Source organism: Phodopus roborovskii, unplaced genomic scaffold, assembly GCF_943737965.1.
Source record: "Phodopus roborovskii unplaced genomic scaffold, PHOROB, whole genome shotgun sequence".
In the NCBI taxonomy this organism is placed as follows: domain Eukaryota; kingdom Metazoa; phylum Chordata; class Mammalia; order Rodentia; family Cricetidae; genus Phodopus; species Phodopus roborovskii.
The window spans coordinates 1,268,523-1,546,951 of record NW_026126560.1 but is presented as its reverse complement, the minus strand read 5'-3'; the positions used below and the strand labels follow the sequence as shown (position 1 = coordinate 1,546,951).

General features: G+C 48.0%; 7 protein-coding genes across 11 annotated transcripts in view; 6 read left to right on the top strand and 1 right to left on the bottom strand.

The window, feature by feature from the left end:
- The first annotated feature begins 13,994 nt into the window (after nt 1–13,994).
- On the top strand, nt 13,995–49,018 carry Slc12a3 (solute carrier family 12 member 3). 3 transcript variants are annotated; one of them, XM_051201920.1, is made up of 25 exons: nt 13,995–14,309; nt 15,170–15,313; nt 16,577–16,652; nt 18,321–18,416; nt 18,655–18,794; nt 19,125–19,235; nt 20,125–20,236; nt 20,384–20,514; nt 23,699–23,783; nt 24,588–24,742; nt 24,980–25,087; nt 25,372–25,495; nt 27,629–27,730; nt 28,413–28,568; nt 29,199–29,298; nt 30,187–30,298; nt 30,654–30,794; nt 32,402–32,508; nt 33,614–33,696; nt 35,423–35,524; nt 36,967–37,078; nt 40,306–40,392; nt 41,048–41,183; nt 42,112–42,179; nt 48,589–49,018. In XM_051201920.1, the coding sequence occupies exons 1-25, from the start codon at nt 14,034–14,036 to the stop codon at nt 48,728–48,730; spliced, it is 3,006 nt and encodes a 1,001-aa protein (XP_051057877.1). In that variant the 5' UTR covers nt 13,995–14,033; the 3' UTR covers nt 48,731–49,018. The 3 variants fall into 3 exon arrangements, with proteins under 3 accessions (XP_051057877.1, XP_051057876.1, XP_051057878.1); XM_051201919.1 differs by having other exon boundaries at nt 15,167–15,313; nt 48,589–49,017; XM_051201921.1 differs by having other exon boundaries at nt 15,167–15,313; nt 35,426–35,524; nt 48,589–49,015.
- A 17,668-nt stretch (nt 49,019–66,686) lies between these two features.
- Nucleotides 66,687–76,625, top strand: Herpud1 (homocysteine inducible ER protein with ubiquitin like domain 1). Of its 2 annotated transcripts, none has more exons than XM_051201883.1 (8): nt 66,687–67,244; nt 69,889–69,966; nt 70,060–70,131; nt 71,347–71,498; nt 72,539–72,661; nt 73,230–73,580; nt 75,067–75,172; nt 75,876–76,625. In XM_051201883.1, exons 1-8 carry the CDS (start codon nt 66,792–66,794, stop codon nt 76,038–76,040), a joined length of 1,500 nt encoding a protein of 499 aa, XP_051057840.1. In that variant the 5' UTR covers nt 66,687–66,791; the 3' UTR covers nt 76,041–76,625. The 2 variants fall into 2 exon arrangements, with proteins under 2 accessions (XP_051057840.1, XP_051057839.1); XM_051201882.1 differs by having other exon boundaries at nt 66,688–67,244; nt 70,057–70,131.
- An 11,933-nt stretch (nt 76,626–88,558) lies between these two features.
- Cetp (cholesteryl ester transfer protein) lies at nt 88,559–109,463 on the top strand. Its single transcript, XM_051201904.1, has 16 exons — nt 88,559–88,676; nt 89,406–89,520; nt 92,285–92,419; nt 92,522–92,592; nt 92,804–92,891; nt 93,469–93,538; nt 93,727–93,787; nt 95,323–95,414; nt 96,567–96,746; nt 97,446–97,516; nt 100,462–100,606; nt 105,974–106,041; nt 106,842–106,875; nt 107,274–107,343; nt 108,694–108,779; nt 109,217–109,463. The coding sequence occupies exons 1-16, from the start codon at nt 88,559–88,561 to the stop codon at nt 109,289–109,291; spliced, it is 1,479 nt and encodes a 492-aa protein (XP_051057861.1). The 3' UTR covers nt 109,292–109,463.
- A 16,780-nt stretch (nt 109,464–126,243) lies between these two features.
- On the top strand, nt 126,244–187,866 carry Nlrc5 (NLR family CARD domain containing 5). The gene is made up of 49 exons (XM_051201894.1): nt 126,244–126,413; nt 133,499–133,651; nt 136,946–137,058; nt 138,052–138,355; nt 138,987–139,046; nt 139,627–139,695; nt 140,703–142,365; nt 144,134–144,217; nt 144,350–144,433; nt 145,917–146,000; nt 146,110–146,199; nt 146,890–146,949; nt 147,998–148,063; nt 148,484–148,567; nt 150,867–150,950; nt 151,859–151,948; nt 152,513–152,581; nt 153,397–153,465; nt 154,210–154,302; nt 154,603–154,686; nt 155,853–155,942; nt 156,769–156,813; nt 157,533–157,622; nt 158,769–158,852; nt 161,742–161,825; nt 165,027–165,116; nt 165,266–165,328; nt 166,474–166,557; nt 168,356–168,439; nt 168,834–168,923; nt 169,179–169,244; nt 170,243–170,326; nt 170,412–170,495; nt 174,104–174,190; nt 174,751–174,831; nt 175,571–175,654; nt 175,839–175,931; nt 177,604–177,687; nt 178,246–178,329; nt 181,212–181,295; nt 182,715–182,798; nt 183,052–183,135; nt 183,236–183,313; nt 183,957–184,040; nt 184,124–184,195; nt 184,443–184,526; nt 185,682–185,765; nt 186,076–186,159; nt 186,602–187,866. Exons 4-49 carry the CDS (start codon nt 138,064–138,066, stop codon nt 186,702–186,704), a joined length of 5,517 nt encoding a protein of 1,838 aa, XP_051057851.1. The 5' UTR covers nt 126,244–126,413; nt 133,499–133,651; nt 136,946–137,058; nt 138,052–138,063; the 3' UTR covers nt 186,705–187,866.
- Nucleotides 187,867–193,039: 5,173 nt separating this feature from the next.
- Nucleotides 193,040–231,373, top strand: Cpne2 (copine 2). Its single transcript, XM_051201962.1, has 16 exons — nt 193,040–193,301; nt 208,586–208,800; nt 211,058–211,237; nt 211,612–211,686; nt 213,168–213,239; nt 214,323–214,406; nt 214,619–214,708; nt 215,206–215,304; nt 215,668–215,754; nt 216,896–216,955; nt 217,832–217,965; nt 219,411–219,465; nt 222,811–222,862; nt 223,957–224,090; nt 229,564–229,800; nt 230,964–231,373. Exons 2-16 carry the CDS (start codon nt 208,621–208,623, stop codon nt 231,069–231,071), a joined length of 1,647 nt encoding a protein of 548 aa, XP_051057919.1. The 5' UTR covers nt 193,040–193,301; nt 208,586–208,620; the 3' UTR covers nt 231,072–231,373.
- Nucleotides 231,374–235,627: 4,254 nt separating this feature from the next.
- On the bottom strand, nt 235,628–265,194 carry Psme3ip1 (proteasome activator subunit 3 interacting protein 1). The gene is made up of 8 exons (XM_051201975.1): nt 264,916–265,194; nt 253,890–253,983; nt 252,886–253,022; nt 252,124–252,222; nt 251,432–251,553; nt 245,479–245,609; nt 241,959–242,023; nt 235,628–236,531 (listed from the first exon to the last, which is right to left on the bottom strand). Exons 3-8 carry the CDS (start codon nt 253,010–253,012, stop codon nt 236,314–236,316), a joined length of 762 nt encoding a protein of 253 aa, XP_051057932.1. The 5' UTR covers nt 253,013–253,022; nt 253,890–253,983; nt 264,916–265,194; the 3' UTR covers nt 235,628–236,313.
- A 164-nt stretch (nt 265,195–265,358) lies between these two features.
- Nucleotides 265,359–278,429, top strand: part of Rspry1 (ring finger and SPRY domain containing 1) — a 49,561-nt gene continuing 36,490 nt past the window's right edge. Inside the window, exons 1-2 of one of the 2 annotated variants that reach the window (XM_051201961.1) lie at nt 265,359–265,509; nt 278,087–278,429. The exon at nt 278,087–278,429 is cut by the window's right edge and continues 159 nt beyond it. In XM_051201961.1, coding sequence (XP_051057918.1) covers nt 278,239–278,429 — 191 coding nt within the window. In that variant the 5' untranslated portion in view covers nt 265,359–265,509; nt 278,087–278,238. Of the gene's footprint in view, nt 265,845–278,086 lie in introns of both variants that reach the window. The other variant, XM_051201960.1, reaches the window with a different exon arrangement.

Sequence of the window (278,429 nt, the reverse complement as noted above, 5' to 3'; positions counted from 1 at the left end):
CCAGATCCCAGCTGGTGGATCTGCTGTTCCACAATTCCAGTAGGGTTCAAAATATGGGTTTGGGGCTGCTGGAATAGAAAAGGTGTAAGTGCCCAGCTTAAAGTAGAGGTGGAGCAAGCCCGCCCCCTCCTGTGCTCTCAGAGAGCCCATGGACAGTCACCCTTGCTCTCAAAGAACTTGGAAGCTTCTTTCCTCTCGACGTCAGTTCTACCTGGACCCCTTCAACACTCTTCTAAGGCAAACTCATGGCTCCCTCTGCATGTCTAATATACAGGGACCTTTGGCATCTGCATTCTGGTGTAGTTGTCATCTGTGACTGACCCTACTTCTCCTGGCTACATATGTAGCCCTGAACTAAACTAGAAAGATGGAAATGAGCATTTGCTCCTAGTGAGTCAGTTGGGCAGGGTCTACTGTTCAGGTTGTTGGAACACCCTTGAGGAAAAACCTCTCTTAGCACAGGCTAATCACTCCTACATCTTTTCCTTTGGGAAAGGGCTGATGAATCAGTGATGGACACATAAAGTATGTACTCTCCAGGTTGTATTCTGTCTTCCTCCCCTGGTCTCATCTTGTGGGTGGGACCCAAAACTGGCCTTTCCTGTGGAGTCTGAGAAGGCAAACCCATAGGAAGTTTAGCTGACCAAAGTGTGTCCTGCTCATGTGCACTGAGAGCTGACACGATTTGTTTCAGTGCTGTGATGAGAGCACTCCGGGCTTTGATATGCTTTGATAGTGCATAGCTGCCTCTGTTTCTTAAATTGGCTCCTTTCCCACCATTGGAGAAGACTGGTTGTGGCCTCTGTTGCTTGTCTCTTTTTCACCCCATCAGAGTTAACGAGTGTGTCTGCATATAGGCACATGCCCTGCCAGAAACCAGATGAGACCTAAAGCCAACAGGAAAGAAAGACAGCAGCTCAGGTGGAGGTGTAGGCAGTGGCCAGCAGGTTAGGGGTGGGTGTGGGGAGGCCTTTGTGAAAGAATGAGGTGACTGTACCACAGCAGTCATGCTTCCCGCAAGCAAATTCCCGTACTTGTCCTATAACTGACTCTGTGACTGCATGTGGCATGCTGGGCCTGTGTGCAACTAAGCACAACCTGAGTTTGCAAGGCATGGCATCATCAGGTTCCCCTGTGCCCAGCTTGTGCCCAGAAGTCATGCGTGTCTAATGACTTCATGATCATGTGGCAGATTATAAGCTTAAGTCATCCCTCCACTCATTTGTTCAGAGAACTAAACCCTTTCCCAATACTTCACTGTTTGCCTGGAGAAATTAGGAGAGAATGGCTCCTGGAGTCTCTTGTCTTTCAGGGCTGAGACCCTTGTACAAAAGCAAGGGGCTAGAGGCTATCTCAGTGTCTCTTAACTCCTGGGGAGCCCCACAGGGAGTGCTGATTGCTCTGCCCTGGCCCTTTTCGGGGCCTGGAAATTTTATTTCACTTGTTCTTTTCCTTTGTTTCTTTCCTCCTCCCTCTCTCCCTCTTCCTCCTGAGTAAAGTTAGGTAACTTCAAGGCAATAATGAAGTGGAATTGGAGATCCGTCTCAGAGCATAGCTTCTGGTTTGGGGCTTCTGAGCGGGGGTGGGGGAGTGGGAGAATGGTGGGGTCATCGAGAGGCCGTCACTATATGCTGGAGGCAGAAGGCAGATCCCACTCCTGCTTCATGTAAACCCAGACAAGAGCCTAGAGGAGTTCGTGGTTTCAGCTATGATACTTTAGGCCTGTCATTTTAAGTCCTAGGATTTAGGATATTTTAAGAATTATGGGGGGGGGGAGAATTAATGGGTTCTCCAGACAGTGCCCAACAGTGGCCGATTTGAATAACAAATCTGGGTCTGTTCTTGCTTTGGGTTCCAGCATTGTCTGTTGTAGTTGAGTAAATGTTTCCAGCCCAAACTCTCAAGGCTGACTTAGCAGGATGTGCCAGCTTCTGCTGCCCTAGGCTAGCTCTCCACACCCGTGTTTCTCCTTAGGCATCAGAGCCTTTGTATCTAGTTCAGTGGGTATTTCATGTCACTTGCCAGATTCCCATGAGTCCATTCATTCTATCCATGCCATTCATGCCTGGAGTTTGCTGAATACTGAGCTAGAAATAGCCTCCAGACTGGCATGTTGCCCGAGCCTGCTGAAGTGTTGCTAACAGACTGGCTAAGGGGTGGACTGAGTACCGTTGCACACGTAGGGGTAGTGTGGACAGAGACCTAGCTCTGGCAAGCTTCGTTCCTGACTGCCTGTGCCCATGAGCATGTGTTTCTTGGGGGTGAGGGAGGTAAAAAACATTTGCTTCTGACATTCATTGGCCTGTTGCAGTCAGAAGGGGGTTGTCACAGCTCTAGAAGGGGCTTCTGGCCTCAATGTGAATATTGTAGCCCTCTGCTGGCCCCAGAAGACCTGGCGTAGCCAGGCTTTTAGTGGCAAAAGTTTGCATGACCCCCTTCATTAAGAACAGACTGAGCAAATGAACACTGAGTCACTTCTGAGTTGGAGATAAACAGCAGGTCGCAGCATCAGCTTTGGTGTCTGCTATGCCTGGCTTTGCATCCGCTGGCACTCACTGCTGGAGATTGAGCACTTGCTGCTGGCTGACAGGAGCTCTGTAGCCACTTGGATGACTCACACCTGCTGTCACCTGCATTTCTGAGCTAGCAAAAAATGGCAGCAAGGTGAGAAGGCAATAACTGGGATAGTCCGTCCATCCCTGTCCCCCCACCCCCTCCCCATGAACGTTGTCACAGCCCAGATGTATTTCCATTGGGGCTTCAAATGCTGTGTGTGCTAGAAGGAGGAAAGAGGCAAAATACAATTAACTCTCACATGATGAGTTTCTTGTGTTAGGAATGTGTTGGGTGGCTGTTTTCCTTTCTTCTTAGCTTTTCTGATGTCACTCTTGTGTTTGGGGAGAGGGAATGGTGGGAGAGTCAGCGTGTCCCATGCAGTAACCTCTGTGTTTGCTCTGCTCAGGGTGCTTCCTCCACCTCCACCCCTGTGTCTGCCCAGTAAATGTCCTCCCAGTGTGCCCTGTGCTCCCTTCGTTCAGTTCTTCAGTGGAATGGGAACTCCTTAGCTGAGGCTCCTCGGAACGTAACGTAACGGAAGCACCTCCTCACCTCCATAAGGGCGCCCCTTCTGTACTCCTAGTATGGAAGGCTCCCAAGACCTACCTGGTCCTAATCTCTGGGTCTCTTCAAGTCACAGCAACCTGCTTCTGTAAGTATAGGACTTCTGTCCAGCTCTGAAGTCCTTAATGGCCACAGACCGAGGCCCTCAGCATCTGGGGAAGATGATGTGCAGTAGACAATGTAGACAGTAAACAGCATTTTGGTACAAAGCCAGCATGTAGCATTCTGGGTCTGGGGCCCTTTATTTGGGACCCTCAGTGGGATTCATTGGGGAGACAATAGTGAGGGCTGGCTTTGCCTCAGTTGATGGCAGGAAAGGCTGGGCCTGACCAGGAGATAGGTGTTTTGACAGTTTCTAACCCTAACCCTGCTGTTTCTAAGAAAGAAGGATGCTGTTGAGGTCTGGGCTCTGATGCTCCCCCTGGGGATATGCAAAGGGCCAGCAGTGCTGGACGGTCTTTCCTTGGAGCTCTAATGACAAGCCCTGAGCTCAGCCTGAGGGTTTCCCAAAAGTTTTAACCCATTCTTGGCTAGAGCCTTTGGAGGCAGTCTGTTGACCTGAGTCAACAGTGCCCTCATATCCCTTGTAAGGTTCCCTGATGTCATCTAGACTCAGAGCTTATCCAGGAACCAGGCTGGCAAGGCCTTTGAAGGGACACTGGTGAGTCAGAGGAACTACTGGAACTGTTTCTTGAAATGTCCTCTCTTTTCATAAAACACCTCTGGGTCTATTATGTGGTTCCAGCTACTTGGAAAGCAGACACGGAATTACTTGAGCTCAGTTCAAAGCCAATTAATTAAGACCTTGTCTTTATTTTTAAAGGGGGGGATGGTAATCATTGGTGACCCACCATGAATGTCACCTCAGCTGTTTCCTGGAAATGGCCAGGTTTCAGCAGTAGAAGCCCTTGGAAGCAGCAGCACGGTTGATAACTGTCCCCACGGCTCTAGAGATTATCTGGAAGGTCCTTCTCAGTGGCCCCACGGGTCTCTTTCTCCAGCCATGCCAGCCTGGAGGCATGATCCTCACCACCTCTGTCCCTCCCATACTTGGAATGGGATCCTTCCATGAGCCCTCATACAATGGGACTCATTGGGGGTTTTTAGAAAACTTTCAAGCAAAAGATTTCTAGGAATGGGTGTGTGGCATGTGGCCCTTTGGTGGCAACTGTAGCCAGTCACACTTGAAAGCGTAAACTTACTGTGAGGGATTTGAAAGGCTTCTTGCTGGAGTTGGGTGAGGCGCTCTGGAGAGCAGATCCCTGGACACAGAGCATGTGCTGGGAGGGAGCACCCTGCAGTGCCAGAGCTGCAGTGGAGGAGAACACAGAGCTCTCAGAAAGGCTGGGAGCTGGGTCAAGTTCCTCTCTACCTGGGAGTCCCTCACTGGGATAGCTGGCTTGCTCCAGGAAGAGCAGAGGTACCAGCTCCCTCACCATCAGATGCTGGGAAGCATCACTTAACCCAAGTGACTCATCTACCTGGAACTGTCACTAGGAGGCCCTCAACAGGTAAAGGTCAGCTTGGGTCCCTCTTCTTTCTGCTTCATGTAGGTGGCTCACAAAGATGACAGGGGTTTCCCCCTGTCGTTTGCCTTATGCCCTTCGCAACAGGGTTTCTTTCACATGGGTACAGGTAGAGTAAGTAGCCCACATCAGGGTTGCCTTCTGTTTTTGTTTTGTTGTTGTTGTTGTTTGTTTGTTTTTTTATTTCAAGACATAAAATTAGGTCGAAGCTGCTAGGTCAACGTTTTGCCCTTGGATGACAGTTAGCTGACAAGTCAAGCTCAGTTGGTAGTTCCTGCTTTTGTTTTTGTTTGTTTGTTTCTTTGTTTATTTTTTCAGTGACTGCTAATTGGAGAATGTAATTCAGCAAATGTTTGAGGGCTGCCTGAGACCAGACAGTTGACTCTGCTTACACTGTGTCCCCAGTTTCCTAGGGGGTAAGCAACAGTGAGAGGTCACTCCTTCAAGCGAGTCTCTCCTGATTGATTCAAGCCATCACTCAGGACACTCATCAGGTGTCCTGAGGCTCCATATCCTGGGTCAGTTTGTGAGAACAGCCCCAGTTTCTGGGGAATTGAATGTATACACACAAACACTAATAAAATAGGTCAAGAAATACCACTAGAGAAGATGCCACAATCTCAGCTACTCAGGCAGAAGGATTGCAGGCTGAGGCTGAAGGCCATCCTGGGCAACCCTGTCTCACAGTGCTAAGTGCCTGCCTGCCACCTACAAGGCCATGAGTTCATTGCCTTCCAAAATGGGAAGATGGGATGCAGCCCCAGAGGCTGGGGATGGAGGAGCTCTCTCTATGCGACATGGATGCTTAGGCACTAAGCACAGGTTTCTTCTGGCCTACTCAAATTTCTCATGCTCTCGTGGTGCAGTGCATGTGTGTTAATGTTTCCTGTGGCTTCAAGCAGCAGAAACGGGGGCTGAGGTGAGTTGAGAGCCTACCAGAGTCTTGTTCAAGAGGTATTTGGGGACTGGGAGGGCATCAGGGAGGCTGGCCAGTGAGGCAGAGAGAGAAATGAGCTGTGTGACTTGAGGCCACACAACTGCACAAAGACCTGGTGGCCAGCATGGGTCTTCATTGTCTAACCAGGTGAGAAGAGATCTTCAAAAGCCACCTACAGCATAAATCAGCATTCCTTTAGCGGGAAGAGCCAGTTTCTGGGCTGCACTGCCACACCCCTCCTGTCAGCCCCTGCCCAGCATCCCCCAGCCTGGTGACACCTGAGTTTCTGCAGAGCTGAACTTGAGAGTTTATAGACTGCCTGCCTTCCTCAGTCTAACTCTAGTGGCCTGGGGAGGGGCTAGACACTGGCGGCTGGTGATTTTCCTCCCCTAGCAGGGTCAGGAAGCACCATTCTGACCCACAGCAGGGCGTGGGTGAAGTAGGCCTCTCCAGCACTAATGCACACAGCCCCTCCAGCTACTCCTCAGTGCAGCCGTTTGTTCGAAGAACCTCTGAGCTGTTAAAAAGAGGTGAAAATTCAGCCTGGCTAGGAAAAAGGTCACCAAGCCTTGGTCCATGGTGTCCCCACCATGGTCTCCCCACGTAGCTTTTAAAATGATGTCAGATTTGTGTGGGGAGTCAAGGTCATGTGTTCGGGATATCACAGGTGAAGGACATCTACCAACTTGGGCTGAATCCCTCAGCCCAAACCCAAGGTGTCCCTTCCTGATGTCCACCTGCTGCTGCCCTCTTGTGCCTTGACTGGGGCCCTTCAATGCCCTTTCCAGTGCCTGCCATATGAAGTCCAAGTTCTCTGGGGCAAGAGCCCAAGCTTGTACCAGGCAGTCTGAAGCAGCTTCCTACTGGCATTTGCCCCAGCCACCAGGGACCCAGTATGGATCCAGAGCCCGGCTCTGCAGCCTGAGCTCAGATGTCCTCAGCAGTGCCCCCCAGGTCTTGGAGGCCACGGTAGGAGATGGCTCTAGGAGATGGGCAGGTCACTCCAGTGTCATTCGAGCACCATGTGTGGCACTCTTAGAATTCTCCAGTGTTTTCTGTTTTTGCACCAGGCGTCCCAGCTGCAGGCAAACACAGCTGACTCTGGTTTCTACTGGAGTCTAAACCACCCTTTCCCCTGTCCTTGCCCACAGCCTACCACAGAAGCAGCTGCTCACCAGAAAGCATGCCTTTAACTAATCAGATTAGTCAAGGAGTTGGTTTTCTCACACCTGTTTTTCTTGGCGACTAACAGACGAGTTGAATCCAGAAAAACACAAAACCTTTCTGTTTGCAGAGCACCGAGTGCCCTCCAAAGTGGCTGCCCTTGATGGTCAGCCCTGTCAGATGGTGAAACAGATACCAGGTGTCAATGTGTATGTGGCACAGGACCAGACTCCCTTCTCTCGTCCTTCCTATTCCCCGTGCGGCTCCAGGGTCAGGCTTGGCTTGGCTTACAGTTAAAGGGGTGCTGGGCTTTTAGAGAAGCTCTGAGGTTGTTTCCATGGTCCCTGTTGCAGGTGTGGGTCATAGGTGTCTGAATTCCAAACTCCAGACCAGTAAGCCTATAATCCCAGTACTTGAGAGGCTGAGGCAGGAGAATTGCTGCAAGTTTGAGGCTAGCTTGGGCTACATAGAAATCGCCAGACTAGCAACAGTTATATTGCAAGACTCTCCCAAAAACTAGGGAACAAATTAAATTGAACTTGGTGGTGCACACCTATAACTCCACCACTTGGAAGGTGGAGGCAGGAAGATGATGAGTCAATACCGCCCTATCTTAAAAACGAAACAGAAAGACATCATGAGCTACACAGTAAAACTCTGTGGGGTTTTGGTGCTTTTGTTGTAAGGGGATATGGTGTAGCTGGCCTGAGCTCACTGAGTAGCTGAGGATAGCCTTGAGTTCCTGATCCTCTGGCTTCTACCTCCTGGGATTACAGGCACAGGCCACTGCATGCAGTCTGAGACTGTGTTAACGAAACAACAAAAACTGTTGGAATTCAAATTGAAACAGAATGACCATGTCTCCCCTCCTGGTTTGGGGGTGGTGTGGGGTTCCCAGAAAGTTAGAAGGCTAAAGAGGGTTGTATAATGAAAGTCTAGATGCCAGAGAAGCCAGAGCGCTGATTCATCGGTTCTTGGCAGAGTCACTGGGCTGGAGGAATTTACCTGTTACTGAAAACCTGAGTTTTTATTAGGATCCCTCCTGCAATTTGTGTAGCTGCAGCAGGACTGAGCTCAGACTAGCCCTGCTTTGAAAAGTGCAGCTAAGCCTGCATGGGAGGGCTAAAGGGTTGATGGAGACTTACTGTTTATTTGTTTGTTTGTTTGTTTGTTTGTTTTGATACTGTTTTATGAGGCAAAATAGAAAAATGAAATCTCAGTCTCAGCAATAGTGATCACTAGTCAGGAGTCTACTTTTTGCCTGGGCTGCCAAGAAGCTCCAAGCTTGAATGATTGATTCTCTGTTTTCTTTATTTGAGATATTACAAACACCTTATAACATTCGTGCCCCAACCACAGGAAGCCCCCATTTTCTGAACTCATGTAGTATTTTATCCAAGGAGTTGTGCTTTTATGCCTAAGTTGTAGCTTCTGTCCTGAACACAAACATCAGAGGTCATTAGACATATTTGTCCTGCTTATTTCTCCAAAATAGTCATATTAAGTCTAATGCATTGCTCTTATCAGTTGGAGACGTGTGGGGTAAATGGTGGCTAAAGAATTTGGTTTCTTTTTTAATCTGTCCATGAAGGAACAACAGCCAAGAGTCCTTTCTACCCTTGACCTTAGCCAAGAAACTATCAGCATGTATTAAGCATGTAGATGTATCAGTGTCTACACATTTCCCTTTTTGCATCAGCTGGCCATAGCTTCAAGAAATGTTCATGTCCAGCTATCCTAATACTGTCTGGATAGAAGGACCAGGATTACAGCAGGTACATCCATGTGCTCTGCAAGACTTCCTGGGAATCCCAATGGTTCAGCCCTGTTTCTGGCTTTCTAGGGCCGCCATGGACCTGATACCACTGAGTCTTCTCTGCTCCTAGGCTAAGTAGGATTTGTATCTGTCTCCCTTCAGTGGAGTTATCAAGTCTGTGAGCTCCTAGTGGGCAGGGATCCAGCTATGTGTGTAGCAGCCCTGGACTTGGGCTGGGTTCTGGCCCAGGGCAGCTCCTAGCCAAGGAAGATGCTTGCTTAGGTTTTCTGCAGTCTCTGACAGGAGGAGCCACGCCCCCAGAGGAAGCCACGCCCCTGAGGAAGCTACGCCTCCAGAGGAAGCCTCACTGCTCTGGTATGGTTGCTGCAGCTGGTGTTGTGAATCAGGCCGACGAGCAGCGCATCCTCTTACCCGGCTATTTCACGACACCAGGGTTGCATCCTACCCATCCTCTCCAGGCAAGCCTCGTGGGACCACAGGATGCAGGAACTTGGGGACAGGGTGGGTTGGGATAACTGACTGTGAAAGATGTGAAAGGCCATCTCTGTCATTCAGCTTCTCATACTCACCTGGGCAGCTTTAGACAGATGTTGGTGTCTGCCCTCCCCCTATTCTGCCAAGCCCATGAAAGCTTTGAGGTGTGACCTCAGAGTCAGCATCCCTGAGAGGCTCAAACCCACGTGCAGCAGGAGGAAGCCAAGTGGGCCTAAGGCTCAGAATTGAGCTGCTCCCCCACCCCGTTCTTGTCTGATTACACCATAGCACCTGCTGGCCCTCCCCAGCCCTCCTTTAGATGTGATGTGTACTATACAAATGTTGCTGGCACCAAGACACCCAGAACAAAATTGGCTCCTTATCCTAGCGCCCAAAGCCCTTCCTGTCAAGGATCCCTACCCAGGAGCATACTCTCCTGTGGAGCTCTCCCATCGTTGCCCTCCCCCACCCTGCTCCCAAAACCTGACCTCATATAACTCCACAAAAAATGCTAATGCTGCCACCTCTGTCTTCAGGACACCTATCATCTTGCCACCCTAAAGTTCCTTCCAGACCTGGCTGCCATCACTGCGTTGAAACAACCCCTGTCTGGTCTCAATCCATTCTTTACACAACAGCCAATGTGATCTATAGCAAGTCCAGACCTGAGCATCGCATAATAGGTTGCAACTTGAAGGCTGGTCAATGAGGCCCAGAGTTCCTGCTTCCAGAAATGCAGGTTCTGCTTGGTTCTAACACCCAGGCCTCCCTGCTCTGTTGGAAACCAAAGCTGCATTTTGTTCTCTTCCTGCCTGGCTCCCCTCATATGCTTGGCCAAGTTCCAGGTTTTCATCCTCGGAGAGACCCAATGGCCTGACCTAAGGAAAAGCTTTAGTGTCTCCATAGCATATTCTTTATTAGGTATAAGGTATATTCTGACACTTGCTTGTGTGTTTATTGTCTGTCTCTTCCTCTAGAATGTAAGCTCCCAGAGGGCAGGGCTTTGTCTTGTTTGGGGGAAGGGGGCTTACTCAGTACAGAATAGTATGTGGTAGTTGCCTAATAAATGTGGTGGAATGGAGAAACAGCCACCGCAGGCTGGATTCCCACCATTTCTCCCCTGTTCTTCCAACCTATCCACGCTTTCCTTGTCCCTACCCACCTTTCCTCCCAGCTCCCGTCTCCCCTGAGGTCCCCTCCTTTGCTGGTGGCTGCATGCTCTGCACTTCCAGGTCCAGGGCCTGGTGCACAGGAGAACTTAATACAGATTCAGGGGAGGTTCTCTGTGGCCCTGAAGATAACAGGCTCAGAGTTGTGAGCCTGTAGCCTGCCCTACTGTCCTTGTGACTTAGGCCCTGTGTAGAGGCTTTTTGTTTTTTGTTTTTTTTTTTCCCTGATCTCTTGAGTCTCTCTGGTCCTTGGCAGCCCTATTCCTCCTGAGAGCCAGGCTGAGGCTAGGCAGGAGGGATCTGGATGGCCCTGGTACACGGGCCTTGCTGCTATAGTCGCTAAAGCTAATTCAGTGGAGAGAGTTGCTTCAAGGCCCTCAAAACAAACAGAATGGAAACTCCTTAAGGCCCAATTCCAGGCCTGTGCTCAGAGTAGGGGTCCTGTGTCCTCTCAGAAGCTGTATCCAGTAAGGTGAGGCCCATGTGCCTACGTCCCTGTCAGGAAGAGCCCTTCTGAGGGTTCATCGGTGGACTGCTTCCCATCAGTCACAAGCCTTCACAAGGTGTCAAACAGTCACTAGCTGTCCTAATGAAAAGCCCCTGGAGGGATCCTGCCTAAACCTCATCCTACTCCAGAGAGTGCAGTGAGGTAGAAGTTTCTAGAAATAGCCTCACACCCCTGCCAGCTGACTTGGAAGAAGTGATATGCCAAGGTCACTCAGCAATTTCACAGCCTCTTACTCCTGGCTGAAAACCAGCCCTGGCCCTTTCTATCCCAAGATCTTTATCAGGAATTTTCCACAGCTGCCAGGGCAGGTGTTTTGGAATGATGTGGGGGTGTTGGGTGGCTGTGATTTTTGTGGGTAGGTGGCAGTTTAAAACCCAGAGGATAAGATCTGCCCCAAGGGTGGTGGGAGAGAGTGGGGGGGGGGAAGCTTCACAAATCTCACATCCCTGCCAAGAAGGTGGAAAACTGACCCCATGGGTCCTTGCCTGGATCCTCACTCAAGACTTTAACTCTGCTGGAGCTGGCAGGGAAAGGGGCACATGTGTCCACCTTTGTACACGTCTCTGCCTACTGCTAATGTCCAATAGAGGCACCATCTGTGGTGTGGGTCTTTGCATGCCCCTTTCAAAGTAATCCTGCCAGCCAAGGTCTGCCTTCCTGGATTAATCCCCCTTGGTTCTAGTCTCCTTCCTCCATTCCCTATGCAATCAACAAGCATTTATGGAGCACTTAAGTGTCTGCCACTTTGGTTGCTCAAGATGGTCCCCAAACAATAGGGCAAGGTCCCTTTGTGACATTGGGGGGAACACATGCCCTCTCCTCAGAGAAGAGCACTGAGGTCTGAAAACTTCTCTATGGCCTTCGAAATCTCTCCCTGGCCCTCCAGTTAGATACACCTGTCCCCGTCCCTCTGGCCCAGGTAAGCAGGGGCCAGCTGGGCCTCTTGAGAGCACTCCCAACTAGTGCTCACTTCCCTTTGGAGGTCCCAGGGTCTGCATGCTTCTGGGGTCCTCTAGGGGACATGGGTAGGCAGGACCGAGTGGGAGGGAATGGGAGTGTTTTCCTCCAGTTTCCTCTGGAGGATACTGGAGCGGAGCCCAGTAGACAATAACCTTCTGGCCTTCGGCCCATCCCAGGCCTCCAGTAGGAACAAGGCAGTTAAAAGATCTCCTCCAAGAAGCCCTCCCAGCTTTCCATGCCTTGATCCTTCTCCGGGAGCTCAAGCCTGTAGCTGTCTGTCTACCCCATAGCTGGTCTGGTCTGTTTCTAGGTGTCGCTCTCTGCAAACCTTGCCCTGCTATGAGCAGAGGCCTGGCTTCTCCAAATCCCTGGTTACCACTATGGAATAGCAGAGGGCAGGGGCGGAGCTGGCAAAGGTCTGTTGGACGGTGACAAAAAGTCTGTAATCTTTTAAAATTTTTTTATTTTATAAACTTTACTATATATATAAAAAAAAAATCTTGCAGCCAGGCGGTGGTGGTACATGCCTTTAATTACAGCACTTAGGAAGCAAAGGCAGACAAATTTCTGTGAGTTCAAGACCAACCTGGTCTACAGAGTTCCAGGACAGCCTACACAGTGAAACCCTGTCTCAAAACACCAAAATAAATAAATAAATAATCTTGCAAAACAAAAACAACAACAACAAAAAATATGGCACAACAAAATTAAGCATACCAGTTGATACAACTTAATGAACTTCTATACAGTTAGGATTGGCATAGAAATGGTAGCTGTGAAACTTGACATTAAATTTTATGCCTTTAGTATTGAATATATTTTTTGCACTTATCTATTGCCCAAACCAAAAAGAAATAACCTGTGACAGAGTTAGAACTAGAAAACAATAGCTTTCTACCCTCTCTCATGTTTTCTGTCGTTACCTGAATCCAGTCCTTACTCAGCTTTTCTTCTACTTGTGCCTATATTTTTGGCTAGATTCCTCACAAAGGAGGATATGTTGTTTATTTCTGAGATTGTGGATCTCACCTAATATTCATACTAAGAGCATCCACTTTCCCAAAAAATTTTTAACTTCATTTTTTTCTTTAGACCAGAGTAGCATATATGTGCACAGTTAGACATGCACATGCAAACGCTCACATACACGCATGTACATGCACACACATACAATTTATGCACATAAATGCATATTTATAATTTTTGTTACCCATTCATTTGTTGGTGGACAGGGTTGATTTCAATTATTTGTTACAGTGAATAAAGCAGTGGTAAACACGCACAGTCTTCCTGAATTCTTGTAAGGGGCTGGGTCACTTCACCACAGAAGCCAAAGTGAATATTCAGAGCATATATCTGCCAGGGCAGAGGGAAACAGGCTTTGGTCTAGGCCCAAAGCCTCGGATGGTCCAAGGAAACCCTGAGGCAGGGCAGGACGCCAAGTTTTTTTTTTTTTTGCCTCACATCCATCAGTCACTAAACACCCAGCCACTTGGGGAAAAGACAGCTATGGGTAGAGTCTCGTAGGTGCTGACTTGAAGAGTCTTCATAGATATGTCCACTGTTTCTTTAGGACATATCAAGCACCCACTAATTCATGTCTCAAACCCCAGAGTCCCTTCCAGACCCCAGGGTACTGTCCCTGCAATGGCTTTGGAGCCTCCAGTGACCAGACTCTACATGGCTCCAGAGACAGAAGGCACAGTTGCCTTGGGGTCTGTGAACTGCAGCCCTGTAGGCCAAACTAGGTGTGACACTATGCCTGCCCTGGAGCCTAGTGACCAGCACTGAACTCTCAAGGTTTGTCAGCCAAGAAGTGGCTGCCAGTCTGGTTTGAGGCCACTCATAGACTCATATGAGCTATAATCAGAATGGCTTATATATATTGAGATGTACCAGGAAAGACATTGAGTCAATGAAGGACAGAGATCGGAAGACAGACTTCCTTCTTTATATGCATGTCCTAAAATGACATCCACTCAAACTAGTAAATAAAAGGAAAGAAATGCACTGTGGTCCAATGAGAGGCTGTTAACCTGCAATGTAGGCACTTGGAGCAGGCCTTCTCTAGGTCCTCTCTCATGACTGATGCTTCCTGGGGTCTAGCTGCAGAACCTCTGCTACCCTAGACTCGGAAGAGCTGCTGCAGGACTCAGCAGTATGGCTCTGGCTAGCCCAGCCTTCCTGCTCCAAAGTGGCCCCTATGTCCGTGATCAAATACATGAGGGCAGGACAACAGTTGGTGTGCTCCGCCTCCCACCCCAGGCAGAGACCCTGCTCACTAGCCATGGGCGGTCTGGGACAAGCTCCCGCCTTCTCCCAGCTGCTGCCCAGCCTATAAAGCCACCCTCGGTGTCCTTGCCCACTCTGTCCCCCTCCCTTGATACCCAAAGTCATAATGGCAGAGCTACCTGTGACAGAGATGCCTGGAGATGCCCTGTGCAGCGGGCGCTTCACCATCAGTACACTGCTGGGGGGTGATGAGCCCCCACCAGCTGCCTGTGACAGCAGCCACCCCAGCCACTTGACACACGGCAGCACCTTGTACATGCGCACCTTTGGTTACAACACCATCGATGTGGTGCCTGCCTATGAACACTATGCTAACAGTGCTCTGCCAGGCGAGCCCCGGAAGATGCGGCCCACCCTGGCTGACCTGCATTCATTCCTCAAGGTAAGTACCAGTTCCAAGACCGCTCACTTCCCAGCTCTGTGACTTTGCCCTGATTACCCAACATGTTCTGTCATCTATCTGTCTTGTGAAGATGGCTAAGCATCTTCCTCAAGGAACAAGACATCCAATTGGAATAGTGGACTGAGATGCCAGGAAGCTCAGGGCACACATAATGCTCATTGCCCAGATACTGGCAACCCAAAGATAGCATGGCTGCCCACTCAAATTCAGGTTGCATACCCCTGAGAGAGACTGTGAGGGGAGCATGGTAGGCCCTCTCAGATGTCAGCTTGCTGGTTTTGCCATCTAGGAAGCTGGTCAACCTAGTCCCTGTGACTTCACTTTCTCATTCACAGTTGGATAGAATTATTCTTGGTTGGGGAGCTGGGACTCACCTAACTCCCAGCATTCTTCTCTGCTTTAAAACAGCCCTCTGGAGGGGCCAAACAAGATCCATTGTTGGAACAGAGATGCTAAGATAAGGTGCTGGGAAGAGAGGGCAGAAGGCCCCAGACTGGGCTGCAGCCACTAGGGATATGAACTCGAAGAGCTGTCATAGTAGGTAGAGGCCTGGGTTCAAGTCCATTTGTACCAGAGACCAAGTGTGTGGCCCCAGTCAAACCTCGTCACCTCTCAAGGGTCAGATAACCCTCTCAGGCAGTGCTAGTCGGTCCCCAGTCCTCTGCCCTAGACAGGGAGAAGCGCCCCAAATGCTCAGCTTGCTCTCCTTGGTGTCTTTCTGAACTTCAAGCAGCACTGTGCCTGTGAAGCTGTCCAAGGGCTGCCTGTGTGGAGCCGGCAGGGCTGAATACCCAGCCCCCAACTCCCATTTCCCGACTCCTGCTGGTCTTCCCTAGCAGGAAGGCAGCCACCTGCATGCCCTGGCCTTTGATGGACGGCCAGGCCACGAGCTGACTGATGGACTTGTGGAGGATGAAGCAGGCACCAACAGCGACAAGAGCCCCGGGGAGCCTGTGCGCTTTGGCTGGGTCAAGGGGGTGATGGTGAGTGTGTGTGGACTGAAGCTTCATGTCTAGAAGGGGAGGGGGGGAACCAGCCTTATTCAGCCCCGGATTTGACGCTCAGACCCTAGTGATCAGGATAGACCTTGGGCTTAGTTTGGGCCTACATTTCCCCATCATCACAGTGACCTCCAATTGCATTTGGTGTAGGCTTCCCAAACTTCTTGTGTGCTCTTGGCCAAAACCCAACCCTGGGGAGATCTCTGGTTAGCTATTCACTAATCTTGTAGCCTTAGGCAAGTTTCTTAGCCACCCCTTGCCTCTGTTTCCTCACCTGTAAAATGGAGCAGTAAATTATAGCTGTGAAAATTCTTGGATCAATGCATGCTAGGGAGTTAGTAGAAGAAATTCCACATAGAGCCACCAGAGGGCAGCACTAATGCACACATCTACAATTCCTCCCCTTCCACTCCAATACCAGAATGCCTCCTAATGGAAAAGGAATGCTTGTTATCACATGGAGCATAAATAAGTCTTCAGATGTTAAAGAATCAAGTGACCTTGACTTTGAAAGACACTATAGGGATCTACAAAGGTAGTGGGATGGGGTGTAGGAGAAAGCTTTAGTCCTGCCCTGGGAGGCAGGAGGCTAGCTTCCGGTCCTAAATCTGCAAAACTGCTATGATTCTTTCTCCTTCAGAAGCACAGCTTCCATCCACCCCTGCCATTCACAGTCAGGGTTGGAGCATGCCCTGATGTGTGCTTTCCAGAACCAGGCACATCCTGGTTTTCATCTCAGCAGACGAGAGTCCCAGAAATCTCAGGAGTGTGAAGGACACATGACCCTACCTGGCCCTAGCACTTGGCAGAGCCAAAGTCCATAACAGAACCTCCTACTTGGAATTTCATCCCCAGTGATGACCTCTGGCTTTGCCTTTAATATGGAAACAACCCGGGCTTTGGTTTCCTCTCTAAGCGGGACATTGCTGACGCTTCTAAATACCATGTCCTGGGCCAATAGCTGCTCAAGGCAATAGCTGGGACCTGGCAGACCCAGGGTCTTGGGGCTTGGAACATGGTGAATGATGGGAAGGCTAAAGGCCATTCCAGGCTTCCATGGCAGGGTGGAAGGAGGTGGGATGAAAAGCTATCCTCCCCTCCTGCCCCCAAGCCAGACTGCCTGGTCCCATGGGAGGCAGAGCATGCAAAGCAGCAGGCGTCCCCCAGGCCTGGGAACATGCGCTTGAGGGTTTGGCCCTGGGTATCTGACCCTCAGGAAACCTGTGACCCCCACCCTCCTCCCAGATCCGATGCATGCTCAACATCTGGGGTGTAATCCTCTACCTGCGGCTCCCCTGGATTACTGCCCAGGCGGGTATCGGTGAGTGCCACCTCTGGGAGAAGGGAAAATGTGGGTCCCTTGGGCTGTAGAGACACCAGGCGAGGCCTGCTCCTCTGCAGCAACCCTCAGATGGCAGCAGCCACAGGTGAGGGTAGGGGTGGAGAGACTGTTGGATGTAGAGTCGGAAGTTTCAGGGTTTCTCCCTGAGTTGCCCCTCCCATTGAACCAACTCCTACTCCAGAGTATCTGCGCTCAGAACCTGGACTTGGGTGCACCAAACTGGGTATCCTAGTTCCTAACCTTCTCTGAGCCTTAGTTTCCTCCCAAGGAAAATGGGTCTGAAAACAGGACCTGCCCCACAGAGCCACTGTGAAGTTTGCAAGGCTCAGGAGAACAGCGTAGGCTTTGGTACCTGAAGGTGCTGAGGCAAATATTTTGCTTTGATTTTATTGTCAAAGGTGGGTACATTCCCTCCCATGCCTGAAAACTATTCACACATGTGAACTTCCTACTAAGCTCAAGGAAGGAGGTAGATAGACCCAGTTAAACTGTGTGTGTGTGTGTGTGTGTGTGTGTGTGTGTGTGTGTGTGTGCACTCATGCACATGTTTTTATTTTATTTGAGTGTGCAGAGGTCAGAGGATAACCTCAGATACCTACCTCAGGAATATCACCTCCTTTGAAATGGGTCTTCTGTTGGTCCAGATCTCACTAATTAGGCAGACTGGTTGGTCAGTAAGTCCCAGGATCCTCCTGTCTCTACTTCCCCAAAGTTGGACTCCCGTGCATGCCACCCTGCCTAGGACTTCTGTGTGGATTGTGGAGATCAAACTCAGCTATTTGTGCTTGCAAGCCAAAAACTTTACAGAGCACTTAGCTATCTCCTGGTGTCCTGACTTTTCATTGTCATTTTGATACAGTCTTGTATGTCCCACATTCCATACTCACTGTGTAACCAAAGATGACCTTAGGTTTCTAGCTGCCACATCCCAATAATAGGATTAAAAGTGTGTGCCATCAGGCCTGGATTGTGTGGTTCTAGGGCTCAAACCCAGGCCTTGTGCTAGGCAGGCACTCTCCCAACTGAACTACACCCCAGTTCTTATTACTGTTTTTTGTTTGTTTGGTTGGTTTGTTTTGTTTTTTGAGACAGGGTTTCTTTGTGTACACATGGTTGTCCTAGAACTTTCTCTGTAGACCAAGCTGGCCTCAGTCTCAGAGATCTGCCTGCCTCTGCGTCCTGATTGCTAGGATTAAAGGTGGGCACCACCATACCCGGCTCTTATTTTTGATTTTTATTTTGAGGTTTTTGTAGGGCGTTGCCATTTGAAGCAGGGTCTCTCTATGTAAACTTGGCTTGTTCTAGAATTCTCTCTGTAGACCAAGCTGGCCTTGGTCTCTTAGAAATCAGCCTGCCTTTGCCCTCCTCCTGGGATTAAAGATGTTTCTGTTTTGACACAGGGCCTCTCTCTATATTGCCCAGGTTGGCCTTGAACTCTCCACCTCCCAAATGCTGGGATGACAGGTCTGCACCTAGGCCTCTGGTTGAGACCCATTGGTCTTTCAGGTGACAAGACTAAGGCTCAGAGAAGGCAAGGGACTCAGGTCACATGGGGACCTGGGGGGGATGACTCAGGTTTCTCCATGGATTCTCACCTAAGAAATGAGTTGATTGAATTTTGGGGTGTTCACATTCACCCCCACACAGTGCTGACTTGGCTCATCATCCTGCTGTCGGTCATGGTAACATCCATCACAGGCCTTTCCATCTCGGCCATCTCCACCAATGGCAAGGTTAAGTCAGGTGCGTTACCCCGGGAGTCACCTTCACCTGGGATCTCTGATTTTGCTCTGGATCTCTGGATCTCTGAGCTGCCACCCCACCCCTGGCATATCCCATAGTGCCCATGTGGCTCCAGATGGGGACTTGTGGGAGCTCGCTACCTCTCAACATGGGCTCGATTACCTGTCCCGTGGCCCTTGGTCCTGTCCCTGCTGCAGTACACGGTTCTTTCTCCGGCCCCCTGCTCTGGCCCTGCTAGGTGGCACCTACTTCCTTATCTCCCGGAGTCTGGGCCCAGAGCTGGGGGGCTCCATTGGCCTCATCTTCGCCTTTGCCAATGCTGTGGGTGTGGCCATGCACACCGTGGGCTTTGCGGAGACAGTGCGGGACCTGCTTCAGGTGAGGGGCCAGGCCAGGGCCAGAGGGAGCTGGGCAACCTCCCTATACTGTTCCTCACAGTGGACCAAGCCTTCCTTCTCCTGCCTAACCCTAACTACCCTTGGCCAAAGCTATGTCTGGTCACTTTGGGTGACAATAATATCTTCATAAGTACAGACCATCCCCACAAGGCCCCCTTTTGGAGTGCATTTGCCTTTGGGCCATGTTGTCCAGGCCCATGCAGTAGTCTTTGGGAGAGGGCGAGGCGTCATCTGGTATGCCCTGAGAGAAGTGGGGGGATCTGGAGGAGTACAGGGGAAGAGACAGCACACGGCTGCCTGCTCCCCCCAGGAGTATGGCACACCCATTGTGGACCCCATCAACGACATCCGGATCATCGGCGTGGTCACTGTCACCGTGCTGCTGGCCATCTCGCTGGCTGGAATGGAGTGGGAATCCAAGGTGAGGAGGATGCAGTGGGAATGAGAGACTGGACCTGGGTCTGCTTTTGCCCTGTTCTTAGTATATCGACTAGGATTGATACACTAGTGCTGCTGCTAGGACAAACAGACCCCAAGACAGACTTTGTTCTTCTGTCCCCTGTGACCAACCATCCAAAGACTGCTTTCCATGGGGGGTGGGAGAGGCATGCAGATTCCTTCCATCGTGTGACCTTTGCATCCTGGAGTGTGGCCCTTATTCACCTGGACCACAGTGACTGCCCTCATCATGCCTGTGACCCAGGAGGAGGGAAAGGGGAAGGGTGAAAGGAAAGGAGGGAATTCCCTACCCCATAATTTTAGGCTGAAGCCGGAAGTTGAACATAGCACTCCCTGCCAGAATCTGGTCTCATAGCCATACATAGCTGCCAGTGGGGGAGGGGAGCAGGAAAACGTGCTCTTCAATCCTCCTAACTCCCGTGTCCTTGTATCCAGCCAAATGTCCGGGGTTTCATACCATGAAACAAGAGCAGAGTTGCTAGGCTACAGCCAGCAGGCTGGCCCAGAAGGGAGCCTTTGATGTGGGAGGGGCAAGGCCCTGTTGCCTCTTCTCTGCGTTGCTCTCCGGCCTCCCTGCTCAGGTGGATCTGTGGTTCACTCACTCCTCTTTTAAGTGTCTGCTTCTGGGAAATACTGCTCCAGGCCACCTTGCTAACGTAGCCCCCAACCCTGATCCCATCACGGCCCCTGTTTCTGACCTCAGGCCACCCTGTTCACTTTCTGTCGTGTCCCTGACTCCTCGTTGTCGGGCCGAGGTGAGGAAACAGTTGGTTGTGTGGTTAGAGTGAGGGGCCGGGGCAGGCCCCTGAAGGCTGGAGCTGCCACCTGACCTCCAGTGTTCTTTGCTACAGGCCCAGGTGTTATTCTTTCTTGTGATCATGGTCTCCTTTGCCAACTATCTGGTGGGGACACTGATCCCAGCATCTGAAGACAAGGCCTCCAAAGGCTTCTACAGCTACCATGGTATGTGACTCATTAAATGGACACAAGAGGCTGGAATCTTCTTCCCCCCATGGACAGAGGCTTCAGGGAACTGACTGCTGGCTTGACAGGGCCCAGTTAGTCGGCCAAACCCTCAGGGGGGCTCTGACTTAGGCATTGTTTTTCCAGGGGACATTTTTGTTCAGAACTTAGTGCCTGACTGGAGAGGCATCGATGGCAGCTTCTTTGGAATGTTCTCCATCTTCTTCCCCTCGGCCACCGGCATTCTGGCAGGAGCCAATATCTCCGGGGACCTTAAGGTGAGCAGAGCCTGTCCTTACTATCTGGCACCACAGAGGACACACATCCCTGAACCCTGACATCTTTCCCAGGACCCCAGCTCTGCCCTGACAGGCCTTTGACTAAGAGACCTAATGTGTTCTCCTCTTGTTCTGGGCCTCTTTCAAATCCCTGCTGCAGCATCTCTCCTGGCCTTCCACTTGCCACGGTGTGTTCCCAGTGTAAGGTGCCGGCGCAATGTTTGTCTCTGTGTCCTGCTTAGAGTCAGGCACGAGCTAGCTGTCCAGTGTGTTTGTGGACACAAGCAGCAGTGCAGGGTGCTATGCACCGAGACAGTGGGGCGCTTTTGGCAGCAGAAACGAGAGAGTGGCCAGGGAGCCAGTGAAGTACCTGGCATTGCCTTGAACTTAGAGCTGACTTTGGCCTTGGGCTTCCTCCCCTTGGAGGTGTTCCTCAAGTCATACTTCTCACAGAACTAATAATTGGACAAGCTGGGCATGGTGGCTCAGGCCTGGAACCCTAGCACTCATAAAGCTGAGGCGGGGGAGCAGAAAAATTGAATATCATTCTTGCCTACATAATGAGTTCAGGGCCAGCCTGGGAAAAACCAAGCCAAAACCAAGAGCAAGCCTGGAGACAACACAGAAATCAGCCTGATCAGCTGGCCCAGGCCTGGACCTCCCAGTGAGGCCCAGGGCCCAGAACACTTGCTTACCCACTGTTCTCAAGAGAGCAGCTAGCAGACGCCTGGGGTGGCTACCCTCTGGCGTGATCATCTTTAGGCCTGGTCTGTGTCGAGACAGCCTGAATCCTCTTCAAGCCCTATTAGCTGTCACTGTCGCCAAGCTTCCACCCCCAGTGTTCAGCATCAGGGCCAGCATGTATCTGAGATCCAGGAGGGGCGGTGCTTTTGCTGTGTCCTCTGTCCTTAGACCTTAAGTTGGCTTTTGGACTTGGCTCTGCCTTTCCTGTGGGGTTGTGCTCAACAGCAGAGCCCCCAGTGTGAGCCTCAGTTTCCCCAACTGTAGAGTAAGACTAATCGAGCAGGTGTAGACTTGGAGAACGGATTCGTGTAAAGTGCTTAGAGCAGAGAATGTGCAAACATGCCAGCGGCAAGCTGGCTGTCGTCTCTGCCCTGATAGCATCATGCAGACTAGTAAGCCAAGCATAGAGAGGGTCGGGGGGCTGGCCATAGCCCCACAACAGTGAGGGGTGCCACAATGGAAGCTTGTAGAAGCTTCTCACTTAAACCGCCAGTTATGGCTTGAAAAATTATGACTGTATGTGCTTGTTGTGGGAGGTGTGCACGTGCCACAGTACATACGCTAACGCCATAAGGTAACTTTCAGGTCATGGGTTTGCTCAGCCGCTTTTACCCACTGACCCGTTTTGTGGATCTCCACATATTTTGTGTGTATAGGTGCTCATATGTGTAAGCTTAAGCATGCACATACAAGGTGCCTGAATGTTTTCAGAGCATGACCTTGAGTGTCGGTCTTTCCTTCCACCTTGCTGGAGACAGGGTTTACTCATTGTCCACCCTGCACACACTGGGCTAGCTGGCTCACAAGCTGGATATTCTCCAGCCCCTACTTCCCATCCTTGGGAGCCCTGGGATTATGGATGAACGCTGCTGCACCAAGATCTATGGGGGTTCTGGAGATCTGAGCTTGGGCGCTCATGCCGATACATGCTGTGCTGGCCAGGCATGTGGTATGCAGGACATGCTCCCCATCTGTACTTTCCATCTATGATCACTTGCTACACCAGATGGGGAAACCGAGTGCCCAAGATGTTGAAGTGTCTCTCCCAGAGGTCCTTGCAGGTGTAAGGAGTAGAGATGAGGTCATTCTTGTGGGGTGTGGAGGAGCTCTGAGTGAGTGAAATCTTGAGAGAATGTGTCAAGGACTCCAATACCTGAGCCCCACGGGAGTGGCAAAGCCTTACATGGGTGAGGTCCAAGAGCAATGCCAAAGTTTATCTTGGGAGCCCTCCAAGGAACTCTTTCCAGATAAGGGCACATTCTGAGGTTCTGGGTGGATACAGACTGAGGGGACAGAATGCTCGTCACCATTGTTACTGGCTTAAGACTATAGCTGAGGCCTGGGAATCCTTATGGGTGAGAAATCCATTGGGGCCAGGGCTTCACTGTGCACAACCCAGGTTATTGGGCGTTACTAGTAAGGCCAGGGTTATAGGATCCCCTAACAGAGACCCCAACCGATTCAAGTCTCTCAGACTGCAGCCCCCTCCCACTCTGTGCCTCTGCTTTCGTTTCGCCAGCCTGCCTGCCACCCCCTTCCCACATTGTGATACGTTCCCTGGGCCCCAGAGAGCACAGGAGGTTTGCAGACAGTTATTTCACGGCAGACTTGCCCTTCCCCCTGTTGGGGTCTGTGCCTCCTGGGTGGAGCAGGTATTGCTTTCCCATGGGCTACTGTGGAAAGCGCAGCCTGTGCAGCTAGCTGGAGTCTGAGGCTGTGAGTGTGGCTCAGGACTGTAGGCACCAGAGGCTCTGCAACCCTGCCTTCCTCACATCCCACCACCCTCGGTCCCTCACTGGCTGGGTGGGATTGCATAGACCACCTCAGGAAGTTCTGTTTGAAAAAGTGCCTAGGAGGAGGCAATGACCTGTGTGTGTGTGTGTGTGTGTGTGTGTGTGTGCGCGCGCGCGCATGCGCGTGTGTTGGGAGTGGGGGTAAGGAGTGTCATTGTTGGGGAAAATCTCTTGCTTGCAGAAGAAGACTGTTTGGTGCATGTCTTCTGTCTCTTTATTGCTGGAGAGCCAGACAAATCAGTTCATGGTGACTTACTGTGACAAAGTGAGGTGAACAGTGTCTGGGTCCTGGCAATTGATTGATCAATTTCCAGCTGTAGCTGGTGGCTGCCACTGCTCACAGATGAGTCTGAGGTGGAGAGCCAGGCACATGTTTTCCTCTACCTGCAGACCCACAGTGAGCCTTGCCAAAGGTCCCCTGTGGGTGGAATATGGAGCTGATGAGGTTTCTCACCTTCATTAGTTTCAACCCTGGGACCACAGGTGATGGCCATCTTGTAGGTCCTCAGTTGTGGGCACTCTTCTTCCAGGACAGGTCAGGATCTGGGGGTCCAAGCTCAGGGTCTACTGCCCACCCCAGCCTCTGTTAAGGCACTGAGGCCCAAAGAATCCCACAGGCTGCCTGATAATACTATGCTTTCCCACAGGACCCTGCTGTAGCCATTCCTAAAGGGACACTCATGGCCATTTTCTGGACCACCATCTCCTACCTTGCCATCTCGGCTACCATTGGTGAGTAGCCAGCACAGCAAAGATGGTGGGAAAGAGAATAGTCGTTCTGTTCTGGAGGAGGCTGCTATATGGGGCTGGCTTCTAACAGGGAGAGCTAGGCAGAGAGGCCCTTGAGCCCTGGTTCTGGGACATCTGTCACCTCTACAGTGATATAGCATCTTCATGGTGAGGGAGGCCAGATCAGGGAAACCTCTCTTGAATCTCTGAGTGCTCTTGCTTCCGGCATTCACTTTTGAGGCAAGCTGTTCACAGGTGGCCAGGGGACTTGAACATTTTTAGGAGCACTCAGGTCAAGAGTCAGTCAGATTTCTGCATTTGGGGGATGGGGGCAGTTCAAGACAGGTTCTCTCTGTGGCTTTTGGAGGGTGTCCTGGAACTAGCTCTTGTAGACCAGGCTGGTCTCGAACTCACAGAGATCTGCCTGCCTCTGCCTCCCGAGTGCTGGGATTTAAGGTGTGTGCCACCACCGCCTGGCCAGATCTCTTGAGCATTGAGCAGGTCCCTTCATCTCTCCCTGCCTTGATTAAAAGGAGGCAACAACAAAAGCAAGAGCACTGCCTTTCTCAGATTGTCGGGTACACCAAAAACACTCCTATACTTGCTACTATCATTAATATTGTCACAGGGTAAAGGAGGGGCTGTCCTGCCCACAGTGTCTCACCCTCTGCAGAGGTGGCCAGCCTTTGGGGAGGGAAGAGGAAGGTAGAGCAAAGGACACAAAGGAAGAAAGTGCACACACACACACACACACACACACACACACACACACACACACACCCTCAACGTGCATCTTCCTCCTTTCAGGCTCCTGTGTGGTGAGAGATGCCTCTGGGGACCTGAATGACACAGTGACTCCTGGCCCAGGTACCTGCGAAGGGCTGGCCTGTGGCTATGGCTGGAATTTTACAGAATGCTCCCAGCAGCACAGTTGCCGCTATGGCCTTATCAACTACTACCAGGTATAAACGGTGGGCCTGGCTGCAGGGCACTCAGGGCTGGAGAGGTAGAGGAAACTGTGGGTAGTTATTGCCCAAGCCTGGGGCGGGGCTTCCTGCCCAGGTAGGGCTCTCATCCCCACTCCCTGCCTATGAGTAGGCCTTGGGTGGCTACCAAGTGCTCAGATCACAGGACCATGGGCTGCTGTCGGGAAGGGGTGAGGAGCAGGGTTTCTAGCTCAGCCCCCACCATTCCCACAGACCATGAGCATGGTGTCCGCCTTCGCACCCCTGATCACAGCCGGTATCTTCGGGGCCACCCTGTCCTCTGCCTTGGCCTGTCTTGTCTCTGCTGCCAAGGTCTTCCAGGTAAGGTTGCAGAAAGGGGCCACTGGGAGTGGTGGGTTATGACCGGGAGAGAAAGAGTCCTCAGACTGCTGTGAAGCCCCGGGATATGGGTCTGGGTGGACGGAAAGGGAACAGGCTAACAAACCCTTACAGGAAACAGCCCTGTCTCCAGGTGAGGGGAGGGTTGGGCTTTACTCTGTTCCCAGATATAGAAACAGGGTCAAGAGCACGGTGGCCCCGGGAAGGGGAAAGGGACAAGGGGCAGGTCCCAGCCAGGGCTTGAGTGTGGTATACACTGTCCACAGTGCCTTTGCGAAGACCAGCTGTACCCACTGATTGGCTTCTTTGGCAAAGGCTATGGCAAGAACAAGGAACCTGTGCGTGGCTACCTGCTGGCCTATGCCATCGCGGTGGCCTTCATCATCATTGGTAAGAGCCTCCTTCCCTGTCTGTGTTCTGTGTTCTGTGAAGTCCTAGGACCAGCCTGATGTTACCGGGCACTCTGTGAATAACACTTGGATGGTGTTGGGGATGGAAGTAACCAGACCAGGCCCATGCTAAACACTGGCTTTACCTCCAGGGCACACCCCAGCCCCAGTAAGTAGCCCTTGAGTAGGTGAAGGCCTGCCTGGAGGGCTTTTGGAAAGGCTTCATGATCTTTTCCCACCTCCAGGCAGGGTGGCCAGGAAGCCACTCCAGCTACCCATCTCCAGAATGGGTGGGCCATTCTGCTGACAGGGGGGACTTCTCTGCTACTTCTGCTTCTGCACTCCAGTGTCCTGACAGCTGGAACACCATCCCACCCCCAGGACACCGGTGGAGATGGGTCAAGCTGATACAAATGGCTAGCTCAATCAGTACCTCTGCAGATACATAAACTAGACAAAGCCAGTCTCTCACCCAGCCTCAGGACCCGCCCGAGGAGAAAGTGCCCAGATAAGTTAGGTTGACTGGCTTCTGCTCGCTTTGCTCTGTTCCTTCTGTGTGACAGTGGATAAGTCATTTCTCTGAGCCACAGTTTGCTCATCTGCAGAGTAAGGGATAATAGTGCACAGCTCGTGAGCAACAGATGGGCAGGAAGAGTCTGCGTGTGGAACACAACCTCACAGATACACATACCCAACACACCCTGGTTAACTCATCCAAGGAAACAACTCACTGAAGGAGAAATGACTACACCATGACATGCCACTCCCTGCCCTGCTCCCTCTGCAGAAGTAGGGGCATATAGGCTGTGGAGACCCCACTCAGAGGCACCCTCCTGTCACAACCAGACCCCTGCTGCTCAGCCTGGCCCCATCAGTCACCACCCATAAAACTTGCCCTAACAGTCTGGTTGCCATCGCCCAAGGGAAGATTCTAGACACTAGATCCAGCATTGTATCACCTAGGGAACAGAGAAATCCAGTCAGATGGCTTCAGAGCCCACCCGGTCTCCTGCTGCCCAGGTCCAGACATGATCCTTACAGCTGTAGACCTGTGGGGAGTACCCTTGGGTTGGTGGCTCTGACTTGGCCAAACTGAGGACTATGACCCTAGATGCTCCAAGGGACCCAATGGGATTATGTGCAGAAGTACCTGATCCAAAAGAACTGAGTCCCCCAGGAGACCCAAGAACACAGATTGACACACACACGTGTACCTGGGTGTAGTGGGGCAAGGCAGACAGGGAAGAGAAAGCCACTGTGGACAGGACTGCAAAATGGTCTCAGCAGTTCTCATAGGTTCTCAACCTACGGCTCATGATTCATTGGGCCAAAAGACCCTTTTACAGGAGCCAGATATCAGATATTAATGTTGACCGGATGGTGGTGGCACACACCTTTAATCCCAACACTCGAGAGGCAGAGGCAGGTGGATCTCTGTGAGTTTGAGGCCAGCCTGGTCTACAGAGTTCCAGGACAGGCTCCAAAGTTACAGAGAAACCCTGTCTTGAAAATACAAACAAAACAAAACAAGCAAAAATATATTAACGTTGATTCATAGCAGTAGCAAAACTACAGTTACAAAGTAGCAATGAAAGAATTTTATAGTTGGGGGTCACTACACCATAAGGAACTGTATTAAAAGTTGAGGACCACTCTCAGACTCTCAGAGGTCCTGGATCACATTGCCAAATGTATTTCTTATGTTAATTTGTGGTCTAAAAGTGTCATGGCCACTACCCTTGGTCATCAGTAGCCATATCCACTTTCTTCTAAGTTTTTTTTTTTTTTTTAATTGTATCTGTTACCTTGTGGTGGTGGTGGCAGGTGTATGTGAGGGTCTGAGGACAACTTACAGGAGTTCCTTCCTTCTACCATGTGGGTTCCAAAGCTCTAACTCAGGCCAGGAGGCTTGGTGGCAAGTGTCTTCACCAGATAAATGACCTTGCTGGCTCCCTTGGTTTTCTAAGACACCGACCCTTTGAACTTCATGGGGAAGGACTCATTTCCCACATGAGAAGGTTGAGCTGACTGAGACCAAGGCCTGGCTGTGCCAGGGGCTACCCTCTGGGCTTGGGAGCCAGCAGCTTCTGGGTGGAGCCCAACATGCTGCCCTTCTCTCCCTGGGTTTTTGAAGCTGAGCTCAACACCATTGCCCCCATCATTTCCAACTTCTTCCTCTGCTCCTACGCCCTCATCAACTTCAGCTGCTTCCATGCCTCCATCACCAACTCACCAGGTAAGCAGATTGACCCCCAACCACAGGAAGAGGGGCAGAGGGGATAGCGTGAGGGAGGGGCAGTCCAAAGCAACCTTAATTTAAAGCCCAGGCCTAGAAGGTTCAGTAGCTCTTTTCCCACAACTCACCTCTAAAGGGCACTGTTCAGACTGCAGCAATTTCTGGGCTGCTGCTGCATGCCTTCTAGCAGATGGTAGGAAAGAGCGTAGAGGAAGAGTTTTGCTAACAAATCCCAGATCTTCAATGGGCCTGTTATCCCATCACTTCCCATGGAGACCCCACAGTTCCCTGCACTCAGAGATGTGCATGGTACAGTGGTCACTAGAAGTGGCCCTAACCTGGCACAAAGCCAGGCAGACTCAAATCTCCCTCCATGCTTTTAATTCCCTGGGCTCCACAGAACCAGTGGGAGCTGGTACTGTTGCTGATGTTGGGGCTATGCTTGGCCAGGGTTGGGTGTTCCCTTCCTGGTACAGCTTGTCACCATGGTGAAATAAATGCCCGGCTATGGTACATACACCTTGTAGCCTCCCTAACCCACCCCTGGGGTTAAGGCTGGTCGATCCTTAGGGATTCCTGGCTAGAGGGTACAGGGCCAGGACCATAGCACTGGGGTTGGAGGCAGGGGTGTTGCTGCAGTTCTGGGAAAAAGAAGGCTCCTGATCATCCTGGCCCCGCCCAGGGTGGAGACCCTCCTTCCAATACTACAGCAAGTGGGCAGCGCTGTTTGGAGCAGTGATCTCGGTGGTCATCATGTTCCTGCTTACCTGGTGGGCGGCTCTCATTGCCATCGGAGTTGTCCTCTTCCTCCTGCTCTATGTGATCTACAAGAAGCCAGGTGTGTAGCCATGGTCTCCCCCGGGATTCATCTCCCTGCGTGGGCAGCCATGCAGCCAGGGCAGCCCCTCATCCCAGCTGGAGCCTTTCCCTTCAGTGGGACTTAGGCTGGCCTCCACCTCAGCCATCCTGAGCCTGGGACTCAAAGGAACATGCCCACTTGGGGCCAGACTCCTATTACATTCCCAGAGGGGCCGGCTGCTAGTGTGTACATACAGGCCAGAGTGGTCAACAGTGGTTGTATGAAGGTGGGCACTGAGCAAGCCGATCTATCTGCAAGTAGCAGAGTGCTGGCCCGATTTTGTTCTGAGGGCGTTAACCCTAGAACTCTACATCTGAGCCTGGCCTTCTAGGCGCTCTTGAAGGTCTGCTTTTTGCTACATAACCTTGAATGAGCTGGCCATATGTATGGTACTCGGCTCTATCCTGGATATATTAGACAGGAACAGAGCTGCCAGCTGTCCATCTGTCCATGGCCTTGCTCCCAAGGTGTTCTGGGCCTAAGTAAGGTAGACATTCTCCCTCTCCCCCCCCCCACATGACTGGCCTAAGTAGACAGTCTCCCTCTCTCCCCCTCCCCCCCCATTACTTCCAACAATTCTGAGTCTTGCTCTTTCCTTTCTGCCCTCAGAGGTGAACTGGGGTTCCTCGGTGCAGGCTCACTCCTACAACCTTGCCCTGAGCTACTCCATGGGCCTCAACGAAGTGGAAGACCACATCAAAAACTACCGGTGAGCGAGGCTTCTGGGCCATGTGGGAGCCTGGAGTTAGCTGTGGTCTCCTGCCCTGGTAGATCCAGGCTGGCAGCACTAGGGTGCAAGGTCAGCTGACCATTGGAGGGCTAGGCTTGGCACTGCCCAATACGGACAAAGCAAGGAAGAGGTGCTTGTGTCTCAGTTTCCATGGTGGAAGCCATCCTGCTGTCTGGGTTTCTTGGTGCAATTCTCAGCACACAATCCTGGGATGCGGCAGTGACAAGCCTGCCCTTGGTGTCTTCAGTGCTGGTTCCCAACGGTGAGGAAGGGTCATTCACCTTCCATCTTCCTCCCACCTCACTGTGTAATAATCAGTAAGATTTAGTCATGCCCTACCTACTGTGACCCAGACACTCATGACAAACTTCTGAGACCTACAACGGTACTAACCTGAGACACCGGTGAAGGCAAATAACTTTGGAGATGTTAACTACCCCTGTTTGCCCAGCTGGTAAATGAACCATTGAGTGGGGCTCTGATTGGCAGGGGTGTTTAATGACAGTCCTGTGCTGCCTGCCACTCAACATAAAGGTTCAGGCACCTGGCCAAGGTACAGCAAGTGTGTAAACAATGGCATCCTTATGACTGATCTTTACTCTGTTTTGCCATGCTGGGCTTGGCAGGGCAAAGGAACTATGCAGACTGGTGAGTCTGATGACCCGAGCAAGAAGGACAGGGAGACTTAGTATCATGACCTAAAAAAAGTAAACTGAAAGACCCCTTGAGTCACAGCTGAAGAATGTCCCAGTGCACACAGTCTCACCAAGAGCCGTCAGGAATCAGGAGTGCAGGGGCACCTACTTTTAGCATGAAAGCCCTAAGGGCTCTCTCCTGACACCCAGTCTGTGTCCCTTCTTTTCCTAGCCCCCAGTGCCTGGTGCTAACGGGCCCCCCCAACTTCCGCCCAGCGCTGGTGGACTTTGTGAGCACGTTTACCCAGAATCTAAGCCTGATGATCTGCGGCCATGTGCTCATTGTGAGTGTTGGGGGGCAGGATATGGGGGGTGGAGGATACGGAGGCAGGGGACTGGACCTGTATGTAAGGTCTGCCAGGGGATAGGAGGGGCAGGGCAAGTGGAGCCAGGCTTTCAGGACATAGTCTCGTGAAGCCCAGGCTGGCTCAAGTTCACCGTGTAGCTGAGGCTGTCCCTACCTCTACCACCCAAGTGACACAATGTCTAGCATCCTTCCTCTCTTTCTTTCCCTCCTCTTACTCTAATGAAGAACGCCTCTAGGTGCTTCTGAGTCTCAGGGGAGTGTCTAGGACAGGAGGAGGACTGAGTCAGGCTGGTTGGTGGGCAGCTCTGACACCACCTGTGCCTCACCCGCAGGGACCCCGAAAGCAGAGAGTGCCCGAGCTCCAGCACATCGCCAGTGGGCATACCAAGTGGCTGAACAAGAGGAAGATCAAGGCCTTCTACTCAGATGTCATTGCTGAGGACCTCCGAAGTGGGGTCCAGATCCTCATGCAGGTGCCCGGGCCACGCAGCTTGTAAGGCAGAGTCCGGGTCCAGTTTAAGCTTCAGTGGCTGCATTGGTGGTCCCCAACTTGCTTGTCTCAGCTGGTTCAAGAATACCCAGAACCCCTGGGGACCTGTGGGGACTCCGTGGCTTTTCCCAGATCCTCTTTCTGTTTTATTTTATTTTAGTTAAATTTAGTTGAGTTTTAGTTTTTTGCAGTACCGGCCTCAATACATGTTGGGTAGTAGTGCTACCATCGAGCTACATCCACAGACCCCTTGTTACTTAAAAAAAAAAAAAATGGTGTTTGAGGCTGAGTCTCACTAAATTGTCCAGGCTGACATTCATCTCACTCTGCAGCTCAGGCTGGTCAGGACTTGCAATCCTCCTGCCTCACGCTCCTAGGGAGATAGAAGTGCAGGCCTATGTGACTTGCACCCTTCCTCCCTTTTATTTTTTCAGATATATTTACATTTAGTAAAGTGAAAACCACAAATGTTTGCATATGTGGACACCACACTTGGTGCATAACCGTTCCTCGGGTTAACATCAAGAATGTTCCACTGGACAACGAATTTATTGCTCCATATTTTCACGTGAAACCCCGAGAATCCTTCTCGATGGTTTTAACTGTTTCTCAACTTGGAAAAAATAAATAAAGTGTGAGGTCTCTTGGGGAGGGATTCAGAAAACGTTTTTAGATTTTAGAAGTAGATAGAGATGATGACATAGTGAAGTGTACACTCGGTTTTCTTTCATTTTTGTTTTCCTTTGCTTGAGACTGGTGAGTACCATGTAGAGAGTGCAAGCTTCTGACCCGGTTTGTCGTCTGGTTTGCCCCACATGCCTTGGGCTCACGCAAAGATCCTCCTGCCTTAGCTTTTGGGGGTCAGGAGTGGGAGGATGAGGTAGTGGTATGGGGGATCAGGTACAGGGCCTCCTGAGTTCTAGGGAAGTATTCTATCATTGAGCAAAACCCCTTGTCTGTTTGGTAGCTGTAACTAGAACATGCCCAGCTTGACATATATACATACATACATACATGTGTGTGTGTGTGAAATGTGTACTTTTAAATGATTAATTTCTTTTGGAGACAGGGTCTCACGGTGTAGCCCTGTCTAACTGGAACTGTCTATGTAGACCTCCAGGCTAGTCTCAAACTCACAGAGCTTGCCTGTCTGCCTTTTGAGTGTTGGGGTTAAAGGCATGAGCCACCATACCTTATTCTAAAATGGTCAATTTGTTATATTGATTTTCAAGAATCTTGATGGAGCAGAGAGAAAGCCTGTTAGGATGTTAACATCTGTAATTCCCGAATATTGGAGGCAGAGACAGGAGCGCCAGTGAAAGAGAGAGGAAGGAAAGGAGAAAGGGAGGGAGGGAGGGAGGGAGGGAGGGAGGGAGGGAGGGAGGGAGGGAGGGAGGGAGGACATATAGACTAGGTGACACTTTCTCCATGGACAGAACCCTGAGCCCGGGAAGCACAGGTGGTAAGGGCGGATGGGATGAGCAAGAAGAGACCCACCCTGGTCATTTGTCACAGAACAGAGTCCCTGCTGATCCCAGGGCCTGAATACCAGGCCATCTTCTGACTGCACTCTCTTCTCTTACCTGGCAGGCCTCAGGGCTGGGAAGAATGAAGCCCAACATTCTGGTCCTGGGATTCAAGAAAAATTGGCAGTCCGCTCACCCAGCCACCGTGGAGGACTACATTGGCATCCTGCAGTGAGTGAGCGAGAAGATGCAGCTGTGAGCTGTTGGTTTGGGTCACCGGTGCCCCCTGGGCCTGGGGAAAGGGCAGCAGCAGTGTAGACTCAGGAGTCACTCACATGGTGAAGGCGGAGGTGAAACTCACAGAACTGACAGAGGGTGTCTCACCTTGGCCTTCACAGACACTGGCATCAGCAGGGAACACAAAGAGTGTGGTCCCTGTGTTGCTCTGGGGAGCAGCGGGGATTGTGGCCAGCTAGAGAAAGCGCTGGACAGTTGTCCCCTCAGAATGCAGCACCAGGGTTGCTGGAACTTTCAGCCTTCCAGAATAGCTGAGAATGGTGGATGTTGAGCGAAAATCCTTGAGGGCTCTCAGTTGCCTGGCTCACAAGTTCTCAGGCAGGATGTGAGCCCAGGTGGGAAAGGAGGCCTAAGCATAGTCCCGGAGGGCTTCAGCATTGACACTAAGCCTTGGCACCTCCAGACAATCCCTTTGCAGGTGTAGGGAATGGACTGCTTTTCCAGTGTTGTGCCACACAGAGGGAAAGTACTATCAAAACGGGCTGAGCCTTGAGGCCCTGGAGCCTACGTCTGGGTCTGCTGATAACCCTCTACGTGACTCAGCTGTCACCCCAGTTGCTCAAACATGGGGTCAAAAATCTGGCCTCCAGGCTCCCCACTGCGCCAGTGTCCAAGGCAGTCCAAAGATGTATAACTGAAGGATCCAGTGAGTGAGTTTAGCCTAGTGTGTCAGACCCTCTGTGAGGGAGGCCATTCCTATGTGCACACCTGTCCATCAGCTTATAGTTCTAGCCATATACTGAGCCACTCAGTTCCTTGCCATCTGACCACGAGGCAGCTGCTCTCACCCTTACACAGGTTTGCCTGTGTAAGGTGAAGGTCAGAGTCCCCCACCCCCACAACTGTGGCAGAGGTTGACAGCTGATAAGGAGGAACAGGTATGACATGAAACAGGGCCCAGCTTCCCCAGGAGTGCCACGGTTCTGCTTATCTACAATACACATAGGGAAACTGAGGCCCACAGCCTAACACTAGACATCGGGTCTCCTGGGAGCCAGGTCGCAGGGTCGGTGGCTTGACCCCCACATCTCCTTTCCAGTGATGCCTTTGACTTCAACTATGGCGTTTGTGTCATGAGGATGCGCGAGGGGCTCAATGTATCTGAGGTGATGCAGATGCATAGTAAGTATACGCTGTACCTCATCAGCCCCTGGCAAACACCGACGGCTTTTTAAAGCAGTGCAAAGAGGAGAGGGAAAACTCAGTGAAGTCACCAACTTGTAGATAGCCAGTCCTTAACAGTTCCTTGGAGCCCATCAGTTTCCAAATGGAAATGGGGCCCAGAATGGGGAAGTGGCCAGGTCAAGGTCATGCCTCCAGCTAGGGGCAGACTGGGGACTAGAACTCTCCACATCACTGTGGTGCTCCGATGACCATGTGGGTAAAGAGGATCTGAGAGAAAAGGCAAAAAGGAGGAGCCTGCTCATATAGAAATGCCACAAGGAAAATATGTAAATCCATGGTCACTGGACCATCTCCAGATCCCAAGTCTGTCCTTGGGGCTCACAATAGGAACCATATTTTCAGCATTTGGAAGTTGCACCGGACTGTGGAGAGTCTGAATTCGTGATGGTTAGATGTGGAGAAGACAAAGAGAGGTCAGGACTGGCAGACATGCAGGAAGGACTCTGTTCTTTATAGGCAGGGCCATTGTCGCCAGGGGCAAGCATATGCCTGCTCATAGCATCCAGACAGTATATATTTATACAGCCACTGTGACAGTCAGCAACCAAAATATTGTGAGTGCTCTAGGCAGGGAATGAACAAAGCCACTCCCTCAGGGTGCTGCCTCTGGGGATGCTTATCATGGTGGACACACAGGTCATGTCAGACATGAAAGTATCCTGAGGAAATGGGTATAGGGTCCTTAGAGGCCTCTCTGAGGACAAGGCCTGCCTGTTGCTGAGGAGGGAGGGGCCGGGGAAAGAGTGGCTCAAGTGAGGCACTCTCCACCCTGTGGCGGCTTGTCTTCCGGAGGAGCAAGGGAAGTTAAAATAGCTGGCTTGGCCGGGAGGGCGGGGCAGGAGTCGGGGCAAAGGGAAGCGAGCCACAGCCAGTTATCCTGGGGAATGGGGGCTGGGACTTTCCTTTCGTGTTAGGGGAGAGCCAGAAGGTGAAGATCCCAGCGTGTCCCCAGGCAGGAGTGCCTACAGCCCAGCTGTCCCCTCTTTTTGCAGTTCAAAAACCCAAAAGTGTTTGACTCAGCAGGGGAAGATGATGGAGCCAGTGGCCGGGCTAGGCCATCTGTGTCTGTCACGGGTCAGCTACCCCCACTCAGGAGATCAGGGTACTCTTGTCCTGTGGGGTTGCTAGTGTCAGATCATCTGGGAACTTGGCCAAGAGTGAATGGCTTTCTCTTGTGACCGTGGTGTCCTAATAACTGAGGTTGGGTTATTGTAGGTTTGGGGTTCCTGTTGAAGATGTTCAAATGCAATGCACAGAAGAACAGCAAGCTGTCCCCTCCTTTCGGGGATACCTGGGGTGGGGGGAAGCTAGCAGCAGGTGCAGGGGTGTCCTGCTGCGTTTGTGAGGGTGGGAAGAGGTGCATGAGGAAGGCCAGGCTCCATCTGAACAGGGGCGCTGTGGAGAAGAGTGTGTTCCCAATCAATAGTCCCCCAGAGTCCTTGGGATCCAGGAGGCATGGCTGGGAGCCAGGAAGGGGCTCACAAAGCACTCTCAGGAGCATGGGGAAGGACATTAGCTGTGTCTGTCCAGGCCTGCAGAATGCCTGTGGCCACTGCAAGCCCACCTTGGTGACAATGGCCACCTCTTTGGGAAAGCTGGCTATGTTCAGGCAGGTCCTGGCAGTGAGCCTGCTGGCTCTGCTCAGACCTGCCCCTTCTTTAAGCAGCCCCGGAGGCGTTGGTACAGGAGGAGCAGGCCAGCACCATCTTCCAGTCGGAGCAAGGCAAAAAGACCATTGACATCTACTGGCTGTTTGATGATGGAGGTCAGGTTCCCTCAGACCCAGCCCTGTCCCCTGGGACTTTCTGTCTTCCGGGCCTCTGCATCTTCTAATCTGCCCTTTTAGGCTGTGCTTGTTGAGGCCTCTGGTGGGGCCCAGACTTGTCCTGGTTTTAAAACAGGACCCTCAGCTTTAATGATTCTATCTTTGATAAAGTGAGAAAGAGACCACAGCCTTGCCCCAACTGAAAATATCAATCATCTGTGTCTATGGGTTCCATGTCAGTCCGTTCCTACTGTAGATCAAAATACTGTGAGGAAAAAAAAAAGTCGTGTCTGTATCAAACATAAACAAACTATTTTTCCTGTCACCATTTCTCCATAATAAAACCCAGGAGCAATTTTCATGATACATGCTCGGTGACAGGTGTGATTGGAAATGACCTAAGGGATATGCAAGGTCATGTGTAAGTTCCACACAGACTCTACTCCACACTGTAGAAGGCATGTGGCACCTGCAGGTATAGGCATCTGAGGGGCAGGTCCTGAGCCCATTGCCCTGTGGATATCCAAGAGTAACTGTGTAGACCGTTGATGAATGACTCCTATGCAGGCTGGGATATAGGAATCTGGCAGCCAGTGCTCTTGTGAGCTAGCCCAGTACAGTCTTTTTCTCTGAAAAGGGAGAACCAAGGCACAGAGGAGCCTATGTTGGTTGCAAGGTGTCTGGGCCTTGGCTGTGTCTGGAGAGATGACAGGGAAGGACAGCTCCTACTCATTGATCAGATGCTCAGTTTTCAGAAAATAAGTGAAAACCACCGTGATGTTAGATGCAAACTCCCCACCCACCTCAAGCGCCAAATACTCAGTGCCAGCTTGCTTATTTAAAACCACCTCATGGGCTGGGAGCATGGTGTCACATACCTATAATCCCAGCACTTGGGAGGCAGAGGAAGGAGGATCAAGACCAGCCTCAACTGCATAATAAAAATCTTGTCTCAAAAGGCCAAATAACTGGGAGGCAGAGGCAGGCGATCTCTCTGAGTTGGAAGCTAGCTTGGTCTGTAGTGAGTCCCAGGACAGCCAGGGCTACACAGAAAAACATTGTTTGGAAAAACAAAAACCAACCAAACAAAAACAAAACAAAAAAATCCAAATAACAATAATAAAAATAAAGAACCAAACACCTTTAATCTTAGCACTTGAGAGGCAGAGTAGGTAAATCTCTATGAGTCGAGGCCAGTATGGTCTACATATCAAGTTCCAGGACAGTCAGGACTACACAGAAAAAAACAAAACAAAGCAAAACACCATACTGCCACATTAGTCCACCGAGACCCATGGCCAGTGGGTTTAATCTGGTGAGTTCCTCCACGGTGAGGTGCTAAGGTCCAGAGGGGAAGGTTTCGCTGAGGCGGTGTGGGGTGGAGCACACAGAGGGCTCTGTCCTGAGTCTATTCTCTTGGCTCCTGGGATTGTCCCTGCCAGGCCTCACCCTCCTCATCCCCTATCTCCTGCACCGAAAGAAGAGATGGGGCAAATGCAAGATCCGCGTGTTTGTTGGGGGCCAGATCAACAGGATGGACGAAGAGAGAAAGGCGTAAGTGGGGACCACGGGACCTGGACTGACCTGCCATCTTGCCTTCCCTAGGATGCCCGGATTCCCCGTCCCTGTGCCCCTGGGTGGCCCTGAGATTGTCCCAAAGCCCAGGTCAGCTCTCTCCAGTCCACAGCAATGGTGCCTGGGGCTCAGGCAGGAGCTCTCTCCATTTCCAAAGTGTGGGTTTCCTGTCCCACCCTGAGATGACCCAGGCACCCTGCTGTTTGCTAGATAGGAACAAATGGTAAGTGCTTAACCACAAGGCTCTTCAAGGTCAGACTCCTGTGGCAGGCAGGACAGAGGTAAGTGAAGCAAGATGAGAACAGTTTTTGACACTGTCCCTCAAGTAGGGATCAGGCTCACAGGGAGACATGAGGTGGCCTAAGTGGCCAGGAGATGCAGTAGCAAAGAATCGGAAAATGGCACCAAATCTCTTGGTGAGAAATGACTTAATTCCCTCTCAGGTCTCTGGCTGGTTTGTCAGGAGAGCTTGGTGTAAGGCCTGCCAATACTTGAACTCATTTGCCCTGTCTAAGCAAACAGAGCTGGCCTGGCTTCTTGGCTTGGCAGGCAGTGCCATCAGACCAGAATTTGGTGACACTGGTGCGTTTATTGTTTGTTGCATTTATTCATGGTTACCTCTTTCTGGCAACAAGTGCTTTTTTTCTGATTTATTAATTAGAAGATAAGATTTGCTTCTGAAATGTGTCTTATTTAGCCCCTTTAAAATGACTATAACAAGATACCTGAGGCAGTCTGTCTCATAAAGAAAAGAGATTTCCTTTTGCTCATGGTTCTGGAGGTTCAGTGTAAGGGCCACATCTGGTGATGGCCTTCTTGCTTGCAGATACCTGAGGTTATGGTGGCATAGGACATAACATGGCAAGATACAGGCTGTGTGTGTGTGTGTGTGTGTGTGTGTGTGTGTGTGTGTTTCCCCTTTTCTCATGAAGCCACCAAAGTTCAGTTCAATCATGAGATGTAACCCCAGTGCAATCCTAAACATGTGTCCCATAGGTTCTGCCCATAGACACCAGAACAGGATTCTGTTTCCATGGTCTCACCCACACACACTGAGGATTACATTTTAACCTGGGTTCATGGGGTAAACAGTATGCAAATCATAGCACTAAGGCAGAATGCGGCTTGTCTTAAATAGACACAGAAGTACACGGAGAGGTGTGGTCTTGGAGGCGTCAAGTTGGCACGAATTGGAGGGGAGGAGCTGGGCAATGGTGGCTTTCCAGCAAGGAAAATTAAGATTAAAGGTCATAGATGAGACATGTTCAGACAAATCGGGGCAGTTTGTCTGAAGAGAAGAGCCTGGCTCTAGCACAGGCCCATGATGCCCTGAGGACAGGATGGGAGGTGACCCTTGACCCACATCACTCTTCCTACACCAGGATTCCACCATTGTTCTTTCTTCTTCTAGTCACCCTCTGAGTTCTGGAGGCCCAGCAGTATTATCCTGCCACCTCCATCCACCCCCTATAGGTAGTGAGAACTTTATCAACAAAAGGTCCTTCTTTGGGCAAGGCCAAGGGCAAGCAACACCTGGCTTTCAGGACATTCAGAGAGTAAACAGACCAGAAGGTTCTTTGGCAGTCTTTGCTTCCTGTCCCAGCTCTGGGTGGCAGCTGAGTTCCGTGAGATTGGCTTAGCTCTAGGTGGCTCCATTAGGTAATAGCAGTTATTTAAAAACCCATCTGTCCCAACTGCCACTTAGTGGGCTATGCGATCTGCTGTCTCTATGACCCCAGGCCTGATGGGCTCCTGATGTGTTCCAGCTCTGCATTAAAAACCCTACTTCTGGGAATATAGCACAGCTGGTTATGTTCTCGGAGTGTAGCCCTGAGTGTAACACTCAGCACTGCATATATAGAGGGTGATGGAAAGTGCTGGGAGGCAGAGCCAGAAGACTCAGAAGTTCAAGATCATCCTCAGCTATTTAGTGAGCTGAAACCTGCCTGAGCAACAGGAAGCTCGGTCTCAAAAACCAAACCAAGTTGATCCATAATGGTGTACACCTTTAATCCTAGCACTTGGGAGGCAGAGGAAGGTGGATCTCTGGGTTCGAGACCAGCCTGGTCTAGAGAGACAGTTCAGGACAGCCAGGGCTAACAAAGAAATCCTGTTTTAAAACAAACAAACAAACAAAAACAACAAAAAACCTCAAACCAAACAAAAACAAAGGCCTAGGGGCTGAGGGGCCTAGAGAGATAGTTCAGCAGTTTATAGTACTTGCAGCCTTTGTGTAGTACCCAAGCAGAAGTCCCGGCACCCACATAGACAACTCCCACAGCCTATAACTGGTATCTCCTGGCCTTTTTAGACACCCTTATACACATGGCATATACACAAAGAAAGACACACACATATATGTATATAAAAAATAAATCTTAGGGAAAAATTTTAAAATCTCACTCCTAAATTCAAGAGCCAGTGGGGGGTCTTGGTGCAGAGCCCAGCACGGCCCTTTCAGCTTCCCCCTTCCTAGGGTGCTCTACACTACCACAGCCATTTCATCCCTTACCTTTGCTCACTGGCTTCCTCCTCCAGTGAGTCCAGTAGGCCTCAGCTCAGTGGGCACATCACATCCTGGGGGCATCACCCAGTCCAAGTTTTGCCTAGGGGTTCCGACTCAGCACCGGGCTGGAGTCCCGCAGGTATGTTCTGCAAGGTTCTTGGGTGATTCCAATGTGGGCATTGCCTTGTCCTAGCTTCTCCACCATGCACCAGCCAGCCAGATGAGAAGTCCCCCCTGACTGCATAGACCGCCATGGCTTCCTCCCTTAGATGCCAACTCAGTGCCATCTGTCTGCCTTGCAGCTTCTGTTTTCTCTTTAGCACTTGGGTGTTGTCTTTGTTGCTACCACCTCTCTTCAGTTTCCCTCCTCATCTTCTCCTTCCTTTGACCTTCACTTCTCAAAGTGTGGTCCTGGACCTAGCAGCATCCCAGACTCTTCCTGACCAGCACACACGCACACACACGCGCGCGCGCGCGCACACACACACACACACACACACACGAGGAATTCTGGTCAATGTTTTTCCCACATCACTAGCCACTCTCTGATTGACTCCACTCACATTTCTCACTGTCTGGCCACCTTGCCTCCTGTGCTAGCCACATCTGTCCTGCTCATTGCTACACATTCATCAGGCGTAAGATAAACATCACAATGAGTAGATACTTCTTACGATTCTGCATCTTTCTTCTCTTCCAGGATCATTTCTCTTTTGAGCAAGTTCAGACTGGGATTTCATGAAGTTCATGTCCTTCCAGACATCAACCAGAAGCCTCAGGCTGAGCAGTGAGTTTCATGTTGGGAGTTCCAGACAGAAAGGCCACCCCGGCCCTGTGGATCCCTCTGCTTCGGCCCTGTGGATCCCTCTGCTTGCCTCTCTCCCTTCTTCCAGCCCCACTGGTCCTGTGCTGTTTCTCACATGGGCCAGGCACACTGTGCCTCAGGACCTTTGCCCATTCAATGTTTCTCCACCCAGCACCTTCTGCTTGTGTACACAGCGGCTTCAGAAGGACACATTTCCTTCAGTTAGCAGAGCAGCTTCCTCGCCTGTTACTCCCTGTTGCAGGACTCAGGGCATATCTTCCTAAGATACCCACTTAGTTTGTATTTATTTGCTTACTACGTCCAGCTGATGAAGAGTTTATTTCATGAGGAAGGGGTTCAGTCTTTCTTGCTGACAGTGGGATAGCAGTACTTGGTGCTACTCGCTGAGTAGGTTTGGGAGGGGAGGGTCCTGGTTAGTGGACAGCATGTGAAAATTCGCTGAATGTCAGACTTAAGTGTCAAGGGCTGAGGCCGCATGTAAACCATTCAGTATACATGACAAGGTCTGAGGAGTATGTATGGTGGGTGGTGTCCCTACCGTGACTTTCCCCCAAGTTCCTGTCTCCCCAGGAAACGAGGCCGTGTCACCCAGCTTCACCTGTACTTTCCTTCCCAGCACCAAGCGGTTTGAGGACATGATCGCACCCTTCCGCCTGAATGATGGTTTCAAGGATGAGGCCACTGTCGCTGAGATGAGAAGGGACTGTCCGTGGAAGATCTCGGATGAGGAGATTAATAAGAACAGAGTTAAGGTGCAAGAGAGGGACAGGCTGGACAGGGCCTGGGTCCCTAGCCTGAGCTTTGGGAATCCCCACTTGGCCCCGCCCTGCTTTCCCTTCCCAAGGTCTGAGATGTCCTTGGGTCCCATGAGAGGGCTGAGCTATAACATTGCAGAGCCCCAAGCTGTCCTCAGTGGGGAGACTGGCCCCCCGCTGTGTAAATGGTGCTGGCCACTGGTGGGTTGGAATCCTCCAGAGCCGTGTGTATGGCAGGGGGAGGCTCTTCTGGCACTGGCTACAGTGGCATTTTTAGGTAGAATGAATACATGGGTGAGCCAGGGGCAGGTCCCATTCCTCCACATCAGTGCCCTGAACTGGGGACTGTTTGCCACCCCCCTGCAGGTAGGAACGTTTGTCAACTGTCTAGAGATATTTTAGGAGGTCACAACTCAAGGGATGCATACTACAGCTATTATGTATGACATAGAAACCAGGGGCACTGATAGATGTCCTACAAGGCACAGGGCAGCCTCACAACGAAGAATTGGGCATCCATCTCACGTCCACGGTGAGACGGTGAGAGTTCTGGCCTGGGCTAACTCTCTTGCCCCGGGTTCCTTTCCATACACCCAGTACTCAACCACTTCTGGGTCCCAGGAGTTGACCTCATTTCAGAAGGACTCGAGCTGGGCTTAGGATTAAGGTGTGTCCCCTAGCCAGCACCACACACCCGGGGACTTTGGAGATTTTCCCAGCCTGGCACCAACTGGCTTTTTGAAAGTACTGAATAAGCAAGGTGTCTAAAGAAAGTCCTCTCAGAGTCTGTCATTGTGAGCCTGGCCCCTGCTCTAAAAAGTCCCCTGGTCAGGAATTGTTTAGGGGAGTAATTCTGCATCCAGTTGAGCTGGGGGTAGGGTGCTGTTGAAGAGGTAGGAAGTGACCTTGGCTTTCCCTGCCCCAGTCCCTTCGGCAGGTGAGGCTGAATGAGATTCTGCTGGACTACTCTCGGGACGCTGCTCTGATCATCCTGTAAGTTGCATCTGGCTGGCAGGAGGAGTGGCCTAGTGGGATGAAGGTAGCTGCTCAAGGGGGCCCAGAATGCAGCAGACTCACCCTGGTGGGTTCTCAAGAAACATGGCCAGTCCGATGTCTGCCTCATGATGCTGGCCTACATGCCAGCTGGCAGGTCACAGGCCTCATGTGTCCCAGGCATTTTTGATCTCCTTGCTATATTCCTTGTTTATTCTTTTTCCTGCCAAACAGGCTTGGCAAATGGAGGCAGCTCATCCCAGAAGCCAGTGTCTCCTAGTTTGAAAATAGCCCAACCTTCATTGGCTATTTGCCATCTCTAAATGATTTGAGTGCTCAATCTAGACAATAGGAATGAAGGTTGCTCCAGCCGCACTGTTACCCCTGGACCTACGCCCAGTCCATGCTGCCCTCTGACGTTAGCCAGGGCAGACCATGTAGACAGGAGCGGTGGCAAGGAGGGATCTCCATGTGGCTCTAATCTGTCTGAGGCCAGTAGTAAGAACATGGGCAGCCAAGACCTCTGCATTTGTAGCTTAGGGCAATACAGATTTTCTTAAGGCTTTCCCGTGCTTGCTGGGACCAAGCAGTCTGTCTGCTCAGGACATTTCATTTCCAGGGCTTCTGCCACACAAGAACATAAAGCCCCTAGCCTAACATGTGGAGTTTGCTTTGAAATCTCAGATGGGACTCAGGGATCCTTCTACCTCTGCCTCCCTGGAAGTCAGCAACAACAAGCATGTCAAGAGGTGGCCTTCTTTTCAAGAGGTGTGTTCTGATAGAGACCACATGGCATCTTTTTTTTTTTTTTTTTTTTTTTTTTCATCTTAAAATCCTGAGGCAGTCAAGGAGGAAGGCCAGAGTCAGTCTTACTTGATAATGAGATGGTCACTGTCACGGACAAATGATGGCTGTATGTGTTGGCAGCAGTGTCCTCTTTAGTGTGCCTGAGTCTAAACATCCTGGAAGACCTGCCAAGAGTTATCTGCTCTGGAGAGCAAGCCCGTATCTGCGGACAGGAACAGTACAGTAGGGTTTCTATTACTGTAACAAACACCATGACCAAAAGCAAGCTGAGGAGGAAAGGGTTTATTGTAAGTTTGTCACCCAGGGAAGTCAGGGCAGGAACTCAAGCAGGAACCTGGAGGCAGGAGCTGATGCTGAGGCCACGGAGGAGTGCTGCTTGCCGACTTGTCCTTCATGGCCTACTCACTCTGCTTTCTTATAGCCCATGCCTACCAGCCCAGGATAGCACTGCCCACATGTCCTAGGCCCTCCCACATCAATTATTAAGAACATGCCCACAGGCCAATCTCCTGAGGACATTTTCTCAGTTGTGCCAATCTCAAAAACTAACTCTTCCTTGTGTCAAGTTGACCAAAAACTAACCAGGATGAGCAGTAAGGGTGTGGCAAAGGGTGTTTATGTCTTACAAAGAGGCCTCAAACTTAGCACCATATTGGGTTTAGAATGAACAAGACTCAAGAATGGTCCATTATTAACCCAGTTGCCTCTAGACTCCATACGCCATATCTGACATTGGATTCACAAGAAGAGACTGCCACCAAGGAGCCCCTTGAGGGTGACAGGAGGAAATGGGGTCTCTCCTCAGAAATGCCCCCTTTCAGGGGGCACCAGGGTTGTTCCCTTCAGGCGGTTTAAGTGTTCCTTTGGGAAGATCAACATGGCAAACCCGTAAAGACCAAAAATGCCCAAGGCCTTCTAGCAGATAAACAGAAAGTGACAGATGAAGGCTAAGGACAAGCACCACAGGATGGGAATAAGCACGCCATCAGAACCCCATTCCAGAGGGTCTGGTCCTTCAGTGTTGTCTACAGGCCCAGCGGAGTCAAATGGCACCAGCCAGTTACTCAGTGTGGACAGCAATGGTGCTTATTTCTACCACAGAGTTTGGTCAGCAGCTGAAGGGTAGAGTGATGAAAAAGCTGCTGGAGTGTGTCCCAGGCCAGACTGTGGGGACAGGGGATGTGTCTTCGTGGATAGTACTCAAACTGTAGTTCCGGGCATTCACTCAAACAAGGTTTACATCTTCCATTCACTCAGACCTGTAACAAAATACCACACACCGGATCTCTTATAAACAACAGGTGCTCATTTCTCACAGTTCTAGAAGATGGGAAGTCTAATCTCAAAGTGTGAGCAAATTTGGTATCTGGTAATGCCAGCCGTCTGGTCACAGACTCGTGTGTCATCATGAGACCCCTTGTCATTGTGCCCTCACTTGGTGGGAACTCTCTAGAGCCATTTGTAAAGAGGGTGCTAGCCTCTTAGCCTAATAGTCATCTCCTTAAGCCCCCAGTTCCTAAACCTCTTGCCTGTCACTCTTTAAGTGCAGAAGGAAGTGAAGTTTCTACACCCCGGTAAGCCTCTCTGCTGATGCAGCAATCCAGATCAGACCAAATCACACTGAGTTAGAAAAGGCCCAGGTTTAATGGATACAATGCTCCCAGTGGCCTTCCAGCATCCCCTCCCACCCCAGAGAGGAGATGGTTTCTGGGGGGCAGTTAAAATACTCTGTGGGAGTGGTCTTGAGCATCTTTGTGAGAGGGGCCTTCATTTGGCAGGCTTTTTGAGATGCAGCAGGATTTGGAGAGAGATAGGGGAGGCAGGCTTGGGTGGAACTTCCACCATAACATCCCAGACTCTTTGGGTCTATGGATGCCAGGGGCTGAGGTGAAGCTTCCACCATTCCAGGAAACATTCCAAGGGATTGGATGTTAGCTGGCCATGCCAATTCAGATCACAGCAAATGTCTTATTGACTTTGCTCCTGTCAGTCACTTCATGTGTCCAAGGACCGAAATACATGCATAGTGATTCGTGCTGTCCTGTGTAGAGTGGTGGTCAAGATCTCAGTTGCATTAGCACCGAAGCACAGAGATCTGAGCTCCAGCCATTTCTAGTCCTTCCCTGAGGCACCCCAGAGGGTGCCAGAGCCTGCATGTGGTTTTCCTCAAGGACTGGCTCCCTGTATTCAGCTCTCAGCCAGCCAATGAGTGGGGTCTCACACAGGAAGCTACCAAGTTGAATTCTGCCTTGAAATGCCCTCCTGTGTGGCTTCATTTAAAAGGGGTCAAGACTGCAACACCAAGGCATTGAGCCAGGTGTGGGCCCTCTGACTGTAGGTAGGGCCCTGAGTGACTACACTTCTGTGGCCCAGTGACACCCATTGTGTCCGAGCACCTCTGAGGGCCTGCAGGAGATTGTGTTTTCCTACTGGGGAATGATGAGGAAAGCAATTTGCCTTATCACCAACACCTCTAGGAGAATGTTCCTAAGGCAATGTTGGGCCAGGGTGTGGCTTGAGTCAGAGGGCAGGGTAGTGGAGGTGGCTTTATCCCTGATGCTCCAGGACATCTAAGAGGTGGGGAGCCTGGGGTGTGACCTCTCCAGGGTGCAAGGGTGGGACACACTGCAGCTTCTCTAGTGCAGTCTCTCTTCAAAGAAACAGGTTTGCAATTATGACCTGTTATCTCACTGTGTTACCTTGGTAAGGAGGCCCATGTCTCTCTAGCCTTGGTTTCCCTAATGACCACTGTAGCAGGGTTCAAGTTTCTCTTTCACTGTGCTGTGACCCCATGCTTATTTGCTACTAAAATGGATCTATCTCTCAGGGGCCCCGGGATGAGAAATTTTACCTGAGGGGCATTTCTCCCTCCCTTTCTACCCCAGAACTTCAGAAGTCAAAGGCCCGCAAGCTAGTCTTGACAGGATTAGCTGAGCAACAATGTCCAGTCTCCCTGGAGATGACACCTGCACAAACCCCACCCTAGCAGCTGTCGCCCAACAGGACCCCAGCTCTTGGACCAATCCCATGGGGAGGACAGAGCAGCTGTGTGTATCACAACCCTCCCAGCTGGAGACCAGCCCAGATTTCTCAAGGTGTAGTTAAGGTCACCCTCATTAGACCTGGGAACCCTGGAAATGCAAATGGCACAGTATCTCCCAGAAGAGGGCTGGGAAGTGGCTCAGGACCCCTGTCACCAGGTATTCCAAGGACAACAAAAAAGCAACAGTCCTCTCTGGGGCCAGGTGCAAGGGGCGTCTAGTCTAGTGCCAGTTGGAGGTGGAATCTGGTTGTCTATCTACTAAACAGTGGCTTATTTGAGGAAACACTCCCATACCTCCACCCGTGTGTGAGCGCAGCTACTCCTGCACAGGTGTTGAGCCAGCAGAGTAACCAGCCCCACTGGATTAAGAGCCTGTTCCTATGGAGACCAGATGCCCCTTCCCTTGTAAGGATTCCCTTCTCAGTGTCAAAGAGTAATTACTTGAGGGGTACTCACCACCAGTGCGTGTGCTGAGGAGACTGTAAGCAAGGGCCTTGCTACTATAACGAATCATAACTAACTGTCCTTGAGATGGGGACACTGCCATATGAGCTGAGCCCTCTGCTCAGGACCTTCCAGGTGGGGAATGGACTGGCGCCCAGCCTGTCACCATTGGTTCCATTCAGGGACTTAACTTCTGATGCTAGCATTGACCCAACATTGCCTTGCAATTTTGAACAGAAGTTGTATTGTTCCCAGTTTTTGTTCTAAAGATAAGTGGTTTAAGGAGAGCATATCCTGTTGGCAAAAGTCAGTGTGTCATGCTGGTGCTGGAGAGAGTTAAAGGTGCTGTCCCTGGGTCAGGGCCACAGGCTCTACTGAGGGAGAGAACTTCACACTGAAGCATACGGTAGGAACTGTGTTTCCTTGGCTCTGAACTGACAGCTGTCTGTGCCCTGTGGCCTTTAAAGTTGGCGAATTAGGTTCCCAAAAATAATGTAGCACTTCCCAGATGGCAGTGTCCTTAGCCTCAGGAGTGCCTGAGAAGTGTAAACTAGGCCTTTCTCCTCTCTGCCTTTTCCGTGGACTGTCACCAAACACTTTCAAATGAAGATGACAGCTGCTTTGGGATATAGACATCGTTGTTCCTGTGCATTTCCCTGCTCCTTGGGACCTCACTTTTTAAAAATAGGACAATGGTTGTCCCACTGGTGTCCTGACCCTGTCTTTTAGTTAGTGGCCACAGGCTCTTAGCGGCATGGGAGGTTGTAGCAAGCAGATGCAGCTGGCAGAGAGACCTAGGGACCTGGCTGGAGACCTTTCTCTACCATCTGTACCCTATGTGTGCCCACAGCCTGCCTACAAGGCTAGTACCTCTGTCACTTTAGAGAATCTGAGGCTCAGGGCCAGTCAGGCACTTTGCCAAAGCTATGTGGCTGAGGACAAAGGTAATGCCAGCACTCAGGCAGCCTCTATGGGGTCAGCTTCTGAACTCTGAACGGTAGCTCAAATCTGCCTGGCTGGTTGCTCCAGTTGGCCTGGAGCGCTGCTGGGGCACTGTCCACTGCCGGCTCTGCTAGAGCTCAGAAGAAATAATGTCTGTGAGGGACTGTCACATTGCCAAGTCCCATGTAAGCACTGGTACCCCAGCTTCATGCACCACAGCTGGGTCTGTGGGATGCTGTGTTTCCCAGAAGCTGACCCTTAGGCACTGGTACATGGTCCCAGTGCATCTTTAAAATCATTAAGTTGCTAGAAAAGTCACTCTCTGATATAAACAGCCAAACATGACTGAACAGCATTCTAGGACATCTTGTTATTTGCACAGTGTTACGCAACTGGGACAATGGGGCCCCGAGAGGCCATGCTGGAGTCTGCCCTGACACTATCCATGGCCAAGGGCAGGATGAGGACATGCAGCCACATCACATGAGCACATCACACTGTAGCTCTGGGAAAGTGTGTGGCTGGAAAGGCAAGCCTGGCAAGGTGCTAGTGATCTGGTGGTGTGGCCTCTCCCACTCAGCAAACATTTTCTGAACCAGGCTGTCTCGGTGTATTCTAGGCACAGAGGGAAGAGGCCAGGATAAACTCAACCTGCAGGTAGATGAACACATATTCCAATGGGAGAGACAGACAACAAAGACAACTAAAGATGCCTTTAAGATTGTGAAGGACTATGAAAACAGTTGAATGGGGGTTGGATGGGAAGGTGTGGTCAATCAGAGAAGCTGCCCTCAAGCAAAAACATGGATGATTCAAAGGGTGTGGTAGTTTACCAAGTATTAAGAGCATCAAGGGCAAAGATCCTGAGGCAGGGCATGCTTGGCATTTACCACTGTGGCTGTTCAGGAGTGAGTTGGGCTAAGTGAGGTTGGAAGGCTTGAAGAGGACTGGATCATAGGGAATGTGCAGGCCATGGGTCTGCTTAGGAATACTTTGTGGCTCAAGGTATTCTGAGGAACTAACTGTGTGAAGGACAGCAGGGAGGTCTTAGAGTGAGTGGGAAGAGAGGATGAACGAGACATAAGCTGATGTACTGTTCAGAAAACAAGCCCTGGGCTGGGCAGTGTGGGGAAGCCCTGGGTAATTCCTTTGCTGCCACTCTTGCTCCTACAGCACCTTGCCCATCGGAAGGAAGGGGAAGTGCCCCAGTTCACTGTACATGGCTTGGCTGGAGACTCTGTCCCAGGACCTCAGACCTCCTGTCATCCTTATACGAGGCAACCAGGAGAATGTGCTCACCTTTTACTGCCAGTGATGTCCAGTGTCCGAAGCTGAGGATGTGGATGCAGCCGGAACCCACCCTCCCCAGCTGGAGACACAGCTCCATGTTCTGCTTCATAGTGAGTCATCATCCCATCTGCTGGTCCCCTGCAGAAGACAGTGTCATCACATCTGCTTTCCAAACTGACTGACCTGCCAGACACACCTTCTGGGCCTTGAATCTGAATGGAAGCCTCTGGAAGATTCTATCTCTTTTTAAGGAACTTTTTCTTGATGACTAAGTAGTAAACTTCAGTCTTTGATTTGTATGCAAATTGAGGTCGTCGTCCCTCCCCCCCCACACACACACACACAGGGTATGCATCTTGGTAGTCTCTCCAGACCACCCTGGTAACCATCACCAAATTGGTCTCATTTCCTCAGACAGGAGAGCAGGAGCCCTCCCTGAAGAACTGTGCAGCTCTCCAGGACACAGTGTCCCCTGAGCCTGCACAGGAATGCACATTTCTTTAGCCCCCAGTCCTGTTGCTTTTCAGTGTTGGCGCCCAGATGTTCTCACTGGTCATTTAGCCCAGGGTTGTTAAGGTTCTATGATTACAAATTTTACGGTTTTCCTAGAGACTAAAAGAACACAGCCAGAACACACTCAGAACACATGCAGAACACACCCAGAACACATAAAGAACACACTCAGAACATACCCAGAACATATGCAAAACACACTTAGAAAACACTCAGAACACACTCAGCACACACTCTCTCTCCCCCTCTCCCTCCCTCTCTCCTTCCCTCCTTTTTTCCTTCTTGTGTAGTTCCAGGCTGGCCTTGAACTTGCTCTGTAACCAAGAACAGCTTCAAACTTCTGATTCTCCTGCCTCCACTCCAGAGTGCTGGAATTCCAGGCACATTCCTGGAGTTTTATGTGGTGCTAGGGATCAAACCTATGGCTTTATGGATACCAGGCAAATATTCTACCAACTATACTGCTCCACCCAGTCTCTATTCTGCTTCTTTTTAAGGTTGGTTGCAATATACAAGATGATTTGCAGACCCACTAATGGGCAGGTCGATGATTAGAAAAATGAGTTTAATTTCTGCAGGTGTGTGTAGGGCCTGTGCTAGATAGTTTCTTTGCTGTTTGGGGGTTTTGTTTTGTTTGCCAACTTGACACAAGCTAGGGCCATCTAAGAAGAAACTGCAGTGGACAAAATGCCTCCCTCTGATTGGCTTGTAGCAATTGATGCGGGAGGGCCTAACATCCATGCTGCATTGCCACTCCTGAGCAGGTGGGCCTGGGTTGTATAAGGAAGCAAACTAAGCAAGCCATGGCGAGCAAGCCAGTAAGAAGCGTTCTTCCATGGCTTCTTTAGCTCCTGCCTTGCGTTCCTGCCCTAACTTCACTTCCCATTGAACTGTAAGCTAAAATAAACCCTTTCCTCCCCAAGTTGCTTTTGATCATGGTGTTTATCATAGCAACAGAGAGACCCTGACTAAGCCTGAATGGTGCTCATGTCCCTGCCCTGGGTGGCAGGAGTGTTGAGAAAAGCAGACAAGAAGACCTAGAGTCAAGGGACCTAGTGAAAGAGTGTTAGCCTGTGGGAGTGTAACAGGTGGAGCACAGGTTTTAGAAGGGGAAGCAGAGGGGGTATGGAATTGGCAAGACAGGCCAAGGAAGAAGGGGAAGGGCGGCTGGAGGCATCTACCCACCTGGATGAGAGAGAGCAGGATGGCAGATGGCCAAGGGGGTCGAGGTGAGGTAGGGCAGTGGTGGGAGCTGAGCAGGTGGCCAAGAGACTGACACATAGCTCCAGGGCGTGTGCAGGAGCCGCTGCAGGTTGGGCCCCTAAGAATGGTGGCAGCTGAGGTGTAAGAGTGGAGCATTGAGAGTAGGGCACAGGGCCGTGTGTTGAGACACCCAATACAAAATGCAGTGTGCTTTGCTCTCAACAGGCAGAGGCAGAAAGTCCAGTTATTTGGTGATGTGGCTAGGCCTGCTCTTCTGGTGCCGAGGAAGGCACCAGAGTAGGGCATCCTGGGTTTTGCCATTTTCCTCAGGTCACTCAAGGCCATTTGATCATGAAAGCTGTCCCCTTCTTGATATCTTCTCATTCAAAAGCAAGGGCTTTGACCCGAGGCTCTCACAAAGCACCCACTGTTGTCAGGGTTTGCTGAGCAAGATGTGAGGCTGGCAGAGCTTAGCAGCTGTCACTGCTCTGGTATCTAGGGACCCTGTACCCAATTCCTAGCTCTATAGGAAGCCCTGCCTCCACTCCGCAATGTTGGCATTTCTGAAATTACATAATAATAATTTCCTGGCAAATGGTATATTCCTTCAGACACCAGTGAGTCCTTGGCATCAGATTACATAATGTTTTGGCTTTGGATATTAAAAAAAACTTTAAAATGTTAAATATATTTGTGTGGGTTAGTTTTTTGTCGTCTGAAAGGAGAGAAATTCAATTGAGAAGATGCCTCCATAAGATCCAGCTGTGGGCATTTTCTTAATTAGTGATTGATGGGGAGATCTCAGCCCATTGTGGGTGGTGCCATCCCTGGGCTGGTAGTCCTCAGTTCTCTAAGAAAGCAGGCTGAGCAAGCCAGTAAGCAGCACCCCACTATGACCTCTGCATCAGCTCCTGCCTTCAGGATCCTGCCTTGTCTGAGTTCCTGTCTTGACTTCCTTCCATGATGATGAATTACAATATGGAAGTGTAAGCCAAATGAACCCTTTCCTCCCCAACTTGCTTTTTGTCACAGTGTTTCATCTCAGCAATAGAAACCCTGATGGAGACAATGTTTATCAATAATACAAGTTATATTTTTAATGAGAAGTATATTGATTGATTGGTTGGTTGGTTGGTTGGTTGATTGATAAGGTTTTACTATGTAGGTCAGATTGTGTTTAAGACTTCCCTTCTGTTTCAGCTTCCAGAATGCTGGAATTACAGGTGTGTGCCACCCTCCCTCATCCCCAAAAGCTTTGCATTGACACCAAGGCCCAAAACAATGACAAAAGTTTATTTGTTTGGGAACTCACCCTTCTTCAACTATGAGAAGTGATTTGAAAAGAATTAACCATTGTTTTGTTTTCTTGTCACCCCGGATGGAACTTGTATCTTGGTCCTGGAAGTCAGATCGTCAGTTTGCATGGGAATATTTACAGCTGTTTCTTTTCCCGTTGCTCCTCCAGCATCCATTTGCAGTCAGTTCATGGCCAGCACAGAAACCTCAGCCTCCCGACACTACCCAGCCTTTGGGATCTTGCCTCAGCTGAAAGAGAGGTTGAGTACAAAGACCCGTGATAATATGGCCACCTGAGAAGTAGGATCTGAGTTTCTGATGCTCTCCATTGTGGGACTTCGGATGTTTGCCCTTAATCTCTCCCAGCCTCTATTTACAAAATGGAAGAATTGGGCCACAGTAGGTGTCCCCAGACAGTTTACCTAAGTGAATGAAGTTTGACCCAGCATGGCTGAACAAATGGTTTCTACAGCAGGGATGGGCAGGTGGGGATAGGGTAGACGTTCTTTAGCGTACCTCCTCTCCATGCTCACTTCTTGCTGTTTCCCTGCTGTGGAGCTTTGGCTCAGGTCTCCAGAGTGTCCAGTCCCCTGTTAGGTGGCAGCAGCAGCAGGACAGAGTCCAGCACCTTTGGGTAATGAAATGCTTCACATCGTTACATTAAAAAAAGATTTTAATTTTAACTATGTGTACGTATGTGTATCTCTGGGTGGGTGCGGACATAGGCGTGCAGGTGTGGCCAGAGGCTAGAGGTGAAGGATCCCCTGGAACTGGAGTTCCAGAACAGTTGTAAACTAGCTTTCTGACATGACTGTTGGGAACCAAACTTGGGTCCTCTGGAAGAACAATACATGCATGCTCTTAACTATGGAGCCATCCCACCAACCCCAGCTGCTACTTTAGACCTGGGAGGTATTGTCCTTGGTTAATGCTTTTGCCGATGCTTTCTTTTTGATGCTCCCCCTGGGAGATGATGCATAGGGTCACATGATGGGAGATGTCATTCTGTAAATATGTTTCTCATATCGGTTAATGAATAAAGCACTGTTGGCCAATAGGAAAGCAAGATAGGTGGGACTAGGAGGAGAGACGAAGTGGTAGGGAGGAGTCAACATGTAGAGACTTGAGAGACCAGAGGTCCTGGCCCTCTCTCCGGTAAGATGAGACCACGTGGAAATACTTAGATTAATAAAAATGGGTTAATATTTAAGACAGAGCTAGCCAATAAGAAACAAGTAACTGACCAATAGCATTTATATCTAATACAGCTTCTCTGTGTGTTATTTGGGGCTGGCACAGCTGTGGGACCAGACCCGCAGGAAAACATACTCTTAACAGTCACTCCAGCTCTAGCCACTGATGCAGAAGGCAGAAGGCGGTAGCTTTCACCTGAATCACCCCCTCCCCCAGGTCACTGCTCCATTAAGTAGCTCTCAATTTCCCCCTCAGCATTTAGCCTCCAGAGTTAGTAGTACCTTCCTTCAGCTCCCAGATAGATTTCTTGTGGCTTTGAAGTGAGTAGAGTCCACTTTCTACCCTGTAACCCTGACACTTCCCTGGTACAAGGCTTTAGGGGGGGTCTCATCAGCCCATGGGGAGTCCCACTGAATTCCCTTTCAGGCACCTTCCTGACTGCTCCAGTGTGGTCAGGCTGAGGTGGGTTTCACAGAAATGAGACCTGATGGAATGTTCTAGAAGAACCACCTGGCTGGGAAAGCCCCTAAATTAGCAGATGCAAAGTAGCCAGATTACCCTCACACAGCTCAGGCAGTCAGCAAACAATGCATCAGGAATGTTCACAAAATAAGGAAGCCCAGATAATGGCAGGATTGATGATAACCCAACATATGGAAAGTTTAATCTTGTGGCTGAAGGCTTGTGTGTCACAGAAGGATCTGCTTCCTGAAACACCCAGTAGCAATTCACTTTCTGAAACACTTGAGGAGAGCCACTGTCCAGGAGGGAGGCTTACAAAGGGAAGTCCTCTGGGTAAAAGACAGTGTCCAGGGGTTAAACAAAAAGCAAGTGCTTTTGAGAGTTGCAGAGAAAATATTTCAGTAGCAAAAGATACTGGAGCATTTTGGTAACAAAGCCTAGCAAATCCCTTGGCAAATGTAACACTGCAAACAAACAGGCTTGGAGAGCTGAATGCTTCGGCCCATGCTGTAATCCCAGCTCTTGGGAGGCTGAGGCAGGAGAATTGCCAAGAGTTTAAGGCCAACCAGGACTGTAGAACGAGACCTCGTCTCAACACCCTCACCCTAGAAGAGACTTGAAAGATGGGTAGGATTCCACAGAAGGAGAACTGAGAGCTAGGGTTGGGAGGGGCATGTTAGCAGGAGAAAAAGCTTGAGCAAGGGCCAGCAAAAGAATGATTCTAGATACACTGGGAGAACCAGAGTTAGCCAGTTTTCCTAGAGTATGAGAAATGTGCATTTGGAGAGTAAGAATGGGAAGGGCCAGTACGTACAAGCCACGGGTATAACGCTCACACTGGGCACGGCAGTACCTACCTGTAATACCAGCAGAGGTTGAGACAGGATTGTGAGTTCCAGACCTGCCTGTAACATGGAGAAGACCCTGTCTTCAACTTCATAAGGTGGGGGAAGGTGAGCTTCCAGATAACCCAGAGGAGCTCACTACTAAAGGTGAGGGGGCAGAGCCAATCTTCAGATGGTGAGGGTGGGAAGAAAATCCAGGAGGACCCCAGCAAAGCTGAGTTGAATCCTGAGGTGAGTTAGCTTCTAAGCAAGGCAAGAGAGAAGAAGGACACAAACTACAGTAGGAAGGAATAGAAGTGGGAATTGTCTGGATGCAGGCATGAATAGAGATGGCTTCCCAGACTCTAAGCTGGGGCAGTGCTAAGAACAAAGCTTTGGGAACATGGGGGGTGGGGAACAGACTTTACACTGTGAAGATTTGGCTATGCTGTTTTATTGATTGGTTGCTTCTCTCATCAATATGACAAAATATCTGATAAAAGCAGCTAAGGAAGGAAGCATTTATTTTGGCTCTCTATCTGAGTGTGGCCAGGGAGGTGTGTGTGTTAGCAAGAGCCTGAGGCAGCTAGTCAGGAAGCAGAGAGAGCATAAATGGCGGACCTTGCTTTATTCTTTGTCAGTCTGGGAGCCCAGTCCACCCATGGAAGGGAGCTGCCCACATTCCAAGTAGGTCTTCCGCTTTAGTTAAACATCTCTGGAAAACCCTCAGACCTGCCCAGGGCTTTGTCTCTTAGCTAATTCTTAACTGCATCAAATTGACGGTCAAGATAAGCCATCCCAGGAATTTTATGTGTGAGTACAGACAGATTGGCCACAACTGTGACCCAGGAGCTGTGGTTGAGCTTAGAGCATTTCACCACTGGCTGGAAGCTCTAGGAAACAGTGAGCAGAAACACATACTTGAGAGGCACACTCATGATCAGGGTTAGGAAATCATAGCCAGGCATGCAAGCCACATCTTAGATGAGATTAGGAGAGAACCTGGGGAACAGATAGCAGAGGCCAGATTTTGGGAAGGGCTCTCTGTTCGGCAGGCAGGAAGAAGGATCCTAGCTGAGCTTCTCGCCCTCACACAACTGCCTGTAATTCCAGTTTCAGGAGATTTGACACAGGAATGCATGTGATACACATACACGGACACAGGCACTTACAAGTTTGGAAATGGTTAATAAATTTAAAAAATTAAAAAGCCAAAGATCACAGGTGGAGAAAGGAAGCCAGGTGCTTTGGAGGCCCACCCCACAGCTGCTGGCTGAAGCCGCAGACAGTGCTGCTTGTCTGGGTTTCCTTGATGTCCTACAGACAAGGGTTTGGAGAGGTGGCAGGCCCGGGTCCGGTGGGGTGGGATGGGGTGGGTGGGGGGTGGGACTGAGGAATGGAAATGCCTGTTTTTGTCTTCCATCCCTGCCTTGTCAATTCTGTGGCTGCAGAGCATATCACTGTGGTCTTCACTTTTATCTCCTTATGTAGTAGCATTCAGCAGCCCTACCAGGGTAGGTTCTTCAAGACTCATCTGGCCAATTTATGACTTTAAACTACACACGTCACCTCTGTCTTTCCCAAAGTCACTTTATTTATTTATTTGCTCACCATTCCCCTTCTCTTCCTGGATTCAGCCTCTTATCTCCTGCCACACCCTTGCATCTTGAGTCTCTCCCTTCTGACTTCAACACCATCCTGCCTCTTACTCCGCTCCACTCTGGAACAGAGACCCGTGGTTTAATGACTTTTATGCAGTCCCCCAGACTGTCCCAGCCCCACTGCAGTCGGGTGGCACCACGTGGCCTACTCAGTTAATGGACTTCGAGAAAAAGCCCACCACTGCTGGGCTGCAGTATCAAAAGCCAAAAGCACAGCTCTCGAGCTCTCACCTTTTCCAGGGAGCAGAAAGCTGCTGGTTAAGTTGGACTTACAAGATGAGAGCAGCTTTGATCCTGGAGCCTGAAGGGCCCTGACCGAGCTGCCTGACCAACATAAAAATACTTGGAAAAGAGAAATAAATGTTGTGCAGACCACAGACACTTGGTGGGCAGAGCCTACCATCATTCTAACTAATACACTCCCTCAGTAGCCCAGACACTTCCCCAGGCAGGAAGAAACTCCTTCGAGTTTCTACCTCAATTTCCTCAATGTCCCCATTGCTGGCTTACTTGACTATTAAGTTGTACCCATGTCTTCTGTTTTTCTTTTCCACACTTTCATTTCCCCACGCAGGTAGACTTTCAATAAACTTTTGTGCAGTGAGTGAATCGATGAATGAATGAATAAACAATGGGTGGGTGGATCACTTGTAGGGGTGGGGACAGATGTCAACCAAATGAAGGTCAACAGAGCAGTGCATTGTGGGAGCAAGTGAGGGCCTAGAAAAGAATCCTGGAGGTTAATAGAGCATGCCAGTAGGTGGGTAAAGCTTCCAGGAAAGACACACAGCACCAGGTGAGAGGCGGCAACAGGAAGTATGTAGAGGTGTGTGGAGCCTCCTTTAGTGGGGAATGTTCAAAGGTCTTTTCTTGAAGGAAAGCATGATTGCTTAAGGTGGAGAGGTTTGGGGTGATATCTCAAGTGCACTAGTCAGCTTTTCATCACTGTGGCAAAACACCTGAGACAATGAACTTACAAAGGAGAAAGGTATGCTTTGACTCATGGTTTTAGAGGTCCCAGTCCATGGTCACTCGGTGTCATTGCTTCTGGGCCTTTGGAGAAATAGAAATGTCTGGAGAATGTGGTACAGCAGATCTGGGACACCGAGAAGACTAATTAGGGGGTCACACCTCCAGTGACCCCCCCTTCCTCTCTCTAGGCCCCACCTCCTAAAGGATACAGAGCAAGAGCTCATGAGCAAGTTTTTTGTATATGGCCTTTGAGGAACAGTTATGACCCAAACCATACTAGCAGGTACAGAGGGAGGGGAGTTGAGCCTGTTCACAATGAACCAGACCCAGGGTTAATTCCTAAGGACTGAGTAGCTAGCATGGGCCTGAGAAGAAAAACAAAAGCTGCCCTGACCAGACCACCAGAGAAAAACAAGCAGGCAGCGGTGTTTGCTGGGATGATGGGAGGGAGAGTCCAGGCTTGAGAGGAAGAGTTGAGCAAGCAGAAGTAGAACCAGGGAGGACTCTGAAAGGCCCTACCATTTTAACAAGAATGGTATTTGAGCTATTTCTGTGCTCTCTGGTCCTTGCTGAAGGGCTGGGTCTAGTGTGATCCTGATTTCAGGAAGTCATCCTTGTGTGTGTGTGTGTGTGTGTGTGTGTGTGTGCATCACACATGCTAAGCCTATGTTCCAGTGGGCTCTGGCTCCAGCTAGGGTAGAGGTGGGCCAGGGGGAAGGAAAACAACATGCAGATTTCTATTCGGGGTACAGAAAAGACTGTACTGGAAAAGACATGTGGCATTTCAAACAGCTTTTGTTTCTGTCTCTTTAAATTAAAATACTGAATGGCAACAGAATCTTTAGACAAGGGATGGATGGGAGGTTGTGTTAAGATGAAAGGTAAACTTCTGTGGTTACCTGGGGTTGGGGTTCAGCAGTGACCCTTCCCTGGCTGGAAGGCGGTGTCCACATGATTCTTAGTGTCCTGGAGCCAAACTTAGGCAGCCAGGGAGAACCAGAACCCTGGACCTGAACATTCCTGCAGCCCGAGCTGAGCCAGCGGCTACTCTGAGGGACAGACAGTCTGATCAGGCAGACTGCCTGCTAAACCCCAAACCTCCACACTTGCAGGGGAATCCTCCCTCCACTGGAAAGGGCAGAAACTCACATCCAACAGAACAGTCTGAGGAGTTTTGTCTTATTTTTCCACTGTGGTAAAAAGGAAAAAGAAAAATTCCCCATTTCCATTACATCCCAGCGGACTCAGGGGTTTCATCACCCTTAAAACAAAGTTCTGGACGGGTGGGGCACTCACTCCCAAGCCACTCCATGGCAACCACTAATCTGCTGTCTGTCTCTATGGATTTCCTATTCTGAATATTTCCTATAAATAGGTGCAGCACATGCCTTTTGGGGTCTTGCTGCTTCTTCTCACCCCGCTGTTTCCCAGGGTCACCCACTTCACGCCATGTATCCATGTATTCATTTCATTCCTGTTGATGGCTGGTTAGCATTGCCTTGAGTGGACCGATCACACTTTAACCATTCATCAGCTGAGAGATACACAAGTTGTTTCCACTTTGGGAGCTATTGGAAATCATGCTGCAGTGAATATTCATAATCAGGCTTATTTTTTTTTTCTTTAACTGTTTTCGGTTTTTTGGATGTAAACCCAAGAGTGAAATTGTTAGGTCAGATGGTAATATTATGTTTGACTTAAAGGGGACCTTTTTAAACAATGTAAGGGTGAAGGGTTCTTTTGTTAGGGTGTTTAGTATGTGTGTAGTCATTTATGTGTACGTACGTGTGTGTGTGTGTGTGTGTGTGTGTGTGTGTGTGTGTGTGTGTGTGTGTGTGTAGGCCAGAAGTCAACTTTAGAATCATTTCTTAGGAGCTGCACACTTTGTTTTTTGAGGCAGGCTATGCTGCTGACTAGTGAGTCCCAGGGAGCTGCCTATGCCTCCTTCCCTATTGGTAGAATTATACGTGTGCCCTCCCCCCATGACTAGTCGTATGGATGCTGGGGGTGGAATGCAGGTCTTCATGCTTGTTTAGCCAGCCCTTTGCTGTCTGAGCTAACTCCCAGTGCAAAGGTAGGGTTTAATACTTATTTTAACCTTTTCTTTTTTCAGTACTGGGGTTCCAACCCCAGGGCTTTGCACATGCTAGGGCAATTACGATCTCCTAGGGTGGAATTTAGAGATGCACCTTTCTATTAACAGTCAGCCCTGTGCTAGGCTAGCATAGCTTGCCCCAGGTGTCAATCTTAACTGGCTACACCCCTTAGCTGGGGGATTCTCCCATATGCTTAACGGTTTCCAAAAACCAATTCAATGAAAGTTTTACTTTTATAAAAAGTATAAAACAAGCATTTTTAAAAGATGAGCAAAACTGCCATGAAATGACAGGGAGATGAATGTCACAAGTCCTCTAAGGTTGAGATTCTCCCCCTTTAAAAACATGACTTTATTATTTGTGTGTGTGTGTATGTGTGTGTGTGTAAGTACCCATGGAGTGCAGAAGAGTCAAATCTCTTGTAGATTTGATCTAGAGTAACAGGCATTTGTGAGCTGTCTCACATGGATCCTGGGATCTGAACTCTAGTCCTCATGATGGAGTAGCAAGTGCCCTACCACTGAGCCATATTTCCTCTCTCTCATGTGGAACAGTTGCTTAGCACTGGCCACAGATAAGAGAGGGATTTGACTTCAGGGCAGGGCAGCTTCTGGTAAGACATGAAAGCCGCTCCGGTTGAGTGTGGGCAGGAGGACTGTGGACAGATGGATTCCAAGAGTAGAGAACATGACACCCTCTTCCTGGGCTACCAAGATGGCTTTTGCATATGGCTCTGCTGGCCTCAGAAATGACCATAAAAGGCAAAGTTCTTGGTGTTTGGATTATTTAGGGGATTTTTAGAAGCCAAATAAAAACAAGAGTTTCAAAAATGAAATGCAGAAGTTCAACCAAACCTGTGACACCAGATGGTTTGAAATAAAACACGCGCATGCTCAGTCATTTTCTTCCAGCTCTGGTTTTGTGAAGATCTCTTCTCGGTCTCCAGCCTGACTGTGAGTGAGACCGCCCTAGGTTCCTTAGTGCTTTCCATGTGTGTTCAGAATATGAACCAGACTTAGAGCTCAGTACATAGAGTCCCACTGTCTGTCTCAGTTCAGAGAGAGCCCGTGGTCTTAGCATAGAGAGAGCATCGTAGCAGAGACAGAGGTCAGATTCTAGCAGGTCACAACCCTTTCATTCACACAGATACCATAAAATAAAAAAATGGGGGTTCTCCTCAGCTGATTCACTTTCTTCCTTGATCCGTTTGAACTGCCATCTCTGAGGGGACAAGGGAATATAGGCTGTATGATTTCATTTGTACATGATAACTGGAGTAGCCAGAAAACAACCAGTAGTGACTGAGAGGAATGGCAGGAGCTGGGAGGTTGACTGGGAAGAGCCACTGGGAGTTTGGATGTGATTGGAATGTTCTGTGTTATGAGAGTGGTATGGGTTACATAGGCAAATATAGTCGTCACAATGTATGTCGATCACAACTCAAACCTAGTTAAACACTATGTTTAAAAGAGCTGCTAGCATTCTCAGTGCTTCAGTCTGCCTAGCTGAAGGGTGGGGATGGTAATACCATTCTCTTAGGCAGTCGTGGGAGACTGAATGGTGAGGTCATGTGTGGTCCCTGACCACATATGATGTCAGCCCTTGTGCATGGCAGCTGTTAGCGTTACAGTTTCTCTGCATAAGGCAGGCTTCAAATGTCAAACCTTTGTTGCTCCTGCCTCGGTTTTGCAATGTCTCCCCTCCCCACATGGCGTTAACCCACTTTATTGTAGATCTGTATCTCTTCTTCCATTGGTAAGTAGGGCGATCCAACCTCAAGTCTGTCCCCCTCTGTAATGGCTTTGATCCCTAATACCCAAAACTTCCCCCTGCTCACACTTCCTAGAAACACACTTCCCAAAACATCTTTCCACTCTTATTCTCACTGACATTAACATGGCTTTTGTTAGTAGTATCTAAAAATAAACTCTGCACTTGTCACACTTGAAGGGGGCAGGGGGCGGGTAGCGGGGGGGGGGGGCTCTGAATGTCTATACAGTTGAGCATATCAGGCCCTACCTGTTAGGTCCAAGATGCTTCACAAGCACTTGCTCTTTGGGGGGGGGGCGGTGCCCAGTGTCTCATTAAGTAGCCCAGGCTGACCTAGACTTAAGATCATCCTGTGTAGGCCCCTGAATTCGGTGTGCTGTATACCTACCTCATCTGTCCTTTGTTGAGTTTGTACACTTCAAAACAGAAGTTGATATAAATGCAGTAAAATACACAAATCCATATATATATATATATATATATATATATATATATATATCTTTTAGAACATGTATTTCTTCCTCTACAGCAGAAATAAGGAAGTAGAATAAGTCTGTGCAAAGCAGATGTCTGGGGAATGGATCTCATATCACATCCTTTCTAATGCAGGATTGTTGTTACAACCTTACTCCCAGGATTTCCAAACCCAGCACAAATACTTCTGTTTTGGCCTTCATAGCTGCCTCTTCTCTCAAGCAGACTTTTCTTTCTAGGCTCAAGCTTGTTAAAGACTCTTGTGTTTTCACAGCCTTCTTGTCCTCAGTAACCACATAGGTGCATCCTCCCATTGTCCGGGCAATCATTAAATAGCTGGCCTTCGTCCAGATCTTGTTTTTTTGCAGCATCAAGCATCTCAAAAGAGATTATCTCCAGGATTTCTTCCTCCTTTTTGAAGTGCCTTGACCATGACAGTATTTTCCTGAAGTCCATACAAAATTCCCACCCACTCTTAGACTCTGTGTCTAAAAGTGGGTAGGAATTTTGGGACTTTCCTATGGCTTGGTGATCCATTGATCCTCTTCAGGGCAGTGTTTCTGTAAACCCTAGAGGTGTGAGAGCATTTCTTACAAATAACCTAGAATGACATCCAGCTGCCACATGCAGACCATGGAGGCTCCCATGACCTCCAGTTTTGAGGCACAGCATCCCTTGGTGGCCATGGTGCTGCCTCTCAATTAAACTACACAAACCTTAAACACACAATTTGATTGACTTTTTTTGTTTGTCTGTGGTGCTAGGGATGGTGTCAGGCAAATGCTTTACCACTGAGCTACACCCCCAGCTCCAATTCGATTAGTTTTGACAAACTTAGATGCCAGTGTAAGCTGCATTCTGATCAAGAACATATGTCCTCCCCAAGACATGTCCCTGGTGCCTTGTAGTGTGCTGGCAGAATCATAGCACAGGCTCCTTGAAGAAACACCATGATGATCTCCAGGGTTTGCTGACTTCCCCTGTGCTTATGTTCTGCCATGGCAAATCTCCAGGTACCAATGTGGAATCACTGAGTCAGAATTGGGCAGAGATACCCAGAGTGAGTCCTTGTGAACCAGGACAATTGAGATCCTATTGGGCTCCACCCAAGTCCATCTCTGCTGTCCCATTCCCTCCCCAGGCAGCTACCATTTCCTGTCACCCAGCTTTTCTTCTGAATGGCATGAGGTAGCATCATACATGGGGTCCTATGTTATTCATTGATACACATGGGGAATTTGTTTCAGGGTCCTCTGTTTTGAGATTTGTGGACATTCAAATCCTTTATACAAAGTGACAGCCACCTGCACAGAACCAGCACACATCCTCCTGATGGCAGCCATCTCTAGATTAGCTAACAATGCGAGGTCACAGAATTTGTTTAGAAAATGACAACAAAAAAATCTGTACAGTTCAGTACAGACAAAAGATATTTTGGTTTTGTTTTTATTTTGGAAACAAGGTATTATTTTGCAGGCAAACTGGCTTTGGATGTGTGATCTTCTTCCTTCAACTTCTCAAATGCTGGGATTACAGGCATGGACTACTATGTTTGGCTCCAGACACAACTTTAAAAAGATGTTTTTGCAGGTCATTCCTGGCCCTGCTGTCCAGTAACCTGCTGTTTCACACTAAGACACACCAGTCCTATCTGGCTGTTGCTTGGGCCATCTCTGGTTGCCCCAGTGTTGCAACATCTCTGCTATGAAAAGCATGGTTTAGTAGCTCTGGCTGGAGGCTTCCTAGGTAGCTGCAGACTTGAAACAGCCCTGTCTTCAGAATGATCAGCCTGACACTCTGCTGACTGGGGTGTCTTCAAGCCCAAGTTGCCCAGATCCCAGCAAGGCTGCTCATTTTGTAGTCACATCTTTCAGAGGTTTCTTAAGTCACTTTTCATGAATCAGTGAATATTCAAGAGAACTAAATTTGAAGCCAGTACAAAAGTTTTCCCTATAACATATGTGTCGTGAAACATAATCTTCTGTCAGTCCTCAGCCTCTCAGAATTTTCATGGATTTTTGGTTCACAAGATTTAACCATTTTATATTCACTGGCTGTAGCATACCAAAAAGCACTGTAGCATAAAAAAAGGCATAAAAATGTTTTTGCTGAAGTTGGTTGGATCCATTGAGTGCAAAATCCATAAAATCCAACAGCTGACTAGATTCACGTGTCTGATTCTTTCATTCAACATGGTTTTAAGGTTTGTTCATGTTGCTGATTGTGTCTATCATCCATTCCTTTTTGTTACTGAGAATATTACATTTATAAAAATATCATAATTTATCTGGCTTTCTGGGAACAGTCCCAGTACTGTAAAACCAACTGTCAAAACAATCTTGGGCAAGTCTCAGTATACACATTAAGTTTTTCTTTCCCCTGGATCAGTTCCTGCTACTGAAGTGGTTGGGTTCTGAGAGGAGTGAGTGAGGTGTGTGTGTGTGTGTGTGACTTTATAAAAAAATTGCTAGGTCAAATCCCACAGGGCTGCACTATTTTGAACTTTTCCTAGCTGCAGATGAGTATTCTGTTTGCTCCATACCCTTTGTCATTGCAGGATTTTCATGTCTCGGTTCATTTCATGCTGCCACTATAACAAATGCATCACAGTCAGACAAATTTATAATGAATGGAAGTTTATTGGCTCACAATTCTAGGAGCTAGCAAGTCCAATATCAAGGCGACAGTATCTGGCAAGAGTCCTCTCTCAGCATCATCATACCCTGGAAGAACGTCTTACATAGCAGAAGAGGAGAGGATAACCACACACACACACACCATGATAATGATGGTGGCACATATTTGTAACCCTAAGAAGCTAAGGTTCAAGGATCACAAGTTCAACAAGACCAGCCTGCACTACATGGCAAGTCCTTGCATTCAAAACAAAAAAATATGAGGTGTTTGCATTCCCTTTTGTGTTTCTGTTATCACTGCCCCTTAGATTTGTAGGGCTGGGAAGAGCAGGGTCACACTGTTTTTGTCTTTCTATCCTTGGCAATTTATTGAGCTAAACTCAGTGTTTTTCTAAACATTCTATAAGCATATTCACCAAAGTCCTTCAGTGGGGGCTATTTCATACAGAGATAATTCAAGACAGAAACAAATCAGAAGTGTTTTTTCTCCTTGGAGGGAAGCATACAAAGTCAACAACACAGATATTCCCTATCCCCAAACACACACACACACACACACACACACACACACACACACACACACACTCTACTGAAGATCAAACCAAGAATTTTATGCATGCTAGGCAAGCATGTTAATATCCAGTGGCATCCCAAGTCCACCCTTTCCTTGTGTAGTATTGAGTGGAAACAGACAAGCTGTCTTAGGAACCTCAAGGTTTGCCCCTGAAGGCAAGGGGAAAGTACTCTGCAGGCATACTTCATTTGCCAATGTGACCCTTATCTCTTGCCTGGCTGTCTCCCCAAGGTGTCTGCTTGTCTTATCTGCTCTTACCCCACTGGTAGTTTCTAGTTAGCAAGCCTACTACCTCATAATCAGTTATGTTTCATTCAAAAGAGGTAGGAAGAGCTCCATAATCTGTGGGGCCCCAGAATAAAAATATAAGGCTTATGAAGAACTCTAAGAGGGGGAGGCTGGAGAGATGGCTCAGGGATTAAGATTATGTCTTCAAATTCACAAGGACTAACGTTCAGATCCCAGCACACACAAGCTGAGCATCCCTTACAAAGGCCTATAGCTCCAGCTCTGAGTGGTGGAAAGACAGGAGGGTTGCTGGTGCTTGCTGGATTCCAGCCTCACTGAGAAAACACAAGTCCCAGATTCAGGGAGAGACCCTGTCTCAAAGAAAAAGGTGGGGAGTGACAGAGGGAATCCACAACACTCTTCTGGTCTGTGTATCATCATACTTACACACAGGCACAGATACATATATGTGTACACAAAACAAATCTTTAAAGAATAGTTCTAAGAGAGAAACTAGAAGGTGTTAAGTCTTTTAAGTGTGAGGGGCACAGTGGCAGAGATCACATGCCCTTGGCACCAGTCTTTATGCAAAGGGACCAACCCTCCCAGCTGTCCAATTTCTGAAGGATTAATGTTGCACTACCACTGGCCTCAATGATCCTTCCTTGCTTCCTCCCTCCCTCTCTCACTCCCTCCCTCTCTCTCTCTCTTCCTTTCTTTGGGTTTTTCGAGACAGGGTTTCACTGTGTTGTGCAGCCCTGTAGACTTCACTCTGTAGACCAAGTGGCCTTCAACTAGTAGAGGTCTGTTTGCCTCTGCCTTCTGACTGCTGGGATTAATCTTGTGTCACTACACCTGGCCTCAAAACAGAGAAGGAAAGCATCTAGTGTTCTGTGGCATGTTCCTGGTGGATCCCAGGCAGGTGCCCAGCTGTGGTGAGATACAGGGCATCCTCCAGAGAGATGCTGTGGATTCAGCCCCAGGAATGTGATGGCATGTAGGAATACAGTCTTTAAGGTAGATAATTGGTAAGATGAGGTCATTAGCCACCACAATATGACTTGTATTCTTATAAAAAGGGGGAAAATTGAGCCGGGTGTTTGGTGGCCCACACCTTTAATCTGAGCACTCTGCAGGCAGAGGCAGGCTCACTCTGTGAGTTCGAGGCCAGCCTGGTCTACAGAGCTAATTCCAGGACAGGCTCCAAAACAGTAGATCGAAAAACCCTGTCTCGAAAAACAAAAACAAAAACAAACAAACAAAAAAAAAACCCCAAACAAACAAAAAAAGGAGGGGGGGATTTGGACAGAGATAAGTATAAAGATGATACAGACACACTTACACATGTGTATCTGCATGCACACGCATGCACACACAGAGAATGTCATGTGAACGGAAAGGTCGAAATTGGAACAATACACCCAGAAGCCAAGAAGTGCCAAGGACAGCTGGCAAACCTGCAGAAGTTACGAGTGGCATAAACAGATTCTACCCCCAAAGGAAGCAATACTGCCCTACACCCTGGTCTCAGACTCTGGGCCTTTACAGCTGTGAAACAAATTCAGGTTGCTTGAGCTCCCAGTTTATGGCACTTCCTTCTGGTTCACTCCTCTGATCTCCTGACATGACTGAAAACCCAGGTGTCCCAACAGAATTGGGACAAGGATGGCTGCAGGGAATGCTGATTTTGTTTTTCAGTGAAGCACTGACAACCCTAGAGGCTTCTGGTCAAGTTTCAGGGCTCTACTGCTGTTCTTGTATCAACCCCAATTTAAAAGCAGCTGATAGATACCTGTAAATGATGCCCCATTCAAGTGTCTCCTAAAGAGCTTATTAATCATTAGGCAGAAGCCCCATACTTGGTGCATTCATAATAAGGGGCAGGTCCCACACCGGGTGCAATGTTAAAGTCCGGGAGGAAAGGCGTCCCTGGATGCCAGGCTGCAGAGCCACTAGGGGAAATGAAAAGGGACGTGTGCCTGTCGCCTGGGGTCAGAAAGGGAGGAGGGCCGCTTTGTGAGGGAACAATTTGCAGAGCCGGCTAAAGTGGGAGTCAGGCGGGCCGCCCAGGCTCAGGCACCGCTTGCATCCCGCGCTGGGGCCCCCGGAACAGGACCAGCGCCAGGAGGGCTCCCCGACATGGCCGCCGAAACCGGGCTCCCGCGCCGCAGCCGGGGCTCGGGATGACGCAACCGCGGCGGGTTGCATCAGCCCGCACCCTTGCGCTCAGCCCGCCCCATCGTCGCCCTGCCCCGGGCGCTGATTGGGCCACGTTGAGCACTGACCTCTGTCTCAGCCAATGGGTGACAGCCACAGAGAGCGCAGTCTGTGGAGCCCTGGCGCGGGGCGCCCATAAAAGGTACCCGAGACGGGGGCGCGCGTCCCAAAGACGCCAAGTGTCGTTGTGGAGTCTCCGACGGCTGCGTCGCCGCCCGCTCGGCATCCTTGAGCGCAGCCGAGTCGCCGACCCCGCAGACATGGAGCCCGAGCCGCAGCCCGAGCAGCAGCCCGAGCAGGTCACGCTGCTGGTGAAGAGCCCCAACCAGCGTCACCGCGACTTGGAGCTAAGTGGCGACCGCAGTTGGAGTGTGAGCCGCCTGAAGGCCCACTTGAGCCGAGTCTACCCCGAGCGCCCGGTGAGTGGGGGGCCCCGAGGTGCCACGCCCTGCAGGACTGCCTGAACTCAGCTGTCACGCGTCGCAGGCGCCGGTCCCCTTCCGGCCCGACCGTCCCCCGTGCCCCTCTGCTTGCCCCAGCGTTTGTCATCTCTTCTGGGCCTCCACCCCTTCGTGCCAGCGCCCTGCTAGTTCCTGCCTCCTTGTATCCCTTTACTTCCAAGTCTGTCACACGTCAGCCCCAAGTCCCTATACTCCCTCTTTGTCCTCCCAGGTGGGATACAGCCTTCGCCAAACAGGGAAACAGTAATTTGACCTTGGATGAGTCATTTCCCCATCTAAGCCTTAGTGACACCCCCCGCCCCTACACACACACACACACACACACACACACACACACACACACACACACACACACACACCTAGGTGACTAGGTGTTTCCAATTCGGTAGAAAAAAGAAATGTGGATGCTGCCAAACGAGACTTCTTTCTGGGTGCAGCGGGGACAGAGGAGTGCATGAGCCAGCTTGGGCCAGTGGCTGGAGGGCGGGGGGTGCGTCCTCGTCACCAACTTCAGAAGTCCTACGCCCAGAAGCTAGACGTGGCTGTTCTCCTGCCACCTTCGGTTGGCTGCCCCTCCCCGTTGCTCCGCGCACCAGAGGCTTTACTTAGTACAGGGAGGAGCCCCCTTAACTTTCTAGCAAAGACTGAGAAAGGAAGCCGCAGCTGGAGTCGCCCTAAGTCTGGTTTGACAACTTCTGTGGGTCAGTTAGGAGTCTTTCTCTTTTAGTTGACACATCTGTCAACAGCTCCCTTAGTCCCGCCCACCCCTCCCGTCCGTGCCACGTGACAGAGGCTGTGCTGGACCTTCCTGTATTTACTTTGTACTCTGATGTTATGTAAGTGTCCACGAGTGCAGTTCTGGATCAACAGAAGAGGGCAATCGGGTGGCTACAGATGGGGACTTCTGAGCAGTTGCCTTCGAGCTCCAACCGGCAGTGGCGCGTGGGTTTCAGTTTGTTTTAGTTCCTTATTGTCAGTAATGTAGGCCAGACTTTTCCCTATGAGTTGTTAGGAACTTTCTTACTTTGGGAGTAAGCTTCCAATCCAGTGCCCCTGGAATTCGTTTGGGCGGTCTGTAGTATCTCCATGGCCGTTTCTATGAAACCAGGTGTCCTTGTTGGAAGATGGCAATTAGGCACACAAGTGATGCTTGTGCTATCTCTGGTTGCATCATTTGTAGAAGGCCGTGTTTTGAGGCCTGTTTTCCTCAGACGAGGAACATTGGGCCTCTTGGATTTGAAGACCTAAGATGGTAAATACAGGTCTCCTGGGTGTACACATCTGTGCCTTAAAAATTACCGGGAATGGGTACAGTGGTGCATTTCTATAATCCTGTACTGGGGAGTCCCACACAGGAGAGTCATGCCCTCCTGGGCTATATGTAGTGAGAGCCTCTGTCAGAAATGAAGAAAGCAAACATCCTTATGTTTTTCTGTAGTAATACCAGCCATTGGTAAGAACCTACCTTTATAATAGTTATGTGCTCAACATTTAATTTTCAGATTGGCCTTGAGGACGGAGAGTCTGTTGAGCCTTTAGAGGAGAAAAACAATTTCAAACCCACAGGCAACTGTGGTTTTTTTCAGCATTTGCTGGTGTTTGGCTTCACATTTAGAACAGTATTTTGCAAATTGATTTGTGTAGCATTTACCAGCAAAGCCAGCCAGAACAATGGTGAACACAGCATCCAGTATGGTTTTGTTGTTGTTGTTTTTTTTTCCCTTTAGGTATAGTGTCAAAAAGTTCGTATGAATGTTGATAAGCAGATGCAGGTTTTGTTGTCATTGTTTTAGCTTTGAGGCAAGGCTTCTTTAACACAGGCTAGCCTGAGCTTGTTATACATCCCAGGCTGACCTTAATCTTCACCTTTATGCCTCTACTTCCCAAGCAGGCATGTGCCACCATGCCTAGGTGGGTGTGGTTTTCCTGGTCCTTTGGGGGGACAGTATTTTGAGAGAGGATCTCTCTAGCAGAGGCTTGTCTGTAGCTCATTCATATCCCAGTCTGGCCTCGAACTTCTGCCCGAGCCTCTAGATGTGAGCTAAGTTTGGTTTCTTCTATGCCAGCTTGTTTGGGAGGAACAGTTTCATGCCAAGTTTTGCCTATAGGTTTTTGGGGGTGCAGGGTGGTACCCTGGAGTCCATTGATTTTAAGTATATACTTTTAAGAGTATGGTTTAAGATAAATTTTAAAAATAGATTTTAGAAATGAGAATTATATAAAAGTGTGTGGACGTGTCTTTAAAGCCACTGGTATGGAGAACATGAGTTGGAATCTTGATTCTAGCAGCAGGCGACCTCAGGTGCTATGTGGGGGAAGACTGACCAAAAAGTACAGAGTGTTCTCTGGGCCCAACTAGGTTTTAAAGTTTATTGCTGCTGAGGCCCCATAGTAGCAGGAGGCAGTTTCCTTCTGAATGAGAAGTAAAATGTGTGGCCACAGTTCTTATGGAGTAGAGGATCATTGACCTCCCAAATGTACTTGCATATATATTTAAGATTAAAGTCAATCACTTTCTAAATAAAAAAAAAAGTCTTGTGTGGTCCTGGGCAAACACTTAGGATCTATGCTGACCTGTGCTTTCCCATATGCTTGTGATCAGCGCCCGGAGGACCAGAGGCTAATTTATTCTGGAAAGCTGCTGTTGGATCACCAGTGTCTCCGAGACTTGCTTCCAAAGGTACTTTGTGGCACTTAGCATTGGCTTTGGGGTGTTGTCACACACTGGCAGGTTGAATCCAGGTCCTAAGGTATCTCTTCTTACACTCAGCAGGAGAAGCGACATGTTTTGCACCTTGTGTGCAATGTGAAGAATCCCTCAAAAATGCCAGAAGCCAAAACAAAGGTATGTTGCCCTTTTGTGATAATAGCTACTGTGTTTCAGATACTTAAGGGAGGGAGAAGGGAAGTTGAGTCAAACTTAAGAGAGATTTTATAATGTTCTCTGCCGCCACATCATACCAGGACTTAGAGGCTGTGTTCTCAGTACAGTGAAGGTTGGGTGTCGTGGTAGCAAACTGCAGAAAGCCTGCCCTGTGCAAAAGCAGAGTCACACCTCTGACTTGAGGTCACTGTGTGTCCAGAGTACAGCACCAGAATGGCTCTTGAAAGTGGTGCTTATAAAAATGAACACATTTCTCTAAAGAACTTTTTGTTTTGTTTTTCGAGACAGGGTTTCTCTGTGTAGCCCTGGGCTGTCCTGGAACTCACAGATCCATCTGCCTCTGCCCGGTCTGATTCCCCCAGCCCCCGTCCCCTCATCCCCAGCATTCACCCCCACTGCCAGGCTAGAAACATTACTTTTTATAAAGAGTAAAGAAGTAAATATATTTGTTGTAGAAATTTCTGTCATGAATATTTGGGTAGGAAGAAGCCACAGACTTCATTATATGATCTCTAAAGACTTTGATTTGCTTAAGTATAAAACTAAATCTTCTAGTGTGGTAATGGAATTAAATTTGTATTTCGGTAGTATTTCCTGCAACATCTGAATATCACATAGGAAATTCTCTTTCCTTTATATTGCTATCTAATGGTATGTGTCACCTTGTTGGTCACATTTAATTTCTAGACTTTATGGTTTAGCATCATACATTTTAACATCATCAGAAAGTTTTTTTTTTTTTTTTTACTAATGACAGTTGCATTTGGAAGATTTTCCTGAGACTACACTAGTTATTTTTAGGGAAACAAAAAATGTGAATAATCTTTTTTTTAATTTTACTGCGCGTGCGTGCGTGCGTGCGTGCGTGCATGTGTGTGCATAGATATTCGGTATTGGTATCATATAGTTTTTTGCTGGGGCTTAAACAACATGTAGGCAAGGCAAGAACTCTGTCACTGAGCTACATTCCTCAGCCCTAGTGTTCAAACCTGTTATAATGAACAAACTCAGATTTTTGGGTTTTTTTTTTTTTTGCATATAAAATTGTTCTAATTTTGTCAAGTTGAGAGGTGAGGAAAAGAATATAAGCCACTTGTAGCAAAACAATTGTTTTCACTTGATTGCAAACTGTTGCATCATGCCCTTTGTTCTGACATTTGTGTTTACTTAACTTAGGGTGCTGAATCCACAGAGCAGCCGGCTAACACTTATCAGGCACAGCATCCTCAGGTACAGCATCCGGGGGATTCCTCAAGTGATGGTTTAAGGCAAAGGGAAGTTCTTCGGAACCTTTCTCCCTCCCCCTCCGGATGGGAGAACATCTCAAGGCGAGTGTCCATGAACATGATTGTGCTTATGTGTCAGTTTAAGGATAAAGTGTGTTTATGTACAGATGCAGTCAAAGCTTTATGATGTACAAGATGGCTTCATTTTAAAGGCCTCATGGGTTTGCTTTTCTTAATATTAGTCTCTTTGTATATATTTTTAAACGTAGGCACATGCAATAAAAACACAGGCCTTTTAGCTCCTAAATGGATGTGCTTCCCGATGGCTGCCACCTGCCCACAGCCCTGCCCTTGTGGCTTCTCAAGTTACACTGCTCAAAGGACATAATTTGTGACAAGATTTAAAGATAGATGAAGCAAAGTCTAAAAAATGAAATGAAAATAAACAAGTTTTTTTTTCTCTTGGAGAATTCACTTTCATGAATGAAATAAAATTTTTGAGGTACATTGTTAGATTTAGAGATATGAGGGAGTACTGATAAGCTAAAATCCAGGTCAGGAACATTCTGGCCCTAAGCAAGATGGCTTATTGTTCTGGAGTGTGGGGCTTCCTCCCCTTACCTGTATAAGCAATGCACAACTCTAAGCCTCTCATTCTTGCCTTGGGCAAGGGAAGGCTGCTGTATGTCTGAAGAAGCTAGTCTGGCACGGCTTAAACGGTGTCTGAGTGTCCGTGCCTGGTCCTTTAGCTCCTGAATTTGTACAAGTCCCCTGATTTTCTGGGCTGCACTTGGGCTTTCTGTAATTACGGTGGAATCTCTCTATGAGGTTGTTGGATAACTATCAAGCTGATTGGGATACCGGTAGACCGGTAAACACACAAGGAGGATATCAACTGTGCATCCCCCTGCTGACAGACATGATGAGCAGCAGGGCTGGATGGGATTCTTGTTTCCCATGGGATCTGCTGAACCACAGTGGGAGGCTGTCATCAGGGCTGCTGTGCTCAATGTACAGGATGCACCATACAGTGACTATGGTGAAGTCTGTCCTGTCTTTTTGACTTTAATTGCTGATGGTAACTTAGCATTAAGCTCTTCATCCCAAACTCAAACTGTGCTTTTGTTTGAATCTGTATACAGGCCTGAAGCTGTCCAGCAAGCATTCCAAGGCCTCGGGCCTGGCTTCTCTGGCTACACAACCTATGGGTGGTTGCAGCTCTCCTGGTTTCAGCAGATCTATGCAAGACAGTACTACATGCAATAGTGAGTCCCACTGTGCTGGCTGTGGTCTTGCTCCTGGGAATGGAGAAAAATCCCATCTGTGCTATAAGATGCTGAAGGGAGAGAGGGAGCTATGTTTTTCCATCCCCAGAGTCCTGTTCTTTGTGGGGTTTGGTGTAGTTGAGTGGAAATGACAGCTTCCTGATTTGTGTATTGATGTAGAATTAGTTCCAGATAAGCTTTGCTTATCTCAGTCATTCTAAAGACATATACTTTATAGACATGGTGCTTAGTACTTTGAGTGCTTTTAGTTCTTAACTTTAATCCCAGCATCCAGGAGGCAGAGGCAGGTCGATTTCTGTGAGTTTGAGGCCACCTTGGTTACATAACAAGTGCCAGGCCAGCCAGAGATCAAAGATACATAATGAGTTTCAAAATATGCACACACGCACAATTTTTAAAAAGCTTCTTCTCTAAAGTGAAAACAAACTAGGTGTATACATTCCTAGTCGTAATTAGTAAGAGTGAAAGGTCCCACATCAGCTGAAAGTCCTCCGTCTTTATGATGGCTTGCCTTCAGCAGTATTTGCTTTTGTTGTTTTTATTTTAGCTTGGCTGCCACTGCTGCATCAGGAGCTTTTGTCCCAACACCGAGTGCACAAGAAATACCTGTGGTCTCTACACCTGCTCCAGCCCCAATTCACAACCAGTTTCCTGCAGAAAACCAGCCAGCCAATCAGAATGCAGCTGCCCAAGTGGTTGTTAATCCTGGAGCCAATCAGAATTTGCGGATGAATGCACAAGGTGGCCCTCTTGTGGAAGAAGATGATGAGATAAACAGAGACTGGCTGGATTGGACCTACTCAGCAGCAACCTTTTCCGTTTTCCTCAGCATCCTCTACTTCTACTCCTCCCTGAGCAGGTTCCTCATGGTCATGGGCGCCACAGTTGTAATGTACCTGTAAGCACATGGGTTCTTTCTTTTCCTTTACTGAAATGACACTGTACTGTGACTTGAGTATGGATACTTTGTTTTTAGTCTGTGGCCCTTGAAGGAGGTGTACTTAAATTCTATCATTCAGTGTAAAGGGTCCACAGCCTGGCTGCATCAGTCAGAGTGCAGAAATCCTGCGTTAGTAGTACAAGATGAATGTTTTCATCTTCCAGAGAAGTGAATGACCTGCAGGCCAGTGGGCTTATTAAGCACAGTAGAGAGGCACGCTGTAGCACGAGAGGTTGTATTTGTTTCCAGCAGGACAGAGTGGTATTATCAGGCTGTAGCTGCCTTGCAGGACAAAGGGCAGGCAGACAGTGACTATTGTCTCAGCCATGCAGAGCCAGTGACCTTTTACACAAGTGCTGTTTGCTTCAGCTCTTCATGTGTGAGAGCAGTAGCTGCCAACTGGAGATGAATCTATGTCTTCTCCCAGGAGACATTGGCAGTGTCTGGAGCATGTCACTGCCAGAGGGCTGGTCTGTGGTTGAGTGAGTGGCAGCAAGCGATGCTTCTTAGTTTCCAGCTGTGTACAAGAGAGTGCACACTTTGAAGATCTAGCCCAAGAAAGCATGGCCTACAGGGATAGGTCTCTGGCTAGAATGGAAGGAAGAAAGTTTTGCTTTAGAGTAAAAATGGGGTTTTATTTTAGGTTTTAAAAATGTAAGAAGCACAACCATTCTTAATATTTTGTCTTGAAAGTTGAAGTTTGTTAGATTTCCTAATTAGAGCCTTTTATCAAATATTCCTATGTCCCTAAAATCAAATATTTATGTGACCAAACCTAGGCTGTTATTACATTATATATGTATATATTATATATGTGTGTGTATATATATACATGTGTGTATATATACATATATGTGTGTGTATATGTATATGTATTTGTATATGTGTGTATATATATATATAGTTTTATATCTGAATATTTTTCTGACTTGTGTCAAATTTGGTTTGTTTTTACCTCTGTGGTGCTGGTTATAGGACCCTGGGCCTCCTCCATCCAGGCAAGCAAGCACACTTTCTCTAATTATAGTCTCAGCTTGTTCCTTTTTTTTTTTTTAATTTTGAGACAGGGTCTTGCTGAGTTGACCAGACTGGCATTGAACTCACGCTGTAGCCAAGGCAGGCTTTGAATTTTAAATTCTCCTGCCGTAGCCTCCCAGACAGCTGGGATTACAGGCCACTGCACGCTGGCTCTGTTGAGGTTTTCAAGTGTTAGGTTTAGTTCCTATTAACAAGCATTTATCAACACATACTGCATGCCAGATGTTAATTTTTTTGCTGGTGAATAATATACAAGCCCTGCCTTTAAGAACCAGAGGCCTGAGAAAATCTAAGAGACTGACAAGCTGGCTGTGCAGGTGGCATTGCGTGAGCTTCACGGCCTCAGACTCTTGTGTGGCTCCCACGTGGCTTAACTGAAGTGCATCTGTTTGTGCTCTCTCTGAAGGCATCATGTCGGGTGGTTTCCATTCAGACAGAGGCCAGTTCAGAACTTCCCAGACGATGGTCTTCCTCAGGAAGCTGCAAACCAGGACCCCAACAATAACCTCCAGGTACAGACCTCCCTGCCCTGCCACCATTCCAGTCCTCAGCCTTCAAAGCCTTTCAGACTCATGGTCTGCTATTTCTTAAGGCTAAGTATTTCATGACTGCAAAATAAATTTATTCATATAGCAGCTATTTTTAAGACTTTGTCTCTTCTATATAGGCATATGGCTATTGGAATTTTTACATATGTAATGTAATTTTTACATCATTTGAGAATAAGAGATCTGTAACAGTGCATTTAACTATGGAAAGTACTGATGAGTAGTCATTCTAATTAACTAGGCACATAACCACTTCTCAGAATAGATTTCCTGAAAAATAACATGTAGAAACAGAGTCTTCATGAGGTATATGAATGCATAACCCTAGAGGATATATTTTATATCAAAAATTGCCTCTGTAGTCTAGCAACACTGATCTGCCTTGGTTGGTTTCTTAGCCCAGGGCACTGCCCAAATTTACTGTGTGGCCAAGTTAATTACTATTTGGTAGTAGCTGAAGGTCAGGGTACTTCAGTTCCTCTGACATTGGCCAAGAGGAACTGTGGAAAGTCAGCTGCAGATGTGCTGTAAACACTGAAAGGTGCCACCTGCAGCCAAGGGCTCATCCCCCAGGGATCAGTTGGCCTGCCAGGCTTTGCCTGACCTGTCCTCAGGATAGGTGTCCTTTAGACCCTAATCATTTTTCTCATTGTGGTTTTGCCTGCAGGAAGGCACAGATCCTGAAACGGAAGACCCCAACATCCTCCCCCCAGACCGTGAAGTGCTGGACCCCGAGCAGACAAGCCCATCATTTATGAGCACAGCATGGCTAGTGTTCAAGACTTTCTTTGCCTCTCTTCTTCCAGAAGGCCCACCAGCTATAGCAAACTGATGACACTTGTGCTTTGACAGCTCGGACTGGATCATCTAGCTCCAGCTCATTTTCCTCACCTGGCATGACTCAGCAGAGTCATTGAAAACCCACAGGATGGTGGTGTGCTTTTGTGCCAAGCAGAAGCACAAACTAAGACATGAAGCCATGATACAAACTGAACAGGGCCCCTCGTGTCTTTATTCTGAAGAGCTTTAATGTATACTGTATGTAGTTTCATAGGCACTGTAAGCAGAAGGCCCAGGGTCGCATGTTCTGCCTGAGCACCTCCCCAGATGTGTGTGCATGTGTGCTGTACATGGAAGTCATAGACGTGTGTGCATGTGTGCTCTACATGGAAGTCATAGATGCAGAAATGGTTCTGCTGGTTCGATTTGATTCCTGTTGGAATGTTCAAATTACACTAAGTGTACTACTTTATATAATCAGTGAATTGCTAGACATGTTAGCAGGACTTTTCTAGGAGAGACTTATGTATAATTGCTTTTTAAATGCAGTGCTTTACTTTAAATTGAGGGTGACTTGGCAGAGGTGAAACTTTTGCTGAGTTTTCTGTTCAATAAAGTTTTGCTATGAATGACTGTGGCAGAGACTCCCATTGTCCTGACAGTTTGCTGTGTCCTTTGTCACTGAGAATCAAGAATTCACTACTGATTCCCAAGTGACCTGAATACGTCTTTTCCTAAAGGGCAGTTTGTACCAGCGAGGGATGAGACAACGAGGCTATGGAAGCTCTTGTTAACTAGGGCTGTGCCTGTGTATGTCCCCATTTCCTACCTAAATGTCACTAGCTTACATTGGAACCCACTGAGCTTACGTCCAAATTAAAATCCAATGGCATTAAGTGCTGGAGCTAATTATTTCTTCCTCCAAAAAACCCTCAGTTATAATTGAAAAAGGAAAATATGAGCCTAGAGTTTCTCACTCACCAACCCACGTCCCACATGAGCGACTTAGAAGCTGTGTTTCCCCGAAAATGCTCCTGATGGCTGTGTAGTTATAGTCAAAGACTGCCAAAAACCAAGCCCAGAGTCTCATCTTGAAAGTGCCCAAGTTACAATGCATGGTGCTCTCAGGATATGAAAGAGATGGGGTTATGATGGCAGGAATACAAAGGGGATTAAGCAGTGTGAGCCCACTAAGCAGAGATTTGGATTCAATGCTCCGGCAAAAGGGTTTAGAAAGGACTCTAACATGGACCCAAAGGTGGCCTCCACCAAATGAAACCGCAAAACCTTATGGAAACTGCAGTGTTGGAGAGGACTTCAAGTTTTACTCCATCATCAAAGGTAAGTGGTATGTATATGAATGCATCCATGCCTGTGGTCCTCTCCTCTGATCAATTCCCCTCTCTCTCAGTCTGTATCTAAGGCCTCATGCAAATCCCCCCGAGTGGCTGACCAGAAGAGACCACAGATCAGCTTCAAAGAGTTCTGCACCAGATATAGGCAGCACCTGGAAAAGAACAGCTTGTAGCTTTCTGCTCTTTCTGGGACATCCAAAGGCAGTAGTGTAGGGAACTCTCCCCTGTGGGCAGAACTTCACATACTGGCATCATATGCTTATCAAGAAAAATAGCCAGAGCCACACTGTGTACCGACTCAACCATGTTCATAATTATACCGTGGTGTGTGCCAATTATTCTGTATGTACTGTTTATGGGCTGTGGCCAGTGGTTTAGCTGGTTGGGTGGGGACTTGGAAGGAACAAGATTGAGAAGCTGATAACAGGAGGTCTGGGGAAGGTGTGTAGGCAAACCCCTGAACAGGCAAAGATCCAACAGTATTTGTATCCTGTGTGAATTCTCACTAAAGAGTGAGTTCAACAGAAATGGCTTTTAGAAAGTGGATAGGAGGACCCATCTGTAGATAGCAGCCAGACTCCCCCTGCCAATCACATCATTGTCCCACAGGCTCAGGAATAACGTGGCTGGGTGACAGGGATGGAGGTCTTGCCTAGATTGAGCAACATGGACTTCTACTCATGGTGAACCTGCTGCAGTCACTACTGAGTGTTCAGTCTGCCGTGAAGTCTGATGTCTGATGGTAGTGTCCTCCACGGAGCTGCAGTTTAAGGAAGAGGAAGGATAAGGCAAGTGTCATCACTGATGTGTGAAGACCCCATCCCTCAGAGGGCCAATAGACAATGACAATCCCTAGACCCTATCAGCTAGCACCATAGCTCTTAGGCTATGAGCACTCCTGGGTTCCTTTTTTTTTTTTTTTTTTTTTTTTTGTCACAGGCTGTTGTGAGCTTCTCAGCATAGGTGCTGGGAGTCAAACTCAGGCTCTGTGCATGAGCAATATACACTCTTAACCACTGAGCCATCTCTCTAGCCCATCCTCTTGTTCTTAACAGACACTGAAGGACCCATCTCTTAGAGTAGGCCCCTTATGGCCAGAGAAAATGCATCAAGAAGAACAGGCCTACTGCATTCTCACGGAGCTACAGCAAACCTACTCAGAGCCAGCCTGAGGAGGGGGAGCAGACAAGAGACAGCAGAGAGAGCTGGCAGAGGCAGGATTTGGGAGCAGGGGGTCCTGAAGCACCACCTTGTAGCAGTCTGAGCAGTGGCAGAAGACACAGCAGGAAGGCAGAAGGCTGTTCTGGTGACAACTGCCTGGGGCTAGCCTGGGATTGTTCCCATGGAAGGGCTGTAGGCACAAGAGGCCAGTTTGCTTCCAGCATGGTGCCTGAGGGAGATCACACTGCCTCTGAGTTTCTGTTTCCATGCAGCTTACAGTCACTACATGAGACACCAACTCTGCCAATACAGAGTTTGCAAAGCTCCAAGGAAGTCACACATGCTTTCCAAAGGTGCCCAGGTGACACAGGTGTGGATCATGCTGGAAGAACAAGTTTGTTTACTGGGTTATTTCTTTTACTATATTAGGTGAATGTGTTCTCCACTTGAAATGAGGACATGAAGTCTCCTCTTTAAAATATATTTAAGTAAAACAGCAAATTAAAGGTTTTGAAAAGTATCAGGAGCCTGTTGCATAGGCAGAAAAGGTGGCAGTTCTGGCCATGGTTCCTGTAGGACTGACTGGCAAGAGACACTCACAAAGCACTATGGCCTCTATGGATGCAATGATCATGGCTGTGAAAGATGTGAGGTGAACCCTGAGACGTGCCCATTGGGGTGCATGCTGTGGGGAACTGTCAGTGACGGATGGGTAAGTGTGTCTCACAGAAGTCTCCCAGTATCTATGTATAGGTGGCATGTGCATTTCTGTACATGGACATACTCTACACACAGGTGCATGAGGCTACCTCTGTGTAAATATCATTTATCTGGGCAAGTATTTGTGAGCAGAGTGTCTCAGGTGTGTGCATGTCTTAGATGGGTGCTGTTAATAGAACCATGGGGGTGGTAAGTAGAGTGACTTTCTCCCAACATTCAGCATTATAGTAAGGCATTAGGCTTAAAGCCAGGATGGCCTGCCATGAGCCACCAGAGGGCAGAAAATGTCTGGGTGGAAGCTGATTCAGCCAGTCCCATCTCTCCTGTTTTCTTGGGTCTCTAATAGGCAATGTCAGCTTTGAGCCTGATGCCAAAAGCCTTGGTGTCTCTGCCTCATTGCCATCTCTCGACCACCTTAAGGCCTCTGCCTTATCCAGTGATCCCTTGCTGAACTTCTGGAAGATCTAGGGCTCAGAAAGCAAACTGGTTGTTACATAGTGGATTAGGACCTGGAGGCAATCCAGAATCCTTTGAGATCCCTGGAAGGGTGTTCCTGGACCAACCAGCATGAATTCCTGAACTGTCAATGCCACAGCCTGCAAGAGTAGGGCTGGCCTGGTTCTGCTGTCTACCCCACAGTTTGGACTCTGTTGGGAGGTCCCGCACTGGGCACTCTGGAGCTGTCTTCCATCCCTGCTCTCAGCTCCAGGCCTGATCAGACCGTTGCCGGGCCCAGCTTTGGCCCTGGCTTGTGTGGAGTGGGCCCCTCTGGAGATTCATGGTAGAGCACACACATAGGCAGAAACATTCCAGGAACAGTCTGGTGGTGACAGGAGTGGTCAACAGGGAGCTCAGCTTGCTCTGTGACAAACTAGCTTTCTGTGATGGGCAGCTTGTCTATTGGAGGCACTTGGTGGGCAGGTCCTCCTTCCAGCCAGAAAGGATGATGACACACACTGGAACAGGGCAGTGAGTTGTGGACAAAGAGCTGTACTCAGTCCTCCTGCTTCCCAAGCAATTGCTTGTCTCATACTCACTCCCTTTGAAAGAAAGACCCAAGGTTCTGAGAGATTCCACAACTGCCAGGCATGCAGCTGTTGAATGGCCAAACCTGGGTTCCCATAAGATTCTATGGCACACGTTAATTCTGCTGTAGGCCCATGGCCTACTATGTCTGTGCTCAAATGTGGAGAAGTCCTGTAGGTCTCAAGGGTAACAATAGCCCTGCCTTAGTGTTTCAACTTAATAATTTAGTGTCTGTCCTTTAAGAAAATTCTCTATAGAATAGCATACACACCCAGGGCTGGGCTGTCTAGTTTATAGAAATGAGACTATTACAGCATGCCCTTATCTATGAACTCTGCCACAGATTCAATAACCCTCGGGTTCAATATTAAACTTAATTCCCAGAGATAATGCAAAAACCAAAACAAATAAACAAACAACAACATCAACAAAAACAAACAAAACAAACCCAGGCATGGCTGCTATTTGCTTGTAATCCCAGCACTGAGAAGGCAGAGACAGATTTCTGGGACTTGATGCCAACCAGCCTAGCCCTCTTGATGGGTTCTAGGCAAGTGAGAGAGTTAATCTCAAAGAAGTGGGGAGGGTGGATGGTGCCACAAATTTGTCCTTTGGCCTCCACATGTATGCAAATGCACCTGAACACTCAGAAAGTGTACTCTTGCTGACATGTATGTGAAATTAGGTCTACAACAACCATTTCTGTAATGGATATGTACGAAAGTTTTTCCCTTGCCATCATTCCAAAACCTACAGTAGAAGCACTTAATTACATCGCATTTCCTTGCATTGTGTGTTATAAGTTACCTGGAGATACTTAAAGGAGAGGGGAGGATATGTGTGGTGGTCCCACCATCAACAGAAAGAAAGGCAGGCCTGATAAAATTTCTGAAACCTGAGAATATTGCTGTTAATGGGGGAAATTTTTGAAGATAAGAAGATGTTTTGCAGATATGATTTGAGAATGAAGAAGTAGGTGGGAAGGTTGTAAATGAAATCACACGTCCTTATCATGGTGAAACAGAGGGGGGTTTGACACACAGCCCAGACAAAGTCAGGGTGAGCATTAAGATGAGTGATGTGACCACTCATCAAGGAGCTCGGCAGCCAGTAGGTGAGCATAAGGCCAGGAATGAACCAATCCTTGTTCAGCCCTCAGTCCCAGCCTGCAGACTTAAAATATGTTAAAAGAAAAATACACTCTGACATCCATAACTGCATGTTTCTGTTGTTTTAAGCACTGAGTAGGAATAATTGTTACAGCAACCACAGGAAATTCATACAGGCTGTAAATGTTAGCGAACAACAACAAAGCCATAATTTTAAGATCACAGGACTCAAAATAGCTTATGTGTCAGGAGATTACTTCTGTAAAAGATATTCAATGGTGGTGTGTGTGTGTGTGTGTGTGTGTGTGTGTGTGTGTGTGTGTGTGTGTGTGTAAATACTGTGTGAGAAACCATCCATTACTGATTACCCAGTGAAGGTCTTCCCGGCAAAGAACTGCATACAAAGAGAGTCAGCCTCTTTGGTAAACTGCCGGAGGCAATATAGATATTCAATTGGGAGCTCATTTGATACATTGGAATACTATGAAAGATTAAATAAGCAAAAGTAAAAGATATCACTAAGGAGGCAGGAAAGATGGCTCACCTGTTAAGAGAACTGGCTGTTCTTCCAGAGGACCCTGGTTCAATTCCCAGCACCCACATGGCAGCTCACAACTGTCTCTAACTCCAAGGGATCCAATAACCTCACACAGGCATACATGCAGGCAAAACATCAAAGTCACAATGTAAGACAAAAAGCTATCAATAAAAGAATATCTAGGGGCAGGAAAGTTGCTCCATAGTTGGGTACTGCTCTTTCAGAGGACTAACCTCAGTTCCCAGCATCCACACCAGGGGGCTCACAACTGCAACTCCAGCTGTACTGGGATCTGATGTATTATTCTGGCCTCCATAAGCAACTGCACACACATGCGTGTATCACCCCCACAACACACTCAAATATACATAATTAAAAATGTCTTTTAGATAAATAAATGAAGATTTTCTTGAAGAGGACTCAAGTTCAGATTGTGGCATTCAAGTTGGGTGGCTCAGAGTGCCTTTAACTCCAACTCCCAGGGGAATCTAATGTCCTCTTCTGGCCTCTACAGGCAACTGCACCCACATGCACATACTCAGACACAGACAGACAGACACACACAGAATTTTAAAAAAATAATAAATATTTAGAAGAGATTGCTGCTGCATGTGGTGGTATATGTATTTAATCCCAGCACTGAGAAGACAGGCAGGCAGATCTCTGTGAGTTCAAGGACTGCCTGGTCTACATAGTGAGTTCCAGAACAGCCAGGGCTCTGTAGAGAGACCCTGTCAAAAATCAAAAGGAGAAGAAGGAGGAAGGATGGAAGGAAAGAAGGAATGAAGGAAGGAAGGGAGGAAGGAAGGGAGGAAGGAAGGAAGGGGAAAATTGCTGTTGAATGAAAAATAGCTGTTGTCACATAGTTTGGAAGTGACAAACCCAGGTGTAATGGAACTCATCACTTGAAATGGGTGGGATCATTGATAATGCCATTTTTTTCTCCATCATAATTGTTCTTTAATAGAAGAACAAAGGATATTTATAATGAACTTTTAAAACACAAAGAAAAAATACAGTTGTGTGTGGAGTTGAGGTAGGGAAAACCAGTTATAAATCAAGATCAACTGTATGACTATAGACAGAACAAAGTGAAAAATATTTCAGAAGCCAAAGACATCAGGGGAGGCTTTCTGGAAGTGGTGCTGTTAGAAGTAAAAATGCAAGGCTGAAGCGATGGCTCAGGGGTCAAAAAGCACTGGCTGCTTTTCTAGAGGGCCCTGGTTTAATTCCCAGCACCCACATGGTGGCTCACAACTGTCTGTAACTCCCTTCCAGGGAATCAGACATACATATAGGCAAAATACCAATGCACATAAAACAAAAATAAAAAGGAACCACAAAAAGTAGAAATGGAAGAAACCAGGGGCCTGTGGAGAGATCTGGTTCTTCCATGCCTCATCAGTGGTTTGCTGGTGAAGGCAGGAATCGGGACTCAGACTTGTCTGATGGCTGTGGTGTGGACTAGCCAGTGACATTACTGAGTGCAGTGGTCAGAGACCTAGGGCCCCACCCTACCATGCTGTCCTTTGCACTCTACAGACATTATATGCACCAACCACACCGGGAACCCCAGTGGTAAGAAACTAATAAAATAACACAAAAGGAGGCAGCTTTGAACTTTAACTGGGTACTAGCATTCTACTGTCATTTGAGCAAACCAACTTTTCCTGTCTGATAACCAGCTTGTAAATGCCCGAGAGGGTAACCATTGACCACCCCAAGTCATACAGGCTCCCGCCGCACTCCTGAGTCTCAGTACTTGCAGGGCATCAAGCCTGAAACCCAGCTTGAGTTTGAGCTAAGTCACTGACCCTCTGTAGGAATGCTGGCATCTCCCTCAGCCTTTGTTACAAACAAGAGGCCACAGCTCTCATATCCCTCCAGTCTGTCCTTGCAGCCAGGAGTGAGGCCTTCCTGTCCCAGCTGGCTAACCCCTTGTCCTGTTACTCTTTGCTGCTAACAAACACCATGTACTGGAGACATTGTCAAGAAAACAGGTTTGGTTTGGCTCACATCCTGATCTAAGGTCAAGGTGCTTATCTGCTGGTGCCTTCTGGCAATGGAGCAACAAGGAGTGCATGAGCATGTGTGTATACACGTATGTGTGACCTCACCATGGCCACATCTCCTCCTCGGGGTGTGTGTGCGTGCGCATGTGCGTGCACCTGCGCATGCGTGTGTGTGTGTGTGTGTGTGTGTGTGTGTGTGTGTGTGTGTGTGTGTACATTAGAGGCAGACCACAGATATCTTCCTCAATGGCTTTCTACTGTTTTTAAAACAGGGTCCAGTACAGCCAGGACTATTTCACAGTCTTGAAACACACACACACACACACACACACACACACACACACACACACACACACAAAACAGACAAACAAAAACCGGGTCCATCACTTTTTACGTGGAGTTCCTCAATTCACCTGGCCTAGATGCCCAGTAAACCCCAGGGATCCAGTTGTCTCCACCTCCCCAGTGCTGGGATTATACGTGCAGGAATATACACTTGGCTGTTCCCACCCCACCCCCTTTATTTGTGTTTATGGGGGTGTTTTACCTGCATGTATATCTGTGCACCACATGCTTGCAATGTTCCTAAAGGCCAGAAGAGGGCATCAGATTCTCCTGGGATTGGAGTTACCGCCAGTTGTAAGGCACCATGTGGGTGCTGGGAACTGAACACTGGTCCTATGGAAGAGCAACCAGTGCTCTTATCCTCTGAGCCATCTCTCCAGCACCTTTACCTGAATTCTGACTTAGCCACCTCCTCATACCCCCTCTCTCTTCTTATAAAGCCACCAGGATTCGGTCACACAGGTTTTACTCTGATGATGCCCTGCCCTGATGTCTTAAGCTGGAGGTTAGACCCTAACATGGTTCCGGAAGTGACAGACCTTATGCAAACCTCCATGGCTTTCCCTGTAAGATAGGTTCATGATTCCCAGCAGAGTCATTACAACAGTATTCTAGAATGGGACTCTAAATGTCACCTGTGAAATAATACAGTGGGGAGTGTAATGGATTAAAAACAAAACAAACCAGTCAAACTCATAAAAGCACACCCTTCAAGTTTAGGAGACTGTCTCAGTTCTTAAGCTGGGCATGGCAGCATATGCCTATAACACCAGCACCTGGGAAGCAGGGGCAGTAATTTTAGGCTAACATCAGCCAATGGTGTGTCAAGTTTACCTCTCAGTTTATTCTGATGACCGCTAGTACCCTGATGGGGGCACCCTGGGTCATTGCCCTCTGTTGCCCTGGAGTTGTACACAAACAACAGCGAGAACAATAGCCCCAGGAAGTCCACAGGAGGCCCCTGTGTGGGTGGGATACCCAGGAAGGGATGTCTGGGCTAAAGGCTACCTTCCATTCATCCACCCACTCAGGTGAAGGGGGGAGGCTCACCATGGTTGTGGGTATGAACCTCGAAGGGCAGTGTGCCCCGGAGAAGCAGACTGACCTCTCTAAATCTTGGTAACTGAGGCTTGGCTTGTTCCTGCTCCTGAGCAGCTTTGAACCCTTGATGCTGGAGTGAGACAGTACCAAATGAGTCTATTCTTGCCTTCCATTTCCTTGGCCCTTCTTTATGGGATGTCCTGCCCAAGTCCCTACATCTTTGGCTCCTTCCCAGGGGCTGTGAGTGGCAGCAATTGGTGAGTTCTTGGCCATGTGGATCAGATGTGTTATGTTGTTAAGTTTTTATAGAGCTCTTTATAGAGGCCTGTCCCTTTGGTCCTGTGGAATAAAAGTTGAGTGGGCATCTTCCCAATTGACAGATGAAGAAACTGAGGATCATGGCTGCCATATAGACCTTGTCACTAGGCCTCTGCTCTCCCTTTCTCCAGTGTCAGAGAGTTGTGGGTGTCTGTGCTGGGGAGAATGTGGCACTACGTTGTCAACAGACTCTTTGCTATGGTCACAGTTTTGCCTGTCACCAGAGAGAGCTGCATGGGAGTGTGTGTGTGGGGTAGGGTGGGAAGCCTTTCTCACTGCCCATAATGTGTCAGAGACCTTTTGCCTGGTGGCTGCTTATTGAAGATAAGGATGAATGTTTTGGACACTTTATAGATGATGGCAGAATGTGACCTTTGAGGTTTAAAGCCCTGTAAATGTCCTTCAGCTGTGTCACCTGGAGGAGTCTTCCTGAGTCAGATTGTTGGATGGAATAGAGGATCAGAGGTAATTACTACTCACAGCATTATCATAAGAATAGAACAAGATGTATTAAGAGTGAGTTAGCATGCTTCCCAGTTCGCACCCAATCCAACCAGCGTTTATTGTAAGAGCCTACTGTGTAAAGATACACCTCAGCTATGATCTCAGATGCACATGCTGACCACTTAGTAGGGGCTTTTAGCAATCTATGCAGTCGGCAGTCACATGACTGCCTGGGTCTGAGACCTGTGCATGTGAACCTCATGGTTCAGGAGAGGATGAGCTGTCTTGTTTCCCATCTCTGCATCTGGGACCTGGTAGAGTGGATGATCAGGAATATTTAGAGGCACTAAAGTCTTGTCATACACATCCCTACCAAATAAGTTTGCTCTGAAATGGAAGGATTAACAAATGAATTAATCTCTTAAAAAAAAGGTTTATTATTTTTAAATGTGTGTGTGTTTGTGTGTGTACCTCTGTGTGTGTGCGTTTGCCTGTGTACCTCTGTGTGTGTATGTCCATGTGTGTCTGTGTGTATATCTGGGTGTGTGTTTCCGTGTGTATGTGTCTCTGTGTGTGTTCATGTATATCTTTGTGTGTGTCTGTATCCGGATGTGTATGTGTCTGTGTCCTCTTCCATGGGTGTGTGTCTGTATGTCTAAGTATGTGCATGTGTTAGTGCTCATGGAAACTGGAGGCATTGGATTCCTGGGAGCTGGATTTACAGGCAGTTACCAGCCTCTTGACATGGGTGCTGGGAATCAAGCTTGGGTCTTCAGCAAGAGCGGTGTGCCTTCTTAAGCACTGAGCTGTCTTTGCAGCCTAAGTCCTATATTTGTCCATATACACATCATCCATATATGGACACACAGATAGAAGATAGATGATAGATAGATAGATAGATAGATAGATAGATAGATAGATAGATAGGGTTTCATGTAACCCTGGCTGGTCCTAAACTTGCTATGCAGCCTACAAACAGCCTTGAACTTCGAATCCTCCTGATTCTATCACACAAGTGTCAGGATTACAAGCATGTGCCATCACACCCAGTTTTGTGCAGTCGTAGGGATCAAGCCCTGAGCTACATTTGCAGGCTGCCATTGTATATATATTGGTTTTTCAAGATGGGGTTTCTCTGTGTAGTCCTGGTTGTCCTGGAACTCACTTTGTAGACCAGGCTGGCCTTGAACTCACAGAGACCCACCTGCCTCTGCCTCCTGAGTGCTGGGATTGAAGGTGTGCTTCACCACCACCCAGCTCTCCATTTATATTTTAAAAATAATATGATGAACATGAAAAGTTTTCAGACGCATCCAAAGTGAACAATGCTGTGTCAAGTGACTGGCAAAGGAGGGAGGGTGGTTAGGGTGGCTCTGACTGTGGGAAACAAAGATGCCATAGCTGAGGTCTGGTCACTCCCAGCCCCCACTGTAGCTGGCAGGCTCCCGCTACTATCCCAGAGCATGAGGAGCAGAGTTGAAGTGGGCAAGCAGCTACTGAACCATGGGACCCTGGCTCCCAGTCTCTTAGAGTAGGCGCTCCAAAGCTGCATTGTGCATAGAACTTCTTTGCCTCACGGAGCTCTTTGGGGCTTCCAGGGCAGTTGGCATGAGCCTGGGTCTGATGACGTTCCTCTTGCTCATTCTCTTCTCTGGCATCTGAAGGTAAGGATATGAAAGCCCTAGTGCCTCAGAGTCCAGAAAACTTTGATTCCAGGAAATATTGAGATCTTGAGTGAGGCCCAGCATAGGGGCTTAGGGTGTGCTCTAGCACCTCAGGGATTGGTGATGGGGGTCTTCAGGACCTGGATGTCTAGAAAAAGCTGCCACCAACTGCTATGTGACCTGTGACAGCTCCCCTCCCTCTCTGGGCCTCATCCTCTTCCTTGAGACAATAAAGGTATGAGCAGCTAAATTCCATATCTCTAACCAAAGCATCCCATACAGCAGGCTGTACAGGCAGCTGGGGGTAGAAGGTGGTGTGATGGTTCTAAGGAACGGTTTGAATGCTCTGGAAAGCTACTGTCAGACCATTAGAAGACAGCAAAAGAGAGATAGGAATTCAGGTCCCTACCAGCCAAGAAGCCTGTCTGCCCCTTTGAACTGCAGCAGCAAACCTCTAGCTTGGATCTCGGTGGGCAACAGGATCCTGCAAGAGCTGGACACCATTGTTTAATGACCATTGTATTTTGACTTCTCTATTTATGGCAAGTGAGAGAGTTTAGATGCAGTTATTTGAAGGTTGAAGCAGGGGATAAATTAAGGGAAGTATACAATAGAAGGGTGTGGGTGCTTGAGGGCGGATGAGCAGAGGGTGGGGTACCCTGGTCATTCATCCAGCACTGACCCCAGAGGAGGTCCGAGATTCTGGGCAGGAAAGAGGTGGATATTTGGAGCCAGAAAAACCCTGCTTCCCAGAAGAATTTCATGGGGGCTGGGCAAACACATATATAGGAGCGTAGGCTGTCCAGCCAAGCCACTGGCCACTGCTCCTGGAGCATCATGCTAGCTGTCACGCTCCTGAGCCTGGCCCTATTAGGAAACACCTGTGCCTGCTCCACCAGCACCTCCTGTGAGGCAGGCATTGTGTGCCGCATCACCAAGGCTGCCCTGCTGGTGTGTAAGTGCCTGCCTATCTCTGTTCTTTAGGGATATCCGCTGTGGCCAGAAGCCAGCACTGGAGCAGGGCTGCACCCTGGCAGCTTGGAGGCAAGAGAAAGAGGTGGAGAGGGAGAAAGGGAGAGAAAGGAAGAGAAGGAGAGGGGAGAGGGGAAGGGCTGATCTGTGGCAGTGAGGTGAAAGACAGCCTCTCCCTTTCTCTTCTGACTTCACATTCAAGATCAAGGCTGTCGGCGCCCGCTAGATTTCAAATAGCTAATGCATGTTTTACTGAGGACCCCAGTCAATCTTAGTTCAGAGAACCTGAGGGAATCAGGTTAAGGACATGTGTCCTTGGTGATAGAGGCCAGCCTGTGTCACCAAGTGCTGTGTGACCTTAGCTCTCCTGCTCTCTCTGGAACTCAGCCTGATGAGAATTTGGGGATGTTCAGTTGTGTTGTCTACACAGAATATTCGATATTAGTCATACTGTGAACCAGGGGTCTGGGTGCAGCTGAAGCTGGTGGATGCCATTTTGACTAGAACCAGGACCTTCCTAAGTGTTAGGAAGTATAGCCTGGAGTATGAACAGGATCTGGGGAAGAGTTCCTGTGTTTCCTGAGGAGACCACCTCCCCCCCTTACCCAGAGACCTGTTGGGAGCACGGCCTCATCCCAGAGACACTAAACAATGGGATGGTTGAAGATAAGACTTGCCTACCTCACAGTAACTCACTCAACTTTCCTTCCAGTGAATCAGGAGACAGCCAAGGTCATCCAGACAGCGTTCCAGAGAGCCTCCTACCCAGACATCAAGGGTGAGAGGTCTATGATGCTCCTTGGCCGAATCAAGTATGGGCTGCACAAGTGAGTAGCAGGACTGGGACTGGAGGGGAAGAGCTTGGGACATACAGTGGACCCGGGGAGGAGGAACAGCAGGATTGATGCTCCGATAGGGTGTGCCTTCCCCTGCTTTCAATCTGTCCAAGTGTAGGGGACCCACGAGTGACTAGCATTCTACTCACCTCCACTGCAGCTCCTGTAGGAGTTGAGCCTTGAGGGCCGCTTTCATCTGTATTAGGAAGATGAGGCAAACAGAGGCAGTGCTCTGAGATTTCTTGGCCAGGCCGGTGTTCTGACTGGATTGGAATCATGATCCAGACCAAGATCAGGCTGTGGGCCTGATGCTTTTTAAGCTGTGTTTTACATTTTCATGATTGCATCTCCCTAAGTGCCTAGCTTAGCCAATCAGAAAGAGGAGGCAGAGAGTCAGGCTGCACACAGTGCTGCAGGCTCAGCTCATCCACAGCTCCGCTCCAGGGACTCAACTTTCTGTGAGTCTAAGGCCCCAAACCCAGGGAAGACACTGTTGTTGGACCTTACCTTTGTTTTAAAGCCAACACCCTCTTCCCCAGACCCCCTAAAACAGATCCAAGATAGTGACCAGTCTTATGTTGGAACAGGAACCTGTCCCTCTTCAGAGCCACTAGGTGGCGCTGGCAGTAGTGGAGTGCCGCTCTGAGGACAGCCACAGTGGAGTGTGACAGACAGGAAGGCAGCCAGGGCTCTGTTTGACCTTGAGTGTCAGTTTCTCTTTCTTTATAATGAGGACGACGTCCATATCCAATGTCACAACATGCCAGAGGCTGCAAAAACGTCCTGGCAGTTGTTCAAAAGATACAACTCTTAGAATCCCCCATGACAGCGCCCCTTACCAGCAGGAAGTAGTTTGGAAAGAACGATGCCCAAATTCCCAAATATTGTCTATAAATATTTGTTTTCATTTAAATGGACTTGGTTATAAAAACAAACAAACAAACAACTGGCACAGTGTGCTGGCCAATGCCTTTAATCCCAGCACTCAGGATGCAGAGATAGGAGGATCTCTGAGTTTGAGGCCAGACTGGTCTACAAAGTTCCGGGACAGCCAAGGCTACACAGAGAAACGGGGCGGGGGGGGGGGGGGGAGAGGGAGAGCGGGGAGAGAGAGAGAGAGAGCCTTTAACACATTAGCAGCAGTCCAGACCTGATTGCCCAAAAATAGATTTCATTTCTATGTAAGTACTCACAGACATGGCTGTATAACTGGGGATTGGGGAATCAGCTATGATTGAAATCTCTGTACAACAGGGATTCTTTACCCTGTTGTCTATGAAAGGAGCAGTATAAAATTAAGAGGAAAGAAAAGTCTAGGGATATGGCTCAGTCTGTAAAGTGCCTAGCACACATGAAGAGACATGAGTTTGGATCCTCAGCACCCTTGGAAAAGCTGAACATGGTGGGTGTACCTATGTCTTAGGTATTCTATTGCTACAAAGAAACATCATGACCAGAAGTACCTTGGGAGGAAAGAGTTTATTTGGCTTATATTTCCATATTGCTTTTCATTCCTTAGAAAATCAGGACAGGAACTCAAGCAGGGCAGGAGCCTGGAGGCTGGAGCTGACAAAGATGCCATAGAGGAGTGCTGCTTACTGGCTTGTGCCTTGTGGCTTGCTCAGTCTGCTTTCTTACAGAACTCAGGACCACCAGCCCAGAGGTGGCCAATTACCAATTAAGAAAATATCCTACAGGCTTTTTTTTACAGCCAGATCATTTTGTTTGTGTGTGTGTTTGTTTGTTCATTTGTTTTTTCCAGACAGGGTTTCTTTGGGTTAGCCTTGGCTGTCCTATATAGCCCAATCTTATGGAGGCATTTTCTCAATTAAGGCTTCCTCCTCTCTGACAACTCGTTATAACAAGTGTTAACATAAGACTAGCAAGCACAGCCTGTAGCCAAGCACTGGAGAAGGGTCAGGCAGATCCTTGGAGCTCATTGGCCAACCAGCCTAGACAATAGGTGAGTTCCAGGTTTAATGAGCAACCCTGTCCTCTAAATAGTGTTGAGAATGGCCAAAGATGACACCTGACATTGATCTCTGGCTTCCATGTATGCATACACTCACATGAACACAAACACACACACACACACACACACACACACACACACACACACACCATAGAGAGAGAGAGAGAGAGAAAGAGAGAGAGAGAGAGAGAGAACACCAAAAGGCCAAGCAGTAATACCTGGCTTTTCATGGCCAGCTTCTATCACAGAGGCCTATATTATCTTACAGTTGCAGGACACGTGACAGTAGGTGACATTCAAAGTGCTGGCAGGGACTCTTCTGAGGTCATAGGGGATATGAGGTATCCTGCCTTGTGTAGTTCCTAGAGACAACCCCAGCCCAGGCTTCTGACCCCTCTATCACTGAGACCAGCAAGGTCTTCCCTGCTCGTACATCTGCACTTGCCTCCCCTTCCCACTGTCCAACAGTGGGTCTTGTGATCCACCAGGTGACTTAGGTACCCCCCCACTTTAATGTCCCCACACCTGCATGGCTCCCTCTGTGGATTAGGAGGTGATTTTGGATGGGGGGGTTTGTCCCATCTAATACCCTCCCCAACCTCTTAAGCAAAGTGGGGAGTAGCTTTAGATGCTTTCTGGGAGATCCAGCTCCTGAGGGTGACCCCAGGATGCATTTAGCACCAGGACAACAGGACAGGGCAGGGCCTATTGAGCATGTGGAGAAGCAGGGACAGCCCCTTCCCTACCCTTAGTGCCCCTCCTTACTACCATCTGCCCTCATAGCATCCAGATCAGCCACCTGTCCATTGCCAGCAGCCAGGTTGAGCTGGCGGAGGCCAAATCCGTGGATGTCTCCATTCAGAACGCATCTGTGATCTTCAAGGGGACCCTCAACTATGGCTACAAGGGCGCCTGGGGGTGAGCATTCCCATTAGCTGTTGAGCCACCTGCTGGCCTCTTAGTGGCAATAAAGGAACACAAGACAATTTTGTGAGGGTGTTGGTCCTTGGCTTTTTGCAGGCTGAACATTGAACAGTCTGTTGACTTTGAGATTGAGTCCGCCATTGATCTCCAGATCAACACGCAGCTGAGTATGTTGTCTCCTCTGGGAAGGTGGGAGGCCAGGCTGCAGGGATGGAAGACCAAGTAGATGGTGTTCTGCGGTCTCTGGTGGTGGGGGATGAGTTGGGAAAGCTTGCAGGACAGGAATTCCAGAACTGGCCACACTTCTGGCTGGCCCAGACTGCCCATGGGTGCTGCCCTGTAGCCCAGGCTGCCTGGTGGGCGTTGGTTTCTCTGCAGCCTGTGAATCTGGCCATGTACGGACTGATGCCCCCGACTGCTCCATCTCCTTCCATAAGCTGCTCCTGCACCTCCAAGGGGAGCGTGAGTAAGTACCATCTCCAAGAACTCCTTTTATACCCCAGGCCTGTTAGTGTGCCCCTCCCCAGACATGTCATTTTCAGCCCCTTCCCATTAGAAGACCCCTAAAACTCAACAAGAGCAACAGCAGCTGCATTACTGAGAATACAGTATGTGATAAAGGGCGTTCTAAGCTCATTGCATAGAGAGGAGCCCAAGGTTCAGAGAAGCCCCAGGGACTCAGTGACAAATGTGGATAGCAGGGGGAGCTGGTATCTGGGAACTGGTGAGAGACATTCTCAGCCCTTCAGCACATGGGTTCACATATGGATGCAGACTCCAGCATGTCCATGTGCACAGAAGGTAAAGGTGTGACAGGAAGCGGCCCTCTGGGGAAAGCCTAAGGTGGCAATGTGGTTGCCGTGGGTTCCAGACTTTCTGATTTCGGTGCTCTCTGCTGTGAAGTGGGGATGCTAACATCTTCTTCCTGAGCCCTTGGAGGACTCTAAGGGCAGAGGAGCCCTGGATGCCACTCAGCATACAGTAGGTACTCAATGAGTACATATGACTAAGTGAAGACCCACTGTGACACTTGGTTCCCTCAGGCCTGGCTGGATTAAGCAGCTGTTCACAAACTTCATCTCATTCACCCTGAAGCTGGTCCTGAAGGGACAGGTAGGTGAAGCCAGACCAGAGTCATGCTCTGGAACCAGGCTTCCTCCTCTCCCAGCTCTTCCTCCCCGACCCCCACTCCCGTGCCCATTCCCAGTGCAGCCATTCAGACACAGCTAGGAGGAGGCACCATCTGCCTCTCCTCTGGCCTCCTTGCCTGCCCGATAAACAGCTTAAGCTGTCTACTCCAGGTCTGCAAGGAAATCAACGTCATCTCCAACATCATGGCTGACTTTGTCCAAACAAAGGCTGGTGAGTTCTGTCTTCTTGGTTAACTGTGTGATGTTGGCACAGTCACACACTTAAGTGGCTTTTGTTGACCTGAGAATCAGAGTCACTTCCTCTTGGAGACGCAGCTTTTCAAGCTGACCTTGGGCAAGACACTGAACCTCTGAGCCTGTTTCCCTGTTGGTAACTGAGAGGTGATAATAATACCTTACCCTACAGGGTAACAAGAAAATTGACTGGAAAAAAAAAGGACATTTAAAAAAAATATAAGATAATTGCTAGGCTTTGCCAGCTCTTATTGCCACAACTAGATTTATCAGCATCCCATTCTCCTGTGGCTAAGCCCAGCAGCAACCAGATGAATGGTGAGATGGGGAATCTCACTGAGGGGGGCCGCAGTCTTACCCTACCTCCCCATCAGGCCTTGAGCTATGCTCCCACAAGGCAGTGCAATGTGGAAGGAACCACTGACACTCTGTTGTCCAGTAAGGACATTTCTATCACTGGGAGGGTCAGAGAGGACTGGGTGCTGTGAGGAGTACCCTGTCTGGTACTAATGGACAGAGCCACCATTGGTTGACCTCCTAGTCACCAACAGTTGGCTTCTAGCTCCGTTTTACTAATGATGACTAGTTTATAAGCTGACAGGACACTCTCCACACCCAAAGCAAGAAGTGGAACTTCAAACAACTGGTCCTTTAGCAGTTGATCAGTTGAGCAGTTGTGGCCTGGCCACATAGTCCTTGCTCTCTGAATAAGAGCAGTAAGAGCAGTGAAGCCCCGGGTCAGGAACCATGGAGACCTCTGCTGAGGGTGGCTTGGGAGGGGAGACACACACGGCTCCAGGTGCCCCTGGCAGCGTCCTAGTCTTCTGTCCAGGATGCACAGCAGCCGCACAGTATGGGACATCAGCTGCCTCCCACTCTCTACTGCCAACACTGGATCAGGAACCTTCCTGCTTCTGGAGGAACATGAAGATGGCTTTGTCCATCGGGGAGTAGAGTAAAAGCCTATAGGAGTAGAGGTTGGCTAGAGACACAGAATTCAGATAGGCTGGGAGGTCAGGGCCCCATACCTACATCAAGGGACTAGCGGCTATAGAGACCTTCAGGGCTGCAGAGCCTTAGTATTTTCTGCCTTTGTGGGAGATGTTTGCAGCCCCTGTTGGGCCCGGGAGAAGACTGGGAAGAAAGATTAGTAGAACTGCCCAGTGTTGCAAGTTCAACTCTCTCACACTTTTGCACAAATGAATTGAATGAACACAGTCCTGAGGTAGATGCTGCCCTCAGAGGAGAGGACTAGAGTCCCTAAAGAGATCAGGTCATCATTGCTGTGGCCACTCACAACTTGGATCTGGGGTTACAGCTGGGCCTGGACTCTGAACCCCTTCTTCCACAAGGTCTCCCTCAGCAAGGAGCTACCCAGACAGACAGTAGCTGTCCTTGGCCTGGGACTATTCCACAGATGGAGGCTCCTCTCTGTAGCATTTTGGAGCAGATAACTCCTCAACCAGGGCCTGCCCCACCCACATGGTCCATTTGACCTCTGCTCCCCCGCAGCCAGCATCATCTCAGATAGAGACATCGAGGTGGACATTTCCTTAACAAGATCACCTGTCATCACGGCTACCTACCTCGAGTCCCATCACAAGGTAGGCATGCTAGGAGGGGGCAGGACTTTTCCTGTTATAGTTTTGGGTATGGTCCTTACTCTCTACTCCCTTCCCCTAACTTTTATCCCATGGAAGCCAAGTGTCCCACTGTGAGGCATTTTATGACATGGACAGAAAAGGATCTCAGTCCATGTGCCCATGCCCTCTGCAGGTGCCCCACACTTTGTCCAGCACTGGCCCCATTACAAAATGCACATTTGTCTTCTGTCCTCCTCAATAGCAGTCACTCAGTGAAGCCACCGCCTCCTCATAGGACCTGATGAAAGCCCTGGACTTCCATTACCTGAGACGTGGGTTGCACTACTGTAACAAAGAGACCCAAAAGAACAGCTTGAAACCCAGAGCTGTTCAGCTTCCTTAGGGAATGGCCTGGGGGATCTGGCTGATGCAGTGTTAGTGTGCACAGCACAGCTGTATTGTGACCTGGATGCTACACCCATTCGTTTCACACCCTAGGGGCCTGACCTTTATCACGTGATCACCTTCCTGGGAAGGTCATCCCATGGAACTGTGAACCAGGCCAAGACCTGGGTATTGCAGAACTCAGAGAGAGAGAGAGAAAGAGAGAGAGAGGAATAGAGAGATAGATAGATAGATAGATAGATAGATAGATAGATAGATAGATAGATAGATAGATAGAGATTCACAAATCTTCCCTCAATGGGGCTTGTCCCTAGGAAAGTGACCAAAGGGAACACTTCAGGAGGGTGTAGATGCCGATGAACATATGGGTGGCTTTTGTCAGTGGGTAAGGAACTAGGAGTGGCTTGTCTTCTTCACTCTGTTGACTGGACTAGTGGCCATTGACTCTCAGCTCCCTGAAGGTACAGGGCTCATGGCCAGAGTAGGGGCATGGAGACCACAGTCCAGCTCCTCTGACTGTGGTCTTTGGTGGAATGTCAGCCTGGGAAGTGGTCGCCAAGCCCACCTGGTGCACGGAGCATATCAACAGCTTCAGCTGTATTCACTGAATGAGTGGCTGGGAGGAAACTGCCTCTAGTTGTTCCTCAGTTTCCCCATCTGTCTTCAACTAGACGCTTTGCCTTCCAAAGCTCCACTCTTTGGCCTGAGGCTGGCTCCAGAGCCAGGAGAGCTAAAGAGATGAATAGCCAGTGTACCTGTTTCTTCCAGGGTCATTTCATCTACAAGAACACCTCGGAGGTGCTACCCCTCCCTGCCTTCTCACCCACGCTGCTGGGGGACACCCGGATGCTCTACTTCTGGTTTTCTGAGCAAGTCCTAGACTCCTTAGCCAAGGTCGCCTTCCAGGATGGCCGCCTTCAGCTCAGCCTGGCAGAGGCAGAGTTCAGGGTAAGGGGCAGAGTGGGCTGCAGGAACAACCACATGTGTGGTGGTCTGTATGTATTCATCCCCACCCAGGGTTGGGGGAGCCTAAAGGAACTCTGGTTGTTAATCAAAGGAGCCGTGAACCGCTGAAGCTGCAGCCATAATATTAAATTCTAGCAGTTATTGGTACCCACTGTGTGTGGTGTATAAGAGTCACTGATCAATGAAACTATAGACAGGCAGATGCAATTACAGATATTTTGGGGACATGGTAATTATGTTTTTAACATCGGTGCTGCTGCCATTTTTGTGGCACTGGCTGTAGGTGACTAATGTTGCCACTTTCAGTATGTAAAAGTGTTCGACCAAAAAGAAAAAATACAAAGAAGCCTGAGAGGATAGGTAGCTTGTCCTAGATAGCTTGGGTTAGAAGGGGTGATTCATTCACAAGCCAGCGCCTTTCACAGATGCCTAGCTGGCCTACAGTTCACACCTGCCAGTGAGTTAATGGGGGAACCAGGGGCCTCTAGAGGGAAAACTGCAAGGTCCCACAGCCCGGGTGTCACCAGCCTCCAGCTAAGTCAGGGGATCTTATACTGTACCCTTCCCTGATCTAATCTGGGGGTTGAGTTTCAGAAGAGACCCAATCCATGACATTGTACCCCATGCCTGCCATGTCCTTCTAACGGGTAACCTCACCCACACACACCCTTTCTCTTGTAGGCTGTGCTAGAGACTTGGCACTTCAACCCTAACCAGGAAATCACCCCGGAGGTAAGTTCTGGGAGCTTGAGGTTTAGTTTATGCACTCCAATCCTGCCCCTGCTTCAGGGGCTCTCCTGTCCCCAGCCAGTCTCCACAGTGGGGACATGCATATGTGCAAGGACAAGCTCCTGGGTGTCTAACCCGAGCTAAGGCCTTCTGCCTATCATCTCACTTGGACTTCATACATCCCTGAGAGCCAGACACTGTTCTGAGCACCATTCTCATACTGGACAGCTGAGTGAATGGCAGGGTTACCTGTGAGCCACCCATGATAACTCTAATGATTATGTCCCATACCACTGATCCATACCAAATCCATAGATAGGGTCTGGGGGTTGGATGGAACCCCAGGATTAGTCCCATGCTCTCTCAAAGGGCCCAGACAACAGAAAGGTGACTACTCATTACTGACTCCAAATACATGTGCTCGTTGGACCTCACAGTTTCCCCTCTGCTAAGTGATGACAAGGTCTGTAAACCTGATTCTCAAAGCAAGACCCCAATCTTGAAGGGACCGTTGCCCTTTCTGGGTAAACTCCTCCAGCCTCTGATGCACTCACTGTGGTGGTTGCGTGGGAGTTTTCATACCACCCTAAATTCTCCAGGCTCTCTTCCAGCTTCCCACCATCTCCTTTCCCACAAACCCGATAACTCTATACAACTGCTTCTCCTAGAGTGACCCCCAACACAGCTCCCCTCTGTTTCGGTGCCCACTCACCCCTCCTGCCCCTCCTTGGTATGTGTGTGGGGTCTTCCTGGCCTAGCAGTGCAGTGACAGCCCTTCCCTTCTGAAGTTCCTGACTTCCCTTCCCAGCCTAGACTGCTTCCCCCTTCCAAAGACGAAACTCTGAACACAGGCAAACCTCAGATCCTTCATCCCCACTCTGAGAGCCATCATGACATCCACACTATTGTAGTATCTATCCACTTCTTCTTGCATCCATCCCCAATCCAGGCCCAGCTACTATGGGGGTCTCTGTGACCTCAGTGGGCTGCAGAGAGATAAGCTGTGGGAAGCAAGAAGACAGTTGAGTTTGATACAACTCAATAGTAGGTGGTGGTTCAAACTTCTGGGGTCTGACCCTGGCGAGGTTATTTTAGGCATATTTAAGTGCAGCCCTTTGATGAAAACTATTCTGCTGATTATTAACTCAGTCCCACATGCACCACAAAGCACACACCCTTGAGGACCAAAGTAAGCTAAACACAGACCAGACTCGACTTGGTTCTATAGACTCAATTGCAAATATGTCCTTCAGTCCTGGTGTTCACAGATTGCTTTTGCTCGTTTTACTTCTTATGCCGCTGCTGTTGTTGCTGCGGATGTTTGAAGACAGGATTTCACCATATGTACGGCTCACACTAGTCTCAAACTCTGTGTGTTGACCAGGCTGCTCTCCAACTTTTGATCTTGCTGCAGCTGCGATTGCAAATGTTCACCACAGTGCTCGGGCAGTTCTTTAATCTACACCTTCTACCTGACTTCCTTGTGGCTACTTGTGGCTTTCTTTGGTTAGAGTAGTTACAGTGCTCTTTCCACAGATGGGTAATGTCTTACTTTCCAACTGTACACCTCACCGATTTCTGAGAACATCGAAGTCTGGGGACATGCCCCCTTGGTGCCACATCCTCTCCTGTGTCTTGGGGCTTCACTGCACAGTTTCACTTCTCAGCTGAAGCCTGTCTCCAGAACCTAGGATTGAACTTTCTTTATTTTGAGCTCAGCTGTATGTTAAGCAAAGCTTCCTATTTGGGACACTCACTGGCTGAGTAGTGTATTTAGAAGCTGCTGGCCCAGTCTACGGGTTGCAGGTCCTGCAGCTCTGCCCATCTGACCTGCCTGCTGCCTTCCTTGTGTGGGCTAAGTTCCAGCCAGAGGGCCTTTGCTAACTCTTCTGTCCACTGGAACTGTTCCCCACCCCTTTCATCTGATTCTTTTCCATCTACAGGGCAGTCCCCTCCCACCTCCTGGTCTAAGTTGAATCCTTTGCCCAAGACTCTTGTACCCTGGCATGGTTCCTCTCTGCTGTCACATCTCTGGTTGCAATCGTACACTTCGCTTGGGGATTCTATAATGACTGTTGGGCTTTGCTGGAATCACCATGTGTGTTTGGCTCTCTGCTGAACCCAGCTCATGGTCAGAGCTGAAGGTCCCCACACATATCATTAGAAGTAACACCCTCCCTGTCCTGGAACTCACTATGTAGGCTAGGCTGGCATCTAACTCAGAGATCCACCTGCCTCTACCTCCTGAGTGCTGGGATTAAAGGTGTGCAACACCATGCCTGGATTAAAAACAAAACAAAAAAACCTCTCTGTTCTTTTTAATCACCTGTCCTGGATCCTCAGTAAGACCAGCTGTCAGCTCTGCTTGTGCCTGATCTCATTTATTCATCATTGTTGTTACCCCCAATTCACAGACCAGGAAAGGGAGACCCACAAACCTAAGTCAGTGTGTCCCTCCCATATCCCTGAAGGTGGGCAGGGAAGCAACAGTTTTTGCTCTCCCCCATACAGATCACAAAACTGAGGGTCTGAGGGGGACAAGAGTATTAACTTATTTTTAAAACTTTTATGTTCATTTACTTAATTTTATGTGTAGGAGTGTTTTGCCTGCATGTTTGTTTGTATGTGTACCATGTGTGCCGGGTGACCATGGAGTTCAGAAGAGGAAGTCAGATACTCTGGAACAGGATTACAGACTATTGTGAGACACATGTCAGGCTCCTCTGGAAGAGCAACCAGCACTCTTAACTGCTGAGCTATCTCTCCAGCCCATGTCCTAACGTCTTGCTGTGTCACTGTTGAGATATAGCCCAGAGCCAGAGCTACCACCCCAAGCTGTTTTTACCCACCTGGGACTCCAGTCAGTCTGATCCCTCCAGTCTCTGAGGGCAGTAGCCACAGACTGCCCTTCCTGTCCCAGTCACAGGATCCTCATCTCTCCACAGCTGTTCAGTGGCTTCCTCACCAGCCCAGGCCGAGTCACTGTCCACTGCCTGAGGAGACCCACAATCTCCTGCCAGAACAAGGGTGTCGTGGTCAGTTCTCCCGTCGTGATGGAATTCCTCTTCCCACATAAGGATGGGCAAGATTCTGTGACCCACACTTTTGAAGAGGTGAGATGGGTACAGGGATTTAGAGCAGTGGTGTCATCAAAATCCATCTATCCTTTTCTCCATCACTGCTGGGATACATTGTCTCCTACCCATGGCTCCTGTTCATCAAAATTGTGGGATGTGAGCCAGGTGGTTGTCGGCAAGATGCTTCAGCTTTACTAATATCTCCTTAAGTGGAGCACTGCAACGTAGATGTTTGTCATTTGGGCCTAAAACACTGTCGTCATTCCACATCTATGACCACATGGATTCCCAGTTCCCTCATGTTGTGGACTTATCACTGAGGGTCCCATGTAGGGTGTGGGGTGGCACCCATGATCAAACACACACTGACGTTTCTCCTCATGTCATAACCACACTGACGGGGACTGGGTGCCAAGCCCCCTCTGAGTGACACAGTTACTCCAACTCAGAAGCGCGAGGCTAGGTCAGTTGTAATGAAGGAGCTGAGGTCAGTCTGGTTTCCAAGACTCTTCAAGATCTCCTCAGTGTTTTTTAGTAGCTCAAGCTCTAAAGATAGCAGGCATGATGTCTACTCTTATAATCTCACCATTGAAAGGCTAGGCAGGAGGATTGTGGGTTAAAGGTAATCCTGGGCTACACAGGGGGTCTTGTCTGAAAAAAAAAACCCATACCCCCAAATCAAAAAACACACTCCCCCAAACCCTAAAGGCAAAAGCAGTGAAGCCTGTCAGAGAAATGCTGCCATTATAAGGAAGTGCCCAGGGTGGACCCCCACCTCACATGGAGCATGGCTGGGTTTCCATCTGACAAGCCCCTTAAAATCAACAACAAACAAACTTAGTTTGCATTTTAATTTTTTTTTTGAGACAGAGTTTGTCTGTGGCTTTGGAGCCTGTCCTGGAACTAGCTCTTGTAGAACATGCTGGTCTCCAACACCTAGAGATCCGCCTGCCTCTGCCTCCCAAGTGCTGGGATTAAAGGCGTGGGCCACCAACGGCCCAATGCATTTTAATTTCTTAAAAGTATTTTAATTAGGCCAGAGAAATGACTCAGTTCATGGAACCCACATGGTGGGAAGGAAAAACCAACCCCAGGAAGTTGTTCTCTGAACTGTACATACTCACCATAGCATGCACATTGTTAGGATAAACATCATGGGGACCTGGGTGGATTCTACGGCAGGCAAGAGTGACCAAGGTGGAGGGACAAACATGCCGGGCAGACAGAGCTTAGTGAGAAGTTTTATTAGAAGGGAGAGGGAGGGGGAAGGAAAGAGAAAAGAGACACAGAGATGATGGGAGATGTCATTCTGTAAATCTGTTTCTGGTATTGGTTAATGAATAAAGCACTGTTGGCCAATAGGAAAGCAAGATAGGCGGGACTAGGAGGAGAGAGGAGGTAGTAGGGAGGAGAATCAACATGGAGGACAGAGAGAGTAGAACATCGGGCCCTCTCTCCAGTAAGATGAGACCACTTAGGTCAATAGAAACGGGTTAATATTTAAGACAGAGCTAGCCAATAGGAAATACTAGTAACAGGCTAACAGCTTTATAACTAATACATTGTCTCAGTGTTGTCTCAGAGTGTTATTTGGGGCTGGCACAGCAATGGGACCAGACTGATGGAAAAACATACTCTAACATACAGAGAGAGAGAGGAAGAGGGAGACAGGAAAAGTCCTGTCTGCCCCAGGGAAAAAGTGGGGGGGGGGGAAGGGTAGCAAGTGAAGAGTAGAAAGAAAGAGTAAGTGGGCAGAGGTCTTTCTTTTAAAGGGGTCCTTTGTGCCTGGGCTGATCAAGGTATTGCCTGAGTGCATTCTGCCAGGTGATGGGGCAGGCCAACTTAATGCCTGAATCCTTACACACCATGTAAATAAAAATGTAATGAAATTTTAAACATTTGGTGTGTTTATACATGTGCGCGCGCGCGCGCGCGCGCACGCACACACACACACACCTGGTGTTAGCAGTAAGGTTTTTCCTGCCGGCCGGTCTGGTCCCACCGCCATGCCAGCCCCAAATAACACACAGAGACTGTGTATTTGATATAATGCTGTTGGCCAGTTACTAGTTTCTTATCAGCTAGCTCTGTCTTAATTATTAACCCATTTCTATTAATCTAAGTACTTCCACGTGGTCTTTTCTTACCGGAGAGAGGGGCTAGCATTCTTCTCTCTATCCTCCATCTTGGATCTCCTCCCTACTACTTCCTCTCTCCCTCTAGTCCCGCCTATCTTGCTTTCCAATTGGCCAACAATGCTTTATTCATTAACCAATATGAGAAACATATTTACAGAATGACATCTCCCATCAACCTGGAGTCAGAGAGAAACTTTTAGGAGTTGGGTCTCTCTTCTACCATATGGACCCCAGAGATGAACTCAGGTCATCAGGCTTGGTGGGAGATACATTTACACACTGGTCCATCATGCCAACCCAAACTCCTTATTTTTTTTTTCTGAATAACTTCACATTTGAATAGAAGTTGCTAAGACAGGACAAAGTGTTCCACATCCGCAGGCCCTGCATGTACAGTGCTGATCTTTCCATAATCACGCTGTTTGTTGTAATGAAGAAATTGCCATGCCTGTCTCTTAGTGAATGACTATAGACTTCATCTAACCCTTATCTATTTCCCCCCCACTGGTTTCTTTTCTTTTTTTTTTTTCTTTCTTTCTTTTGTGTGTGTGTGTGTGTGTGTGTGTGTGTGTGTGTGTGTGTGTGTGTGTGTGTCAGCCAAGCAAGATCCAGTCCAAGGACCATTCAGTCTTCAGACTTTTGAACAGTCCTCTGGTTTTTGTCTTGTTCTGTTTACTTAACCTTGTTTGTGTGTCTTTAAGAACTAGGAGAAATTCAAAGTAGTTATTCAAGGAAAAAAAAATTATTCAATGACGTTTGTTAATGTCAGATGAGGCCAGTGTCCGTAAGGACAGAAGCCACGTCAGTATGTCTTTAAGGAAGTGGGTAGTAGAAAGGGGTACTAGGCTCAGAATTGATACCCAAGGGTAAGGGCAAGGAGTTGGAGGAGAGTGTGTTAGAACTGACCTAACAGGATTCTTGCTGACAGTGGCCAGGGTGATTAGACATCACCCTCATAGGAGCAGGTGGAGGATGAGTCCCCTGGTCAGACAGGGAAGGGTGGCCTGATACTGATGATTACACAATGGTTCTAGGAGAGGGTTTAGGAACATGCCTGAAGTTTGGCCAAGCCAAGACCTTAGGTCAGACCATGGTAGGCACCTATCAAGCCCCCTTTCCCCAGATGGCACACTCTACCTTCCTCCCCCCCAACTTCCTCAGTACCTTTCTTCCTCTCCACTCTTGGACTCTCCTCTCGCTTATAAACTTGGCTATGCACATGGACAGCCTTCATGAAATGCTATTACTCAGGACCTTGATGGGAAAGCTTCCAGAAAACTGAACTAGTTAGATCCTCAGAGACCACAGGTGTCTTGGTGGTATGAGACATCCTATCAAGGGTGTTTGGAGTGAGATTGTATCCACAGGCTACACGGTAAAGGAGGTCAAAGCACAGAAGACTGCTGGGTAGGGTGGGAGGAGCCTACATGGCTGGCACTGTAGGTTGGCTAAATTGAGGGGATGTTAAAATGAGTTCTGGTGGTAGTAGTCCTAGAGAAATAGTGGGCCCACCCCTTCCTGATAGAGGTGGCTCTGGAGACATGGAGCAAGAGGACATTTTCTCAGGGCCTCAGCTCACATTTGTCTCCGAGTTAATAACATCGGTATTCCTCATACACTATTTTTTTTTTTCTTTTCAACATCATGAGCTCTTACCATGGCCCAGGCCATATGAATCCTGACCTCATGAAGCATAGCCTAGTGGACAGAGAAAGAATTACTGCCTATCCCAGCAAAAGACTATCAAAATTTTTGCCCAGAGATATAAAATTGAAAATTATACCCAATAAAGGTGCTTAGGTAACTTTAACTCAATGTCAAGGTTATTTGAAGGTCATTTGTACCTGGGTCTCACACACTGACATGTTTTGAGCATGACCCAGGAAAGCTGGGTGGGCACAGATTTCTGGGCCCATCTCCAGAATGTCTGGTTCATAGTCATTAGGCAGGCCCCAAGAATGTGCATTTCCAATAAACTCCTTGTTCCTAAATGTTGGGGCCACTGACCATGGGAACAGTACTGGAGATGCAGCTATCCAGGGTCCTGGATTCTCTGTGTGTGAAAATGCAAACACATCCAGCTGCCAGCAGAGGATGGCTTTTCTTTAGAGGTGGAAGATGGAAGCGATTTTCTGAAGTCCTGGTCATTGGTCATTTCAGACCTACCAGGAAGAAGCAGTTGGATGTGTGGACAGGACCAGGGTTCTAAGTCTGAAGCTGCAGGTGCTGGGGAACTTCTTCAGTTTTGCCTTTTCAACCCCCTCCTTTGCTGTGGTACTCAGGACCTGTGAGTCCTTGGCAGGTGCTCCACCATACAACTCCAGCCCTATCCCCGCCCCTCCCCACACACTCTTCATCTGTGTGTATGTTGTATATTCATATGTACATGCTCCTGTGTGTACACATGTGTGTGTACATCCAAGTCCTGGAGGTTGACATCGGGTTTTTTTCTCTAATGCTCTGTACCATTTCCTCTCTCCTTCCCTCACTCTTTCCCTCCCTCCCTTCCTCTTTTCCTCCCTCTCTCCTTCCTTCCCTAGAACTCAGAGATATGCCTGCCCCTGCCCCGCCCCTGCCCCTGCCCCTGCCTCCTGAGCACTGGGGTTGAATGTGTGTCCCACCAAACCTGACTTTCATCTTGTTTTTTGAAACAGGGTCTCTCGTCAAATCTAGAGCTCATAAATAATAGCAAGCCCCAGAGATTCTCTTTGCTCTGCCGCCCAAGTGCTGGGATTAAAGGCATGCACCACCACTGCCCTGCTCCAGGCTCTGCTTTTAATGTGGGTGCCAAGATCAAACTATGCTCCTCATGTTTGCACTCCAAGCACTTAACCAGCTAAGCCATCTCCGCAGCACCCCCAACTTTTCTTCTTTTAAATACAATTGCTCTGTATGATGTATTTGATACAAAGTATCTCATATTGTCACTTAATTCTCTAACATAGTTTCTTTTAGTTTTTTTCTTTGATGTCTTTTCCTGCTATCCATACACACCAAGGCTATTACTGGCTTTTATCCTGTAAATTAATCATTTTTTGTAACTCGTGTTTGGTTTTTATTTCCATCTGTAGTACTGAGGATGGAACCTGGGGCATGCTAGGCAAGCACTCTATCACTAAGCAATGTCTCCAGCCTCCCAGTTTTCAGAAGGCCAGTAGCTCAGCCTACTCCCACTGCTCCTTACGCCACTCTGTGCAGCAGTGCAGAGGACAGAGAGTTCTGCTTCCAGAAGGGTCCAATCACAGCATCTGGTTTCTCTCCCCAGGATGTTGTTGCTACTATCCAGGCCTCCTATTCCAAGAAAAAGCTCTTCTTAAGCCTTGTGGATTTCCAGTATGTATTCTGGTTTGGAGGAAGAAGGTGGACTTGGCAAACATGTCTTGGCCCTGTAGGGTCAAGCACGGTGCTAGGAACTGTGTGTGTGTGTGTGTGTGTGTGTGTGTGTGTGTGTGAGACCGGTTCCTTTGAGAACTTAGGAGTATCTGCAGGGAGAGGAGAGTCTTCCCTAGTGTCAGCATTGGGAGGAAGAAGCATCAGTAAGGAGAGAGGACCTGGCCTGACCTGTACAAAAGCTGGGTGGCTGGAAGGCAAATATAGAGAGGGTTCTGAAGGGTGGAGGACTTGGATATAAGAGAAGAACACTGAGAATGAGGATGATGAGGGTTGGAGCCCAAAGCAGGGCTAGATTTCCACCCCCTATTTTCTCTGTGTATGTGGTTGGGTGCAGAGGATGAAGCCAGGGGCGTTTCATTTGTTAGGCAAGTGTTCTACTAATGAGTTGTGCTTTTTTGTTGTTGGTTTTGTTTGTTTGGTTGATTGGATTTTTTTGTTTTTGTTTTTGTTTTTTTTTTTTTTTGGGGGGGGGGGAGCCTATCCTGGAACTCACTCTGTAGACCAGGCTGGCCTCTTCCTCCCAAGTGCTGGGATTAAAGGTGTGTGGTGTGTGCTACCAATGCTCAGCTCAAGCCATTGCTTTTTGAGACAGGATCTCACTGTATATTTCAAGCTGGCCAGGAACCTGTGATTCTTCTGACTCAGACTCAAGAATGCTAGGTTATGGGTATTTGTCAGCAAGTTAGGCTAAGATGGACCCATTCTAACTTTCCATTTTTATTCTCCTCTCTTAATTTCAGGATTAAACCAAAGACTACCTCCAACATGGCTGAGGTATGTAGTCTTAGAAGAAATATGTTCTGGGGAAAGGCAGGAAGAGGCTGTAAAAAGAAGTTGGGCAATAGGACCCTCCTGGGTCTCTTGTATAACTTTTCTCCTGCTCTCTTCCAGAAGAAACATTGTTTTTGCAGAAATGGGATCAGGGTAGACTTAAATGAGAAGGTGGGAGAATACTGGATAGGTAGCCTCTCCCTAGACACCAGTTTTCCTTCTGTGGAATGGGCTAACAACCCTAGCCTAGAAGGGACCTCTGGGAAGGAGCAGAGGGTCTGGGTTCAGATGCACATTCTTGTGGATATATGAATAAGTTCTTGTCAAGGCTTTGTGGCCATCTGCCTCATGGGTCACTCCTGTGATCTGAAGGACACTCACCATGGGCCTCTGATTGACAGAGCTCCAAGTCCATCCAGAGCTTCCTACAGTTGATGATCACCACAGTAGGAATCCCCGAGGTCATGTCTCGTAAGTGCGGGATCCAGGAAAGGATGGGGTGGGTGTCTGACTTTACCTTGTCTCCACTTCTAGCTTGTTCATTGCAGAGGTCCTTCCCAAGCAGAGCCTGAAGTAGCTCTGGTTCTCCAGCCCGTTGGGTGTCCCTCAGCCTCTTCCCAGGTGGCAATGTGTGACAAGGTGATTCTGGCTCACACTGAGAGCATTGTCTCTGTCACCTCACTGCTGGCTAAACTAATCTAGGAACCCAGGTCTCAGCCAGCCATGGTGATGTACACCTTTAATCTCAGTACTTGGAAAGTAGAGGTAGGTAGATCTCGATGGGTTTGAGGTCAGCCTGGTCTACACAATGAATTCCAGGACAGCCAGGGCTATGTAAAGATACCCTGTCTCAAAAATAAATAAATAAATAAATAAATAAATAAATAAATAAATAAATAAATACCACAGGTCTCCCAATGGCAACTGGATATGTCAGGAAAAAAATCCTGACAGCTGGGATGCTGACACTTAGTGGGAGCCTAGGACAAGCCTCAGTTTTCCTTCCTATATCATGAGAGCATCAAATTTACTGATCCCCAGATTCTCTGTGAACCCTGACATTGTAGGACTTCTGTTCATTTGTAGCCACTCCAATGGTAACATCTCACACAGGGGTGTGCAAGGAGCACTTTACAAGAGGACCCGTGTTCCCTTCCACCCAGGGATGTTTAGTTGGCTGCACCTTTATTTGAATATTTGCTATCTATGTGGCTTTGGTAGACACAGAAAGAAGACACACTGGACTTGACTGTGTGTCTTGGCCTCTCTCAGCCTCAGTTTCCCCCATCAATACAATGATGCTAATGTTATATGGGAACTGAGTATGACGGTGCAGGCCTGTAATGACATTTATGTGGGAGGCTGAGACAGGATGATTGCAAGAGCAAACCCCGTCTGAGTTATGGGGCAAGTTCAGGAATCACCTGGGCAACTTAGTGAGATTTAGGGGAGAGAGAGAGAGAGAGAGAGAGAGAGAGAGAGAGAGAGAGAGAGAGAGAGAGAGAGAGAGAGACTAGTGTTGTTTGTGAGGCCCCAAGTTCAATCACCAGTACTGTAAAAACTAAACAAACAAATGAATAACACAGATGGTGAGACTGATGAATAGGGAGATTTTCTCTTGACTGCAAAGTGCACTGAGAAGCTCCAGGTGTGAGCAGTGACCACTAGGGAGTGACAGCTGCAGCCCACTGGCTCAGAGCAGCTCACAGAACACCATCAGTTCCAACATTTCCCTCTGGGGCTGCCCAGGTGTTCCAGCCTAGGCCTGGAGCTTGGCCTTGGTCCCTTAGAAGAGCTGACTTGGCTTCCTCCCCTGCCTAGGGCTGGAGATAGCATTGACAACCCTCATGAACAGCAAAGGCCTGGACCTTTTCGACATCATCAACCCCGAGATCATTACTCGTGACGTGAGTATGAAGTCTTCTCCAGCTCCATCTCTCTGAGACAGTCAGATAGTGTTCCCATTTGATTTCTATTTCTGTGATAAAACATTCTGGCCAAAAGCAATCCAGAGAAGGAGATATTTATTTTAGCGTATAGGTTACAGTCTATTACTGGGGGAAGTCAGGGCAGGAACTTGCTGAGCCACTCAAGCTCATGCTAAGGTAACTCTTTCTTATACAGGCCAGGACCACCCACTCACCCACACTGGGCTGGGCCAACTCACATCAATTAACAATCAAGACAGCCCCCCCCTCCCCAATACACACACCCAGACATGTCCAAATGCTAACCTGGTCTAGACCATTCCTGGTTGAGATTTCACTGTGTCAGCTCCATAGCCATCTAGCAGCTCTCTCCTGGAGGCTTGGGAGCTAGCACAGCCTGCCCTTGTCTCCTGCAGGGTTTCCTGCTCCTGCAGATGGATTTCGGCTTCCCAGAGCACCTGCTGGTGGACTTCCTGCAGAGCCTGAGCTAGGAGGCTTTAAGAATGGATGCTGATGGGGCTGGGATCAAAAGCATGCACCCAACTCACAATGGAACAGAAGCATCAGAATGCTGGTGTCTCTTGTACCGGGCTCAGAGTGGGGCCAAGGAGTTGGAGACTGGTTCCCTGCTTTCTGGATTATTAAGGCCTACTGCCATTAAATGCCCTGTCCAGGATCTGAGACTGTCCTTCTTAGGAAGTGGGGACAAGGGGGCAGAGCATGGGAGGGGCTCATCTTACCCATCGTGACTATATGCTGAGCCAATCTGTGACAATGCCCCTCTGGTAGGTTCCCTTACTAGCAGCCTCCAGAGCCATCTAGCTTTTGTGGAATCTGTGGACACCACCCCTACCCTCTAGCAACGGCATTCCTAGCTCCCATAATGTACATGCACTACCCAAGGCCCTTGATTCAGACTGGAAGCGGGAGGGACAGACACCAAGTGGTCAAGACATATATAACACATCCATCATTGCAAGGCACATACTCCAGTCTGGATACAGAGTAGGAAAGGCAATGTGCTGGAGTCTTTGAGTAGTTCAGAGACTGGGTGAGTAGAATACCACAATAGCAGACTTGTTACAGCGATATGCCAGGGAACCACCCAAGCAGCAGGGACCCCCGCCTGAGCTGTCATCAGATGCACAGAGGGAATGCTCCACTCCAGCAGGTGTCTACTCTCCCTACGGGATACTAAGTCCTAATTGGTAAGCCTGGGTGAAGGGCTCAAACCCTGGCTGAGTTACTATGGTGGACAACAGGCTATCCTACCAGGGAAGACCACACACAACCAGGTGGAAACCATACCTGAACACAGACCTTCATCTTCTAATAGCCGGGGCCAGAGAGACTATTAAGTCACATTTTAAAGGCTGAGCAGGAATTTACTAAGTAGCCATATGAAAAAAGGTGCTAGGGCCACAGCAGGCATGTAGAAGCTGGAAATATTCATTCACTACCTAAATTGGCAACACAGTAATTACTTCATTCACTGAACTCATCATTTTCATTGTGCTGATTTCTTTGCAGAAGCCTATGCACTGGCCCTAGAGCACATGCACCCTACAACCATATCAGGTCAGGGAAGAGGATTTTTAATTCTGCTTCGCTCCCCTCAGTATGAGGGTTGACAACCTTTTGTTCCCCACCATCAAAGCTCCCATCCCTTCCTCTGACTAACTTCCTTCCAGTGCCCAAATGGAGTATCTGACTTGTCCCTTGTGCCATGTGGTTCCCACCCTGCAGGGGGAGGGAGGCAGGAAGTGAAGAGGATGGGAGAATCCGAGGTAGGTAGGGAGCACAGGGGCCTTGTGCTGGTCTGGCTTCTCACAGAAGAGGAAGCTAGGGCCTCCAAATAGGCAAATTTGTTGAACTTCAATGCTGAAGATAAAGTCCCTTGACAGACATCTAGCCTCCCCATCCTCCCCACCCCTAGACTCCGCACAGAGGGCTCTTCCATCTCAAGCTTGGAAGGATTTTCTCCAGGCATGGCCACTGCACTGGCCTAGTGGAATGGTTTGTCCTGTGTCTCACACCCTGCAGAACACACATTGTGGCAGTATTGAGAAGTGCCTTGAGAAGCAACTGTCTGTTTATGAGGAGACTAGGCTGATTCCCAGGGCTGGGAGCTCCTGATCAGCCAGGAATGGACTGGTGACTCCCAGAACAGACTGTTAGAAAGCTGGGCCACCCCTTGTCTTCTGTCCCCTCCATCTGTGCTCTGCTCTAAACCTGTGGGTTGTGGCCATCAGAAAGCACATATTTCCAATGGTCTTAGGAACCAAGGCACTGCTCACTAGCAAACTGCAATTATGAAGAAGCAACAAAATAATTTTATGGTCAGAGGTCACCACATGAGGAATTGTATTAAAGGGTCACAGCTTTAGGAAGGTTGAAAGCCACTTCTCTAAGAAACAGCTATTAAGTTTACTGTGAGACAAGTAAACTTAACTTTTAAAAAATGCATGTGTGTATGCATTTGTGGATCCATGTGTTCATATGTGTGCAGGTGTGTACGTGTGTTTGTGCCTGCATGTAGAGGTCAGACGGTAAACTGGATTATCCACAGAAATGCAGTCTACCTCTTGTGAGCCCAGGTCTCTCACCAACTAGGATAGACTGTGTGGCGGTGAGCCCAGGCATCTTCCCTCAGCCTTCACGGCCTGAGCCCACTCTGTCCCTTTTCCCTTCTGCCCTTGGATTGCAGAGCAAGAGTCTGACACCAGAAGCAACCAGGAGCACGGGGAGGGGTCTTGAAAGCCCCTAGCAGCAAAAGTGCTTCAGGGGCTGGAGAGATTGTTCAGCCATTAAGAGCTCTTGCTGTTCTTGCAGAGGGCCCAGGGTTGGCTCAAGCACCTGCTTGGTGGCTCACAACTGCCCCTAACTCCAATTCCAGGAGACCCAAGACCATCTTCTGTTCTCTGAGGGCACCAGGTATGCACACAGCATACACACACACAAACACACACACACACACACACACAGAGGCAAAACACCCATACACATAAAATAAAAATAAATCTTAGAAAAGGAAGAGTGTGCCAGCCTCAGATGTCTAGGGAATTCCAGGTTTTACAGTGTTGTCCTCTAGCTGGGCGTTGGTGGGGCATGCCTTAATCCTAGCACTCAGAAGGCAGAGGCAGGCGGATCTCTGTGAGTTTGAGGCCAGCCTCGTCCTCAGAACTAGTTTCAGGACAGGCTCCAAAGCAATACAGAGAAACCCTGTCTCAAAAAAACAAAACAAACAAACAAAAACAAAACAAAACAAAAACCAACATGTTGTCCTCTGGGGCAGCCATACCAGTTAGAAGCCACAGGGATTCTCTCTTAAGAAAAAGCTTAAGGCCTTCCCTTAATGCCACAGAGCAAAACACTGGAGTTTGCCACCCTGGCAGCCCCTCTCCCCTGTCCAGACATGTTCAAGTCACTAAAGGCATTGTGGAAGTCCTTTAGAGTGTCACTCTCACAATGCCCACCCTATCTAGGACACTGGAGCACATCCTTGAGCCATAATGGAAAGTAGATGTAGCCCTAGTATCCTTCTCAGTCATTGCAGAACAGCTCTCCAGGCCTGTTCAGGGTGGGGGGGCACTTACAAGTCACCAAAAGGTGTCAAGAGAGAAAGTAGCAGAATTAATGGCAGCCCGAAGAGCAAATAGCCAGACTCTCTCACAAACCGACTCCCCACCCCACTCTGCATGGGTTGGCGTCTAACAATCAGAACAACTGTGGCTGAGGCCAGACACTGGCAGACCTGATTAGAATCTATTGCCTGGAAGCTGTGCCTTCTGCTCCTTCTAGGCAGCAAACAGTGCTTCCCCCGGCCCTGGCTCTGGCCCTGACATTCTATCTTACCATCTCAGCTGCTGGTCGTAGGGTGAGTTGAGACTAAGGCCTTGGGTAGATGAGTGGGATGTTTTTGCCTTCCTACCTCCTTGGGGTGTGGGAACCCAGTTGTCTTACAGTCACTGAAGGGATGCTTTTTTTTTTTTTAAAGGTTTATTTGTTTAAAGTATACGAGTGCACTATCTGCACATACAACTTTATGCTGGAAGAGGGCATCAGGTCCCACTATAGATGGCTTTGAGCCACCATGTGGTTGCTGGCAATTGAATTCAGGATCTCTGGAAGAGCAGCCATGGCTCTTAATGCCTGAGCCACCTATCCAGCCCTGCCCCCAAGGAACACTTTTATCTGTAAGTCCCCAGTAAACTGTGTCCATCCAGGCCTGAGTCTCTTCACCTTCCTTCAGTTTCCTAGCACCTTGGGGCAGTTCTCCAAAGCAGATAACCATGCAAGCTTCGCCAGAAAAGGACTGCATGCACTTTGGCCAAAGGAAACTGGTGTTGATGGAGGTCTCAGGCCATTGCTTGGAAATGAAAAGTTTTTCCCTGGGGAGATGTGAGCAACATCTATCACTTTCTCCTCAGGTCCTAATTACAAACCAAAATACCGTTTCACCACAGTCTACCCTAGAGAACCGAGCTTATTGGGCTTACTTACAGAGCACTGGTGACCCCAAAGTGGCTGCCCTGCCTAGTCTTCACCTAACATGGATGGTGGCTTCCCCATAGCTGCATAGGGGAAGCCTTTTCCCCTACTTCTCCCCAGTATATATACTCTTGTCCCTTCTAGAGACCTCAGGCAACTACAGCAGAATTGTCTGCAAGTGGCTGGGAGGAGTGGCCAGAAACTCGGGCAAGAGTCCAATGACTCTCCCCGGGTCCTTCTGATCTCATGAAGATGGCAGTACTTTGGTTTATAGGATAATGACCTATAACACAGGCTGAACACAGGGTGAGTCTGGGAAAATAGTTCTCCCAGAACCCTTCTTGTCAGGCCTCAAGCCACAACAGTGGAAAGGGTGCTAGCCAAGTTCCAGTTCTCATTGCCACATGACCTTAGCTCTCACTTGAGCTCTCTGGATCTTCTCTCTGTACCTAATGAGATGTTAACCTCTGTCCTGTCCCCTCGTGGGGCTTTGTGGCTTTTAGTGCATCTAAACATGGCCTGAGTTTGTCTCTCTGGCTAATTGTCTGTGTCCACTGATACCCCTCTGTCAGCACGGAAGGGTCTAGGTCCAGCAACACATAAGTATTGGAAGAATATGAACTGAGCCCCACTGTTGGACTCTAATTCCTCTCACACATACAGCTGATGGCCCACCATGTACCACAGGTCAGGACACCACCCTCTGACAATAGGAAACAGAGGCTGGCAAAAATCAAGGCATCTGTTAGAGGTGAGCCAGGCAGGGATGGGAAAGCTAGGAGTCACACCCAAGTAATCACTGCAAAATAATGCCACCTATTTCTGCCTATCAAAACCTTTTTACATTTCTGGCGTGGTCCTGGGAAGAAGGAGGCTAGAGGTCACAGGAATTCAAGACCCAAAGAAAGGAACAGAAATACATACAAGGGCTTCTTAAAAGTTTTGGTTGCAGGCTACATCTGCGAGAACTGATGGGCCTCCATTCTCACAGGAATGAGAAGGTGCTACCATCATTGTCTGCCACCAGACAGATGCCAGAGCTGAGACCCAGGGAGTCAAGAATTTTGGTCTAGCTCAGTGGTTCTCAACCTATGGGTTGCGACCCCTTGAGGTTGAACGACCTTTTCACAGGACTCACATCAGGTATCCTGCATATCAGATGTGTATATTATGATTCACAACAGTATCAAAATTACAGTTATGAAGTAGCACAGAAATAATTTTATGGTTGGGCTCTGCACAACATGAGGAATTGTATTAAAAGGTAGCAGCATTAAGAAGACTAAGAACTATTGCTCAAGTCTGATGTGGCCAGCACTAAAAAAAGAACTTGAGCCTGAGATGTTGGGGTCATGGTTGTGCTCCTGACCCTATCATCAGGGTTCATGTGACATCCTTGTCTTGCCATTCCTCCCCAGAGCATTCTGGGAGAGTTGCATCATTGGGGATGTCACAAATATTCCCCATATGGAAAACAGAACCATCCTCAGGAGAAGTCTGGCCTCCTAGGACAAGGACAAGGGGCAGGGCAGGGTGTAGTCCTTGGAACAGAGCCAGGAGCAGTGGCTTTCGAGGACTGACCCTGGCCCTGTAATCCCTTCCTCACCGCCCACCTCTTCCCATCCCCCGTCTGCTCTGCCTCTGCGCTGCAACTTTCTTTGTAGACTAACTAGACAACCCTTGCACCTAAGTCTTGTGGCTCCTCAAGACCTGGCAGAGACACAGCTGAAGACCTGGCTCCTCAAGACCTGGCAGAGACACAGCTGAAGACCATGCTGTCCAGGTCAGGACTCGGGTGATGAACACTTGTCATCCTGCAGCGCACTGGAGCCAGGACTCAGGAGCCTAGACCCAATTCCACGAAGTTTTACTCAGTGGCTCCTCCTGCCTTCCAAAGAACGACTATGCGGGTCCCGCGGCGCCCTGGCCCCACCCGCAGCCCCGCAGATGCCCACCTTTCCCTGCCTTGCTGACAGGCACAGAAGCGCGCCCCAACGTCTTTGGCCACGATAGCCAAGATGCAGTGGGTTCCGGGCACCCTCCCCGAGTGCCTTGGGGCTGGCACTTTGAATCCACGTGATTTCTCGGCAGCGCGGCGGGTTCCATGAACAAGCGAACAGCAATAGCTCTGGGCGGCCACTTTCAGTTTCGTGCAGAGCGCGGTGGAGCAGGAGCCCAGTTGGTGAGTTACCTGCCCAGGTGGGGGCGCGGATGGAGATTATGGGTTCGGATTCTGAGCTGAGAGGGAGGAAGGGGTGCCAGAGGACAAGTAGACGGACACATAGACAGATGCGTGGCTTAGCAAATGCAGTAGGTCACTTGGCAGTTTGGGGGCTATAGAAAGTGGCAAGTTGGGGAGTAACTCAGTTTGGGGAGTATGCTGTATGTCTGTGCACCCCTTATTCTGGTGCCCCCATCCACTAGAGCCATCCTTTCTTGTTTTTTTTTTTTTCAACTTCCATTGCTTTGTTAATAATCACAGAAGTCCCCCTGTTTGTTACACATGATTCTGAATTTCCAGCCTTAAAAAATAAAAATTCATTATACAGTAGTAGAAGAAATGAAGTTTGGCTGAGCCATAACAACGTGCTGTTTATTTAGAAGAAAACCTCCTCATGCCATTCTCCCAACAGTTGCCAACCTCGGGTTTGTTGCCATCAGTTTTGTTATGAAACAAATACCCGATAAAGAATCTCAACAAATATTTCAGAGTGTATGAAAAGACAGGAATCTGTTAAAAAAAAAAAAAGAATATTGCATTAAAAAACTATTCTTTAATGTCATCATTTCTATTTCTATTGATCACTGAAACTCATCAGTCACAAGGGTAGGCCTGAGTAATCTTTTGTTTCTGACCTCCCTCCCACGTTGCCATGTGGGTTTCAAACCACTTTCTCACTCAGAAAAGCCAGAGTTGGGAGTTGGGGTAGTGGCCATTTGGGAGGTCCTGGAGACCCCTGGTCTTCAGTACTGTTTGCATGCATTGTTGGGATTCTTCTGAAAGGGGATGGGTGGAAAGGTTGTATAAAAGCTATTTTGAAAATTGACTTCCACGATTGGGGAAAAGGCCAGGGAATGGTAAAACGGTGGGTGTAGCCATGCCAAAGTCTGAGACACTTTCTCTCTAAGGGACAGAGAGACCTGGAAAACCATCAGGTTCTAGCTCAATGGTAGGTCAGACCCTGCGTTGAGTCCTCAGCACCCCAAAATAACACACCTGGCCTGATCTGCCACCAGAGAATAGGGCAAGGTGACTGCTGGTGACTTGATGTTCATGTGGCCCCAGCTGTGTACTTCAGAGTTTATGCCTTCCTGCCCCACCTGTCCTGGAGTGGGGACCTCCTGGGGTGCTCAGCACTGTGCCTTGTGTACTTGCTGGATGACCATGGGTTAATGACTGCTTCTCTCTGAAGCTTGATTTCCCATAATGGATAGTTCAAACTTTGTCATGTGGATTGAAAGAGACAAAGTAGAAAGAGCGCTTGACCACAAGAGCAAGGAGCCTTGGGTCCTAAGGGGACAAATGCAGAAGCTTAGGGAATGCCAGTCTGCTTAGTGTAAGGTCCTATCAACCCTGAATGCATGGGTCCACCTATTCTCAGAAGTTAAGTGTGATCAGGCCTAGTTAGCACTTGGCAGGAAAAGCCTGCTTGGACTTGTCCCCCAACTAGCTAGAGAGCATCAGGGCCTGGCCAGTGTCCTTATACCCTAGCACACCTCCCTCTCTCCTCATCTGTTATGATGTGTGTTGGACCCCCTAAGGAAGACATGAAGTACTGACCTCCACTGCCTCTGAATATGACCTTATTTGGACATAAGGTGGCTGCAGACAGTTGAGATGAGGTTGCAGGGTGGGCCCAGTATGACTTCTGCCTGGCAATACAGATCATCACGTCAAAACAGCCACAAGTTGAGAAATGCCAAAAGTCCAAATAACTGCTTGAACTGGAAGAAGGAGGGCTCCTTTTCTAGGGCCTGCTGAGGGGCCTCTGCCTGCTCCTGGGTACAGACTTTCCAGACTTGGTTACCAAGCATCTCAACATCTCTCCTCTACCACATGCAGAGGACTGGGCCAAGGAAGTGCAGACACTTAAGAAGTTTTAGGAGGAATGTGTGTCTTAGAGGTCAAGAGTTTGCCTGGCTTGCAGAAGACTCTGGGTTCTATTCTTACCACAGGAGACAAACAAAAAACTTCTTTGTAGGTGCACTCAGGGTGCAAAGCATGGTCTCTCTTTACCAGATCTGTTTCTGAGAGTGCAGCTGATAGCTGGAACTAATTCTGCAGAAGAAACATAATTTAGAAGCAAGACAGAATAGATCCCACTGGCTGCTGGTGCACTAGGCTCCGAGAGCAGGCTCTCTTCCTGCACAGCCCCTGAGAATCCTGTGTAGATCAGGCCGAAGCGGGTGTTGCTGATAACTGTGGGACTTGTCACCCATAAATGGGTGTGATTATGTAACTTGAATGTTTGCTCCAGTTTCTAGGTCCCTGGAAGCTGGTAGAGTTGACATGGCCCGGTTCTTCTCTTTAGGGGACCCTGGGTCTCACATTCTGTGATCTCAGAGATGGGGTTAGGGGGCTCAGTTTTTCTGGTCACCTGTGACTGCAGACTCTTCGCCTCTCTGTCATTGTCTCCAACTGAGGCATGGACATACCCACTTCTCTGGGTTAGGAGGCCAGAGGAAACCCAATTTAACTGGTTCTTCCTTTTGAAGCCTGATGGACCAACCCAGGTGCTGCTTCCAATAATTCCTCTGTAACTCCTCCCAGCATACTGTTCTCCACAGTGCCTTTGGCCGCCCTGTCTGGCGCTGTTGACGTGGTGAAAGTCAGTTACATGGAGCTGACATGCAGAGGCACTCAAGCACTAGGTTTTTCCATGTATGCATCCATACTTGAATGGACTCAGATATTTTTTAAAAAGTGAAATCTCACTTGTTAAACTAAATAATATGAACGGCATGGTGACACACACCCAGTTCTTAGGAGGCCGAGGCAGAAGGCTTATCAGAGGTGGGGTACAGCCTGACCTATGCAGTGAGACCCTGTTGTCAACTTTTTAAAAATAAATAATTTAATTTAATTAAGTAACTAATACATTCATATTGTAAAAAGGTAAAAATGCAGTGAATCAGATACTTTCTCTGAAGACAGCCAGTGGCATTGGGTTTCTGTGTCTTCTTCTGGAGTCTAACAGACAAGGGTATCCAGTGTTTTCCCTGCACAGTCAGTTTCATTAAAAAGACTTTGATTATACACACACACACATATACACAAATATACAGCATATACATAGGTACTTCCATGCCCATATACACACATGCACACATGTATTCCCTCTCTCATGATGAGAGTGTACACAAATTTTATTTTTGTTTAATGCAGTAAATAATTTTATTTCCTTTCTATATATTCATTATTTTGGTGCTAGGGATCAAACACAAGGCCTTGAGCATGACAAGGGAGTTGTTTTCCACTGAATCATGTTTCCAGCTCTCTTTATGGCTGTATATTCTTTGTGAATAGAGAGACTTGTTTATACAAGTATACCCTGTACTTTGGCCACATCTATATAATAAATGCATAAAATAGTATGTGTATTACTTTATATGTCTATGAAAAATGCAGGATCCACAAATGAAAGAAAGCAGTCAATATCTGTCTCCCCGAGTCTGTCTTGTGTTCTTTTAATCTGCCGATCTCCAGTCGTGCCTATTTTCTTGCACTACACATGGTATGTGTGTATGTCTGGGGTCTGTGAGTTTGCAGTCCTTCAGGGGTACAGGAAGTGGAACCGCTGGGTCACATGGAAATCCTACTTTTAGGTTTGGTTTTTATTTTGTTTTGTTTTGTTTTTGAAGCACCTCTGTATTAATTTTTATGCTGGCTAAATTAAATTGCATTTTCAGTGACTACACACACACATACACACACATGAATATATATATATTCTTGAATCCTCAACAACACTTGATGTTTTCTGAATGATAGCCATTCTGATTGGGGTGAGATGGAATTCATTGTTGTTCTGTTTCAATTCTGATGGCTAAGGAATTGAACCTCTTTTGAATGTTCATTTGTCTTTTGTTCTTCGGCTTCTGGAACTGTGATCATTTCCTGAGCATGTTGTTTAGCTTTCTAGTATTTATGTTTTTGAGTTCTTTATATTTTCTAGCTATTAATCAGATGCCACTTGTACAGATGACAAAGCTTGTCTCCTCTTTTTTTGTTTGTTTGTTTTGCTGTTTTCTTAACCTAATTGCTTTTATATTTCGTATGGTCCTATTTTTCAGTTCCTAGTATTGATTCTCATGCTATCAGAATTCCTTTCAGAAAGTCTTTGCCCAAAGCTGAATCTTAAAGTGTTTGGTTTGTGTTTTCTCTAGTCATTTCAGAGTTCAGTTCTTACATTAAAGTCTTTGTTCCAATTTTAACTGATTTTTGCAAAGGAAGAGATAACTATCCAGTATCATCCTTCTCTATGTGGAGATCCAGCACCATTTGTGCATGAGTCTGTTTTCATTCTAACATATGTTTATGGCATGAAACATTTTTAAAAAATCATGTTGTGTGATTTGTTTTTTGATCCTCTATTTCATTCATTGGTGTGTGTGTGTGTGTGTGTGTGTGTGTGTGTGTGTGTGTGTAGTCCCATGCTGTTTTGTTATGGTGGCTCCATAGTGCACATTGAAATCAGGTGTGTGATGCCTTTAGTTCATTCATTTTGCTCAGGATTGCTTTGGCTCTTGGGGATCTTTTGTAAATCCAAAATTTTATAACTTTTTTTCTTAGTTCTGTGAAGAAAGTTAGCAGAATTTTGATGAGGATTGCATTGACTGTGTAGATTATTCTCAGTAATATAGACACCTCCCAATATTAATCCTACCAATCCACAAGCATGAGCAGTCTTTCCATAGTCTACTGTCTTTGATTTCTTTCTTTAGTATTTTCAAATTATCAGCATAGAAGCCTTTATTCCACTGTCTTGGCTAGATTTATTCTAAAGTTTTATTTTAAAAGCGATTGTAAATGGGATTTTTAAAAATTTTCTTTCTCAGCATGTTCATTATTGAATACAAATTCTGCTGACTTCTTTGTCATTTTGCATCCTGCCACTTTACCCATTATGTATCGGTTCTAAGAGCTTTCTGATGTGTTTGGTAGGACACTTGTACATGACTTCATGTCATCTTCAAATTGGGATGGTTTTGACTTCTTTTTTCTTATTTTTATCCCTTTTTTCTTTCTCTTGTCTTATTGTTCCAGCTAAGACTTCCAGTACTATGTAGACTTAGAGTGGAGAAAGTGAACACCCTTATCCTGTTCCTGGCTTTAATAGAAATATTTTGAATTTGTCATATAATGTTGGCTGTAGGGTTGTCATATATAATCATTATTATGCTGAGATATGTTTCTTGCATTCCTAATTTCATGTTTTTTTTTTTATCATGAAGTGATGTTGGATCTGTTAAAGGCTTTTTCTCTATGTATTGATAGAATCCTGGAATTTCTTCCCTTGAGACTATGGCTGTATTAAATTTATTGATTGTATATGTTGAACCATCACTGTGTGCTTGAGTGAGGGCAACTTGATCATGGTGAATGTGCTTTTTGATATGTTGCTAACTTTGCTTGCTAGCATTTGTTGAGAAATTTTGTACCTATGTTCATTAGAGAGATTAGCCCATATGTTTCTTTTCTATTCTGTGTTTATATAAATTTGGTATCCAAGGACTATTTGGCTTTTAGCCTTATATTTTGAGACAGGGTCTTCTAAGGTTCCTGTATGGTTTTGTTTGTTTGTTTATTTGTTTGTTTGTTTGGGTACTGAGAATTGAACCTAGGTCCTCATCTATGCTATGCAAGTTCTTTGCCTCTGATCCACAGCCCAACTTCATGCATCATTTTATTTGTGCATGTGTGTGTGCCCATGCATGTGTGTGTGTTGATACTGGCTTCTAAAAATGCATTTGGAAGTGTTCTTCCCCTTGCTGTTTTATGGAGTGTTTTGAGGAGTGTTTGTTCTTTAAAGGTCTGGTAGACTGCAGCAGTGAATCCCTCTGAGTCTATGGTTTTTTGTTATTGTTTTGTTGTTGTTGTTTTTAGTTGAGCAACTTAAATATATATTCATTCGTATTTGTTTTGTGTTTAACTGAATGAGTCTTTGGTGGATATAATGTTATTATTGTTATAATTTTTGTGTGTGTCCATGCATGTGCAAACGTATGCACTCACGTGTATACCCTGTAAGCACAGATGCCCTTGGGATCTAGAAGAAGGCATCAGATCCTTTAGAGATAAGAGTTCCAAGCATCTGTGAGACACCCTACAGGGTGCTGGGAACTGAACTCAGCTCCTGTGCAAGAGCATCGAGTGCTCTTACCCACAGAGCTGTCTCTCCAGTTCCCTAATCCACTTCCTAACATAGTTTTTCTCTTTTCCATAGTCTCATGAGTATGTTATTTCTCTCTCAGTGTATAGAATTCCTCAAGTGTCTTCTGCAGTGCTTGTGTGATGTTCATGAATTCCTTTAGTGTTTGCTATACACGGTTTTTCTTTGTATTTCTCCATCAATTTTGAAGGAGAGTTTTGCAGGGTGTAATAATCTGGTCTGGTAGTAATAGTTTTGCAAAGCTTAAACTACACCTCTCCATGTCCTCCTGGCTTTTAGAGTTTCTGTTCAGAAATATCCTGTTATTCTAGTGGTCTGCCTTTTTATATGGCTTGATGATGTTCTCTGCGGCTACCACTGTTTTAACTATACTATGATGTGGGAAGGTTTTTCTACCTGAGTGTGGAGTGGTTTCTCTTCCTAGATTTTCTGCTTTGATTTTTTTTTTGTGGGCTTATTTTCTTTAAAAAAAAAAAAAAAGAATCCTTTATTTATTATAATTGTGGGTGCATGCCATAGCATGTGTGTGGAGGGCAGAGGACAGCTTTGTGGAATTGGTCCTTTGCTTCCACCGTTAAGTGGGTTTTGAGGATCGAACTCAGTTAATCAGACTTGTGCAGCACGTGCCTCTATTTTTTAAAAGAACATTCTTATTAGCATATTGTAATTATACATAATAATGAGTTTTATTAGAGCATATTCATACATGTATATAGTGTATTTTGGGCACACATACATTATCTTTTATTTCCCTTCAACCCATTAATCTCTTTCTACTTCCCAATTAGCCCGTGTGTGTGTGTGTGTGTGTATGTGTGTATGTGTGTGTGTGTGTGTGTGTGCGTGTGTGTGTGTGCTTGAGTTTCATCAGGGTTGTTTGCAGAAGTATGTACAGTAGCACTTATCAGTGTCTATGCCTCTGAAGAAAATGTCTTCTCCACCCCTCTGCCATTCACTCAGGGAGGGGCGGGGCGGCATCAACAGCACTCCTCCACCCCCTACTTCCTCTGACTCTTACATTCTTTCCACTTCTTCTGTCACAATACTCCCTAAGCCTTCCAGGGCATGTCCAGATGTCCCATGTATGGCTGGGCACTCAGCATCTAGTCCTGCTCAGAGCCTTGACCAATGAGTCTCTGCAGTCACCACTGACCACTGTAAAAAGGAAGTTCCTCTGACGCAAGCTGACAGACAGCAGCATTAATCTGATTGTGGGCTTTCATCTGGACTCCTGCATCCCTTCCTGAATGTTTGCCTTTTGAGTGTATTTCCTATGGTTTTTTTTTTTTTTTTTTTTTTTTTTTTTTTTTTTTTTTTTTTTTTTTTTTTGGCTTGTGAATCTAATTTTTTAATTACTGAAAGGCCGGAGGAAGTCTGTATTTGGGAGAAAGGCTGAATATAACCTTCTCATGAGGGCCCCTTGAACCATTTGGGAGAGGAGAGGCAGGGAACTGTGAACCACGGTGACTGGAGAATGGCAACAATGAGAACCAGGAAGGGGGAGCGGGAAGAAGAGAGTAAGAGGAAGATTGTTCCGAGTTAGCCTTTGTGCCACACTTGCTTCTGCTGGTGAATTTTTTGTGTGTAATTTTACAGAGGAGCAGCACAGCTGGGCAGTGTCATGACCCCTCGCCACAGGAGTTTCAGAGCCCTGTGGGGAAGCCACAGCCTCCTCAGAGTGGTAGTGTGGCAGGTGGCTCCTTTTCCAGTGCATTGTCCCTCTCAGGGAAGGCAGATGCTCCCCGCTGACATCCAGACATAGATAAGGTTGCTGGCAGCCAGAGCTCCATTCTGATGATGGAGTCCTTCCTCAGGCTCCTTCTTTGTTTCTATTTTTGTTTTCTTGGTTTTTGGGGGTTTGTTGTTGTTGTTGAGACAGGGATTTTCTGTGTAGCCCTGGCTGTCCTGGAATTCGCTCTGTAGTCCAGGCTGGCCTTTAATTCATATAGATCCACCTGCCTCTGCCTCCTGAGTGCTGGGATTAAAGGTGTGCACTACCACACCTGGCTCCTCAGGCTCGCACGTGCGTGCGTGCGTGCGTGCGTGCGTGCGTGCGTGCGTGCGTGTGTGTGTGTGTCTGTGTGTGTGTCTGTGTGTGTATTTAAAATTGAAACAAGCTTGTTTTACATATCAGTCCCAGTTCCTGCACCCTCCCATCCTCCCCTGTTCCCTCCACCAACCCCCATCCCATCCCCTTTCTGCTCCCCAGGGAAGGTGAGGCCTTCCATGGGAAGTCTTCAAAGTCTGTCATATCATTTGGAGCAGGGCCCAGCTCCACCCTCCCCCCATGTGTCTAGACTGAAGGAGTAACCCTCTATGTGGGATGGGCTCCCAATGTCCATTCTTATACTAGGGATAAATTCTGATCCACTACCAGAGCCCCCATAGACTGCCCAATCTTCCCAACTAACACCACATTCAAGGGATCTGGGTCGGTCCTATGCTGGTTTCCCAGCTATGAGACTGAGGTCCATGAGCTTCCCCTTGTTCAGCAGGGTTTTTCAGCCTCCTCAGGCTCATTCTTAAGATATACTTCTCAAGGCAGAGGTTGGCCTTTATTTTGAAAATGTTTGAAGCAATGTTGCTAAACCCTTAAGATTGTATCATTGTAGCATTACCCATCTCATCGGCAGAAGATGGAGCCAACCCCCTCCCATGCATTAGTGGCCTCAGGGTCTTGTGCTGGGAAAGAAACAGTGGCTGTTTTATGTCCTCTCACTGAGATGGACAGGTCAGAGGTCCTCTAGCTAAGGACTCACCCAGAAGGTGTCTACTCAGTGAGCTTAGGAGGCCTGGGGATGGGGTTTTGGGTTAAATCAAATTGTAAAGAAAAAAAAAATCCTAAAGAAAAAAATCCTTCTCTTTTCAGTTCCTATGTCCCGTGCCCTGATTAGTCACAGAGAAACTTCTCAGCCAGGTGTCAGGGTGTCTGTGAAGTGCAATAGTCACAATCACATGGGCAGTCAGACCTCAGGTCAGAGCTGGGATCAGCAACGCGCACTCCAATTCCACAGCCTCGCTTGGTTTGCTTCTGGGGGGTTTCTTTTAGGGAATTACTCCAGCCCCTGGCAAATAATACTTTTAAAAACTAAAGTTAAAAGTGAGATGGCTTCCAGACCTTTGAGAAGTAGTGCTCTGGTTGTCATATAAGGTAGTCTTCATATGACAAATGGTTCTAAAAAAATAAAAAAAAAAAAAGTCTAGGAAATTGCACACATCCTGGAAGGGCAGACTGTGGGGACATCTTGTTAGTTATTTCTGCAATTCATAGAACTTTCCAAATGAGTGAGGCTATGCCTGTAAGCAGAAAGTAATACAAATGTGCTAAAAGATGCATTTAGAGAGATCATTATATTTCCAGGAGCTGGCTTGTATGTCCACAGATGGTATACTATGTGTGTTTTTATACAGCATAGCTGATTTGTGGGTGTGGCATGCTAACAATATAGCTGTGTCCATCCATAATCCATCTCCTTCACAGTCAGAATGCCACAGCATGATAACAACCTTATTGTGGATGTCTGGGTTGCTCAAACATGGCTGCAGGAATCTACCTAGCCCAGAATCAGGTGCTTCAGTTTATTTGGAGCACTGTGACAAGGTCCCATAGCCCAGGTGGCTTTATATACCACCAGAATGTATTTATCATTGTCCAAGAGGCTGAAGTCTAAGGCTGTGATGCCAACATGGTGTGTTCTAGGAGTCTCTTCTCTGGGCTGTGGACTGCCAACTTACTTTTGTATGCTCATATGATGGAAAGAGTATTGTGTACATGCTGGGCATTTCAACAAGAAACAAATCCCACTCTTCAGTTCCCCACCCTTGTGAACTAATTACTCCACCCACATGACTTGGGAAATGATAGAAATATTATGTTCATAGTCCCATGTGCTCTAGCCATTTGGTGATGTCTTGCTTTCTGCCAAGTTACGTGGTGGGGTCCTAGAATGGACGTGTGTCTAGATGTTAAAGTGAGCCAGCAACCCTGCAGATGAACCTTTTTCTCACATCTGAACCGTTCCTTGCTCTCTGCCTAGCTTTCCACAGCAGGACTGGATTCTTCCGGTCAAGCTGACTCCCCACACTGGGAGCTAGGGAGGGGATTTCCAAACTTTAGTTTCAGTTTTGTTTGTGTGTGGTAATCTAGGCTCTGCCCACAGAACAGAACTTGACTGAGTCACCCTGTGGGGACCTAAGGCGTGAAAGAATAGGGACTAAAGCGGGCATCTCTCTTGGAGACACCCTTGGGGTCTTTATGTGGACATGGCTGCCCACATGGCCTTCTAGTCCCTAGGGCCTTGGGAGCCTCACAGAAGGTCGGCATAACCAGGGCTTACATTGCTGGAGGAACAGTGCTAGATATAGGGACAGAAAGAAAGAGAACCAGTCTCATCCCACCAGGAGTGGAGAACTGGTGCATCATGGGCTGGCATATTGGTCTCATATATGTTGGCTGGTGTAGCAGCCACCTGGGGACTTTCCACTGCTTGAACTCCACCCTTGACACTGCGTTGACATATAGCTCACCCCACCCCCATGTAATTCAAGTGCAGGTCCCTGTTCTGGAGGAACCAGGCAGAACCCACAGCTGAATGGTAGAGACCTCACCTCCACGTCTATCCACTGTGCCAGCCAGGCAGGAACCAGCACCCTGGTCCCAAAGAAAGACTCATCTGGATCCCCTAAGGGCCTCACTGGAAAGTCTGATCCCTGAGGAGGCAGCTCAATGGTATGTGGTCAGCTAGGAGCCAGATTCCCAGAGCTTTATTGATGGAAATAGTAGGTTGCAGCCCATGCCTGGGGTGATGCAGAACCTCTCTTCGGATGGCAACAGCTATCCAGAGCATTGTGAGGTGAGAAATGCCCGTAGCTTACAACTTTGAGGCTCCTTCTTTGGGGATGGGGTTGCCTTTCCTTCCTCGGTAGAACATGGTGACCTTATGGTTTACGTGTAGGGTTTGTTTTTCTTTTCTTTCATTGGTTGATTTGGGGGTTTTGGCTTTATCCACGTAGTGTATTATACTATGTAACCCAGGTTGTCCTCCCTCCTCCCCTTCCAACCCAAGGACTGAACCCAAATCCTCGTGCATACTAAGCAAGCACTCGGTGGCAGCTACATCCCCAGCCCTGTCATCAAAGTCATTTTTCTGTCGCAGGGTTCTTGCCTGGCTTGAGGTAACTTTTCTAAAGGGAACATCCACACACCTACACACATTATCATCACCCTACCTAAGTGTATGGATCAAAGATGTTTCTCCTAGCTTCTGTGCGTAAAGAGGAAAGGATTGCTGGCGCCTCCTCCCCGAAGCACCCTTCACCTTAGAGACCACAAGGGAGGGAGGATCAGGCCAGGCCTCACTGTGCCAACAGTGCCTTCCTCTCTTAGGACCTCACTTTCCTAACTGTGCACCTCACAGCCAGGGCACTTCCAGCTCGGTCACCCCTTTGATTCTCCAGTGTCGAACAGCATTAGCCACCATTGGGGAAGGCTGAGCTTGAAGGAAGGGTACTGAGGGGACTGGCTGGCCTCTGTGGCATGAGTTCATGAGACTTCTCTACCCGATCTTCAGAAACTAACCCCAGCAACACTTTTCTGCTGAGGTACTTCTGTCCAAGTGGCCATAGCCATGACTAGAGGTGGCTTTCTGGCTTGGAATTGTGACCCAGTGACAGAGACCATTGTCCATGCCTGCCATGTCCACGGCACTGGGCTGATGTTGTCTGCATTTGTCTCTGAATGATGACCTGTAGTGATGGTCTCACCTCACTAGAGAGACCTGATGCCTTAAGTCCTGCCTAGAAACAGTGACTGACATGGATTTCAAGGAGCCTGGCTGGACCAGTCACCCACACCCTGACACAGAGTCAAGTTTTCTCCCAAACCGCTCTTCTGCAACTACCCCATCCTGTTTACCTCACCCTTAATAAGCAACTTCCATAAGGACCTGTCATGGGCTCTGCTTGTAGGAACTTACCTGACCTAGAACATTCCTAGTGTGCAGAATAAGAAACTGAAATTCCAAGAAGCTGAGTAACCCATGAAGTCTCACAGCTGGTGTCTACCAGACAGAAGTCCAGGCCAGTATTGCATACCATAATAGGTATAATCAAAATAATAATTGAAAGTGTTATGTTTATATATGTAAGAAATAGCGCATAGCATCATAATGAGAAAAGACACAGTAAAGTAAATTGCATTAAATATGAAGGTTTGAAGTGATTCAGACTTACAAGAGCCAGGCGTAGGCACATGCTCATGATCTCAGCTGAGGCAGGATGATCTTGAGTGTAGGATAGCCTGGGTTTCTTAATGAGAATCTGCTTCAAACAGAACAGAAAACTAAATAAATAAAAGGAAAAACAAAATTTCAAGAAAGTGTCCCATACAACTGTGTGCTGTACTAATTTAATTATATTGGGAAATTGAGCATTTATTTTAAAAACAAATTGAAAGACATTAATTAAAAATAAGTGGAAGACAACTAATACAATGAGAAACATTTTTTAAAAGATTTGTGGGGGCTGGGGACTCAGGGGTTAAGAGCACTGGCTGCTCTTCCAGAGGACCCAGGTTCAATTTCCAGCACCCACATGGCAGCTCACATCTGTCTGTAACCCCTGTTCCAGGAGACCTGACACCCTCACATAGACATACATGCAGGCTAAACACCAATGTACATAAAAATGCAAATAAAATGAAATATTTGTGTATTTATTTTAGTGTGTGTGTGTCTGAGTGTTACTCGGGCATCCTGATAAGAGGGTGCTGGATCAACAGAAACTGGGGTGTTGTGAGCTGGGAATTGATCCTGGGTTCTCTGGAAGAGTAATCAGTGCTCTTAACCACTGAGCCATCTCTCAGGGCCCATGATGAGAAACATTTTAAAGTGATCAAGTTGGCTTGGTCAGGAAGATGGAAACCAGATAGGATGGCACAGACATTCGGGTGACAAATGGTAGTGGCAAGTACAGGCAAAAGCCATGGGGAACCCCAGATGCTGGAATGTACTTGGATAATCAAGCCATGTGGACTGTGGGGCTTGCTGCTTTCCTTACCTGAACTGGGGAGCACGGTGGGCTCAATTAGAAGGGTGAACATGAGCTTGGTCAAAACCCATATAAGGCATCAAAAAGAGTGTGAGGGTTCTCCTTTCATTTGCTGGTAGGACACCAAGGCTGGTCTTGTGCAACTGTCTCTGTGGGGTGCTGATTAGCATCCTTTTAGTATTTGCATGGGAGTGGTATCATCTCCATACTGATTACCATGGTTGCTACATCACTCTACACTCCCACAGCAGGGTAATCAGCTTCCCTGTCCCTGTAAGTACTGCCAGTACTGTCACCTGTTTCCCTGATGACTCTGACTAGGGCCAGGCAGAATCTCAGTGTAGTTCTGGTTTTTAAAGATGTATTTATTTTTCTTGTGCACTGATTTTTTTCCCCCTTCATGTATTCTATTCAAGGGTTCCAGATCCAGATCCAGATGGTTGTGAGCTACCATGTGGATGCTGGGGATTGAACCCCTTTCCTCTGGAAGAACAGTTGGTGCTGTTAACCACTAAGCCGTCTTTCCAGCCCTCAGTGTAGGTTTCCTGTTTTGTCTTATCTTTTTGTTTTCGTTTTTTGAGAGAGGGTTTCTCTGTGTAACAGCTCTGGCTGTCCTGGAACTTTCTCTGTAGATCAGGCTGGCTTTAAACTCACAGAGATCTGCTTGCCTCTGCCTCCCCAGTGCTGGTTTGCAGTACCTGACTTGAGTGTAGTTTTAATTAGCATCTCTCTGCTGGTTAAGGATGTTAAACAATTTTTCACATGCTTATTGGCCATCTGAACTTCATCTCTTGGTCAAAATAAATTATCTTCACAAAAAATAAATAATTTTAAATGGAGTATTGAAAATTAAAAGAGGTAATCCCAAAGGATGTTGGCCTGGTGTTCAGCAAATATTCACCATGTTGTTTGTTCACATTTATCAACTTCATTTCCAATGAAAATGTAGTATTATTTGTGTCTGTGTGTCAGTCTCTCTCTCTCTCTTTCTCTCTCTCTCTCTCTCTCTCTCTCTCACACACACACACACCACACATTACAAGTAGAACAAAGTATTTTCTCAATAGGTTTAAATTATTTTTTGGTTTAAATATTTATTACTAGTAGTCCAAATTGTTATCTTCATCACTGCCTTCATATTTCCACTTTATGTTTTCAGTATTATGGGACTTTTGTTTTCTATAAATGTCACCAATCATTTCCCCTGCTTACCATCATTTCCCTTCTTTAGGCATTGAGAAAGTGGATATTCTAGCTTTTGTTTCTGTTTGTCATTTGTTCTTTTGTCCTGGAACTCACAATGTAGACCAGCTGTACTCTAACTCATAGAGATCCTCCTGCCTCTGCCCTGTGAATGCTGGGATTAAAGGCGTGTGTGCCACCACTCCTGGCTGATACCTTAGTTTTTTAACGTTGATAGTTTTATGATTTTAAACTCAAGATGTTCATATTAAAATGGGGGTGGTGGGCTGGGCTGGAAAAAAATGCCTCAGTGGTTTAGATCTTTTACTGCTCTCTCAGAGGGTCTGCATTTGGCAGCCAGCACACACATAGTGGCTCACAACTGCTTGTAACTCCAGTTCCAGGGGATCTGATGTCCTCTTCTCACCTCCATGGCTTCCTGTACACATGAGGTGCACTGACGGACACTCACACACACACTCACACTCACACACACTCACACACATTCACACATACCCACACACTCACACACGCACTCACATACTCACACACTCACACACTCACACACACTCACACACTCACACACACTCACACACTCACACACTTACACATACCCACACACTCACACACACGCACTCTCATACTCACACACACACTCACACACACTCACACTCACACACTCACTCACACTCACACACTCACACACACACAACACACATACTCACACAACACACACACTCACACTCTCACACACACTCACACATACCCACACACTCACACACACTCACTCACATACTCACACACTCACACACACGCACTCACATACTCACACAACACATACACTCACACTCATACACACACTCACACTCTCACTCACACACTCACACTCTCACACACACTCACACTCTCACACACACTCACACATACCCACACACACACGCACTCACATACTCACACACTCACACACACAACACACATACTCACACACACACATTCACACACACTCACTCTCACACACACTCACACATACCCACACACTCACACACATGCACTCACACTCAGACACACACACTCACACATACCCACACACTCACACACAACACACACTCACACACTCACACACACTCACACACACTCACACACACTCACACATACCCACACACTCACACACAGCACTCACATACTCACACACTCACACACACAACACACATACTCACACACAACACACACACTCACACTCATACACACACACGTGCACATGCGCAAAATTAATAAAACAAAATGAGTGGTACAGGTGACCAAAAGAGGACAGTGGAAGCCAGGCAAGGCAGTGCCAGCCTGTAATCCCAGCTGCTGGGCAATGGAGGCAGGGGAACCTGGAGTTCAAAGTCGTCCTCAACTACATGGAGTGTTAGAGGCCAGCCTGTGCCACACGTCTCAAATGAAAAAGAGCACTGTGTAATAAAAGGCTCTCCTCCCTCTGTGTCCCTCAGGTCCCACCTTCAGATATAATTTGTCACTAGTTTCCTGTGTAGCTGTCGGTATACAGACACACATGTATGCATTTTTAAAACACAGTTGTTCGGTATGATATAGAATCTGTAATCCCAGAACTTGGGATGCAGAAGGGGGATTGTGTAGTTCAAAGCTTATCTGTAGTACATAGCAAATTCTGGGCAACCTGAGTTATTTAGGGGGACCCTATTTCAAATTCAATCAGTCAATTGTCAAAGCTTTTCTCTTCCAATATTTTAAATTAAATATATTACATTATTTCCCCTTCCTTCCTCTTGACAAGCTCTCCCAAATACCCCTCCCCTCTACACACACATTTGCGTTCTCTTATATTCATGGCTTCAATGGAAGTGGCCTCAATCCTAGCATTTGACAAAGAAGACAGACCTCTGTAAGTTTGAGGCCAGCCTGGTCTACATGGCCAAGGCTCTATAGTAAGACCGTGACTAAAAAAAAAAAAAAATAAATAAACAAAAAAGAAATTCGCACCTCTGTTTTAAAATTACTATTATTACACATATGTGCATAAATATATGAGTACAACCTGTTGAGTTTACTTAGGGTTATTTGTGTGTATATTATATCAGGGTCGACCATCTGGTATTGGATAACCAGTTTTGGGGTTCATCCCTAATTCTCCCTGTATTAGGGTTTTATTGCTATGAAGACACACAATGACCACAGCAACTCTTATGAAGGAGTTGGGGCTGGCTTATAGTTCAGAGGTTTAGTCCATCCCCTTTATGGCAGGAAGTATGATAGCAGGAAGTTTGATAGCACATAGGCAGACACAGTGTTGGAGAGGTAGCTGACGGTTCTACATCTGGATCCATAGACAGCAGGAAGAGAGAGTGACAGTGGGCCTGGCTTGAGCATTTGAAACATTAAAGCCCACTCCCAGTGACACACTTCCTCAAACAAGGCCACACTTACTGCAGCAAGGCCACCCCTCCTAATAGTGCCGCTCTCTGTGAGCCTATGGAGGCCATTTTCACTCAGACCACCACACCCCACTCTCAGCATTTATTAGATGCCTGCAGGTCTTTGTCTGTGTGCCTGTGAGATTTCCCCCTTCCACGCTAGCGGGTCTATTGCTGTTGTGACTTGTTCAGGTCTTATTTAGCAGCCATGTTGTTGATCTAGGAGACACAATTTCTTACCATCTTTCTTCCCCTCAGCCACTGCTCTATTGCTGTGAGGACCCACTGTGAGCAAGGCAACTCTTACAAAAGAAAGCATTTCACTGGGGGCTTGCTTGCAGTTTTAGAGGGTTAGTCCATTATCATCATGGTGGGAAACAGAACAGCATGCTGCTGGAGCTGAAAGCTTTATCTCTGATCTACAGGCAGAGAGAGAGGGAGAGAGACAGAGAGAGATACAGAGAGGGACAGAGAGAGAGGGAGGGAGAGGGAAGGAGAGGGAGAGAGAAGGGGAGAGAGTGAGAGAGACAGAGACAGAAAGAGACAGAGAGAGACACAGAGAGAGAGGGAGGGAGGGAGAGGAAGGGAGAGGTAGGAAGGCAGAGGGAGGGAGAGAGAGAGACAGAGACAGAGACAGAGAAAGAGTGTCCGGTGTTGGCATAGGCTTTTGAAGCCTCAGAGCCCACCCCCAATGGCACAATACTCCAATAAGGATGCACCTTGTGATCCTTTCCAAACAGTCCCACTAACTGGAAACCAAGCATTCAAACATAGGAGCCTCTGCGGGGTGGGGGGGGGGGAGGATAGGGGGGTAGTGGTTCTCATTCAAACCACCACAGCCTTCTTTCAATGTTCCCAGGGCCTTAGGTGTGGGAGTTGTGTTGCAGATGTATCAGTTAAGCCTGGGCACCGGACAAAATCGTTCTATACATTTTGACCAGTAATGTAATGGTCTCTGCTGCAAAGAGATGATTCTTAAGGGTGAAAACTACACTCACCTGTGGGTATAAGGATAAGTATTTAGAATGCAGGGAGGAATTACGCTAGTCTAGTAGAGCGTACATGAGGTCAAAGCTTTTTTTTAAAATGTGGTTTAGTAGACTGCTTGGAACACTTTCCATATCATGACTCATCTAGCGCTATCTTTCAGGCAGCTGCTTCATGGTGTGTTTCACAATTCTTCTCCTGTGATGGACCCTGGCCTTCCCACCAGTCCGCAGATGCAGTAGCAGGAGATCAATCTCCATTCTTGTCATTGTATACTGGAATTCTGACAACCTGGATTCCGATCCTTCCAGTTTAGGTGAGCTTTTTACCCTCTTCCCCCACAATGACACATTGTAAATACTCACCTTGAAGGCCAGCTGGTGAGCATTCCCTGTCCCTGTCCCTGAGAGTCCTGTTGCTATGTGGCAAAGATAGTTCAAACATTTTACAGGACAGACTGTGTGCCCTACTGCCTCCTAATAAATGTAAGTCACTCCCGACATGTTAATTCTTGCCACCACGCACACTAGTGGATCTCACAGGGACGGTGGGACAAAGTAGATGCTAAGTGGAAGGACATTTGGCTGTCCATGTTGTCAAGTTCCTGTTCTGGTTTCGATTCCTTCATAAGCAAACACGGGGACGGACAAACACAGCTCATTCATTTAGGAGGCATCCCAGCAAGCCTTCTGGGGATGGGAAATGGAGACAGGGGAGGTCAGGCATCTCCGGGTGTGTCACTTAACAAGTTCACACAGTGGGTGATGGGAGCCTGCCTAAAGAGGGAGTTGTTGACATATCAACTCTCAGCATCCTCTGGCCTCCCGTTGTAGGTAGTCAAATGTAAACCAAGCACATAAATGTGAAGCTGGGGGACTGGAAGGGGTCACAGGGCTTTAATGACAAACACCAAAAAAAAAAAAAAAAAAAAAAAAAAAAGAAAAGAAAAGAAAAAAGAAAAAGAAAAAGGAACCAGACTCACCCATCAATGGAGCAAAGGCAAGTTTGTTTCTCAGCCATCCACTTCAGGGAGTAACACTAACCCCTGGGGTCTCTATCTACAAACATAAAGTATACAAGTATTTGTGTATTTGTGTTCCCCTAAATACTGTCACTGCTTGTCCTTGCCTGTATTCTTAGTGTAATTTTTAGTCTTTTCCATGTTTTGTTAGAGTCATTGTTCTATCAGGAAAATCAGCTGACTCTCATATATAACACCTTTTCCAGAGTGTTGCTTTCATTTTTATCATTGCCTTTTCCTTTCCAAAGAGCAAATTAGTGGGTGATAAAGAGTGTTTCATTGTAACTCATTTGTTTGTATGCATTGTTTTCAATAACTTTGTTGAGGTGCAGAGTACCTCAGTACCAAAATGAGCAGACCTGATCTGAGCCATCAGGGCCCAGTTGTGTGTGGGCAGTGTTTTCATATCTCTTGGGTCTAGACCTAGGGATGGCACAACAGAATTCATGATAGACTTCCAAGCTGGTTTCCGACGTAGTTGTATCCTTCCCACCAGCCATATATGAGGGCTCCAGTTTCTCCAAATCCATGTCAACAGAGTCCGTCAGTTTCTTTACAGGCAGCCTATATAGGCGTGAAATGATGCGTTCCCAGGTTTGAGAGCTCCAGGCAGTTCATTTATTTATTTATTTACTGTTATTATAGAGAGGGTGTGTGTGTGTTTGACATAAGTGTGTGGGTGCTGTGTGAGCACGTGGAACTCAGGACAACTTTGTCATGGCACTTCTCTCCTTCCACCTCTACGTGGGCTCTGGGTACATGGAAAGTCCAGGTACATGGAAAACACCTTTACCTGCCAAGCCCTCTCTTCAGTCCTAAGCAAAACATTTAAAATTCACTTCATTAAAAATAGTCATTTAGAGGCTAGCAATGGGCTCAGTGTTTAAAAACATTTGCTGCTCTTGTAGAGGATCTGAGCTAAGTTTCCAAAACTCATGTTGAAAGGTTCACTAATGCCCTCTTCTGACCTCCAAGAGCTCCCCACATCAGTGTGTGTGTGTGCGCGCGCGCGCGCACACACACACACACACACACACACACACACACACGCACATATGTACAGCCCATACACATAAATAAAAAGCAAAACAAATTTTTAGTAATTGTTCTTTAATTGGCTGTGGTGGCAAATACCATTGGTTAGTGAGTCTTGAGTGAATATGAAGCTCATTTGGGCTCTGTTCCATTCCTTTGGACAGATTTTTCTATTTTTAACCCAAGTTCCTTACAGTGGTGGCCACCCTAGAAGATGCTTTGCTATATTTAGAAACATCCGCCACATATCTGCCTGCCTATCCACAAATGGTCTTTTGATAAAAATTGCCTTCAGTTTTTCTGTCTTGTGTATTCCTGTGAATTGACCCCAGGGTCCTGCATTTACTAAATACTTGCCTACATGCTGCACACCAGGCTGCAGCCTGAGCCCTTAACTATCCAATTCTAACTGAAAATGTCTTGCACTGTTATACTTACATCCTGTAGCCACACATCCTGCTTTTGTTTATTCCTCTCGAAATGACTGTTCTTGTCATCTCATCAAGGACTCTGGGGTGTCCAGATGGACTTTAAGAGGTATTGCCTTCTGCCTGATGTCAACATGGAGATGTAACCTCTCTGTGGTTAGAGGCAAGTGTGTCTTAGTCACTTCATATGGCTGTAACATAATATCACAGTCTGGATGTCAGCTGTTGCTCATACTCTCGGAAGCTGTGAGAACCCAGATCTGAATGCCAGCACATCTGCTGTCTAGTGAGGGCTCCCAAACACTAGCTGTGTTTTCGTGGGGAAGAGACACCGGCTTCCTGCATCCTGTAGGGACACTTGAAGATCCACCTCGCATCTTCGTTAATCTCAGTAGTCCCACCTCTGAGTCTGCTCTCTCGTGATTTGGTGGCTCCATGTGCACTAGGGAGAACATTAGTTTTATATCACACTAAGGTGTACTACCATGCTCAGGCTCCACCCCCCACCCTGCTCTTCTTTTAGATAGTGTTTTTGTAGCCCATGCTGACCTTGAACTCACTCTGTAACTGACCCTGCTGTTTTCACCTTTCAAGTGCTAGGATTACACACATGCATACATCACCACACCCAGCAATTTCTGATGATTGAAAACGTGAAAGTAAAGCTTTAAAAAGATGAGAAAGAAGGGTGCAAATGCTGATGTCCTGGGAACCTTGTGAGAGAGGGCAGAGGCTGGCATCTGTGGTGAGGATTATTTCACTTTTATATGAATGGATGAGCCAGATCTAGCTGTAGAATTGTTATGACACCCAGGTTCTGAGTTTAGGAGGACAGGGGTGTGTGTGTGTGTGTGTGTGTGTGTGTGTGTGTGTGTGTGTGTGTGTGTGTACATACTCTGTTTCTGGATAAGCAGGGTGGCACCAGGAAGGCTGGGATGTGCCTACTCTAGAGACATATAGAACTTGGTTGGGAAGAATCCAATTGGTTTATGAGGGTGAAGGACTCTTGTGGACTGTGTCCTCAGAGGGATCTCTAATGTAGGGGCAGGGGCTGGGGTCCTGGACACAGCAGTGTTCCTCTTGGCTTTGGAAGAAGAGGACAACACCGTGTCTTCTCTTCATTTAGGACGTGCACTATGGAAACACGCTATAAACTGAAGGGCAGAGGACAAGGACCAGACTGTCCAGGGACCCTCTGTTTGGGGACACTGGACTGTCTATCATGATCCAAGAAGCCAGGTAAGTTTTTTTCCTCTTCTCTCTTCCTTTCTCCTCCCATCCATTCCTTCTCCCCCTTCCTGTGGCCGAGGCTGTCAACACCACATCCCTGTGTCACCAGTCAGCTGTACACACCTTTTGCTATCATGGATGGTAACCAAGAGTGGGCTAGGAGTTCTGATGCTACAGGCAGTCCCAGGCCCTAGAGTGCCAAAGATCTCTGGCAGACTTAGCACTTACAGCTCCAAGCCCTAAGAACTAGAGCGTTAGAAGTCAGAGACTAGAGTTCTATGTATTTGGAGTAGAGGCGTTGGCTTAGCTTGGTCGCTGGGTGCTAGGTAGCTGGTATAACCCTCGGTCCTTGGCAGCAGCTGGTGGCAGTTAGGGTTGGTGACAGTATCACAGTTCTAAAGGTGTCACCTGGCTTTCAGTAATGTTATAGTCCCTTAGCCTCGGGCATCAGGACCCTTGGCCATTAATGGAAGCCAGGTAGATGCTGAGGAGGCAGCAGCTGCAGCCTTGGTGGACAACAGTGGTAACAGCAAGAGTCGTAGGAAAGGCTGCTGAAGAGTCCCAGACAGAGGCTGGAGACAGAGACAATAGTGAACAGAGGTAGCAGAGATGACAAAGGCCTCGTCTGAGTGGATACATTCAGGTTACTTTTCTGTTGCTGTAATAAAATTCACTAATAGAGATAGCATCATCATTCTTGCTCGCAGCCCAAGGGCGCAGGAGTGTGAAGCTGTTGACCTCATCCACCAGTGCTCAGCTCCCTCTCTTCACTCTGTACATACATCCCAGGATCCCCTGCCCAGGGAAGTGCTCCTTCCACAGTTGAGATGGTTCTCCCATACCAATGCATGTAGTGCAGATAACCCTTCCCTCCACTAGTATAGCCAGAGGCCCATGCCCGGGGTGATTCTCGATTCTGTCAGGTTGACAGTTAACATAAATCATCACAGACTCTTCACTCCTGCCTGCCCCCCACTCACCTGTTTCCCTGCATCTCCACAGGGCCAGCTTCTGATGGACTCCGAGAGCCTCCAACTGGGCAATGAGAACCTGTGGGCCTGGTTTGTGAGGCTGCTGAGTCAAAACTCAGAATGGCTGAGTGCCAAGGTTAAGTTCTACCTCCCTACCATGGACCTGGACTGCAGCAACATGGCCCCTGAGCCTGAGGTCATTCATCATCAGCTCAGGAGGCTGTACACCCAGGGCCTGGCCACCTGGCAGTCTTTCATCTATAGTCTGTGCATGGAACTTGATGTGCCTCTAGAGCTGGAGGTACCACTGCTGAGCATCTGGGGCCAAAAAGATGGTAAGGGCCCACATGGAAGGCATGGGGCTGCCAGCACAGCCTTGTGACCTACAGAGCTTCAGCCCCTCCCCGCCCCCCATCCAGTGACCCATCTGGTCACACAGAGAGGAAATAGAAGAGCTACACATTCCAAACACCTGCAGAGACCAAGAGGCTTTCCTCTGCAATGCAGTCGGAGACCTCAGCCCCTACAAATGAGCAGGGAGGTTGCCTTCCATTCAGCACCTTCTTGAGCGGAGCTCTGAGGAGGACCACAAGATACTGAGGGACAAGGAGTCCTCGGATAGAAAGTGGGAACTCAACCATGAGCCATACAGGTGTGAAGATGGGGGACACAGACTCATACGCACATAAGCAGACAGTAGCTACATGCACATGTGTGTACAGACATAGATCCTCACTGACATGTGCATGTGTGTGCATGCATGTATATTTCTGCACACTGCCACGTGCAGAGTGTACCACTGGCCTCCTTGGCAGACGACTAGGGTTAGTTTTTTTTTTTTTTTTTTAATCTCTGGAACCTATGGCTTTTCTCAGAGCAGACACCACTCAGAGCTTTCCAGGAACCCTGTATCCTCATGACACTTTGTCCCACATCCCCAGTGGCATATTGTGCTTTGTCTTACAGAATTCTCCAATCAGATAGGAGCTGGTGAGGACAGCCATCCTGAACCTCTGCAGCACCATGGTGAGACATCTGGGGTTAGGGCTTGGAGTGCCCGCTGTTGTGCTCTGTCTTTACCTATTGACCATTTCTTCCTCGGCTCATGGGCCAAGTCCCGCTCCCTCCCTCTCTGGGACTGTCAAGGTCTGCCCCACTGCCTCTCATCAGGGATCTAATTTGGGTCCCCAGAAGACACTGAGTGTGGCTGGCCTCAGCCCTCTAGATCCACTGCCAGGTGTCCCCCAGGGAGCCTGTTCTAGTGTCCCTATCCCCCCATGGAATTACAGGAAGGCAGGTATCATGTCATGGTGTTAATGCGTGCTCACAAAGACAAGTTGCAGGCTCAGCCTGCATTGAAAGCTTCCCTCTTGCACACAGAACCTGTCCTTTCCCTGGTGGATGTGGTGCTTAGAATGCCCTGCTGTGGGCCTGCTTGCTACATCCTGGCCCACAGCCTGAAGCTTGCTGGTACTACAGAAATGGCCGTCTCATTATCCCAGGGTGTCTCATGCTTCTCTGCCTGGGCCCACTTATGGGGCAGAACACCCAAAGGTGCTGCCTGGGTCCTCATTTTCTCCCCCATGCCCCACTTCTCTCTTTCCAGGTGTCAAGCGCCCTTCTCAGAGCTGTGGGTCCTCACCCCACCGGAAGCACTCCAGGAAACAGCAGCTAGGTGGGTTATGGGAGTAGGAACCCCCACATAAGACTGGGTTGCCCTGAGGTTGATCACAGACAGATTCTGGGCTTGTCCCTGGCTGAAATCTTCTGAGACCCAGTGGCTTGTTTTCCAAGTCTCCAGGACAGGAAGAATGAAATCCCGAGGGAGCAGAGGAGGAGACAGGGTATCTCAAGGGCAGATTTGTCATCCAGGCTCTTCCAGATAATCCTCAAGGTTGTGGGAATATCAGGGTGGTAACCACTGTGCCCTCAGGCCTGGGCCCTCAGTGGCCATGTTGGGGGTGAGTGAGGATGGAGGTGTTAAAGGTGCTTTGGAAAACCCGCAGATAAGAAAACCTCCATGGAGACACAGGGCTCTGAGGCTAGGCCATGGGGAAGAGGAGAGGGAAAACTTCCTTTATCTTCTATCAGTGGTCTGGAATAGTCCTTGACCCAGCCCTATCATGCACATACACTCCAAGAATCATAGGTATAACCAGAAAATTCTCATCTGTGCAAAATAGGTCACTGCTTCAGTCCTCTCTGGGGTAGGGGTGGGGGCTGAGTCTTCCCAATGACCCAGGAAGGAAGGAAGGAACACTTGGCATAGCAGGAGCCCAAGTCTCATGGTCTGATTGACTGGTACAAAGTCTATAGTTTGTTGGTGCCCACTCTCAGGGGAAGGATGCAGTTGCCTTTGCCATCTTAGAGCGGGTCCCCATTGATGTTGCAAAGCAAGCAGCCTCCCCCCAGCTTACTGAAAATTATTGTCCTGGAAGAGAAAGTTGTGATCCAAGGGCCCATCCCCACCTCCTTGTGTAAGTGGTTTCAGAGCCTATGTTGCTGTGCAACTACTCCCTCTGGGAATATGGATGGCCTAAGAACAACCAGTGTGCCCTTGACACTTACCCCCATGCACACATAGCTGGGGGCTAAAGACAGTAGCAGCCTGATCCTGGGGTTCCAGGACATGTATCCAGTGTGAGAGTTTCTGCCTTCATGCCACTGCTGTGCCCCTTACAGAGCTGGCTAAGAAGTATCTGAAGCTCCTAAAGACCTCTGCCCAACAGAACCATGGTGGTGAATGCCCAGAGGCAGGGCATACTCATGCTTCCCCACAGGCCTACATCCCCCCAATTCTGCAGTGGAGCCGGGATACATCACCCTTGAATGCTCAGGAAGGAGCCACTATAGGAGACCCCAATACAGCAGATGACATGGATGTGAGCATCCAGGATCTCTTCAATTTCAAGGCCCCCAAGGGACCTCGAGTGACAGTACTGCTGGGAAAGGCTGGGATGGGCAAGACCACTCTAGCACACCGACTCTGCTGGAGGTGGGCTAATGGTCAGGTGGACCACTTCCAGGCTCTGTTTCTTTTTGAGTTCCGCAGGCTCAACATGATCACACATTTGCTAACACTGCCTCAGCTCCTTTTTGATCTGTACCTGAGCCCTGAGTCAGACTCAGATGCCGTCTTTCAATACCTGAAGGAGAATGCCCATCAAGTCTTACTGATCTTTGATGGGCTGGATGAGGCACTCCACTCCAGTTCCAAGGGTGCTGACAATGCAGGCTCGGCCCTCAATCTCTTCTCTGACCTCTGCCGTGGGACCCTCCTGCCAGGCTGCTGGGTGATGGCCACCTCTCGTCCTGGGAAACTGCCTGCCTGTGTGCCCACAGAGGCAACCATGGTATATATGTGGGGCTTTGATGGGCTGCGGGTAGAGAAATATATCAGCCACTTCTTCAGTGATCTGCCATCACAAGAGTTGGCCCTGGCAGAAATGAGAACCAATGAACGTCTCCGGGGAATGTGTGCAGTTCCTGCACTATGCCAAGTTGCCTGCTTCTGCCTCCGCCATCTGCTTCCCAGAAGCCCTCCAGGACAGTCTACGGCCCTCCTGCCTACTGTAACCCAACTGTACCTGCAGATGGTGAAAACTTTTAGCCACAGTGGGACTCTGCCTGCCACATCCTTGTTGGGCCTTGGAAAAGTGGCCTTTAGGGGACTGGACACTGGGAAGGTCATCTTCTCTATAGAAGACATCCCTTCTCCCCTGATGGCTTTTGGATCTGTCCACAGCCTCCTGACCTCCTTCTGTATTCATACCAGCACTGGTCACCAAGAAATAGGTTATGCCTTCATCCACCTCAGCCTGCAAGAGTTCTTTGCTGCTCTGTATCTGATGGCCAGTGACACAATAGACAAAAACACACTCACCTACTATGTCACCCTCAATTCCCATTGGATACTGCGGACCAAAGCTAGACTGGGCCTCTCTGATCATCTCCCTATGTTCCTGGCAGGCCTGGCATCCCATACCTGCCATGCATTCCTTTGCCATCTGTCTCAGCAGGACGAAGCCTGGGTGGGCTCCAGGCAGGCTGCTGTTGTTCAGGTGCTGAGGAAGTTGGGTAGCCGAAAGCTTACAGGGCCAAAGATGATAGAATTGTATCACTGTGTGGCTGAGACCCAGGAGCTGGAGCTGGTGAGGTTCATTGCCCAAAGCCTCCCCTTCCAACTCTCTTTCCACAATTTCCCACTGACCCGTGCAGACCTGGCTGCACTGGCCAACATTTTGGAACACAAAACTGTCCCCATTCACCTGGATTTTGATGGCTGCCCACTGGAGCCCCACTGCCCAGAGGCTTTGGTAGGATGTGGGCAGGTTGAGAATCTCAGGTGAGTGAAATCAGAAGTCAGGTAGGGAAGGGTGGTGGAGGGCGTTACACTCTGGGAAAGAGGGAGGCCAACCAGTCTGCCAGAGAGACTGGATTCAGGTCCAAAAAGGATATTCCATCCTCATTCAGTGTGTGACACTGATGGAGCAGCTATGTGTCTTGATCAGGCCTCTGGAGTCCAGGTGCACTTTCCCTTGCCTGTGGCTTCTTGACTCTCATATCTCTGGCAATCAGTGACTGGAGTATTGGATCTGGGCTATGCTGCTCTAGGCTAATTGACCTTGAACAAGTTACATATTACCTCCCTTGATGATGTCTCTCTATATCTGCAATGAGCACACAAGTCAGGAGGGCATGGGAGAATGGGATTGGATGATGCACAGCAGGCTTCTCAACACAGCATCTGGTCCAGAGCCACGGCTCTGTATCTATCAGCTAAAAAGAGCAAAGGTGTAGTCCCAGTGCAAGCCTCCCCAGACACAGTGGAGGGAGTCCTGCTGGAGTATATGTCTCTGTGATGGACAAGTCAGAAGTAAGTGGTCCAAGTTGGTAGCTTGCCCTACCCCAAGTCGTCATGCAGGGACCACAGCCCTTCCTCCAGCATCATCCAGACATCCTAGGCGTAGGATCAATGCTGAACTTTGGGTGTCCCTGTGTCTTGACTTGGAGGAAGGGAAAAAGTGACCTTGGAGGAATGTGTTTCAAGTTCATCATGGAAGTAGGACACATCCCTTCTAATCAGATTGCATCACTGAGCACATAGCCACCCAGTCAGCTACTAGGGGCTGCAAAAGGAGCCGGAAATGTCACTTCTGGCTGGTAAACTACTTCTGCTAGAGCTACATTTCTTGTTCTCCTCCTTCAAATCAACACCAAGTTTCATTTACAAATATGTGTGTCAAAAGACTGAAAACACTTTATACATTTAAGCATATAATATTAACATTGTAACAAGGCAGTCCAGCCCGCTGACTTACAGTTTTATCATTTTAAATCTTTTAATACAAACCATATTTGAAACACTAAATGCAACAAAGAAACATGAACAACTTAGAAAACAAAATAATCAACTAAAAGATCCCCCAATTAAAAAAAAATCACACCAGTTAACATTTTTAAAAAGAAAGAGGCTAAGAGACAATGATGACCTTGATTTTGAAATGACATGAAGTTGAATTTTTTAGTTCAGTTTGTGAGGTGAAATTATACCTCTGCTAAAATCTCTGCCCATTTTGATAATTAGCTCTTTGTTGTTCTTTTTATTTCTAAAGAAAGTTTCTTGGGTCTGAGCAGATAGCTCAGAGTCTAAGAGAGCTTGTAAAAGCTACAGCACCTGAGTTCAAGTCCCCAGCACCCATGTAAAAGCTGAGCACATCCTCTCATTCCTGTAATAGCAGAGTTGAGGGGAAGAGTCAAGTGGATCCCCAGAGCTCATTGTTAACCAGCCCGCTCTAGGCTAGAGTGAGTTTCAGGACCAGTGAAAGACAAATGAAAAAGTGATAGAGACTTCTGGCTGCCACACGTGCATGCGTGTTAAGTCTGCACACAGATGTTTGCCATGATTTAAACTATATGCAACTGTATTTCTATGGATGAAGTGAAGAATGGATTTGGCAGATAAAGAAAGCTGTATTTCTTGCTACTCCAACAACTACAATAATGACTCCTGCAACTATGATGCCCCATCTGTCCCTTTGGATGCTGCCAATTGTGTACTTCCAATCACTAAGCCCTGCCCAGCACTGACTCATGTTGCTTCTCTCCTGCAGCTTTAAAAGCAGAAAGTGTGGGAATGCCTTTGCAGAAGCCCTGGGCAGGAGCTTGCCTACTATGGGGAGCCTGAAGATGCTAGGGTGAGCCAAAGCTTGCAAGCAAGATACACAAGAAGCATGTCTGGCACACTTTTCCCTGTTTCATTCTGTACAAACTCCTGGTCAGCCCCCTTATCCATCCCCATTCAGCTACCATTTTTGCTTGCCTTATAGGTTAACAGGAAGTAAGATCACAGCCCGAGGCATCAGCCACCTGATACAGGCTTTGCCCCTCTGTTCCCAATTGGAGGAGCTCAGGTAAGTAACTCTAGGACAGCTCACTTGCCTGGAGGAAGGGTCACTTCCCAGCTCTTAGGATACCCCTGGGACCTGCATATTCCATCAGGGACCATCAGAGAGAGACATCAGACCGAGAGTGAGGTGGGCCAAATCCAAAAGTTCACCTTCCAGACCCCAAAAGAGCATACATTTGGGGACATCCTTGGAGGAGCATGAACTTTGGGTTCCCTCCCCTCATTTTGTGACCCTAGGAAAATGGACCATAGTGTCTAGGAAGAAGGCTGGTACTGTGGGAACTCATAAATGCATACAATGTACAACTTCACATTCCTGCACTTGGGTACACACTTGCACAAAAGTACACATGCCTATTCATAGATGGGCACATGTGTGCCACATATAGGCACACTGAGATGCAGCTCACACTGTCATATCTGCACAATATACCTCTTGCTTATATCTGGAATTGATCACTTCAGGGAAAGGTAGAACCAGGGACTCTCTGCTACAATCTTTTAAAAAGTATATTTTCTTTTATTTTTAAGATTATAATATAATTACATAATTTCTCCCTCCAAACCCTCCTATAACCCTCCTTGATCTCTTTCAGATGCATGACCTCTTCTTTCATTAATTGTTATTGTATGCATTTATGTATGTGTATATACATATATATTCCTAAATATAACCCACTCAGTCTGTAAATGTTACTCGCATGTGTGTTTCCAGGGCTGGTGGTGTTGGATAACCAATTGCTGTTCTCTTCCCTGGGGAAGACTATTTCTCCTGCTCTTAGCATTCAGTTGCCTAAAGTTCTTTGCATGTGGTTGAGATGCCATGGCTTTCTCCCAGCCACTTTAACGTTGTCCTTGTTAGGCACATGTTTAGGCAGTCATGTTGATGAAACTTTGTGAGTATAGCTTCTGAGACACAGTCTCAGCAAAATCCTTGGTCTACTACAGTCTCATATAGCTACTCCCTGAGATTCAGAAAGGCAATCCCTGAGTCTGTGTGGGCTCACCCAGGGAGTAGGACACAGTGCTCACAGGATGGAATGCAAGCTGGCCAGTCCCTGCTGTTTCCGATGATGAGTGCCTTTGGGCAGTGGTCACTCTGCCTAGTATGAAGGTTTATTAAAACTCTTTTGGCTGTTGAGTGACTTTAATATTGGCCCCCATCATCCTTATTATTTATTTTTAATTTCCCCTGTTGCTCTCAATCATTTGCACTCCATTTATCCATCTATTCCTCCAGCTGGGGTTCCAGGTAGAGACAGTGAGGTCAGAGGAGCTGTGGCCAGAGCTGAGACTGGAAGTAGAGTCTTCCTCCTCCCAGAGAGATTTCACTCTTCCCCTTGGATGTTGGAGAGCTCAGGACACATTGTATACCTAAGCCCTGGGAGCAGGCTACTGAATCACCTCACCTCACTTCATAAGACCCACCTGGGGCTTCCTAGCACCCATCTCCACAACTGAGAGATTGGGTCTTGGTCTCCCTGCAGTTTGCACGACAACCAGCTCAAAGACCCAGAGGTGCTGAGCCTTGTGGAACTGCTCCCTTGCCTGCCAAAGCTCCAGAAACTTGAGTAAGAGATCTTTACCTCCAGCCAAGCCCCTTTCCTGGCCCAAGTCACACCTTCCTTTGCTGACAATGTCAAGGGCATCCACCCCTAACACTTTGCCACAATCATGCAGCTTGAGCAGAAACAGCTTCTCTGTGTCAACTCTACTGTCCTCGGTGAAGCTGGCCACAACATACCCTTCTGTCAGAAAGCTGCAGGTCAGGTGAGCAGATCTTCAAAGTCTTGGGGGAAAGGAAAGGGGTAAGGGAGTGAAAAATGGGAAAGGAGGAAGTCCCTAGCTTACAAGATCTGTGTGTACATGCCACAGTCAGTTTAATACACATCTAGAATCTTGCTCAGGTCTGGCCCTCAATAAATAGTAAGTGGATGGAAAGATGCTTGAATGGAGCACCTGCATAGCCAAATGAATAATTAGCCATGTGCCACTCTCCATGGTTCTGAAACAGTATTACATCCTTGGCTCACATTGCAGGTTAGAGGGCAGCTTTCTTAATCTGAATACATTTATAATTCTCATTTTTTAAAAGCTCTCAGAGGGCATGTGATGCACACCTTAAATACCAGCACTCAGGAGGACTAGGAGTCCAAGGCTTGGCTCCATAGTGAGTTCAAGGCCAGCCTGGTTTACTAGACATCTTGTCTTAAAAAAAAAAAAAAAAAAAAAAAAAAAAAAAAAAAACAGAACCAAAACAAAACTAAACAAAGACCCCTCTCACCTTGTCTTCCTGACCTTACAAAAACAGGCACTCTTTTGAACTTTCCTGGTTCCCTATCAGTCAGGAAATAAACTTTCCCTGGATGGTTGGGGTGGGAGTGGGTGACAGCTGGGCAAGTGGGGTAATGTGCTGACTTCCGGTTCCTGAATATCATGGCTTTGTGTCTGACCCTCTAGGGAATCTGACTTCATCTTCCTTCTGTCCCCAATCACAGAGAAGGCTGTGCAACAATCAGAGTAAGTAGCTCAGGAGGCATGCCCAGCTAGTCCTGAGAAAGGATCCAGGCTGGGGAGGTGAGGGTAAGAACCTAGTGAGAGCTGAAGCAGTAGCTGAACCTACTGCTGTGCACTGAAACTGAAAAATTGTCCAAACTGAAAGAAACGTAAAGGAGAGGGCAGTGATGGCACCTGCATCTTAGGGCTGCCTTGGGCATGGAAGGAGCAAATGTGTCTAACATGCTTCAGATGCACTCAGATGCCGGCCACACATGGATTTCCACATACCGCCCCCCTCCAACTCTCCCCCCCCCCACTGGGTGGGTGAAGACATGAAGGGTTCTCCCTCTGAGAAAAAACTCTTCCCAAGTTCCCAACACTGCTCTCTGAGGAAGCTCTTAGCCTTCAGTCTCACTCCCTGCCCTCCCCATGTCTAAAGCTCTGACAGCCATCGTGGCCACTACCAGTCACTGTGACAGTAAGTGAAGTCGCTTTCAGGTTATCAGTTGCCACCCCTTTTGGGACTCAGCAGGGGCCACAGGTCCTTCCCATGGCAGATGACACAGCGGAGGAGCACTTCTGTCACTGCAAAGCTTCTGTTAGGCAATTCCAATCTATATGTTTGTGAAAACTGACTTATGGTTTAGCCCAAGACTCTCTGCAGTCCCTGGCACCCTCCTCTCCCTGTGTGAGAGTCTGGAAGGGCTGTTGCTCCCCTCTGCCTGGACCTGCTTATGGTAGGGCATGATTGCTGTCTTCTGAACCAAAGGTCACATCAAAGGGATGCTGTCATGGTGAACTTAGGAAGTAGAAGAGTCTGATAGGTTGCGCAACTTGCCAAAAACTGCACAGCCACAGATGAGGGAGACCACATTTGAATAAAGACCTCAAGCCCTTTGTCCCTGCTGCCACTCCTAGTTGCACCTTGAGTGACTTCCAGCGCTGTCTTTGGGACTAACTCACCATGAGAAATGCTGCAGGGCTTCAGACCCCAGATGCTGAGCCAAGAGGTTCAGTCCATGAGGTCTGGCTCCTAAAACCGAACTGGTGTGTAATCTGTTCTTTTCAGAGCATCAGACTTACAGGACAAAGATAGCCTGAAGGAAAAAGGACAGAGCAGAAGCCTGGAACTCAGGTACCTCAGCAGGGCCCACTGCCCTCAGAAAATGATACTGGAGGAAGGGCCCCTTCCCAGGGGAGGAAGAACAGGCAGGAAGGAATACAGGGAAAGCAGATGGAGAGACAGGGAAAGAGCATACATAAGCAACCATGTCAACAAGAGCTCGGGCCCAATGGACCCTTTCTGTATGTGGGGCACTGTGCTCAGAGGTGGCTGGTGCTTGGTGGGAAGTCTTCTAGGATCCTCATGAATGGTGCATATTACTCTAGTTTGGTAGATGAAGACATTGATTCACAGATAGCTTAAGTGTCTTGCACAAGATCTCCCCACTACTAGGGGTATGCAGATCCAGGTCTGTGCCCTCAGGACCCATCTGACTCCAGACAGGAAGGAAGGATCATGATTTTCCCCTGATGTCCTCCATTCCTATCCCAGGCTCCAGAAATGTCAGCTCATGGTCCATAATGCAGAAGTCCTTGTGGAGCTATTCCAGAAAGGCCCCCAGCTGGAGAAACTAGAGTGAGTACCCCGGGGCAGGGTGGTTGACCTGGAGCAGGAACAGCTATGGGGGGGGTTGGGCAGGGCAGACACTTTCAAGTGGGTGTGTGGTGATGGTTGGCTGACTCCTGAAGAATCTGGGGGCATCCCAACAGTCAGGACATCTGTCACTGTGTAGTTATGTCCTGTGTCAAGTGCTTGGCTAGGAGCTGTGAGACATGTGTTATTGTCTTCTTCCTGTGATATAACCACATTTTATGGAGAAGGAAAAGAAGGCACAGAGGTAAATTTGCTCAAGATCAAGCAGGTAGGAAGAGTCTGGCCTGAAGTTCCCAGCCCATCCTCACAAATCCTGCCACCACTTCCATAGCCATCAGTAGAGAGGGACTCCTCCTGCACTCAGGATGACCCGTTCTTTACAGACTGAAGAAGTTCCCATGATGCCTGGCTCCTGAGCGGCACTTAAGAACTGCTGGTGGTTATTTTCTAGTGATAGGAAGGGAGCCCTACCAACAATCCCCTATGGGATGTGAAGGCAGAATGGTGGTAGTGGTGGCACCCACCTTTAGTCCCTGCACTTGAAAGGCAGAGGCAGGTGGATCTTTGAGTTGGAGGCCAGCCTGGTCTACAGAGCAAGTCCCAGGACAGCCAAGCCTATACAGAAAAACCCTGTCTCAAAAAAACAAAGCAAAACTGAGAGAGAGAGAGAGAGAGAGAGAGAGAGAGAGAGAGAGAGAGAGAGAGAGAGAGGGTTGTGCTGTGAAGTATTTAGAGATGAGTTGGCCCCACTTCAGGGTATGCTACATAGGTTGAGGGATCGACTATTGGTCCATTTCCTGTTTCATCAGAAGACTCAGAGACAAGGTTAAAGCATAGCAAATGAGGGCCAGCAAGATGGCTCAGCAGGTTAAGTACTGTTATCACCAAGCCGGACCATCTGAATTCAATCTCCAGGACCCACGTGATGTGATGGGAGGAGCAAGTCAACTCCTGCAAGTTGTCCTCTGACCTCCACATGCACCCCCACCACAAAAAAATAAACATAATCTTAAAAAATGATTAAAAGGTCTGGAGAGATGGCTTAGGGGCTGAGTTCTTGTTGCCTTTCCAGAAGACCTGACTTCAGTTTCTGGTATCCATGTTAGCAGTTTGCAAGTGCCTATAACTCCAGTTCCAGGGACCCAGAACCTTCACACTTATGGCAGATACTCACACAGACAGGCATAGGTTTACATGACAAAAGTTAAAAAGAAGGCATGGGGTATTTCTAACCCACTTGCCAACACGGAGCCTGTCCCTTCCCAGTGCCCCCACTTGCAACACAACCCCATTCCACCTAGTTGGATGAATAACACCAGGACCAACTTAGACAGTCTCAAGCCTGTATCTTCTCCAGGCTCCTCATCCACTTTCTCCCACCTTTCACCTAGTGATCCTGTTAGTTTCTGGTTCTAGCTTCCATAGCATTCTCTGCCTATGCCCTGCACCCCCTCCCTCTGCTCAAGGTAAAGCCCAAATCCTGTGGAACCCAGAAGCCTGCCCCAACCTCCCCCAGCCCCTTTCACCATTACCCTAATTCCAATCTAAACACACTGGCTTCCTCTGGATGCTGGTATGTGCTATGCCACAGAGTCTTTGAGTGAGTGTGCTATTCCCACTAACAGGGACAATCTCCCCAAATCTCTCCCTGACCACTTACCTATGGAACTTCTGGGATTTCCAGCAAGTAGTTAAAAAACCGAGAAAGCCTCCCTGGCCCTACACTGGGTCAGATATCTTGGTATTAGGGAGATTATCACAAGACACATTTATGCATGTTGCAGCACACAGGAACAGGCACAGGTGAGACCTGCCAGTCAGGCTGTCTGGGTTCAAAGCCAAGCCCACCCTTGAACAGGCCCCTTAAGGACTCTGTGCCTTGGTTTACTTGGTAGTAAGATGATGATATACTAGTCCCTGCTTCATATATTGTAAGTATGAGATGTGCCATGAGTGTACAGCTGCATGTGGAGCTGGCAGTTATCCCTGTTAGTTATTATAAAGTTCAGTGCCGGGCAGTGGTGGCCACATCTTTAATCCCAGCCCTGGGGTGGGGGGCAGAAGCAGGCGGATGTCTGTGAGTTCTAGGCCAGCCTGACCTACAGAGTGAGTTCCAGGACAGGCTCCAAAGCTACACAGAGAAACCCTGTCTGAAAAATCTAAAATAAATAAATAAATAAATAAATAAATAAATAAATAAATAAAGTTCAGTTATGGGGTAATGCTCTGGCTAAAACTAGAGGGGGACTGTGAGGTTATCCCCACGGTGCCTCTGTCTTAGTCTTTCAGGGAACCATCTGGAAGATGAAGGCTGTCGAGTTGTGGCAGAGGCTGCTTCACAGCTGCAAATTGCCCAGAAGCTGGAGTGAGTTGCATACCCTACTGCTGGGTAACAAGAGGAGCCATGGGAAGTCCTGTCTGATCCCTGCCTGTCCCCATTCTCTGTGTCCACAGTAGCAATAGTAGCACTGATTTGCCTGGCTTCCCCTCTCTCCAGCTGGGTTGTTGACTATACTTTGCTCATGCCTCTACCCTGATTCACTAGTAGCCTCACCATCTAACTCCTTGCACGTGGGCAGCATGTCTGTGGGCATGTCTGGCTCACATGCCAGGTAGTCTTTGCCACAGCTCTGGGAGGTAGGACCCTTGCACTGGGCCAGAGCTGAGGTACTGAGTGGGTACTCTGCCACTGGTCAAAGCTTTAGGGGACAAAGTGGTATGTTTGGTAGGGGTGGGCACAAGTTGTTGAAGTAGTGAGCCAAGAAAGCAAGGTGTCCAATGGTGCGGGTCTGGGGCAGAGATGGCATTTGGGTGAGTTGTGTTGCATCTTAGGATCATTTGGGTTGGGTGGTGAGGTTGGGCTTCGGCTCCAACTGTGTCACTCCATAACTTTGAAATCCTGGAAAAGCAATAGAATGTCCCTGGGCCTCAGTTTCTCCATTTGTAAAATGGAGTTAAATGAGACTATGTATACCTAAAACCATTGATACAGAACCTACTGGTCAGCCCTCCACAGACTGCAGTCACTTTATATACAACAAAACAGGGGCTCAGAGAGAGGAGAACCCAGGGGCAGTACTGAGTTAAGCCAGAGAGCTTGATTCTCTGAGTGTGTGTATCTGGGGGAATGGGGGTCATACATCCCTTGGCTCACATGGCCAGGACTCTTTGAGGGACCCTGCTTGGGGACCCATGACAGCCAACAATTCTCAAGCGACAGTGAGGAGGCAGGAGCTGTCTGCCTGCGACACTGGCACCCTCTCCTCTCCCCAGCCTCAGTGACAATGGCCTCTCTAAGATGGGGGTGACCTATGTGTTGAGAGCCATGAGCACCTGTGGGACCCTGGAAGAGCTGCACATCAGGTGAGCACCCCACGGGGCACTGTCACTGCCCTCTAGTCCTGAGCCCCTGAGTTCAAGGCCATACCATCATACTTTCTGTGGCTCCCCACATTATTTCTGGCCTTGTGCCTTAGGGACCCCTAGAAGATGCTGCCTGATCCCTGTCCTGCAATTACAGCAGCGCATCCACTGCCAGTGCCATGGGCCTCCTCTGGAGACCTGCCTAGCAGTGGCAGTGGTAGAGCCAGCTGGGCGTGGCAGTGTCATGAAATGGGGGACAACCCTCCAGCTCCTTGCTTCAGTTGGTACAAACTATGCAGGGCCCTCTGAGTCCCCAGGAACTGTGGGATCAGGCTGGGCCCCGCCCCTTCCGGCTCCCTTCAGTCCCTTCCCAGCTCCTCCTGAGAACTATCTCCAAGTGACAAGTGACCTCCCTCTGGTCTAGGGTAGCAGGAAGGTTTCATAACTCAACGCCTCAGAGGAGGTCACAGGAGGAGGCTTGGGCAGGTGTGGTGTCTTGGTCCCACCAGGTCAGGGTTAGACAAGGGCCATAACCTCTGTCCCTTGCTCCTCTCTTGTCCACAGCCTGCTGAGCAACACTGCAGTACTCACATTTTCCCAGGAGCCAAGGAAGCAGGAGAGGAGCTGCAAGAGGTAAAGACCCAGTATCCCTACATTCCTCTCTGGGATGGGATTGCGCCCTCCTTGACGCAGGGAGACCTTGACTAGAACTCATAAAGTGGGGCTGGAGATGTCTCTTAGATAGTAGAGTGTTTGTCTGATATTGCATGAGACCCTGGTCTCAATTCCCAACACTGCACAAATCACACATGAGACTCTGTCTCAAAAAGTGAAAAAGAATTCACCAAGGGTCAGGCCATGAGCTGCCTTGGCAGGAGACATGGGGCTGATGAGAAAGGAACAGAGGGCAGACTAGGATCTGGGTGGAATGCCAGGCCAGGCTGGGATAGCTAGAGAATTATTCATGGGAAACTTGGGTTTGGGGCCTAAATATGAAGAGTAGCCTGGCCCGGAGCTCTGATAGGGCCAGAACTTCTATCTTCCTTTGGCGCAAGGACCATTCGAAGGGGTGTCTGACTCTCTCCTTCAAGTGACTTCCAGGACATGGCTAGAGGCATAGCTCTGTGACATGTGTGTCTACCCACAAGCTATGGCACAGGGTCTGAGTTTGGAAGGCTGGTAGGAGAAGAGCTGCCATCTCTACCATCTCTGATGATGGTAATGACAACCAGGGTGAATTGAGCATTTCCTTATGTGTGTAGCTAGTGCTAGACTGACACAACTCACACACCAAATTAGTCCCAGAGAGGCCAGTCCCAGTCCACACCAAGCTAAAGCTCCACTGACCCTGGCTAAGCACAGAGGGTCAAAATGGGACAGTGAGTTTCAGGATGGACTCTGGAGCCAGAGGCCAGATGTTCAGCCTGGCCTCGCTGTGTGCCCTCCAGGGGTACACCACTTACCAGCTTTGCATCTCCCGTGGCCTCGGAGACATCCCCGAGCTCTCGAAGGATCAGGTATGGTAACAGTCTCCTTTCCTTGTCCCTAAGCCTCAAGCCTGTCTCATAGGCTTGCTGGAGCACACTACAGCATGCTGCATCAGGGAGTTATGGCCTGGCAGCATCTCGGTCCCCTGCATACCACCCCTCAGCCACCTCCCACTGTCTAAGCAGTCCCACTCCATAGCTCCCTGAACCCTGGGCTGGGGACACTGAACGGGGAAAGGAAGAGCCAAGAACCATTGATCCCCAGTTCTGGGCCTCTGCCTGGGCTCCTCCATGTGTTCCCACCACCATCTTCCTTCTGCCTCTCTGCCTGCCTGTCTGCCAATCTCATTCAGAGTTGGTTTCCTTCTCTATGGCACTTGGGTTTATCTCTCCTCATTTGTCTTTTTGCTTTTGTCTCTGTCTCTCACAGTTTCTCTTTATTTGTCCTCTGTTCCTCCCTGTCTCTCTGTGTCTCTTTGTCTCTGCCCATGTCTCTAACTAACTCTCTTGCTACCTCTACTTGTCTGCCTCTATGTCTACTATCCCTATCATTATCTCCACTTATCTCTCTCTCTCCTTCCCTCTCAGCCCCAGCCCTATGCCTCTGTGCGATTTGAGGCGTGCCCTCCCTATGTTAGTCCTCCTGCCTAATGTCATGTACGCCAACCTCTCACTTCTGCTCACTGGCCTCTCTGCCTGGCTCTGGTGGGGGCAGCTTCCCCCTAGGCACAGTGTCTGGTGGTCACTGCAGGGCTATGGGTCTGGTCTTTGTAGGCTGACACACTGTGGCTTCCTGGCCAAGGACATAGAGAGGCTCTGCAAGGCACTGAGAGCCGTCTGCCAACCCCACCACCTGGGTCATCTTGAGTGAGTATCTGCATCCAGGAAGGCAGTGGTGGGGACAGTAGAGTCTGTTTGGTGATAGAATACAGGTGTCCTGTTCTGTTTTGAAACATTTGGTCCTTACCGTCCTTTCTTCCCAAGTACACACGGGTACCCTTTGTAGCCATCCCAGAAGATCACAAATCTTCAAAAGAATACTGTCCCATGTGTGATGTGCAAAGACTTAGCTTAGTGCTTAGGTTGGGGTCCCCCGTCTCAGGGACAGCTGGGTGACCACACTGCTATGAAAACATCCACCACTAACCTCTTCTCCTTTCTTTCCAGCCTATCAGACAACTCTCTGGGGGACGAAGGGGTGGCCCTACTAGCCAAGCTGCTACCAGGATTGGGTCCCCTGCAGTCCTTGAAGTAAGCACTAACCAGCCTGTGCCCAGGCCTCTGAATTGCCATCAGTGGGAGGGTTTGCTTTAGGTGCAGTAAAGATGTCACCAGTTAGAACACATGAACCCTGTTCCTCCAGCACCACACAGGGACACTCAACAAGGGCCCAACCTTACAGTTACAGAAAGAAGGCAGCTTGATGAAACTCAGCCTAAGTGGACAGGGAGGGTCCTGCTGGAGACGACACCAGGCAGGGTGTCTAGGGCAGCCCAAGCATTCTGATGACCTGATAGGGAGGTGAGAGGCATCAGTGTAGGAGGAAGACCTTGGCAACAGGCCAAGATCCCCCACACTCTGCCTGCAGCCAACCACATTCCTGAACTCTCAAAGGCACCCTCCTGTTCCCAAGCTTTCCTGGGCAGATATAACAGCATCTCAGAAAAGATGCTGCAGGCCCTGGGCTCTGGCTGTCTGTGCAACCTATGCACTGTCTGGCCTTGGGAAGTTGCAGTGTCAGTAAATGCATAAGAATCAGGAGTAGCTCCGCCTGTGGCTATAAGTACTCTGGAATAAGTACTGTGGCCCAGAGCCTTTCTTACTAGAATGCTGTGTTTTGAGGAGGTTGATCCTGGAGGGGGGGCAACAATCTGGGGGTTGCTTACAGGCAGGAAGGGGGCCTTGTTTTGGCACACAGTGACACTCAGATTGAGGATGCTGGTACATTCTTACAGGTGTCCTTAACCTGGGTGACAAGGTACCTGTGAGGAGCACCCTGGGTCCCAGTGGGATTGCATGTCAAATAAAAAACCCATGATAGGTGGACATAGACTATGAGAGAAATCATTGTTCTTGCTTCAGGATGGGAGTCCCCTGCCCACTTTTCTTACCCTGAATCCCACCCTTCCTTTATCGGGTGGTGAAGTAGAGTTCAGGGAGGCTCTGGGTTCCAGTCTTAGCTCTATCACCAACACAGCTTTCACCTGAGCAAGTTCCTTCCTGTCTAGCTACAGAGAAGTTGGAGGGTTCCTCACTGGTCACCTGGGGCTCAATGGGGTCTGTCGTCTGCTGTCAGAGACTCTCCCATCCCTGGCCCTCTGCTCTGACATTCAGAGGGCATGACCTTGTGCTCTGACATTCAGAGGGTATGTCTGAGTCCTTGGTGTCTTCACCATTGTCACGTGTGTGATCTCCAGCCTTAGCAGGAATGGCGTGTCCCTGGATGCTGTGTTTGGCTTGATCACTTGCATGTCTTCTCTTCAGTGGGTGTTCCACCTAGATGTCAGGTGAGTAACTGCCCTGTCCCTCCACTCCCTTCCTTCATCAGTTCCTGCTGAAGCCCCTCTTATATAGGTCACCCTGGGTCATCCTTGGGGTCTTAGATGATGCCAGGTGCAGTGAGCATGTGCTAGGAGCTTGTGGAATGAACAAACGAATGAGTGAGAATATGAGTGAGTGAGTGATCGAGGGAGGGAAAGAGGGAGGGAGGGAGAAAGGGAGGAAGAAAGAGAGGGAAGGAAGGAGAGAGGGCGTGAGTGGGGGCTGAAAATCGTGGCCCCCATGGTCCCAGAAACAATTTAATTTCTCTGAGTTCTCCTTAGGACAAAAGTCTTTCATCTCTCTAGATTGTCCTAAGACACTCCTAAGCAAGCTGGGAGCTGGCTGCTGGCCTCTGGGGCACAGGGACTAGCCTAGCTGTGGCATCTCCAGAGCTGATGAACCTGGAAAGGAAGGCAGCAGCCACCTCGCAGCCTGGATCCCTCCATGCACAGTAGTTTTAGGAGCACTCTGCTCCTTCATCCTTCCCTGACCCTAAGAATAAAGATGTGGTAGGAGGTGGACAGCTGTGCGGCTTCCTGCCAGTCCTTAACGTTACTGGGGGCTTTAAGTTCTTATTTGGATAGAGCACCAAAGCCTGCCTCCTCGGTTCACCACAAGAGGGCGCTGAAATAATGGGTCACGAGCCCTCCGCGATTCTTGGATAACCATAACTGTTGTGTGATTCACTATTATTATATCCCCTGGGTGGCAGGCCACCTCCAGGCCCCTAAGCTCTTCTGGGGAGGGGACACTTTGCCTCTTCTCAGCCAGCTGCCTCCTCTTCACTTTCAGCCTTGACAGTGACCACATTCTCCTTGGAGGAGCTGGGACTGGCAGGTGAGAAGGAGAGATCCGGGCACTCTGGCTTGTCTGTGGCTCTGATTCCCTCTTTCTGTGGATACCCCACCTCCACCCTGGCACACATGCACACTCGTGCCCAAGAATGACCGCCAGATCTGGTGTGGTCTCTGGGGCAGCTGCACTATCTATTCTGTAAGCCCCTGAGAAGCCAGGTTAACTCCTTAAAATAAACCAATTTAGCACTTCACAGGTGCTCCCAGCTGCCCTCTAGTGGCAACAGGCATCATGGCCTTGAACCCTGAAAAGGAGACGGGGGTGGGGGGGAGGCGCTCTCCTTGGAGTTGGACCTAAGGAGGGGCCAGCTGGGCAGTGATCTCACCACAGCTAATGTGCCAGGCAATCTGACGCCAGGCTTGCTCTACACTAGATGCTCCTGGTTCCCCAACTAAGATCTCTGTGGAGATCCTCTGGGGTCTGAGAGCAAAAGAACTGAAAAACAGGAAGGCAAATGTATGGTCCTATCAAGTTAGTGGTCTGTGTCCACTTACCTGGTTGGCTTTTGACCTGGATGGGTGTGGACTGCTGATTTCCCTTGCTCTAGCTTCCCTTTCACGAGTTCGTTTTCCCACCTAAGCAGTGATGGGCCTGGCTGGGGTCAAATCTCCAGGATCCCCTCCAGTTCTGCCCCCAGGTGTGGAATTCCTGAGTGTCAGAGTCCCATGGGTGTGGCTCAAGCTATGTTTTCTCCCTCCAAGGGATGCACCAGCTGGGAGATGTGGGCCAGAGTTTGTGGCTGGAGGCCCATTACTGGCGTTCAGCTCTCACTATACCTCCAGGAGCTTCCGGTACTATATCCCACTTTTGTTCAGGGGTTAGGGAATGGGCAGAACCAGGGGCTCAAGGATGCAAATTAAGGTAGAGGGAAGAGAGTTTGAAAGATGGGGAAAGGAAGAGGCACGGTACAGAGGCCAGCCCTGGGGGTCAAGGTCCTGACATTCTCCTTAGAGAAGATGTCATATCTGTGAAACACACTGGAAACCCGGCCATCCCCTGCCCTGGCTTGCCATCTGCTTTTGAGCCTTTCATTTCTAGAAAGAGATTTACCTCACACCCGGGAAAAGTGTGGTCTGGTAGCTCCTGACTGTGCCTGCCACAGGGTGCTGTAAGACCCTTCTGAACCCTGACATTCTCCCCTGGAAATGCCTAAGCTGGTATCAAGAGAGCTACTCAAAGAAAAGTTGCCATGCCTCAGGCAGGAGAGACACTGAGCAAGAGCCAGGATGAAGGCTTCTTTGGAAGCAGTTGAAGTGTAACTGGAGAGCATAGCAGGAGAGCTCCGGCAAGGCATTCATGTTTTGCTTACAGATACTAGGGAGCCACTGAAGGTTTTAAGCAGTGGGGAGGCCCCACTAGATTGGCAGTGTTGAAAAATAAGACATGGACTGAAGGAATGATTCAGTAGTTAAGAGCACTAGCTACCCTTACAGAAGACCTGGGTTCTGATCCCAGTGCCCACATGGCAGCTCACAACAAGCTATAATTGCAGTTCTAGGGGATCTGACACCCTCTTCCATGGGCCTCCTTGGGCCCCGGGCATTCACTTGGTGCCTGTATAACCACACAGGCAAAATACATGTTAACAAATTAAGAAGATGAGGCACTTGGAGGGTGATGAAGGATCATGAGATCAAGTGGAAGAGGGTAGTAAATGACCCAAGATAGTGAAGATGGTGTCTGGGCTCAGGCAGAGGCAGTAGATGGAAAGGCCTTGCACTGCATGGAGCAGTGTTAACGTAGATGTCTTAATGGTGGACACGGGAAGAAGTTATAGGAGAGCTGGGGAGGAGTGTGTGCCCTGCAAGGGCATAGGAGAGGATCCTGAGGCCTGCAGTTCTGGGGGGGGGGCATCTGTTAGAAGGAGGAGGGTGCCCTAGGACAACAGGGGTTCTGGGTTCACTCTGATTCTCCCCCTGTCCCCTGTCCCTTCTCAGACTTCAGGGTTGTCAACTGGAGCCCCTGAGCCTTGCCTGCCTCTGTGCCACTCTGGAGAAGTGCCCAGGGCCTCTGGAAGTCCAGTAAGTGACAAGACACATCCCTGAGGGCACAGTGTGGGTGGGTGTGCGGAAACCTGGGAGAGGGCAGCTTGCAGGGGAGACTTGATGAACCTTTTCCTGGCCTTCTTCCACCAGACCCATCAGCCCCACACTGGGAGTTATGAGACCCACTGGTAGGAGGTCAGTCGTCTCTCATGAGCCCTAGTCAAGTGCTGGGATGCATGGAGTCCTGTCCCAGAGCCCCACACAAGTCTCTCCCTCATCCTACCTCTAAGGCCAACCCCTTATCCCTGGACTGCCCCACCCACTTCAGAACAACCAGGTCTGTGATCAGAGACCAATCCCATAAACAGGAGTTACTCAGCCACTGGAAGCCGGCTGACTCTAGGTTTTAAGCCCCTGGGCCTTAGTTTCTGCTTCTGTGGAACAGACTGTGAGCCCTTCTTTTGGAGTCAGTGTTGTGACTCTTATACAGAAATAACCTTTAGAAGACTCTAGGCTGCAGTCCCCTCACTAAACAAGCCAGCCCCTCTCATTGAATCATAGTGTCATTTGTCACAGCCCTGCCCACTTCTTGCTCACTGTGTGCCCCGCTTTTACTTTCTGGTTGCATCGTTTTTATCCAAGATGCTCGGGACTAGAGGTGTTTGGGATTTTGGAATTTTCTTTAGATTTTGGAATGTTTGCATATGCAGAATGAGGTACCTTGGAAAAAGGAATCAGGTCTAAACACAAAATCCATTTGTTTCGTTTAAGCCTTGTGCCCATAACCTGAAAGTCACATTCAGTGTCTATAATGAGCTTGCACTTGGGGGCTGGGACCTGTCAAGACTGGAATTTTCCACTTGCAGTGTGATGTCAGTGCTCAAACTATTTTGGATTTTGGATTTTCGGATTAGTGCCACTCCACCTAAATCTGCAGGGTTAGCCCCGGGGCAGCCTACAGTCTCTCCTGGCTCACACCTGCTTTCCCAGTTTGCAGCAGTCCCATGTCCTGACTTCTGGCTCCACCGCAAGTCAGTGTCAGCCCTTTGGACAAGATAATCCATGCAGACCCCGGTGTGGGTTTCCTGTGCACTCTCCATAGCAAGCACACCCCCAGAAGGAGGAGTCTGCGTTATTTGTCAAGATGGGATCTGGCCATTCAAGATCTCCCTGCATCTAGTTAACTGTTCAGTGACAGTGGCTTTCCCTGAGGGCCAAGTTTCGAGCCCAACTCATTAAAAGCATCTTATTACTTTTGTTCATTTATTGTTTGGGGAGGGGAGGGGTGTATGTACATGCCAAAGCATGTGTGTGGAGGTCAGAGGAGGCGTTTCAGGAGTCAATTCAGGGATCGCTTTCAGGTTGTGCCTTTACCCTCTTGAGCCATCCCACCTGTCCTCGGCTCATTTTTAAAAGCTTGTATTTATTCTGCGTACTTATGTGGGTGTGCATGCTGTCATGATGGTTGTTACATGGAAGTTCGAGGAACTCAAGGTTATCAGTCCTCACCACCTTCCACCATGGAGATCCCAGGGAGCCATCTCACATCTCAGTGGCCCTCAATCCATTCTTGAACAAACTCCTTTAGAATAATTTTAGACTATGTTTCAAAAGATATTACAGAGGAGTACAGAGAGTCAGTGTCTCTTGTTACATAGTGTGTTTGTCACAATGAGGAAAGCAGCTGTGACAGACAGCTGTTGACTAGAGCTTCATCCATCTTTCCACGGAGACAGACCTCTGCATTCCAGATAGCAGTCTGCACCCCGACTGCAGTCAAGCATTGCTTCTCAGCCACCCCACCCACCTTGAAGATCGTGGTTCTTTCTTTGTTTTCCATGCCCTCCTTGGAATACCAGGCAGGTATTTTGTAAGCCATTTCCTGGTTGAGTCTGGCTGTTTTTCTCCAGGTTAAGCTAGGGTCTGGACTTTGGGGGCAGCATCCACCAGACTAACTACCTCATGGAACCACTTTAGGGCTGCATGCTGTCATGCTTACATTGAGTCACACTTCCTCACTGAGAGATTACGTTGTCATTTAAACAGCTCTTTTATTCTAGAGACTTCTGGCATATATAAAAATAGAGAGAGAAAAAGGACCTTAGGTACTCCCCTCTCCTCCAGGAGTGATGAGCTCATAACCCACTGTTGTTCTTTTGATACAACTAATGCCTATAAAACACAAACACTTCCCTCTGTACCTACTGGAGGACCAGCGATAAGTTGGGCTGGGTCATGTGTCTATTGCTTTAAAAATGGGTGTAGACCCAGAGACCATAGTACTGTGGACTAGGGGTGTGTGGAAGCCCCACATGGTGGCATGGTGTTGTGCAAAGGGTTCCCTCAGTGAAGGCCCCTCTCAGACACTGCTCTGGGTCCTGGCCAGGTAGGGTCAGAATGGCCTAGTCTGAGCTTGAAGCTGGACTCAGGTAGAATACTCAGCTTCAAACCACAGGCTGCTCCTGCCCTCCACTCCTCACTCACATCAATGTCATCCCACCATCTCCTCCCAAATGATCAATGAGTACAGCAGGATTGAGGTCAGTGGCCTTCAGGTGCAAAGGGAAAGGATAGAGGAGAAAGTACAGGGATGGGTAGAGGGGGTGAAGGCAGGAGGGAGACACAGCCCAAAAGGCTCAGGGGACCTCAAGTTACTCCAGACCCTAGTGGAGGGCACACAGTGGCCCCAGGGTAGGTGTTTGGATGGCCTCCTGTGTATGCTGATTCTGTCACATCTGTACCTGGAATGCCATGATGGTGGGTTTGGATGAGCCACAGAAACCCGCATCTCTCCAGTGTTTCCGAGGTGCCTGTGACCTGACCCAGTCTTGAGAGGGGATTGCTCCAGCTCCAGCTGTAAAGCTACGCTGCCCACTTTCTAGAAGGTTTTCTCCCTCCTCATTCAAAACCTTTGCTGATTCACAGCTTGTCCTGCAAGACCCTGAGTGACGAGAGCCTGAAGACCCTGATGCAGTGCCTGCCCCAGCTGCCCCAGCTCAGCCTGCTGCAGTAAGTCCAGGTTTCCAGTCCTTCCGCCAGCTAACCACGCCCCCGGGCTGTGTGTGATAGGGCTGTCCCTCTTAACCCCTCCCCTCCTCTCCCACCACCGCGTCAAATCACCCCTCACATCTGAGACTCAGATCACCAGTGTCACCCTGATTCTTTGTCTCCCATGGCTCTGAGTTGTGTGTTCTGACAGTGGGGTTCGTACCCCACATCTTTCTCTGGGTTGGGACTCAAATCAGCCACGTGCTCAGAAGCTCACAAAGGATGGGAGAGGTGTGGCCAAGAGTCCGGCATGCTTCTGCTGCCCCTGCAAGGTCACCTACCTCTACGAAGGGCCCAAGCAGATGTAGGCCATGTATATGTCACACGCCATGTTTCTAAAGGTCACCCTCTAACTCTGTCAAAGGGGAGGCATTTAAGCAGCATCCGTCAAAGTATTTAAAACTCTGTTTTCTAATTTCAGTGCAGACTGGTTAGAATTTAAAAAGGATTTACTTTAAATATGCTTCTAGCAGAGGGGGTGGGAGAGAAACATCCACAGCTGAGATGGAAAAAATACAACAGGAAATTAAATCATAGCATTAATAGCGGCACCAAGAGCACCGAGGCTGAGCTCTGGACATGCCCAAGGCTGCTTACGTTGCCTCTGGACCCTTGCTTCTCTTCGGATCTTGTGGGTAATAGGGAGGGGGTGTGCAGATGTGAGATGGTCAAAGACAGGATGGTCAGTCACGCAGCATCGGCCCTGATTCTGCATCTGTCTCTGGGTCCTTGTTCAACCTTAATTTCATTTTACTCACCCACACTGCTGTTGACCAGGCACTGTCTGGGGTGCTATGCACACAGGAAATAAAAGCAAATGACTAGATCTTGCCTTCTTGGTGTTTGCCTAGTAGTACAATGCACCAAGCAAGGAGCACAGTGGCATTGAATGATACAGCCAGGTGGCATCAGGCCAAACCCAAGCCCTTGGAAAGGCTGAGGCAAGAGGCTCTCAAGTTCTTGGTTAGCCTGGCAACAGAGTGAAGTCCTGCTTCAAAGAGAAAGAGGGAGGGAGGAAGAGAAAGACAGACAGACAGACACACACACACACACACACACACACACACACACACACACACACACAGATACCTAAACCAAATGACCAATATGTGAATGTAACCAATAACAAGGTACAAGGAACTCTTCTCTAGGTGGTAAGTGGCTGGAGAGGTCACACGGATGATGGTAGCTGATAGTAGATGTCTTAGTCAGGGTTGCTGTTGCTGTGAAAAGACACCATGACGATGGCAACTCATAAAGAAAACATTTGATTGGAATGGCTCACTTACAGTTCCAGGGGTTCAGTTCATTATCATCATGATGGGGATCATGCAGACAGTAATAGCTAAGAGTCCCACACCTTACAGGCAACTGAGACACTGGATGGTTTCCTGAGCATAGGAAACCTCAAACCCTGCCCCCATAGTGATACACTTCCTCCAACAAGGCCATACTTCCTGATAGTGCCAATCTCTATGAGATTATGTGGACCACTTACATTCAAACTACCACAATAAACATGATCAGGAAAGCTACCACCAGTAAGAAAACAGGGATCTGGCTTTGGGAGCCTGTGAAAGTAAGGAACTACATTCTGGGAAGGGAACGGCATGTTTGCAGCCTGGAAGCACTACTAGCCTGATGGTTACAGGAACAGCCTTGATCCGCATGAGAGCAGAACCATTGGTTGGCAGGAAGAAACTAGGAGATAATGCAGGGGGTCGTCAGGGCTGGTCACAGGACCTGAGAGCCAGAGAGAGGATTTGGGTTTTCACCCCCAGTAACTTGAAAGACAGATGAGTAGTTTGAATTTTCCAAAGCTAAGGTTGGCTGCTGAGTAGAGAGAAGACGACTCAGGGACAAGAGCAGCACCAGGAAGACAGGGAGCTGTGCCCCAGGCAAGATGCACCCACATCTAGGTCTCTAAGACTGAAGTTTGCAGCTGGTGGTAACTTTGCCCCTTGGGGTGTCATTAGGATGTCTGTCTCTCTGGCTGCCCCTCATTTCTTGCTGCTTGTGATCCATGTGGCAAGAATATAGGTGATCAAGCTGACTAGGGAGATCAGCCATGTTAGCAAGTTCTGGATTTAATGGAGAGACTCTGCCTCAAAGAACACCGTGGAAGAGATCAAAGAAGATCCGTGATAGTAATCTTAGGATGCTCACACACACACACACACACACATGAAAACATGCTCACACATGTGCATGATCACCACACACAGAAGGAATAAGCAAATGTAAAGGGCTAGAGATGGCTCCATGGTTAAGAGAACTTCCTGCTCTTGCAAAGAACCAAGTCTGGTGGGTGGCACATAAGATGGCTAACAACCATCTCTAACTCCAATCTGACACCTTCTTCTGCATTCTTTGAGTACCCTGCCTCCATACACACAGGTGACATACACCCACACACACACACACACACACACACACACACAGAGCACGCATAAATATAAATAAATCTTTAAAAGAAAATTTAAACCATACCAACAATCTTACATGGCAGGCAGGGTTCTGCTGGCGAGGAAAGAATACCACAATTAGTCCCGTTTGCCCCACAAGGAGCCTGAGTTGCAGAGACTTACTCAAGGTCACACAGCTGTCAGAGAACTGGAACTCACACCCTGTCAGCCTGCTCCCAACCCCACCCTCTCCCCACCCACCTTAAGTCCCTGTTGTCTTCTGTGTTACCTTGTGTTGTAATTGGTTTTTTTTTTTTTTTTTTTTAAAAGAAAGAAAGAAAAACAGCGCAAGAAAGGCGCTATGTGACAGAGTTCAAGCAGAGGGTTTTTTATTAAGGGAAAGGGATTGTGAAAAGGGGAAAAAGGATGGGATGGGGGAGACTGGCCTGTGGGGACCAGGAGCAGTGGGAGAGAGAAAAGAGTGGGAGAAAGTGGGAAGAGAAATAGAGAGAGGGAGAAGGATGGGAGGTGGGCAGGGCCTTTTAAAAGGGAACATAGTGATGATGCACAGGTGGTGCTCTTAGTGGCTGCAGTTGAGGGCATATCCTGTCAGATCTCCCAAGATCAGGCCAGTACAAATGCCTAAGTACTAACACCTTGCTGAGCTGGCAGCCACGATATACTCCTCTTCATACCCCTCCAGCACAGCTGCTTCTTGACCAGTGACCCTGCTTGGCCCTGCCCCTTTTCTTCTCAGGCTGAGCCACACAGTCCTATCTTCAAGAAGCCTCTTCCTGCTGGCAGATGTCTTCAACCTGTGCCCACGGGTTCAGAAGGTCAATCTCAGGTGGGCATCGTGCTGGGAGCCCTGGGGCTAGTCTTGGAGGGTGGAGCCTGGTGTTTGGAGGGTGTGAATGATCAGAAGTACCCAAGCCAAAGTCTGGGGACACCCTGAAGCAACGGCCAAGGGTGACTGAGTGTTTACTGTCACTACAGGTCCCTATGCCATGCTGTCCTGCACTTTGGCTCCAAGGAGGAGCAAGAGGGTGTGTGCTTTGGGTAAGCCCTTGAACCATCCTGGACATCCATGGGGATTGGAGACAAGCAGACCTAAGTACTGTACTGGGGCCAGAGGGGAATGCAGGATGCCTGCTGCCAAGTGTGAGCTAGTTCCTCCAAAGGGAGAATCAAAGGCCCAGGCAGGGCTGGGCTGGGCCCAGAGGCTAACAGAGAATGTCCAAACAGGCTGGAGCTGCAGAAAGGGCTTTATAACCCGCTCCCCTCCCAACCACCACCAATCCTGCTATCCGACCCAGTGGCACCAGGGCCTGGAGCCTTGGGCAAGCTTATCCTTTCTAGCACTTGCTGGGCACCAAAGTGAGGTCATAAAGTGGGAGGCAGGGAGCGGGCTCTGAGCTCCGACTGGTGACTGCTTCAAACCCAGAGCAGACGCAGTCTTTCTGCAAAGGGTTAGATAGGAAACAATGAGGCCACGTGTGTTGGCACAGGCCTGTGATCCTAGCACTGAGAAGACTGAGGCAGGAGATCATGAGTTCAAGCCCCCACCCCCAAGCTACATAGAAAATCTGCCTCTTAAAAAAGAAGAATTTTAAATGTTAAGGAGAGTAATAATGATTTTTCTTTTTAATTAGCTAGCAGTTTTATCAACTCTCTAACTTAAGGGGTTGCTGTTTGTTTGTTTTTAAAGATTGCAGGGTCATGGAACTTTCATTTAACGGACTATGCAATTTCACTGTAGGCCTTTTAAAATAGACATGCTGACTGTTGCTTCACTTCCCAGCCTTTCAAAAACAGATGCCACCTTATTCTCCCTTCTCAGCCTGAGTTTTCTTATTGGAGGGAGTCCAGTTACTAAAATGATCTGGAGGTCTTGAACTTGAGTTGAAATCTCCCGACCCTGGTATGGGGTTTCTGATCTGCAGGTTTGGTGGGATTCACATTCCGAGTTCCCACGTGATTCTGATGTGACTAATAGGGACCACACTGAGAAGCACCCGTCCCAGAAGGAATGCATAGGCACCAAAGGGGCCTGCAGGGAGCTAAGGGTGCCTGGTGTTTTCAAAGGGTCCCAGCTTTGGTAAGGACCCCTGGAACTGGAGGCCAAATGCAGGGAAAGGCTTATCTAGAAGTGGTCCAGTATGTGAATGTGTACTCTCTTTCTTGTCCCCAACCGGACCATGCAGGTTTCCAGGATGCAGCCTCAGCCAGGAGCATATGGAGCCGCTGTGTTGTGCACTGAGCAGGTGCAAAGCCCTCAGCCAGCTTGAGTAAGTTGGGAGGAGGAGGGGGTGGGTGGAGCACACCTGGATAGGGCTGGATAGGTTGCAACAACGTGAGCATCCTTAAGAGCAGGCACCTCACCTGCCCTCTTCTGTTCTCAGGGCCAGTCAGGGACGTGTGGGGCTCTGTGGGGCTCTAAATCTCCCCAGGCTGTGCTTTCTCTTCTCCCCGACTCCCACCGGGGCCAAGTTAGTTTCTCTTCTCATAGTGTGTGACAAAACACCTAACTGAAGTGACTTGAGGAAGGAGGGGTTATTTTGGCTTGTGGGCTATTTGGTTGATTGGCTTGGGTTTTAAGACAGAGTCCAATGTAGCCCAGATTGGCCTCAGACTTGCTATGTAGCCGAGGATGATGGCAAACTTTGGATCTGCTTGCCTCCACCTCGGATGCTTGGATTACAGGTGGGCACTATCCCACCCAGCCTCAGCTCCTGGTTAGAGTGAGCTTATTCCACCATAATGGAGAGGTGGTGTAGTGGGAGCAGGAGGAAGCTGCTCTCCTCAGTTAAGACTCTCTGGAAACGCCATCACAGACATGCCTAGGGGTGTGGCTCCTGGGTGATTCCAAATCCAGTCAGGTTGACGATGAAGATTAACCACCCCGTCCTGTAACATGAGTAGCTCTTCAGAGAAAGTACCAGGAGCCCCTCCACCATGTGCTGGCCAGTGCAGCCATGCTTGTAGGTTGATGTGGAAGGGCAGGGTGGCTAATAAGAGGAGCATTGATTTGCCTGGAAGATGGTAAAAAGGACCAAATGACTAGGCTGAAGCCAGCCAGGGTGGGTACTTATGAAGTGACATGCCTGTGGTTTGTGTTGAATGCTCAAACAGGACAGCTCTCATACTCCATCTGGTCTTGTGTAAAAGCAACAAGCACTCTCAACTTCTGGGCCATCTCTCTAGCCTCTACAAAGCAGTTTTTAGAAGAAAATTCTCCAGAAAATTCCAGATAAACAAGTGTCAGGGACATAGGACTGGAGAGATGACTCAGTGGCTGTTCAGAGTATGTGGTGCTCTTGCAGAGAACCCAGACTCTGTTACCAGAACCCACAGGGCAGCTGTCAATGGGCTGGAACTCCAGTTTCAGAGCATCTGGCCCCTCTGTAGACACCAGGCACACATGTAGTAGGCATGCATACATGTAAGCAAACACCCATACACTTAAAATAAAAATAAAATAAATCATCTTTTTTAAGTGTCAGAAATGTAGATGGGAAATCAGATATTCAGGACACCACAATTATGTTTCTGAAGTTGTGGCTGAGACCAGAGATGCTCTCAGGAGAGGGAGCAGGGGTGGTATTTGGGTAGTTTCTGATGGTTTCTGGCATCAGATTCCTAAATCACAGGAGGAAATCTGTTAGGTAATTGCATCTTCCAAACATTTGTCCCTTCCTTTGTTCATTCTTGTTGGGAAATTGTGGATCCTAGCTGCCACAGGCAGGGAAAAACTCATTAGTATTTTTTCTAACTCCTAAAAGCCTGCTAGAGGCACCTGAGCCCTGTGAGTACCATAGATAATGGAGCGAGTAATGAGGACACAGTAAACACAGGTTTACTATGGTGCTGGGGAGGGGACCAGTGGGAATTGTAGGGCTGTTGGTGATGCTCACAGTGGGGTGATGGGCATGGTAGCTCAGAATGGTGCTGGTGCTTCTGGTGGTGGAGCTGTTGATGCCATGGTGATGACAAGAGGTAGTGGCAGCCAATTTAGTGGCCACAGGGATCATGGCGAGAAGGCAGAGCTTGAGTTGGGATCACTAAAACTGTTCCTTCTTCTTGCAGCCTCACAGACAACTTGCTGGATGACAGTGGACTCAGGTGCCTTCTGGAATGCCTGCCACAGCTACCCATCTGTGGGTGGCTTGAGTAAGTGAGACAGCCAGGGATATCCCCTCCACCATGCAGCCTTAACCAAGCTAGCAACCTTCCATCCCTACTATGAGATGCAAGTTTGGAAAAGGACGGGCAGCAAGGAGTAGTGAAGTCATCCACTCTCACTCTATGGACTCATACAGCCTGTTGCTAGGCAACTGAACTCGGTACTCTGGGAGTCCCTGGCCCTGCTAGGGATGGAGTTGCCTGATCAGGCTCCTCAGTGTCCCACACCACAGGAACTACAGGCTCAGTAGGGGAAGTTCTTGAGGACTCAGGGCTAGGTGCCTTTCCTGTGTAGGTTAGTGTCCCTTCTTAGGTCTCTCCCTCCCTCCCTCTCTCTCTCTCTCTCTCTCTCTCTCTCTCTCTAATTGCACTTCTCTCCTAGCCTCAGTCACAACAGTGTCTCTCAGGAAGGGGTCCTGTGCCTGCTGGAGACCCTGCCTTCCTGCCCTCGTGTCTGTGAGATCTCTGTAAGGTAAGCTGCTAACTACTGACTAATGGTGGGGTACAAGACCCTCACATTGCAGCTTTATGTTATGTGATTTTGAGTCTGTCCCTGGTAGGATGCCACCAGGGTGGAGAAGCCAGGTATACAGACCCTAGTCCTTATGGAAGGTGTGGCTAAGACCTGCCCTGCTCCCTGTGGTCTCAGCCTGTCTCGTCTGCACCCACTAGGTGACCGGGGTGCCCGGAGTGCTGGCTCATGCCTCCCTGCTCTCTTTTCTCACAGTCTGGGCTCTGAGCTGAACTTCCGGATACACTTGTCCAGGGAGGAAGAAGCAGAGACAAAACTGAGGTAATCCTAGGTGGAGTGTTGAGCAGGAAAAAGGCATGGATTCTAGACTGTAAGGAACCACAGCTTCCTTGCTGGGTTCTCTCCTAAGGTGGCCTGCTTCTGACTTACAACTCAGATTTGGTCTCCTGATGAGCACAGATGTCCCCATTCCATCCTCAGCATCACATAAACTACATTATACCATATTATTTGATACATGAAGTATACACATGTACTAGATACACAAAATGCACATACCCTACATATATAGACTATACATGTAAAATATACACTACATACATATACACTCACACACATACACTACACACACACACACACACACACACACACACACATACACACGCTCCCACACTCAGGGCCTTGCTCTCCATCCACCAGCACTCCTTGCCTGGTGAGGCCTTCCTGCACGGCTTGCGATGGCCGAATCTGGCATTCTTTTCTCCTGCTGTTTTTCAGATAAGGTTCTCCTAACCCTTTAAGGCCAGCTTATTTAGTAGCATCCTTTCCTGGAGGTCCATGAAGCATCAGTGGCCCTGATATCAGAGTGAACCTTTTGGTTCCCTGCGGTCCCTTTTCAGGGACAACAGACCTAGCTTCTTTGTAGGCAGTGGAGGGCAGGGCCACAGCCAGTGCCCAGGCTCACCCTCTACACAGGGAGCCTGAACTATCCTGTTAGTCACAGACTCAGGCTGATCCTGCCAAAGTCAGCTTTTCCTCCCCAGAAATAACCCAACAGCTGTGTGTGGGGGTCAATCCGTGGGTGCCTATAATGCACCGTGAGGACTAAATGAGATATGTAGAAGGCAGGTGCCCTGTGCCTGGAAGCTGGCACTGTGCCTGTGCGTCATGATCCACAAGTGACTAACTCCCAGATCCTATGGCAGCACCCAGCACCTGTTGTTTGTGTAGGCTCCAACCTAGGCCTGTGTCCTCTGGGGATCCTGGGAGGAGAGGTTAGCAGTGCAAGCATCAGGTTCCGCCCTGCCTTCTCCCCTCAGGATGTGTGAGTGTAGCTTCGGCCCAGAACACTTATCCAGACTGGCTTCCAGCCTGAGCCAGGCCCAACAGCTGACAGAGCTCACGTGAGTAACAGGCTCAGCCCACTGATAGGCGGGGCATCCTGCACCTATCAGAGGAGTCATACCAATAACTGATCTCTGCCCCCAGGCTGACCAGGTGCCACTTGGACTTGCCACAGCTGACCAACTTCCTGAATCTGGTGAATCGGCCAGCAGGGTGGCTGGGCCTCAGGTACCCTCCTTCACTGGGGAGGGGCATGGGGAAGGTAGTGTCCCCACAGTCACAGCCTAGCCATCCCTGTACAAAAGAGCCCACATCCCTGCCCCAGAGCCATGCCAGGAACACAGAGAAACTGTCCCTGATGACAGGGAGGCTGTGCTTTGGAATTTAAAAAAGTAAATCACACTTTGAGTATAGCTCTGTTAGTAGAGTGTTTGTCTGGCATATATGAAGCCCTTTCATCTCAAACACCGCAAAGGAAATAATAATTAAAATCAATTAAAAATAATCAAAGAAAGCTCTGAAGGATACCTAATAGAACATAAAATAAGTATGCTTATATGTTCACTATAGTGTAAAAGTATTCAGAAAAAGAACAGGTTATAAAAGGAGAGAGTGATCTTTGCAAATCCACATTCCATTTCCTGTGTTTGATAATTGCTCATTTTCTTCCACATTTAGTTCACATTTGTTTGGCTAAAATGTTTTAAAGTAAAACACAGACCTCTTCCAAACATCTCCCTGTGAATCTTTAAAAATAAATATCAGGGCCAGGCATTGGCGGCACATGCCTTTAGTCCCAGCACTCAGGAGGCAGAGGCAGGCAGATCTCTGTGAGTTCAAGGCCAGCCTGGTCTACAGAGCAAGTCCTGGGACAGGCTCCAAAGCTACAGAGAAACCCTGTCTTGAACACAAACAAAAGAGGAGTGTAATCCCAACAGTGAAGAGATGGAGATGGGAGGGCCCTTGGGGCTCCTTGCCCAGCCAGCCTGGCCTACTTGGCAAGCTTCAGGCCAGTGAGACCCTGTCTCTAAAAACAAGATGGATGTCCTGAGGATAAACATCTAAGGTTGTCCTCTGACCTCCAAATGCAGGTATGCACATGCACTTACCCCCACATGCAAATAGGCACACACTGGGACATGAACACATGCATTCGTGAGTTACTTTTCCTGTTGCTATGATAAAACATGACCAAAGGCAACTTTGAAGAAAGAATTTATTTTGAGTAGGGTTCCAAAGGGCTAGGAGTCCATTGGAGACTGAGTGGTGGTGGCGCACGCCTTTATTCCCAGCACTGGGAAGGCAGAGGCAGGTGGGTCTCTGTGAGTTCTTGGCCAGTCTGGTCTACAGAGCGAGTTCCAGAACAGCCAGGACTGTTATGCAAAGAAACCCTATCTTGAAAATCAAAACAAAAGGAAACAAAAAAGAATCCACCGTGGTGGGGCCGCCAGCTGCAGATGTGATAGCTCCAGAAGACTAAGATATCACATCTTTAACCACAAGCACAAAGCGGAGGATGAGAACGTGAAGTGGGGTGAGGCAGTGACCTCTCAAAGCCCCTCCAATGGCATCCTCTAACAAGGCCATACCTCCTAAACCTTCCCAAACAGAGACAACTGGAGACTAAATGTTCAAATGCTTGAGTCTATGAGGGACACCTCTTATTTAAGTCAACACAACATAGGAACATAAACACACATACATAAACAAATAAGGATTATAGTTCATCCAGAACACCTAAGGACTCTACTGGCAATCCTCAGGGCCATGCATTATCTGGTTTAATATGAAATTCTCACATGGTCCTTACATGGAACAGCTGTCTGTGGGGTTCAAGTTCACACAGGCTCCTGGGCACTCCTGGTCCATGGTTCTGGGCTATGCTTGCTCCGTTCCTTATGTGCCTTGGGGTTAACCGCCAACTTTCCTAAAGCAGTGTACACTCTGTCAAAAGGCTCCATGAGATGAGTGAACAGATTTGTACCCATGGTTTCATGGGCAGAACTGCACATCAGTGACTATAGCCCAAAGAAAGACATGTGAGAGCTGGGTATTCTCTCTCTTTTTTTTTTTAAGGTGTAAGAAATTACATTTTTTTTTTTTAATTATAGTAAAACCAGCCATGAGTGCTGTCGTGAGCCTGTAATCCCCAGATCAGGGGATCAAGGACAACCTTGACTACCTAGAGTGTTTGAAGCCAGCCTGGTCTACATGAGACCCTGTCAAGAAAAGAAGAGAGAGAGGGAGGGGGAGGGAAGGAGGGAGGATTAAATAAAAATTAAAAACATGAAATAACAAAGTAAAAGTAAAAAAGAAGTTAACCACCCGAACACAGTTAAGTGTACAGCTCAGTAATATCAAAGACTGCCAGCCTGATGTGCAGCCAGTCTCCATCCTGAAACCTGGAGCTCTATCCCCAATGGACAGTTCCTCATGTTACAGGCGTGAGACTTCCTTTTTAGGCTGTAGCCCAGCATGTGGGGCCACCACAGTTTACTCCTTCATCTGCTAATGGACACTTGGGATGCTCCTGCCTTTCCACCAAGTGCTGTGAGTGTGGGTGCGCAAATACGACGGTATCCCTGCTCTCAGTTCTTTCCTAGGTCACCCAAATATCACCTTAAAATAAAACTTTCCAAGCCCCAAAGTAACATTCTGAAAATCGGCAGAAAATCCAGGCTAGCCTCCAGGAAAGCAATGTTTGAAAAAGATAATGGAACTAAACTATAAAGCAGGAATGTTTTTTAAAAACTCTTTTCCAAACTACTAAATTTATTTGTGTGCATTTTGTATAAAGTTTAGAAAATGAGCCAGGCAGTGGTGGCACACACCTTTAATCCCAGTACTCAGAAGGCAGAGAGGTAGGCAAATTTGAGTTCAAAGCCAGCTGGGGCTACAGAGTGAGTTCCAGGACAGCCAGGGCTACACAGAGAAACCCCTGTTTCTAAAATACAAACAAACAAAAAACAAAGTTTAGAAAACCAAAATCAAGGGCTAGAGAGATGGCTCAGTGGTTAAGAGCACAAGCTGCTCTTTCATGGGACCTGAGTTAAATTTCCAGCACCTACATCACAACTCACAACCATCTGTAACTCCAGTTCCAGGGAACTGCATGCCTCACACAGACATTCATGTAAGCAATGCACACAAAATTAAAATAAATCATTTAAAAAAACTATAATTGAAATTAAATTGCTCATGAAAATTCTGCCATCCAACCAATGCCAAGTATAGTCCATATATTTTCCTTGTATCTAACTCCACCTCTTTCTCTTTATACATTTTCCTTCTTTTAAATACAGAATTTGGAGTTATAGTTTAGGTATGTTTTGGTTTTATTACCTTTACCACATAACAACTTGTATTAAATCTGAAAATTATTTCAAAAACTCTCCTTGGGCTGGGGAAATGGCTTGCAAACATGAGAGTCTGCATCCAGATCTTCAGATCTGTGTAAAGCTGGTCATGGTGTGCACATGCAATCACTGCAATCCCCTCCTAAGGAAGACAGGAGCTGGAGATGTTAGTATCCCCAGATAACCTTTAACTCCTGGTCCTCCTGCCTTCACCACTTGGGTGGTGGGAGTACAGGTGTGAACCACCATACCTGGTGTTGGGGATGGAACCTAAGGTCTCATGCATTGGAAGCAGATACTCTACCAACTGAGTAAATCCTCAGTCCTGATTTTATAATTTAAAAAACAAGCAAATGCGCGCGCACACACACACACACACACACACACACACACACTCTAAATCTTTCAGGCTCCTCATGGCACTGCCCCATGGTTGATGTTCACCCCAGGGGGTCCTTGCCTGTGTCCCTTCTATGACAGGTTGGAAGAGCCCTGGGTGGGCCATATCAGCTTACCAGCTGTGATGGAAGCCTGTGCCCAGGCCTCAGGATGTCTCACTGAGTTAAGGTGAGTCCAGAGAGGAGCTCCTGGAAATTCACCTTTCTATGACCATTGCAATCTTCCCTTACCCCCAGTCCTCTAGACATTGGTGTGTCTTCTCCTGTCAGTTAACAGCTTTGTCACTGGCAGAGACTCCTGGGCATGCCTGAAGAGCAATATGCATGGGTTTAATATATATACATATTTGTATAATCTTGTGCAATAGGCAGGCCACAATGTTAGAGGAAGGAAACTCAAGGATCAAGATCCAGGAAGGCAAAGCTAGAGGTCCATGCTGCTACCCAGAAGTGGTCCTAGGGTGCAGTAATATCTCCTATGAATAACAATGATGGGAATGGTTGGGAGCAAGGTTTTGATTGGATCATGTGTGGTAACAGATTTCACCATGGTGCTGGCTGCTCTCAGCATCATCTCCCGTTTTGAAGTGTCCTTGCCCTTGTTTGAGGCTGGAGGGTCAATTGTACCATGAGCCAAGTCATAGAGCAGACAGACACAGACCTGTTCAACCTGCCAAAACAAACTGCCATGTGTCTCACCTCCCTACACCACCCCCTTCTCTCCCTCAGCCTCTCTGAGACCCAGCAGCAGCTGTGGCTCCGGCTAGATTTTCCTCACCAAGAAGACAGTTCCGAGGTCATGGCAAACAGGTGGGACCCAGTAGCAGGAGCCTCAGGGCAATGGCTGGTGGCAAGGATCAGGAGGTGGCCCTGCTTGGGATGTATTTCTCATGTGCCTGCTCAGCATCTTTTGATGTTTCATCTTTCCACATCCTGGGAGATCTGCTCCTTCACTGTCCATCCCACTCTAACCCAACAGCCCCACCCACCCCACCAACTTTCATTCCTCAATCACCACCTTGCCCTTTCTGACCTCAGGCCCTTTGCACAGGCTCTTGTTTCTGGCTAATTCCTTCCTCTTTTGTCTGGTGATACTTTTTCATACTTCGAGTTTCAGCTTAAATGTCCCATTTAATAAATGTGACAAGCCAAGGCTTGGCCAAGACCTTCCATGTTCCATCCTCAGAGATGGCCTGGATTTATGACCTCTGGATCCAAATGTCATGTTCTTGGAAATTGAACTGTCACCTCTTTTAAGTGGACACAGCTCTGCATGCATGCATTCTGGGGGCTGGAACATGACTGAATCTTAGTCCCAACGTACCTCCTTGTCTGCATGCTTACCCTCATCCAATCAGCAATCTGCCTGTCATGCCAGCTGCCCACCTGGACTATCCTTCCCAGTTGTGCTTGTAACTTGCTAGTAAACTCAGACTCTCTTTAACTAACATGCATTTGCCTTATGCCATGAGTGTAAGGCAGGGGCTAGACCCCCCCCCCCATTGTGAACCAGAAACTCAGAAACTGTGGCTTCCCTCTCTGCTTCCAGGTTAGCTCACTGTGACCTGGGGACTGACCACAGTCTTCTTATGAGACCATTGATGGAGACATGTGCCAGACTGCAACAGCTCAGGTTGCCTTCAAGTTCATTATTTACCCCAACGTCTTTCCTGGGCCATATTTTCAATTCCCTGGGGTGAGGCTTATAATTGGGCCAAGGGTCAGAGAAGCAGGGATACCCAGGGAAGCTCTTAGAGGGTCCTTCTCTCATGAGTGTCTAGCCTGCAGTCTTCTGGAATATTCTTGGCCCTTTTCAGCTTGTCTCAGGTTAACTTCAGTGACGATGATGACACCAGGTCCAGACTTCTGCAGAACCTCCTGCTGTCTAGCAGTGAGCTCAAGAGCTTCCGGTATGTGGATTTGCATTTTCATAGAGGTCCCCTTGCCTGCCCACCCCACCTGACCCTAAGCTCCAGGCCCAAAGGATGCTGGTCCCACCCTGTGCTAGAGTTCCAGGGTCCTGGAGATAATGCTAAGGCTACAGGGTCCAAAATGTGACTAAAAAAGTATTCTCAGCTCGGCAGTGGTGGCACATAGCTTTAATCCCAGCACTCAGGAGGCAGACACAGGCAGATCTCTGTGAGACTGAGGCTAGCCTGGCCTACTAAGCAAGCTCCAGGACTGCCAAGGCTACACAGAGAAACCCTGTCTTGAAAAAGCAAACAACAACAAAAAGTATTCCCTTCTCCACACTATTTGGTTCTGTTTTCTTCTGGAATAATTGCAAATAAAAGATTGCAAAGCACTTAGAAGACTGATGCAGCCTGAAAATCTTGTCTCAAAATAAAAAAAAAAAATTTAAAAATGTAAGTTGTAGGATTGGGAATTTATCTTAAATATCTCTGTTAATATTTCCACATTGTTTACTTCCCTCCTTCCCCCCCTCCCTTCACTTGCAAAATTAGTTTCTTTTTGTGATTGACACGTCTCATCACATGTCTGAAGATTACTTCAGAGTCATTATCCAGTTCTTCTGATTTTCATCCAAAAATTTTAGCATCCATTGGTAAATCTTGCCTGCATTAATTATCAGAATGAAGACTTTGAAATGGAGCTTTAGTTTGGTTGGGGTTGGTTTGATTTTGAGACAGGGTCTGAATATGTAACCCAGGCTAGCCTCGAACTCTCCATCTTCCTGTCCTAGCCTCTGACTGCCTGAATTGCTAGAATGAGCCTCTATGCCCAACTCAAAAGGAATGTGTTGATGTTTGGTGCAACTGATTACGTCAAGAAACTCTTGACTGGTGGGGTGTGCCAGCAAGTAAAGGCTCTTGCTTCCAAGCCCGGGGACCTGAGCTTAATCCCCAGGAACCACATATAGGAAGGAAAGAACTCCTCAAAACTATCTTCTGATCTCCATATTCACACACCATGGCATGTGTGTACAGACACATCCACACACTAGATAAGTAAATAAAATCATAGTTTTTAAATAATAGAGAAACTTGGTATTTCTCCTTTGAAGCCTCTCCCCCTCAGGAGTTTTCATTACTTTCCCATAATAAATTTTTATAAATAAATAAGTAGAAAACATGAAAAAAATTTAAGTGAAGGAAATTTTTAAAACAAGTAAAAAAACTCATGAACTTGAGCTCAGTGTATGATTCATTCCCTTAATCCCAGCACTCGGGAAGCAGAGACAAGTGGATCTTTGTGACATAGAGTCTAGCCTGGTCTACATTGTGAGTTCAGGACAGCCAGGGCTACACTGGGAGACCCTGTCTCAGAAAAGCAAGCAAGAAGCAAACAAAACCTCTTCGATGCTATAAGATTTTGACCCTGGAAGATGCAGAGCTGTACAGTATCAGCTGAATATACCTTGGAGTCCAACTGTAGCTAAGGGGGACTAGAGGACACCCAGCTTCTGCCTCCAGCACACCCTGACTTAATTAGTTCAAGGTTTATGGAGGACAGGTGTCCCCTACCCACTGTCCCCAAGAACCACTCCCAGCCTCTGTCATCAGTTTTGGACATCCTGAGGCGTGAGCTCTGCATGACCTGCCACTCTTTGGTCCCCAACAGGCTGACCTCCAGCTGTGTAAGCACACAAAGCCTCACCCACCTGGCATCTGGTCTGAGACACTGCTGCCATCTGGAAGAGCTGGAGTAAGTAGGGATGGTTAGCCGAGAGCAGGGCTGGTAGGGTGACAGAGGTCCTTCCACTCGTCTCTGTTCTCCCCGACCAAGCCTAGCAGTCCTCAGGCTGTGGTCCTAGTCTCACCTTTACCCTGGACCCATGGGGTGTCTCTGGCTAGATGTTTCTTCCTCCCTGGTTTGGGACTGCACATCTGTCAAAATGGGACTCGAATCTACCTCTGTCTCTGCTGGCTATAAATGCCAGAGTGCAGAAAGCACTAAGGGATAGCAGAGTCGCTGTATATTTGCATGTCCCTCGTCCTCTCTGTAGCCTTCACCTGACATCCTCCTTATCTGATCCAGCTGTGGCTGCCACCCCTCCTACAGGGACCCTAGAGCTTGGCCCTTGGGACCAAGAATGCCCCTGGGGCAGAAGCACCACAGAAATCCTAGCCTATTATCTGCAACCCAATCAGCCTCTGCAGGGTAAAGGGGCAGGGGACAGGTAGGACAGAGCCTTCCAAGGTCTGGGGAAAGTGCTTGTCCAGGACACTTGCCCGAATGGATCCTTCTGCTTGGTCCCTACAGCTTCTCTAACAACCATCTCTATGAGGAGAACGTAGAGCTACTGATGGGAGCCCTTCAGGGGACCTGCAGGCTAAAGAGGCTGCAGTAAGTGAGGGGAGGCTAATGAGGAGGAGGGTGAGTGGAGAGTGATGGGAGAGGAGCAGACTGGGAGCACATGGGAGGGGTGAGTGAGGAAGTTAATTGGGAAGAGAGTGAATGGGGAGGGGAATGATTGGGGTACATGCAGAGGAGTATACGAGATATGTTCCGAAGCCACTGCCTGTGTGTGTCTCTCCTGTGTTGTTCTGTCTCCCCCATCCCCCTCACCATTGTACCTTTGAGTCTCTGGATGACTTCTCCCCACATTCCTTCCCTACTTACCTGAGTGTCATCTGGAAACACAATGCCCAAATCAAAGCATCCAGGGCGAGAGGGCAACCAACTCCAGGCGTGGCTGGATCCATGAGCCAGTTACTGGTCTGTGTTGCCCCACCCAGCACCCACCATCTCTTTCTTTTCTCTTAGAGGGAAAGGGGCACATTTCTCTCTGTGCTCAGTTGGAGACTGAGTGAACCCAGGTCACATGCCCACCTCTGAATTCTCATTGGCTAAGGGAGATCTACAGCCTGTGCTGTCCCCTGGACTTAGAAAGAGTGATGACTCAGATGCTCTTCAGAAGAGATGACACAAACTCTCAGCGGAACCTCTTCTTGTGCCCCTGGCATCAGCACTGTCCCTCCCTCCCTCCTTCCCTCCCTCCCTCCCTCCCTCCCTTCCATCATCCCTTCCTCCCTCCCTCCCTTCCTCCCTCCCTTTCTCCCTCCCTCCCTTCCTCCCATCCTCCCTCCCTTCCTCCCTCTCTTCCTCTCTCCCTCCCTCCCTTCCATCCTCCTTTCCTCCCTCCCTTTCTCCCTCCCTCCCTTCCTTCCTCCCTCCCTTCCTCTCATCCTCCCTCCCTTCCTCCCTTCCTCCCTCCCTTCCTCCCTCCTTCCCATCCTCCCTCCCTCCCTTCCTCCCTCCCTTCCTCCCTTCCTTCCTTCCTTCTCTTTCTTCTCTTCCTTCCATCTGCCAGTTGGTCCTTCTTTCCTCCCTACATTGCCTTCATGTGTATGCACGCATGTGCTGATGCTGTGGTAAACATTCAGAGGTCAGAGAACAATTTTAGGGAGTCTCTCTTTTCCACCATGGGATTTCAGGGATCAGATTCAGGTCCTCAGGCTTGGCAGCAAGCACCTTTACCTACTGAGCCATCTTACCAACTGCAATTGTTTCTTAGTAACTCTCTACTTTTACTCTCCCTAGTAGTTTGCAATCATCAAATTCATAGAGATGCCAGAAACATCCCAACCTAAAACAAATAGTCTCATCCCGCATAGACTCAGCTTAGGCAATATCTTGTAAGCACATTTAACTTCATCTTCGGCTTTGAATATGTTTTTCTGATGACCCAAAATGCACCCTGGTTATAAAAAGCTCCATAATTTCAAAAATATGTAACAAAGAGGGTGAAATCCCCTAGAGATAAGCTCCTTCAGAGAACTTCCCAGTACAGTCAGTATGCGAACTATTTTCCAGATTTTTCTCTGCATATGTGCTACACATAGTTGAAAAAAGAACCCCCTGCCTTTCATCCCATAGCTATGATGTGTGTGTCCCTCTTACCTCATCTAGGGGAAAACAGGGAGGATGGGAGACATTAGGAAATCTTGGACCATCTTTCCATGGAACTGTTGCTTGGGCTTTCCCCAGGTGCTCACTGCTTGCTAAGCCTTCTGGAATTTTCCAGAAGCTTTATCTGAGGGGTTATTTATTGGCTCATTCATCTGTGTGGCCCCGAAGCCTTGGCCAGGGATAGTGGTTGGTGGTTCTGTAGGATGGAGTATCCTGCCCATCACCCTCAGACTTGAGTCCCAGACACTCAGGCTACTGCTTACCACTCCCTTGTTCTCTGGAAGAAGGGGATGGGTCCTCTAAGTACAGAAGCCAGATCTGTCAGTTCCATGACTTTTGTTACTGGCAGCTCCTCTCAAACCCAGCCAACTTCTTCCAGCTGTCCTCACCCCCTTCTCAGGTTAGGGGAGTGGATCCTCTACAGACCCATGCCATCCTGGAACAGTAGATAGGCTCTAGGTGGACCCTGCACAGAGCCATGCCATCCTGTATGGTGGATAGGTCCTAAGTGGGCCCTACGCTGAGCCACACCATCCCCATACTGTGGACAGGCTCTTGATAGACTTGTTAACTGTCTTCATTGGCTGAGGCTTTGTCAGTTTCAGTACTGATTATGTGTCCTTAAGAACTCTAGCTCTAGGAAACCAAGGCAGTTGGCCAAATACTGCTGCCACATTGCCATGCTGGTTTGGGCACACTCTTCACCTGTCTGGGCTAAGTCCTCTTTCCGGGCTTTGATTTTTCTGGGATTAAGAGGATTATGTGAAATGATGCCTGGTGGGTGCTATGAGTAGAGCCTGGCTGAGTTCTCTTGGTGGAAGCCTGGCTAATACTGTCATTCTTCCCTTCTGTGCTCAGGCTGGAGAGGCCTGGGGATTGCCCACCAGTGGGTAACACATGGGTGGGGCCCTGGAAAGGGTCCTAAGGTTTTAGGTCCTATCCTTCTGTTGCTGCTGCTGCTGCTGCTGCTTTCCCTTGTGCCTCTGAGTAGGCCCCCTTCCTCTCTGAGCCTCAGTGATCCTCATGTGTAGAATGGAGATGGCAGTGCACCCACATTTCAAGATGGCCCAAGTCCAGTCTTTGGCTGCTATTGTGTGATCTCTGTTGTTGCTCAGTATAAACACGTGACTGAGAACGCAGAAGCTCTGACCATGTGACACAGTACCGCATGCACAGTTTCTGGGCACTGTTTGCTTTTCACACTTTACACTGGGGGGCTGTGGGTGTGCTAAGTGTGGAGGCCTCAAGAGTCCGCCTGGACAGGGCCTCAGTCTGCATCCCAGGCATGCAAAGTTCACCTGGCCTCCTCTCTCTAGCTTCAGTCACTTTCCACTGGAAGCCTCCTCTCTGGCATTGCTCATTCAAGGACTAAGCCACATGACCCTACTGCAGCACCTTTGGTGAGTAATTAGTGAGCCCTGGGAAAGAGTGAGAAGATCACTGGTCAGCTCTATTGGGACACCATTCAGGGAAATACTGGGCCTCTCCTTTGGAACCCAGGTTGACTCCCTCCGGAGTCATCCCTGTGCTCTTTGGGGTCCACTCCCATTGTTCTGCCTCCTAATGCCACCAGCTTCCTCCTGGATACAAAAGTGACCTGGCAGAGGGGAGCTGGAGCCCCATAAAAGCCCTGAATGTGCATAGGATTCTCTGTAGGTTTAGGTAGAGCAGGGATTGCACAGGTCCAGGTGCCCAGATTCTGTTCCCAATGAGCACCTTAGTGGTGACAGTTTTGAGGGCCAGAGACCACACTTTGTGAAGAGGCACTGGATTAGATCTCCCTTGGGACACCGGCCCCTGACAAGAGAATGCCACATTCTTTTATGATGTGGTTTCCCCAAACACTAAAACAAACCCCAGCTGTTCCACAGGCATTTGATTCCACAGGCCCAGCAGACTCTGCAGAGCCCCCCTGTGGTTAGCACACAGGAGGATGTGGCACACAGGATCCAGAACCAACCCACTGCAAGGCAGTTGGCTAAACTTTAATGTGTGAAAGAAAGCAACCCTCAAAACAAGAGGGCAAACAAGTTCCCTAGGCAGGTTAGTTTATTTTTAGTTTCGTGTAGCTTTTGCCTCTCACACAGGCAAGACCAGTCCAGGTGCAGAAAAGGCAGCACTGATGGTGGTGGTGGTGGTGGTGGGTGGTGGGGGGTTGGTAGTGGTTCTTGGTGGTGGTGGTGGTTGTTGTTGGTGGTGGTGGTGGTGGTGGTGGTGGGTGGTGGTGGTGGTGGTTGGTGGTGGTGGTGGTGGTGGTTGGTGGTGGTTGTGGGTGGTGGGGGGTTGGTAGTGGTTCATTGCCACTCCACTTACTTTCCTCCAGAGGTTTTATGAGAGGCGTCTGTAGAGTTCTGTACACAACACCTGCAAAAGCCCTTGTGCTCCTCCAGGCCTGTACTCTGTATGTCCAGGCTGAGCAGGAATGGCATTGGTGATGACTGCTAATGCCTTTCTGGTACTCTTCAGAGCTGCTGACAGCTCGGAGGAGCTGGGTCAAGTTCCCTGCCCCACCCACAGATTCCAAACAACTTTGTCAGGGAGAATTGATGGGGAGGAGGGGGATCTCTTCAAGTAAGTCCTTCACTTCCACACTGCATAAGCAACTCCAGGGGAGAGCTTTGGACTCCCAAAGAAGGTATGCAAGAGTATCAGGGAAGATTTTAGGATGACACCAAGAATTAGGAGTTCCATCCACACGTGGGACGGGGAAACTCTTGTATGAACTGAAGCCTTTCCTGTGTGTCTTAACCAGGAAAGATAGGAGCAAGGTGAAATGGGTGGCAAGCTGATGGTTCTTCATCTTTGTTTTTCTCCCCAAGCTTAAGGCACAACCAGATTGGAGATGTGGGTACCCAGAACTTAGCTGCCATCTTGCCAAGGCTTCTAGGGCTCAGGAAGTTAGAGTAAGTCTCAGCCCTGTTGAAAAGGCCTGCAGGGACCATACCATGCTCCTGGGAGACACTGGCCCCTGACCCAGGCCAGCACTACAAAGGGAATCTCTCCCAGCCTTGGTGCCCAGGGAGGGGGGATTTGTGACCTCCTGTTCTCTGGGTCTTTGTACTCTATGGGGGCGGGGGGAGGCATGTCTGCATCTCTTGCACAAATGTAGTGGGGAAGGATGTGGAAGAAGAGAGTCCAATAACCTACCTTCCACAGCCTATCAGGGAACAGCATTGGCCCAGCTGGGGGAGTGCCACTGGCAAAGTCTCTCACCCATTGCAGATGCTTGGAGGAGATCATGTAAGTGTCTGCCCAGGTGAACCACCCCATAGGACCCCTGGCTCACCTGTCCTTTCAGAACACGCAGAGTAGGTCATCACTCCACCCTCTCTTCTTCCAGACTGGGCAACAATTCTCTGGGGGATGCCACAGCCCTGGGGCTGACTCAGACATTGCCCCCACAACTGAGGGTTCTACGGTAAGCATCCTCCTGCTGACTGCACACACAGCTGTGGTGAAGGGACCCAGGAGAAGTGGGATCCAAGCAAGATGTAGGTTAAGCAGCCTAGCCTGAGATCAGCATGGCCCCCTTCTCTGCTGCCACTCCCCAGTTCCCAGGTGAAGCCTAATGTTGACCCTACCCATTGTGTCTGTGAGCCCCTACCCAAGTTTTTGCCCCATCTGAGCCTGTTTCCTCATTTGTAAAAAGATGTCACCAAGCTAAGCTTTGTTGCCTGAGAGCAAGTCTCTGAGGGTGTTCCAGTAAATGTCAGCAAAAGGCCACATGCAAAAACTCCAAGTACACTGTTCCGTCCTCTGCAGGTCAAGTTCATGGCTTCCTGAGTCCCGTGCAGCCCTGGGGCTGGGATTCTTGTATGTACCATTTTCTAGGAAGAGAGCTAAGACTAGAAAAAGTGTGGGAAGCCAAGGCTTGGACTTTGTGTCTCAGACCCTAGGTCAGGGAGGGACCATGGCATTCACTGGGTCCTTTGTTAGTAGGGACAGTCAGAGGCCAGCTAAGGTTGCTGCTATAGTCTGAGGCACAGTTAAGAATGCAAGGCTTAGGGAAGGCTCCCAAACCCAGAGCTGGCCCCAGGCTCCTCTTGCCTTTCCCTTTCCAGTCTGCCAGCCAGCCAGCTGGGTCCAGAGGGGGCCCTGTGCCTGGCCCGGGCCCTGGAACAATGCCCACACATAGAAGAGTTCAGGTGAGGAGGGGCCCTGCCTGTGCTGAGAGACAGATTGAGGAGGGTCTGGAGCAGTTCTGACTTGTGTCTACCCTGTCCCATAGCTTGGCAGAGAATAACCTGGCTGGAAGTGTCCCATATTTCTGCAAGAGTGTCCCACTACTCAGACAAATTGAGTAAGTAGCCTTCCCTGGTTGCCTGGGGCTCGCAAAAGGACCACAGCTGTTTTTCAGTGAGCTCATACCCACGAGGGACATTGAAAAGATGGGACTTAGAGCTGAGGGCTGGGGCAAAAGATGGTTTTCTGAGACTTACCCCCTGGCCCTGGCCAGGCCACCCTGGTCCCTCCTGCTCTCACTGTGGGAAAGGGGCTCCTACTAGTGGTGGCCCCTGTCTCAGAGGGTCATCACCATTCCATCCCAGCTTGATTTCCTGCAAAATTGATGACCAAGCAGCCAAGCACCTTGCTACCAGCCTCAAGCTTTGCCCATCCCTGGAAGAAATCTTGTGAGTGCTCAGGAATGCCCTGAGTTGGGAAGAGCAGATGCTGTGTATGTGGGGGGGGGGGGTGAGGGAGGCTGGCCCTGCCTGCTGTGTGCTGGAGCTGGCCCTGCCTCTCAGCTGGTCCTCCCTCTGGAGATGGGAAGCCCTTTCTTGCCCCACAGTCTTATCCCAATGTGCTTCAGTAACTGAGGGCAGAGCCACTGGACCTCTCCTGCCAGTTTCTCTACCTGTGTTGTGGGAAGGGTGGTGGACCACGTTTTTGCCTCTGACCTTCCCTTTGGGGGCACTTTTCATGGTTTATGGAGACTCTGCTTGTGAATAGCTGTTGATAATGCAGAAGGCAGAAGTCAGGAGACCACCACTACCCCCAATACATTGGCTGTGACCTCTTTGGCCATCCCACTGCCGCAGACCTCAGACTCTGGCAGCACTGTGGGGGTGTCAAACCTGCTGCTGGGACTCAAAGCCCTGGGCATTGAGAGGAAGAAAATTCTAACTCCCAAAGTACAGGGCACAGAGTGGAGGTGGATTTCTAGGTCTGCATCCTAAAGAGTTTGGGGAGATCCATATTTTTCTGTCTTGGGGACAGAACTCTTGCATGCCAGGTGAGTATTATACTACTGAGCTACACCCTCAGTCCTCAGCGTTCTTAGTTCTTAATCCTCCTCCTCATGCCACAGGTCAGCGCTCACTGCTTTTGAGCTTTTGAGCTCTGTTGCCAGTGGCCTCCCCCTCCTAACTGAGTGACATGGGTCCCCACTGGAAGTTCTGCGCTGTATTCACTCTCTCCTATGCTGTCCCTTCCTTCACGTGGAGCTTCCATGGACAGTAGAGGCATATGCTTCCACTGAAGACTAATTTCTTAGAGCAAAAACCATGTGGGGGAGGTTTAGAAAACGTGACACTACCACATGGGAAGCAGACCCTGCATCGAGGTGCTCGATTGTGGTTTCTCAGGAACGTGTTGCTCAGGAATGGGGAGAGGATGGGGGCAGGCAGGGAGGAAGGAACCACCTGTGCCCTGAGAGTTCTTCAGGGGTAGGTATTCAAGCATCTTGCTGGGTAATTGTTCCTGTACCTGTCACTGCTGGCACCCAGTGCTGTCCTTTCGCCTCAGTGTCCTTCCACGTCTCAGCTGGTCCCTCCTTCACTTTGCAGGCTGTCCTGGAACCTCCTTGGTGATGAGGTGGCTGCTGAGTTGGCCCAGGTGCTGCCGCAGATGGAGCAGCTGAAGAGATTGGAGTATGACACCCTTGGGCAGGGAATGTAGAAACCCTAATCCTAAATAAGCCCAGAAGTTACTGGGCTATCCCTGCCTCCCAGAAATCTGTCTTGGAACACTCTGGCTGGTGCCAGGCCCCTGGCAATCTTAGTTCTTCCCATGCTCAGGCCTTTGTACTGTCCCACCAGGAGTCAGAGTCCAATGCTATATGCTGCCAATGTAGGAGGAGGCGACCTTGTCTTGCCTGGGATGGGGCACAGAGAAGGAAACCCTGCCCCCAGCCTCATGCTTGCCTCTTTTCCTCTTCCCCTGACACTATCTGCTGCAAAGCTTGGAGAAGAACCGGATCACAGCATGTGGAGCCCAACTTCTGGCTCAAGGGCTGGTCCAGGGCTCCTGTGTTCCAGTCATTCGGTAATGAAGGGCTGGGCCTTGTGTAGAAGACCGCACAGACCCCACAGTTTGAATCAACATCCTGTGGGGAGAGGCAGGGCCTGGGCTGAGGAATTTACAGAGAGTCTTGGACCATTCCATTAGGAATTTGGCTGCCAGCTCTGCTCTTTGCTGACTGTGTTAACTTTGCATATGTAACTGCATGTCTCTGAACCTCAACTTCCCTCCTGGAAGGGCGGTGAGGACTAAAGAATGGATAGGGTATAGAGCCTGGGACATAGCTGACTCTCGGGGAGCGGGGGCATCATGCTCAGGTGACTGCATTAGTGTATACTGCCTCCCCTGGGTGACGTGGGTGGCTCTTCTGCTTTAGGCCTTAATTTTAATCCTGAAGGTAGGTTAAAAGCACAGCCAAGAGGATGTGGGGACAACTCTGAGCTGAGGTGCATGTCTGTACCCACAGCCTCTGGAACAACCCCATTCCTGCTGATGTGGCCCAGAGTCTGCAGAACCAGGAGCCCAGGTTGGACTTTGCCTTCTTTGATCAGCAGCCCCAGACTCTTTGAGGAACTTGATTGCCCTCTCAAGACTGTTGGGTCCAGCCCAGTGACAACCACATCACCCACCAGGAAAGGGGACTCAGGAGAAGAGCCTCAGTTGGTGCCCAGCATCCTATGGAAATCCCAGAAGGGAAGAGTATGTTTGTTTTGTCACAATCCTTAGGGAGAACTTTCTTGGGAACCGAGAGTTTTGTTTGACCAAAAGAAGATCAAATATCACGTGACATGTTTTACCAATGGGACATTGGCACAATGAAAGTACCATGATGTCATATATGACAAGGAAGGCTATGTATGGTGCACTATGACCTCAACATGAGAAGGTCATACTCATGTGAGTAGGTCATATGTAGTATTACTTGGAACTTATAGTGTAGCACCTGGTCAGTGGCTCTTAGCGCTCGCTATAAATGGCAGTACACAGGATCAGGAATCCAGCTACGACATGGTGTCCATATCACATAACACTCAGCTTGCCATAGGCAAGGGACCACAGGCAAGTCCAAGACCTAACTTATTACTATTTAAAAAACACGAAGCTAGGCTAATGGTATAGACCTCGTAGCTGTTCAGGAATCTGAGGCAGAGGGATTGCAAGTTCAAGGCCAGCCTTGGTAATTTAATAAGATCCTGTCCCAAAAGATCAAAAGGGGCTGGGGATACAGCTCAGTGGTGGAATGTGAAACCCTTGACTGGATGTTCAGTACCATTTTTAAAAAGTATTTATAAGTGATGTCTGGGACAGCTAAGCCAGGTGTTCTTCTGCCCTGGGCTGGAAGGGGAGAGCACTGACTGGCCCAATAGCCTCATAGTCAGGGCTCAGGGACTCAACATGAAGTCCCCTTTGCCAGAGCCTCAATTCTCCCTTCTGATAACTGGGTAGCCCTCCCTTCTGAGGACTTTGAGCCCAGGCTTAGGAGCTAGTTTGATCCTGAGACAGTGCAGGCTCAGCTCTTCCTTCCCTGTATAAGGTCAAAGCCAAGCCCTTAGGATAGGCACTTCTAGGACATTAGGTAAGGCCACTGGGCCCACCTACTACCTCAGTAGGATTCTGAAACCCCTTGAGACTCCATGTTTTTGTTTTTGTTTTGTTTTGTTTGTGACTTCCAAGAGGGTAAGGGTCGCCTCACTACACTCCAAATGATCAATAAACGCGGCAGTCCTCCTACCTGTGGCTGGTGTCTGATACGTTTCTTGCTCCTCCTCGGAGGTCAGAAGTGCACCACTGTGGACTGGAGAATTGGAGAGATGATAGAAGTGTGCTAGGATGGGCAGTGGCTGGAAGTTACCGGTCATGTGACCATGGTAACCTCACCTGCCCCATTTGGCTGTTATCAAAGTTCAGGTGACCTACATAACCCTTAAACTCTTCTGAATCAATGACCAGTATTTACATAGGGAACTAGTACATAAAAATCCAAACCCCAGGGGAACGGGATGGAAGGGGGTGGGGGGCATGGGAGGGAGAGGGAGCTTGGGTCAATATGTAAAATAAAGGAGTATGTATGTATGTATGTATGTATGTATGTATGTATGTATGTATATATATTCCCCCAGCTTCTCTGGAGCTAGTCTAAAGCCACACATGGTAGCACATGCCTGCAACCCCAGTCCTAGCCCTCTCTGCTACTTTGAATTCCAGGACAGCCTGAGCTATGACAGACTCTTTTGGGATGCGGGAAGGAGCTAGTCTAGCCCTCCCACTTGAATGGACACGGCTACTCTGATGGAGCCACGTGGATGTGACCTTCAGATGCAACACACATCCCTGGGTTGCTGCAATGCCTCACCTAACATCTTGACACCAACCAACTATCCTCCTTTGCTGTTGCCTGGACAAGAGTGTGGCACACTGGGAACATGGTGGAGAACGGAATGTGACTTGCCCTCTTGCTACCTATGTTGTAAGGCATGAACTGTTTCTTTGCATTAGACACACACACACATACACACACACACACACATACACACACACACACACACACACACACACACACACACACTGTATACACCTGTTTAGACCCAAGGTAACTGATGAGTTCAGGAACACAATGTGAACAAAGTCCCTGCTACAAAGCAGTAAGTGCTGATTACATGATATCTCCCTTCCTCTTTTAGGGCTGAGTGTCATAAGATGCCCCAAGAGACAGAATGGCACCTACTCTCAGTGGGTACAAATCCCTCCTTCCACTACATTGTGAAAAGCCAGGCCGGGAGAATGCAGTTATGGCTCAGTGCCACTAGAGGGCAGGCTGGCCCACCAGTGATTTCCTCATGGATCTCACCAGTAAAGCCATGGGACCCATAGGAGGTTAGGTGATGTTGGAGACTGTTCCATTTGGAGCTTGGGATGTCAAAGCATACTTGTGGCTAATCAGGATGACTTGGCCCTGACCTTTTTGGCCCTCCACGTTGTCTCCGGCATCCTGCCAAGCATGAGGAGAAAGTCCTTCGGCCAAGTGCCCAACGCCCATCCATCATACCAAGACGCCCTTATTGAGCCAGAATCAGGCACACCTGTTGTCACCCATCATGATCATGGGTGGGAAGTTAGCAGGAAGAAATCTTGGGTCTAAATTCTGTTTGCCTTTCCTGGGAAGTTGCCAGGTCAGCTGGTAGGAGTTGTGCTGACCTGTCTGGCCCAGACTGAAGACAGAATAGTTAAATTTTGAGAAAGAAACTAGGCACATCCACCAAAAGTGCCAGGCCAAGTGACATGCACAGGGTGGTACCTGAGGACAGAGAGCACAGAACACATGAACTCTTCTCTTTTCAGCTCCTCTTACTTTTGGCTTTCACTCTTCGACTCCACCCAAATTCTAAACTCCAAGAAACTCATAACAGGCCCCAAAACACACCATGTGGGGCTGGCAATGGTGAGCTGGTTAGGCACACCTCACGTTGGTGTGCCAATTCCTTGTTCTTTTCCTTGAGAAACTTCCTTTCCTACCGCCTACCTGCTTGGGAACCTTGGCAGGTTTTCATCTAAAGCTAGTGGGCCCAGTGTCCCTGTCGGCTTCTTCCCGGAGTAGGCTCAGTTTAAAAATATACAGGAGCAAATGAAATCCAAACAGGAGGGAGTGTGAGGACCTTCTCAAAGAGGTGAGGACTGTGGCTTGACCTGGGAGCACCTAAATCTGCCTGCAGGGCAGGGGAGGCCTCGTGCTGCTTGTCACTTGCTCATCATCCTAGGGGTTCAGGTGGAATGGATGTCCATCTTCCTGATGGGAATCATGGCTACTCCTTCTGTCTCAGACCTGAAGCCTTCCCGCTTTCTCTGTCCTGTGGCCCAGCACACACAGCTGCCTGGAAGCCACTGTTCCAAACTGCCTTGAACTGATGAGAAAGCTCCCTATAAAGGTCCAGTTATAAAAAACCTCCGTGCACAGTAAATGTGAGGGTTCAGCTTCATCGAGCCTGGGCTTCCTGGAACTGGTGTTCTCCATTTCTAAGAAGCCAAAAGAGAACCTTGGAGTAGCCCTATGCTGGGGATTGAAGTAGCCTGCAGGTCCGGGTGTTCTACAGTCAAGGGTCTCCCCACCCCCAGAAAGAGAAATTGTCCTACATCCTTCCTGGGTTGTTTTGGCCAGCCAGAGCAGGTCTCATGCAGAATTTGCAGGAAAGACTTTTCAATGGCCAGCTTGCTGAAGATTACCAGGACGCATAGGTCCCACGGAATGGTCACCAGGAGGTCACACCTCTAGTCACCAGTGGGTGGGCAGCTATCATCAGCAGTGGAAGAAAGCCCTCCTATGACCATAGCACCCTGAATGTTCCTGATCTCATCCAAGCTTGAGAGGCCAGGCCTCCTGTGGTCTGACCCAAACTGTTGAGAACCCAGGCAAAACTTGCCCTCACTGAACCCAGGTCATCTCAGACCCAAGAGATGTGCTTCTGGGTAGTGGTGAACACATTATAATCACAACTCCCTCTGTCCCCTCCCCTTCCACACACCTGAGGTCCATCCAGCTCCTGGTGGCAGGATGCTTTTGACTCACAAGCACAGGGAAGGCTGCAAGCAACCTGGGTAACTCTGAGCAGTTTGTCTAAATGACCAGCACCAGGGAAAGAAATCCCAGAAACTTGTGCTGTTACAGGCACCCTGCAGGGGACTCTTAAGAGGCTCAGGCCTCCCATCTGCACAGAAAATGCTCTAGGCTCCCAGTGCAAGCAAATCTTCACCCCCCACTTTTCAGTCTTGCCGCTTGTATGCAGTGTATGACAGTAATCTGGGACAAACCCTTGGCCAGTGTTTACTGACCTCTGCCCTTGGCTCTCAGGCAGCTTTATTGAGATATAACCAATGTCTGATACTTGGGTTTATCTAGTGACAAGACTATTAGTCAACTTTTCATTGATGTGACAAAACACTTGAGATCAGCACCAAAAGGACTTCCTCTGGTTTGTGGTTTTGGCTCACAGTATGCTGGCTCCATTGCTACTGGGCATTCCGAGAGGCAGAACATCACACCGCATGATGGTGTAAGAACAGAGGTATGGTGGGAAACCCATTGCACCACGGACTAAGGGAAAAGACTTTCTCAAACCAGGCTTCACCTTCTGAAGTTGCCATCACTTCCCAATAGGGAAATGGTTTACAGACTAAGATTTCAACACGTGAGCCTTTGGGACATCCCAGATCCAAACCATAAACTCTATTCTAATTTTGAAACCTTTTTTGTCCCTCCAAGAAACCCTGTATCAAATAGCAACCACCCCTGTTCTCCCTCTGACGCCCTTACTTCCTCTGTGGATGCCTCTCTGGACAGACTTATACAGTATATGGCTTTTTATGACTGGCTTCCTCTGAAACCATCCCTACCATAATGTTTCAGTACTTTCCCTGGGTAATACTCCACTGTGCACTGAACTTTCCTTTACCAACAGTTGCTACATGTTGGATCTTTCCTAGTTTTTGGCTCTTTGTGAACCATGCTGTTACAAACATTCATGCTCACCTTTTTGTGTGGATATACATTTTTATTTCTCTTGAGTAAGTAGGTCCCTAGGAATGGAATTGCTGTGACCCCTGACTTTAGTACTTTGTCTTCCCCACCAGGCCCTAGTGACATCTTCCCCTTGGACAGTCCAGTCACTGGAACTCTTCTGGGGTTAGAAGAATGCTGGCCAAGAGTATGGCTGAGATGGGTCTCTATGCTAATCACCTTTAACCATGAACTTTTCACCTGTTTGTCTACCTGGACCTGGCATTGCTCCCCAGAGTCCATCAGCTTAAGACTATCCAGTCTCCACATTCTACTCCAGTACCTGAAGGCTAGTGAGATCCTGCAGCTTAACTAGGACAATCAAAGAAGTCTTACTGGAGGAGGTACATGTGCAGTCGGCTCTAAGAGGCCCCACAGGTTGCTTTGTCCCAGAGCTGAGCAGAGGGCATCAAGGACTTCTGGTGCAAGAAGACTGAGGAGACTCTGGAAAGATGTAGGATGCTCTCAAGACAGGCAGGCAGAGAACAAAGCTCTATGCCCTGGGGCTGCTTGGTGGCTGCCCTTTCTAAGGCTGCAAAGTGCCTGTGACTCAGACATAGAGGGAGTTCATACTAGCTACAGCATGAGTCTCTGCATTAACCCTCATCTGTCTGGAATAGAAAACCTACAACCCAAACGCCAGGCTTTAACACTCAGCCGCGCAGCAGTCCGTGCACACCAGGGTCAAGGGCTTTAGCCATGACTATGAGATCTCCGGACAGTCATGTCCCTTTCATGGGACCTGGTTAAAAGAGTTTTGGTTCTAGTGTCCAGTGGTTAACTTGTTCAGAGGGTATAAAATATCACTGAGTGGCCACCAGCTGCCCAGGGTCAGAATAGTCCCTTAAGAACTGGTGTCTCTTTTGGGTCAAAAGCGGACTACCCAGAGGGGAGGCCTCAGCTCCACAGAACTGCTCTCCCGTTGAGCCCAATCCCACTCCAAACGTCTTTATCTCATCGTCTTTGTCACGGGAATATGTGTCATCTTCCCAGTCTCTGGCGGCAAGAAAACGCTATTGAAAGAAAAAAATAATAAAATAAAAAAGAAGAAAAACACTGCGGTTCCAGTGCGGTCCCAACAGCTCGGAAGCAAGCCCTGGGCGACTCCCCGAGGGCTCGGCGCTACGCCCCGAACGCTTTGGAGTGGAAGCCGCGGGCGGTGCCCCGGGGTCCGGAGAGCCGGGCGATCGCACCCCGGGTTCCCGAGTCTTCAGCCCGAGAGCAGCGCGCGGAGCTCCGTGGTGCCTGACGCCTAGAGCGGCGGGCCCGGGACTGGGTGCGAACCCTCGGCATCGCGCCCAGTGGCAGCCTGCTGCGTCCAGGTCCTCGTGGGCACAAGCCGGGAGCGGGACAGGTCCCGGTGCAGCCCGGAGAGCCGCCCCTCCAGGAAGCGCCCGCCTCGCGCCCGCTTCCCGCCCACATCCTCCCTCGACAGGAGGGAGGAGCCCGCGCCGCAGCCGCGGCCCGAGGAGGGCCGGCCCTAGCCCGGGCGAGCGCACGAGTGGGCACGGCCGCGCGGGCAGCGCCCTGAGCCTGTCCCGCGTCGCCGCCCGGCCGACAGCACAGCGCGCGGGGATGCCCCGGCGGCCCGGAGCACGCTGAGGCTGCGGGACGCACGGTGAGTGGGGCCCTCGGCGGGTGCGGTGAGGGTGGGCCGGGCACTGCGCGCCCAAGTTCGGCCTGGGGCTCCGAGGGAAGCGGGTTCTGCCGGAGGGACTCCGACGTCCATGGCCGCACCCCCACCCCCACCCCGCAGCAAGCCCGGGTGACTTAGCTATCACCCTGCCTCGCGGGGGCGCCCGTCTGCGGGTGGCCGGTGGCTGGGCTGCCTCGGGGACACTGGCTAGCTGTTTGATGGGGGTGGGGGGAAAGACCCTATAACTCTGTTAAATGTCGGGATGGCTTCTGGGGGATGGCCTCCCATTGCCACCAGCACAGCTGCACCGTGCGCTCTAGACGGAAGGGCTCACCCCTTGACCCCACCCTGACCCCGACCCGGCCCTGTTCAGATTGGCCCTAGGGCCGACTCCCTCTGCTCCAGTCAGAGAGAAAAGATGGGGAATAGTGTTGGGCAGTTTTCCAGAAGTCGGAGTGTGTTTGCAAACTAGTTTTTGCGCAAAAGCTGTCTGGCACCTGTGTGTTCCAAGGGGTGGAGGAGGAAGCGAGAAGCCCTTCTTCCTTCCTTCCCATCCCCGCAGCGATGCTCCTGGAAAAAATAAAGGAGACTAATGCCCTTCTTTCCATCTCCTCTCCTCCTGTATCCTCACCCTACCTTTAGTAGGCAAGCTTGTCTTTGGGTAAGGGGCTACCTCAAAAGGGAGCTGGAAAGGGAGCTGGAAGTGCCCAAGGTCACAGGTGCAATAGCAATCCAGAACTGAGTGGCCGTTCACAGGGTCTGCCTTGTACTGATTCTTCCTGCCCCATAAGTATTCTGGGGGAAGGGTAAAGGTCTTTAAGAATTAGCCCCACCGTCCATTGTTTTGTCTGACCAAAGATCTCCATCATGTAGGAGTATGGAGCTGTCACCCAGAGGTGGGACAGTATATTATTCTACCCCTTGGGGCATTTACAGCTTCTGTGGTAGTGACATCGTTGCCAGGCCAGTTCCTGCTGAGAAGTCCCTAGTTCAGGGTCAGGGTTCTCCCTTGCTACCATCCTTCCTGCAGAGGAAGGATGCTCCCTTCTTCTGCCTTCTTCCAGGCTGCTGAGGCTGTAGCATAACTTCCAGAATTCAGCTCCCTCACCTTGGAAAACATGACCTCAAAGGGAACTTGGTGTGAGCTAGTCAAATTAGGAGGGCCTGGTCATCCTGCCATCTTGGCAGGTAGCTGGAGAGGGTAACCATCCAGACATGTTGTCCAGGAGAAACTATATAAGGTCCCCGATGCTTGAGGATTGAGCCAGAGCCAGGGGTGCCTCCTTGCTCCTTGTCCTGTGTTCTCTGACCACTGGTCATCTGACTGCAACTCCACTTGTGAGGTCAAGAACAGTGCTCTCTGAATTGGAAGAGAACCCTTTTCCCAAAGGATGGGAGGCATTTTGGTTGTCTGTCACTTCTGGTGGCCTATGGACAACCCCAGTTCGGGAGTTGTGGTAGACCTGCCTTTAACACCTTTTTGTGACCAGAAGTGGGATGGTGGCCTCAACTCTGAATCTCCAGCTCACCTGTAAAGTGGGCTCATTTCCAGGACCACTTGGAAACTGACCAGGCCCAAACATGAAGGAGTGAGTTTATTGCCACCCTGGCAGGGAGCTCTGAGCTCTGGGGCTGTCCTGAGATGGTGACCCAGCCTGCTGGAGTGAGAGGGTTTACCAGATGCATTTCTGCATAGAAAAACCAGGACAAAGCCTGTGGGAGCTTGAGTACTCCTGGCCTCTGTCACTTCCTGCCTCCATGCCTTCACACACACACACACACACACACCCTTCCTTTTAGGCCTGGGTGTTTTTCCATCTGTGAGATGAGGCAAACTGCAATAGCAGCCCATTTGCAGAGCTGCAGGGAGGCTAGGGCTAAGGAACTGGGCAGGTGTTCTTAAAAGTAAGGAACCCTGCATGATGCTCTCTGATTATATTTCAAGCCCTCCTCCAATGGTGTGAGAAACAAAAACTCTAGGGGACTACATGAAAAAAGAGGGCCAAATGGAGCCTCAGTTTCCCTATCTGTATAATAATGAGGTGTGCACCCTCTGTTCCCTTTTCTTTCCGGGTAATTGTGTTTCCTTAAAGAGAGTTGTGAGGATCAGTCTAGATGACAAAGAGCTTGTGTGCCGGCGCTTTGACTGGTGCGGGAAGCACTTGGGAACAGCTGTCATCCCCATTGTTCCTGGGAATATTAGTACACTTGATTCGCATAACTGCATTCAGAATCCCTTCTGGGATTTTTTTTTCAGGGCCCTTATCCACCTTTCTATGCAGAGACGAGTCCTGGAATCTAGATGTTGGCCCTTCTGGGCTGTTCTGGGGGCAGAAGGCTCTGCCCTGCCAAAGTGTGAAGAGCACTATCTGAGGCGGTGCATTCCATGTGGGTTCCCCGTCTCCCCACCTGGGACTGCCCTCACTGGGCTCTGAGGCTTGCGCAGAGGACAAAAAAGCTCTCTCTAATAATTGCACTCCTGTCAGGAGGAATAGCATCTTTGCCTGCTGAGAAGCTCCTGCCTTCCCCTCTTACCCCTCCCCTACCCAACAGGCTGGAGGCTCAGGCAGGAGCAGAAAGAACACCTCTAGAAAACGGCCTTCTGCCTTTGCAGCCAGCACATGGCTTCAGAAAGGTCAGTGTGGACTCTGTCGAAGCAGGAGGCTGGGTCACCCTGCCATCCAGGCCAGGCAGCTAGAGATGGTGGCCATCCAATCATGTTCCACCTCTTGCTGTCCAGGAGAGACGATTTAAGGTTCCTAAGCCAGGGCTAGAGGTGCCTTCTATGGCCTTTGCCCTTATTTGCTTCCTGAATCTGGCTCCTGTGGAGGTCAAGGAGATTACTGTTTAGTGTGTTGGAGCACTCTCTACAGCCACACTATTGTCCCATAAAACCTGAGGAAGAGACAGGAGGGAGAAGGCATATCCTTGTCCCTTTACCTTTGTTTTTCTGAGGGTATTTGCCTCCCTCTTCCTCCAATGGGCACTGAATAGGGTGTGCCTTCATGCTTGAACAGTACCTGGAACATAGTAAGTGCCCAGTAAAATGTTGTGTGATGAATGGGAGTCTACCCTTCGTCCCAAATGAGGTCCTGAGTGTTGGGTGACAACCTAGAAAATTATGAACTTGCCACTCTTGAGTCCCTGGAGGGACACTGGCTTCACTATCAGGGTGCCAGGGATTTGATGTGGAGGAGGGTTTGTGGGAAGGTGTTTTTCAGGACAGGGCAGGATTTCTGGGCACAGAAAGCTGGGAGTTGTAGGTAGCCACTGGTACTGCTTGCTGTCATTGCCTACTTACCTATGGACTGAAGAATGCTGGGAAGTGTCAACCCCTTAGCCTAGACTTGTTTTGTTCTGTTTTTTTGATGTTTTCTTTTCTGAGACAGGGTTTCTCTATGTAGCCTTGACTATTCTGGATCTCACTCTGTAAACCAGGCTGGCCTGGAACTCACAGAGGTCTGTCTACCTCTGCCTCCTCAGTGCTGGGATTAGTAGTATGCACCACCACACCCAGGCCTAACCTGTTAATCTCTCTGACCTCAGTTCATTCATCAGCTCGCTCACTGGCTCCCTCCTACTCCTTCCTTCCTTCCTTCCTTCCTTCCTTCCTTCCTTCCTTCCTTCCATCTATCCATCCATCCATCCATCTGTCAGTTGTCTAACTGACCATTTATTTGTGTAGCCGAGCCTCAAGCATGCTCGGTCAACTGTCCTATCCCTGAACTCTAACCCCAGCCCTGACCTCAATTTCTTCATCCAAGAAATGGGCAACCTAAGAGCAGAAGCTTGCTTTGTCCTGCACATGGTTGGTTGTTTGACTATTTAGCAGTTGTGTCCCAAGAAGCTCATCTGGGTAAGGGACTGCCATGTGTCAGTGGTGTGACCATGGTTGAGGTAGTTAGTCTCTGCCCCTGGTATGGAGAGCTCAGGAAAGACAGAGGGGCATCTGTAGCCACACCCCCAAGACTCAAAGGAGCCTTGGCCATACCTTATTTATAGTCAGAAAAACTGACTGATACAGAGGGGAGACATTCACACATAATTAGGCAGTGCCTAGTTGCCCCATGGCACTCCCCTGGTGGGTGTGAGCATCATAGTGGGAGCCAAAGGTCAAGCCTATCTCAAAGTGAAACTCTCCATTAGTTAAGGTCCTCCCTCTGGCCAGACTCACTCCTGAGGTCCCCTAAGTGCTCAGAGCACTCAGCAGCCTGGAGAACTCTGAGTCTATTCCTCAGCTTCCAGGGAGGCAGGAGAAAGGTATGGTACCCAAGCCTACTTTGCAGATGAAGGGCAGAGACCTAGAAGGGAGGAATAATAAGAGAAGGACCTGATAGGAAAGGCTACTGCCTTGCTACCTGATGACCACTTGGCCAGCCCCTATAGTAACACTGGGAAGACCCTAGGTGGCTGAGGTGCACATGTAGCCTGGAGGCCATGAAGAGGACCTTCCCAAGAACCTGAGCTTAGGTGAGACTTAACCAGCCTCCTGCCCAGTGTGACCTAGCTCAGTATAGGGTCCCAGGAGAGCATCAGAGCCAACCCCTGCCGCAACCCTCGCCTGGCTGTCTACATCTATATTTATCCCTATAATGGCCTGGTTGCCTGGCAGAGTGTGGTGCCTTTTAAGCACAGCACCCGGTGCCATAACTATAGTAGAAAATGGTTTGTGTGCAGAGCTCCCCGACCCTATCACCTTAGCCAGAGTAAGTGTCAGCCTACTCCTGGAGCTGCATGCCACTTGGCAGGAGCCACACAGCCACAGCGTTCACAAAGGGCCCCTGGGAGTAGGAGTCTTGGCTCTAAATCTCTGCTTCCCTATCGTCAAAGGGATGTTGAGGTAATCGGACTGAGGTCGGGGTTCCTATAGAGCTGGAAGGTAACAGGCGCCTTCTAGCCCAAAATTTCAAATCTAAAATCCCAGAGTTCAGCTAGGTGTGGTGGTGCACACCATCAGTCCCAGGTCTTAGGAGGCAGAAGCAGGTTGGATCTCTGGAGTTTCAGGTCAGCATGGTCTACATACAGGTTAGACCAGCCAGAACTGCATGGTGTGACTCTGTGTCAAAGACCAAAAGCAGGGCTAAAGAGATGGCTCTGAAGTTAAGAGCACTCGTTGCTCTTGCAGAGGACCTGGGTTCAGTTTCCAGTAGCTCACAACCATCCACAATTGAAGTTCTACAGGATCTGATACCCTTATCTGATCTCTGTGGGCACCAGACACACACCTTGTGCATGTATATACATGCAGGCAAAACACTCATACACATAAAAGAAGAAGAAGGAATTCCAAGAATTCCCAGGCCCAGGAACTTTGTGAATCTGTGATCCTGGGCCTTTTCCTCTCCCAACCATGTTTTTAATTTGTTCAGCTCCCATTCTGTGCATGAGAACAACAGAGATGAAAATGAGGCTAAGTGTGGTGGCACTTGCTTGTGTCCTAGCACTTGGACAAGAGGATTGCTGTGTCAACCCCCCCCCCATCCCCACACCTGCTTAAACATTGTATTGTAAGTTCATAGTCATCATGATATATATATATATATGAATATGTGTGTGTGTGTGTGTGTGTGTGTGTTATTAAGAACATCTCAAAATCAAGAGGGCTGAGTGTGTGGCTTGGTCTCAATACACAGGGCCCTCAGTTCAATCCCCAGCAACTTGAAAAAGAAAATCACCCCCAGCATAGTATACCATGACAAAGCCGTGCATTTGGGATAACAGCAGCTAGGTCCAGAAACAGGAACAACCAGCTGAAGCCTCTTGGTACCCCTTCTCATCAGTCTCATGCTGCTTGCTCCTGTCAAACCACTATCACCACTTTCAACAGCATATGTTTCTCTTGTCCACTCTTGTCCTCATGTAAGGAAACCAGTGGTGGTGGTGGGGTCATATCCTCTTTCATGCTCCTTCATTTATTACAAGGAGTGGTGCATCCCCATTGCTGACACACTGATCCTCATACAGTACTGCAGTGGGCATCTGCAACCTGTGTCTTTTGGAAATTAGTTTGCAGGACCTGCCACATGTTTCTCCTAAATGCTTTGCATCAAGCCCCACTGCCTCTGGCAAACTGTGAAAGTTCTGGTCACTCTGAATTCTTGCCAACCTGCAGTATGTCAGCTTTTTACAATTTTGACCATCCTAAGGATCTTGATGGGCTTGGTATGTAGTGATGTCGCATTTGGTTTCACTGAGCTGAATGTGAAGAGTAAAAGGAGTCAAGTGGGGAAAGAGACAGTGTGTTCCAGGCAGCTGGAACAGCAAGTGATACACAAGAAAGTATTGTTGGAACCTCATGTAGTGAGGGAGAGGACCCAGGGAGTCCTACCAGGGGGACTAGGTGTGGTCCTGAGACGGGAAGAGGCCTCCGAGAGAGACTTATCAATGTGATACAGAGCTTTCAGTTTGTCCCTGCATTTCTATGCTTGAGAAAGCAGATGCAGGGGGCTGGGGAGATGGCTCAGGCAATACAGTGTTTACGTGGCAAGAACCAGGACTGGAGTTCAGTTCCTAGAACTCATGCAACAGTAACCCCAGCTGGGAAGACAGGTGAATCCATCCCTGGGGCTCAAGGACTGCCAGCCTAGTCTTACATGGGAAGTTTTAGGCCAATAGGAAACCCTGATGAGTTGTGTGGTAGTGGTACATGCCTTTGATTCCAGCACTCAGAAGGCAGAGGCAGGTGGATCTCTGTGAGTTTAAGGCCAGCCTGGTCTACAAAGTGAGTTCCAAGACAACCAGAGAGCTGTTACACAGAGAAACTCTGTCTTGAAATGCATTAAAAGGAGAAAAAAAAAAAGGAAAGAAAGAAAAGAAATCTTGAGGAATGATAAAGGTTATCCTACACACACACAGACACACAGACACACACACACACACACACACACACACACACACACGAGAGAGAGAGAGAGAGAGAGAGAGAGACACAAAAGTAGACCAAATGACTCTTCCAGGGTCCCATCAGTCTGGAAGGAGGCTCCTTTCTGAGACCCAGAGATTGGGATTCAGAGGGCAAGAAGGTAGTCAGCCAGCCTCCACTGACAGTGGGTGTGGTCTCATGGTCACAAGGCCTTGAGCAGGGGTGTCCGGAAGGTAAAGCTCATGGTGTACACTCAGGACGAGAGCCTTTCTGTGACTCTCCTTTATTTCAGTTTTGTCTCTGTTGGGTGGCCATGTCCACCTTCCCCTTCCCTTCAGCTGGCAGGTGGCTTGGAGCTCCCGCATATGAGAAGTTAGAGCCCCATACCAGCACTCCATCTCTGGCCCCTCAAAGCTCAAGGTTGCTTGGATGGCTTACTGTATCTGTAAACTTGGCTGGGCTATGGTGACCAGTTGTTTGGCCAAATACCAGTCTAGATGTTTCTGTGAAGGTGTTTAAGATGTGATTAACATTTAAGTCAGGCTTTGGGCAAAGCCGATTATCCTCCATACATGGACACCATCCAGCCAGAGACTGAGCTTCCTACAAGATGAGATCTTGGACCTCAAGATCACAACATAGAAAAAGACCTTCCTGTTTCCAGTCCATGCTGTCCTCCAAACATTTTACTTGTCATTATCCTATGAACAGATCCTTTTCTTTTTTTTAAACACTTTTTACATTTTATTTATTTATTTATTTATTTGGTTTTTCAAGACAGGGTTTCTCTGTATTGCTTTGGAACCTGTCCTGGAACTAGCTCTGTAGATCAGGCTGGCCTCGAACTCACAGAGATCTGCCTGCCTCTACCTCCCAAGTTCTGGGCTTAAAGGTATGCACCACCAACACCTGGCTAAAATTTGTTTTTATTTTATGTACACTAGTGTTTTGCCTGTATGAAGGTCTGTGTGAAGGTGTCAGAAGCCCTGGAACTGGAGTTACAGACAGATGTGCTGGGAATTGAACCTGGGTCCTCTGGAATGTCAGCCAGAGCTCTTAACCACTGAACCATCTCCCCAGCGCCCTACCAACAGAGTCTTTAAAACCAGACTCTTTCTGTGCAAAGGCAGGCACACTACCATCTCGCTTTCTCTGGAGAATCTGGTGATGTGTTTGCTCTCTGTGTTCCTGGGCTTTGTCAGCTGGTCAGTGGAGTGACAATGCCCTTCAAGACCCATCCCAAGCCTCCTGAGAGTGGACAGTAGCCCTCAGGGCCAGCGGGCAGGGGGTAACCGACTAGTTAGTTGAGGGTTCTAGTTAGCAGAGAATTACTATCTAACTAGGTATGGTAGGGCTTATATGGAAACCAAGTGTCACATCTGCTTAACCAGGCTATGTGCAGGCCATTCCAGGGCCATCCCTGAGGCGTGGTTCTGGCCTCAGGTGTGTGCCTCCTTGCTCCTATCATGGTTGCAGGTGGGCAGCTTCAAGCTCCCTCTGGGGAGCCTGTTAGAAACCACACCTGCCTGCCAAACCCGTGGTTTGTGTGTGCTTGGCCTCCTCCACCTTGCCTGTAGGGCTTGTTCATACACGGGTTGTTAGGTGCCTCCCTAGGGCTTCTGATGGAGCAGTTCTGGGTGGGGCCAGATGGTAAACTTCTGATGCTTTCTGGAACCATGTTTGCAGCAGGAAAGCCCCAAGCTTAAAGCTACACCCCATTCAAAGGTGGTGCCCACTGAGGTTCTATGGCTTCTGTGACCCTTGGGGTCTCAAGGACAGAGTTGGCTGGAAACCTCAAGGACTGTCCTCATGTCCCAATTCTGGGCCCAGTCCCCAGCCCCATCCTCCACCCTTGGCCTAACTGACATGGTGCATTGTGCCCACCGCAGATAAAGGCAATAGAGAACCATGTGTCTCAGCCAGTTTTAGTCCCTTGCCTTCTTTGTTTGGCCACACATTCCCCTGATTTTTGGTCTGCTGTCTCCACCCCAGAGATTAAGAGCCACTGGTAATAACAAGTTTGCTTTATCTTAATCCTCACAACAACCCAGGAACATACTTTATTGCCTTCTTTTTACAGAGGGCAAAATAGAGAGAGGGGGAGGGTAAGTAAGTAATATGCTTGAGGTCACACAGCAGAGAAATAAATGTCAGAAGCAGAGGCTCATGTTTAGGCTAATACATCTGGAGTCTGTGCATTTAACTGCCACTTGGTACTGGCCAGAGCACTTAGAGTCTATGGGACTGCCACTAACAAGGCTTTGTAACACTTTGCTCTTTATAGTTTGCGTTGAAGACAGATTTTGTTTTTGTTTTTGTTTTTTTGAGACAGAGTTTCTCTGTATTGCTTTGGAGCCTGTCCTGGAACTCACTCTGTAGACCAGGTTGGCCTCGAACTCACAGGGATCCTCTTGCCTCTACCTCCCAAGGGCTGGGATAAGGGCATGTGCCACCAACACCTGGCTGAAAACAGAATTTTTTTTTTCCTCCCTATCTTCCAAATATCAAGTTGGACACACCATTGTGTGGAGGTCAGAGGACAGCTTCAAGTGTTGGTCTTCCCTTCTTCCTTGCTGGAGACAGGGTCTCTCTCTTGCTTGCTGCTGTGTACACCAGGCTAGCTGGTCTGTGAGATTGTGGAGGTGTTCCAGGCTCTGCCCACCATCTCACCACAGAAGCTCTGGGATTAATAGTCACATACCGCCACACCTGACTTCACATGGGCTCTCGTGATTCAGACTCATGGCCTCATGCTTGTCGGGTGAGCCCTGTACCCACTGAGCCATCTCCCCAGCCTTGCCAATGCTGTTTTGACAGTACCTATGGCCTCCTACTAGGAATCCCCATTGGCAGTTCCACAGGCCTCCTGTCCCTAGAGTAGCCACAGCTGAGGCTCTTGGAGCTGAGCTGCTGCTGCTAGGCCACCTTAGATCTGCCCTCGCCCACCTTCCACTCTTGTCTCTGCCTGGGCCCCAGAGCTCCCGCAACCCATCCTCTCCTGGGCCTGCATCACTTGGCATTTCCTGTCACTACCACCTCAAAGTTGAGGTCCTACCATCTGGCTCAGCTCCAGAGTTCCCCTCAACTGCATCAAGCTCCTATGCCCAGTTAATGGGCCTTGACTCCATTTGTCCCTTGCCCCTTCTTGGGCCTCAGCTTCCTCCCTGTTACATAGGGACCATTGCTTCTCTTTCTCATCCTTCAGAGAGTTATGAAAGTCCAAGTTTGGAGAAGTGGCTTTCTCTCTTGAGCCTGATGCTGGGTTCTTGGCTCCTCATGCATTTATTGCATTTCTGCATTCATGCTGGGGGGGGTGTCACTGCATGGTCCTCCCTTGGAAACTCACATTGTGGGAGCTTGTGGAGGAGTTTGTAAAATGGTTGTAGGATACAGTGATGACGGAAAGAAATGGTGTGGAGTAGACACAGATCACATTGGCAGTGCAGTGAGTTATGTGATCTGGAAAGGGAATTAGAAGACTCTGATAGCAATTGACTTACATGACTGAAGACTCCCTCTGACAGGGTAGGGGAGAGCTTCATGGGCTAGGCATTGCTGAGCAGGAGAGTTTTCAGCTTGCCAGCTATGGCAGAGCAAGTGAGGCATGAGGCTGGTGCTGACCACAGGTGGAGGCTGCCCCCTGGGACATGGGAGAGGGAGGGCAGGGAGTCACTGTCAAGAACTACTAGAGGTCTGGCCCAAGCCACAATACTCTAGGTGTGTAGCTTGGTTTTAATGTCATCAGAGTCCACCCTTCTATCAAGAGCAAGATGCCTGGTCCTTGTGGCAGTGGCCACGATTCTGTGTCATTTTTTATGTTTTAGACCGAATCTCACCGTATAGCCCAGGCTGAACTTGAACTCATGATCCTCCTGCTTTTGCTTCCTGAGTGCTGTGCTGCTACTACCTGCTCTTCTGCTTTGTTACAGCAGCCCTAGGATATACAAGGAATGTTTGTTGAATGAATGTGAGACCAGTGACAGGTCATTTCCCAGTCATTTAGTTCATCTATAAACAGGTCTACTGGTTTTGCATCCCTAACTCAAAGCCCCTTTCCCGGGGGGGGGGGGGGTGTGCCCACCTGTAGGAGTCGTGCTCGACCTTTGGAGCAGGCTCTTGCTGACTGCACCCCATCTTCCAGTCCCAAACCCCAAATTACCTGCAGATGGTGCTGTCCTGGAGCTTTTCCATCTTGCCCAATGTGCACACAGACCCAACCCCCCCTTAATGACACCTTGCTGCCTTCTGCTGAGGGAGGGGAGGGGGCTGGCTCAACCAGGCTGTGGTTTCTTTTTCCATTGCGTCAGGCCTCAGGGTCCGGATCCCTGCCCCGCTGTGGGGCTGGCACCAAGGGCCACTCTGATCCCCTGCCCGTCCCAACCTCAGACACCATGTGCTCCCCATTTCGGGGATCCAGGAGCTTCCTGCCAGAGGGTAAGTTGGAGGTGGGAGCCCTGCCCCTGCTTGGGGAGGAGTCCACTTCCCCGCCCACCATTCATAGAGTTCTGTTTTTCTTCAGCTGGAGCCTAAGCTGGCCCAGGTCGGTTGTAGTCGGCTTCCCTGGACCAGGCCCTCTTGGCTAAGCCCTCAGTTAGAGAAGGGATGTTAGTGCAATAACAAAGACCAGATTCTGGGTACGTGGACAGGATGGTGACGACCGTGAGGGTGTGTCCTCAGAGTGGTCTTGTGAGCTTAGGCCTTTGTATTTGTCCGTTTGAGTGTGTGTGTGTGTGTGTGTGTGTTGTACTGTGTACATGTGACCACAAGAATGTGTGCCTGCCCCCTTCCAGGTAGAAACAGAACTCTGGGCTATAGGGGTCCATGCCTAAGATGTATGAAATCCATTGTAGAGGGGCCAGTGTTGCAGGTAGGAGGTGGGTAAAGCCCACATGTCAGTGATGGGGGCTGGCTAGGGTGATAACAGAGGAGCTGAGGACCTAGTTTCTGTGTCCTCATTAAAATGCAGAATGGGCCAGCCCATAGGTACAGGTTTGCTATCCCACCTATTTGGGAGAGTGAGGCAGAGGGTGGCAAGATCGAGGCCTGCTGAGCTACAGAGTTCAAGGCCAGCCTGGGTAACTTAGTGAGAGCACTCTCTCAAAATTTATTTGTTTTTGTTTTTGTTTTTGTTTTTGTTTTTTTGGTTTTTTAAGACAAGGTTTCTCTGTGTGTCCCTGGCTGTCTTGGCATTTGCTTTGTAGACCAGGCTGGCCTCCAACTCAGAGATCTACCTGCCTCTTGAATCTCAAATTTTAAAATATATGTTAAAAGAGAAAGTGGGGGGGGGGATGTAGTTCAGTAGAGCACTTAGCTCGTATGTAGGGAGCCCCAGTTTCAAACCCCTGTCACTACAAAATACATACATGCATGCATGCATGCATACAGACAGACAGACATAAACCAGGCTTCTCCTTGGCTCTCCTGCTTTGCAGTCGTGGTTATAAGCTTGCCTCTTGGTCCCAGGCTCCCTGGTCTCGTGGGTTCCCAGGCTGTCCCTACTTTGCCCTACTCTTCCCCAAGTGAGAAGGTCTAGCACTGACTTGGGCATGGAGGGATGATCTCACAAGCAGTCTCTGCTGCTTCCTGGATGGTGGCCCTGGGCAGTGCCTGACTGGCTTCCACTTCCTGCTCCTCCACTTCCTGTCTGTAAAGTAGGGTGATGATCCTGTCCATGCCCACCCCAGGCAGAACAGGGACTGTGTGGACACCTTTGATACCCGCTGGCCAGTTGAGGCTTTGCTATCCATGCCCAGCTGCTTGCACCACCAGCATGGCTCCTCAGCCCTTTTCACAGAAATTGACAAGAATAAATACTGCCGGCAAATTGCACAGCTGTCCTGATGCTTTGGGAAGTGTGACTATAATGATGTCAAGGGACAGCCTGTAGGAGGGGAGGAGCTGAGGAGTGGCTTCTTCACTCTCCATATCTCCTGCCTGCCAGGAAGTCCTGTTGGCAGTGTCCCTTAGGAAGCTGGCATTGGGAGGAGCTGTGGTCTTTCTTGGCCTGCTGTGGGACAGCTGCTGCTGCTCCTTAACATGACAGTTAGCTGCTGTCTCAGGCAAAGTGAGCGTTTGAAAGGACCAGAACATGTGTTGGTATATGTCATCCCAGAATACAGCAGACAGAAACAAGGATTATATGTTCAAGGACAGCCTGGGCTACATAGTGAGATCCTACCTCACGAAGGGAGGTGAGGGTGGTGGCTCAGTGGGTGAAGTTACCACTAGGCCTAACTACCTCCATTCACCCCTGGGCTTCTCTCCTTCCAGGAAGGAGGGTACTGATTTACAAGTTGTTCTCTGATCTCCATGTCGGATGCACACCCACCCATTCCCCACAATAAACCAACAAATAGATATAAAAATTTTAAAGGGCTGGGAGACAGCCCATGCGCAAGCATGAAGACCAGAGTTCAGTTCCCCAGCAATCTTGTAAAAGGCAGGCCTGATGATGTGCACGTGTAATCCCAGTGCTGTCGGGGCCAGAATGGACAGGTCCCTGCAACTGGCTGGCCAGCCAGTCTAGTCAGATAGGTAAGTGTATAGCTTCAATAAAAGATCCTGTCTCAAAAAATCAGGGAAGTGGCTCAGTAGGTAAGGGCGCTTGTTCTATAAGCACGAGGCTCCGAGGACTTGAGATGGAAGGCCCAGAGTCTGTGTAAAAGGTCAGGCATGACTGTGGGTGCCTATAACCCCAACATCGAGAGGCAGAGACAGGAAGAATCTCAGAGCTCACTGGCCATCCAGCCTAGCCAAAAAGGTAACCTTGAGTTCAGTAAGAGACCTTATCCCAAGGGAGCAAGACAGAAATAAGAAGACATCTGGCATCTTGTTCTGGCCACTACCTGTGTGGCCACTGTATATGCACCCTCACATTCATACACACAACACTCATAGCAAAGTGGAGAACTATTGAGAAAGATGCCAGTGTCAGCCTCTGGCCTTCACAAATGTACTCACAAGTGAATGCACACACATAAAGGGCAACAAGATGCCCTGGCTTGCCATCACTCTCACTATGAAGTCCAACTATCCGTAGTGACCTGGGCTTATACAGTCCCTGTCCTACACCCTCACTGTATTTTGGCTAGATCAGGCTGGAGGCGCTGTAGAATCTCTAGCCCCAGAGGTGACCAGAGCTAGAATGTGCTCAGTAGGCTATTGGCAGGTCTTGAGATGAGGTAGGTATTCAACAAACACATAAGCCTCAGTTTCCATCCCTGGAAAATGGCATAGCACTACTATGTACCCAACAAGACTGAAGTAAAAACAAAAACAAACAAACAAAAAAACAGTGGGGTCCCACCGTGCTCTAAGACACAGGGGTATAAGCCTCCTCCTGGGGGAGATACAAGTCAGGTGAGCAGTGAGGGGGCTGAAGATTAGTGAAGCCCTTTGATATGATTGGGAACTAGGCTCATCACCCATGTTAATGCACATGGGAATCTCAAAGAAACAAGGTAAGACAGTGTGTTGACAGATAGGTTATAAACACAGAGAACTTCAGGCTTGTCTACAGGGCCAGTGACAAAGGGGTCCCACAACCCCCTCACCCTGTGGAGAGGTGAACACCTTGTCCTCTGAGGAAAACAGAGCCACTGACAGTTAAAAGTATTCACAGTCTCAGTAGAGGTACACTGGTCCTGAGGAGGGATTGGAGAAGTCAGGGATGCCTGGGGATGTCAGTTTTGTGCTGAAGACCAGGATCAACTCGGGCAAGACTAGAGTGGGGTAGAAGGGTGCTTGTTCACTTCATTTGGGCATACCCTTCATATATGCTCTAAAGCCTTCTGTATTCCACCCATGACCTTGGGCTAGAGATGTACAGGAACACAACAGGCGGTGAACGAGGTTGCCAATTTTGAGTAAGTTACCAGAGATTCACTTCCTAGTGGCCAAAGCAACAAGGAAAAGCCAAGCCAGCGTACACTCCACTGATGCTAGCCCATGCTTTGCTCAGGAGAAGCCCAGGTTTTCTGACACAATGCATGTAGGAAACCATGTCCACTATGATGTTCTGGGCAACCCATATCTCATAGGTAAGGACTGATCAAGGCAGAGGACAGGCACAAAGCAAACCATATACCTCTCGAAGACTCCTCGTTCCCTCCAGGTTTCTTGCGGTCTCCCTCCAACAAGCCTTTGCCCATGTCTTACATACACATCATCTGCCACCTCGTGGTCTACTTTGTTTTATTTCAAAACAGACTCTTGCCCTATAGCCCAGGCTAGCCTTGAACTCAAGAGCCTTCTGCTTTAGCCTCCTGCATGCTGGGATTACAAGCTTGTCCCAGTGTCCCTAGTCTAAACCCAGTTATTGAAGGTTAAGTGCTGAGGTCTCCCTGTGATAAGGTAGCATGTGAAGAGTGTCTGTCCCCTCCTGATGCTCACTCCTGTTCTCCAGACTGCCAAGAACTGCTGCTGCCGCCACCAACGCCCATGGCCTACATTCCAGATGGGGGCGCCCCCGCCACAGGGGCCATCCCCTTGGCCTCTCAGTGCTGTGTGTGCAAAGTGGAGCTGTCAGTGAGTGGCCAGAACCTGCTGGACCGGGATGTCACCTCCAAGTCTGATCCTTTCTGTGTCCTCTTTACAGAGGACAACGGCAGGTGGATGGAGGTGAGGCCATCCACAGTGTCTGGATGAATAAGGACTGGCTGGGCTGGGGGAGGGGAAGCTCCCTCTGGATCCAGGGAATGCTAGTCCTGCCCTTGGGATGAGGGCTTGTGGTGGAAGTTCACTCAGAAAATGGTCACTTTTACAATTAAACTTTAAGTGTACTAAAAATATTACTTAAGCCAAGTGTGGTGTTACAGACCTATAATTCCAGTACTGAGGCAGGAGAATCACAAGTTCCAGGTCAATCAGGGCCACATAATAAGTTCTGGTCCCCAAAAACCTAAAATAATATATGCAGAAATAAAATAATTAATTTGAAATATATTTCTGGCTGTGTGTAGTAGTGTGGGGACACATGCCTTTAGTACCAATACAAGCAGAGACAGGTGGATCTCTGAGTTTCAGGCCAGCCAAGGCTGCATAACAAGGCCTTGTCCTCCCTCCAACCCCCCCCCAAAACAAATACAACCCACCTATAAATACATACAGATTTATAGCTAGACTTCTAAATTATCACTCACAGATATATAATTATCATATTTATTATATCCTGATAGTTTATATGGCTATAGTTAGACAAAGCTTCCATAGCTTTGTACAGACTTGTTTCCTGCAAGGAACCTTCCTGATTTGTTTCTAACAATCACCCTGTTGGCCAGAAGCAAAGAGAAATAAGTTGCTCAAACTTGAGCCCAGAGATGGACTCATGCCCAGCAATGCTACTCCCTGCTGTGTGATCTCAGGTGAACCCCTGTCCCATTCTGGCCCTGTGTCTTTATTGAAATAGGGCTTTTATTTTCCCCTCTCCTACAGTGACTAACTTCAGTGCTGGGGACCTTCTGAGCTGAAGACTCTGGCCTGAGGCTTGGGAAAGGTTGTGGTTTAGGAAGGTTACCAAGAAACCGGAGCTGTTCATTTTAGCAGCCTCCCAAACCTGCTTTGATTCCCATTACAAAGGACGCTATTTTGTTGTTGATCAAATTCAGATTAACTCGAGGAAGATACTCTGGAAGATTGTAGACTGCCTACCAAGGAGAATCCCTAATCACTGTTCAATCTCTCATCTTCCAGATCATTCTACATGCATGTACATTTCCAAAAATATAGATTAGCCTTTTGTTAACCTAGAACTCCCGGTTCTTCCTCTGACAGCTGGGATGGCAGGTGTGCGACCACACAGTTCCTGCTTGAACTGGGCAGTGGTAGGCTCTCACTGAACATGCTGGCTTCTTGTGATGAAAAATATTTCTTTCAAAAAAGCTGGGATTGTTGACCAATTTATAGAGGGGAAAGTGGGACCTGGAGTATGTTGGTTTCTGTATCATCTGGTGTGTTGGTAGTATAGTCAACAGAAGGCGATATGACACCAGGTCAGCCCAGGAGTCTGGGGACAGTCCAGGCAGTTAGGTACTAATCTCCTCTGAGATGTCTCCAGAACCCCACCCTCCATGCTTCTCAGGGAGTAGTTTCTCCCCAACTCATGACACCCCCGCAATCTCTACTACCCCCAGATTGTCCACACAGGCTAAGAATAGTCTAGGTCAAGGAGTCTTCCGATCCCTGCTGCTCCTGCCCTTGGAAGCCTGGGTGGAAGGAAAAACCAACATAGCCCAGGTCTCAAAATAGACTGTCACTCAGACTCTGCTGTGTGTGTTCTGAGGCCAGGAGGTGGTTCCTACCCAGACTACTATGTACCCACAATGCCCAGCCCTGGTCCACCCAGGCTTTGGTGTCCAAAGCAAGTGGGCATGCTAGACTGAACAAATCCAGAATTCTGTCCAAGACACAAACATCCCCACCACCCAAGTCAATGACCCTGTGTGACCCACCTCCTCTCTTAGCAGCATGTACAGTGTGAGTTTTGAGAAAAGGGTTTTCCCAAAATAAAACATAGGAAAGCCATATAGCCAGAAGCCTTTGTTTTACAGAGGTAGAAGCAGGCCCAAATGGGGACAGGGATTTGTCCTCTGTCACTTGCCAGTCTGGGCTGCAGCCTGGGAATGGAGGGTCTTATAGAGTGAAGAGTGAGGGCTCTGGAATCAGTACTGGGCTCGTACCCTCACCTGCCTACCTCTGACTTAAAGTCTCAGAGCTGTGGTGTCCTCATCTGTGAGCTGGGTCTCATGGGCTGTGAATGCTGGTGGGAGGTGCTCAGTAGGAAGGTTGCCAGCCGCTAGCTAGAGAGGGAACCTGCCGCCATGACTCTGTCTTACCATGCCCCCTGCACCCCCCATGTCCCCGCCTCTCACCCCACCAGTATGACAGAACAGAAACAGCCATCAACAACCTCAACCCAGCCTTCTCCAAGAAGTTCGTGCTGGACTACCACTTCGAAGAGGTGCAGAAACTCAAGTTCGCCCTATTTGATCAGGACAAGTCCAGTGCACAGTTGGATGAACATGACTTCCTGGGTCAGTTCTCCTGCAGCCTTGGCACGGTGAGCCTGGGGTTCCCAAGTGGAGTGGGGTACACATGGGCCTCGGAGTCAACCTCTGCTCTTGGGGTCAGGCAGCCCTCAGACAGGATTTCCTATCCCTTCCTTTCTCTATCCGATCCTCTTATCAGACTCCCCCCGTCTGCCATGCAGACACCCCAGGAGCCAACAGGCTCAAAAGTGATGTAGCTCAGTGAGTTTGGGGTCAGGCAGAAAGCTTCCACAGAAGGAGCAAACAAATCAGTGCTAGCCACCCGCTACCGCAGAGAAGAGGGAGCAGTGTGGTACTTGGTGCTGTCACCATGGCCTGTTGTTGACCTATCCCCAAGAGCCCCTGCTGTCTCCCTAAACTGTCCTCTCTGTCTCTCCCATCCCAGATTGTCTCCAGCAAGAAGATCACTAGGCCTCTGCTGCTGATGAATGACAAGCCTGCAGGGAAGGGCTTGATCACGGTACCTGCCCCCTTCCTGCCCTTCACATCCCTTCTCTGTCTCCACCGCCCTCCCCCATCAATGGACTGCTTCTCCAGCAGATAATCACCAGCTTTGTTGGGAGTAAAAAGGCCCAACTTACAACTTAGCAACAGGTCTCTTAGCAACGGGCTTCTGGCTCTACAGATGATGCACTGGGGGCTGGCTGGCTGGGGGACTGTCAGAAAGGCCCTACAGGATGCTGATGATGCCATGTGATGCAGCTTAGAGCCAGGGGCCTCCTTATCGTTGGGGGAGGGGTGTCCAGAACCTTCCCAGTATCCCCCACCAATACTAGCCCCTGCAGCCTCCCCCCCCCCCCCGGGAGCATTTCAGAAAGCTCCTGATGCACATAACACTGTCTCTCAGTGATTCTAGCAATTGCAATGGTTCCCCTGCACCTTGCAGTGATTCTGGCAATGTACAGGTTCTTCCTGTGGATGGGCTCATTGGTCCTCAGAGCCTAGAAGGCAGGGCAAACCCCATCTTATAGATGTGGGAAAATGAGACCCAAGAGGAGCAAGAGTTCCTCTAGCGAGATTCCCCCTATAGCCCATGATGTGCTGATGTGTGCTCTTGAGCCCCTCACTCCCTCCCATGGCTCCTTCCTGCTGTGGAGTCTCCTTCAAGCTGAGAGAACCGGCAGCCCCTGCTTTGCTTCCCCACCTCAATTGTTTCTCCTTTCTCCTCCTACCCCACGTTCAGGGCAAGGCAAATCCATAGCATGTCTTAAAATGCCCAAGATAGTTTCCAGGCTGTTGCTGCAGCCTGGAACTCATCTCTCTAACCCCCTCAAAGTTCACAGCCAGCTCTCAGGGCAGCTTCTTTGCACTCAGTGTTTGTCTCGGATGCCCATGGCTTCACTCTAGGCCTGGGTTCCTTCCTCTGTCCTGGTCTGTGGTGCAGGGGGCAGAGGGCTGGCCAGTCTCAAGCAAGACTGTTCTCAGAGGCAGAGCCATGAGTCCATCGGTGGGGAGAGGCCACAGTGGACTTTTGCAGTTGTCCTGAGGTCTGAGGTCTGTGGCTATAGGGAAGACATGAATAGATGACAAACGTGAGGCCCCCATCTTTCCATGGACCTCAGTTTACTCAGCTGTGTGCAATGGGCAGTTAAGAGCTCCCATGTTGGAGAGAAAGCTTAAGGCCTATGCTCCCTGGTGCAGAGCCTCTCTCTTTGCCTCATGACCACCTCCCCTGACTAGTCCCCATATTACCTACCCCCCCTGGTGTCCTACAGCCCCTTTCCTGAGCCACGGGACTCACTTTCTGATTCTTCATAACGAGTCTCATCATTACCCCATTTTCCAGAAAATGGAAACCAAGCTGTAGAAGTGAAGAGGCTGGTCCAGGCTCACCAGCCACTCACTCTCCCCTTTGCCCTGCACCTAGCCCTAGAGAATTGGGTCCTGGCAGTGTGGGGAAGGGGTGGAGCAGATCCCGCTCTCATAGTCCCAACCTTTCAGATCGCAGCCCAGGAGCTGTCAGACAACCGTGTCATCACACTGAGCTTGGCAGGCAGGAAGCTGGATAAGAAGGTAAGCCAGGCATGGAGGGCTTCCATCAAACTCTTCCCCAGCCTGGGCCTGTGCTCTCTGCTGTAGCATTTCATTTCCTTCAAGGAACAGGCTGAGCACTGAACCACTGGAGTCAAGCCTTCTTACCCTCCTCCAGGGTTGACATTCTTGCTCTTCCCCCTCCTTTCCTGGTTAGACCAGATCCTTCTGCTTTCCTCAGCTTCATTAATTTTATCATTTTCCAGGGTTGAGGATGGGACCTGGGTCCTCACAATCCGCTAGGCTAGAGCTCCGCCATGGAGTACCCGGTGCCCAGGTTAAAGCAGACTCACTCCCATCCAGGTCCATTGTACTCTTCTGTCTGCCTGAGACCCTCTTCTGTGAACATGGTCATGGTACCCTTTCTGCATGCCAACTGTCCTTCTATAACCCCCTCCCCAAGGCCTCCTGGGGACAGAAGTGACAGTGGCCTTCAGTTGCCTGTCATCACACACTTTGCCTGTCTCCCTGTTGCATACTGTTGTCCTATACATTCTTACTCGGTTCACTCTGCCGTTTTATTTTTAACTTACATAAATGAATTTCTAGATGCCTTCATGCCCTTTGGTGACAGGCATCATATGTTTATTTATTTATTACATGCTGAGGAACACACAGAGAGCAGCTTGTGTAGTCTGCTCTCCTCCTTCCACTACATGAATTCTAGAGGGCGAATTCAAATGACCGAGTTTGATGGCAAGCACCCTTTGCAAAGCCATGCCACTGGCCTGCACTGTAATTTTAGGGTGGTGGTCTCCCTAAAGTCCTGGGGCCTGGCCTTATGATAGGCAGGGCCCTCTTGGAGCCTTGTGCTGCAGCTTCTCTACCTAAGGCATGGGGCTCTAGAACACAGGGCCCTTGCCTCACTGTGGGGTTTTCTCGTTTCTCTGGTGGTAGCACCAGGCCTCTGGCTGAACCTCAAGGAGGTTGTGGGGAAGAGAAGAGACAGACTGGCTGCACTGTACCTCCCACCAACCCTTAATCAGGGAGGTGGCTGGGCTACATTCCAGCCCCCATGAATCTGGTAGGGCTATGCCCTCTTACACATGTCCTGTCTCCCTGCAGGACCTCTTCGGGAAATCAGACCCATTTCTTGAGTTTTACAAGCCAGGGGATGATGGCAAATGGATGCTAGTCCACAGGACGGAGGTAGGTAGAACGGGCCTTGGCAATCTTACCACTTTTTGGTTCATCAAGCTGACAGCAGGGGGCGGCCTGTGCTGCCCCAGCCACATAGATCACACCGGAAGGGCCACAGGAACATTGGCTTCCAAAGCTGGGAGCATGTTTATGGGTTTGCCCACCTCTTCACACCCATCTCTAATGGGGTTATGAGCATTCTGCTCCTCCCTGTCTCCCAGGTGATCAAGTACACTCTGGACCCTGTGTGGAAGCCGTTCACTGTGCCATTGGTGTCCTTGTGTGATGGGGACCTGGAGAAGCCCATTCAGGTTAGTGGCCCTGGGGCTGTGTTACCCAGCCTGCCAGCCCCACCTTCTAGTCCACGCCAGTGAGGCTCCTGGTATACATACTTGAAACTTCTCTTATTAAAATGGGAATAGCCTTTCTTATAGGAAGGCAGGGGCCCTAGGATCAAGGCCTGGATCTCCCTGGTCCTCGGGACTTGGGCAGGATCCCTATCCCGAAGAGCCCTGCTGTAAATGCCTGCAAGGACTGCAGACAGGATTACAGAGGGTCCTGGCTGGCCAGAGGAGGAACAGATGGGTAGAGTAAGTAGCATAGCTTCCACCCTTGGGTAGCTTCAACCTGCTTTTCCAGCAATCATGGAAAGCTTCCTGCAGGAGGCAGCTCAGGAGCCCCAAGGCTAGACAGACCAGGCAATGAGAGGGAATGCCCACACAATAGACATGAGGTTTCCTCAGGTGTGAACAGGCTGAGAGTACCTCCTAGGGGCAGCTCTGGTGTGACCATGCTTAACCTGTCCCAGGTTATGTGCTATGACTATGACAGTAATGGAGGCCACGACTTCATCGGCGAGTTCCAGACCTCTGTGCTACAAATGAGTGAGGCTCGGGATGGCGTCCCGGTAAGATGGGCACATGTGCTGTGACTCTGGAGCTCAGCAGTGATTGCATAGAACTCCAGGACTTTGACCCAAGCAGAGAGGCCCAACCACACCTCTTCTGCCTATATGACCTTGAGCAAAACAGTCTCCTTGAGCCTCAGTTTCTCCCTCTGTAATATGGGGTAGAAGTTCAGGGTGTGGATGAAGTGGACACAGCCCCAAAAACCTGGGTACCCGGAGAGTGGTCTGAAGGAGGCCGCCTAGGGAACCCCTCCGGAGGAGGCATCTGCCCCTGGATGTAGGTTGTAGAGGGGATTCTGGGGCCCTGGGAGGATGGGGTCTTGAGATACCTCAGCTGAGTTTCCCTTCCTTCCATGGTGCCAGCTGGAGATGGAGTGCATCAACCCCAAGAAGCAGAGGAAGAAGAAGAGCTACAAGAACTCAGGCATCATTATCCTGAGATCATGCAAGGTGAGCTGCAGGCATAACCAAGCCTTGGTCTTCTTGTCTGCAGAATGGGTGTGTCAAAAAAAAAGTAGAGCATTCTACGGCTTAGTCACACATCAGGGTGTGAGCTGATTTCCCAGGTGATTTTCCAGCTCGAGGATCATGGGGAACTACCTCTACCCACCATGGAAGCTTACTCTGTACACTTGGGGCAGAGGCTGTGGGGCTGAGCACCCTGGCTTCAGGCACCAGAGAGGACCCAGGCAGCTATGGTTTCCCTGGTAGAAATGGGGCCACCAAGACTCAGAACACTATGGGCAAGCCACGTTGGTAGGCAGGACAGTAAGGAAGGTCGCATGAGTGGACAAGTGCATCTGGCTCAGCCTGGAGTGCAGGAGAACATGTCATTGCTGCCTGCTGAGGCCTCCCCACCCCTAGTGTAGAGCCCAGATTGTCACAGGGTCACAGGAGTTGGCAGGCGCTACAGACAGTGCTCTGTAGACATCAAGCGTGATTTTGGACCCATTTCTGAAACACCTGCCACTCAAAATATTTTGGCACCTGCTTGGCTGATTCTTCCAGTCCAGCCTGATTCTAAGATGGTCTGACTGTGTGGTCCAGGCTGGCCTTGATCTTGTCATCTTTCCAAGCTCAGACATAACAGGCACAGGAGAGAGATGTCCCTTTAAAATTTTGCTTCATTACATTTATCTTGGAGAGTCCTGATGCCACTGGCCTGGAAAGGCCAGGATGCTTTGCCAAGGGGAGGCAGAGGCCTTAACAGCAGACATGGTGTCTCCCCGCTTTGTTAAGCTGCTCAGGAGGCCTTGGACAGGCATCTGCATTTTGGGTGCATTAGCAAGGGAGGCGGTGAGGAATGGGGGAAGTGGCTGCCCGGCACCCAGTGAGTGGTGAATGGAGACTTCCTCTGTTGGAAACTAATTGGCAGGTGTGGCTGGCTCTGGGAAGCCTGGTGCCTGCCTAGAGTGATGCTTGTGTTCTGGGGTCCTTGTCCACTCATGGCCTTTGCTAGAGAGCTTTGGAGTCTGTTGTAATAAGATCAGGCCCAGCTGCTGCCTCTGGCCTCCTCCCGAGGCTCCAGGACACAAGCACCGACTCCTACAGGGAGCCACACCAGGATCTGCTGACTCACCAATTCTTCCAGATACACCGGAACTACTCATTCCTGGACTATATCCTAGGAGGCTGCCAGCTCATGTTCACCGTAAGACCCCTGCCATCACCAGCCCATCATCCATGGTTTGCTCTCAGGGTTCAGGTCTCTGCCACAGCAGCAGGGACTTGTAATAGACTTTAGCAAGGGCTTCCTTGGGGCAGAGAATGCAACTGGCCTCAGAGGAGAGGGGATAGGGAGTTTGTCCTGGTAGGCGGGCTGAGTCAGGCTTGGCTGGGGGCAAAGCAGGCCTACACAGGCTCTGCCATTCCCCTCACCAATTCTCTCCACAGAGGAGAAAGGTCAGTTCTTCCCTCTGGCAAGGAGGGCTCCACTGTCCAGTTGATCCTGCCTTCGCTTCTGTTCCTGGCAGTTCTCTGGCCACCCAAGGGCTCTGTGCTGTTCCCTCTGCCACCTTCTCAGAGACCCTCCCTGGAGCTTGTCCTCTGACACATCTGGCATTCATTGTCTTATCTGAAAGCTTAGGAACTTTCCACTCATCTGCACTTGTCCCTCCCCTAGTCTGGGAGTGCCATGAACTCTCTTCTTTCTCCTCCTTCCTGAGTTTATCGAGTACCCCCACCCCCACCTCCTCCACCTCCCACCCCCCCTCCCCAACTCCCCCACACATAGTGAGTACTTGTCTGTCACTTGTTTACAAGATAAACAGCCTCTTTGCCTGTGGCTGTAGTGTAAGCTCCAAATGGCCTCTGAGCCCTAGTCTTGCTCCTCATCCCAGGGGACTGCAAGCTATCCCTACCATGGTAGGCATTGGAGCACAAGAGTAACACAATAGAACAGTTTGCAGGTTGCAGACTGGGAAATGAGTATATCTCCTATGTCCACTAGGCCCTTCTAGTCCCTGAGGCTGTGCTGGGGATCTAGGGTGGGTGTCCACACTGCTTGGCATTTTTCATCCTTCTGCAGGTTGGAATAGACTTCACAGCCTCCAATGGGAATCCCCTGGACCCTTCTTCTCTACACTATATCAATCCCATGGGCACCAACGAATACTTGTCAGCCATTTGGGCAGTGGGACAGATCATTCAGGACTACGACAGGTATACTTGGAGATGACTCTGAAGGTCAGCTGGTGTCCCTTCAGACTGGAAAGCTCAGCTTGTCAGAGCTAAAAGGGACCCAGGGATCTGCAAGCCTGGGAATGGTGGGCCAGTGGCATACACAGCTATTGTCCCTTCCGTTCCCCATGGCAAACATTGCTAATCGGTTCCTGTACTCTTACCTGCCCAGCCCAGGTTCAAACTGAAATCTTTCTATACATGGTATACCAATCATCCAGTAAGAAAATGAGTTAGAAGGATGGAAGAGGAAGCTCAGTTGCTACAGTGCAGTCTCTGCTCTCACAGCTGGGGGTACAGTCCTGGGCGGGACTTGATTAGTGTCTGGTGATTGCTCAGCACTCAGAGGCACTCAGGTCTATGTAAGTTCAAGATCATCCTGGTCTGCGGTGTGAATTTTAGGCCAGCCAGGGCTACATAGTGAGTCCCTGATTTGGGTTTGTTTGTTTTAAGAATGTGTCTGAATGTACACAGCCGAGGACTAGGGCCTGGATGGCCCAGTTTCAGGGGATGGGGCCTAAAGGGTGGCTGTGCTCCCAGGCCACATTAAGATACACACAGCACGCAGAGCAAGGACGACTTCATGGTCAGGCAGAAGACCCTGATCTCCACCAGGTCACCCAAGCCCTTCCTTGCCACTCAGGCTCAGCAGAACCCCAGTGAGCTCGGACACCAAGCTGGAGCCTCTGCCTCTTGCCCATCTCCTTTAACTGGTCTCCCACTCTGTCCTGGGCTCTGGCAGTTCATGTTCTTGCCTTTAGGAAGCTCTCATTAGAAGAAGCCATCCAGAAGCAGAGTCTCCTGTTTAATGAGAGGCAGAAGACACTGGGACACCAAAGAGGGGCATATGGGGGTCTCAGGGACCCATCAGTGGCCATAGAGAGAAGTAGTTGTTTGGTTGGGCATTGGAGGATGAATAGGAGTTTGTTAAGGAAAACAGATTTGGGGAGGGCTATTTCAAATGGAGCATAGTGGCTGAAGTTGAGATAAGGGCCCATATGTTTGAGGAACTGGGAGAGGCCAGGGCCAGGTGTAGCTTTCAGGAACAGGAAGAAGAAGGTGAAACTAGGCTCTTGGGCTCATGAAGGCAGGCGTGGCTATCATTTTAGGAGTGTTTTTAACAGGAAGTTGGGAGCCTGGAACCAGTCCATTTGCTTCCACTATTAGTTACCCTGTCTCCTTGAGAAGGATCTATAGCGTGCTTCCAGGCCCATTGGTCAAAATTAAGCAACAGTGTCTGCCATGGGCACAAATGTGTCAAGCCAAGTTCAGCTGCCACCCAGAGGTGGGCTTAGACTTGGGCTTAGGGGGGAAATAACTCTAGAAGGGTGAATTCCTGCTGCCTGTCCCTGGACAGGAGAAGAGAGTGTGGTGTGGAGGGGTTGGGGGGTGTCCACATGTCTCACATGGTCTCTCTGTCTGCTCAGTGATAAGATGTTTCCTGCTCTGGGGTTTGGGGCCCAGCTGCCGCCAGACTGGAAGGTGAGTGAAACGGTGTGGGGCTCTGGGGCTCTGTCTGCCATGCACTCAGCCAAGACTACACTTGTGTCTGAGTCTTGTACCTCTGTGAGTGAGTCCAAGAGACAAGCAGAGGATGGTGTGGAACTCAGGGCAAAGGGGTAGACATCTGAACAGGGCCAAGATCCAGTCTGGGTGAGATAGAGAGGCAAGACACACCAATCTGGCCAGGGATGCAGACCTGAGCCAGGGGGCAGAAGAACAGATCGGGAGAAGTCATAGCACAGAAATCAGGAAAGGCCAAAGGTCAAGGAGCAGTGCTTGTTGGCTCTTGGAGCGCTCTACATGTAACTCCACCTGGGGGCCAGCTTCATTTCATTCTTACCACAAACTGCAGAGGTCGGCTGTGGTTCAACTTTGACAGTGGAGGAGGCTGGCAGAGGGGATTCGGGGAGGATAGAGTATCCAGCGCCCTGAGACACAGGGCAGGGAGAAGGGACCCTTAGCCTCCCTGACTCCAGTGAATGGATATAGTGGGAGGCCTGGTTAGACATGGAGTGGGCAATAGAGATGAAGTACTGGGGAGGGAGGGAGCCAGGGCAAGCAGGTCTCAGATGCTGGGAAGGAGACAGTGAAGGAGAAAGACACCCTAGATGCCCATGAAGTGGCCATAGTGGAGGGGAGGTAAGGACCTCACTTATGGCAGGAGGAAATTCTGAATGGCCCAGCTTGGGAAGTCACTGAGAACACAGGCCAAAGAGCTGGAGAGCTTTTGCAGCCAGAGCCATAAAACACTATCTGGTTTTACAGACTTTACAGATGGAACAGCCAAGGCTCAGGGCTTCAATGTGGCTTGCCTGGGGCTATCTTCACCCTAGGGGGCTGGGCTTCAGGTGGGCAGATGAACTAACTCTAGGATCATGTCCAAATCTGTTGCTTCCTAGAAGAGGAGCCTGTAGGGATGGCATGCCAAGCTCAGTCAGTTCCGCCTCTAGTCTGACCTGCTGTGCTGCACACCCATCCTCTCAGCTCATCTCAGGGTTCGCCTGGAGCATCCGAGTGACTCTGGGTCTAGCATATGAACAGTGGACATCCTGGCTTTGCACAGTGTGAGGCTGGACTCTGCGGGACCCAGGCTGAGACTCTGGACAAGCGTAGATGCCGCTGTGGAGGCAGGGGGAGCCAGTGGCCAGGCCCAGCAAGAGCTTGTTGCTAGGACAACAGCCAGCTTCCAAAGAACTCAGCTGAAAGAGATGTTTTCTTGAGCAAAAGCCGTGGAAATGTCACAGGGTAACGCTGGGGTCCTGGGGCTCGCCAGGCTAGGCACCCAGTGGCGGAGAAACAGCGAGCGCACTGTAAGAGGCCAGGAGAGCCCAGGTGTTCCGTCCCCTCTCCTGCACTGCCAGTGTATACCAGGCCTGGCCCTCTGGGCCTTCATCCTGCCGTTCTGCCACCTTCCCCCTGTCCTATGAGCCTGCCTTCCTTTCCTCCTTTCCACATCAGGACCTCTCCATATGCCTTTCACCTTTGACTCCTTCCTTCCACCATGTCCCAGCCTGCTGCCCCTGCTCCCTGGGAGCCCCGGCCTACATTGCCCACACTCACACGGGGTTGGCTCTCTGTCCTGGTGCTGTCCTCACAGCACGCAGTGATCTTCTTGTGCTCTCTGTGGGGAGGCATTTGGTTCCCACCTGCCTGGCGTACAGGTGGTATGAGGTCCTTGCCTCTGACAGTGCTTCTTTGACCTGTCTGGGATCTAGCCTAGTGGCTCAGCAGATGCTGGACAGACATGGCTTTGATTGTAGAACTTGAGATGCCAGCTTTTTTTTTTTTTAAGATTTGCTTTATTTTTAATTGTGTGTATGTGGGGGGGGGTACATATGTGACTGTAGGTGCTCGCAGAGGCCAGAGGCATTAGTTCATCTACAGCTGGAGTTACAGGTGGTTGTGAGCCACTAGATGTAGATGCTGAGCCCTGAACTCAGGTCCTCTACAAGAGCAGCATGTGCTCTTTACCACTAAGCCCACCCTGCAGCCCCAGACTGGGAGCCAGGACTTGTGACAAGAATGTAGGATCAGGCCTTGGGTTGCTGCACAGCTTACATGTGACCCACTCAGCCCCACGCAAGTTCTGATCCCTGGTTTAGCAATGAGTGGTGGTCAGCCAATCCCAGTTGCATGAGGTGTGAGGTAGACTTCTGCCTGGTGCTAAGATTAGAAAAGTCTTCAAGACCCAGGCAAGTGGCTCCCCAAATGGAAAGAGCGGACAGGGCATTCCTAGTGTTCCAGTGCCCCACGGCCCATGGCGCCATCTGTGTTCCATTCAGGGGTCTCTTGGCAAGGGAGGTACACAGCAGCCTGGACCCCCTCCAGAGGACAGTGGACTGGGCCCCCCCAAAGGACAGTGGACTGAACCCCCCCAGAGGACAGTGGACTGGGCCCCTCCAAAGGACAGTGGACTGAACCCCCCAGAGGACAGTGGACTGGACCCCCCCAGAGGACACTGGACTGGACCTCCCCCAGAGGACAGTGGACTGAACCCCCCCAGAGGACAGTGGACTGGGCCCCCCCCAAAGGACAGTGGACTGAACCCCCCAGAGGACAGTGGACTGGACCCCCCCAGAGGACAGTGGACTGGACCCCCCCAGAGGACAGTGGACTGGACCCCCCCCAGAGGACAGTGGACTAAACCCCCCCAGAGGACAGTGGACTGGACCCCCCCAGAGGACAGTGGACTGGACCCCCCAGAGGACAGTGGACTGGACCCCCCAGAGGACAGTGGTCTGGACCCCCCCAGAGGACAGTGGACTGGACCCCCCCAGAGGACACTGGACTGGACCCCCCCAGAGGACAGTGGACTGGACCCCCCCAGAGGACACTGGACTGGACCCCCCCAGAGGACAATGGACTGGACCCCCAGAGGACACTGGACTGGACCTCCCCCAGAGGACAGTGGACTGGACCCCCAGAGGACAGTAGACTGGACCCCCCCAGAGGACAGTAGACTGGACCCCCCCAGAGGACAGTGGACTGGACCCCCCAGAGGACAGTAGACTGGACCCCCCAGAGGACAGTAGACTGGACCCCCCCAGAGGACAGTGGACTGGACCCCCCCCAGAGGAAACTGGATTGGACCTCCCCCAGAGGACAGTGGACTGGACCCCCCCAGAGGACAGTGGACTGGACTCCCCCCCCCCAGAGGACAGTGGACTGGCATATAAGTCTGTTTCCTATTACGAAGTGAGGAGGCAGGTGTGGGATTAATAACCTAGATGTTAAAGCCTTTACCAGGCTTTAGAAAAGCTTCAGCGGGGGCTGGCCTCGGTGTGGGTCAGCATGCTGCCTCTCAGCCTGTCTTCTGCTTTCTAGGTGTCCCATGAGTTTGCCATCAACTTCAACCCCACCAACCCTTTCTGCTCAGGTGAGTGTGGATCTGCCTACAGAAGAAGCAGGCAGAGGGAGGGGACAGGATTCCAGCTCTGTCCTTCCCTTCTCATCCCTGCCATACTTACTCAGAGGGAGAGGTGAGAGGAGTGGAGGGTGGAGTCACACAGTCCCGAGTTCAAGGGTAGCTGTTGCCTGTTCCTAGCTGTGAAGTCACTGCACCTCTCTGGGCCTTTACCCCCTTTCCGGCCCCAGGGAGATGTGATACCTGCTTAGCTCATTTCCCCCGGTGAATGGGGATACAGATGAGAGTTGGGGGGGCAGGGGCCAGCAGGAAGGTATCATTACACACCTGCTCTCACCTTCTGCCTGCCCCTCTCCCTTGATAGAAGAGCTGTGATGGCCTAAGATGGATAGTGACCTGTTACCCCACATGTACCTCAAGGCAGTTCAGAAACTGAGAGGAGAGAGGGTGCTGGGGGGGCAGTGGAAAGGGCATCCAGTCTCTTTGGGGGATCCTGAGGCTGGACCAGGATGAACCACACAGAGAAGGATGTTCCTAATGTCACAGTAGGGCTGTAGTTATGATTTGGGAATAGAGGGTGTTCCTTGGCCATCAGTGAGGTCTGGTGCTCCCTGGGCTCTGGTTTGGTACAGGTCCTCAAAGATGTGTGTAAGTTTAGGTTGGTCCATGTCAGCCCTGGCCAGAGGCCTCCTGGCCAGGAGCACAGCTCTGTGGAGTGTTGACTGGTCAGGATAGCAGCTACTTGCAGAGCACCTGGTATGTAAAGAGTGGTTTAAGCCCCGCCCCCTCCAGAGCAGCTGCCAAGAATGTCCAGAATGAACCTCCAGATAGTTCCTGGTGTCACCTACTTGTCTGACTCCTGTGTCATTCACCCACTGGGAGAGGCTCAGAAAGCTTAAACAGGTCACCCCAGGCCTAAACTCAGGCCTGTCTGATTCAGTCAGGCTTCCTCTACTACCTCAGCCCTGCCTGCGAGAGCTTTCTGTTTCGAGGCCACACTGGCAATGGCAGGGACGTTCTAGGGGAGCATGAAGTAGGTACTTTGTTAGCAGCAGGATAAGGACAAGAGCCCAAAGCTCTGGGCTCATCCAGGTTGTCTTCTGCAGGTGTGGATGGCATCGCCCAGGCATACTCAGCCTGTCTGCCCCACATCCGCTTCTATGGTCCCACAAACTTCTCCCCTATCGTTAACCATGTGGCCCGGTTTGCAGCACAGGCCACACAGCAGCAGACAGCAACGGTAAGTAGGCAGCAAGGGTGTGTGCATGCTGGGGTGAGGCTAGCAGCGACTGGCACCCTGCCCAAAGGAGGGAAATCTGACTGGGATGTGTGTTCTTATCTGTCAGTATGGGGCTAGAAGAAGGTATTCCCCCTCCCTTGATTCCCTGTCCAGGTGAGATGCAGGCTCTCTCTAGGCTGCTGTCCTGGTTCTGAGGCTGGAAAAGCCCAGTTTGATGAGCCTTGCTTCCTGGAGCCCTAAAGAAATGCCATTAGAGCATTGCAGGAAGTGAGTCACCTTGTGACCCTGAACGTCTCGTAGGGAAGGGCTTGCTACTATCTGGACCCTGTGGTTTAGACACTGACCCTTTGGAATACTTTGGTCCAAAGCCAGACAGGGAAAGCTACAGACTGTCTAGGCCTTGCCTGAAGCTAAGTAGCAAGACTACAGTGGTGGGTATACGTCTCTGATGAAGCAGGTGACCGACCAGCCTGGGCATCTGCAGCCCTGCACATCTCATTCCTTCCAGCAGGGCTAGGTGCCAGGGCTTCCACAAGGGCTTCTCCCCACACTGCACGGTGACTCGCTGGCCCTGCAAGCCCATCTCCTTGTGGTCCTACTCCATTCATGCCTTCATAGCAACTTAGCAGCCTCTTGGTCACAGGTTTTGCACCTGTTGGTTCTAGATTCAGCCACGGCTCTCTGCACTCACTTCACTATAGACTTTAAGCCTGGGCACAGTGCCTGGTGGGTGACAGGTACGCAGTGCTCCATAGATAGGTGGGACTAGGTCAGTGAGACCATGCCACTTGCCTATCCCAAAGGGAAGGCTCTACTCTATGAATAAGGGGACCAGTGTGGTACTGTTCATAGGAGGGAGGCACCTGGTCACCGAGGAAGTAGAGGTTGGCTTTCCTGAAGGCCATAGGGCTGGCTCTGGGAAGTATTGGGTCTGTCCTGTCATGGAGGCAGGCAAGACTCTGGGGATGAAGCCTGTCCCAGTCATTTGCTCTGCCTCTGTTTCTAGAGCAGACCAGTGTCCTGTTTGTGTCGATGGGGAACATGCCACACTGCCTGAGGAGGGTAGCATTTGATTATCCTGGAGTCCTCCATGCCAGGGCCTTGAATGAGTGGAGTACCAGGAACTGGAAAGTGGGACTAGCACTCACAAAACGCTGATGGAGGGACAGCCAAGAAGGGGCTAGAGATCTGTGCTGTGTATCAGATGTGTCCCGTTTAGTCCCCCGACTATGGCAGCTGAGAACCCAGATTCCTGCTTTTCTTTAAGCCCAGTTCCTCTGATGCAGTGGGAGTGCTGACCCCCGTGGTGATAGAAGATGGGGTGACCCAAATAGGCAGTAACTCTGTGAGGCCTGGCAGGGACCGTGTTTTGTTTAGGGTTAGGAGGTTCTGAGACACAATGGCTTGGATAGTACAGAGTAAGGGGCAGCCTTCAGCTTCACTACCCTCTTGTGAGGGTGCCAGGCTCCGTTCCAGCAAGGCTGTGGGCTACATGGGTCTTACAAAGGTATGAGAACAGGCCTGCTTGCTTCTTCAGGAAAAGCCACTTGGGCAGGGAACATGAGCAACATTCCAGCAGTGTGCCAGGCCTCTGCCTCCTGCTAGCCAGGAGCTGGCAGGAGGTGGGGTTGGAAATCAATGGCTTCATGACTGAGGGACTCCAGATCTTCTAGGGTCTTTTCCATCCCTCTTCACCAGTGAGAGCCTTACCTTTGTTTTGAGCAAAAGGACTTGAGACCTGCTCTCAGACACCTGCTCTCTACCCTCTGGAATCAGCCTCGTTTTGCTGTCACTTGCTACTCCAAGCCACCCTTGGCTTTCCGGAGTAATCTGTTATCTCTAAGGCCTTGTGACTTCAAATGATGCCTAAGCATCTCCAGCCCCTCCCACTCTGAGGTCCTAGAGTAGATACATACTATTCTACCACCTTCTTCACCAAAGGAGGTGAGCAGGACTGTGGGGTGGCTCAACCTCAAGGGGAAAGAACCTAATTCAAGCTCCACCTCCCTCCCCCACTTCCTGGTTGTGCTACTAGGGCAGGCAGTTTAAGGTCTCTAAGCTTTGGTTTCTCACTCAGCACTTTCCTTTTGGTAATGCTGTGCACAGCGAGGCCCACAGGAAATGGAAGCACTTGGTGGGTTAGCTGATTCTTCTGTTTAGCCATGTTTTGGTGTTGGGGAATCTGATGTGACTTCACCTCCTGTCCCCTCACATTTGCTCACACAGCACACCCACATGGAGGGCAGATGGTGGTGTCTCTAGGGGACCTCACTCTTCCATTCATTTATTCCAGGTGTCTTTTTTGAGCATTTCTGTGCAACCTCTGGGACACCTGGACAAGTGAGGTCCAGCTTTTATAGGCTAGTGAGTTAGCTGGGAGGCCACAGCAGCAATGCAGTGTGACTAAGCCTGTGGTGGTTGCAGTACAGGAGCACACAGGTGGCACCTAAGTGACAGCCAACACAAGGAAAGGTTGATGCTTTGAAGGGGGTGTTCAAGCTTAGACTTGAGAGATTCTTACGAGTTAGCTTCACAGGTGTGTGTGTGTGTGTGTGTGTGTGTGTGTGTGTGTGTGTGTGAGAGAGAGAGAGAGAGAGAGAGAGAGAGAGAGAGAGAGAGAGCTTAAGTGCATGCTGTATATAATGGCCCAGCAGAGGGAATAGCATATGCAGAGGCATAGTGTGTGGGTATAACGGATAGAAGGCATGTGTAAGCATGTGTAAGGAGACTGACAGAGTAGGCAGGATTGAGAAGGCTGGCCACCTCCCACAGGAACTTGGAAGCCATCAAGCACTCTGTGTTTCCTCCTGAGGGCAATGGGGAGCCACTAGAGAGTAATGAGCAGGTTTGAGTCAGTAAGGCCTTATATTTTATGGCCTAATCCTGGTTTGTGGCCAAGGCATCCAGTTGCTGGATGGCGTACAGGTAGCAGCCAGCATCCTAGAAATGTCTCTTAACTCCCATCCCAGAGCCCCTGGCAGCCAATTTTTCAGAAGTTACCAGCTTCCCCAGACTCTGCCCGGAATTGTGGTGGTCAGGTCAGTTTATTATGAATCCAGTCATCAATGCATTAGGAAAAGCAGCTGTGCAGTCCTAGCACCCAAGGCAAGCCTGGAATCGGCAAGAGATGCTCTTCTCTTTGAATGTGCTGGGAGTAGGTTAAGGGACTCTATTTGATGTGTCTGTTTCTGAGGCCTAAATTGGATGTTCTGCGTTGTCAGGGGCACCTGGGGTGTAGGGAAGGTGTGTGTGGAGGGACCCCCGTGGGATCCTCACTGGCCATGGAAGCAGAGAGCACAGTTGCTTGGGACAGAGGCTTCAACACTCAGCAGCTTACAAGCTGTGGCTAGGAAGGGTATCAGAAGGGACCAGCACAGTAGGGACACTAGGACTGCAGAGTCCCTTCCCACCCCTCCTACTCCAATCTCCCCTCCACAGCCCTTTTCATTTGCTCTAGGAGCCTCAGGATGTGGTGGTAGATCTTTAACGCTCCAGTGGCTGAGGCACCCAAGAGTGGCGGCTTACAGCCAGGGTTCTGGACTCTGCCCTAGGCCACTGTTCCAGTCGTTCAGACTGTCCAATCCCAGGTTAATGGGTGACAAAAGAGCTTTCCCCAGGTAGGCTCACAGTGCTCAGCCACCAATAATACGGTGGGTGGCAGCGGACAGCATGCAAAGAGCCCCAGCTGTGTAGTCAGGCAGGTGTGGGCATGAACCTAAAACCTATCAGTTACCTGTTATGTGGCCTTAACAAGGTATGTAACCCCTCTGAGCCTTCTGGTGCTCTGAGCCAGGCTCACAGTTAGATTGTCTGCTAAAGGAACCCTTTGCCCAGCCTACCGTACCTACAGTCTGGCAGGAACCAGGCCCTGCTTTTCTGCACTCAGATTCTTGGGAAGAAAGACAGAAGACTACAACAGAGAGCAAGAGGACCACAGGGAGGTGGAACACATGTCTAAGCTGGACAGGGCTTGAAGACAAGTGCTACCTTTGACTGAGCAGCCAATTAGACCTTTCTTTCCTCATTGTCAGGCCTCTTCCAGCCTCCTTTCTGCCAGCCTAAGTATCCCAAGAAGATTGCCCAGAACTGCCTGGTAGTTGAGGTTAATGTGGATAAAAAGTCAGCCAGGGAAGGGATCCTGAAACAACAATTGGAAGTGGCAGGGAAAGGGTCTAGATGGACTGATAAAACCAGGACTAGGGCCTGGCAGCAGCAGCTCTCTACTGCTGGGTTCAGACTACTATCTCCATGGCAACAACTATCCCCTGCCAGAGGATTGGTCTCTTAAAGGCACAGCGTTGGAGCCGGGTGAGGAGGGTGGGACCAGCGTCTGCACCAGCCCCACCACTCCCTGACCTGTAGCTTGTACTTTGGGAGAGAAGAAGAAAAAGAAGGTTTATGTCATCTGCAAGCTGCACAGCTTCTCTAGGTGAGAAGGTGGCTCCATGCCCACCTGGGTCACCTCTGTCCTTTCTGAGCTTCATGGCTTTCTTTTTTGGCAACTAGGAGTCAGATTACAGGACAGAGGCCCCCAACTGAATCGGGATGCAGCTCAATCTGTTTGTCTCATGGGTAGGGCACAACACTGAATTCTTCTGGCCAGGACAGTGCTGAGGTGAAAGTTAATGTACCAGCCAACTCCAAGTCTGAGGACCATTTGTTGGATTGTCCTGTGAATTTCCAGAATGTCATCTAACCTCTCCATACCAAGTCATCCGTTGTATACTTTGTCCTCATATTACCCATGTTCACTATTCAATATATTCTAACTAAAATCATTTATAAAAACACGTCGCTATATGAAAGTTTCATGTCACTTGTCATAAGTAGACGGTAACAGGGAGACACAGAGCAAACTATATAATGGTGTTAGGGTCTAGCTGGAGCCTATGCTGTCTAAGCCCTGAGCTTCCTACCTTCTCTTGATGAAGAGAGTTCATGAAAGCTGGAGGCCTAAGAAATCAGTCTGCACCAAGGCACGGTGTGTGTAGAACAGGGTACTGTACACCTACTCCTCCTGCCCCAATTCTGATAACACTGTAACCTACACATGACCCTGACCCATCTCAGAAGTGATGGCTCAAATAACCTGTGCTTAGCCCCTGCAGGTGTCTCTCTTTGTATTGAGCTAACAGATTACAGGTATTGTAGCCCACAAAGACAGAGGAGGTAGGCCAGCCCCAGAGGCTTCCATGTAGGCTAGAAGGTTTTCCTGTGCAAGCCTGGGCCTGTCAGGCAGCTGACAAAGCAGCTTAGAGATGATGAAACTCAAGTGCAGCAGATTAAGTCTTAGTGACCTAGAGCTGTACTGCATAGCAACTGGCAGAGCCAGCCTTGAGCCCATGGCCCAACCCACAGCAGGGAATGTCCCACTGTATGGGCAGTTTGCCTCCTTCAGGCCTTGGAGATTCAGAGGGGAGGGGCCTCATCAGGGCCTCATCCTTGCTCATCACCTGCTGACTCTTCCTTACAGCAATACTTCATCCTCCTCATCATCACTGATGGGGTCATCAGTGACATGGAGGAGACACGACACGCCGTAGTGCAGGCCTCCAAGCTGCCCATGTCCATTATCATTGTGGGTGTGGGCAATGCTGATTTTGCAGCCATGGAGTTTCTGGATGGGGACAACCGTAGACTGCGCTCACATACAGGCGAGGAGGCAGCCCGCGACATTGTGCAGTTTGTGCCCTTCCGAGAATTCCGCAATGTGAGTGTGGGCCCAGGCTGGGAGGGGCAGCTGCAGGGTCTGCAGCAGAGCTTATAGTCCATGATGGGCATCTAGTCAACCTCAGGTTCCTCCCCCTAAACTGTTGGCTTCTGAGGACCCACAATGAGCCAGGTGCTGTCACCCTTGCCCAAGACTAGGCCATTGTGGCATTATGGACTTATTTTCACAAACCAAAGGAACCCAGGAGTGGGACCTAATCCATATTATGGCTCTAGATAGTGTCCTGGGTAAGGACTATTCTGATGAGCAGAACAGAAGCAGGATGAGGGAGCCACGGCTTAGAGCTGCACTTTGCTCCTGTGCTTTCTTCAACCAGCCCCTTATTCTGCAGATAGGAAGATGGAAGCTGAGAAAAACCCCTCCTCCTGTTAGTTTGGCTTTCTTTCCCAAAATATGGGGGAGTTTGGTGTTAGTGGTGGTAGCCAGCCTCTTCCTGGAAGTGGCTCTGGCTTTACTGAGATATCCTTTGAGGAGGCCAGGGCTGGCAGGAAGCTCTTGAGATGCTATCTTTTGGATGGATCTGGGTCTTTGGGTGGCATCACACAAGGTCAGCCTAGGTTCTCAGAGATCAGTAATGCATCACATGGTCTTAGGAAAGCCATGACTTTCCTGAGCCTCAGTTCCCTCAGCTGAAGCCTGTAGAAACAGCAGTGCTTAAATCCTGCGAACCAGGCCCAGCCAATTGGTGGCCCAGTGGTCATCATGTATCTGCCGAGGGTGATTCTGTGCCTTTTTCTGGCTTCCTAGGGCAAATGTGGGGCATTGGTCATCTGTTGCTGTATGAGGCAGCGACTTGACACTTTGCTGTGCCTAGCTGCTCAGTAGTGACCTTTCACTGCTGCGTCTCATAGCAGATTGTCAGTCAGCAAATGTTCCCAGCTGAGTAAGCTAGACAGCCATTTCTTCCCTCAAATTCATCCTCTAAGGTCTTTCCCCCAAACACCTCCAGCCTGTGAGGGAAGACAGTAGTGGGATTAGGGTTTGGGCTGGGATGAGGGTCACATTTCAGATGGCCCTGACTCTGCCCTGAAGTCCTCCAGTCTCCACCCCCTGCTATCACAGCTCTGTGATAGCAAATCTCCCAACTTCTGCTTGTTTTAATCTTCCTCCTCTTTCCTTTTTCTCCTCACCTGGACCCATAGGCAGCAAAAGAAACTCTGGCCAAAGCGGTGTTGGCGGAGCTGCCTCAGCAAGTAGTGCAGTATTTCAAGCATAAAAACCTACCCCCCACCAACTCAGAGCCTGCCTGAGCCCATGCCCGGCAGCAGCATGCCAGCTGAGCCCCCAGCCCTCCCAGGAACATGCACGTTCACCCTGCTTCCTCGTGGGTGGCCTTTTTTTACCAGTCCACATTTTTATTTTTTACAACCGGACCTCCACCCCCAACTTCCCCAGCCCAGCTGGGCTTCCTTTGTCAGAATCAACTGATGATGCTTCCAGGACAAATCGGCTTCCTTCCCCCACCCTCCTGCCACTCCAAGTATTGAATGTACTTTGTATAATTTTAGTGGGATTATTGTTATTAAAGAGAATAAAATTTTTACAATCATAACTGGCTTTTCCTAAGAAACTAGCCGCGAGAAGGAACGTGTCCCTAGTGCATCCTTTGAATGGTGGCCTCCTCTGGTTTTATACTGTGACGGTGTTCTGCTTGTTATACTCAGGGTAATAAGCTGTCAGCTCCTTCCATAGTGAGGGTCAGTGGGCACTCACAGATCTGGAAAAGGAAATACTTTTATCCCACCTCAACTCTTGAAGAGTCAGCGTGACCACTTCTACTTGGGGACATGCATTCCCTGTCAGCAGTAGCCATTCCCGAGAAGCTGGCACAGGACATGGCATCCTGCACATACTGTATGGACATGAAGAGACACCTGGGCCCCGCTGACACCGCGTGCTTCTTCTTACTCTTGGCCTACACTGTCTACTTACTCTTCACTGCAGCTGCATAGCAGTTGCTGCCGCCTACTTCCTGCTCTGGATGTCCCGGGCAAGGTCTTTGGCTTCAGGACCCTAAACAAGGTTACAACTGTCTGTCCCTGCTGTTTCTGTGGCATGCCTCTCTTAGCACACACCCCTCTTCTTCACAAGTCTGGCCCTAGCCCTCCTCCCCGTTCCTTATTTTCTTCCACATTAACACCTGTCCTCTTGCCACTAGGCCTTTGACATGCTGACATGTGACTATGACAGTGAGTGATTCTGCTGAGCGCCATGTTTCTAGGTTTCTGTACCATCACTGTTCATGAACCTTCTACCGCCCATGACCCTGCAGAAACGGGGACACATGCCTACTAGACAGGCAGAATGTGGATGCAAGTGTGGCTAACCCTTGTGCATGTGTATCCTACACCGAGCATTAGCTCTGCAAGGGACTTTCCCACTCAAGCTAATGGCCTTACACTGTCCCACTGACTCGTAAGCCAGGTATCTTTGCCTTCTTCCCCAGGCTACTCCTTCCTAATTGCTGCAGTTGGGGAGCACTAGCTAGGTCCCGATTTCAGGAGCCATGGTATATATGGTGGAAGTGAGGAGCAAACTTCTGCAGCCACCAGATGCTTATTTTGAGATTTCACTATGTAGACCAGGCTGGCCTTGAACTCACAAAGGTCATCCTGCTTCTGTCTCCTGAGACCAAGGACTAAAGACGTGTGCCACCACACCCAGCTACTAACTGCTCATTTATCCCTGGTTCTGCCAACTAGGGAGTCTGGAGTCTAGCAGATATAGCTCCCAGGTAGGTGACTGTGTACTCATGGAGATAAAGTCTCAAGAAAAACACAGAAAGCCAGCCTTTCTGGCTGGTTCTGTCATGTCTGTCATGTAGCAGGGCAACCCAGGCAAGTCACTGGGCCTCTGGGGTTCCTCTATAGACCGTATAGGGCAGGCTTCAGAGTGCCTTTTCAGAGTAAAAACCACAAATCTAGCAGGCCTCAGTAGTGTCACAGAAGCAGACGACTAGCCGGTCTCCCACGGGGCCTTACTGTGTCTCTGCAGCTGGAGCCAGAGTTGCCTGTTAATGCTGTTCCAATTCCCTCTGAAACTATTCCTCTAGCAGGTAAGAGAACATTGCCAGCCCACGACAGAGTCCTTAAGGAGTGACTGTGCAACCTGTGACTACAAGTGTTGACAAGATTCCAGCCAAGCACAAAGCACTGAGCACTTGCATTCCATTCTAGCATGTATAAAGTAGGCTGGGCATGCTAGGATGCCAGGAAGCCACCCAAGTCTGACCAAACGGTTGTGCACTGCCACTGAGCTCCACTTGTTTTTCTGGAGGGGCCTAAGATGACAGCTGAGTCACATACCCACAGCAAGGACATTTGAGCCAAGGAACCCGGTGTGCCTAAGCAATTAACATTTAGCTAACTGGAGCTAATACAGAAGGAAGCTGGTGCAGTTGGCAACCAGCTCTGACCCTCCCAACATGTTATTGTTCTAGCTACAACCAGAGGATGCCAGTGCCATACAAATCTGTGCTGCAGACATATATACTCTGGTCTAGATAATGGATTATCCCATAGGAAGCTGGTGTCACTCCTCTTTCCTAGGGGACAGGGCAGATGGAGGACCTTGCCTGCTTATATGCTGGTCACTATGGCTTATCTACAGAGGTTGGAAAAATAACAGAACAACAGCTCTGGTCCAGGCAAACCAACTTTTCCCCTTAGGTGAAGAGCCCAAAAGAGAAGAATTCAGGAACTGGGAAGCAAAAGCAGAGGGAAAAAAAAGTGATAAGGACTAAAGAAAGGTACCTCTGGTAAGGCAACACCTGACCGAGTAGCGGTGATTCAGGGGAGGGCATAGGTCTTAACCTCAGTCTGAGGAACAAACTTCCTACTGGGCCCTGAGACCTCTGGAAGCCATACAGGCAGGAAGTCAGTTACCTTTCTAGGTCAGACACATCAGCCTGCTTGCTTTTTACAGAGGGGAAATAGGTGGCTGGAATTCCAAGTCTCTTTCCTCCATTCCTAGAGGGCAGTAAGCCTCAGGTAGACAAACGACAGAAGTGACTTCAGTACCACTACAAGTCAGACAATCCCTTGCCTCCCAGATAGAGTTGGCAACTGAACACTGATGGCTCTCTCCAACTGGTCTCAGAGCAGTAAGAATTCTGCCTCCTGAGATAATGTGCAAGGCTTAGAGAAACCAACCCCAACCATCCTTTTTTGTTTTCTCTCTTTCTCTCTCTCTCTTTTTTGAGACAGGGTTTCTCTGTGTAACAGCCCTGGCTGTTCTGGAACTCACTCTGTAGACCAGGGTGGCCTGGAACTCACAGAGATCTGCCTTCCTCTGCCTCCCAAGTGCTGGGATTAAAGGCATGCACCACCAAGGCCCAGCTCCTTCTCACTTTCTCACCTAACTGTAAAATTCCAGTTACTCAGGCAGGAGTACATCTGGCGGAATTGGTCCCTAGACCCTCCTCAGAGGTCAGTAGTTGCAGATGCTCACTCAGGTCCTGGCTGTAAAATGTCCTGTCTGCACAGAGCCTTCCTATATACTCTATGCTGTGGTGGGAACTGTAGGTCAGCCCTGGCTGCTTCCACAGAACTGGTGTTTCAATTACAGGCCTCTACACCATTAGACACAGTGAACCATGGTAAAAAATCCACCAGTGAGACTCAAGTTTTCCTGAGACACCAAAAGCAGAGACCAGACTAAAGTTGGTCATAGTGGCATTCATCAGTAATCCTAGCACTCTGGGAGTTGAAGTGAAAGGATGAGGTTATAAGCCAGCCTGGGCTACACAGCAGGCTCTGTCAAAGGGAAAAGAAACCTGGGTCTGAAGACAGTTCCACCCAATCAGCTGCAAATGTTGGGAGAGCTGGAAGCCTGAGATGTGGCACAGAGTGAGAGCTTGCTCTGACCCTTTCAAAACCCACAACCCTGTCACCTTTTCTCAACATCAACAGAGGTACACTAGTGGCCTCTGAAAAATCAAGCTACATGAAACTTGTCTTGGTCTGCCTCCTGAAATGGTTCAGGGTTGCTTTGGATACAGAACATGCTCCAGGAATGACAGCACAGTAACAGGAACAATGACACAAAGAGGTAGAAGGTGCTTGCAGTTTTACCTAAATGCCTTGTCAGGAAGGAGCTGACATGCCTGCGCTGCCAGTCAGGCAAGCTTAGCACAGGGAGGATCTGCACAGGGAAAGGATGGCAGCACTCACAGGCATCACAATGGGCAAAGGAAAGCCACCATCTGCTGGTGGGCACCAGTGTCAATACACTGGAAGGGGAAAGGAAGGGCTGGATGAGATCCAGGGCCCTCTCTACCCACGCTAAACAGAGGAGCTTCCTCTCCCTGCCAGTATGTCAGTGCCAACACATTCCGCGTGTGTCTCACTAGTCTCACACCCATAGGAAGGGAAAAACAATGGCTACTGGAACCAAGAGTGAGAATCAGGCCCATTCTAAGAAGAAACACACAGTCAGATATATGTCTCCCAACCTGAGTCCTGCACACCTGCTACCTCCCTCCTCCATGAGACAGAAACAGGCAGGACCTGCTGCTCACAGCCCAGGAGCTGTTGTTTGGGAAGCCCAAGGACAGTGGGGTAGATAAAGGACGAGGCAGCACCTTAGGCTGGAAATCCCTTCACAATCAAAAGCTACAACTCTGTATGTACAAACAGCAGGGCCTTGGTGGAGTAAAGTACAGCCATAACAGGCATGTCCCACTAGTTTGCAGTCTGAGGATTCCAGAAACCGCTAGGCATTAGTCATCTCTTTAACAGAGCTATCAGCAGTTATAGCTTCTGGCTATGATTCAGTAAGTTTGCTTCTCTGATGTTTAGAATCTTAAACTAATTTTTTTTTTTTTTTTTATTTCAAAAACAAAATCAAAACAAGTTTCCAGGGAGAAGGTGGGCAGAAGATGGACATGTCATTATCAGTTCCTTCCTACCTCCTCAGGCTGGGTGGAGAGGGGAGAACAACATGGAAGAGCATCACCTCAAGGGATGTGGGTGGCACATAGCCTTGTGGGTGTGGTTTGCAATCTTTAGTCACACAACATCCAGGAAGGGTTAGTTCTAGGGCAGAGCTCATGGCGTCAGCTAGTCAGCCCCTTTCTCTATGCCCCCACATAACATGGTAGAACCAAGCAGTCTCTTCCCCTATAATAACGTATCAAGATAAGTTCTGTCCTTGCTTCCTGTGCTACTAGGAAAGGAGAAAAACAAGAAAGCAACAAGGTACAGTGAACCCTTGCAAGCCAGCTGGTGCCTGTCCTTGCACCAGTGGCATTTCTGAGACTTGCCTGCACCCCAACCCCTCATATCGGTGGGAAAAGTTCAGTCATCTGCTCTGGAGTTTACAGAAAAATCAAGCAGAGTTTGAGCCACAAGTGGACTGTGGCACATTTTGGGTTAGGTTAAAATGTCACATGTGCACTGGAAGCAGGTGAAGAAGTTTTTTGAGGGAGGTGATGTCGAGGCAGGACAGGCATCTAACCCTCTGCGGAGATGCTCCCTGTGGCAATGTCAGGAGCTAGGGTGCTTCCAGGAAGGTGTTGGTTCGGAAGATGGAAGAGACGATCTTCCCTGTAGCATTGATGGTTCCTTCGCTGTCTGAACTGGACTCGGAGTCACTGCTCCCAGAGTAGGCACCCAAGCCAGGGAGGATGCCGATGCAGACAGCAGCGGATGGACAGTGGATGGAGGGTCCACTCAGAGAAGAGCTTCCAAGAGCCATGCAGGATGGAGCCTCTGCAAAAGGGGAGGCAGGAAGTCAGTCATCAGGCTTCCTAATGCTGAAGGGTCATCCCCAGGTCCTGGACACCATGCCGAGGATCCCTGCAGAAAACAGCCCCAGTGCTGCAGAAAAACTCTATGCAGTTAGTTACTACTGGAGGCTCTGGACATCTTTGTGCTACAGGTGAGGAAGCTGACAGAAGAGAAAACACAGTTGGGACTCAGAGTCTGCCCACACTCTCTTGCCACCCACCAGTTCTGAGGATGAGGGACAAACCTCGCAGAGTTTGATTCCTGGTCTTCACAAGTCATGGTATTATAGCAGTGTGACTCAGGTCTGATGTCTTCCTTAGCTACTGTGTGGCCCTCAACTGTGAGCAATACTAACAATTCTATAATGCCATTCTTAGAGACAGACCAGTGTACCAAGTAGCAGAGATTATCCATACAGTTATGCTCTTTATAGGGCATTTTCCCATGATGGGGACATGGGCACCTCAGAAACTCATCACTTTTGCTTTTTAGTCCTTTTATGCTGAGAACCACTGAAGGAAACATTTAAAACCATGTGCAATGTCACCGTATACTGGAGCTCTTCTTTCTAGGATACACACAGTGATTTTGCTACTTCAATGACAAAGGCCTCAATCTACAACATACAGAACTTGACGATTAAAGGGAAAGTTAGGGGTATGGAGAGACAGCTGAGATTAAACATACACTGTGCTCTTGAAGAAGACCTGAGTTTAGTTCCCAGCACTCACAGCCCATTCACAACCTATAACTCTCACTTGGGACCCAGAAAGCCTTTGATGGCCTCCATGGCACAGCATTCATGCACACACACCCCCAGACATGTACATATACACATAATTAAAAACCAAAATCTCCTTTTAGAGAAATTCAAACAAACCTAAATTGAGAATGGCATTCCATCCTTTCTTCCCTCTGAATGTTTCCAGCCTCATTTAGTCACTGTAACAGTAACTTGTATGTAGGTGTTCTCCCTGCTTACTTATGAGGGAAGTCAAATAAGTTGGCAGTACACAGGTTAGAGTATAAAACACTTAACTAAACCTTTGCCAGAAGATGTGGTACTAAAGTGATGCCAAAGCTCAATGGGACAAGGCTCAGCTCCTAAGTCACTGCCTGGGGCTGACAAGGACATTCCTTTTGGTGTTTGCCTTCCATAAATCTCATCTCACTTGTGCAGATACCTCAAGAGAATGCAAAAGAGACATCGACTCCAAGGCTATGCTGAGAAGAGCTATCGGCTGTTGGACACAGAATGCAGCTCAGGGTGTCTGTTCCTTTCCAGTAGGCAACAGAGAAGCTTCTGGAGATAAGCAATGCTCAAACATCTCAAAAAGCACAACGAGAGCAGTGACCAGGAGACTGGGAGCCACTGCTGACAAGGAGGCAATGGCAAATACTTACAACAAATATCACAAAAGCTAACAACTTTAAAGATATAAAGAACCTTTCTAATCTGTTAAAAAACAAAACAAAACAAAACCAACAAGCTATGGGGCTGGGGAAATGATTCATTTGTCTAGCGTGTACTAGGGCTCTGGGTTTGATCCCTAGCACTGGAGAAAAAAAAAAAGGTCAAGAAGCCATCCATCAAAGCACAAACAGCAGGGAATAGCAGTACACACCTATAATCCCAACACTTGGGAGGCTGGGACAGAAAGGCTGGCTGCTGCAAGTTCAACACCAGCCAGGGCTATAAATAATAATGATGACGGTGGTGATGACAATAAAATAATAAATGGGTACCCTGGGATGTAACTCAGTTACTAGAGTTCTTCTCTAGCACGGTATGAAGTCCTGGCTTTGATCACCAGCATTGCAGAAACTTGCATTGTAGAAACTTGGCATGGTAATTGTGCTGGATAGTTTTATGTCAACTTGACACAAACTAGAGTTTCTTGGAAGGAAGAAAACCTCTACTGAGAAAATGGCTCCATAAGATCTGGCTATAGGGCAGTTTCTTAATTGGTTATTGATGGGGGAGGGTCCAACCCATTGTGATGGTGCCATCCCTGAGTTGGTGGTCCTGAGTTCTGTAAGAAAGCAGGCTGAGCAAGCCTTAAAGAATAAGCCAGGAAGCAGCATCCTCCATGGCCTCTGCATCAGCCCCTGCCTCCAAGTTCCTACCTTCACTGCTTTTGATGATGAACTGTTACATGGAAGTGAGAGTCAAATAAGCCCTATCCTCCACGTTGCTTTTGGTCATGGTGTTTCATCACAGCAATAGCAACCCTAACTAAGACAGTAATGCATGTCTATTATCCCAGCAATAGAAGCAGGAAGATTAGAAGCTGAAGATTATCCTTGTCTACATAGTGAGTGTGAGGCCAACATGGCCATCTTGCCAAAAAAACAAAAAACAACAAAACCAGACACAGGTAACACAAGCAGTTCACAAAACAATGGAACATGAGTTCTAAACACAGGAAAAGAAACAATTATTAGGAAGGAGTGTGTGAGCAACAGGCTCAAGAAAATTTGGCAATGACCTCCAAACTTAACCAACTATTGTGGGCTGTTGTACTCGGAGCAAAATAACCACCTTCTTCATCAGATCAGCTGTGGCTACTTGCAAGAGACCATCCCAATCAGGCCTGCTGTTACCCTCCTTACCCCTTAAGAGAAGGAGGGTTACTGGACCACCTTTTCTAAATGTGAAGGGTCATTCTAGGCCCTGAGCACAGTGCCAAGGCTTTCCCTGAAGAAGCCCCAGCACAACAAAACAACCCAGATAACCAGAGGAAGACTGTGGTCATCCTTGGAAGAAAAATCCAGTCACCCCTCTCAGCCATCTATAACCCTGCCCTAATTACACCTGGGGTAGAGTGTAGGGTATCTTGGAAAGTAGTAGAGTACATAGGCTGGGGAAGGTTAGCTGACTCCATCTATGCAGCTAAGGGAAGCAAGCCATCATCCATGCTGGGTGAAGACTCCCCAGTATGGCTGCTTTGGGATCTCCCATGCTCTGTAAGTAAGCCCAATAATACAATGACTCTCCAGGCAGGTGGTCCTAGGTTGTATAAGAAAACAGGCAGAGCAAGCCAGGGCCATTCAGCTGTGTTCCTCCATGGCTCCTGCTAAGTTCCTGCCCTGACTTCCTACAGTGATGGACTATGAACTGGAAGTGTACAATAAACCTTTTCCTGCTCCAAGTTCATTTGGTTGGGGGTTTATCATAGCAACAGATGCAAACTAGGCCAGCAGGTAAGAGGCTGAGAATAAAGACTCTTGGGCTGGGGCTGCAGCTCAGTGTGCTCAGCCTAGAGTGCAACCCAAGTACACAAGATTCTGGGTTCCGTCAGCAGGACTGTGGGGGCAGAGGGAAGGAAACAAGTCTATCTTCACTGGAAATGAATGGTCTCTAAGATGTGTGTGCTAAATGAAAAAGGTGAGACGTAGAACAGCATATGAAATTTGGAGAGAATCAGAAACATGCCCATGCACATACATGACAAAGCCCCAAAAAACAAAAAATGAAGAACCAGTGGCAGAGTGGCCTGGGAGAAAAAGGTCACTAGAAAGCAGGGAGACTTACTTTCCTCCTGTATTCTTTTTAGCCCCTTTCTAATTTATTTATATATATATCTTATTTAGACATTGTTTTTAAAAGGCCAAAAAAAAAAAAACCAATCAAAGAACATCCTGGCCATTTCAGTCAGAGCAGAATAATCCCATCAATCCATCAATTCCATAACCCCCAGGATATCCTCCCAATAAACGAACAGCACTGCAGAATGCTTGCCTATACTCCCCACTAAACAGAGGACCCTCAAAAGGGGTGCCTACCCTACTACTCCCGAAATACACCCTGGTATGGCACAAAGTAGGCTGGAATTTATGATGGGAGTTAAAGTCATTTTATAGAGTTGGGGGGGGGGGGAATGATGGTAAAAAATCTGATGGTTTTAATATTTGAGACATGACACTAAGTTATACAATTCATTCCTTGAGCATCTGTTGCATTATTATGCACCACACAGAATGCTTACAGAGCTGAGAATAAAAGAATGAAGTTCAGAATGCCTAGGAGGGACATAGCTGGCTTATGGAAGGATGGAGCTAAGTACAGAGTGGCAACAGGAATTTGGACTATTGTGACACTAGAATGGCTTAAGAGAAAGGACCAGAACCTCCAATTATCTAGGAAGTTTCAAGAGAGAAAAGAGACTGCAACTCTGACAAATTTCATTCCAAAAGCAGTTAACTGCCCAAAGAGAACAAAATAGTGCCCTCTGATCTCACCATTTGGGAATGTTTCCTGCCAACTCCTGCCTTTGCAGGGCCACTGTCATATCAAGTTAGCTGAGAAAATCATGAATAGAGAATGTTCTTGGAATGCAGGCAGATGGAGAGCACACAGACCACCTTACATGTCTTGTTGGCTCTGTTCAAGACAATTTTCAGTGGGGAAGCTCAATTTCTGTCAGGGTTGAGGTTACCCTCTGGAGGATCAAGGCAAAGCCTTCCTCCACAGATGGCAAGAGCGAAGCAAGTTCAAGGATAGCCGGTTGATTTTGGCTTATTTTCTCCTACCAAAGAAAGGTACTTCTTGTCTAGCTTATACATGAATGCAGGACTGGGAAGGCAGCATTTAGAATGACAAATATAAACTGCTTATACATATGTAGAATAGGCCTGGATGAAGACAGAAGGAATGTACAATAGTGTTTCTCTGTGGAAATGAAAGTGGACAGAAGAGAGTGTGGGAGGAACAGACTCTTCACTGATGACCTTTTTTTTTTTAATTTTTTTGAAAGATACAGGTACCTGGTACTGTGGAGAAGCAACTGAAAAAAGCATCCTCTATTTGTTTGAAAAAGATATAAATGTAAGCCCTGTTATATAGATGACCAACTGAGTTGGATTTAGATTCTCAGTCCCACAGGTGGAACTAAAAACAGACTCTTGAATTCTTCATTCAGCCCAAGAACACTCCCCTTTACTTACAGTTTCATGCTACCTAATACAGAGGCAGATTTTTATCACATAAAACGTCACCACCTTCAAGAAAAATAGACTCCTGAATACCATTAGACTCTAGGCTCAATCCAATCCAACCACTAGCAGGAACTGGGCATTCTGTCTCCCACAATTGAAATCAAGAAACCTGACATTTGGCAAGACAGAGAAAAACCCTTTGTGAGCAGAGATCACCTGACTAGGGCTTATATGCACTCCTGGGAGAACACAATTGTTATTTATCAGCTCTACTGTTTATAACACACGACTTTTATAGGGCAGCTGACACTTTTATGGTAGGAATTTCTGCTTAATATAAAACAGTTTGGCAAATTAAAGTAGGCTTATTTAAAGAGAAATAATGCACCCGTTTACATAAGATGCAGCAAACTGTCCTTTCTACAGTCATCCGTCATGAATAAAAGGAAGAATTTAAGGGACCACACCCACCTTGAGCCTTGTCATCTGGGTCAGGGTCTGATTTCAGTCTTTTCACACTGTTGCCACTCTCTGAGCTGTAACAAAAAACATGGTGATTTGAGCTATGTTGACTTTTATAGATCAAGACTGAGGGAATCAGAGCAGCAGAGATATTTATGAGAGTCTGGGGCAGTCTCAACGGCTCGGATGACTGAAATGAAAAGCTGTCGTTTCACTTCCAAACCTCTGCCCAAATATAAAAATTTACCCCCAACAAACCCAAGGACAGAGTGTGCCGACTTTGGCTTTCTGTTATCTTTATCATTCAACTTGGGTAGCATCACTGATGGATTTCAAGAGCATTTATATATTTTTACAATGGCAAAAATTTAAATTATTAAATGAAATATTTCTGATGGCATTCAGAGTCACTCAAAAGATTTTCACTAAAATAGTATCTAAAGAATATGTTCCACTGGAGAAAGGCTTCATACCAGAGGAAGAGATAGTGATAGAAGTCAAAACAGGTATCTCATATATATGAGCCATAGTCTCATCTGTGGCATGAAACCCAAGTAGTAGTACAGAAGACAGTGAATATAGCATAAGATCTGAAGGTCTCTTTTGTGGGAAGGGTGTCATGCTAGGGAGACTGTACCCACAGCTTCTCAATAGTAGGCAAGTGCTTTAGCATAGAGCTGCAGCCCCAGCCCAAGGTCTTCTGTTTGCATAATTTTTAAGGAGGTATGATAGCTATTTATATGCCTGCCTGATAAATTTCAAGACCTATTACTAAAAGAATAGAAACAAAGTATAAATAATGGAAAGAAAAAAAAATATTTTAAGGTCTTATTCCTGCCACCCCCCCAAAAAAAGAATATAAGAAAAAGTATTTTAAAAAGGGAGTATGGGAATGTAGCTGAGTCAGGTAGACTGTGGCCAATGCACTGGAAAAGTGTGGGTTCAATCCCCCAAACATTATAAACTGGGAATGCTGGCACATCCCTGTAATTCCAGTACTTAGATGGAGCAGAAGGATCAGAAGTCCAAGGCCATCTTTGGCTGAGACCAGATTGGAATACACACACCTTGCTCTTTAAGTAATACATAAATAGATAAATATAAATGAAAGAACAAAAGTAAAAAGACAACACTAAGGTGGCAGACATATTTTAGAATCTGAATATAGGCTACACAAACTAGTGAAAAACAGAAACAAAAAACAGATTAATACATTTTAAATAATCATGTAAAGGTACATATCTAAAAACTTAACAAAAGAAAACCGAACCCCTAAAACTTTGATACCCAGAAAGATTAAAAGTGGAAACATGGTACTGTTCTTCACGGTCAACTTGACTGCATCTGGAATTAACTAAAACCCTGGTGTCTTATCCCTGTGAAGAGACACCATGGCTAAAGCAACTCTCATAAGAAAGCATTTTATTTGGGCCTTGCTTATAGTTTCAGAGGTTTAGTTTATTATCATGGCAGGGAGTGTAAGAGAGACAGATAGATAAAGAGACAGAGATATAAATAAGATTTTCCTCAAAATCACATAAAACATTAACTCCAAGTACAAGAAACACAGTGTAGAGTCCTACCAAAAGAATCAGGATTGACAGGCACGGTGGAGTTTACCTGTAATACTAGCACTTGGAAGGTAGAGGCAGGTATAGAGAATAGCCTGGTCTATACAACAAGTTCCAGGCCAGCCTGGGCTACACAGTAAAATCTGTCTTAAAAAACAAACAACCCTCCCCAAATTATGATATATAAACCACAATACAATTAAGTTAGAAATTATTAAGGGAAAAATAAATACTGAATTTCATAGCCTCTAAGATACTATGATTATAAGGTGTTAGTAATGTGTGTGTGTGTGTGTTGGGGGGGTACATTAGAACCAAGTGAAGTATAGACAGGTTACCTCAGTAGTGAAAATTTAAAATGTATTTCAATATTATTTCTGAGACAAAGAAGAAATCACAGTGGTAATTTTAAATACAATAGTAGGAAATATAAAGCTGTACTTGATGAGAGCTAAAAGAACTAAATATCACTAAGCGCCACTAACTGGTTGTTCTGTTTTGATGCTTCATACACACCCTGGGGGCTTCCAGATTTTCACAGGACATTTGAATTGTCCATACAACTTCAATAACGAAGACTCCCACACTTTCAAATTTACTAAACCAGAATTAGCACGAAGCCCAGGAGTCCATATTATAAACAAACTCGCAGATTATTTTGAATAAACGAGGGTGGGGGGGATCAGAAACTCCTGCCCCAAGAGGCTAATGTGTTACCTTGCTACAAAAGCAACATGAAATGATGTACTTTGAAAACCCAAGAGAACCTCTATACAGACCAACAAGTAAGCTAACAGAACCCTTCCTAAGTATGATATAAAGACTAATCGAGGGAGACAGTTGAAATACCCACTTGGCAACAGCAAGAGTGCCCAGGAGGCAATTGCCCATCTGGAGAGCTCATCAAACTGGCCCAGGTCTGAGTCCAGAGAGCAATGAGCTTTGGGAAGCTTACAAGGATGTTAAGATTCATGGCTTTTTAAGGTTCCTCCTCAGACCACTGATCCTTCCCCCTGCGCTGCTGTACCACAATGACATTTTTACATGTGCTCAGTGTTCCTAGGAACATCTGCAGCAGACAGATGTTCTGCCAAACCACAAGACTGCATCAATACACTCTATTCAAAACATGTGGCTGGTTGCCAATACACCATATTGATTTTCCTAATAGACTGCACTTAACATCATTTCGCCCACAGTCTGGTTGGTCAAGCTGATTCAATCACTCTGGTGCCATTTCAGGATTTAAAAAGGGAAGAACAAATATGACAAAGAACTTATCAGAATCTGTGGAAATGCTTCTACCCCTACATCAGTCAAAACAAGCTATAGCCAGGCCTATAACCCTGTCACAGCTGCCATATTCTCTCAGCGCCTTTGTAGCAGCTGTCCTCTAGGTTGTTTTCTCCCTTGCCTGCTTGTCAGAGCCCTGGCTCCCTATCCATACCCCATCAACATCTTTCTAAGCCCCTCTCTAACTTCCCAGCAGAGCTGGGCTCCTCCTCCATGCTGTCACAGCTCACCAGCAACAATCCTGAAGTACCTGCTGCCTCATTTGCTAGAGATACAAAAGCTCAAATACAGAGCTATTGCTTTATTACTGTATGACCTTGGACAAGAGTTCTTCATCTGTCAAGTTGTCTTCCCATCCATAAAACAGGAGTCATAATAAATGATACTCTGAAACTGGTGAGAGGAATTTGTGAGATCATTAGAAGAAATCTGACAAGCTGCAGGCGCTCAATGAAGAGCCACATGTCAGGTGAATGAGTGATCCAGTCAGTCTAGGGTCAAAGGTTACAGGGACATTAAATCTGGCAGGAGAGAGAAAGGCAAGTGCACTAACAGGTTTGTCTACAGCAACATGCTGAATAACCATTTGCACTGGGTACCATTACAAGTGGCATTTCAGAGGACGTGGCCAGAGGGAGATTTACACCGTGTGCACACTGGCTGACCTCTTATGCTTCACAGCTCCTGCCAGCAACTTTGCCTGGGAGAACTTGTTCTTGGTTTCTATGGGTTTCACAGTCAGCTTCTTCTCCACTTCTTTATTTTCTGCAGAAAGTCCAACCTTGTTGAGATTACTGTGAGTTACAGGTTAAGGGTCAGATTATACAAAAGGAAGAAATGCACAAAGCAAAAGGTAAATCCAGTGGACAATAAATAGAGCCCGCAAGCCCCTTGGCAGACAAGACCTTCCTGCTTTGGCTTCCCAAGTGGTTGAGATATAGGCTTAAACCACTAGATCCTGTGTGTATGTGCACATATGTACATGAGTGCAGGCATGTCTATGTCATTGTGTGCATGTGTGGGGGTCAGGACAACCCAAGGATTTGTTTTTGACACTTGTTTCACTGAGTAACTCCTGAATGTGCCCAGCCCTGCTTAGTTTTTTTTTTTTTTTTTTTAATGGCCTTTGGACTCTTGTGTTATGTCTGCAGACATCTCATCTAAAATCTTAGTGGAAGTACTCTGAGGTACTGCACCTGCAGGACAAGCTGCTCCTCACGGTTCACAACTGAATGTCACCAACAGTTATAAGGACATTCTGCAAAACTCAATTTTCACCCTTGGGAGGTGAGACTTATTTCTAAGGGGTTCATATATAATTTTTCAATTTCCCTTATATTCCTTAAGATCTTTGCTTTGTGGATGGAAAAAAATGACTGAGGGAGTAAAGGACACACACACGGACACACACACGGACACACACACGGACTCTCTCTCTCTCTCTCTCTCTCTCTCTCTCTCTCTCTCTCTCTCTCTCTCTCTCTCTCTCGGGAGGAGGCAAGCAGACAGGCAGGACCTGATGACACAGGCCTATATTCCAGCTACCTGAGAGGGTAAGGCAGGAGGATCTTGGAGTTAAGCTCTACCCTGAGTTACAGACTGCTCACAACAGACAGCCTTGGAAAGTTAGAAAGATCCTGTCTCACACTAAAAAGTAGAAAAAGGCTAGGAATGCTGCTTAGTGGTAGAGAGATAGCCTAGCTTATGCAAGGTCCTAGGTTCACTCCCCAGTACCACAAAAAGGGAGAAAAAGCCCTAAAGCAGAGCACTTGTCACGTCAAGTTCATTGCTAGCTGACAAGGTTTGTCACTCCTGCTGTCTCCACTAGTATTCCTTCCCTTCTATGCTCTTCACAACTTACTAAGCATGCAAGAGTCTGATGCTGTCAGGATATAGTACTGCCTTCCTGCACAATAGTGACATCTAGTGCCCAAGAAATCTAAGTAGCAGCCTTTAAAAGAATCGGAAAAAACTAAGTACCAGACATAGGTCATCAGGTTAGGTGGCAAATTTCTTCATCGAGGCATCTTGCCAGCCCTACATCTTCATTTTCTTAAAATTGCATTTAAGCATGTGTGTGCACCACCCCCTCCACACACATACATATGATGCATATTTCCCGGCACATGTATAGAGGTAAGAAGATAACTTTCAGGAGCCAGTTTTTCTACTATATGGATCTTAGTAATCAAACTCAGGCCATCAGACTTTAACTGCTGAGCCATCTTGTCAGCCATAAGCAATAATTTTTCATTTTTATGAAAAAAAGACTTAATTTTCCTAGGAAAAATGTCAAAATCATCAGCACCTTGTGGTTTTTATCTATAACTCTGTAAGGCACAGAAACTCAAAAAGAACAAAACCTACTTATAAGTACCAAAATGTGAAAGTAAGCACATCAAAACATGTAAGTATTTATAACAAGACACAGGTTTTTAAAAAACAAAACATTTAACCTTTCTTTTGGGTTTGTGAGACAGAGTTTCTCTGTGTAGCCCTGGCTGCCCCAGAACTCACTCTGTGACCAGGCTGGCCTGGAACTCACAGACATCCACCTGCCTCTGTCTCCCAAGTGGTGGGATTAACGATGTGTGCCACCACTGACCTACTCTAATTTTTCGTTTTTTTAAAGCAGAGAAAAGGCCATCAAGATGGTTCAGCAGATAAAGGCCCTGGGATCTACATGGTAGAAGGAATGAACTGACTCCCACAAGCTATCCTTTGACCCACATTCATATGCATGTTCCTATTCTTCAACTAATAAATGTTTTTAGACGTTAAAGAAAAGCCCCAACCTTTGACAGGTAGTAACATTTTTTTATTCACATTCAAAGCAGGACCTTTTCTTCCTTAAACCCTCTCCCTCTGAAAATTTTCCAACTTTATTAGATGAGGCACTGTGTGTGTGTGTGTGTGTGTGTGTGTGTGTGTGTGTATGTATGTATGTATGTATGGGCGTGCATGCATGCATGCATATGTGTGTTGGGGAGCATGCACCTACCAGCAGAGGTCATAGGAGAAAACATCAAGTTATCTTTCCTCTATCAATTTCCATCTTATTCCTTTGACATAGAGTCCCTCACTGAATGTAGTTTCATTCCAAAGTCAGTAACAGCCAGATTGGCTGGCCAGCAAGCCCAAGAATATTCAGGTCTCTCCCAAGGCAGCCATACCTGTTTTATTTTCACATGGGTACTGGGAGTAGAACTCAAGTCTTCATGACTGTACAGAGAACACTTAGTACACTACCCATTGACCCATTTCCCCAGGCCCAGATAAGGCTGTTTTTTTTTTTAATTTATTTTATGTGCATGCCTGTTTGTCTGCACATATGTCGGTATACCACATATGTGCAGCATCTGTGAAGGCCAGAGGAGGGCAGCAGATCCCCTGGGACTGGAAACAGATGATTGTGAGCTGTTAAATGGGTCCTGGGAACTGAACTTGGGTCCTCTGTAAGAGCAAGCCAAAGACTGAGCCATCTCACCATCCTCTAGATCAGGCATTTTTAATTATACAATTTGGATATGTATAATTTACATGACACAAGTCATAGCTCATTTGTATTCATTATACAAATTCATTTGTGTTGCATTATAAAATACACCGTGTGAAAGGGCAAAGCTAAGAGTCGGCATCTAATCTAGAGTGCCCATAAATAAATATCCAGTCCCTCTAGTCCTGTCTCCACATATCTGGTTACTTGGATGTTTGGGATCAATATAATATATCTGCAAAGGACCTGCTTTTCTTCAGTTTTGTAAGACACCTTCCATCAGAACGTTCCTAGTTTCCAACTAAAGCTAACATCTTGAAGCCTTTCCAATTCTCTACTATGGTACCACAGAAAAGTTTCTTGTTCTTTCTTTCCTCTAAGTTGAAAACAAAAGAGCATTTTACATTCCTAGCACTACTCTCTAGAATGTTCCTCTGGTGGACATTTATCTGTTAATCTATCAACCTAAAATAAAACCATTTATGTGAAAAGTGTAATAATATATTTTCTTAGAGGAGAAAAGCCTGGTGTCTGAAACATGATACTGAAAGATCTGCCTATCTCCACAAATGTGTCAGCTCATAACAGTATTCTGGAATCCTCGGGGCAGAGGTGGAGGTTCAGAAGAGTCAATCTTGGGGCTGGAGAGATGGCTCGGTGGTTAAAAGCACTGGCTGTTTTTCCAAAGGTCCTGAGTTCAATTCCCAGCAACCACATGGTGGCTCACAATCATCTGTAATGATATCTGGTGCAGGCATACATACATATAGGCAGAACACTGTATACATAATAAATAAATGTTAAAAAAAGAAGAGGAGTCAATCTTAAGTTTATAGGTGAAACTGAGGGTAACTCTGCATCAACTCCCAGCCTAAACTGTACTCAAATGCCACTAACAGAACCAAGATGGGCAGCCAGTACTTATGCTCCCAATCTTGACTGACATTAAGTTACAGAGCATCTGCCCACATTTCCTCCCATGCAACTCTTTATCTACTGTACACTGTCTGCAGAAAAAGACTAGCCAGCAAAATTATAATCCTACAATCAAGCTGGGCATAGTGACACACACCTTTAAGCCCTGGGGAGGCAGAGACAGAGACAGATGGATTTCTGTGTTAGGGGCCAGCCTGATCTACCATCGTGAATTCCAAGCCAGACAGGGATGCACAATGACACTGTCCTACCACCAATTATCAATTCACAGATAAAGTCTGCTCAAAAAGAACAGTGAGTTTACTCAACTTACAAGCATGTAACATCAAAATAAGCTTCCTCACAGGATGGGAAAGTTAGGGTGGCCCACCAACAGCTCCTATGGGTTATTCACTCATTTATATATTTATTGAAAATTTACTACGTTCCAGGCACTGGGGGGAGAGGGGGAATCAGTCATTCTGGTTGTTATAGAACTTATTTTACATTCCAGCAGTAAAGAGATAAAATGAGCCAAAGCAAAAAATTGAAAATTTCCCCTATTTAAAACATAATTATGGGGCCTGGGGTAGAGCTCAGTAGTAGAGCATGTGCTTAGAATGTCTAAGTCTCTGGAAACACTCCAAGTACCACCACATGGGATTACAGACAGCAATCAGGAGCTGCAACTACATAGGTGCTTAGGGAAAGGAATGCAGAGCTGAGACCTAAGCCATGAAATGCTAACCTTGGGAAATCTAAGGGAAGATCATCTCAGGTTGAGGAGACCATGAGTTTGAGGCCTTGAAATGGAATCCATTTGATGAGAAAGGAACCTAAAGGCCAGAGGCTAGAGTACAGGACATGAAGAAGAGTGGCTACAGAACACAGTCAGGTACAATACAATTAAAGAATGCTGATATAAGCCAGTATGGAGGTACACATCTTTAGTCCCAGCACTCACAAGGCAAGGCAGACCTCGATGAGTTCAAGGCTAGCCTGGTCTACAAAGTGAGTTCTAGGCTAGTCAGACTACATAGTGAGATCCTGTCTCAAAAGAAAAAAGTTGGGGTAAGAGTAGAAATGGATACCAATTAGTAGTAACCCTAGCAATACAGAAAGTCCTTAGTGGTAAGACAGACAGCAAGATTTAGACAGGTCTGGAGTACCCTTGGTAAGTCATTTTGGCAGAGGCAGAGTAGAGAAAATGAGAAGATGAGAAAAAGACTACACTATGGCATGAACCGAGAGTTCTTCATCAGTTACGTTAGATTTGGAGATACCTGTTAAGGCATTCAAAGACATAGGATGTACGGCTGTAATTCCAGCACTTAAGACACAGAAGGAACACAAGTTTGAGGTCAACCTGGTCTATGCAGTGAGACCATCTCAGGAAAGGAGGGGAAAAGTTGGACAAGTAGATGCCTCCAATAAGGCAATATTAAGTCAAAGTAAAATGATTTTGGTTACCTGAGCCCACTGCAGGAATAGTTCTCAGGGTATGGGAGAACTGTCTACTGTTGCTAAAAACAAAAGTCAGAGGAATGTTTCTCAACATGCATTTTCAGGTTTGGGGAGGTGGCTTAATGAGTAAAAGCACTATCTGGCAAGCATAATGACCCAAGTTCAAATCCCCAGCACTCGTGTAAAATCCAGGCATGGTGCAGACAGGCAAAATCTAGGAGTTTACTGGCTAGACAGCTTGGCTAGTGCAGCAGGACTCAGGTTCAGTGAGAGGCCCCAGCTCAAGGGACTAGAGCAGGAAGTGAAAGAGCAGGACACTGGACGTAATTGTCTTTGACTTCAGTAGGCATGTACTATGCACACACATGCATACAAAAGACAATTCATGCTCTTTTAAGTCTCAGGAGCCAATTTCTCCCCAGCGAGGTTGGCTACATTGCACATCTGTCTAAGTCTGACTCGACATGGCAAGAATAACCTGCTTGAGACTATGAGAATTTATGCCTGGTTAATCCTGGAAAATGTAGACTTCTGAACAACAGACTGAACATGCAGCACACCCCACTGATCACAGCCAGTCAGTCACTCAGAGTATGGGACATCAATGTTGACAGACTGTAAGGACTATAGGGACATGGGTGCGGACAGATCCTAACGACTATAGGGACATGGGTGTGGACAGACCATAAGGACTGCTTTCTATCTGTGAGAAAAGTGTCACTTTTATTCAACACAAAGGATATTCTGTATTCCTTCAGCTCCTCCAGCTCCTCTTCTCGTCGCTGCTTTTCTAGGAGTTCCTGCTGCCGAGAAACCTCATCCAGGAAGTTGGTCTCATCTTCATCTAAACCTCTTACCATGTTTTCTGAGAAAGTAATTGAACAAGGGATACTGAGAAAACTAAGAAAAAACAGTCTTCTTTGACTTTTCCCTTCCTACATTAAAAAAAAAAATGTGTGCGTGTGTGTGCGCGTGCGCATGCGCGCGCCGTGGCACACACATGAAAGCCAGGGGACAGCCCTCTGGAGTCAATTCTCAATTCTCTCCTTCCAACTGTGGGATTCGGGGATCAACTCATGTTGTCAGCTGGCACAGCAAGCCCTTATACCACTGAGCCACACTACTGGCCCTTTTCCTTTTAAATAAGCAGCAGACTCTTTAGGCAATTAAAAGAAAGAACTGTTAAACACCATGGCTCTTTTATAAATAGCATGGCGTAGAGTCAAAGCATTGCTCCTATTACTAGATATTAGCACAGAATTCAAATGGTATCTTAAGCAAGAAGTAAAAATGTCCACTGTGGCTTAGAAGGCCTACCTTCCGGAGGTTGGGTAATCTAAACAATTTTATTGCTAGTAATAAAGATGATTTCATGAGGCCAAAGTACATCAAAAGGCCCAGTGAAACCCTCAAATGTGAACTTTCCGGAGCTTACTGAATTTGAACTGCTCCTCATACTCCTGCTGTTTCCTGTCTTTCTGTTCCTGTAGCCGTTCATACAGAGAGCGGGGGTCATAAGCCTCCTCTGGACATTCTAAAAGGAAAACAGGATAAAGGAGACAGAATTTAGGTTGTTTCATATTATTTTGGAATCACAAAGAGCTGGAAAAATAGTTAAGTCTCTACAAATGGTCCAAGGGTGAAAATATCAAAAATAGGACAAAATCCATAGCTTTCCTTAGTATCTCGGTCAGAAAGGGGCAGGTCATTTTCAAAGGCAACCATTAATGCCAGGGTGCTAACCAGATGAGCAACCAGTCCAAACCTATTAGCAACATCCTCAGTTCAAACTCCACCTGTAACAATGGAGGAGACTAGCAGAGTTTCCTGGAAGGCACTGGTAGAGAGAAGAGGGAAAATATAGAGCGCTCTGGTTCTGCCATGGAAACTTCACCCCATGAGGCCCAGTTCCTAAACTCTATCGAGAACAATTAGCAGAGTTTTATCAGGATTAAAGAGTTAAATGAGAGCCTGGAGAATTGGTTCAGTGGTTAAGAGCACTGGCTGCTCTACCAGAAGAACCAGGTTCAATTCTCAGTACCACATGACAGCTCACAACTGTTAACTCCAGTTCCAGGGACTGGACACCTCCACACAGACATTCATGCAGGCAAAACAACAACATACATAAAAGCAAACAAATAAATCATTAGGAAAAAAGTTAAATGAGCGACTGTCCAACTCTAGATCTTTATACCTTGTGGATCTTCTGGTTTTCGGACTTTCTCCCATTCTTCTTGCCTCCTTTTGCGCCGCTCATCTAGTTCTGCCTCGGACACAAACCTCTTTTTGATGACCAGGTTACCATCATCCCCTCCATCCATAATGGCTAATCTACAGGGGGGAAAAAACAAAACAAACAATAACAACAAACTACAGTTTTGAAGAACTATAATTAAAATTCTGAAGAGAAGTGTAGTGAGATATTCATCCTTCCTGCACCTGTCACACTGACCACGCCCATTGGGAGGACAGTGCCATGGAAGAACTAGGTCTGGGGTTGGGAACTCTGGAGCTCTCTCTTGCTTCCTGGACGGAGAGCATCTGGAGGCATCCTTGGGACTGGAACCTGCTGGCGTTCATCTGTCTCTGTTGTACATTATTTCTCCCTGAATAAACACCTATTCAGCATATCTGTTTTCCTCATCCTTATTTTTCCACGATAGAGAAGGGCTGGGGATGTAACTCAACTGGTAGAGTACTTGACTATCATGCACGAAGTCCTGGGCTCTGTACCCAGCACCTCATATACTCAGTGTAGAAGTACACTGTATTCCTCATATACTGGGTGTAGAAGTACATGCCTGTATACCCCATGCACTTGGTGTAGTAGTACATGTCTGCACTCCTCATGCACTGGGTACAGAAGTATACGTCTGTACTACTCATGTACTGGGTATAGTAGTACATGTCTGTACTCATATACTGGTGTAGAAGTACATGTCTGTACTCCTTGCGCATGAGAAGTAGAGCCTTTCAGGTGGAGGCTATCCTGGCTTATCAGCCAGTAACATCTGTGTTTTCTAGTCCCTGAGAGGTTCTGGAATCATTCTTTTGACACAGTGTTCCACAGTATGTCACACTGAAGGCATTTCTCTGTCCCACCACTCTATACAAATGGGCCTTCCGGGCACCCCACTTTGTAGCTGTAGTATTTGTCACTGTGCCTCATTTCAAGAGCATGACACTACTTTGATTTACCTGTTATTGCTTCCAAAGCAGATTTTAATGGAGAATCTCGGGTACTTGAGGAGTCTTAGTCAAGTTCAGTCTGTATAGCAGGGAGGTAACAGACCTAGGTACACAAAACATGAGTGTAAGGAAAGAGCCAGATCTCCCTAACTTTCAACTCAACACTCTCTAATACTAGCCAGCTGCTGGTGTCTACCCTGCCCTTCCTCCCTTTGAAGCAGTGGCCATATCTGTGCCCCCAGAACTCTGACTTCTGCCCTTTCCTTCAGCCCAGGCTGTCCTGTAACTTGTTCTGTAGACCAGACTGGCCTCAAACTCAATAGATCTGCAAGCCTCTGCCTCCTGAGTGCTGGGATTAAAGGCGTGCACCACCAATAGGTACTGCAGGCCATCTTACTCCTACAACCCAAGCCTGTTATTCATATGCTGATGAAGAAGATATCAAACCTCCTTTTGACTCTTTCCTGACCTCTTCAGAGAAGCAGGTAGAAGGAAATAAAGATAGGAAAGTCTTATGTCTTTTCAAAGTTAACATTTTGGGGCTGGGAATGTAGCTCAGCAGTATAGCACTTGCCTAGCATGTGCAAGCCTTGGATCCTGGCCTTTTTTCCCCCTGAAGAGTTAAGGAATTAAACATCTACACTGACATTTTTTTTTTTTTTTTTTTTTTTTTTTTTTTGGTGCTATCTACAACATTACTACCTACCAAAGAGGCACAAACTCAACCCAATATGTATTCCAAGGTGACCTTTGACAACCCAAATAATAGTTCATTAGAAAATAAGTCGGGCTAAAGAGATGACTGAGCAATTAAGAGCACTGACTGCTCTTCCAGAGGTTCAGAGTTCAATTCCCAGTCCCTACATTTTGGCTTGCTGTGATACTAGTCCCAGGGGATCTGACACCTTTTTATGGCTTCTTGGGGAACCAGACATGTATGTGGTACATAGACATGCATGGAGCCAAAACACCCATAAAATAAATGAAAATTTAAGTCTACATCTCAAAAAAGCAGCAATTTGAAGCTTTTACCATGTGTTATACACTTCTGATGTGCATTATCAACTTTACATGCACACAGAACCTATGAGAAATACTCTTTATAAATGAAGTTGAAGCCCAAGTTCAGTCAGCTGTTCAAAGTATCTACATAGCAAACAGTAGAGCTAAGAATCAAATCCAAATCTATTTTTTGTATTCTCAGATGTGGTGGCACATGATTGTAATCCCAACACTAAAGACTGAGGCAGAAGGATCATGAGTTTAAGACCAGCCTGGAATACATAGCAAATTAAGGCTCGCCTGAGCTATTAATCTCTCTCTGTCTCTCTCTCTCTCTCACATACACACCTACTTCATCATACTCCTCCCCAGAAACGACATAATCTCAGTTAAAACAAAGACATCGGTGGACATGGTGACCAATACCTGTAATCTCAGCACTCAGAGGTAAGGACAGAAAGATGGGCTACAGGTTAATCTGTACTATACAGTGAGACCTTGTTTCAAAAGACTAGGGAATGGTGTCTTAGTTACTATTCTATTGCTATGAAGAAAAGAGCATGATCAAGGCAACTGATAGAAGAAAAGTTTTGATTTTGGGCAGAGGGCTCATGAAGGTTAGAGCCCATAACCATCAGGGCAGGGAGCATGGCAACATATAGGCAGGCATGGTGCTAAGGCTAGAGAACTTACATCTTTATTCACAAGCACAAGGCAGAAAGAGAGCTAACTGGGAATGGAGAAGGGCTTTTAAAACCTCAAAGCTCACCCCCAGTGACACACCTCCTAATCCTTTCCAAACAGTTCTACCAACTGGGCACCGAGCATTCAAACATATGGGCCTGTGGAGACCATTTTCATTGTAACCACCACCGTTGGGAATGTAGCTAACTGTGCTAGGCTCTGGCTTCATTCCTCAGCATGGGGGTGGGGGCAAGAGAAAAGAAGGGCATGTCAATTTCAGCTATTTTTCCTACATCAAAATTGAGTGCTGAGAGGGCAATGTTTTTGTTTAGTAAAGATCAAAAATGGAATGTGGGCAGTAAACCCAAACATTCAAAACAGGATAAATCATCTCAGCTTGAATCCTACTGTTGGGGTTTAGTTCGAGCTAAGAAATGAGAATTGTGAAAATTACTAGAAAGAAAACTGAGTCAGCTGAGGGAAGCTTTTACCCCCACCTGGCTCACACTTTGGTCTTTTCTGATGTAACAGCACCCAATGCCTCCAGCCAGATGCTAGGACACAAGCAGGACTGCTCTGTCTCTGTGGCTGCAAACTTCCTCAAGCTCTTCAGAGCAATCTCAGGAAACAAGAGCCAACAGCTTACAAAATGTCCCCAGGAAGAATGTGAGCTGGTAGAATGGGAGTCATGCTGGACCGGTGCTTTCCCCTACTTCACCCTTCCTATCGTTTGTTTCAGCTCTCCCTCCCCAGCCTGTTATTATCTGTCTACTTTCCTCCCCCTACTCCTGTTTCTTAGTGAATAACTCACAACAGGACAGGTCCTTAAAGTCTCCACCTGACATCAGAGTCCATCACACACACTAAGGAGAGAAGCAATAATTCCTATTTTAGACCTTCAAGATGAGCCACTGCATGCCCTTTCCAGGCAGCCAACTCCTAAAACCTTACAGTTCTTGCTCTGAAATCTGTACTACGAATTCCACACATAAATCTAATCCATCAAGATGAATCTTTTTCCAACAACACCATGCTTCATTATAGGAAGGTAACTCCTACTCTCCTCTTAATGTGCTACTTTTCCAAGGCAAACATCCAGATTTTAATCCTACAAGGTGGGCAGAAATGTGTTTCCAAGCAGCGAACTTGTCTGGCCTGATGGCACATGCATGTCTGTAATCCCAGCACTTGAGGCAGATACAGAAGGATCAAGAGTTCAAGGACAGCCTAGGACACACAAGACATACCTAAAAAACCAGGCCAGCCAAATGCTTCAGAGAGTAATCTGTCTGCTGCCAAGCCTGAGTTCAATTCCCAGAATCCACATGGTGGAAGGAAAGACGTACTCCTGCAAGTTGTTCTCTGGACTCCACATATGAGTGCGTGTACAAAGACACACATTTAAAAAAGCAATAACAAATGAGAAGCCAAATTCTGTATGTTCTGTATAATATTCAGAATATTTCTTCTCCAAAAAATATTCAGATCTTTCAAGGATCTTCTTTCACAGTCAGTAACCACAACCATGTAGGTTGGGTGTGGTAGCTCACATCTATAAACCTAGCACTAGGGAGGCTGAAGCGGAAAGATCTTAAGTTCCAGGTTTCAAAATAAATAAATAATAGTGCAAGGCAAGCTAGTTTAATTTTAGGCAGCTTTCAATATAATATACTCAATTTCAACCAATCAACAGCAAATACCTTCTGTTGTAGTCTTATTAAAGTGACACAGGCAATGATAAAGACCACGGACTCTGGTAGGAAGAGAATTAAGTTCAAAATCAGGGTAAGAACTTGGTATGACACTGGGCAAGTCATTAATTCCTGAGCCTTGATGTCCTTATCCACAGGTCACATACACCAAAGGTGATCAAGACAGCACTGTACAACAGAAAGTCTTTGTGTGGAGAAACATGACAATTCATGCAGAGCACTTGGCACGGTCTTTGGCACATCTCAAGATGCTTTGAAAGGCTTCCAGCTACTACCTAGGCAGGGTACAGCAGTGAGAGAAATGTGTGTACTCAAGAATGGGAAGAAATAAGTCATAAACAAATATGACCTTTAAATGGAAAAGGAGCCACACCAATCTGAGAAGTCAGAAAATATATATAACTTTAAGGTGCACATATCTAATTCTCTACACATGTTAAGTTGGTAATTCTACTATTTGTCCAACACTGTACTAGACTTTATGAAGTACACAAGAAAAAGTAAGGTCAATAATCTTGCACTTACACTGGATAATATGACACATAATAAACCACTAAAGTGAACAGTACAGGCAGATTAGGTACTGCAGGAAACACATATGGATGGATGGCTTCCCAGGCTCAAGCCTTGAATGTGCACCTAGATTCTTCATTCTTTATACCTTTATATCCCACATGTCACCTAGTTCTGTTGTTTTTACCTCACAATGATCTCTTCTTAATCTATTCTTTTTGTGGGAGGTGGGCCCCTTTCTTTCTAATTCTTTTTTGGGGTTCCCTCTTGCATGGACTCCTTTACAAGTATTCCATAGGTAGTTTCTATTCTAGCCTCCTTTCAATTCATTCTTTCCATTATCAATATAATAGTCATTCTAAAAGGTAAACCTGTCTGTTACTGTCCACTTAAAATGACACTTTATCATCACCACCACCCCCATATACACTAGAATGAAAATCAAACTGTTAAATGACATTGCCACAAATAGCTCTTGTGGGTGAAATTACCTTGTGGTGGAAAATACTTATGTGAGAGTAAAGTCCATTTTCATTGTGTGATTCCCTCGACTGTCTCGCCTTCCACATCTCCCTAACTTAATTTACAATAACCCTCCACATGCAGCACTGCACAGCCACATTGTACATCTCACAGTCTGTCTCATTCTCTGCAGACCTTGCCCAGGTTGTTGCCTGTCTTGCTTCATCTTTGAACCTCACGTGAACTTCTCTGCTTAGACTCAGAATGAAGATCCCCATCTCTAAGAAGCTTCCATACCCTAGAGTAGGGGGTGCATAGTTCTTTCCTGTGTCCCTATTACATTTAAAACTCTAGATATCAACCATTAACTATGCTTTACCACTGCTGAATGTTACAACAACTCTTTACCCATACTGCCTATCAGCACAGTGTGGAGCATATATGTCAGGTGTATAATAAATATTAACTGAATAAACCAACCACTAGGAGGAACTAAAGAGTCTAAGCAGGGGAAAAACCGCATTCGATGAATATTCCCAAATACTGTCCAATGTTAAGTTAGGCAACAGTGGCCATTACTCAAGGGCTTACTGCAGTTTCAGTGTCTCAAGGAATTCTGTTCAAATATCAGCCAACTTTAAGCACGAGAATCAAAATTGAAACAATTTTCTTTGTTATAATATTGAAACCATCTTTCAAAACACAACGCTTGCTATTTTCCTTTTACTCAGTGATTCTCAATCTGTGGATTATAAACCCTTGGCAAACTTCTGTCTCCAAAATTACAAAAATATTTACATTTTCATAACAGTAGCAAAACTACAAATATAAAGTAAATAACAAAAATAATTGTGTGGTTGGGGGTCACCAGAACATGAGGGAAAATTACACACACACACACACACACACACACACACACACACACACAGTATGTATGTATGTTTGTTTGGTTTTTCAAGGCAGGGTTTCTCTGTATAGCCTTGGCTGTCCTGGAACTCACTCTGTAGCCTCAAACTCAGAGATCTACCTGCCTCTGCCTCCCCAGTGCTGGGATTAAAGGTGTGAGCCACCACCACCTGGCAAGGAAATGTATTAAAGGGCTGCAGCATTAGGAAGGTTGAGAATTTTGCAACTGATTATAAATACTTGTATTGGACCCCCACTAAGATGGCTTAGTGGGTAAAAGAGCTTGCTGTGCAAGCCTGAGCTTGAGTTTTAGAATTCTGGGAGAGAAAAAAACCAAACTCCTGGAGTTGTCCTCTGACTTCCACATGTGCTCAATGGCATGTGCACCCTTATACCACACACACACACACACACACACACACACACACACGCACGCACGCACGCACGCACGCACGCACGCACGCACGCACGCACGCACGCCATACCCTTGCTCATTCCCTCATACTTGTCTGTCTATGAACGTGAAGGGTGCATGAGGGTGCTGGTATAGTCTACTGCTCTCTTGTCTATTCCTTTGGGACAATCTCTCTCTGAACCTGGGACTTAGGTGTTTGCAGATTTGTTGTAAGCTAGCCAGTTTCAGCTAGCCTCTTGTCTCCACCCTGTCAGAGCTTGGGTTATAAAAGTATGTCTGACTTGTGGTTTGTTACTTGAATGATGGGATCCAAACTGTGACTGCACAACAAATGCTCTCAACCACTGACAAAAGAAAATGGGTTGGCTTATTTTTGCTACCCTATTTTAAATAAAGTCTTATAACACACAAATCTGATTCTCTGAGTATATTTCTACATGTAGGGTCTAATTTTAGAAGGATATGGTAGCCAGCCTGATGTAAATGTAGTCTGTCATCACAAAATTCATTTCCATATGAAAACAAATCTCATTAACTTGAATCATGGCACTAGGTAAGTAGATTAATTTTTCAATTCTAGGGTAGCAATTACTTTGTAAGTTGTGTGTTTTAGACTTTTCAGAATATGCTATTTAAGACACCTACCTAGATTCTTTTTTTTTTTTTTTTTTTTTTTTTTTTTTTTTAAGAAAAACACAAGATGGAACTAAGAGCAAGTTACCTGCTATATAGCCCAACTAAACTTCTGAAAAGAAAAGACTACTTTCTGATCAGAAGACACTGCTACCAAGCAATAGTAATTTAGATCAAACCAACTTTTCCTTCTTATAAAATGTCTTCGGAGAATGACAATTACTTAACAAAGAACTCTGCTAATACTTATTACCAGATAAAGCAGTCAGTGGGTAAAGTAATGTCAATCTTCTAACATAGCAAGAGATTCTAATAAATCAAAATGAGATCATAGCATAAGCATTTTAATCTATATTAAGATGTGCATTATAAAGGGCATTTTCTAATAAATTTTGAAGCATCAAAGAAACATGCAAACATGCACTGTTATGTCAAATATTTAATGTATTTATTTATTTACTTACACAAGCGTGCGCGCACACACACACACACCCCTTTCCACAGTATAAGGTCAAAATCTCTGCTTATACATCTAATTCATCTCCTTACACTAAAGGGAAAAGGAAAACTAATTTAAATATTTGCTCCTTTAGCTGGTGTTCAGCTTTCTACTTCACACTTTTAACTCTCAGAATATAAACAATCCTCTCACTGTGTGTGATTCTAATTTTACTTGTATTTTGCTACATACTTTAACAAGTAAATGCAAAGCAACTACTTCATCTGGAACACAGGGATATCAAAACAGCAGTATCTTTTGGTCCTGTCACTCCAACCCCAGCACGGAGCTCCCCCCCCCCACCAGAAAAAGGAAGAAGACACAACTACAATAAAAATCTTCAGCATTAGTCTTCAATATAGTGTCTTTCTGACAAATGTTCAAGGTCAGCTTTTTTTCTAGACAATTTTGGCATCTGGGTTGCCTTTAGACCCAACCCACACACCAAATCCTACCCCATCTTCTGCACATCCATCCTTAACACTATAATCAAACTGAAAAAAGAAATTGGCCTGTAGCAAAAGACTAACCAAGCCAGCTTTTAAAAGTTGGTTTATGTTTTGTTTTGGTTTTATGAAACAGAATCTCACTATGTAGCCTTGGCTGGCCTGGAACTTGATAAACAGACCACAGTGGCTTCAAACTCAGGGATTCCCCTACCCCTAAATAAAGGCCCACCAAGCCAGGTCTTGTGTTGTTTGTTTTTTGTTTTTAAAGGCAAATCTTCACAAGGCACAGTGCTAGGTACTAAATAGGAGCACATAGTCAATTGCAATAATGCAATGAATGAGGCACACAGCAATTTAAGGAAAAGTAGGACACAGTTAATGCTATAGGAGTAGGAGCTAAGCACTAAGTACCCACCCATCCTTTTGGTGTTTTCAAGGCAGGGTTTCTGTGTAGTCCTTGCTGTCCTGAAACTTGCTCTGTAGACCAGGCTGGTATCAAAAGTCTTAGATCCACCTGCCTCTGCCCCCTGAGTGCTGGCATCAAAGGTGTGTATCACCACATCCAACTTAAACACTAAATCCTTGTAGGCAGACTAGAACAAGGCACCAGGCAGGGAAGTCTAATTCTTATAGCTGCTGTGACACTAAATAATGAAAGTATTGAACATTTTATGCAGAAATATCATCTTTCATTTAAGGGTACAGTAAATCACAAATTTCCAGTATGAGAATCAAGGGGAGAGAGGCTTTTGTCTCTGGAGAAGATAGACTAAATATAACCTGCCCTCTATTTTTATTCTTAAAAAGCTGGAACTATAATAATAATAATAGCTGAAAGATGGATCAATGGATAAAATGTTTGCCAACTAAGTGTGAAAAAAAATTCTCAGTTTGAAGCTCCAGAACCCACATAAACACAGGATACTGTAGCTCACGCCTGCCATCTCAGTGTTCCTTCCTAGATATAGGAGGCAGAGACATCCCCAGAAACTGTGGGCCAGCTAGCCAGACAAATATGATGGTAAACAAATAGAACCCCTATCTCAAACAAGATGAAAGTCAAGGACAGGAGAGATGGCTCAGCAGTTAAGAGCACATGCTGCTTTTCCACAGGATGAGTTCAGTTCCAGGCACAATACAGGCTCATAATTGCTATAAGTAGAGCACCAGTGAGTGGTCTGGTGCCCTTTTCTGGCTTCCTCCTGCACCTGTATATACATGATATACAGACACACACATACCTCTACCTAAAATAAATCTTAGAATAAAAGAAAGGAAGATGATCAATACACAAAGTTGTTTTCTGATACAACATAAATGTGGTATGTAAATCTACACATACACACATACAAATATGTGTACACACATACACATCAAACACATCACAAGCAAAAGTAAACTAACAATTAAATCAAAAAAGCCAAAAATACGGCAAAGACTTTGAACAAAATCTAGAAAGCAAAAACCAGAAATAAACCCAAGATTCACTATAATAATACTATGATGAGGCAACAGAATCATCAAAGCTGCTCACAGAGTGTATTGATAACCATTTCCCGCCCATCTTCACCTGGTACCCAAAGAACTACCTTGAAAAGGGATAGCAAGAGAAATTAAATACATGAATCACACAACAAATATGCTTATGATGTTTAAAATAAAAAAAAAAAATCAAGCCTTGAAATTAACAGCAAAAAATATGAAACTTTCCTTAAAGTGACAAAACAAAATAAAAACTTCAGGAACTAAAAACTATAATAAATCTAAGATGTCTGTGTTTAAGAGGGGCACAGTGGGAGGCAAAAGCAGATGGATCTCTAGGAGTTCCTGGCCAGCTTGATAGTTCTAGTACAGCCTAAAGAGGGACCCTGTTTCAAAAAACAAAAACAAGGAAACAAAACGAACCAAAAATGATGTGTATAATAACAATGTGGGGATAGGAGAGAATGAAGAAATTACCCAGTCTGGAAGTAGAATGACACAGAAAGATCCTGAGTTCTAGGTCAGTTTGGGCCACAAAACAAGATCCTGCTCAAAAAAAGAATAAAAGCAAGCAAGCAAACAAAAACAGCCTAATGAAGATACAGGGTAAAAGTGTCTATGGAAGTCAGTAAAGAAACAGTCCAGAAGAAGCAATATAGCAAATATAAGTGACCATCACTTTATAGAATAAGTCACTATTTCAAGATCAAAAGGCTACTTAACATTGACAAAGGTAATAGCATACACCTATAATTTCAACACTTGACAGAAAAACAAAACAAAACAGGAGCCCAAGGTTAATTTTCTGTATATATCAAATCAAAGGTCAGCCCAGCTACAAGACCATCTAGAAACAGCAATCAAGCATTATACCTGAAAACACAAAACAAAGTTGAAACACTCTTAAACGCACTTCTGGGTAAAAGTGGTCATATTTAAGAATGAAGATAAGGGACTGGAGAGATGGTTCAATGGTTAAGAACACTAGATGGTCTTCCAGAGGTCCTGAGTTCAATTCCCAGAGCCCACAAGGATGGCTCACAACCATCTGGAATGAGATCAGGTGGCTTCTGGCCTGCAGGGATACATGCAGACAGAACACTGTATACATAATACATCTTAAAAAAAAAAAAAAAAAGAATGAAGCAGAAGATTGCCTCTAAGCAAGTTCAGATCCCTGGATGGTGACAATGAAGGGTGACAACCAGGTAAATGGTCTTCGAATAATTCTTCCCTTTTAAAGGCATTAAGACTTCAACTTCAAAAGGTTGTACTACTCAAACCCTTAAGACATTATTCACAGCTTATCTTGGGATCTAATCAAAATACATAAAATGCCTTTATTTGAACTCAATTCCTATCAAAGAGAGCTCTACAGATTCTTTTCAAATATTTCAGAAGCAGTATCTGCCAAATCACTTTTGTTTATCCTGCTTTGTTTTCTGACAGTCTTGTTATGTAGGCCAGGCTGGTCTCCAACTGACCCTCTCCCCTCCCCAGCCTCCATGGACCTAGGATTTCAGAGGTATTCCAAATCATTTTATGGTGTCTCTGGGGACACATCAATACATCACTTAACCAATAAAACCTGTCTTACAGGTTTACACAGAAGTCTCCGTAAACCTAAAAAACAGGTTCATATCAGCCTTTGTGGTCCCACTCTAGACCTAAGAGGTGAGGTATGAGATCTGAATTTTAAAACCTGGTTTCCCTCTTAAGAAGCACTTACGTGGACTGACATTCCAAGAGGTACCAACTCTCAAATAAGACATCTCAATTATCAGTCTTACTTCTAATGGGTACACCGCTGTGTTTCCTATTAGAAGAGAACCAGCGGGGCACAGCGACATATAACAAATGTGTTTCCCATCCTGCAATTACACTCTGAGATTCAACGATTCTCGATCGGCCATGCCACGTTTTCTAAGGAGCGTGGAGCTGTTCCGCGTGGAACAGAGGCGGCTGCTTACTTGAGGCCTGGATGGCTCCAGCTAGCAGAAAAGTGCTGAAAGCAGCAAGAGGCCCGAAAGTTTTGGCGACCAAGAAGGGGTCGGAACCTCCCACCGCGACCCACACGCCGTCCGGCAGGCTCCCGCGGCTCCGGAGGCTCAGGGGGGCACCGCAAACTCCCTGTCCAGCAGACTCAGGGCACCGGGCACGGCAAGGACGCGGACTGAAGGCAAGCCTGGGCCCTAACCCTGACTCCGGCCGTAGTTCACCCACGCCTCGGCCAAGAAGCCAGGTTTCGCCTCCAGGCGCGGACCCAGGTCGCACTCACCTACCAAAGCGCGGGAGGCGCCGCGACGCCCAAGTCAAACCGCCGCCGCCAAGGCCACTCGCTCTTAAAAAAGTAGAAAAGAGAGACAAAAAGAACAACGGCTTCAAACAAGCAACCAGACTTTGCTTTTGTATTCCTTTTGACCCTTCGGGGCTTCCTGTTCCTCACCGCCACAACAAATTCCCACCCCGCTTCCGGCAGCAGAGCCCAATCAACAGCTCCCTCCCTCCCGGAGCGCCTCGTGGAAATCCGGTGCTCCAACACCGGATGGAGAGATTTGATTGGGCCATTCACCCTTCGGCAAGGGGATTAGCCGGTTCATTCCAGGGTGGCGGGCCGAACCGCGGGCTCACGTGACACGAGCTTTGAAAGACGATTGGCTGCCGGAGAGAGGGATTGCCACCGAGGAAGGGGCGTTTCCTAGGGGACTGAGGGAGGGCCGGGGCGCTGCGAAGCGGGGGTGGGCCCTGCGCGTAATGGCAGTGCCGTGTCCTCGCGTCCATCTTTACCGCTCTCTTGGACCTGTCACAAAGGAGTCGCGCCGCTGTCGCTGTCGCTGTCCCCTCCCTCCGGTGGGCCCGGGAGCTAGTGAAAGTCAGTGCCACAGCCCAACGTCGCTCCTCTGGGAAACCCCTTGGGGACGTGGCCGGGGAGGGAGCCTATGGGCTAGGGACGTCTATGAGGGAAGGGAACAGACGCTAGAGCCTGGGTCGGAGAGACCGGACTGGGGCCGCGGCCGGCTCTGGGCAGGGGTCTGTGAGAGGGTGGCGCTGGCCAGAGCCGGGGAAGCAGCCGGAACGTTCTCTTCCGAGGCCCGCGCTGGAGGCGCCTGAAGCGGTTCCTAGAAGAGGGTGTTCCCCTTTGGGAGATCTTGACTGGAGGAGGTCCTGGGTCACCCTTCCGAGGAGACTGCGGCTAACCGGGCCCAGGTGAGAGGCAGGTACCCCCTGGGGAGGCTCCCGCTGTGGAGGATCGCTGGTCCTGGCCGCTTGGGGCAGAAAGGGTCGAGGGGCGCTCACCGTGGGCGGGGAGTTCCTTTTAGGGAGTTTGCGTTTCAGTGGGAAGCTGACTTCCCCTGGGGAGGTCTGTTGGTGCCTTGGGGTGGAGAGTTCTACGTGGTGGAGAGAGGCTGTGAAGAGTTCTATGCCGTAGAGAGAGGCTGGAGGCGGGAGCCAGACCTAGCGGATTCTCCTACTCTCGAGGCCTGAGCTAAAATTTGGGTAAAACCCTGGGGAGGGGAAATTTCTGGGCAGCTCTTTCCATTGGAAAGCCTGAGTTCGGGATAGTAAGCGGAAACGGGAATGGCCAGGGTTTCCCTCTCTCTGGAGATGGACCAGGTGTCCTAGACGAATGATTCTGCTGCCTCTGGGCTCAGCGCCAGAGTGGGACGCGGGAGTCGTCCCACCAGCACCCCCTGCGAGCCTCCAAATTTGGCCTTACTTCCTGCGTGCTGTCTGCCTCGCTTTCCCGTTCTTACAGGAGACCTGTGAAGAGCTACTGGGCTGAAACGCTTAGATTCCGTATTATGTAGGTGTCTGAGTGAGGCTGCATCCCCTGGTCCCCTGAACTGTTGTTCTTTGAACTTTGAAAAGTTGGCTGTGTCTGTTATTGCCTGAGTAGCGTCTTGCAATCTCCCTGGCCCTTCACTTACACTTGCTTGCCCTTGGTTGAAGTGATTTAACAGCCTAAATAGCCAATGCTATGTGTGAAAGTAAGGTAGTGTAATGAATTGCTGCTGAGAAAGAGTTTTCTGATCCGCAAAACGGTTGATGTTACAGATTAGCATAAATACAGGTGTTGATTACCTGTGTCGCTCTGAGAACCACACCTTACCGAGTGCTTCAAGGGTTACAGCTTTTTAGGTGATGTTACAATCTAACCCCTGATTTCAAACCCTGCTTCCTTGACATGAAGAGGTTTCCAGTTTTTGTTTGCAGAGTTTTAATTTACTTTCAACCTCCAATGGTGCTGGTAGGAGTTAGCACTTGCTTGAGGAAATTTTTCTTCAAGAAATTTGTTCTTAATATTGTAGGCACACTTCTATGTACCCCTGGCATTGGATGGCTGCAAGTAGTGAACACTATCTGCCTCCCTCTATTGTAATTTGTAAATAAGCCTGCGTTTTTCCATCCATAATTCTGCCTTGTGGTACCACCTCCCCCCCCTCCCCAGTATAGATGACAAGGCACTTCTTTTGACTTTTCATTTTCTGTTGAGTTTGCATTTCTTGGAGTGATAACTTGTTTGTAGATCCCTGTTATTATAATGTTACAATAAAAATACGAGAACCTATGTCAGTGTGTGGCACTTCACTAACCTTTGCTTAGTGGTGCTTGTTAGAGCTGTTTTGTTAGAGCTGTTGTCCTAAAATTTAAAATTTTAGGGATTTAGGGATTTATTTGTGGAGGTTTTTGTTTGTTTGTTTGTTTTGTTTTGTTTGTCTTTTTAAGATAGGGTTTTAAAAAAGTTAATCTGAATTTCCTATTTTTAATCTTACATTCCACTATTGTTTTAGTTTATTGACTGTGGTGATTTTGTGAACATCTTGATTTCCCAGGGTACACAATACCTGGGGCTTCTGCTTAATTTAATGTCTTTGTAAGTTCCACTTTTTCTATTTTTTACAAGACCTTTTTTTTTTCTAGACTCAATATTTCTAAGCTATTGATTATACAAAGTATTCCATCATGGCCTATGTAGATTTTTATACTTTGTCAGCTAAATAAGTTCTGTTAGTGAGCATCAAGAAGAACTAAAGCTTAGTATCATATACAACAGTGTGTTTTTATGTACTGAATAGGGAATAAGCAATTCTCTTAGCTCTGAAGTGTGGTTAGCAAGGTCAGTAACAGTAACTGTGTTAATGAAGTGCACTTACAACAATCTGTTTAAACTCATGAGATTAAATTATTATTCAAAACTTATGTCATTTTTTAAAATAATTGAAGTAAATTTCTTTTTGAGACAGGGTCTAAACTGACCTGCAACTGGTGGTCCTCTTGCCTCAGCCTCCTGTGTGCTGGGACTGCAGCAGGTGTGTACCAGACCTAGCCTTGTTATTTACTTGTTTATTTATTTATTTTTGAGACAAGGTCTCCTTATGTAACCCTGGCTGGCCTACAGCTCATAGAGATCACCTGCAGCTGCCTCCATATCCAATGAAGTCACTTTTTATGATGGAGATTCACCTTGAAGGTTTTAGAATACAACTTTCTTTGATACTCTGAAATCTGTGTAGCTTTAAAACAGTATTAGGAATTCTTTTTTCAAAAATTGGTAAGCAAATTTTAAAAGGATTTTCTTTTTAATTATGTGTGTGTGGAAGGGAAATATGGTACATGTGTGCAGGTGCCTCTGGAGCTAGAGGTATCAATCCACTGGAGCTGGAGTGTTAGGCAGTTGTGAGCCTGTCCGTGCTAGTAACAGAACTTGGGTGCTCTTAACCACTGGGCCATCTCTCCAGCCCTTATAGGAATGCTTGAAGATGGTGATCTCTATTTCAAAACATTAAATGGGAATTTTTCTGTATTTTCAGGTTAGATCCTTGTGGGTGAGATTTTGAGTATAAGGGGGAAGTAGGCAGGCACCACAAATGACCAATTGAATCAGTAATCAATTTCAACCACTATTTTGTTTGATTGGGTGGTGGTGGTGCTGCTGCTGCTGCTCCTCCTTCTTTTCTCCCTTCCCCTTCCTCTTCTAGCTTTTGGCATTTTCAAGGCATCTGTCATTGAGTTGGATGGATTTTTTTTTCTAATATTCAAATTTTAAAACTGAAAAACTGAATAGTCAGGAAGTAGTGAATGCCAAAACCTGGGCCACAGCCCTTAGGAAACTTTTACAACTTTTAGTGGGGCAAAAGAATGAGTATTTTCTTCCTGGAGCTGGAGTTATAAGCCCTGGTGAGCCATACAACATGAGTTTTCTGCAAGAGCAGTGTGTGGTCTTTTGCTGAGCCTACCTCTCCAAACCCTGCTTACCTGCTGTTTTTGTCTGAGCTTTTGAGAACTATAAAATATTTGAATAGCGAGAAGTTGATGTATTCCCAGAGCTTGGTAAGGACAGACCTCAGCATTCAGCTTGCCTCCTGCTTGAAATAATAGTATCCAGGCATAATTCCATAGATCCTGTACACTTCAATTAGAAGGTTTGAAATTTCTTACTCAGCAAGTGTATTATTACCCTGTAGTTTATGTTGGTTTTTTCTTACTTCTCCTGCCTAAAGAATTAAGTTTCCTCTCCTTTGTTCACTGAATGCAGTATTCTCAAAATATGACTCTTACTCCACCCTTCCTCATGGGAAATACATCTCCTTTATTCAGTTCATATTGCTTCATCATTGTTCATAGTAACAAATGCCTATGAACTACATATTTAATTAAACTTTCCAAGTCAGTTTTTAAGATTCAATAACATATTGTATTTGTTACCTCAGATTAAAGCAATTAAAAGTTTACTCAATTGGACTGAGGAGATGATTCATTGGGCAAAAGCATTTGCCACAGAAGCTTGGGGACCTGAATTCAACTCTTCATAACCCATGTAAAGCCATTTGGTGAATGAATAATCCCAGTGCTCTTACATGGAGATGGGAGGCAGAATTAGTAGGCTTCCAGAAGCTGGCAAGCCTGGTGTTCATGACAAAACAAGAGACTGCCACAAACAAGATAGAAGGGCCAGTGCCTGAGGGTGTCCCAATTCTGTCTCTAATCACATGTGAACACGAACATACAACTCCCCTTCCCCCAGAAGAATGTATTGTAGTCTCTAGTACCTTTTTCCTCAGGTGGTCTGCCCTGGGACACTTGGCACCAATGCAAAACTTCTCGTCTGTCAGGTATAGAATGTGGATTCCTACAACATTCAGAAAGGGTTTAATTTGGGGTAAAAACATCCATATTGTCTTTTTGTTGGATTTCTGGTCTTGTTTTCATTAAACTTACTCTTTAGCCTTAGCTTTATCAGTTTAATTTTTAAACTCTGTTAACCTTTCACTGTGTGGTTTTAAATGTGTGACTCTTTAGAAATTTATTTTTGTTTTATATGTGTGGAGATCAGAGAACAACTTTGTTTTCTCTTTCCACCCTTACATGGATTCCAGGATTTCAGGTGGCCAGGCTTGTATGGGACCACTGAGCCATCTCACTGGTCTGTGCTATGATAACTTGAGAGAGTGTGTTGTAATGAGTGGCTAGTGCTAATTTATAGTCTTCTAAGAACTCGCCCATATAGAGATACTTCAGTATGATCAAGTTCTTTTCAACTAGAAAACTGGTGTGGCCGAAAGTCTCCTTGTAGTGGCCCTCACGTTTTATTATAGGCTTTGTTAGGGAGTTAAGTGTATTGGCTATAGCTGTCCTTCATCTCTAACCCCAGCTCTCTTTGCCAAGAGTACATGGACAGTTTTCCATCTTTATTAAGTACCTGATATATATATATATATATCAATGTGACATCACAATTTTTAAAGCTTTAAACATTTTGTAAATATTTTATGTTTTTTAAAATATTTTAACACTTTCTAGTTTTACAGATTTTAAAATAATTACACCTAGGTATTTGTGACTCTACCTATTAGATCTGATGGGCATACAACTGTGTGTACAATCAGGTGTTTTAGACACCATTTTAAACAGATATTATTAAGGAAATTTTTGCCATTTGTACCACTTACATATTTGTTTATTTTTCTTAATAGCATAGAGTTTTTTCAAAAGAAAAATTTTTTTCCCTTAAAACTTATGTGTATTTGGATAATGTACCAATATGTTTCCTGTTATTGTCTCTTCTGGGATGAAACCTTCAATCAAGAATATTGAATTTGTTTTTCTCCCCTGTTCTGCAGCCATCATTAGCTCTTACCTCAGTTATTACTTGGAATTTCCTTTTTGCATATAAGGCAGATTTTTTTTTTCATACTTAAGACTTAATTGAAGGCTATTTACTGTTTGTTTTTCTATTATTCATTTCTGAAAATTCCTTGCTCTAAGCAAGGCCTAAATTTTATTTTCATTATTTACTTAAATTTTTTTTTTGGCCTGTATATGTGTTTGTATGTGTGTGTGTGTGTATGTGTGTGTGTGTGTTATGTGTTCCCATGTGTGTTTGTACGTGAATGTGGAAACCAGAGTTTGACATTGTTTTCATTAATCACTGAAGGCAGGGTCTCTGGCTGGGCCCAGAGTGCATCTATTCACCTAATCTAGCTAGGCAGCTTGCTGTAGAGATCTCTCTGCCTCCCAAGTGCTGGGATTGATTATGGGTGGTCTGCCATGCTTGCCCAGCTTTTAGGTGGTCCTCAGGATCCACATTCCAGTCCTCACACTTCCACAATAAGCACTCTACCCATTGAGCCACCTTCCCAGCCACAGTTAGTTGTTATTATTTTATGTTTTTTTTTTTCAAGGCAGAATTTCTCTTTGTAGCCCTGGCTGACCTAGAACTCCCTTTACAGACCAAACTGGACCTTGAGCTCAGAGATCTGCCTGCTTCTGCCTCCCAAGTTCTAGGACTAAAGGCATGCACTACTACACCCAGCCAGTTTTCTTTTTCAACTCATATTTTGAATGCTAAAAGGTTTTTTGTCTTTTCTTCTTTGTGATGGGTCAGGCCAGGATCATATTCTATCATTCTTTCTGCCATAGTCTCACCTTCTTCTTACATAAGTTTTTTATGTCAAATGTTACTGCCATTGGATTAGAAAATTTAAATATTTTAATGTCAATTTTTCTAGGTACACCTGATTTTCTTACACTAACCTCAGCACACAGGAGGGGAATCATCTTGTGCTTTTCCCAGTCACTTGAAGGTTACAGTCTGTGGGATAATAATCCCCTGTATAACCTAAGCCTCAAGTGTTCATCAGAACTACTGCTGACATAGTTTTGAACATTTGAGTGACATATAAAAATAATTATCAAGGCTGCCTTTCCCTTTGGTTGTAAAGTAAAATTCCAACCAAATCCAAATCTGCAGCTCTTGATATTCAAGGGAGATTGGCTCCCCAGTCTCCTGTGAATACCAAAATTTACAGATGCTCAGCTCCCTTATATATAAGGTGGTATGATGTTTGCATATAACCTACATGAACCCTTCTCTGCACTTTTTAAGCCATTTCCATATTACTTACAATACCTAATAAAATATAAATGCTACATAAATAGTTGTTAATAGTATATTGTTTAGGGAATAATAACTTAAGAACAACCTGTACATTTGTTAGTTTTTCTTATCAATTTGACACAACCTAGAGCCACTCCAGAGTCAATGAGGGATTACTCAGATCAAGTAGGCCAGCGGTCATGACTGTAGAGTAGTGACTTAATTATGTTAATTTATGCAGGAACACCCAGCCTAAAAGTGGGTGGCACCATTCCCTGGGCTTAGGAGGTGACCTAACTATGCATTTATGCATTCACTGCTGTGTGTTCCTGGTTATTGATATGATGGATCAGTTCCCTCAACTCCTGTCTCTGTGACGTCCTTATTTTGATGGACCCCAGCTTGGAACTGTGAGCTGAAAGACATCTTTTCTCCCCTAGTTTGCTTTTGTTTGGGGTCTTTTTTTTTTTTTTTTTTTTTTTTTTTTTATCACAGCAACAGAAAGGAAATCCAAAAAAAAATTTTTAAATCTATAGTTAGTGAAACCTATGGATGCAGGACCCATGGAGATAGAGGACTATTATTTCAGACTTTCCCTTTTCTCCTCCAACAATAACAATTCTTCTGAACTTAAATAATTTACATAATTAAAAAATAATCTTTAGGAGGCTCAGTGATTAAAAGCATTGGCTGTTCTTTCAGAGGACATGGGTTCATTTCCCAGCACCCACATAGTGGCTCACAGCCATCTGGAATTCTAGTTCTGAGGATCTGACTCCTTCTGACCTCCTCTGGCACAGACACATTCGGGTAAAACATCCATAAACATAAAATTCATGTACTTTCTATTTCAGCTGGCATGTGTGCTCTCAAAATATATCTGCATGACTTATTGCAGTACTAAATAATCAGTCTTGTTACTTTGTTTTCCTCCATCTAACCTCAATAATAAAAGAAATTATGCTCTTTGGGTATCCTACAAAATATTTTTAAGAAGACTTGCTTCTGTGTAATGTATCCTATATTTTTCTTTTCTTCCTCTGTAGTTACTGCAAGTGCCCTGCTGGAAATGTACCTATCTTGATAGGGTTTGAGAACATAGATACATGGGTTCCACAAAACTCAGCATGTAAATATTTAAGGGTTGCATGATACATTTAAATTTAGCTTCTAAAAATATTCAGGTCTAACTAGTAATAGGTATGCTGAATTATTCAGGGTGTTCTAAAGTGTGCAGTTTTCTTCAAAACATTTTAAAATGTAGCTGGCTTGATGATGTATATTAGTGATGGACAAATTTGTGATAATGCAAATACACAATGTTAATGGCAGACTTAAGTGGCAAGTATATAGATTCTGTTTTCAGTGAATTAGTTCATCTTTGCTATATGCTTGAAAGTGTTCATCATAAAATGTAGACTACAGACAATAAAAGATGTTGCTAGAAGCCATTTCTTGAGAAACTATATTGAGAGAACAATCCAAAAACATTTTCTAATGAGAGAAAACCACTGAAGCAGTATATAATATGGCCTTTCATGCTGTTTAGTTTAGCCTTGAGGGGTGAAGGGCTGGAAAACGTCCTGTACCTTGTAACACTGTTTTGGATTGATGAGGTAAAGATCACATTAGTTGGCATTTTGGACCTAGTGACTTGTTTTCTGTCATTATAATCATTCATTTAACCAGCTTCTCCATTCTTGACAGCATTGGAAAAGAAAGTTCTTTCTATCAAGTGCATAATAACTAAATGCAAGCAAATATTTGAAGAGATGAATCACTAATTCCTGGACCATTTGCTAGAGAGGGTTAGACCAGCTGGCCAAAACCTCTGTGGTGAGTTGGCTTTGAGTTTAGAGGTTTATGTTTCTTACTGACGGTGAGACACAGTGAGTTCTAGAACCTCACTGATTTAACATGAAATTTGCTAAGATCTATTGAGCTTGTTGGTTTTTTTTCCCCTCATAGGAATTTTGAAAACTTTAAATGAACAAATATAATAAAAATGCCTTACTTCAAAGTTATGTATTGACAAATGCAGGATTGTTTAAAATTATCATCTTGCAGCAAAATTCTCTTTGACTCAGTTGTGGATTGCCCCAGTCACAGATATAATGGTTGTGTGTACTCAAATGACCAGGGCTGTGTTCTTGTTTGTGTTTATTTTTGGTCTTAAAATTGACTTCATGACCTAATGTTGAAGTTTATAGATAGTAAAAGTGTACCTTTATATAATCTCTAGTCTTCTCAAACTCTGGGTAGTAGTACCCAAAGCAGGATACCATCTACTTTCTTTAATGATGCTTCATAGGGTAGAGCTGATGGAAAATACCATATGGAGCTATTTTTATTGTTTTTCACTAATTAAAGTGTTCCATTATGAAATTTTCATACAAGCAGATTGGAGCCCTCCCCTACGCCAACAATTTTGTAGGTATGACTGTTTTTCTAATGGCTGTTTTGGCTATTATCTGCAAGCATTCAAAAATAATCTGTTTATTTTTCTGGAAGGAATATTGACATATTTGACCTCACAAGAATCACTATTTAGCATTTCAGTTTTTCCTATAACTCATTCAGTAGGTGCCAGGTTCTATGCCAGGTACTAATAATGATTTCCAGTGTTGGCTGCCATCAAAATTACCTAGGGAGCTTTTAAATAGTCACAGGCTTGGGCCACATCCTAGAAATGTAGATTCTTGACTCTTTGGAGTCACTATGAGGTAAGAATCATTACTGTCTTCCCTTTTGTAAAGTGACTCATGGTCAGATTCATTAGAGTGCCAGCCAGTGAGTAGAGCAGAGCTGGGACTTGTACCCAGGTCTGTCTGACTGTGATGTCTGTGTACTGCGCTTGTGCTGTAGGTGGCCTCTGGTATCCTGTGCAAAGGCTACAGCTGGGGTACTGTCTTGAAACAGTGGTCCCTGGCAAGTGGAATGCATAATGCCTCTTTTCTTCAGAGACAAAACAGAGTTGTTTGAAGTGTAATTGTTTTAGCCTTATCACCCAAATAAGCAGTAGTCAGTTTCTTTGGTATGAAAACATTTCATGAGTAGCTCCCATTTCTAAGTAAGAAGCTGTACATTTGTAGTACCGAATGAATCCAGAGGAGTTTATACTTTGTACATGTATGTGCCATGGCTGTAAGCATAAAGAATATGGCTGTTTCATAAATTCTTTAAAGATGACTGCTCTAGTTTTTTTCATTGTATTTAAAATTCCATGGCTTTATCACCTACATCACACCTGATCATTACAGCTTTTTGTTAAGAAAGTCTCTAACTGGAAGTTGTGCTACACATCCCTAATTCTAGCACTTGGGAGGCAGAGACAAGAGGATCTCTGTTTTGTAGACCAGGCTGGCCTCAAACTCACAAATTCCAGGATAGCCAGATCTATTATACAGAAAACCCTGTCTTGAAAAACCAAACAAACAAAAACTTCAAAATTCTCCTGTCTCAGCCTCCTGAGTGCTAGAATTTCGAGCCTGTGCTAATAGGCCTAGCTTGGCACATGTGTTCTGAAATGTCACTTGATCTTTTTCAGAAATCAGCATAATTTATAAAGTCCCTTAAACTGTGTAAAGTTATTTCTGGTTTCTTTTTCCTCTGTCCTTTTAAGCACTGAAAACTCTTGATTATCTACTCTCCAGAGGGAATTGTATGCTGAACTTCACAGTAATAGGAATGTCATGCGACTTTTTGAGAATCTAGTATATGTTTTGTGTTAAAAATCTATTTCTGAGCCCTAGCGTCATGTTCTTTAACTATATATTCCGTTACATCCTGTAAAAAAGAAGCTTCAAATTTTAATGGCAGCCTACTGGTTGCCTTACTGAGGGGGGCGGGGAACCAAGAACATCTGTGCTATAACTTGGTTGAACTTCTGTTGTGGTAGTTTGGGGGCAGATAATATCTATTTATCTCCATACCTCCATTCTCTCTGGTACTAGATGAAATTATGTACACCAGTATACAAATGGTTGTGTGTGTACATGTATGTGTGTAAACATTTTATTTGGGTATTCTCTACAAGCTGCCATGAGGTTCTGTTGAGTCTGCCTACCTTTCTGAATGGTACAGCTCTTTTTTAATGACTCTTCTGTATGGTGGCTAGAACCCAAGTACTTCAGGTTTCCTTACTCTTTCTCAAAGACCCCCCCCCCCCATTTCCACTGCATTGCTGATCTCCATGCCAGTATAATTCAAATGGCATGGGTCTTTTTCCTTTTCCATTCTTTTCCCCAAAGTAGCCACTGAGATTTACAGGTTTTTTTCTTTTAAAAGTCTAATAAAATTTTCCCCAAACCTTAAAGAAAAAAGAATTCTCATCTCCATTTTTTTTTTTTTTTTTTTGTTTTTTTGGGGGTGGGGGTCGTTACTGTTGTTTTGTATTTTGGAGACAGAGTTTTTCTGTGTAGTCCTGGCTGTCCTGGAACTCTGTATTTTGAGGCTGGCTTCAGCCTCCTGAGTGCTAGAGTTAAGGACATGTTCAACCACACCTGGCCTATTGTTGGGGGTTTTTATTTTGTTTCACTTTTACTTTTAGATAACCATTCTTTTTCTCTCTCTCCTACTTCCAAGTCTTCTTTCCAGAACCTAATCACGTTTTCAGATCACCATTTATGATGGTGAGCACATTGTGTGGATTCATGGTGTGCAGGACTGTGCCGCCTCTGTTTTTATCCTCCTAGGCTCAGCCTGGTGCTTGGGGTGTTCAGGCAGAGATAATTTTATCCTAACTTTGTAGCAACAGACTAATCCTCATGAGGGACATAATTTTCAGCATAAATCCTAAACTTCCTTGTATAACAGAAAAACTTTGTATATAACCACTTGCATGATTTCTATAAATCCCCCCCCCCCCGGGTGGGTGGGGGAGTGGGTGGGGGTGGGTTGTGGTGCATATGTGTATGTCCTCTGTGAGCCAGAGAAGAATGTCTTCCTCTATTGCTCTTTGCCTTACTGTCTTGAGATAGACTCTTTTACTGAACTGGAGACTAACTACTTGTGATCTACCAGGATCAGGCTCTAAATACTAGGTTTACAAGCACATACTACCATGCCCAATCTTTTAAGTGGGTGCTGGGGATTTGAACTTGGGTCCCCATGCTTGTAGAACAAGTATTCCTTTCCACTGAACCATTTCCTCGGCCCCTATTTCTGTAAATTCTTAAGTGATCCTCCTTTCAGAAATCGGTGTAGTTTCCTTTATTTAAGAAAAAACATTCCAGCCCTGTGGTGGTTGTGTACACCTTTAATACCAACACTCAGCAGGCAGAGACAGGTGGATCTCTGTGAGTTCAAGGCCAGCCTGGTCTACAGAATGAGTTCCAGGGCAGGCTCTAAAGCGATAGAGAAACCCTGTCTTAAAAAACCAAAATGAAAAAAAGGATAAAGAAAAGCATTGCTTTATTATTAGATAGAAGCTGTGATATTTGTATCATAACATTTTCAATAACAGACATTTGTAATTAGCTATTTTATTTGAAAAATAATAAATTGCCTCATGTTTAAATAAAGAAAGGACATGATTCATTTTTTTTATCATAGATAGAGCCTTTGAAAATACTGCACAAATTTGTTAGATGTATTTTTGTAGAGCTAAGAGCTACATAAATGCTTTTTAAACATTGATTAGAACTGTGGCTTACAAAGATATGGTTTGGCAATCAACTTTAAATTTAATGAATGATAAAAAGGAATTATTGGTGCTAGTGAGATGACTTAGTGGATGAAATCACTTTCTGTGCAAGCCTAATGACCTGGATTCACCAGGACTCACATGGTAGGAAAGAACTAATTTCTGAATGTTGTCCTATGGCATGTACTTGTTCATACTCACACACATCACACACCTACAAAACAATCATGTTTATTTTTTAATTTAAAAGGAATTGTTGATTGTTAGTTCTGTTATTCAAAGATATCTTTATGGTGGGAACTATAAAAATAACCAAGGTGATTCTTCGTTGTAATCTGAATGTTGTTAAAACCACACTAGCAAAATTTGAGTAATTGAGTGGCCAAGATCTTCTGTTAATTTCCTTTCTCTTTTCCTCTCTTGTAGAACTGCCAGTGCATGGCCAGCATTCCTGGTGGTTGATAATGTTGGAAATCAGCTGTTCAACCTTCTCCAGCATTCAGTTGTTAAAAATGAATAGGATGCAAGTTCAACTCCACATTATGGAAACAGTGCTCAGAAAATTGAAAACTATCTAAATGATTGTCTTTGGTTGGGCTGTGTTCTTAGCAAGCAGAAGCCTTGGCCAGGGTCTGCTGGTGACTCTCGAGGAGCACATAGCCCACCTTTTGGGGACTACAGGTGCCACTACTACTATGGGTAATTCCTGTATCTGTCGAGATGACAGTGGAGCAGAAGACAGTGTTGACACCCACCAGCAACAGGCTGA

Excerpts from the sequence above, each read along its gene's own strand:
- Nlrc5 (XM_051201894.1), top strand. The coding sequence starts at position 138,064 with ATGGACTCCGAGAGCCTCCAACTGGGCAATGAGAACCTGTGGGCCTGG. Across the intron at positions 184,196-184,442 it reads CCACTACTCAGACAAATTGA|CTTGATTTCCTGCAAAATTG; the intron begins GTAAGTAGCCTT and ends ATTCCATCCCAG. Across the intron at positions 185,766-186,075 it reads GAGCAGCTGAAGAGATTGGA|CTTGGAGAAGAACCGGATCA; the intron begins GTATGACACCCT and ends TCTGCTGCAAAG.
- Slc12a3 (XM_051201919.1), top strand. The coding sequence starts at position 14,034 with ATGGCAGAGCTACCTGTGACAGAGATGCCTGGAGATGCCCTGTGCAGC. Across the intron at positions 20,237-20,383 it reads AGGCTTCTACAGCTACCATG|GGGACATTTTTGTTCAGAAC; the intron begins GTATGTGACTCA and ends TTGTTTTTCCAG. Across the intron at positions 27,731-28,412 it reads CTCCATCACCAACTCACCAG|GGTGGAGACCCTCCTTCCAA; the intron begins GTAAGCAGATTG and ends GGCCCCGCCCAG.
- Cetp (XM_051201904.1), top strand. The coding sequence starts at position 88,559 with ATGCTAGCTGTCACGCTCCTGAGCCTGGCCCTATTAGGAAACACCTGT. Across the intron at positions 92,593-92,803 it reads CCAGATCAACACGCAGCTGA|CCTGTGAATCTGGCCATGTA; the intron begins GTATGTTGTCTC and ends GTTTCTCTGCAG. Across the intron at positions 93,539-93,726 it reads AGCTGGTCCTGAAGGGACAG|GTCTGCAAGGAAATCAACGT; the intron begins GTAGGTGAAGCC and ends TGTCTACTCCAG.
- Psme3ip1 (XM_051201975.1), bottom strand. The coding sequence starts at position 253,012 with ATGGATGGAGGGGATGATGGTAACCTGGTCATCAAAAAGAGGTTTGTG. Across the intron at positions 252,223-252,885 it reads AAAACCAGAAGATCCACAAG|AATGTCCAGAGGAGGCTTAT; the intron begins GTATAAAGATCT and ends TTTTCCTTTTAG. Across the intron at positions 245,610-251,431 it reads AGGAGCTGAAGGAATACAGA|AGTAATCTCAACAAGGTTGG; the intron begins ATATCCTTTGTG and ends CCTGTAACTCAC.
- Cpne2 (XM_051201962.1), top strand. The coding sequence starts at position 208,621 with ATGGCCTACATTCCAGATGGGGGCGCCCCCGCCACAGGGGCCATCCCC. Across the intron at positions 214,407-214,618 it reads TGCTAGTCCACAGGACGGAG|GTGATCAAGTACACTCTGGA; the intron begins GTAGGTAGAACG and ends CCTGTCTCCCAG. Across the intron at positions 214,709-215,205 it reads ACCTGGAGAAGCCCATTCAG|GTTATGTGCTATGACTATGA; the intron begins GTTAGTGGCCCT and ends AACCTGTCCCAG.
- Herpud1 (XM_051201882.1), top strand. The coding sequence starts at position 66,792 with ATGACGCAACCGCGGCGGGTTGCATCAGCCCGCACCCTTGCGCTCAGC. Across the intron at positions 70,132-71,346 it reads TGCCAGAAGCCAAAACAAAG|GGTGCTGAATCCACAGAGCA; the intron begins GTATGTTGCCCT and ends TACTTAACTTAG. Across the intron at positions 72,662-73,229 it reads AGACAGTACTACATGCAATA|CTTGGCTGCCACTGCTGCAT; the intron begins GTGAGTCCCACT and ends TTTTTATTTTAG.